The sequence below is a fragment of the Ursus americanus genome, chromosome 37 (assembly GCF_024610735.1).
Source record: "Ursus americanus isolate L20-20 chromosome 37, mUrsAme1.1.p, whole genome shotgun sequence".
Classification (NCBI taxonomy): domain Eukaryota; kingdom Metazoa; phylum Chordata; class Mammalia; order Carnivora; family Ursidae; genus Ursus; species Ursus americanus.
The window spans coordinates 9715075-10002574 of NC_142163.1; the positions used below are offsets into that span (position 1 = coordinate 9715075).

General features: G+C 38.0%; 2 protein-coding genes across 3 annotated transcripts; both read left to right on the forward strand.

Moving 5' to 3' along the window:
- Positions 1-29024: 29024 nt before the first annotated feature.
- Positions 29025-53528, forward strand: LOC123785088 (AP-1 complex subunit sigma-2-like). Its single transcript, XM_045786766.2, has 5 exons — positions 29025-29297; positions 31144-31322; positions 38899-39007; positions 39587-39724; positions 52008-53528. The coding sequence occupies exons 2-5, from the start codon at positions 31144-31146 to the stop codon at positions 52053-52055; spliced, it is 474 nt and encodes a 157-aa protein (XP_045642722.1). The 5' UTR covers positions 29025-29297; the 3' UTR covers positions 52056-53528.
- Positions 53529-120127: 66599 nt separating this feature from the next.
- LOC123780129 (neuronal membrane glycoprotein M6-b) lies at positions 120128-235930 on the forward strand. Of its 2 annotated transcripts, none has more exons than XM_087859302.1 (7): positions 120128-120258; positions 217104-217290; positions 228629-228785; positions 230863-231034; positions 232909-232982; positions 233969-234034; positions 234406-235930. In XM_087859302.1, exons 1-7 carry the CDS (start codon positions 120255-120257, stop codon positions 234484-234486), a joined length of 741 nt encoding a protein of 246 aa, XP_087715428.1. In that variant the 5' UTR covers positions 120128-120254; the 3' UTR covers positions 234487-235930. The 2 variants fall into 2 exon arrangements, with proteins under 2 accessions (XP_087715428.1, XP_087715427.1); XM_087859301.1 differs by lacking the exon at positions 120128-120258 and adding an exon at positions 200611-200714.
- Positions 235931-287500: the final 51570 nt, after the last annotated feature.

Consider the following 287500-nt stretch of genomic DNA (forward strand, 5'->3'; position numbering starts at 1 on the left):
TCCAACGTGCATCTAGATACAGAGGCTTAGATTATATAAATCACCACTGTTGGAAATTCTGACTCAACCGTGAGCTCCAAATGACACTTCTCTCAGTTATTTAGGCATACTATTGGGAAATAACTGGCTCATTACTTATGTGAAAAATCAAGAGCACCGTTCCCATCATTGAAAATCATACTAATGGGAAAAGACTATAAAAAAAAACTACCAATCACCATTGCAGAATTATTAGTGAACCTACCCTTTCCTTCGATGGAATATATAAATCAGCCTCAATTCATTGGCCCAGGCTAGGCCTTGGGAAGTAAAGTAAAACTGAGTAAAAGGATAGAGTTAAGGAAAACACAGGCCTATCCAAGGGACCAAAAATGTATAATCGAAGTGTAGGTAGGTCTTGAGCTAAACAAGGAAACCAGTGTTCAGTGCTAAAGGACTGGAAACAGTCTATTGGATTGAACAGTTAAGAAAGTCACTTGGTCACTTGGATAAAACTCTTTTCACAGCAGTAGTAGAAAGGAAGGTTTGACTGAAATAGGCTTAAAGTCTTTAAGGAGGAAGAATGGATACAATAAGTTTACTCTGTTCTTTGGAAGAATGTGATAATTGGAGGTGAGGAGGTCTGCCAAGGCTGTGTGTGTGTGTGTGTGTGTGTGTGTGTGTGTGTGTGTGTGTATCTTTGAGTAACTATATGAAAAGAGATTGAACAAAAAAGTCAAGGAAATATTGGAGGAAGAAATATCCCTACTCTTTTTTTTTTGTAGCCCAATGTTATTATTTATTTATTTATTTATTTATTATTTTTAAATTTTTTATTATGTTAGTTACCATACAGTATATCATTAGTTTATGATGTAGTGTTCCATGATTCACTGTTTGCATATAACACCCAGTACTCCATGCAATATATGCCCTCCTTAATAATCATCACCGGGCTAGCCCATCCCCTGACACTGCTTCCTCTGAAACACTCAGTTTGTTTCCCTGAGTTCAATTTCTCTCATGGTTCATTCCCCTTCTGTTTACCTCCCCCCCCCCATTCTCCTTTCCTTCTCCTACCAATCTCCCAGATATTCTTTATATTCAACAAATGAGTGAAACCATATGATAATTGTCTTTCTCTGCTTGACTTATTTCACTTAGTATTATCTCCTCCAATGCCATCCATGTTGCAGCAAATGTTGAGAAATCGTTCTTTTTGATGGCTGAGTAATATTCCATGGTATATATGGACCACAGCTTCTTAATCCAGTCATCTGTTGAAGGGCATCTCGGCTCCTTCCACGATTTAGCTATTGTGGACATCGCTGCTATGAACATTGGGGTGCGTATGGCCCTTCTCTTCACTATGTCTGTATCTTTGGAGTAAATACCCAGTAGTGCAATGGCTGGATCATAGGGGATCTCAATTTTTAACTTTTTAAGGGACCTCCACACTGTTTTACAGAGTAGCTGTACCAACCTGCATTCCCACCAACAATGTAGGAGGGATCCCCTTTCTGCACATCCTTGACAACAATTGTTGTTTCTTGCCTTGTCTATTTTTGCCATTCGAACTGGCATTAGGTGGTATCTTAGTGTGGTTTTGATTTGAATTTCCCTGATGGCTAATGATTTTGAACACTTTTTCATGTGTCTGTTAGCCATTTGTATGTCATCATTGGAAAAGTGTCTGTTCATATCTTCTGCCCATTTTATGATTTGTTTATTGTTTCTCATGTATTGAGTTTGAGAAGTTCTTTATAGATCTTGGATACCAGTCTTTTCTCTGTAGCATAATATGCAAATATATTCTCCCATTCTGTGGGCTGCCTCTTCGGTTTTTTGACTGTTTCCTTGGCTGTGAAGAAGTTTTTATCTTGATAAAGTCCCACAAGTTCATTTTATCTTTTGTTTCTCTTGCCTTTGGAGATGTGTCATGAAAAAGTTTGCTGTAGCTGATGTCATAGAGGTTGTTGCCTATGTTGTCCTCTAGGATTTTGATGGATTCCTGTCTCACATCGAGGCCTTTCATCCATTTGGAGTTTATCTTTGAGAATGGTGTGAGAGAGTGGTCTAGTTTCATTCTTTTGCATGTAGCTGTCCAATTTTACCAGCACCATTTATTGAAGAGACTGTCTTTTATTCACCGGATGTTTTTTCCTGCTTTATCACAGATTAGTTGCCCAAAGAGCCGAGGGTCCATTTCTGGGTTCTCTATTCTGTTCCATTGGTCTATGTGTCTGTTTTTGTGCCAGTACCATGCTGTCCTTATGATCACACGTTTATAGTACAGCTTGAAATCCGGCATTGTAATGCCCCCAACTTTCTTTTTCTTTTTCAACAATTCCTTGGTAATTCGGGGTCTTTTCTGGTTCCACACAAATTTAAGGGCTGTTTGTTCCAGTTCTTTGAAAAATGTCACTGGTATTTTGATTGGGATGGCGTTAATAGGGTAGATTGCTCTGGGTAGCATGGACATTTTAACTATGTTAATTCTTCCAATCCATGAGCATGGAATATTTTTCCATCTTTTTGTGTCTTCCTCAATGTCTTTCATGAGTGATTTGTAGTTTCTAGAATATAGATCCTTTATGTCTCTGGTTAAGTTAATTCCAAGGTAACGTATGATTTTTGGTGCTATTGTAAATGGAATGGATTCCCTAATTTCTCTTCCTTCAGTCTCATAATTCGTGTATAGAAATGCAACTGATTTCTGAGCATTGATTTTGTATCCCGCCACATTACTGAATTGCTCTATAACTTCTAATAGTTTGGGAGTGGATTCTTTGGGTTTTCCATATAGAGTATCATGTCATCTGTGAAGACAGACATTTTGACTTCTTCTTTGCCCATTTGGACACCTTTTATCGCTTTTTGTTGTCTGATTGCTGTTGCAAGGACTTCTAGTCCTATGTTGAATAATAATGGCTAGAGTGGGCATTCTTGTCATGTTCCTGATCTTAAGGGAAAGGCTTCCAGCATTTCCCCGTTGAGAATGATATTTGCTGTAGGCTTTTCATGGATGGCTTTTAAGAGATTGAGAAATGTACCCTCTATCCCAACACTCTGAAGGGTTTTAAACAGGAAAGGATGCTGTATTTTGTCAAATGCTTTTTCTGCATCCATCAAGAGGATCATATGAATTTTGGCTTTTTTCATGTTGATAAAATGTATCACACTGATAGATTTGCGAATGTTGAACCACCCTTGCATTTCAGGGATGAATCCCACGTGGTCGTGATGGATAATCTTTTAATATACAGTTGGAATCTATTAGCAAGGATCTTGTTGAGAATTTTGGAGTCCATATTCATTTGGGAAATCGGTCTGTAATTCTCCTTTTTGGTGGAATCTTTGACTGGTTTGGGGATCAAGGTAATATTGGCCTCATAGAATGAGTTTGGTAGCTTTCCTTCTGTTTTCTATTTTTTGAAATAGCTTTAGGAGAATAGGTATTATTTCTTCTTTGAATGTTTGGTAGTATTCCCCAGGAAAACAGTCTGGGCCTGGAGTTTTGTTATTTGGAAGGTTATTTATCACTGACTCAATCTCTTCATAATTAATTGGTCTGTTTAAAAAAATCAATTTCTTCCTGTTTCAGTCTTGGTAGTTTATAGGTTCCCAGGAAGGCCTCCATCCCTTCCAGATTGCTTAATTTATTGGCATATAGCTGTTGATAAAAGATTCTAATAATCCTTCCAATTTCATTGGTGTTGGTTGTGACCTCTCCTTTTTCATCCATAATTTTATTAATTTGGGTCCTCTTTCTATTCTTTTGGATAAGTCTTGCCAGTGGTCTGTCAATTTTATTGATTCTCTCAAAGAACCAGCTTCTAGTCCTGTTGATCTGCTCTACTGTATTCCTGGTTTCTAATTCATTGATTTCTGCTCTAATCCCGTGCATGGATGAGGCCTGTCCCTCTGTTGCTATTCCAGCTTCTTGTAAGGAGAATATAAACACTGCGTTTTAGATTTTTCTATTCTTTTCTGTGAAGCTTGGATGGCTAAGTATTTCCCCCTTCGGACTGCTTTGCAGTATCCCATAGGTTTGGACCATTCTGTTTTCATTCTCGTTGGTCTCCATAAATTGTTTTAATTGATTCTTGATTTCCTGGTTTATTAAGTCATTCCTGAGCAGGATGGTTCTTAGTCTCCAAGTGTTGGAGTTTCTTCCAAAATTTTCCTTGTGGTTGAGTTCCAGTTTCAGAGCGTTGTGGTCTGAGAATGTGCAGGGAATAATTTCAGTCTTTTGGTATCGGTTGAGACCTGTTTTGTGACCCAGAACATGGTCTATTCTTGAGAATGTTCCATGGGCATTAGAATAGAATGAGTATTCTTTGGCTCTGGGGTGTAGTGTTCTATATATATCTAAGAAGTCCAACTCGTTGAGTATGGCATTCAAAGCTCTTGTTTCTTTCCTGATTTCTTGCTTAGGTGATCTGTCTATTTCCAATAGTGGAGTGTTGAGGTCCACTACTATTAACGTATTTTTATCTATATGTCTCTTTATTCTGGTTAACAGTTGGCTTGTGTATCTTGCTGCTCCCCTGTTGGGGGCATAGATATTTATGATTGTCATATCCACTTGTTGAATACTTCCTTTAACAATAATATAGTGCCCTTCTGTGTCTCTAACTATGGTCTTTAGTTTAAAATCCAATCTGTCTGATATGAGAATTGCTACCCCAGCTTTCTTTTGAGGTCCATTGGCGTGAAAGATGGAATTCCATCCCTTTACTTTCAGTCTGAATGTATCTTTAGGTTCAATGTGAGTCTCTTGTAGACAGCAAATGGATGGGTCATGTTTTTTTATCCAGTCTGCAACCCTGTGGCATTTGTGGGATCATTTAGGCCATTTACATTGAGCCCGATTATTGAGAGATATGATTTTAATGATGCCATGTTGCCAGTAAAGTCTTTGTTTCTATAGACTGTGACTTTCTGTTCTGTATCAGTCCTGGGGCCTTTTTACTTTTATAGGATCCCCCTTAATATCTCCTGTAGGGCTGATTTCGTGGTTATGAAATTGGTCAATGACTGGCGAATCTGGAGGGTCTTTATCTCTCCATCAATTCTGAATGACAGCCTTGCTGAATAAAGGATCCTTGGCTGCATGTTTTTCTCTGAAAAAGCTTTAAAAATGCCCCCCCAACCCTTTCTCTCATTCCAGGTCTGTGTAGACAGGTCTGACGTAATTCTGATACCTTTGCCTTGGTACGTGAGAAATTTCTTTGCCCTGGCCACTTCCAATACTGTATCCTTGGATCTAACATTTGCAAATATGCACTATGATGTGACGTGTTGTAGGTTTGTCATGGTTGAGCTTGGGAGGGGTCCTCTCTGCCTCTTGGACATGAATGCTTGTTTCCCTTGCTAGATTAGGGAAGTTTTCAGCTACAATTTGTTCAAATATCTCTTCTAGACCTCTGTTTTTCTCCACCCCCTCGGGGATGCCAATGATTCTGACATTGGAACATTTCATTGAGTCAGTAATCTCCCGTAACCTACATTTCTGAGTGTAAATTTTTTTGAGTCCAGATTCTAGTCTAGCTTTCTCTTCTACTAACCCATCCTCCAATTTGCTGATACGTTTTTCTGCCTCATTCACACTGGCCATCAGAGCCTCTAGTTTTGACTGCATTTGGCTCATAGAATTTTTAATTTCTGCCAGATTCACTCTCATTTCCGCCTTTAGAGATTCTATATTCTCATTAACATTTCCGTTAATACTTTTTTCAAGTCTGCACATCATCTTGAACATCGTTATTCTGAACTCCATTTCTGATATTTGGTTATATCCATATCTATTAGTTCTGTGGGTCAGAGAAGCAGTGGCCGAATCTCATATTCTGTCTCAGAACAGAGGGATCGTGGACCATTCTCCACTGATGTTCTGGCTCCTTTAACTCTGTTGTTGTTGCTCAACCCTGCAGCATCCTGGGATGTGCGCCCCACACCCAGCATCCCAGCCCTCACTTCCAGGCCAGGTGCGTCTCTGTCCTTTGTTTTTTTAACACTGCCAGCCACCAGCCGCCAGCTGCCCCCGCATGCTCTTGGAGCTCCCGGTTTCAGTCTGGTTCCAGTGAGCACACCAGAGCTCTGTTTCAGTCTGGTGGTGTGCGTTCCCTGGCTCATGGTCTCAGTTTGCTCTCTTGGGAGTGTAGGTCCATGAATTCACTTGCCCCCCCCTGCCCCCCGCAGTGGCTACCGCTTCCCAGGCACATGAATGTGGCGGCTCCCTCCCCCTTCCATTTATCTTCCAATATCTGTGCGCGGTTTCACGGATCCCCGCTTTGTTCCTCAATACTCAGTGCTGGAGATGTTCATTTGTAGAGATCCAGATGTATCTTCCTGCGTTTCAGGCTGATTCCTTGGATGTTCAGGCTGGTCTGGTACCTATCCAGGTCGACTAAGGGGACCGGCTGAAAAAGGGGTCCTCTACTCCCCCAACATCTTAACTCTCCTGATGGGGAGGTTTTTGATCACTGCTTCAATCTCTTCATGATTAATCAGTTTGTTTAAAAAATCAATTTCTTCCTGTTTCAGTCTTGGTAGTTTATAGGTTTCCAGGAAGGCATCCATTTCTTCCAGGTTGTTTAATTTATTGGCATATACTTGTTGAATATAGTTTCTAATGATTGTTTATATTTCCTTTATTATATATATAATATTATATATATAATTTCCTTCCTAATATATTATAATATATTGTTTATATAAATATATATAAATAATATATAAAAATATATAAAAATAATATTTATATAGAAATAAAATATATATAAATAATATATATAAATACATATAATATATATGTATATAATATACATATTATAATATATTGTTTATATATATATAATCTCCTTCCTAATATATTATAATATATTGTTTGTCTTTCCTTGGTTTTGGTCTTGATCTCTCCCCTTTCATTCATAATTTTATTAATTTGGTTCCTTTATCTATTCTTTAAGTCTGGCCAGTGGCTTATTCTTATTTATTGTTTCAAAGGACCAGCTTCTAGTTCTGTTGATCTGCTCTACTGTGCTCCTGGTTTCTAATTCATTGATCTCTGCTGCAATCTTGATCAGCTGCCTTCTTGTGCATGGGTTAGTACAGTTATTCTCTTCCCACTCCAGCTTCTTAAGGTGAGAATATAAAAACATTTTAGATTTTTAGGTTTTTCTATTCCTTTGAGTGAGGCTTGGATGGCTATGTATTTTCCCCTAGGACTGCCTTCGCAGTGTCCCATAGGTTTTGGACCCATGTGTTTTCATTCTCATTGGTTTCCTAAATTGCTTAAGTTCTTCTTTAATTCCCTGTTTCACCCAATCATTCTTGACAGGATGGTTCTTAGTCTCCAAGTGTTTAATCTCATTTTTTGTATGGGTGGAGACATGTTCTGGAGCCAGTATATGGTCTATTTTGGAGAAAGTCTATTTTGGAGAAAGTTACGCATTTGAAAAGAATGAGTAGTCTGTTGTTATATGGTGTAGTGTTCTGTATATATATATATGAGGTCCATCTGGTCCAGTATGTCATTCAAAGCTCTTGTTTCTTTGTTGATTTTCTACTTAGGTGATCTGTCTATTGCTGAGAGCAGAGTGTTGAGGTCCCCTTCTATTAACGTATGATTATCTATATGTCTCTTTATTGTGGTTAAGAATTCACTTGTGTATCTAGGTGTTCCCCTGTTGGGGGCATAGATATTTATAATTGTCATATCCACTTGCTGGATACATCCTTTAAGAATAATATAGTCTCCTTCTGTATCTCTAACTATAGTCTTTAGTTTAAAATCTAATCTGTCTGATATGAGAAATGCTACCCAGGCTTTCTTTTGAGATCCGTTGGAATGAAAAATGGTTTTCCATCCCTTCACTTTCACTCTGGGTGTATCTTTCGGTTCAGAATGAGTCTCTTGTAGACAGCAAATGGATAGGTCGTGTCTTATTATCCAATCTGCCACCCTGTGGCATTTATGGGAGCATTTAGGCCATTCACATTGAGAATGATTATTGAAAGATATGATTTTAATGATGTCAGGCTGCCTGTGACGTCTTTGTTTCTATAGATTGTAAAATTCTCTTCTGTATTACTGTTGGGATCCTTTTACTTTTATAGAACCCCCCTTACTATATATTGTAGGGTTGGCTTGGTGGTCACATATTCTTTCAGTTTCTGTTGGTCTTAGAAGCTCCTTGTCTGTCCATCAATTCTGAATGACAGCCTTGCTGGATAAAGTATCCTTGGCTGCATGTTCTTCTCACTTAGTGGTCTGAAAATGTCTTGCCAGCTTTTTCTGTCTTGCTAGGTCTCTGTAGACAGGTCTGATGTTATTCCGATGTTCCTCCCTGTGTTCATGAGGATTCTCTTTACCCTGGCTGCTTTCAAGATTTTATCCTTGGATCTAAATTTATGAAGTTTACTTTATGTGACATGGTGTTGGTCTGTTGTCATTGATCTTGGGAGGGGTCCTTTCTGCCTCTTGGATATGAATGCTTTTTTCCTTCACCAGATTAGGGAAATTCTCAGCTACAATTTGTTCAAATATCTCTTCTAGACTTCTCTTTCTCTATTCCCTTGGGGATGCCAATGATTCTCACAGTGGAACACTGCATTGAGTCAGTAATCTCCTGTATTTTACATTCTTGAAATTGGAGTTTTCTGAGCCAAGTTCCCACTTTTTCCTTCTTTTCTATCATCTCATCTTCCAACTCACTAATTCGTTCTTCTGCCTCATTTACCCTGGCTCAGAGCACCCAGTTTAGAATGCATTTGATCCACAGTATTCTTAATTTTTGTCAGATTTGTTCTCATTTCCACCGTCAGAAATTCTATATTCTTGCTAATATTTTCATTAATATTTTTTTCAAGCCTACACATCATCTTGACCATTGTTACTCTGAACTCCATTTCTGAGAATTTGGTTATATCCTTATCCATTAGTTCTGTGTCAGAGGCCACAGTCTCTGTTTCTTTTCTTTGTTGGGAGGATTTCTCCTCCTCCTTGTCATTCTGATGAGGAGACATTGCAGGGATGAACAGATTATTGACCAGGACCTGAGCAATGTGCACTTGTTTTATGGGCACTTTAGGGCTGTGGGCTTCTTGATTTTCCAGCCTGCCTTCTGGCAGAGGGGCCTGCCTCGCTGATATTCAGGCAACCCTGTTTGGGTAGAGTTGCCCTGTGCGGGGGTGGGGATGGATACAGTGAGAACCGGTTTTTCTGGCCTTTTGTTCTCTGGTGGCTTTCCCTGGTAGTTTTCTGTGCCTCTTCTGAGAGTCAGAGCAGCAATGGCCATATCCTAGCTTCTGTCTCAGAACAGAGAGATCGCAGTCTGCTCTCCTCTGAGTTTCCTGACCACTTTGACTGTTTCTGTCAGTGCTGCTAAAACCCCCCAGTGTCTGGGGTTGGGTGCCCCACAGCCATTCTCCCAGTCCTTGTTCCCAGGGCCGACACATCTCTGCCCTCTGTGCTTCAAACACTGTCAGCCACCCCCAGGTCCCACATGTGCTTCCGAGCTCCCTGTTTCAGTCTGGTTTGTGCAGGCTCCGGACCCCCGGGTTTCAGTCTGGTTTCCCAGCAACTACTGGTCTGGGAGTCTGGCCCACTCCCCAGTGCAGGAGGCTACTGCTTCCTGGCACCCGAGTGCAGCTGCTCCCTCCTCCTTTCCTTTATTTTCTGATATCTCTGTGCAGATTCATGACTCCCTGCTTCATAATTCAATATTCAGCATAAGAGATGTTCATTTGTAGAGATCCAGATGATCTTCCTACATCTCAGGCTGATTTCATGAGTGTTCAGGATGATCTGGTAGATGTCCAGCCTGATTCAGGGGGCCAGCTGAAAAAAGGTCCCCTACTCCTCTACCATCTTTTTTGTCTCATGAGCAATATCCTTATTCTAATGGAAATGGAATGGCATGAATCTGGAAGCTGAGTTGAACAGTGATGTCTTGTCAAAGTAAATATTGCTTGATGCAATTCCATGTTAAAGAATAAAATTTACAGAGCTCAAATCCAATCTCACAATGTACAATAAGAAGCACTACTTTTCACTGTCTGCCTGAAACTTTAACTCTTATGCAGTAGTATATTTTATTTGGGGTATAATATCTTTTACTGAGCAGTCATAAAATGACAGACATGATTTTCTCTGAAAAATACACTCGTCTGAAAGAAATTTATCTTTTTACAGAGTTAACTTTTCAGTTTTTTACAGATACCTCTTTGAAAACTAACCCACAGACACACTTATGGTTCCAACAACAATTTGTCTTTGGTAAAATTTGACATATTAGCTCTTTAGGAGGAAATTTAAATCATATGAGGAGCAATAGGGCTTGGGAATGAGAAGGTATGTCAACTGGCCAAAAGGAAAGAAATGAAAAGAATCAGAGAATGAATTGCAGGAAATGAATTGCAGGAAAGGAGGACTGTAGAAGCACTGGGGAAGTTAACCATCTACAGGTAACTTTTTTAGGCTCTAGCTCTTTGCTTAAATTTGTCCCATGACCTATAATCCCCCTTGTTTCCTATTTTTAAATGTGTGTACTCATTGTTCTAGTTGATAACTCAAAACTACAAAAATCAAGAATTCCACTAAACCAATTTTACAAGGAAAACCTTGAAAACAGGTTGTTAAATTCAGAGATGCTCCAATGCCAGGATAAATAGCTGCTACCCGAAGCCCCTTAACCTCCTTACCACACTGACTGAATGTCCCCATGTCTAGAGAGCCCCAAGTGGATATGTTGCTGTTGGAGTACTTGGTGCCCAGTGGCCTTCCAGCTGACTCAGCACAACTCCCACATACCAGTGCCTATCTTTATGTGTCCTCCCACACAGAGAAGGACCAGTCCTGGGAAGATGTCACTCCAGTGGACAGTGTTGGCATCCAGTGGACAAATGCCCAATACCCCTTTAGTCCTGGGGCCATGGCCAATCTTCATAGGTTTGTACTCTCTTCGTATTGCCCCTGCATAGCCACCTAAAAAAACTACATCCTCCACAAGGTACCCGAGAAGTTATTTGACATTTTGAACACCACCACTGATTGAGACCATGTTTTTTTTATTTTCAACCTGTGTCCTTCTGAGTACATTACCCATTCCACCTGTTTTCCTTCAGCAAATACTGATCCTCATTCCCTCATCTTAATATGAAAAGTCCACATGAACTTTCTGAAATGACTGATTTCACAGAAAAATATAAAATGTTTCCAATCTTCCTGCATTCTCTATGTTTACATTTCAAATAAGATGAATTTAGGCATGGGACCAAGTCATTCTCCAAAAAAGAAGGAGGTGGAATAATGCAGGGGAGAAGAGGACGACAAGGAGCTACTCTATGGGCTACAGTGGTGTAAAGAAGGGGCACATTTCATTAAATCATATTAATAGAAGAAAACGAATGATAAAAAAGGAGGTCATTGGATGTACAAACAAGGACAAACTGGTTTTTATTAAAAATAGTGTGTCACGCAGATTGAAGCACTTACATGTTTATGTAATCTTTTCTACTCCCTTCCTAATTATCTCTCTTATTGAAAACGAATGACTGTCACAGAATATTCCTAAATATTATCATCTTTCCCCTTCCTATTTTTTCCCCATAAACTGTCTCATTTTTAGTGTGTGGTTTCATAGAATGCAAGATATTTCAGGAACATATACGGTGTATTATTACAGAAAAAATACTATTTAGATTTATATCTAATTTATTATTTTGTACTTTCCATTTTTTGTATTTCCTTTTAAAATTCTTTACTTATTTTGTATAGATCATTCTTTTTTTTTCCCCTTTATACTCATTGTTTAGAAACTAGAGATTCTGTTCTCCTCCCTCCCGCTGCCCTTTTTGAAGAAAACTCTGTAGTTTTTTTTTTTTAATTTTTATTCAAATTCTAATTAGTTAACACTTGGTGTAATGTTGGTTTCAGGAGTAGAATTTACTGATTCATCACTTACATACAATACCCAGCGCTCATCACAAGTGCCCTCCTTAATGGTTTGCTTCCCTCTCTTTTCCTCCCCTTTCCCTATGTTTATCTGTTTTCTTTCTTAAACTCCACAAACAGGTGAAATCGTATAGTATGTCTTTCTTTGACTGACTTGTTTCACTTAGCATAATACCCTCTAACTCCACAGAAATTCTATTCCTTAAGCATTTTTTAAACATTTACTTATGTATTTTAATAAAGTTAAAATGAAATTAATTTCTATTTAGAATAATACAAGGATAATTGATGCTTTGCAGCTCCCCTCCACTTGTCTATTATTTTGCTCAATATTTTAGTTTTGCCTACATTTTCAATTATCCAGAAGCAGTACAGCACTCCCTGAGCTCTATACCGGCCACACTGCTATCTGCTGTAATTTAAAATTCCAGGCCTTTAAGCCCTGCTGGTTGCAACAACTCATGAAATTCAGGCCCTTTTGTTCTCACAGCCAATGGCTCTGGGGAAACATTTGCCTTGTGTATTCCCCTGTGTGTGCTCTTTTCTCTCTGGCCCTTCTCTGACATCAGGTCTCCCTTCCCTCACAGCACCTGTGATCTGTTTCCCCCCAAACCACATGTCTGCATTTCCTGACATCTTCAATGAGGCCTCCTCTCTTCTCTCCCTTTAGTTGTGGATTTTGTTCCATTAGTTGTTGGGATGATTTCTGGAGTATTTAGGATGATTTGATAATTACCTAGGACAAGACAAGTTTAGGGTCTTCCTACTGATATAGAATAATGCTGTGGTTCAGAGCCCATGGCCAAGAGAGAATCCTTGAGACATGTTTGGTGCAAAAAGGTCATTTTATTAAAGCACGAAGATAAGACCCATGGGCAGAAAGTGCTGCCCGGGGACTGTGATGGGTGACGGATTATATACTTTCAAGTTGGAAGTGGGGTAACCATACTGTAGGTCTATAAGGAATTTTGGAAGCAAGGTTTCCGGGACCTTGAAGGGGTAACTATTGTTGGGAAAGGTCATTTATTACTGTCTAGTAAAACCCTGAGTCATGAGACCCTTCAGATATGTATCAGTGGGTCATATACTTGGGGGGTGACTGCCAACATGTATATTGAGGGCATTTAGAGACAAAGTTTCAAAGGAATTTTTATATGTTAAAGTAAACTCAAAACAGGTTCCTGGGGGTCAGGCTAAGGTTGCCTCTGGCCCTTAGCAAAGTGTCAAAATTGAGGCAGCTGAGCTCCCAAAGGTCACTCTACCTGTTTCAAGGACTTTTCATGGAGCTGTAAGTAGTAAGGAAATTTAATTTTTTATTTTGCTTTTGTTTCCCATATCACTACTATGCCATGATCTTCTCTAGGTCTTGTTTTTAATTGTCTGACTGCTGTTCATTTCTGATAAAGGGATACTAAAGTCTCTAACTATGATAATGAATTCATCTATTTCTCTGAGCACTTCTATTGGTTTTTGCCTCACATTATTTGGAGTACTGTTCTTAAGAGCATAATGTTAAAGATTTTGTGTCTGGAGAACTGACCCATTTATCATTATGCAATATCCTTCTTCATCGATGCTATCCTTGTTTTAAAATCTGTTCTGTTTGAAATTAATATATCTTCCCCACTTTTGTTTTGACTAATATTAGCATGGTGTGTTTTTTCTTATTCATTTATTTTCGGTCAGTATGTGACTTTATTCAAAGAGCATTTCCTGTACAACATGTAGTTGGATCTTTTTTTCTTAATCTCACCTGACAATCTCTTTTTAACACTATTCTATTTTTTCTTTTAACTATAAACATTTTACTGATATAATCTCATCCTCTGATTCAGATTCTGAATTCTGATTCTCTCATTCTGATTCTGTAGGTTAAAAAATGAGCTTGTAATTTCACCACCAGTGTGCACTTACCCTTTCACAGTAAATAGAACCATAATCCCCGAGAGTCATCTTTTATTTGCTGTGATATATGCCTATATATATATATGTCATCAAATCAATTAATCTACAACAATCTTTTCTTTTAGGCTCTAATCTATCTCCTCTTTATTCTCAGTTCAGATACTTGAAGTTAGCCCCTGCAGTAAAGCATGAGGACGTCAGTTTATGGCCATCACGCTACCTGCCCTCATCCCTATGTACAAGACCTAGAAATGCCACTGAGGATACCAACAGCCCTTGAAGCCACTGTGGAACCCAGCAGTTCTCACAACAGTCATGCAGATATTGATGATCTGCATTCCAGAAGTCTGAGTTGGCAGCTATTATGCCCCACCAGGCCCACAAATACCCCCACACTTGGTACCTGCACCACTAAGTTGGGGGTCACAACATGCACCAGGATATGTCCCCTCTTCCCCAACACTCTTCATGCATAGGTGAATTTATTTCCTAATTAGTCCCTAATCCTGGAAGAAGGGACTGCTTCTTAAAATACATGCACTACACAAGACTACAAAGATTATAAAGAATCAGGGAAACAAGACACCACCAAAGAAACATAGTACATTTCCAGTAACTAATCCTAAAGAAATGGAGATACAAGAATTGCCTAACAAAGAATACACAATAATTGTAAAGATGATCAGAACACATAACTTAGCAAAATGAGTAAAACAACAAAGAACAAAATACAAAGTTCAACAAAGTGATAGAAAAAAATAAAAAAGAATTAAACAGAAATTTTGGAGCTAAAAGATACAATGACTGAACTACAGGATTTAAGTGGAGCTTCAAAATCAAACTGAACCAACCAGAAGAAAGAATTTGTGAACTTGAACATATCATTTGCAATTATTTAGTCAGAGGAGCAAAATGGAAAAAGACTGAAAAGGATGAAGAAAGCTTATGGGACTTATGGAACACAAACAATATAAACAATGTATGCATTATTGGAATTACAGAAGGAAAAGAGAGGGAGAAAGGTAATAAGTCTTATTTAAAGAAATAATGACTGGCAACTTCCCAAACTGTGAGAGATTTGACATCCAATTCATTAAGCTGATAGGTACATAAATTCAACTCAATTCTCCAAAACATACATAAAGTAAAACTGTAAAAATTTAAAACAAAAGATAATTTTAAAAGAGCAAGAGAAAAAAAACCTGTTGTTTTCTATTTTGTAGATTTCTTAGCAGAAACCTTATAACACAGGAGAGAGTGGAATGATTTATTTAAAGTTGTAAAAGGAAAAAAAAACCCTTAAGAATATTTTATCCAGCAAAGCTGTCCTTCAGAAATGAAGAAGAGATAAACATTTTCCAGACAAACAAAAGCTGAGGGACTACATTAACTAGACTTGTCTTACAAGAAATGAAGGAAGGAATATACAAGCTGAAATAAAAGGATGGTAATTAGTGACATGGAAACATGTAAAAATATAAAACACATTAGTGAAAGTAAGGATATAGTGAAATTTAAAATGCTTCAATATTATAATATGGCATTGCGTTATCACTTACTCTAATATAGTGGTTAACGACTAGAAGTTTTAAAATAGCTATAGCTACAATTTTTTAATGGATACCCAGTTTAAACCCTGATGACCAAAATGTGTGTGGGAGGGAGGAGTGCAAGGGAAGATTTTTTTGTAAGGGACTGAAGCTCAATTATCAGCCTAAAAGAGATTGTTATATCTCTAAGATGTTTACATAAGTTTGGGGCTTTTATTTTACCTTTAGACATAAGGCCTGAAGTCATGAAATTACTAGAAGAAAACATAAGAAAAATCTCCTTGACATTGATCTTGGCAATGGTTTTTTCGGACATGAGATGAAGATACGGCAACTAAAACAAAAATAAACACGTGTTATTACATCAAACTAAAAAACTCAGGAAATAATAAAATAAAAATGTAATCTATGCAACAGGAGATAATATTTACCAGCCACAAATCTGAAGGGTTAATACTCAAAATACACAAGAAGTTCACATAACTCAATAGCAAAGAACCAAAATAGTCTGATTAATAAACAGGCAAAGGACCCAAACTGTAATTTTCAAAGACATCCAGGTAGCTAAAAGACAAATGAAAGATGCTCATCATCACTCATTATCAGGGGGATACGAATCAAAACCACAATGACATATAACTTACACCTGTCAGAATGGTTTTTATCAAGCCAAGAAATAAGTGGTGGTGATGATGCGTAGGAAAAAACACTTTGCAATGTTGGTAGGATTATAAATTAGCATAGCTACTATGGAGAACAGTATGGAAATCCCCCCCCCCCCCCCGCCGAATTAAAAATAGGAATATCAAGGGGCACCTGATTGACTCAGTTGGTTAAGGATCTGCCTTTGGCTCAAGTCATGATTACAGGGTCCTGGCTCCCAGCTCAAGAAGGAGTGTGGTTCTCTGTCTTCCTTTCTCTCTGTCCCCCAGCTCATGCTTTTTCCCATTCTCTCTCCCTCTCTCTATCTCTCCCTCTATTGAATAAATAAATAAGATCTTTAAAATTAAAACAAATAAAACAAAACATAAAAATAGGCCTACCTCCTGATTCACCAGTCCCACTATTGGGTATTTATCTGAAGAAAATGAAATTGCTATGACTACACTCCTCTGGAGTTTTTAACTCTTAGACTTGGCCACAATGGGCATCTAGAAACTAGTCAGTTATATTTAGGTTTTCCTATACTGATATTGGTTCCAAAAGAAGACACTACCCAAGGATTTTCCTTCGGTAAGCTGTCAATCTCTGTATTTCTCTCTCTTTAATTTTAGGGGAGATATTTATGTTTCTCTCTGATGGATTAGAGTTTGATGGGCCTAAGAATAGTTGTTGAACTTCTGTTTTTCAGCTTTCCACTTGAGATATCTATCTATCCATCTATATATCTATATGTGTATGTAAATATATCCTCTAAGATGACAGTGCCTTATCCCTTTCCTCCACACTTCCTCCTTACCGCCCACTTAGAATTGCCCTTAACATCTGTATTCCTAACTCAAAACATAAGAAGCTCGCATAACTCAATAGCAAAAAACCAAAATAGTCTGATTAATAAACAGGCAAAGGACCTGAACTGCTATTTTCAAAGACATCCAAGTAGGTGGATGTCTTTACATTCCTCTTCAAGGAAATCTTAGGTTGTGCAATCAATTACCTCAAAATTGTTTTAGCCTCTATCTATTAACCAGTTCCACAGCTACTGTCACATTTTTGATACTGGTTACAGCACTGCCAAAATACGTATTAGTTTCCTAGGGTTTAGTAATTGTTGTTAAGTGTTGATGATCAAATGCTTTTATTTCCTGTCCCTCTTGAAACAACACTAAGCAAAAATAAAAAACTATTTAAGTATTACAATACACAGGACATAGAAACAAGAGGAGATAGTAACACTAGGATGTCATCAAAATTTTGCAAGATAAAGTGGACACTGATAAGTGGTAACTGACACAGAGAAGCAGAAAAAGTTCTTGCAGAAAAGGCAACTAACCAAATGGGAGCCAATTTATCTGACAGAACCTTTGGGGTATATTGGAACTAGAGCCACTAACAGTGGAAGACTGAACCAGAGCATGATGCTGAAAACTGGGGAATTGTTTGAAAGCAAGAATGCAAAATTAGTAGACCACCAAGACCGAAACCCCCATAGCCTGGTAAAACCAATAACATGTAAAAGAATGAAAACATTCATGATATACTTAGCTCTGTAGAGAGCTATATTTATATCACCATAACTTATACACTGAAAATATATGTAAAGCATACACACACACACACACACACACACACACAGAATGGGAGAGAGAGAAGATGGGAGAGCAGTGTATTGTTTCAGGCAGTTAAGTACATAGCAATTCCTTAGTGTTTATTCAGAGACGTCTGAGAGCCCAAAAATTAGAACAGACTTAGAGAATTCATGACTCCATAAAGTGCAATAACATTTGCATTAAGGAGATCCCAGAGAGAGAGAAAGAGAGGAAGGAAGAAAAAGAAAGAAGGAAGGAAGGAAGGAAGGAAGGAAGGAAGGAAGGAAGGAAGGAAGGAGGGAAGGAAAAGGAAGAAAGAAGAAAGAGAAAGAAAGAGAGGGAGGGAGGAAGGAAGGTAGGAAGGAGGGAAGAAGGAGGGAGGGAGAGAAGGAAGGAAGGAGGAGGGAGGGAAGGAAGGAAGGAAGGAAGGAAGGGAGGGAGGGAGGGAGGGAGGGAGGGAGGAAGGAAGGGAGGGAGGGAGGGAGGGAGGGAGGGAGGGAGGGAGGAAGGAAGGAAGGAAGGAAAGAAGGGAGGGACGGAGGGAGGGAGGGAAGGCAGAAGGAAGGAAGGGAGGGAGGGAGGAAGGAAGGAAGGAAGGAAAGAAGGGAGGGACGGAGGGAGGGAGGGAAGGCAGAAGGAAGGAAGGGAGGGAGGGAGGGAGGGAGGGAGGGAGGGAGGGAGGGAGGAAGGAAGGAAGGAAGGAAGGAAGGAAGGAAGGAAGGGAGGCAGAAAAGGTATTTGAAGAATAATAGCTGAAAACTTGCTCAATCCATGGAGGGAAACATACATCCAGATCCAGGAAGCACAGAGGTCTCCCAACAAATTCAAAGCAAGGAGGTCCACACCAAGACACATACTAATTAAAATGGCAAACCATAGTGATAAAGAATTTTAAAGGTTGCAAGAGAAAAGAAGACAATTACATACAAAGGAAACCCCATAAAGTTGTCACCTGAATTTTTAGCAAGCCAGAAGAAAGTGGCATGATATATACAGTGTGCTGAATAGGAAAATCTGCACCCAAGTGTACTTTATCCAATAATGCTATCATTCAGAATAGAAAGAGAGATAAAGAGTTTCTAAGAAAAACAAAAACTAAAGTAGTTCATTACCACTAAACCAGCCCTGCAAGAAATATTTATGGGGACTCTGTGAATGCAAAAGAGAGACCCTAAGTGAGACTTGAAAAGTAGGAAAAACAAAGTAACAAAAATAACTATTTCTGTAATAAATTAGTCAAATGACTCAGAAATTAAAAGAATGTAGAATATGACAACATATTCCTAAAACGTGGAGTAAAGGAAGTAAAGAATGAGTCAAAACCTAAGTAAACATCAACTTAACTTAATATAGAAAATGTTGTATACAAACTTAATGGTAATCCAAAACAAAACCTGCTAATATGAAAAGAATAAAGGGAAAGGAATCCCAGTATTTCACTAAAGAAAAACAGCAAACCATGAAAAAGAACAAGAGAAAAAAGGATCAGAGAAAAGCTATGAAAAAAACGATAAAACAGGCAACACAATGATAATAAATACATATCTATCAATAATTATTTGAATGTAGATGGACTAAAAACCTAATCAAAAGATAGGTTGATAGTGTGGGTTAGGGAGGAGTTAAGACAGCGGAGGAGTAGGGGTCCCCTTTATCAGCTGGTCCCCTGAGTTGAGCTGGATAGGTACCAGACCATTATGAACACCCACAGAATCAGCCTGAGACACAGGAAGATACATCTGGATCTCTACAAATGAACATCTCCAGCGCTGAGTATTGAGGTACGAAGCGGGGATCCGTGAAACCGCGCACAGATATTGGAAGATAAATGGAAGGGGGAGGGAGCCGCCACATTCATGTGCCTGGGAAGCGGTAGCCACTGCGGGGGGCAGGGGGGGGCAAGTGAATTCATGGACCTACACTCCCAAGAGAGCAAACTGAGACCATGAGCCAGGGAACGCACACCACCAGACTGAAACAGAGCTCTGGTGTGCTCACTGGAACCAGACTGAAACCGGGAGCTCCAAGAGCATGCGGGGGCAGCTGGTGGCTGGTGGCTGGCAGTGTTAAAAAAACAAAGGACAGAGACGCACCTGGCCTGGAAGTGAGGGCTGGGATGCTGGGTGTGGGGTGCACATCCCAGGATGCTGCAGGGTTGAGCAGCAACAACAGAGTTAAAGGAGCCAGAACATCAGTGGAGAATGGTCCATGATCCCTCTGTTCTGAGACAGAATATGAGATTCGGCCACTGCTTCTCTGACCCACAGAACTAATAGATATGGATATAACCAAATTATCAGAAATGGAGTTCAGAATAACGATGTTCAAGATGATGTGCAGACTTGAAAAAAGTATTAACGGAAATGTTAATGAGAATATAGAATCTCTAAAGGCGGAAATGAGAGTGAATCTGGCAGAAATTAAAAATTCTATGAGCCAAATGCAGTCAAAACTAGAGGCTCTGATGGCCAGTGTGAATGAGGCAGAAAAACGTATCAGCAAATTGGAGGATGGGTTAGTAGAAGAGAAAGCTAGACTAGAATCTGGACTCAAAAAAATTTACACTCAGAAATGTAGGTTACGGGAGATTACTGACTCAATGAAATGTTCCAATGTCAGAATCATTGGCATCCCCGAGGGGGTGGAGAAAAACAGAGGTCTAGAAGAGATATTTGAACAAATTGTAGCTGAAAACTTCCCTAATCTAGCAAGGGAAACAAGCATTCATGTCCAAGAGGCAGAGAGGACCCCTCCCAAGCTCAACCATGACAAACCTACAACACGTCACATCATAGTGCATATTTGCAAATGTTAGATCCAAGGATACAGTATTGGAAGTGGCCAGGGCAAAGAAATTTCTCACGTACCAAGGCAAAGGTATCAGAATTACGTCAGACCTGTCTACACAGACCTGGAATGAGAGAAAGGGTTGGGGGGGCATTTTTAAAGCTTTTTCAGAGAAAAACATGCAGCCAAGGATCCTTTATTCAGCAAGGCTGTCATTCAGAATTGATGGAGAGATAAAGACCCTCCAGATTCGCCAGTCATTGACCAATTTCATAACCACGAAATCAGCCCTACAGGAGATATTAAGGGGGATCCTATAAAAGTAAAAAGGCCCCAGGACTGATACAGAACAGAAAGTCACAGTCTATAGAAACAAAGACTTTACTGGCAACATGGCATCATTAAAATCATATCTCTCAATAATCGGGCTCAATGTAAATGGCCTAAATGATCCCACAAATGCCACAGGGTTGCAGACTGGATAAAAAAACATGACCCATCCATTTGCTGTCTACAAGAGACTCACATTGAACCTAAAGATACATTCAGACTGAAAGTAAAGGGATGGAATTCCATCTTTCACGCCAATGGACCTCAAAAGAAAGCTGGGGTAGCAATTCTCATATCAGACAGATTGGATTTTAAACTAAAGACCATAGTTAGAGACACAGAAGGGCACTATATTATTGTTAAAGGAAGTATTCAACAAGTGGATATGACAATCATAAATATCTATGCCCCCAACAGGGGAGCAGCAAGATACACAAGCCAACTGTTAACCAGAATAAAGAGACATATAGATAAAAATACGTTAATAGTAGTGGACCTCAACACTCCACTATCAGCAATCCTAAGCAGGAATTTCCACCTAACCAGGAAATCAACAAAGAAACAAGAGCTTTGAATGCTATACTCAACGAGTTGGACCTCATAGATATATATAGAACACTACACCCCAGAGCCAAAGAATACTCATTCTATTCTAATGCCCATGGAACATTCTCAAGAATAGACCATGTTCTGGGTCACAAAACAGGTCTCAACTGATACCAAAAGACTGAAATTATTCCCTGCATATTCTGAGACCTCAACACTCTGAAATTGAAACTCAACCACAAGGAAAAATATGGAAGAAACTCCAACACTTGGAGACTAAGAACCATCCTGCTCAAGAATGATTAAAAAAACCAGGAAATGAAAAATCAATTAAAACAATTTATGGAGACCAACAAGAATGAAAACACAATGGTCCAAAACATATGGGACACTGCAAAGGCAGTCCTAAGGAGAAAATACATAGCCATCCAAGCCTCACTCAAAAGAATAGAAAAATCTAAAAACCAGTTTTTAGATTCTCACCTCAAGAGGCTGGAACACCAACAGAGGAACAAGACTAATCCACACACAAGAAAGCAGTTGATCAAGATTAGAGCAGAAATCAATGAATTGGAAACCAGGAGTACAGTAGAGCAGGTCAACAGAACTAGAAGCTGGTTCCTTGAAAGAATAAATAACATTGACAAACAACTGGCAAGACTTATCCAAAAGAATAGAGAAAGGACCCAAATTAATAAAATTATGAAAGAAAAGAGAGAGGTCACAACCAACACCAATGAAATTGGAAGGATTATTAGAAAATTTTATCAACAGCTTTATGCCAATAAATTAAGCAATCTGGAGGAGATGGAGGCCTTCCTGGAAACCTATAAACTACAAAGACTGGAACAAGAAGAAATTGATTTTCTAAACAGACCAACTAATTATGAATAGATTGAAACAGTGATTAAAAACCTTCCAAAAAACAAAACGCCAGGGCCTGATGGATTTCCAGGGGAATTCTACCAAACATTCAAAGAAGAAATAATACCTATTCTCCTAAAGCTACTTCAAAAAATAGAAACAGAAGGAAAGCTACCAAACTCATTCTATGAGGCCAATATTACCTTGATCCCCAAACCAGGCAAAGACCCCATCAAAAAGGAGAATTACAGACCAATTTCCCTAATGAATATGGACCACATTCCTCAACAAGATCCTGGCTAATAAAATCCGACAGTAAGAAAACAGCCAAAAATCATGTGATCCTCTCAATAGATACAGAAAAAGCATTTGACAAAATACAGCATCCTTTCCTTATTAAAACCCCTCAGAGTGTAGGGATAGAGGGTACATTCCTCAGTCTCATGAAAATCATCTATAAAAAGCCTATAGCAAATATTATTCTCAATGGGGAAAAGCTAGAGGCCTTTCCCTTAAGATCAGGAACACGACAAGGATGCCACTCTCGCCACTATTATTCAACATAGTACTAGAAGTCCTTGAACAGAATCAGACAACAAAAAGGGATAAAAGGTATACAAATTGGCAAAGAAGAATTCAAAATGTCTCTCTTTGCAGATGCCATGATACTCCATATAGAAAACCAAAACAATCCACTCCCAAACTATTAGAAGTTATAGAGCAATTCAGTAACGTGGCAGGATACAAACTCAATGCTCAGAATTCAGTTGCATTTCTTTTTTTTTTAAAGATTTTATTTATTTACTTGACAGAGATAGAGACAGCCAGCGAGAGAGGGTACACAAGCAGGGGGAGTGGTAGAGGAAGAAGCAGGCTCCCAGTGGAGGAGCCTGGTGGGGCTCGATCCCATAACGCCGGGATCACGCCTCGAGCCAAAGGTAGACACCCAATGACTGTGCTACCCAGGTGCCCCTCAGTTGCATTACTATACATGAATAACAAGACCGTAGAAAGAGAAATTAGGGAATCCATCCCATTTACAATAGCACCAAAAACCATACATTACCTTGGAATTAACTTAACCAGAGACGTAAAGGGCCTATATTCTAGAAATTATAAATCACTCTTGAAAGACATTGAGGAAGACGTAAAAAGATGGAAATATATTCCATGCTCATGGATTGGAAGAATTAACATAGTTAAAATGTCCATGCTACCCAGAGCAATCTACACTTTCAATGCTATCCCGATCAAAATACCGAAGACATTTTTCAAAGAACTGGAACAAATAGTCCTAAATTTGTGTGGAACCAGAAAAGGTCCCGAATCGCCAAGGAAGTGCTGAATAGGAAAAACAAAGCTGAGGGCATCACAATGCTGGATTTCGAGCTGTACTACAAAGCTGTGATCACAAAGACAGCATGGTACTGGCACAAAAACAGACAAATAGAACAATGGAACAGAATAGAGAACCCAGAAATGAACCCTCGGCTCTTTGGGCAACTAATCTTTGATAAAGCAGGAAAAAACATCCGGTGGATAAAAGACGCTGGGAAAATTGGACAGCTACATGCAAAAGAATGAAACTGGGCCAGTCTCTCACACCATTTACAAAAATAAACTCCAAATGGATGAAAGACCTCGATGTTAAGACAGGAATCCATCAAAATTCTAGAGGAGAACATAGGCAGCAACCTTTAGGACTCGGCCACAGCAACTTTTTCATGACACATCTCCAAAGGCAAGAGAAACAAAAGATAAAATGAATTTGTGGGACTTCATCATGATAAAAGCTTCTGCACAGCCAAGGAAACAGTCCAAAAAACTAAGAGGCAGCCCACGCAATGGGAGAATATATTTGCAAATGACACTGCAGATAAAAGACTGGTATCCAAGATCTACAAAGAACTTCTCAAACTCAATATATGAGAAACAAATAAACAAATCAAAAAATGGGCAGAAGATATCAACAGACAGTTTTCCAATGAAGACATACACATGGCTCACAGACACATGAATAAATGTTCAAAATCATTAGCCATCAGGGAATATCAATTGAAACCACACTGAGATACCACCTTACGCCAGTTAGAAAGGCAAAAATAGACAAGGCAAGAAACAACAATTGCAGGAGAGGATGTGGAGAAAGGGGATCCCCCCTACATTGTTGGTGGGAATGCAAGTTGGTACAGCCACTCTGGAAAACAGTGTGGAGGTCCCTTAAGAAGTTAAAATTTGAGCTACCCTATCATCCAGCCATTGCACTACTGGGTATTTACCCCAAAGATACAGACGTAATGAAGAGAAGGGCCATATGCACCCCAATGTTCATAGCGGCATTGTCCACAATAGCTAAATCGTGGAAGGAGCCGAGATGCCCTTCAACAGATGACTGGGTTAAGAAGATGTGGTCCATATATACAATGGAATGTTACTCAGCTATCAGAAAGAACGAGTTCTCAACATTTGCTGCAACATGGATGGCACTGGAGGAGATAATGCTAAGTGAAATAAGTCTAGCAGAAAAAGACAATTATCATACGGTTTCCTTCATCTATGGAACATAAGAACTAGGAAGATCGGTAGGAGAAGAAAGGGATAAAGAAAGGGGGGGTAATCAGAAGGGGGAATGAAGCATGAGAGCCTATGGACTCTGAGAAACAAACTGAGGGCTTCAGAGGGGAGGGGATGGGGGAGTGGGATAGGCTGGTGACAGGTAGTAAGGAGGGCACGTATTGCATGGTGCACTGGGTGTTATACGCAACTAATGAATCACTGAGCTTTACATCAAAAATAGTAATAAATTTAAAAAAATAGATTGACAGTGTGCATCAATATCAAGACCCATCTATATGCTGCCTACAAGAGACTCACTTCAAACCTAAAGATACCTGCAGACTGAAAGTCAGAGAGTGGAGAAAGACTTTTCCTGCAAATGGATGTCAAAAGAAAGCCAAAGTAGCAATATTTGCTTTAGTCAGAACAGACTTTAAAACAAAGACTGTAATAAGAGACAAAGAAGGACAAGAATAATCATGAAGGGGATAATACAACAAGAAGGATATAACAATTATAAATATTTATGCACCAAAAATGGGTGCACCCGAATACATAAAACCGTTAATAATAAACAGAAAGGAACTAATTAATAACAATACAATAATAGTAGGGGGCCTTAACACCCCAATTCTATCAATAGACAGATTTTCCAAACAGAAAATAAAGAAATAAAGAAATAATGGCCTTTACTGACACAGTGTACCAGATGGACTTAACAGATATATTCAGAATATTCCATCCTTGGGCATCAGAATACACGTTCTTCTCGAGTGCACATGGAACATTCTTCAGAATAGGTAACATATTAGTTCACAGATCAGGCCTTAAAAAATTCAAAAAGACAGAAATCATACATGAATCTTTTCTGAGCACAATACTATGAAACTCAAAGTCAACCACAAGAAAATGATCTGAAAAGATCACAAATATGTGGACATTAAATAATATGCTATTAAACAATGAATGGGCAAACCAAGAAATCAAAGAAGAAGTAAAAAGGTACATGGAAATAAATGAAAATGAAAACACAGTGGACCAAAATCTATGGGATGTACCAAAAGCTGTCCTAAGAGACAAGTACATTACAATACAGGCCTACCTCAAGTAAACCACCTAACCTTACACCTAAATGAGCTAGAAAAAGAATAGCAAACAAAACCTAAAACAACCAGAAGGAAAGAAAAAACTCCAAAGCAGAAGTAAATGATAGAGAAATAAAACACATTCAGATTAGTAAGGAAGAAGTAAAACTCTCACTCTGCAGATAACATGATGCTATATATAGAAAACCCAAAAGACCACCAAAAAGTTGCTAGAACTGATAAATGAATTCGGTAAAGTCACAGGATAAAAAAATCAATGTGCAGAAATTTGTTGCATTTCTATACACTAAAAATGAAGGAGCAGAAAGAAAAGTTAAGAAAACAATTCCATTTACAATTGCACCAAAACCCATAAGGTACCTAGGAATAAACATAACCAAAGAGATGAAAGACCTATACTCTGAAATATAAACCCTGCAGAAAGAAACTGCAGAGACTACAAAGATATGGAAAGTCCACAATTATGGATTGGAAGAACAGATATTTTTTTAAAATATCTATACTACCCAAAGCAATCTAAATATTTAATGCAATCCCTATGCAAATACCACCAGCATTTTTCACAGAGCTAGAACAAATGATCCTAATATTTGTATGGAATCACAAAAGACCCCGAATAGCCAAAGGAATGTTGAAAAAGAAAAATATAGCTGGAGACATCACAATTCCATACTTTAAGCTATATTACAAAGCTGTAGTAATCAAAACAGTATGGTACCGGCACAAAATACACAAATAGATCAATGGGACAAAATAAAAACCCCAGAAATAAACCCACAATTATATGGCAACTAATCTTCAACAAAGCAGGAATGAATATCCCATGGAAAAAAGACGGTATCTTCAACAGATGGTGCTAGGAAATTGGACAGCCACAGGCAGAAGAATGACACTGCACCACTTTTTTACACCACGCACAAAAATAAATTCAAAATGGATGAAAGACCTCAAGGTGAGAGGAGACTCATAAATGTAGATATTAGAGAACACAGGCAGTAACCTCTTTGACATCAACCACAGCAACTTCTTTTTATATATGTCTCCTGACACAAGGAAAATGAAAGCAAGAACAAGCTATCAGGACTACATCAAAATAAAAAGCTTTCGCACAGTTAAGGAAACAATCAACAAAACTGAAAAGGAACCTACAGAATGGGAGATTTGCAAATGACGTATCTGATAAAGGGTTAGTATCCACAATATATATGAAGAACTGATATAACTTAACTCCCCAAACCCAAATAATGCAATTAAAAAATGGGCAGAAAACATGAACAGACATTTGTCCAAAAAAGACATCTAGATGGCAACAGCCACATGAAAAGATACTCATCATTACTTATAACAGAGAAATGCAAATCAAAACTATCATGCAATATCACATCATATTTGTCAGAATGGCTAAGCACAAGAAGCACAAGAAGCAACATATATTGGCTAGGATGTAGAGAAAATGGAACCCTCTTACACTGTTGGTGGGAATGCAAATTGGTGCAGCCACTCTGGAAAACAGTATGGAGGTTCCTCAAGATGTTAACAATAGAACTACCTATGATCCATGAATCCCATTACTATGTATTTAGCTAAGGAATATAAAAACACTAATTGAAAGGAATACATGTACCTTGATGTTTATAGCAGCATTATTTATAATAATCAAGTTATGGAAATAGCCCAAATATCTATGAACAGATGAAGGGATGATGATGTGATCTGTATTTGCAACAAGAGGGATGGAACTAGACAGTGGAATGCAAAGTGAATAAGAGAAAGACAAATACGATATAATTTCATTCGTATGGGAAATTTAAGGAACAAAACAAACAAAGGGAAAAAAAAGACAAACAAAGCAAGAACCACACTGTTAATTATAGAGAAAAAAACTGATGGGTTTACAGAGAGGAGTTTAGTGGGAGGATGGATGAAAGCGGTGATGGGGATTAAAGAATTTAAGATGAGCACTAAGTAATGCACAGAATGGTTAAATCAGAATATTGTAACGTGAAACTAATAATACAGTAGATGTTACCTACAACCTAAAAAAAAGTATTACTTGCAATCCACTCCCCTAATATAAGTGCACTTATCATGATGAATGAACATTTACTAATGTATAGAAGTGTTGAATTGTTATATAGTACACCCGAAACTAATATAACACTATTTTAATTATACTATAATTGGAATTAAATGCTTAATTGAAAAAAGATCTTTTAGTTTTGAAAAAAAAATCTGCTGACTTATGTTTGGGATATTCAATAAAAAGCTTATGGGCTAACTAGGTCAACATTTTGCTTCCTTTTTAAGAAGTATTGATGGGTAATTAGTATTCCACACAGGAAAACTCGTGTGTATAAGGCTCTCCTTTCCTCATGGTAGGAGACAAGTGAGACTTAGGGATCGTATATTTTCCATTAAAAAAGAAGAAAGAAGACGGAAAAAAGAACACCCATTAGCTACAAGGGACTACGCTGAGTTTTACGGGTTTTAACAAATCTATAATTTTAGGGTCCTTGTTAATCAATTGATGTTTCTCAATTTTTTTCCAAATAGTGTATGAGGCTGCGGTTACAAAATTAGTGGTCAAAATGATTACTACATAGAAAGCAATGGACAAGTGGGTGAAAAAGAGATTGTTTTACGTTTGGACAGAGTTTTTAGTTTCTGGATTCACATCCAACTTGGACTGGGAGCCTGTATGGCAGTGTCTAGTGTAGAAAGGAACCGGATTTACCGCCGAGATGAGCCGCTGTTTGGGTTGTCAGTAGAGACTATTTTGCCACCGGGCGGGACGGGCGAAGCAATGCATAGAAGACTGCCATAGAAAAATGTGAGACAAAATGTACAGCACTATACACGGGTAGAAAAAGGCTTATAATTTTGAGTTTCAGGCACTTACGTAGCAGAAAAAGTTGCCGGCAGTAACTACATGAAAGGTGAGTTCTTTCACCCAGGATAGCAGCTCCTGTCACCTACCATCCCCAAAGGGAAGAAGTTCCTGGATTTTTTGCAAATTACCGGCCCTTGAAAATGGCTCTAAAGTTGCAAAGCTCCACAAACCTCCCACCTTACGTAGAACAAATTCCCTCCGGGGACACCTTAGAAAGAAATGCGCAGGCGTGCCACTCCCCCTTCACTCTTGCAAGCTGTTTCCGGGACACGCCTCGTTGCTATTCTGGCTTCTTCCGATTGTGAGGTCGGTGCGCAGGCTCCCGAGCAGTTGGTGACACCGGAGCTGCATCCAGCACGTTCCGCTCGCTGCAACTTCGGTTCCTCTCCTCCGCTCACTAGGGTGGGGTCTGTCGACTAGCCCTCTCCTCGTCGCCAAAGGCTTCCCTCCGCTGCCTGGGTCCCTCCCCGCAGCAACACGGCTTCTCTTGCTTAGTTCGGCGACAGGGGCTTCCCCTCAACTGCCACGGGTGTGGCCGAACAAGTTCCGGAAACCTCACGGCCCACGGCCGCCGTAAGTTCTGGGGGGCAAAGTGGGGTGTCAGGGACCGTGAACGAATGTTGAGCACTTTTTCTATCCGCGTCACCCCGGGGGATGCGAAAGCCAGTGACGGACGCTATGTGACCTAACCCGTTATTTTTGGTTCTGGAATCATATTAAATTTCCCGTGTAATATTTGGGAGAGACTCACGAACTGCGTTGGTGTCCGCTGATGGCTTTGTTGTGCACCTTGCCTGTTACCTCCTCTGGCATCCATCATTGGTGAATCATAGGAGACAGCCGGGCCAGGGAGCATTGTAGTGCGTCCAGCTTCTTGACCGAGCTCGTGTGTTTAATACCAAAGTCAGAGTTCCGGGGTCCTATCCTTTTCCGCAGAGTAAAACCATTGCTTTTTTAACAAGGAGAGTAGTGAATACCTGTGTCTTGCAAATAAGTACCTGCCCATTCTAGTAGAAAATTTGTATTTAGCAGCGGTGGTGTGGACGTGGGGAATACCGGAACCCTGCTGCAAACAGTCTTACCTATATACCTACCCTTTCCAAAGCAAATCCCCACCCCACCCGCATTTCAATATCCTTGAATTTGGGCTCCATTCTTTTCCAAATTCCGGTAGCCGCTTTGCATTTATATATTGCCCAGTGACACTTACTTGTTCCTTTTAAGAGCTGCTGTGTACAATATTAGGAGGCGAATTGTTATCTACGACCGTTTGTATTTTCTGCTAATAAATCAGTGAAAATAAAATGGGTTAGGGTCGTTAACACAGTATTTAATGTCGCTTCATAAATTTCCAAATGTTTGCTTAATATTTCTTGGATTATATGGAAATCTGCAGATTTCTTAGTGCCTTTGCAGATTTAGGAGTCATTCTTTTTCTATTCTGGTTGTGTAAATTCACCCTTATTCAAATCTAAGATGATGTGGCAAATATTAATATCAGGCTTGCGTTTTACTTCCAGTACCACTATTAAAGAATTTTTTTAATAATTAAGATTAATTTCACTAAGTGGAAAAAAATTACCTATGTAAATTATGCCTTTAATCTTTGCAGAAATGGCACTTTTTGTTTGCGGTTTGTACAGCCAGTTGAATTACAAGAGGCTTTCTTCAAAAAGTAAACATGAAGATAAATTAGATTGCTTTCTAGATTCTAAATAAATATAAAGGAAATAGCTCATAAATTTGCTAGATTTCAATACCCAGTCCATGTGTAGAAGCTGCTATTTATTATTTTGGATGAAGAATTTTGTGTAATGCTTCTGAATCGACATCTTTTGGCTTTTAAAGGCTTATATATTCTTATATTGTATCAACTCAGTTCTTCAGGATGCGTATTTGTGTTGGATATTTTTTTAAAACTGAGATGAAAATAGATACCTAATAATTAGCTTTTCAAGAAAAACCTGTATTTATGGGTTTCGGTTTTTTCATTGATGTTAGATTTTTAGTATTTGCTTAAAATATGCTAGCTAGCATTAACTGAAGAAAGCATTCTAAGTGAAGGTATATAGGATTCTTTCTGGAAGTGGAAAGACCCAAGTGTCGATAATTGTGGGTCTCTTTTTCTTTTAAATTTGTCTAAGCCAATTGATGTATACAGTTCTTTTTTGTTTTAAGTAGAGTATGGAATGTACAGGAAACATAGAAAATAGTTTTTTAAGTTGTAAAGTTGATTGCGACAGGCAATGGTTTTCTTTTTTTCTCCATTCCTTTCCAGATTTAAGCAGACCAAAGTAGGTTGGGAAGATTTTTCTGTAGAATTACATATTTTCATTTTCTTCAAAGTCCTTTATTTTGCAATCTTAACTCTATTGAATGAAAACATCAAATGTAACTTTGGTTTTATTTATCTTAACAGATGCAGTTTATGTTGCTTTTTAGTCGTCAGGGAAAGCTTCGACTGCAGAAATGGTATGTCTCACTATCAGACAGAGAGAAGAAAAAAATCACAAGGGAAATTGTTCAAACTATTTTAGCACGTAAACCTAAAATGTGCAGCTTTCATGAGTGGCGAGATCTGAAGATTGTTTACAAAAGGTATAATTTTTATTTATCAGAAATTTGGAAGTAGCAAAATCAAATTTGTAATGTGGAATTGCAGACTTTTGAGACAGAACATTTATAAATAGTAAAATTTTTGATAAACCTATTTAGATAGAAACTTGTGTTTTTAAAAATAACTTTTTTTTTTTTACCAGATTAAATGTTAAAAGCAGGGGAATAGTTTTAACTAAATTTACAAATAATGTTCATCTTTATCTTCTAGAAAAATTCAGTGAACTCATTCATTTTCTTGCAAGTTATGTAGGGTCAATATTTGAAATCATCAGTTCTCTAATTTAGATAAGAATAGATAAGAGAATGTAATAAAGCATTCTCCCACTCCACTCCACCTCTCCTTATGACTCCGTAATGACTGATACTGATAAGGCTTTTATCTGAATTTTCAAGTCTTAATCAATTATAAACACATCTTGAATAGATAGACCTAGTCATTAATATAATTGTTTAAATACATTTATTTTGTAACTTATGTTTGTGTACAGGATATGGTTTTTAGTTAGGTTTATTAATTTGAGGTAAAATGAAGCAGTGGTAGAAGTGTGAATAAATACCAATTTTTCCAAGGATAGCTTCTTTAAAATTTGATCTCACAGTCTATCTCATGGATTTCTTTCAACACTGAAGTTACCAAAAAAAAAAAAAAATGCTATCTTAATTATTATTGGAAAAATATCATATTCTTTATTAATGTCTAAAGATTTAAAAATTTGAAATGCAATTTTAAAGACTTCTAAGAAAGCTAAAAGAAATATAATTTCTTTCATAGAACATTGGGGCCACATTTACTTTGTTTTTTCCCCATTCCTAGTTATTAATTAACTAGAAAGGTAATTAACTACCTTAATGAGTTCAAGTAAAGACAAGACAGTTTTTGTATGTAAAAAACTTGTTTCTTACGTGGGGAATGTACAGGGAACTATCAGTATGGATTCAGTGAAAATTAAATAGAAGTTTGATTTTCTTACTGCTTTCATTTATTCCACTCTGGATATGAATGGTGATATCTTTGTTGGAATGATGACAGGAGAAGAAATAGAGATTATAGAACATACAGTATTGTTTAAATCCTAACAGAATGAATTTGATCTTCTGTTTTTTTTTTAATGTTCAGTGTTTATCTTAATGTTTATTAAGAAAATATCATAGAAAATAATAGAAATTTAGAGCTAGGAGACACCTAGTTCAGATAGAACTTTAATAAGTAGAACAAGTAGAAGTGGAACTGTGATTGTAAAATCAGGAATAGGGAACCTGTGCCTTTGTCCAATTGGCTTCTGTCTTCTGCAGCGTTTCTCAGTTAGAAAACTGTTGCAGTTGACCAAACTTCAAATTCGAGGAAGGAATTAGGAGTCTTGTCTGAAGAGTGAGTGACAAGCCACTAAAAGTCAAATCTTAATCATAGAGATAAAAAGACCTCACAGTTAAGAGAGATCAGATTTACATTTCTTAAAAGATCATTGTAATAATAAAAGAATTGAAATTGTGTACTTCAGAGACTGAGTCCTAAGAGATAATTTAACAGAGGATATTATAATGAGGTCCTGAACAAAGATAGTGGCCCTCAGCACGTGGAAGGGAAAGCTCTAATAATGGTAAATTTTATAAGACTTGGTTATTCATAGAAGTAGGGAAGGCATTGAATGAGGGAGGGGAGTGGGTGATTTCTTGTTCAGCTTAGTAGAAAAATGATAAACTAGAGAACTGGCTCATTTTTTGAATGGTTTGTGATGCCTGTGTGACTTGCATTTGCCAGCATTTCGTTCTCTGACAGAGTGAGTGTGCTGAAAAGTCTGTTGAAATTTTTGATATAAATTGTTAATTAGCAGCGTTCAAGTATTTGACAAAGGAATAAAAGAAAATACCTCCGGAGTGGAATAAAAACCAAAGACAATGAGTATATAATCAGTGTAAACTCCCATTCTCCCCAAGATAATCATCATATCTGACACCATATGTAAAATCAGGGATTCCTAAGACTGCCCTTTGGTCAAAACTCACTATAAGTCAATTTTATCATAATTCACAAAACTTACTGAAAAAGTAGTATATTCGTGGTTACTATGGGGAAAAGATCCAGATTACAGTAAGCCAAGAAAAGAGGAGCATAGTATACAGTTCAAAAGAGTTCCAAGCTTGAACTTTCTGATTGGTTTCTCTCACTGGAGTTATGACATTCTTTATGCTGTAATGTCTAAAAGTGCATATGAAGCATTCCAACCAGGGAAGTCTTGGTGACTAGTTTTTATTGGAGTTTGCTTGGTCACATAAATGTAACTGAATGGCCAACTTCAGTTGATATATTTTGGCCCAGAATCCCCACCATAAATGATTCTCAGCATAGACTATGTGGTATGCCCAAGGCCTCTAGGTAAACAAAGACACTTTCATCAGGCAGGGAATTAGATATTAGATGTTAGATATCAGAGATAATCTTCTAGAACCCAGATGTCTTTTTGGGCAAGGCTGTTCTTCTAGTATACAATCAATAAGGTAATTTATTTAAAAATAAGATTACTAGTTCAGATATGGCTCAAAATGTCAGATAAAGTTCAATTAAAATGAAGAAATAATCTATTAGATTTTACAGTGGACATTCATAAATGCCTTTTCCCAAGACATTTTCAGTAGAGTAGTAGAGGAAGAACTCTCCATGTAGTAAAATGCAACATGAAGAAATGAAGAAATTCAAAAGGCACATGTAGACTCTTTGGGGGAACTTTGCCATGAGAGAAGAGATGAGATAGTATCTGCCCATATTCCTAGGACTGGGCTTCAAAAAGGATTGAGAACCTTCAGCTTGTTTATACCTACAGGGAGGAGTCCTGTTAAAAGGGGAAAATTTGAAAGTACCTTCAAGAGAGTAAGTCCCATGAGTCAAAGTTCCTGTAGTTGAAGGAGAAGGACTGTTAAATGGATGAAAGGAGAACACATATCAATCAGCCTGTCCCTTCCTTTCTTTTAATAGCTATAGCAGATAATTTATTGTGACTGATAACTTGAATTGAGGGGAAATTCACATGAAAAAGTTTTGTATCATTTATAATCAGTGTGCCTATTAAAATCCCCTCTCCCTGTTTTGTATTGAAGGGTCATTGATGCTAATATTTAATGAAATATTTTTTGTTGATATAAACAGGTGATCTGTTTTCTCTAGCCCAACTGGAAGAGGAAGGATCTTCTAAGCAAGAGAATTACCTTTGAGCATCAGAGAAATGCTGATATTTTGCTGTTCAGATCAACAAGTGGTCTTCATATCTTCACTAACTTACATACTGTGTTCTGTCTCATCTACAATCTTCACCCTGAATCTGTCTCATGCAGAGTTTTCCTGTTTGGGAAAGAAAGATAGGCACTAAGGACAATACTGTTGGAAAAAAACAGATTGAAAATCTAGATACTTCAGTTTTATTCCTTTTATTCCCTGTTTCTACCACTAGCATTTTCCCTTCGTTTCCTCATCTCTAAAGAAAATGTTCTTAGAGATTGCTTGAAGACAGAATATTGAATTTTTTTTTGGAAGAGGCTCTCAATTTATATTTACTAGAAAATAAACATATGTACAAATTATCATTTTGAGAATTTGTTAAATAATATTACTGGACAGATTTTCTTGAATAACAAAACAACTTTTATTAATATACCAGTAGGTAGCTATATTCATGGACAATCTACCGATATTTAGCTGAGTGAGAAGTCAAGTGTTTTGAATATATGAATAGATACTTTCAAAGGTTTTTTGAAAGCTAATAATTAACATAAGCTTAAATTCCCTGTATTAAAAATAACCCAGATAATTTCTTACTGTTCTCTTTTTTTCCTTCAACAATTTTATTTAGATGTAACTAGCATATCAGATAATTCAGCCATTCAAAGTGTATAATACTAAATATATTTAGTATATTCACAGAGCTGGGCATCCAGTGTGATCAATTTAGGACATTTCCAGTACCCCTCCCAAAAAAACCATGTAGCTCTTAGCTGCCACACTACCCAAAATCTATTCTTCTGGGCTTATGCAACTAATCGATTTGAGCATTATAGATTTGACTGTTGTACATATTTCATGTAAGTGGACCCCACCCACGTGGTCCTAAAACATGTCACTAACTTCTTTAACTTAACATTACATTTCAAAGATTTATTGTAGCATGTATTAGTATTTTATTTCTTTTCATTGTCACATATATTCTATGAATAGGCAACATTTTATTCAATAATTAGTTAATGGACATTTAAGTTGTTTTTAATTTGGGGGAATTATAGGTAAACTGAGCATTTGTGTACAAACTATTTATAGACCAGTGTTTTTATTTCTCTTAATGATTATACCTAGGAGTAGAATTCCTGGGTCATAAAGTAACAGTTCCTTTGAGGAACTGCTAAACTGTTTTCCAAAGTGTATGTACAGTTTTACATTTCTAGTAACAGGTTGTAAGGATTCCAATTTCTCCTCACCTATACCAACAGATGCTGTTATCTGTCATTTTTTATTATAACAATTCTGTTAGGTATAAAATGATATCCTATTGTGTTTTCCTAAGTTGATATAAAATCACATAAACTGTAATGTGTCTTACATTATCCATTATTTTTACTATATTTACAGAGTTGTGCAATTATCATCTATATCACCTCTATTTTCTTTATCACCAAAGAAACCTCATACATATTAGCAGTGATTATATATTTATTTCTGCCCATTTCCCTGTGACACTAATCTTTCTATGTAGATTTATTTTCTGGACATTTCAGGTAAATGGAATTATGTGATATGGGCCTTTTGCATATTACTTTTTTCATTTAAAATAATGTTTTCAAGATTTGACCATGCCACAGCACATATCAGTTCTTCAGACCTTTTTATGATTGCATAATATTCCATGTATGAATTTACTACATTGTTTATTTGTTCATCTGTTGGTTGACATTTGAATTGTTTCTAATTTTTGGCAGTTGTGAATAGTGCTACTATGAATGTTCATGTACAAGTATTTTCTTGACTGTTTTCAGTTCTTTTGCTGTGAGAGCTAGGAGTGGAATTACTGAGTCATAAGATAACTTTGTGTTATCTTTATGAAGTTCTGCCAGATTATTTCTGCAATGGCTTTAATAGTTTTCATTCCCACTAGATATTTACAAGAATTCTGGGGTACATCGGTAGCTTAGTCGGTTAAATGTCAGATTCTTGATTTCAGCTCAGGTCATGATCTCAAGGTCGAGAGAAGGAGTCCCACGTCAGTCTCTGTACTCAGTGGGGAGTCTCCTTGAAGATCTTCTCCCTCTCTCCCTCTCTCTCTCTCTCTTTCTCTCTCTCTCTCCCCCCCCCCCTTGCCCTCTACGCATCCCCCCTAAAAATATATATATATAAATGTACAGGAAGGGTTCGAATTTCTCTGTAACCTTGCCAGTACTTACTTGGCCTTTTTCCTTTATTATAGCCATCCTGGTGAGTGTGAAGTGATATCGTGGTTTCAATTAGCATTTTTTTAATGACTAATGATATTGAGTATCTTCTTGTGCTTTTTGGTCATTTGTTTATCTTCTGTGGAGAAAGGTCAACTCAAGTCCTTTGCCTATTACTTATAAAAACGTGCTGGATTTTGGATGCTTTGTGCATCACTTGAAATGATTACATGTTTGTTATCTTTCATTCTCTTACTGTAGTGTATTATAACAATTTTTTTCCCTGTATGTTGACCACCCTTGAATTTTTGGAAGCCATACCTGGTCATAATGTATAGTCCTTTTAGCATATTGATGGATTCAGCTTGTTATTCTGTTGTGGAGTTCTATATTTGTATTTATAAATCATATTGTTCTGTGGTTTTCTTGTGAAATCTTTATCTAGCTTTGCTTTGATATTTGGCATCCCCAAATAAGTTCAATTCCTCCTGTCTGTTTGGGGGAGAATTTAAAGATTATTCTTAATTGTTCTGTAAATGTAATAGGATTTATTTATGTTTGAAGCAGTTTGATCATGGGCATTTCATTGTTGGGAGGTTTTGCCTACCAGTTCAGTCTCTTTACTTGCAAAAATTTATTCAGATTTTCTGTTTCTTTAGTCATTTGGCACTTTGCGTATTCCTTTGAATTTTCCATTTTGTCTAGATCGTCTAATTTGTTGGTATTCAGTTGTTTTTAGTGTTTGGATAGACTCGTTTTTTATTTCTGAAAGTTAGTAGTAATGTTCCCACTTGTATTTCAGATTTTAGTAACCAGGATTCTCTAGTTTCTTGGTTGGCGCTGTTGTTCTTGTTGTTGCTTTTTGCACTTTACATATGTAATGCTATTGCTGGCTTCTATAGTTTTTGAATAGCAGTCAGCACTTAATATTACTGAGGATCTATGTACTTGATGAGTTTCTTCCCTCTTGATGCTTTCAAGATTATGTTTTTGTTTTTTGGCAAGTTGAATATAATCTGTTTCAGTATAGATCTCTTTGAACTTTTCTGTGTGGAATTGATAGAGAATATTGAATATGTAAATTCATTTCTTTCATCACATTTGAAAAGTTTTTGGCCATTTCTTCAAGTATTCTCTAGTGTCTGCCCAGACTTTTTCAGAGCATGCGTCCAGCCATGAACAAACATGTGATGTTCTAAACTACCCAGAATACCCCAGGAATCTTAAAAACTCTGTTTCCCCAACATGTCTCCTTTCCCAGTCTCTTGTTTCACAAGCTTTTAGGTTTTTCTTGCTATTACTTCTCCGAACTATTATCTCCGGCCCATTGTTGCTGCAGCCAATAATTTTACCTCTAAATGCTTTGGGCAAAAGCTACCTGTGAAATTATCCCAATCCTGTGAATGCTCACAGCTGGGAGAATAGACACATCATTTCTTACTGTTTGAGGAAACCACCAGAGTGGTGGTAGCACATTGCACAGTTCTTTGTGAATATAGTACCTATTGCACTTTTTAGCATTAACAGGCAGCACCAGAAACGTGGGCTGCCTTCAACCTGGGGAAGGGATAGTAGGCAAAAGAACTAAAACCACACAGTGCTCTTATTGCATTACTGCAGTTTCTTTCCTCTTTTATTATTTTATGTAAAGTTTGTGTCTTTGAGTGAAATCTTTATTATATTACTATCCCTGGGCCCCTTACTTAACTAAGCCATGTTTTGTGTTTAGGGTTATTCTGATGGTTTGAATGACAATATCTTCAATAAATCCTTCATTTTATTCTTTGCTTACTTGTGCTTTTAATTAACCATGAAGTGTATTTTGTCTTAACTAACTGAACTCAAGAAAAAACCTGGATCAGCTGTATTTCAAAATACTCATATAAAGGAGCCTGAAAGAAGGAATAGCAAAATATGTTACCCTTTCTAGCTTATGTGATTGAATGATGTTTCTTCTTGTTCCTTGAGGGTACTTTAAAGAATTTCTCTTAGAAGCATTTATTATTTTTTTAGTCTAGAAGAAAAATAATCTGCACTATTAGAAGAAAATGTGTAAGTCTGGGGTTTTCACAATAGTGTGTAAAAATGTATTTACAAAACATAAGTACAGGATAAAATTTTATCCCACATTTATATTTTGTTGCAGATATGCTAGCTTGTATTTTTGCTGTGCTATTGAGGATCAGGAAAATGAACTGATTACTTTGGAAGTAATTCATCGTTATGTGGAATTACTTGACAAATATTTTGGCAGTGTGAGTAGTATTGTAAGAAATTGAATGCCATAGTAATTTTTTAACCTTCATGATGAGTTTATTATTTGTTTTATGGATTCTATTTAAATGTTACTGTTCGTGAGAGGTAAAGAATGACTCAGCTTCCTATAAGTGTGAGTTGTCAGTTAACTGTCAAATTCCTTTCCCCTAGAGACCTATTCATTTTATTAGTACTAAAAATAAGATTTAAGATAGTGAAATTAGAAGGAGTTCAACTGCATATATTTTAATGTTTTGAAAATGTTAAGTATGTAATTTAGATTTGGATAGCAGTTACATTTACCTTTTAAGTAAGCACTGAAAAATTAGTTGTAAAGGTAGAAAATTTTTGCAGGAAACATGCAAAATCAAATTTTATTGAACTCATAGACATGTTTTCAGGTACTGCAAATTTGAAAAGGAAGTCAGTGATGCTTAGACTAGTATAATTGGTATTTTACAAGGAGTTAACATTTATTGACTTGCGTTAGGTTTTATTTTACCAACTGATAGCGGATAAGCAAAATTTGCTTCCTTTAGTTTAACATTATTCTTCTTATTATTATTTTTGCTTTTTAGGTGTGTGAACTTGATATCATCTTTAATTTTGAGAAGGCTTATTTTATTTTGGATGAGTTTCTTTTAGAGGGGGAAGTTCAGGAGACATCCAAGAAAAATGTCCTAAAAGCAATTGAGCAGGCAGATCTACTGCAGGAGGTAAGCTACTCTACTAGTCTTCTTTACTAGGAGTATCATGGTTGCTGTTGCTAGAGAAGCCTTGGTCATCATCCTTATACTTCAGAAAGTACTCAGAAACCTATTTGGAATATAGTGTCCATGTGCAGTTTATTTCTTATAACATGTTCAGTTACATCAACTCAGTTATCTGTGGGTAGATTGTTCACTTTGAAAATGATCTGTCAGTAAGTCTCTCTGTGCCCATTTTTAGCACTCAGAATATTAGAGCCTAATTTTTAGTGGGTGGACTACTTTAAGAAGAGAAAAAAAGGGGATCGCTGGTGGCTCAGTCGTTAAGCGTCTGCCTTCAGCTCAGGGCGTGATCCCCGCATTCTGGGATCGAGCCCCACATCAGGCTCCTCCACTGGGAGCCTGCTTCTTCCTCTCCCACTCCCCTGCTGTGTTCCCTCTCTCGCTGGCTCTCTCTCTCTGTCTAATAAATAAATAAAACTTTAAAAAAAAAGGGAGAGAAAGGAATCAAACGTAACATTAATATTTCAAGAACTTTATATTATGTATTGTTTTTACTTTCTCAAGAAAACCTTCTTTTTTTAGGCGGGATAATTGAGCCTGGCATTTCTTTCCCAATTGGTCCTTATTTTCACTTGATGCCTAGGTGTAAATGTAGCAAAGCAGATTAGAGTTTTCTTAGGTGCTTTTTTTCTTTTTCTTTTTTTTCCCCTTTGGGGAAATGAGCTTCCTTATTTTCTTCATATTTTTCCATTAGTTCTCATAGTTGTTAGGATTTGGTAAATCAGGTACAGCCTATCCGTTTATTTTTTTTAAAATGTAACTTTTTTTATTGTCTCAAGGTATATGTAAAATAAAATTTACCATTTTAACTCTTGAAGTGCATAATTCAGTATCACTAATTACATTCACAGTATTGTGCAAACGTCATCACTCTCCGTTTCCAGAACTTTTTACTGTGCCCATACTGAATGAAACACTCAACCATTAAAAATAGTCTCATCTGCCTACTATGCCTTACCAGTTCCTGTAGTCTCTATTCCATTTTCTTTCACCTGCCCGTTTTACCTCATATTGTCCTTTTGTGTCTTTTATTAGCATAATGTCCTCAAGCTTCAACCATGTTTTATCATCAGAATTATGGCTGAATAATATTCAGTTACATGTATATGTTATACTGTGTTTGTCCATTCATCCATTGATGGACACTTGGATCATTTGTAGCTTTTGCATATTGTGAATAATATGCTATGATCATGGGTATAAAGGTATCTGTCTGTGCCTGCTTTCAATTTTCTTGGGTATGTATGTACCTAAAAATAGAATTGGTGAGACATGGTAATTCTGTGTTTAACTTATTGAAGAATAGTCAAATTGTTTTTCACGGTAACTGCTCCATTTGTGATTTTCCACCAGCAAAATATGAGGGTTTCAGTCTGTTCTCACTCTTAACCAATAGTTGTTTGTTGTTGTTGGTGCTATTATTGTTCTAACCATTCTAGTAGGTGTAAACTACTGTACTTTTGATTTGTATTTCCATAATGAGTAATGATTGATTTGGGGCATCTTTTCATGTACTTGTTCACAATTTATATCTTCTTTGGAAAAATGTTAATCCAAGTTCTTTGCCATTCTGAATTGGTCTGTTTGTTTTTTTGTGGTTAAACTGAAGTCGTTTTTTATATATTATGAAAATTAGGGGTGCCTGGGTGGCTCAGTCAGTTAAGTATCTGACTCTTGATTTTGGTCAGGTCATGATCTCAGGGTTGTGAGATCCAGCCACAAGTCAGGCTCTGCGCTCAGTGGGGAGTCTGCTTGACATCCTCTTTCCCTTTCTCTCCCCCTTCCTTCACCACTCTATTCTCTTGAAGGAAGAGAGGAAGGAAAATGTTAAATGCATTTCAAATATAGAATTTCCAGATGTTTTTGCCAATTCTGTATGTTAACTTTTGACCTTGTCGATTTTATCCTTTATGCATATAAGTGTTAATTTTGACAAAGTGCAGTTTATCTTTTTCTTTTGTTAGTAATGATTGTGCTGTTATACCTGTGGAACTCTTGCCATATCCAAGGTTATCAGATTTACACCTGTGTTTTTCTCTAAGAGTTAAGGTTTTAGCTCTTATATTTATATCAGTGGTTCATTTTGATATAATTTTTATACATAGTAAGATTTAAAATGGATCTAGATCTCGTTTTTCATGTGGAAATCCAATGAATCCAGCAACATATATTGAGACTATTCTTTAATCATTTAGTCATTGGCACACTTGTCAAAAAATCAGTTGGCCAACAGGTACATGAAAAGATGTTCAACATCAATTGTTAGGGAAATGCAAATCAAAATCATGAGATACCATGCTTGGCCATCATCAAAAAGATAACAAATACTGGTGAGGATGTGAAGAAAAGGGAACCGTTGTACCCTTTTAGAGGCATTGTAATTTAGTCACATGGAAAACAGTTTGGTTATTCCCTAAAAGATTAAAATTAGAACTATGATATCCAGCAGTTCCACTTCAGGGAATATATCCAAAAGAAATGAAAACACTAATTTGAAAAGTTATCTGCGCCTCCATAGAACATAGAAATACAACCCTAAATATCCATGGATGCATGAATGGTAAAAGAAATTGTGAGATAGGTGGATAGGTAAATAGATAGGTATAATGGAATATATTATTGAGTCATAAAAAATGAGGAAATCGTGTCATTGGTGACAGCGTGGATGGACTGGAGACATTATGCTAATTAAAATAAGTTAGACAAAGATCTCACATGTGGAATCTATGGGGGAAAATCATGGAAAAAGATCAGATTTGTATATACTGAGGGTGGAGGAAGGAGGAGTTGGAGGAAGGTGGTCAAAAGGCACAAACTTCCATTTATAAGATAAATAAGTACTAGAGGTAGAATGTACAGCATGATAACTATAACACTGCTGTATGATATATAGGAAAGTTAAGAGAGTAGACCTTATGGTATATTATTACAAGGAGAAATTTTTGTTGCTATTTCTTTTTATTGTATCTAAATGATAATGGATATTAACCAAACATAATCATTTCACAATACATGTAAGTCAAACCTTTATGCTCTACATCTGAAACTCATACAGTGATGTATGTCAATTATATCTTAATAAAATTGGGGGAAATAAAAAGACTTGTAATAAAGATGCTTCTAAGAAAGCTACTTAGAAGCTGTGTATATGACTATTATTTTACTGTTTGGAAGTGATGCCCATTCTGTAATGCATGTAGTGCAGTGTTTAAGAAAATTTATAATTAGATTACTAATAAAAACAATGAAAAATCAGTTGGCCACGGATGTGTGATAGCCTTATTTATGCGTTCTCAGTTCTATGTGGTCTGTATGGCTTTTTATGCCAGAACCACACTGTTTTGACTATGGTAGCCTTACGTTAAGTTTTGAAATCAGGAAATACTAGATATCCACTGTTGTCATTCTACAAGATTATCTTCACTTTTAAAGATTGGCTTTTTAAGATAGTTTGGTCCTTTGCAATTTTATATGAATTTTAAGATAGATTTTTCAATTTCTGCAAAAGCACCATTGGTATTGCATTGAATCTGTGGATGACTGTGTAGTTATGGACATCTTAACAATATTAATAAGTCTTCCAGTTAGTGAACACTGGCTGTCTTTCCATTTGTGTTTTATTTCATTTCTTTTAGCAATGTTTTTTATTTATCAGTGTACAAGTCCTTTACCTTCTTGTTGGTTAGTCTGTTCCTAAGTATTTTACTTTTCCTGATGCTATTATCAATGTGATTGTTTTTTTAAGTTACTTTTGAGATATTCATTTCCAGTGTGTGTAAATAAAACTGATTTTTGTTTGTTGATTTTTTTTTAATCTTGCAATTTTGTTGACTTTATCAATTTGATTTTTGTGTGTGGAATTTTTAGGGTTTTGTACATAAGATGGATGTTAGAGCAGACATAATTTTACTTTTTTCTTTCTAATTTGGATGCTTTTTTATTCTTTTTTTTAATTGCTCTGGCTAGGACTTTAAGGACTATGTTGAATAAAAGTAGAGAGAGGAGGACCCTTATCTTTTTCCTAATCTTAGAGAAAAAGTTTTTAGACTTTTCATCACTGATATGAATGTGGACTTTTCATATATGGGACTTTTATTCTTCTGTTGCTGAAATGTTGAGTTGTGTTTTTGGGTTTTTTCTTTTTTAATCATGAAAGGGTATTAAATTTTTCAGGTGCTTTTTGTACAGCAGTGGAGATGAGTATGTGGGTTTTTTCTCTGAACTTCTTTCAGTGTGGCTTCTTATATTGATTGATACTAATGTGGTGAATGAGCCTGATGTTCTAGGAGTAAATTACACTTGGTTGTGGTATATAATTTTTTTTATTTTGCTTTAAATTATGTTTGTTACTAACTTGTTAAGGATTTGAAAATCAGTATTTATCATAGATAGTCATTGTTAGTTTTCTTATAGTGCCTTTGCCTTTGGTATCAAAGTAATACTGGCTTAACAAAATAATTTTGGAAGTGTTTTTTGCTTTTCAATTTTATTGAATAGTATGAAGAAAATTGGTGTCAGTTCTTCTTTAAATGTTTTGTATAACTCACCGATGAAGACATCAGGTACTGGGGTTACTTTTCTTGGTTGGGAAGTTTTGATTCCTGATTCAGTCTTCTTATTAGCTATGGATCTGTTCAGATTTTTTATTTCTTTATAACTCATTATAGGTTGTGTTTCTAGGAATATATGCACCTCATCTGGTTATCCAGTTCTTTTGGCACACAGTTCTTCATAGTATTCTCTTACAATTTTTTTTAAATTTTTGTAAAAAATCAGCTATAATAACCTTTTTGATTTGATTTTAGGGATGTGAATCTTTTGGGGTTTTTTTAGTCAATATAGTTAAAGGTTTGTCAGTTCTTTTAAATTGTTTATTTAAATTCAATTTACTTAACATATACTATGTTAGTAGTTTCAGGGATTATCAGTTTTGGTCTTTTCAAAAACCAGACTTTTGGTTTCTTTGATTTTGTGCATTTTTCCATTCTCTATGTTCTGTATGCTATAAATCTACTATCTTTCTCCCTTTTCCTAGCTGTGGGTTTTAGTTTGTTCTTTTCCCTGTTCTGTAAGGAGTAAGTTTAGCTTGTTGGTTTTGAGATCTTTTATCTTTTTTAATGGAAATTTATAGCAAAAACAAGAATTTTAACATTGCCAAGAAGTTATCCCATAAGTTTTGTATGTTATGATTTTATTTTTTTCCTCTCAAGATACTTTCTAATTTCTTTGATTTCCTCTTTGACCCATTGGGTATTTACGATTATGTCATTTAATTTTGTGGATTTATTTGTGGGTTTTTCTGATTTCCTTCAGCTATTGATTTCTAGTTTGATTCATTGTGTCAGGAAAAGATAATCTCAAATATCTTAAGACTTGTTTGGTGATCTAATATATGATCTCATGTGCACTAGAGAAGAATACATATTCATGATAAATACTGCTGGGTGCAGTATTCTTGTCTTTGTCTTTTAAGTCCACTTGTCTCGTAGTATTTATTGTTCAAGTCCTAAATTTCCTTATTGAGCTTCACTCTGATAACATAGAGTGGCAACAGTAATTTTTCCTCAAAGTAATTACTTGGAAAATGTAAATGGGGGTGCCTGAGTGGCTCAGTTGGTTAGGTATCTGACTGTTGATTTCAGTTCAAGTCATGATCTCAGGGTTGTAAGATTGAGCCCTGTGGGCTGTGCATTGGGTGAGGAACCTGCTTGGGATTCTCTCTCTCTCTCTCTCTTCTTCTAGTTCTTTGTGCTTTCTATTCTGTTTCTGCCTCTAATCTCCAGGCACCCGTAGGTCTGCAGCATCCCTGCAACTCCTCACACATCATGGCACCTGCCATATGTAAATACCCTCCAACTTGATACTCAAATTATGCCAGCCTTCCCATCATCATTTTGAGTTACGTGAGCAAATACCATTCCCTGGAGTAACCTCATACAAACCAGAATGTTGCAAACAAGTTCAGTATTTTTTCTTCTAACTCAAGGGAGGACCAGAAATTGGGTGGCTTTGTCTCTACTGGGGTTAGTACTGGTTTTAGCTGTGCTGGGGAAACATGTAGGTTAAGGGTAAAGTGAAGATGTCATGAAATTTCATACTATTTCAGTTCAGCTTTTGGTTATTTCAGTGTTTGCTTAGTTGTTGCAGGTCTTAGAGTTCTCAGTGATACTTTGGTTTGTGCTATTGTTTTTTGATGTATTAAAGTAAGAACAAAAGTCTGGAGCTTTCTAGTTCACTGTCTCTCCTTTGTCCCTCTCAAGATGTCTTTATTTGGCTTTGGATCAGAATAATGGTGGTTTCATAATGTAAGTTAGGAAATGTTTTCTTCTCTTCTGTTTTGCAATAGTCTCAGTTTCCCAAGGAATCTTGTATAGCTTTCCCTTACTAGTCAGTTGTAGGTCTTACTTTTGCCCCAAGCACATGCAATTAATTTGCTTTATATTGTTTTTGTCTTAAGTGTATATTAAAGCCCTTTTGCTGTATGAAAGAGCTGAGTGCCTTAAGTCAGTTCTTCAGAGAGCCTGCAGACAGTTTAGTGCAGATATAGGCAGTCTTTACAAATAAGTTCTTTACTCCTTCCAGAGCCAGAGATCAGGGTCCTACATAAGAACATGCCTATCTGTACTTCAGAACTGCCACTGTGCCCTATAGGGAGTGGGTGGGAGCATAGAAAATGCTACAAAGCTTTCCTACCGTTTTCAAGTTACCTTTTTCTTCATTCAGAATTTACTTAGTTCCTGTAAACTTTACTTGTTTCCAACATCCTGGAAAAATTGGTTTTTGATAGTTCAGCTTGTTTTTTGATGTTTCTTTGGGTAATGACAGGTTGGCACTGCCTACACATTTTGCTGCTATCGTGCCCTAATTTCTTAATTTTCTTTTTTTGACTCCCAAGATGTATTAATGTCATGAAGACCCAAAATACTAAATTTATACTTACCCCACTATAATATTTTCTTGATATGTGAGAGAACAAAATGAGTTGGTTAATTGTGGGGCTTATATATCCTTTAACTAAAAATCGATCTTAAATATTTAAATGTCATTAAGGTACTATTTTGGGCAGAGTCTTTTAGAGATTGCTTTTAGGTTGTTTTTTCTTTCAGTGAAGAGGGTTTTTCTCCCTCCTAAAGGAGAATGGCCTTCATAGTTGATTAATGTTAATTTTTTGTTTTAGTAGAATAATAATTGTCTGTAAGGAATACTGTGGCTTATTACCAATCCTTGCCTAAAGCAAAAAGATCTACTCATTTATGTAGTTGTAGGGATGGCTGTGACTATCACATTTTGTAAGTGTTGATTAGGATTGTTTATTCTCTTTCATAATAAATCTCTTTTAGTATTTTGAGACTTTGGATAATGAGTTAATATCCAAAATATATCAAGAATTCTTAACAACTCAATAGGGGCGCCTGGGTGGCACAGCGGTTAAGCGCCTGCCTTCGGCTCAGGGCGTGATCCCGGCGTTCTGGGATCGAGCCCCACATCAGGCTCCTCCGCTAGGAGCCTGCTTCTTCCTCTTCCACTCCCCCTGCTTGTGTTCCCTCTCTCGCTGGCTGTCTCTATCTCTGTCAAATAAATAAATAAAATCTTTAAAAAAAAAAAAAGAATTCTTAACAACTCAATAAAAAACTGATTTTAAAAATGGGCAAAGGACTTGGTAGACCTTTCTCAAAAGAAAACATAGGAATGGGCAACAAGTATATGAAAAGATGCATAATATCACAGTACTCATCAGAACTGAAAAGCACAGTGACACACAACCTTATATAGAGTAGGATGGCTAGTATCAAAAAGCAGAATCTAACAGGTGATGATGTGAAGCTATGGAAATTGGACCCCTATACACTCAATGGGAATGCTAAATGTACAGTTACTTTGCAAAATTATATGGAGGTTCTACAAAATATTAATAGTAGAACTATCATATGATCCAGCAATCCCACTTCTGTGTCTCTATCCAAAAAAGAAGCACTATTCATAATAGCTAAGATGAGGAAGCATCCTAAATTTTCATCGGTAGATGAATGGGTAAAGAAAATGTGGCATATACATACAAAGGAATATTTAACCTTAAAAAAGAAGGAAGTTCTCAATATGCAACAGCACAACTAACCTTGAGGACATTAGGATAAGTGAAATAAGCCAGTCACAGAAACACAGATTAAAAATTTAAAAACTAGTGGGATATATGAAGTCTCTTTCTATTTATAATTTTGTCAAGTTTGCCATTTATGTTTTAGTATTACCTGAAAAGTCTACTTGTATCACAAAAGATAGCCCCAAATATTTCATTAAATTGTTAATGTAATTAATACTTTAATTGGGAATTTTGCCCAGTTGTTATTTTTGTTGGAAATTTTTCCCTGTAAATTAGTATTTTCATTGGAAATTTTACCCTAATGTGTTCTCATCTGAGCTTATAACGGAACTTTTATAAAGAGAATATTGAAATAGATGCAGAATTTCATTGGAAAAATATTTATTCATAAAATAATATGAATCACTAATGGCACAAATAGATTCCTCCCCAGAAAGTAAGATCTTTTGTAAGAGAATGAATTATGTTTGTGTTTAACTTAACTTACAGTTTCATTCCATTATAATTTTAATCTAAGTGGAAAAAGGAAGAGGTAAGGGAAATATCTCTTTAAAATGTTTGGGAGTATACTAAGCATTACTATTTAACTGGCTTTTCTCCATTTATGGTTCTATAATTTAAGTTGAAATGTATCTAGATTTTTTAAAGAATACTTTACATAATTTCATACCATGTTTGTGGTTAAATATTATAATGAAATACATTAAGAATACTTAATATGCACGGCTTTTTAAAATTAATAGTTTAGCTTTGGGTGTTACAGGTATTTTGCATGAGAGGTATAATCCCTTTGAGAGTCTGAAGGGCCAAGGACCCTCTCCCTGGGAAAAAAAAGTACATAATTTTGTCTTAATGTTAAGGGTTTCTTGTATTGCTAGAAGTTTATCCATGGATTCTTGTAAGGGTCAGTAAAAAGGTGTTCCTTTTTCCTATGGATATGAGACACATGTTTTTAAATTTGTGGGCATTGGCATCTAATACATCTATTTGGGGGAATTCTTTAAAATCTGTGAAGTATTTTGTTTATTTTCCTAAAGTAATATCCTTAGTTTCAAAGTTTCTTTTGACTTTTGTTGTTGTCATACTAAACTCATAGCAGAGTTTAATAGTTAGAAATCTGCATTACTATTTAAAATGATTGATAAGAAACTACTTTTGCACTTTTCCTTGGGAAGAATTTTCCTCTGTGATCTGTAGTTTATGATCACATTAAGATGTAATTTTATTACATTATTACATGTACCATTATTACAATGTAATAATTTTCATGAAGGTAGTCAGTAATAAGATCCTGCTTAACTGAATCCTGAGAAGCTGGCAGGTTGAAGTATTCTAGTTGAATTTTCAGTTAACTGAGTATTCAGCAGATGATTATACTGAAAATCTTTCCATATCATTAATAAAGTATTTCATGATTTTTGGGAGGTAGGATATCATTTTGAACGAGTATCATGATATATATTTAGAAATAGTAAAAATGAATCTGAACTCTTGAGCATCCTTTTAAAGTTAAATATTCAATCATAAAAAAAAGCAAAATTTGTTTTTGTTTTACTGTGCACTGTTGCAGAAGTCTTACTGCTTGTCAACTTAATGTATGCTATGTAAGAACATGCCCATTTCTTTTTCTGTAACGTTACGAGTAGTCTAATAACTGCTGTGCTAAATAACTACTCACCTTTTTAACAGAAATATAAAGAGCTGACATACTTACGAAGACCTACTTAAGAGTGAAGATACAGTCAGCTCAGTGTAGATCCAGTATCTTTATAACTATATATTTCCCTCTCTGCAACTCCAATCCTGCTTTTTTTTTTTTTACATTTTATTTATTCGACAGAGATAGAGACAGCCAGTGAGAGAGGGAACACAAGCAGGGGGAGTGGGAGAGGAAGAAGCAGGCTCCCAGTGGAGGAGCCTGATGTGGGGCTCGATCCCATAATGCCGGGATCACGCCCTGAGCCGAAGGCAGACGCTTAACCGCTGTGCCACCCAGGCGCCCTCCAATCCTACTCTTTTTTTATTTTTATTATGTATATGATATTCATATAGCTTATTCCTGCCCACAGTTGACATATTTCTTATTGAAAAAATTTTGACCTATGAACATTTGAGGAATATTTCTTTTTAAACACATGTTTTTAAAGATAAAACTACATGAATTTCATCATAATGAACTATCTCTGGTTAACCTTGTAAGACTAAAATCTGCAATTATTAAAACGTTTACTAAAGAAAATGAAGACTTGGAATACTAGGTTATATAATGTTTAAGGTAAACATTTCTTAGCAATTTCAAGGATTTTTTATGCCTCATTTATTGAATCATATTTTGCTACATAATGGTATCAGTCTCTCTTTAGGATCTCAAAACTGTGTCAGAAAATATACAATGTTATGTCGCTCAGTAGTAAGTAACACTTTAAACATATTATTACTAACTTATTTATAGAGTTAAAAAATCAGTCTGTTTTGGGGCATCTGGGGGGCTCAGTCAGTTAAGTGTCTGCCTTCGGATCATGTCATGATCTCAGGGTCCTGGGATCCAGCCCCTCATCAGACTCCTTCTACCTCTGTGCCTCCCTCTACTCATTCTCTTTCTGTCTCTCATCTCTCAAGTAAATAAAATCTTAAAAATACATATGTCAATCTGTTTAAGTACTTTTAGCAAAATATAATTTTGGTTTTGTAATATAGTTTCTCATTTTATTATAGTCAACGATTTTCTAATTATGGTTTTATACTATAGAATATTAAAACCTTTAATATAGAATATTAAAACCTTTAATATTGTATGTGCTTTTATTAAAACATGCTTCATATTTCATATAAAAGGAAAAGTACCAAATAATTCATTGCTTATATCCAGAGATTTTAATGTCTAAGTTATAATTAAACAAATTCAAAAGTTATTCAAAGTGGTTTGCCACTAAAAGAGGCCTTTGAAACGTATTTCCCTAAACTCTAGTATTATAGAAATATACAGCCGATCCTTGAACAATCAACAATGGTTTGAATTGTGTAGGTTTTTAATAACATTTTCTTTTCTATATATGATACATAATACATACAAAATATGTGTTAGTTACTTATGCTTTCAGTAAGCTATTAGGATTATTTTATTTGATAATCTCAATGCATGAGGTAAGTACTGTTTTTGTTTTCCACATAAGGAAACAGACCATACAGTTAAGCAGATTAATAAGATTACAATATTTAGTGCTCTAAACACATTAAATCTAATGTTTTAACAATTTGTAGTTTTATATAATTTGTATTTTCTTTGTTTTGTGCTATACTGTGATTAGGATGCAAAAGTAAGTTTATGTATTTATATGATGGATATTACAAAATTAAACTGTTTTCTTCCATTAACATACAGTTCACCTTTAAATTACAAAAAAACTGTTAGTAGTAAAACCTGAAATTTGACTTACTTGGTACCTTTTTTTTTTTTTTTGTAATGTGCAAAACCAGCCAGAGCAGAAAATTTTCAAAAATTTTCTTAATATTCCTGCTTTGTTTTGTCCTCTTTGAAAGTTAACAATGACTAGCAATTGTTTAATAGGCCTTTTTTGTCCCAAAGCATTAATTGTCTGTGTTGCCTCTTCCATTGCCATTGGTTGCTTCTGAAAAACTTGAGGCAGTAACTGTTTTTGAAGTTTTGCCAACTGTGAATAATTAATTTAACAAAATTAAATATATATATATTTTTTTATGTGACCAAAAAACAGCATGAAAAATAACTTCTGAAGATTTATAGAAAGTTTTTTTCCTTATAATTTGGAGAAGAGGATTTCAATTTTAACAGTTTATCTTTCCTGCATATATCAGTGGTAGTGATTTCAGAAATTGCTGGTCAGTTTGCAATTTTGTGTTATAGGAGTATGGTGGGTAATCATTAGGTGTTTAATTAATGCTGAAAATAATTTTTCTGTGATCCCAGATGTCTTGGACCCAAACCCTAAATAACCACTAGCTATCACTAGTAGAGTGCTCCTGAGGAGTTTTAATTTTTAAGGTTGTTTTCCATTTTGCTTTCTTTATTCTCTAAAATATGTATATCCTTCCGTGTCAGTTTCACTCTTTTAAGCCTTTCCTTACCAGTCTCACATTTTCCCTCCACAGGAAGCTGAAACCCCACGTAGTGTTCTTGAAGAAATTGGACTGACATAACTCTCTTCCCTTGTTGATGACTTCTTGTGACATTTCACACAGTGTAGATGATCATTGCTATAATTGTCCAAGTTACCTAATAGTGTTAAATAATGTTTTGTCAGTGTTGTCACTTGTCTTGTCATTTCTTCAAACACAGAAACATTTTTTTGTTCCCCAGAGAGAACTTTGGTTTACCAATAAATAAGTTACTTTAAGTATGAATTAGACTGATGGAACACAAAAAAGATACCTTTTATGGTTATTTTAGTTTGAAAGTCCATTCTCTTAAATGACATATATACATGAAATTTAAAATTTCGGTGATAGGCTTTTATTACATTACTGTTTTTGGAAAAGGAAACTGTGAAATTATAATTTGAAAGCTGGTATTATAACTAAAAACCGGAGAAGCATTTCAGAATATATTGGTGGATATGTTGCAAATTAAATTAATGAAATTTTAATTCTGTTAGGATTTAAAGAGTGTGTGTTTATATATACACACATGTGTATACATACCAAAGACTTATTGGAAGTTATGTATAACACTACCAATTCTACATAATTTAAGTGACTTTGTTAGAGCAATGTTATTTTACATTAAATATTATGACTTAGGGATTCTGAGCCTGGGGCAAGATAGATTGTTTCATAATAGTACCTTTTTTTTTCTTTCTATGGCAAGGACATATGACTATGAAAGGTTCTTTGTGGTCATAATCATTTGGTCACTTAATTGTTTTGATGGTCCAAGAAAAAGTAGAATGGTTGTCAAGAATTCTTTATAACACTATTTTGACAAAACACATTGTTTGTGCCACAAAGTGTTACAGAAGTCATTATTTAAAGCCTAAAATGCTCCTTTGGGGGTGCTTGTTACACCCAAATTTATTTTGCCCCCTGTTGTTTCCCTCCTGGAACCTAGAAGTCCTGCATACTATAGGGCAGTTTCCTTCTGTGGCATGTGACACCTTCCTAGTTATCAAAATGCTTAAAACAAAACAAAACACAACCTCTCAAGAAAAAGTTCAATGAGATAAAATAGTATTAGTAGTGCCTATATTTTTAAAAGTTCTATAATTCTTTCATTGTCACTTTTTAAAGTTCTTGTATATATGTAAACATGTCTTCACAGTTTACCCTTTGACTTATATATGCTCCAATGTATTTAATAGTTCTTGTGATAGTGCTGATATTCAGTCTATGTAGCATTGCCTTGCCACATTACCAATTAGGTGTCTAACACACACCATTCTGTGTTTTTATGTCTTTCCAAAAGTTGTAAAGCTAGGGAGAGTTTGCTAAAAAAGACTTTTGGTTTTTTTAGTAAAATGTTAGATACTCATTGCCGTTGGAATATAGAGTTTGTTGTAAGCACACACAAGATAAGTGGGAATTTAAGGATCTTCCATACACTTGAAGTTCATTAAAAAAATGTGAATTCTTTGCTATCAGAAGTGTGTCTACATATTTATTTTCAGTCAATAAATGCCTCTTTTAAAACTTTGATGTAATTGACTCTCTTTTTGAATGAATAACTTGGATTATTCCAGACAATGAAAGAGAATTTGATTCCTATCCCTTTTCTTCCAACACTAATTTCTTCTAATAAGAGAGAAATGCACTGATAATTTTAGAGACAATACTACTATCCATTAGTATAAAACCCAAAGATCAAAACCAAGGTAATTATGGTAGGTAAGTGACTTACCATAGATAGTGCAAATATGAAATACTACATACTAAAATGGCATTTAAGAATTACCATCATATTAAGTTACAAGTCTACTAAAGAAGATATATGTAAGAGTAAGATTAAAGAGCATCTGAGCCATTCATTGAAAGCAGGGTTTGAGGACTACTGCTAACAATGTGGAATTTGTATTTCAGAATCATAAATAATCAGGATATATATATAAATTTGAACTTAGACATCTTCAGGATATTGTATCCAGTCAGTGGTTTAAATACAGTCCGTTGCAAGGGGTACACACTTCCACGTCCTGTACTATTTTACACACCAATATGTGAGGGAAAAGTCACCTACACATTCTAAATATCTAGCCCAACATGTTCATCTACCAGTGGCCACCAGGAACTATGAAGTTTCACATGTACATTAAGTTAATCACGTACATCTTGATTGTATTTAGAAAAGTACTGAAAAAATTTAGTGACAATTATTCAGCATTAATGAATGAGTAGATAGGACATTTTAAATCATTTTTAGAGTGGAAGCATTTAAAGTTCAGAACAAATCAAGATTTGCAAGGTGGAGTATATTCTTGCTAACTAATTTGTTGGCTGCAAATTAAAATGAAAATTGTTCAGAAACTAATTTTTCATTTCTTATTCCCAATATCAAATCATCAAATGCCACACACTGAAATTCAAGGTCCTAAGTATGTCATTCAAAGGAAAGAATATGAAAAAAATTTCACATGGAAATGAAATGTGGGAGCCTATTTCTTATATTGTCTTATAAAATCAGGATAATATATTGCTTTAAGCTTTTTCTGCAGATGACTCCTCCACACTTCACTGATTTTTGTACCACAATTGGTTGAACATGACATATTCATTAGCAATGACCCAGCCTTTAAGATGACCAAAAATAAACTATTTTATGTCTATACAAAGAACTTTACAATGCATAGCAAAAGAGATGAACATATATCCCTTAATGTGATTTTATCCTGAAGAAATTATGTGAAATTATTTAAAGAACACACATAGTTTTTAATTTTTCCAGACCAGGATTCTTCAATAGTGCAAAATTATAAATTAGTGAAGGAATAGAGATGTGTTAAGAGATTTGTTAACAAGAAATGTGAAGTGAGTAAAAATCACCCAAAAATAGGGACTAATGAACTACAAAAAGTTTCATAAGAAAATATGTGTACATACCTATAAGAAAAAAAACTAAAAAGCAATATTCATTCCAATGTTGATTATCTTTGGGTTTGACTACAAGTAATTTTCATGTTTTTAAAACATTTTATGTCTTTTTAAATAACACGGCATCTGAGTTCAGGGTCTTCTATCCAAGTCATGTCAGTCACAGGCATAATAAATGAACAATACAAGTTTATTTGGGGTTGGGATTCAGAATAGTTGTGTTTCTGCTGCCTGACCCCTTGCAAAACTCTGGGACCTAGAGGAACATTGGCTTTGGCTGTTCCAGCCCACTCTACAATCCTTTTTTCTTCTACTACTTAGTGAATTGTGCCTTTCAGGACTTTTTGACATGTGTTTATGAGACTTCTTACCCCGGTGACTACTTTTCCTGTCAGCTGCCCCATTTCTCTTGTAGGAATCACACAGAATAGGGCTCCCTCTCCTGGGACTCCCACAGTATACATCATGGTTGCCCCCTATGCTTGTTCTCCAAACTTTTACAAAATAGGAGCCAGTGCAATCTGGTAGATGTCTCTATTAGCTTCCCAAAACTAAGTGTTAGGATTTCTAAACAGAAAGTTCAGAACGTTGCACTGTTTTCCTTTAGCACATTGTTATCATTCAAATAAATCTTCACAGCACAGATTTATTATAAATACATTTATTTATAAATAAATAAATAGCATTTATTGCTGGCAGTTTATCCTTTTTAGAAGGTATATTGCTGATGTTCAGAAGTGATAGAAGTGTTTCCTCCTGATACATAAAAGGGATTTACATAGGAGTGCCTGGATGGCTCACTTGGTTAAGCCTCCAACCCTTCGTTTCAGCTCCGGTCATGAACTCAGGGTCATGAGATTGAGCCCCACATTAAACTTGAGCTGGGCTTTGGTGCCTGCTTAAGATTCCCTCTCCCCCTCTCTCCCTCCCCCTTCAATAAGAAAATAAATCTTTAAATAAATAAATAAATAAATTGGGCTTACATAAATTGATGTCATATTTTGGTTCCTAGATTTCAAACTTATTCAAATGCTTTATCAAATGGCATTCTGAAAAGAAAGAAATCATAAGTTTGGGGATTTTTTTTCTTTCTTTCTTTTTTTAGTTTTGTGTAGTTGGCACACAATCTTGGTTAGTTTCAAGTGTACAACATAGTGATTCAACATCTATGCATATGCTGTGCTCACCACAACTGTAGCTACCATCTGTCACCATACAACACTTTTACAACACTATTAACTATATACCCATATGCTGTAACTTTCATCCCTGTTATTCATTGCAAAACTTGAAGCTTCTATTTCCCACTTCTTTTCATCCATTTTGCCCATCCATCCCTTTTACCTCTGGCAGCCATCTGTTTGTTCTCTGTATTTATAAGTCTATTTCTGCTTTTTTTGTTGTTGTTTATTCATTCGTTAAAGTTAACAGAATACACATTCTTTTTGAGTATACATGTACGGAAATCTATTGCATTTCCATACACCAATAATTAAACAGCAGAAAGAAATCAATTCCATTTATAATTGCACCAAAAACCATAAGATATGTAGGAATAAACCTAAGCACAGAGATGAAAGACCTATACTCTGAAAACTAAAAAACACTGATGAAAGAAATTGAAGATGACACAAAGAAAGAAAGATATTCCATACCCATGGATTGGATAAACAAATATTATTAAAATGTCTATACTAGCCAAAACAATCCACACACTCATGCAATCCCTATTAAAATAACAAGTATTTTGGGGAGTTAAGATGGCGGAGGAGTAGGGGACCCCTTTTTCAGCCGGTCTCCTGAGTCGAGCTGGATAGGTACCAGACCAGCCTAAATAACCATGGAATCAGCCTGAGACGCAGGAAGATACATATGGATCTCTACAAATGAACGTCTCCAGCGCCGAGTATTGAGGTACGAAGAGAGGAGCCCTGAAACCACGCACAGATATCGGAAGATAAACGGAAGGGGGAGGGAGCTGCCGTGTTCAGGCACCCTGAAGCGGCAGCCACCTGCACAGGGTAGCGGGCGGACTCACGGACTGCACCCGCGAGAGAGCAGACTGAGACCGGTGAGCTGGGAGCTGGGAGCCGGGAGCGGGCGCCACCAGGCATCTCGCAGAACACTGGAATCCCGGTGTGCTCACGGGATCCAGACTGAGACCGGGAGCTCCCGGAACGCACGGGGCGGCCAGCGGCTGGCAGCGTTAGAAAAACAAAGGACAGGGGCGCCTGGGTGGCACAGTTGTTAAGCATCTGCCTTCGGCTCAGGGTGCGATCCCGGAGTCCTGGGATCGAGCCCCACCTCAGGCTCCTCCGCTGTGAGCCTGCTTCTTCCTCTCCCATGCACCCTGCTTGTGTTCCCTCTCTCGCTGGCTGTCTCTCTCTCTGTGAAATAAATAAATAAATTCTTTAAAAAAAAGTAAAGAAACACAAAGGACAGAGACGCGCCGGCCCTGGAAGTGAGCGCAGGAACGCTGGGTGTGGGGCGCACATTCCGGGAGGCTGCAGGGTTGAGCAGCACCGACAGAAACAGAGTTAAAGTGCCCAGAACATCAGTGGAGAAGGGGCCGCAATCCCTCTGTTCTGTGACAATTCAGCCTCTGCTGCTCTGACTCTCAGAAGAGATATAGCAGACCGCCAGGGAAAGCCGCCAGAGAACAAAAGCCTGGAAATACCAGCTCACAGCGTGCCCATCCCCATCCCCCCTTGCAGGGGACAGGGAGACTCTACCCAAACAGGGTTGCCGGAGTATGTGTGCAGCAGGCCCCTCCCCCAGAACACAGAAGGCAGGCTGAAAATTCAAGAAGCCCACAACCCGGGGTGCCTGGGTGGCGCAGTCATTGAGCGCCTGTCTCCGGCTTAGGGCGTGATCCTGGCATTCTGGAAAAGAGTCCCTCATCGGGCTCCTCCGCTGGGAGCCTGCTTCTTCCTCTCCCACTCCCCTGTTTCTGTTCCCATTCTTGCTGATTGTCTGTCTCTCTCTCTCAGATAAATAAATAAATAAAATCTTTAAAGAAGAGCCCACATCCCTAAGATCCCTATAAAACAAGGGGAACGGCCTGGGCCCCAGTCAATAATTTGGGGTCTGGACAACCCCGCAACCTCTCCTCATCAGAATGACAAGAAGGAGAAGCCCCCCCCACACACACAGCAAAGAAAAGACAGTGAGTCTGTGGCCTCTGCCACAGAAATAATGGATATGGATGTAACCAAATTATCAGAAATGGAATTCAGAGTAACGATGGTCAAAATGATGAGTAGAATTGAGAAAACTATTAACGAAAAGGTTACTGAGAATATAGAATCCCTAAGGACAGAAATGAGAGCGAATCTGACAGAAATTAAAAATTCTATGAGCCAAATGCAGGCAAAACTAGAGGCTCTGACGACCAGGGTCACCGAAGCAGAGGAACATGTTAGTGAATTGGAGGATGGGTTAATAGAGGAAAAAACAAAAACAGAAGATGGTCTTAAAAAAATCCATGCCCACGAATGTAGGTTACAGGAGATTACTGACTCAATGAAACGATCCAATGTTAGAATCATCGGCATCCCCGAGGGGATGGAGAAAAACAGAGGTCTAGAAGAGCTATTTGAACAAATTGTAGCTGAAAACTTCCCCAATCTAGCGAGGGAAACAAACATTCGGGTCCAAGAGGCAGAGAGGACCCCTCCCAAGCTCAACCACGACAAACCTACACCATGTCATGTCATAGTGCAATTCGCAAATATTAGATCCAAGGATACAGTATTGAAAGTGGCCAGTGCAAAGAAATTTCTCACGTACCAAGGCAAAGGTTTCAGAATTATGTCAGACCTGTCTACACAGACCTGGAATGAGAGAAAGGGTTGGGGGAGTATTTAAAGCTCTTTCAGAGAAAAACATGCAGCCAAGGATCCTTTATCCAGCAAGGCTGTCATTCAGAATTGATGGAGAAATAATGACATTTCAGAATCGCCAGTCACTAACCAATTTCATAACCACGAAATCAGCCCTACAGGAGATATTACGGGGGGTTCTATAAAAGTAAAAAGGCCCCAAGAGTGATACAGAACAGAAAGTCACAGCCAATACAAACAAAGACTTTACTGGCAACATGGTATCATTAAAATCATATCTCTCAGTACTCAGTCTTAATATTAATGGCTTAAATTCTTGCTTTAAACGCCACAGGGTTGCAGATTGGATAAAAAGAAATGACCCATCCATTTGCTGTCTACAAGAGATTCATTTCGAACCCAAAGATGCATTCAGACTGAGAGTAAGGGGATGGAGTACCATCTTTCACGCAAATGGACCTCAAAAGAAAGCTGGGGTAGCAATTCTCATATCAGATAAATTGGATTTTAAACTACAGACTATAGTTAGAGATAGACTATAGTTTAAGATATTATTCTTAAAGGAAGTATTCAACAAGTGGATATGACAATTATAAATATATATGCCCCCAACAGGGGAGCAGCAAGATACACAAGCCAACTCTTAACCAGAAAAAAGAGACATATAAATAAAAATACATTAATAGTAGGGGACATCAAGCTTCCACTATCAGAAATAGAAAGAACACCCTGGCAAAAACTAAGCAAAAAATCAAAGCCTTTGAATGCCATACTGGATGAGTTGGAGCTCATAGATATATATAGAACACTACACCCCAGAACCAAAGAATACTCATTCTATTCTAATGCCCATGGAACATTCTCAAGAATAGACCATGTTCTGGGACACAAAACAGGTCTAAACTGATACCAAAACATTGAAATTATCCCCTGCATATTCTCAGACCACAATGCTCTGAAATTGGAACTCAACCACAAGCAAAAATTTGGAAGAAACTCAAACACTTGGAGACTAAGAACCATCCTGCTCAGGAATGACTTGATAAACCAGGAAATCAAAAATCAAATTAAACAATTTATGGAGACCAATGAGAATGAAAATACAACAGTCCAAAACCTATGGGATACCGCAAAGGCAGTCCTAAGGGGAAAATACATAGCCATCCAAGCCACACTCAAAAGAATAGAAAACTCTAAAATGCAGTTTTTATATTCTCACCTCAATAAGCTGGAACAGCAACAGAGGGACAGGCCTAATCCACACACGAGGAAGCAGTTGACCAAAATTAGAGCTGAAATCAATCAAGCAGAAACCAGAAGTACAGTAGAGCAGATCAACAGGACTAGAAGCTGGTTCTTGGAGAGAATCAATAAAATTGACAGACCACTGGCAACACTTATCCAAAAGAAAAGAGAAAGGACCCAGATTATTAAAATTATGAATGAAAATGGAGAGGTCATGACAAACACCATTTAATTGGAAGGATTCTTAGAAATTTTTATCAACAGCTGTATGTCAATACTAAGCAATCTGGAAGAGATGGAATCCTTCCTGGAAACCTATAAACTACCAAGATTGAAACAGGAAGAAATTGATTTCTTAAACAGAACAATTAATTATGAAGAAATTGAGTCAGTGATAAACAACCTTCCAAATAACAAAACTCCAGGCCCGGACGGTTTTCCTGGGGAATTCTACCAAACATTCAAAGAAGAAATAATACCTATTCTCCTAAAGCTATTTCAAAAAATAGAAACAGAAGGAAAGCTACCAAATTCATTCTATGAGGCCAATATTACCTTGATCCCCAAACCAGGCAAAGACCCCCATCAAAAAGGAGAATACAGACCGATTTCCCTAATGAATATGGATGCCAAAATCCTCAACAAGATCCTTGCTAATAGAATCCAATAGTACATTAAAAGGAATATCCACCACGATCAAGTGGGATTCACACCTGGGATGCAAGCGTGGTTCAATATTCGCAAATCAATCAGTGTGATACATCATATATACAAGAAAAGACTCAGGAACCATATGATCCTCTCAACTGATGCTGAAAAAGCATTTGACAAAATACAGCATCCTTTCCTGGTTAAAACCCTTCAGAGTGTAGGAATAGAGGGTACATTTCTCAATCTCATAAAAGCCATCTATGAAAATCCTACTGCAAATATTATTCTCAATGGGAAAAAGGTGGAAGCCTTTCCCTTAAGATCAGGAACTCGACAAGGATGCCCACTCTCGCCATTATTATTCAACATAGTACTAGAAGTCTTTGCAACAGCAATCAGACGACAAAAAGGGATCAAAGGTATTCAAATTGGCAAAGAAGTCAAAATGTCTCTCTTCGCAGATGACATGATACTCTATATGGAAAACCCAAAAGAAGCCACTCCCAAGCTATTAGAAGTTATAGAGCAATTCAGTAACATGGAGGGATACAAAATCAATGCTCAGAAATCAGTTGCATTTCTATACACAAATAACGAGACCGAAGAAAGAGAAATTAGGGAATCCATCCCATTTACAATAGCACCAAAAACCATACGTTACCTTGGAATTGACTTAACCAGAGACGTAAAGGACCTATATTCCAGAAACTATAAATCACTCTTGAAAGACATTGAGGAAGACACAAAAAGATGGAAAGATATTCCGTGCTCATGGATCGGAAGAATTAACATAGTTAAAATGTCTATGCTACCCAGAACATTCTACACTTTCAATGCTATCCCGATCAAAATACCGAGGACATTTTTCAAAGAACTGGAACAAATAGTCCTTAAATTTGTGTGGAACCAGAAAAGACCCCGAATCTCCAAGGAACTGTTGAAAAGGAAAAACAAAGCTGGGGGCATCACAATGCCGGATTTCAAGCTGTACTACAAAGCTGTGATCACAAAGACAGCATGGTACTGGCACAAAAACAGACACATAAAACAATAGAACCTAATAGAGAGCCCAGAAATGGACCCTCAGCTCCTTGAGCAACTAATATTTGATAAAGCAGGAGAAAACATCTAGTGGGAAAAAGACAGTCTCTTCAATAAATAGTGCTGGGAAAATTGGACAGCTACATGCAAAAGAATGAAACTTGACCACTCTCTCACACCATACACAAAAATAAACTCCAAATGGATGAAAGACCTCGATGTGAGACAAGAATCCATCAAAATTCTAGAGGAGAACATAGGCAGCAATCTCTACGACATCGGCCAAAGCAACCTTTTTCATGACACATCCCCAAAGGCAAGAGAAACAAAAGATAAAATGAATTTATGGGACTTCATCAAGATTAAAAGTTTCTGCACAGCCAAGGAAACAGTCAGAAAAACTAAGAGGCAGCCCACGGAATGGGAGAAGATATTTGCAAATGACACTACAGATAAAGGACTGGTATCCAAGATCTACAAAGAACTTCTCAAACTCAATACACGAGAAACAAATAAACAAATCAAAAAATGGGCAGAAGATATGAACAGACACTTTTCCAATGAAGAAATACAAATGGCTAACAGACACATGAAAAAATGTTCAAAATCATTAGCCATCAAGGAAATTCAAATCAAAACCACACTGAGATACCACCTTACGCCAGTTAGAACGGCAAAAATAGACAAGGCAAGAAACAACAATTGTTGGAGAGGATGTGGAGAAAGGGGATCCCTCCTACATTGTTGGTGGGAATGCAAGTTGGTACAGCCACTCTGGAAAACAGTGTGGAGGTCCCTTAAAAAGTTAAAAATTGAGATACCCTATGATACAGCCATTGCACTACTGGGTATTTACCCCAAAGATACAGACATAGTAAAAAAAAGAGCCATATGCACCCCAATGTTCATAGCAGCAACATCCACAATAGCTAAATCATGGAAGGAGCCAAGATGCCCTTCAACAGATGACTGGATTAAGAAGTTGTGGTCCATATATACAATGGAATATTACTCAGCTGTCAGAGGGAACGAGTTCTCAACATTTGCTACAACGTGGACGGCACTGGAGGAGTTAATGGTAAGTGAAATAAGTCAAGCAGAGAAAGACAACTATCATATGATTTCTCTCATCTATGGAACATAAGAACTAGAATGATCAGTAGGGGAAGAAAGGGATAAAGAAAGGGGGGTAATCAGAAGGGGAATGAAACATGAGAGACTATGGACTATGAGAAACAAACTGAGGGCTACAGAGGGGAGGGGGGTGGGAGAATGGGATAGGCCGGTGATGGGTAGCAAAGAGGGCACGTATTGCATGGTGCACTGGGTGTTATACACAACTAATGAATCATCGAGCCTTACATCGGAAACCGGGGATGTACTGTATGGTGACTAACATAATATAATAAAAAATAATTATAAAAAAATAAAATAAAAAAAAATAAAGGTAAAAAAAAAAAGAAGTTGTGGTCCATATATACAATGGAATATTATTCAGCAATCAGAAAGAACGAGTTCTCAACATTTGCTACAACATGGACGGCACTGGAGGAGATAATGGTAAGTGAAATAAGTCAAGCAGAGAAAGACAACTATCATACGATTACTCTCATCTATGGAACATAAGAACTAGGATGATCGGTAGGGGAAGAAAGGGATAAAGAAAGGGGGGGTAATCAGAAGGGGGAATGAAACATGAGAGACTATGGACTCTGAGAAACAAACTGAGGACCTCAGAGGGGAGGGGGGTGGGGGAATGGGATAGGCTGGTGATGGGTAGTAAGGAGGGCACGTATTGCATGGTGCACTGGGTGTTATACACAACCTGAATCATCGAGCCTTACATCGGAAACTGGGGATGTACTGTATGGTGACTAACATAATATAATAAAAAATCATTAAAAAAAAAAGAACTGGAACAAATAGTCCTTAAATTTGTATGGAAACAGAAAAGGCCCCGAATCTCCAAGGAACTGTTGAAAAGGAAAAACAAAGCTGGGGGCATCACAATGCCAGATTTCGAGCTGTACTACAAAGCTGTGATCACAAAGACAGCATGGTACTGGCACAAAAACAGACACATAGACCAATGGAACAGAATAGAGAGCCCAGAAATGGACCCTCGGTTCTTTGGGCAACTAATATTTGATAAAGCAGGAAAAAACATCCGGTGGGAAAAAGACAGTCTCTTCAATAAATGGTGCTGGGAAAATTGGACAGCTACATGCAAAAGAATGAAACTTGACCACTATCTCACACCATACACAAAAATAAACTCCAAATGGATGAAAGACCTCGATATGAGACAGGAATCCATCAAAATTCTAGAGGAGAACATAGGCAGCAACCTCTATGACATCGGCCAAAGCAACCTTTTTCATGACACATCCCCAAAGGCAAGAGAAACAAAAGATAAAATGAATTTATGGGACTTCATCAAGACTAAAAGTTTCTGCACAGCCAAGGAAACAGTCAGAAAAACTAAGAGGCAGCCCACGCAATGGGAGAATATATTTGTAAATGACACTACAGATAAAGGACTGGTATCCAAGATCTACAAAGAACTTCTCAAACTCAATACACGAGAAACAAATAAACAAATCAAAAAATGGGCAGAAGATATGAACAGACACTTTTCCAATGATGACATACAAATGGCTAACAGACACATGAAAAAATATTCAAAATCATTAGCCATCAAGGAAATTCAAATCAAAACCACACTGAGATACCACCTTACGCCAGTTAGAATGGCAAAAATAGACAAGGCAAGAAACAACAATTGTTGGAGAGGATGTGGAGAAAGGGGATCCCTCCTACATTGTTGGTGGGAATGCAAGTTGGTACAGCCACTCTGGAAAACAGTGTGGAGGTCCCTTAAAAAGTTAAAAATTGAGATACCCTATGATCCAGCCATTGCACTACTGGGTATTTACCCCAGAGATACAGACGTAGTGAAGAGAAGGGCCATATGCACACCAATGTTCATAGCAGCAATGTCCACAATAGCTAAATCATGGAAGGAGCCAAGATGCCCTTCAACAGATGACTGGATTAAGAAACTATGGTCCGTATATACAATGGAATATTACTCAGCTATCAGAAAGAACGAGTTCTCAACATTTGCTACAACATGGACGGCACTGGAGGAGATAATGGTAAGTGAAATAAGTCAAGCAGAGAAAGACAACTATCATATGATTTCTCTCATCTATGGAACATAAGAACTAGGATGATCGGTAGGGGAAGAAAGGGATAAAGAAAGGGGGGGTAATCAGAAGGGGGAATGAAACATGAGAGACTATGGACTATGAGAAACAAACTGAGGGCCTCAGAGGGGAGGAGGGTGGGGGAATGGGATAGGCCGGTAATGGGTAGTAAGGAGGGCATGTATTGCATGGTGCACTGGGTGTTATACACAACTAATGAATCATCGAGCCTTACATCGGAAACCGGGGATGTACTGTATGGTGACTAACATAAATTAATAAAAGTTTCATCATCTCAGAAAAAAAAATAACAAGTGTTTTTTCTCAGAAGTATAACAAAAACTCTAAAATTTATATGGAACCAGTAAAGGTCCTGAATACGACCCTGAAAGTAATCTTGAAAAAGGAAAGCAAAGCTGGAGCATCACAATTCTGGACTTGAAGCTCTATTAAAGTCTGTCATCACAAAGACAGCATGGTACTGGCACAAAAACAGACACATAGATCAATGGAACAGAATAGAGAACCCAGAAATGGACCCTTGGCGGCTGGTGGTATTAGAAACACAAAGGACAGAGACACGCTGGCCCTGGAAGTGAGGGCTGGGACGTCGGGTGTGGGGCGCAGGGTTGAGCAGCACCAACAGTAACAGAGTTAAAGTGGCCAGAACATCAGTGGAGAACGGTCGTGATACCTCTGTTCTCAGACAGAGGTTGAGATTTGGCCACAGATGCTCTGACTGTGAGAAGAGGCGCAACAAACCTCCAGGGAAAACTGCCAGAGAACAAAAGCCTGGAAATACCAGCTCACAGCATGCCCATCCCCATCCCCCCTCGCAGGGGACAGAGAGACTCTACCCAAACCGGGTGGCCTGAGTATCGGAGCAGCAGGCCCCTCCCCCAGAAGGCAGTCTGAAAAATCAAGAAACCCACATCCCTAAGATCCCTATAAAACAAGTGCTCATGGCCTGGATCCTAGTCAAATATTTGAGCTCTGGACAACCCCGCAACCACTCCTCATCAGAATGAAGTGGAGAAATCCCCCCCAGCAAAGAAAAGACAATGAGTCTGAGGCTTCTGCCACAGAACTAATGGATATGGATATAACCAAATTATCAGAAATGGAGTTCAGAGTAACAATGGTCAAGATGATGTGTAGACTTGAAAAAAGTATTAACGAACATGTTAATGAGAATATAGAATCTCTAAGGGCATAAATGAGAGCGAATCTGGCAGAAATTAAAATTCTATGAGCCAAATGCAGTCATAACTAGGGGCTCTGACGGCCAGGGTGAATGAGGCAGAAGGACGTATTAGCGAATTGGAGGATGGGTTAGTAGAAGAGAAAGCTAGACTAGAATCTGGACTCAAAAAAATTTACACTCAGGAACGTAGGTTATGGGAGATTACTAACTCAATGAAACGTTCCAATGTCAGAATCATTGGCATCCCCGAGGGGGTGGAGAAAAACAGAGGTCTAGAAGAGATATTTGAACAAATTGTAGCTGAAAAATTCCCTAATCTAGCAAGGGAAACAAACATTCATGTCCAAGAGGCAGAGAGGACCCTTCCCAAGCTCAACCACGACAAACCTACACCACGTCACGTCATAGTGCATTTCGCAAATATTATCCAAGGATACATTATTGAAAGCGGCCAGGGCAAAAAAATTTCTCACGTACCAAGGCAAAGGTATCAGAATTATGTCAGACCTGTCTACACAGACCTGGAATGAGAGAAAGGGTTGGGGGGGGGGGCATTTTTAAATCTCTTTCAGAGAAAAACATGCAGCCAAGGATCCTTTATCTAGCAAGGTGGTCATTCAGAATGGATGGAGAAATAAAGACCTTCCAGACTCGCCAGCCATTGACCAATTTCGTAACCATGAAATCAGCCCTACAGGAGATATTAAGGGGGGTTCTATAAAAGTAAAAAGGCCCCAAGAGTGATATAGAACAGAAAGTCACAATCGGTAGAAACAAAAACTTTACTGGCAACATGGCATCATTAAGATCATATCTCTCAATAATCAGTCTCAATGTAAATGGCCTAAATGCTCCCATAAGATGCCACAGAGTTGCAGATTGGATAAAAAGACATTACCCATCCATTTGCTATCTACAAGAGACTCATTTTGAACCTAAAGATACATCCAGACCGAACGTAAAGGGATGGAATACCAACTTTCACGCCAATGGACCTCAAAAGAAAGCTGGGGTAGCCTCACTCAAAAAAATAGAAAAATCTAAAATGCAGTCTTTATATTCTCACCTCAAGAAGCTGGAACAGCAAAGAGGGACAGGCCTAATGCATGCACAAGGAAGCAGTTGACCAAGATTAGAGCAGAAATCAATGAATTAAAAACCAGGAGTAGAGTAGAGCAGATCGACAGAACTAGAAGGTGGTTCTTTGAGAGAACCAACAAAATTGACGAACTGCTGGCAAGACTTATCCAAAAGAATAGAAAAAGGACCCAAATTAATAAAATTATGGATGAAAAAGGAGAGGTCACAACCAACACCAATGAAATTGGAAGGTTTATTAGAAACTTTTATCCACAGCTATATGCCAATAAATTAAGCAAGCTGGAAGAGATGGAGGCCTTCCTGGAAGCCTATAAACTACCAAGACTGAAACAGGAAGAAATTGATTTTTTAAACAGACCAATTAATTATGAAGAGATTGAGTCAGTGATAAACAACCTTCCAAATAACAAAATGCCAGGCCCGGATGGTTTTCCTAGGGAATTCTACCAAACATTCAAAGAAGAAATAATAGCTATTCTCCTAAAGCTATTTCAAGAAATAGAAAAAGAAGGAAAGCTACCAAACTCATAGATGAGGCCATTATTAACTTGATCCACAAACCAGGCAAAGAACCCATCAAAAAGGAGAATTACAGACTGACTTCCTAATGAATATGGATGCCAAAATCCTCAACATGGTCCTGGATAATAGAACCCAACAGTACATTAAAAGGATTATCCATCATGACCAAGTGGGATTCATCCCTGGGATGCAAGGGTGGTTCAACATTCGCAAATCGAAGAGCGTGATACATCATATCAACAAGAAAAGACTCAGGAACCATATGATCCTCTCAATTGATGCAGAAAAAGCATTTGACAAAATACAGCATCCTTTCCTGGTTAAAACCATTCAGAGTGTACGGATAGCGGGTACATTCCTCAATCTCATAAAAACCATCTATGAAAAGCCTACAGCAAATATCATTCTCAATGGGGAAAAGGTGGAAGTCTTTCCCTTAAGATCAGGAACACAACAAGGATGCCCACTCCCACCACTATTATTCAACATAGTACTAGAAGTCCTTGCAACAGCAATCAGACGACAAAAAGGGATCATAAGTATTCAAATCGGCAAAGAAGAAGTCAAAATGTCTCTCTTCGCAGATGACATGATACTCTATATGGAAAACCCAAAAGAAGCCACTCCCAAACTATTAGAAATTATAGAGCAATTCAGTAATGCGGTGGGATACAAAATCAATGCTCAGAAATCAGTTGCATTTCTATACACAAATAACGAGACTGAAGAAAGAGAAATTAGGGAATCCATCCCATTTACAATAGCACCAAAAACCATACATTACCTTGGAATTGACTTAACCAGAGGCGTAAAGGATCTATATTCTAGAAACTATAAATCACTCTTGAAAGACATTGAGAAAGACACAAAAAGATGGAAAAATATTCCATGCTCATGGATCGAAAGAATTAACATAGTTAAAAAGTCCATGCTACCCAGAGCAATCTACACTTTCAGTGCTATCCCGATCAAAGTACCAATGACGTTTTCAAAGACCTGTAACAAATAGTCCTTAAATTTGTATGGAACCAGAAAAGACCCCTAATATCCAAGGAATTGTTGAAAAGGAAAACCAAAGCTGGGGGCATCACAATGCCAGATTTCGAGCTGTACTACAAAGCTGTGATCACAAAGACAGCATGGTACTGGCACAAAAACAGACACATAGACCAATGGAACAGAATAGAGAACCCAGAAATGGACCCTCGGCTCTTTGGGCAACTAATATTTGATAAAGCAGGAAAAAGCATCCGGTGGAAAAACGACAGTGTCTTCAATAAATGGTGTTGGGAAAATTAGACAGCTATATGAAAAAGAATGAAATTTGCCCACTCTCTCACAGCATACCGAAGATAAACTCCAAATGGATGAAAGACCTTGATGTGAGACAGAAATCCATCAAAATCCTAGAGGAGAACATAGGCAGCAACCTCTTTGACATCGGCCACAGCAACGTTTTTCATGACACATTTCCAAAGGCAAGAGAAACAAAAGATAAAATGAACTTGTGGGACTTCATCAAGAGAAAGAGCTACTGCACAGCCAAGGAAACAGTCCAAAAAACAAAAAGGCAGCCCACGTAATGGGAGAATATATTTTCAAATGATTCTACAGATAAAAGACTGGTATCCAAGATCTACAAAGAACTTCTCAAACTCAATACACAACAAATAAATAAACAGATCATAAAATGGGCAGAAGATATGAACAGACACTTTTCCAATGAAGACATACAAATGGCTAACAGACACATGAAAAAATGTTCTAAATCATTAGCCATCAGAGAAATTCAAATCAAAACCACACTAAGAAACCACCTTACGCCAGTTAGAATGGCCAAACTGAGAGGCAAGAAACAAAATTGTTGGAGAGGATGTGGAGAAAGGGGATCCCTCCTACATTGTTGGTGGGAATGCAAGTTGGTACAGCCACTCTGGAAAACAGTGTGGAGGTCCCTTAAAAAGTTAAAAATTGAGCTACCCTATGATCCAGCCATTGCACTCCTGGGTATTTACCCCAAAGATACAGACATAGTGAAGAGAAGGGCCATATGCACCCCAATGTTCATAGCAGCGATGTCCACAATAGCTAAATCTTGGAAGGAGCCAAGATGCCCTTCAACAGATGACTGGATTAAGAAGTTGTGGTCCATATATACAATGGAATATTATTCAGCTATCAGAAAGAACGATTTCTGAACATTTGCTGCAACATGGACAGCACTGGAGGAGATAATGGAAAGTGAAATAAGTCAAGCAGAGAAAGACAACTATCATATGATTTCTCTCATCTATGGAACATACGAACTAGGATGATCAGTAGGGGAAGAAAGGGATAAAGAAAGTGGGGGTAATCAGAAGGGGGAATGAAACATGAGAGACTATGGACTATGAGAAACAAACTGAGGGCCTCAGAGGGGAGGGGGGTGGGGGAATGGGATAGGCCGGTGATGGGTAGTAAGGGGGGCATGTATTGCATGGTGCACTGGGTGTTATACACAACTAATGAATCATTGAACTTTACATCAGAAACCGGAGATGTACTGTATGGTAATTAACATAATTTAATAAAAAACATTAAAATTAAAAAAATTAAAAATCATAAAAAAATAAACACAGATGCAGAAATCGTCAACAAATATATTTGTAATCCCAATTCAACAAAACCTAATGGTCAATTAAGATCTTTTTCAAGGATACAGAGACAGTTCATCATGCACAATCACTCATGTGATGTCTCACATTAACAAAATAAAGGCTAATAATCATCTCAATACATGCAGAAAAAGCAGTTTACAAAAATAAACTATCTATATATCAAAAATACTCTCCACAGAATGGGTACGGAGAGTATGTATCTTAATAAAGGGCTTATGTGATAACCCCACATCTGACATTATAATTCATTTGAAAAGCTGTAACTTCCCCTATACACAGGGAAAAAACAAGGATGTTCATTCTCACAACTTGTATTCAACATAGTATTAGAAATCAGTCAGAGTAATTAAAAAGAAAAACATATGAAGACATATAAATTGAAAAGGAAGAAGTAAAACAGTCACTACTTGAATATGATGTGATATTATAATCTGCAGATTCAATGCATTCCTTATCAAAATTCCAATGATATTTTTCATAGAAACAGAATAAATAATTCTAAAATTTATATGGAACCACAAAAGACTCCGAATAGGCAAAGCATTTTTGAAAAGAGCAAAGTTTGAGGCATTACACTTCTTGATATCAACCTATATTTGAAACTATATTAAAAGCTAATAGTCTTTAAAACCGTATGGTAAAAACAGTATTTGTAAAAAACCAGACAGATGGTGGAACAGAATAGAGAATGTAGAATTAAATCCATACATATATATGTATATGTCTTCAATAAATGGTGTTGGAAAAACTGGACAGCCACATGCAAAAAAACAATAATAATAATTAAACTGAGCCACTGTCAGACACAAAAATTGACTCAAGTATATTAAAGACTAGAATATAGAGCCTGAAACCATAAAACTCAAAAAACAGAGGTTGTAAATTCCATGACAGATTTTGGTGAAGATTTTTTTTAATCTAACATCAAAGACAACAGGAACAAAAGCAAAAATGTGGACTACATCAACTAAAAATTCAATGGCAAAGCAAATAATAAAATTAAAAAGCAATCCAATGAATCAGAGAAAATGTTTGCAAATCATAATTCTGATAAGGAGCAAATATCCAAACTATATAAAGAACTCATCCAGGTAACAACAAAAAATAAAGCATTTAATTAAAAAATGAACAGGAGATTTGAACACAAGTTTTTCCAAAGAGACAAATAGATGGCCAAAAGGTACATAAAAACATGTTCAACATTACTAATCATCATGAAAATGCAAATAAAAACTACACTGAGTTATTGCCTTATGCTTGTCAAAATGGTTAGTATGAAAAGACTTGAAATAACCATTGTTGGTAAGGATATGGAGAAAAGGGAACTCTTAAGCAATGTTGGTGGGGATATAAGTTCAGTTACTAAGGACAACAGTAACTAAGTTTTCCAAAAAATTAAAAATAGAACTAGCATACAACCAAGCAATTCCAGTTCTGGGCATTTTCCCAAAAAGAAAAACCAGAAACACTAACTCAAAATGATTTATGAACCCTCATGAACATTGCAACACTATAATAGCCATGATGTGGGAAAAACTTAAGTGTCCATTGATGCATAAAATAAGTTGTAATATGTATATACAATGAGCTATTACTCAGCTATAAAAAAAAGAATAAAATCTTGTCATTTGCAACAACATGGATGAATCTCAAGGACAGTGAGATAAGTGAAATAAGACAGAAAATGACACTACTATATAATCTCTCAAATAAATCTTAAACCAAAGTTAAACAAATAAAATCTTAGACCAGAGAACAGATTGATGTTTGACCCAGGGGTAAGTGGTGGGAGATTTGGGTAAAGAACATAGGAAATAATGAAGGAATGAAGGAATGAAGGAATGAAGGGAGGGAGGGAGGGAGGGAGGGAGGGAGGGAGGGAGGGAGGGAGGGAGGGAGGGGCAGAGAGAGGGAGAAAGTTGGTTTTAGACCTTGTGCTGGAAGAACAGGAATCTTGAGAAGATTTCTCTAAGAGCAAAAGAGCTGGAAATTGCCATTTCTTTCCTTCACTCTCCAGCCTGGATAGCCAGACACTTATCTGAACCATCAAGAATACTCTCCGCCTACCTTGCCAACAGGGCACATCCCACTGCAGTGTTCCAGTTTGAATCCACCTATACAACCCACCCCACTCAGCAGATGTGTCCTTCCCAACATGTCTCCTGCCAAGTCTCATCCACAAGCAGCCCCAGCAAGGACCTGTGCCATTCAAAGTTACTCCTGCCTTGTGGTGGGGAGAGATAAACTCACACACCAGTTCAACTGCAGCTCCAGCAGCCAAACCTTATAAATGGCAGTGTAGAGAGAGGCCCTGCCAATCGGTGTTTCAGTAGCCCCAGCAGGTGGACTGAGCGCAGGCACCTGGTCTTACTGACAGACCCACCCATCAACAAAAACCTCTCAGGGACAACACAGGGAGAGAGCCCTGAAGTTTGAGGTTACTGCAGCCCCAGCAGACAGATAAGGGACAAAGGAACTTTCACCAGCTGTGCCACCCATGAAAGCCTCACAGCAGACAATTTACGGAAAATGCCCTGCAGGTCAGTGCTACCGCTGCCCTGGAAAATGGGCTGAGCGTAGACATCTGGTTTGACTGCTGACACCTTCCAATTATAAGCCAAAAGTGGCCCCTTAACAACACAGGAACTAAACGCTGCCCACAACAGGCAAAGTGAGCCATTGCAGACGACTGGACCAAAGGCAAATTGACTCAGCCATAATAGTAGAATGTATGTATGCACATAGAAGACATCTCTGATAGATATATCTATCTAGCTATCAAATCATTTCAAACACCTGGTAAAACAAGAAGAGATCTGGAAAAAAAATGCTGCAATTCTATAAGTATTGAAAAGTGACACTTTTGGGAAAATAGGAAGTGTAGAGACTTGAATCTAGGGCTTTGTAGCTGACAATGTGGCAGAAGAGAGGGAGCCCATCTGAAGAGGCTACGGCAAAGTATTATTAGCAGTGAAGCACAAAATAGAATTTTAGAAGTGTGCTACAGTGTGGCTTAAAGGTGATTAGGTAGCAAAGTGGGACAAAAACCCAGGTGTGACAGCCTGGTCTCAGATCCTCAAGGTTGCCAGAATGGGTGGTGCCTAAAAATGTCAGAATTCCCAGGCATAGGAGTGGGGAAGCTGTCTGGGAACAGTGACTCTATGTGCTGGCTTTTTGTTCTGTGTTGCCATAAGCTGTAAACTGCTGCATAGTCGTGTGACCACTTTCCTGGGATGGGTCCAAGAAAAGGTAGAAACCTGGCCTGACCACTACCTTCTCCAGCAGGAACAGCAGAGGTCCTGGCCCCAGTAGTCTGTAAAATCTGGAGTTTTGGAAGTCAGTTGTGTACCTGAGATAAAAACACTCAGTCACAGGCTGATGGAAACAGAAGCACATAAGACTGATTAAGTGCTTTCCTCTCAGGGTTTACTGAAGAGTGGAGGGTGTGAACTTTCAGTTCTGGGGCTAAAGAAGAGGGCACTGCCATAATCATCCTGCCGTCAGTGTTGATAGCCTTCAGGAGCAAAACAGCACCACCTAGTGGACTCTAGAGACACACTGAGCCTTACCTGTGTGCAAGGGAATTGCATTAGTAAGGGGCTGAGTCCACCTGAGAATCAGTGCAACAGGCCCATCTCCAATATGTTTCAAAAAAACATAGAAGACATTAGAGAATCCCCTTCTGTGGAAATAAAAGAACTAAATCTAATTAGGCCCAAATTAGAAATGCTGTAACCACACTGCAGTCCTAAATGGAGACTATAAAACTGAGGATGAAAGAGGCAGGGAGTGAATAAGTCATATAGAACACAAAATGATGGAGAATAAGGAAGGTGAGAAAAACAATTACTGGATCATGATAAGAGAATTCAAGAAATCCGTGATACCAAAACCAAAATAATATTCAAATAATAGGCATGCCAGAAGAGGGAGAGTGGGAGAGAAGAGCAGAAGGTCAATTTGAATAAACTACAACTGAGAACCTTCTTAATCTGGAGAAGGAACAGGCATTCAAATCCAAGAGGCACAAAGAACCCCCCTCAGAATCAATAAAAATAGGTCAACACCTCGACATACAATTATGAAGCTTGCAAATTTCAAAAATAAAGAAAAAATCCCGAAAGCAGCTCAGGACAAGAGGTCTTTAACCTACAAGGGTGGACATAGAAGGCTTGCAGCATACCTGTCCACAGAAACCTGGTGGGCCAGGAAAGGACTGGCATGATAAACTCAATGTGCTAAATGGGAAACATATGCAGCCAAGGATCCTTGATCCAGCAAGGCTGTCATTCAGAAGAGAAGGAGAGATCAAGAGTTTCCACGACCAACAAAAATGAAAGGAATTTGGGAACACTAAGCCAGCCCTCCAAGAAATAGTAAAGGTGAATCTTTGAGCAGACAGAGAGCCCAAAAGTAACAAAGACTTGAAAGGAACAGACACAATCTATAGGAACAGCACCTTTATAGCTATACAATGGAAATAAATTCATATCTTTTAATAATTATTCTGAATGTAAATGGACTAAACGTCCCAATCAAAATACATAGGGGATCAGAATGGATTAAAAGAAAAAAAAGACAAATCTATATACTATCTACAAAAGTCTCATTGTAGTTTTTTAAAAGACAGAGAGAGAAGCAGCAAGAGAGGGAATACAAGGAGGGGTAAGGGAGAGGGAGAAGCAGGCTTCCCACTGAGCAGGGGGACCAATGGAGGACTAGATCCCATGACCCTAGGATCATGACCTGAGCTGAAGGCAGACTCTTAACAACTGAACTACCTAGGTGCCCCTACAAAAGACTCATTTTACACCCAAAGAAACCTCCAGATTGAAAGTGAGGGAATAGAAAACCATGTTTAATGCCAATGGACAGCAAAAGAAAGTTGGAGTAGCCATACTGATCAGACAAACCAGATTTTAAACCAAAGACTGTGGTAAGACATTAAGGGACACTATGGCATACTAATGGGGTCTACCCAACAAGGTCTAGCAATTGTAAATATTTATGGCCCTAACATGGGAGCACCCAAATACATACATCAATTAATAAGAAACTTAGAAAAACTCACTGATAATAATAATGCTCACTGATAATAATACAATAATCACAGTGACTTCAACACTCCACTCACAGCAATGGACAGCTCATCTAAGCAGATCAACAAGGAAACAAGGGCCTTTGAATAACACCCTGGCCAGATAGACTTAACCCATATATTCAGAGTATTTCTTCCTAAAGCAGCAGAATATACATTCTTTTCCAATGAACATGGAACATTCTGTGGAATAAATCATATACTGGGTCACAAATCAGGTCTCAACCAGTACAACAAGATTGAGATCATACCATGCATATTTTCAGACCACAATGTTTTTTTAAAACTTCAACTCAATTACAAAAGAAATATGGAAAGAATAAAAACACATGGAGGTTAAAGGGCATCCTGTTAAAGAATGAGTCTGTCAACCAGGAAATTAAAGAAAAACTAAAAAAATACACGGAAGCAATGAAAATGAAAACATGACATTTCAAAATCTTTGGAATGCAGCAAAGGTGGTCCTAAGAGGCAATATTCATCATTATAGGCTTCCTCTAGAAACAAGAAAAGTCTTGGAGGAAAAAGATGAAGGAGGAGTAGGGGACCCCTGTTTCAGCTGGTCCCCTGAGTCAAGCTGGATATGTACCAGACCATCCTGAACACCCACGAAATCAGCCTGAGACGCAAGAAGATACATCTGGATCTCTACAAACGAACATCTCCAGTGCTGAATATTGAGGTAGGAAGCGGGAAGCCATGAAACCGTGCATAGATATTGGATGATAAATGGAAGGGGGAGGGAGCCACTGCGCTCAGGTATGGGGAAGCAGAAGCCACTTGACTGGGGAGCTGGCCGGACTCACAGACCAACACCAGCAAGAAAGCCGACTGAGACTGTGAGCCCAGAAACTCATGCATAACCAGAATGAAAACCAGAGCTCTGGAGCGCTCACTGGAAATGGATTGAAACTGAGCTCGGGATCGCACACTTGAACTAGACTGAAGCTGAGAGCTCAGGAGAGCGTGCATGACCAGACGGAAAACTGGTGTTCCAGAGAGCTTCTGAACCACACTGAAACAGGAAGCTCCAGAGCACGCATGGGACCTGGGGACAGCTGGCGGTGTTAGAAACACAAAGGACAGAGACATGCCAGCCCTGGAAGTGAGGGCTGGGACACCAGCTGTGGGGTACACAACCTGGGACGCTGCAGGGTTTTTAGCAGCACTGGCAGAAACAGAGTTAAAGTGGCCAAGAGAGCTCAGTGGAGAGTGGACTGTGATGTCTCTGTTCTGAGAAAGAAGCTAGGATACGGCCACTACTGCTCTGATTCTCAGCAGAGTCATAGAAAACTTGCCAGGGAAAGCCACCAGAGAACAAAAGCCTGGAAATACCAGTTCAAATTGTGCCCATTCCCATCCCTTCTCACAGGGGATGGGGTGACTCTACCCAAACAGGGTTGCCTGAATATCAGCGTGGCAGTCCCCTCCCCCAGGAGGGAGGCTGAAAAATCAAGAAGCTCACATCCCTAAGGTCCCTATAAAATGAGTGCACACTGCCTGGGTCCTGGTCAATAATTTGGGCTGGACAACCCTGCAACCTCTCCTCATCAGACTGATGAGGAGGAGAAATCCCCCCCAGCAAAGAAAAGATAATGAGTCTGTGGCCTCTGCCACAGAACTGATGGATATGGATATAACCAAATTGTTGAAAATGGAGTTCAGAGTAACAATGGTCAAGATGATGTGTAGACTTGAAAAAAATGTTAATGAAAATATTAACGAGAATATAGAATCTCTTAGGGCAGAAATGAGAGCAAACCTGGCAGAAATTAAAAATGCTATGAATCAAACGCAGTCTAAACTACACACTCTGACAACCAGGGTATATGAGACAGAAGAACGAATTAGTGAATTGGAGGATGGGATGGTAGAAGAGAAAGTTAAAACAGAAAATTGGCTCAAAAAATCCAATCTCAAGAATATAGATGCCGGGAGATTACTGACCCAATGAAACGTTCCAATGTCAGAATCATCGGCATGCCTGAGGGGGTGGAGAAAGAGAAACGTCTAGAAGAGGTATTTGAACATATTGTAGCTGAGAACTTTCCTAATCGGGCAAAGGAAACAAGAATTTGTGTCCAAAAGGCAGAGAGGACCCCTCCCAACATCAATGAGAACAGACCTACACCATGTCAGGTCATAGTGCATTTCGCAAATATTAGATCCAAGGATACAGCATTGAAAGTGGCCAGGGGGAAGAAAATCCTTTTGTACAGAGGAAAAAATATCAGAATAATGTCAGACCTGTCTACAGAGACCTGGCAGGCTAGGAAGGGTTGGCAGCATATTTTCAAAGCTCTGTCTGAGAAGAACATGCAGCCAAGGATCCTTTATCCAGCAAGGCTGTCATTCAGAATTGATGGAGAGATAAGGACCCTCCAGGATCAGCAGAAAATGACCAAATTCATAATGACCAAACCAGCCCTACATGAGATATTAAGGGGGGTTCTATAAAAGTAAAAAGGCCCCAAGAGCGATACAGAACAGAAAGTTACAATCTATACAAACAAAGACTTCACAGGGAACATGACATATTAAAATCATAGCTCTCAAGAATCACTCTCAATGTGAATGGCCTAACTGCTCTCATAAAACGCTTCGGGGTTGCAGATTGGATAAAAACACATGATCCATCCATTTGCTGTCTATAAGAGACTCATTTTGAACCTAAAGGCACATCCAGACTGAAAGTGAGGGGATAGAAAACCATTTTTCATGCCAATGGACCTCAAAAGAAAGCTGGGGTAGCAATTCTTATATCAGACAGATTAGATTTTAAACTAAAGACTGTAGTTAGAGATACAGAAGGACACTATATTATTCATAAAGGATGTCCAACAATAGGATATGACAAGTATAAATATCTATGCCCACAACAGGGCAGCAGCAAGATACAAAAGCCAACTCTTAAACAGAATAAAGAGACATATAGAAAATAATATGTTAAAGGTAGGGGACCTCAACACTCCACTTTAGCAATAGACAGATCACCTAAGCAGGAAATCAACAAAGAAACAAGAGCTTTGAATGACATACTGGACCAGATGGACCTCAAAGATATATATAGAACACTACACCCCAGAACAACAGAATACTCATTCTTTTCAAATGCACATGGAACTTTCTCAAGAATAGACCATATACTGGGTCACAAAACAGGTCTCAACTGATACCAAAAGACTGAAATTATTCCCTGCATATTCTCAGACCACAATGCTTTGAAACTGGAACTCGATCACAAGGAAAAATTTGGAAGAAACTCAAACACTTGGAGACTAAGAAGCATCCTGCTCAGGAATGACTCGATAAACCAGGAAATAAAAAATCAATTTAAACAATTTATGGAGACCAACAAGAATGAAAACACATTGGTCCAAAACCTATGGGATACTGCAAAGGCAGCCCTAAGGGGAAAGTACATAGCCATCCAAGCCTCACTCAAAAGAATAGAAAAGTCTAAAATGCAGTTTTTATATTCTCGCCTCAAGAAGCTGGAGCTGGAACAGAAGAACAGGCCTAACCCACACACGAGAAGGCAGGTGATCAAGATTAGAGCAGAAATCAATGAATTAGAAACCAGGAGCAAAGTAGAGCAGATCAACAGAACTAGAAGCTGGTTCTTTGAAAGAATAAATAAGATTGATAAGCCATTGGCAAGACTTATTCAAAAGAATAGAGAAAGGACCCAAATTAATAAAATTATGAATGAAAGGGGAAATCATGACCAACACCAATGAAATAGGAAGGATCATTAGAAATTTTATCAACAGCTTTATGCCAATCAATTAAACAACCTGGAAGAAATGGATGTCTTTCTGGAAATCTATAAACTACCAAGACTGAAACAGGAAGAAAATGATTATTTAAACAGTCCGATTAATTATGAAGAGATTGAACCAGCGATCTAACACCTCCCCAAAAACAAGACTCCAGGGCCTGACGGATTCCTTGGGGAATTCTACCAAACATTCAAAGAAGAAATAATGCCTATTCTCCTGAAGCCGTTTCAAAAAATAGAAACAGAAGGAAAGCTACCAAACTCATTCTACAAGGCCAGTATTACCTTGATCCCCAAACCAGGCAAAGACCCCATCAAAAAGATCTATATCCCTGATGAATATGGACACCAAAATTCTCAACAAGGTCCTAGCTAATAGGATCCAACAGTACATTAAAAGGAATATCCATCATGACCAAGTGGGATTCATACCTGGGATGCAAGCGTGGTTCAACATTCTCAAATAGATCAGCGTGATACATCATATCAACAAGAAAAGACTCAGAAACCATATGATCCTCTCAATAGATGCAGAAAAAGCATTTGACAAAATACAGCATCCTTTCCTGAATAAAATCCTTCAGAGAGTAGGGATAGAGAGTACATTCCTCAATTTCATAAAAACCATCTATGAAAAGCCTACAGCAAGTATCATTCTCAATGGGGAAAAGCTGGAAGCCATTCCCTTAAGATCAAGAACACGACAAGGATGCCCACTCTCGCCACTATTATTCAACATAGTACTAGAAGTCCTTGCAACAGCAATCAGGCAACAAAAAGGGATAAAATGTATCCAAATCAGAAAAGAAGAAGTCAAAATGTCTCTCTTCGCAAATGACATGATGCTCTATATGGAAATCCCAAAACACTCCACCCCCCAAATTACTAGAATTTATAAAGCAATTCAGTAATGTGGCAGGATACAAAATCAATGCTCAGAAATCAGTTGCATTTCTATACATGAACAATGAGACTGAAGAAAGAGAAATTAGGGAATCCATCCCATTTACAATAGCACCAAAAAATCATACGTTATCTTGGAATTAACTTAACCAGAGAGGTAAAGGATCTATATTCTAGAAACTACAAATCGCTCTTGAAAGACGTTGAAGAAGACACAAAAAGATGGAAAACTATTCCATGCTCATGGATCTGAAGAATAAACATAGTTAAATGTCTATGCTACACAGAGCAATCTACACTTTCAATGCAAATCCCAATTAAATACCAATGACACTTTTCAAAGAACTGAACAAACAGCCCTTAAATTTGTGTGGAACCAGAAAGGGCCCGGAATTGCCAAGGAATTGTTGAAAAGGAAAAAAAAAAAAAAGCTGGAGGCATCATGTTGCCTGATATCAAGCTATACTACAAAGCTGTGATCACAAAGACAGCATGGTACTGGCACAAAAACAGACATATAGACCAATGGAACAGAATAGAGAACCCAGAAATTGACCCTTGGTTCTTTGGGCAACTAATCTGTGATAAAGCAGGAAAAAACATCCGGTGGAAAACAGACAGTCTCTCCAATAAATGGTGCTGGGAAAATTGGATAGCTACATGCAAAAGATGAAACTTGACCACTCTCTCACACCATACACAAAGATAAACTCCAAATGGATGAAAGACCTCGATGTGAGACAGTAATCCATCAAAATTCTAGAGGAGAACATAGGCAGCAACCTCTTTGACATCGGCCACAGCAACCTTTTTCATGACACATCTCCAAAGGCAAGAGAAAAGATAAAATGAACTTGTGGGACTTCATCATGATAAAAGCTTCTGCACAGCCAAGGAAACAGTCCAAAAAACTAAGAGGCAGCCCACGGAATGGGAGAAGATATCCTTGAATGACACTACAGATAAAGGACTGGTATCCAAGATCTACAAAGAACTTCTCAAACTCAATACCCCAGAAAGAAATAATCAAATCAAAAAAATGGTCAGTGATATGAACAGACACTTTTCCAATGAAGACATACAAATGGCTAACAGACACATGAAAAAATGTTCAACATCATTAGCCATCAGGGAAATTCAAATCAAAACCACATTGAGACACCATCTTACGCCAGTTAGAATGGCAAAAATTGGCACGACAAGAAATAACAAATGTTGGAGAGCATGTGGAGAATGGGAATCCCTCTTACATTGTTGGTGGGACTGCAAGTTGTTATAGCCACTTTGGAAAACATTGTGGAAGTCTCTTAAAAAGTTAAAAATAGAGCTACCTTATGATCCAGCAATTGCACTACTGGGTATTTACTCCAATGATCAGACATTGTGAAAAGAAGGGCTATATGCACCCCAATGTTCATAACCGCATTGTCCAAAATAGCTAAATTGTGGGAGGAGCCGAGATGCCCTTCAACAGATGAATGGATAAAGAAGATGTGGTCCACATATACAATGGAATATTATTCAGCCATCAGAAAGAATGATTACCAAACATTTTCAGCAACATGGACAGGACTGGAGGAGATTATGCTAAGTGAAATAAGTCAAGCAGAGTAAGACAATTATCATATGGTTTCACTCATTTATTGAACATAAGAAATAGCAGGAAGATTGGTAGGAGAAGGAAGGGAAGAATGAAGGGCAGTAAACAGAAGGGGGAATGAACAATGAGAGACTGTGGATTCTGGGAAACAAACTGAGAGCTACAGGGGAGAGGCTGGGGATTTGGGATAAGCTGGTGATGGGTATTAAGGAGGGCACATTCTGCATGGAGCACTGGGTGTTATACGCAAAGAATGAATCATGGAACATTACCTCAAAAACTAAGGATGTACTGTATGGTGACTAACATAACATAATAAAAAATTAGTATAAAAAAAGGAGAGACAAGTAAAGTCTCAAATACACAAGCTAACCTTACAGCTAAAGGAGCAGGAAAAAGAGCTGCAAATAAAGCCTAAACCAGCAGGAGAAGAGAAATAATAAAGATGAGAGCAAAAATTAATGATATAGAAATTAAAAACAGAGTAGAATATTCAATAAAACTAAGATGTGGTTCTTTGAAAGAACTGATAAGAATGATATACCCCTAGCCAGACTTATCAAAAGGAAAAGATAAAGGACCCAAATAAATAAAATCATGAATGAAAGAGGAGAGATCACGACCAAAACCAGAGAAAAGCAAACGATTTTAAAAGAATGTTATGAAGAACTATATACCAACAAATTAGGCAATTGGGCAGAAATGGATGCATTCCTAGAAACATATGAACTACCAAACCTGAAACAGGAAGGAGAGAAAACCTGAACAGACCCATAACCAAGAAAAAACCTGAAATAGTAATAAAAAATTTCCCAATAAACAAATTTCCCAGGATAATTCTACTGAACAGTTAAAGAATTAATACCTATTTTTCTGAAGCTGTTTCAAAAAATAGAAATGGAAGGAAAACTTCCAAACTCTTTCTACGAGGCCAGCATTACCATGATCCCAAATTGACACAAACACCACTAAAAAGGAGAATTATAGATCAGTATCTCTGATGAACATGGATGCAAAAATTCTCAACAAAATACTAGCTAATAGGATCCACAGGGCAGTAGAAGGATTATTCATAATAGCCAAGTGGGATTTATTCCTGGGCTGCAGGAATGGTTCAACATCAAGATGCAAATCAATTAATGGTAATAAAAGAAAGGACAAGAACCATAGAATCTTCTAATAGATGCAGAAAAAGCATTTGACAAAAACCGCATCCTTTCTTAACAAAACCTCTGCAGAGAGGGAACATACTTCAATATCATAAAAGCAATATGTGAAAGACCCACAGCGAATATCATCCTCAACAGGGAAAAATGGAGAATTTTCCCCTAAGGTCACAAACATGACCAGAATGTCCATTCTCACCACCATTGTTCAACATAGTACTGAAAGTCCTAGCTTCAGCAATCAGACAACATAAAGAAATAAAATGCATTCAAATTGGTAAAGAGGAAGTCAAACTTTTAATATTTGCTGTGGGTTTTTCAACTGTGAAGAGTTTTAATCAAGAAAAGATTCTGTACTTTGTCAATTTTTTTTTCTTGCATCTTAGGAGAGTCATATGGTTCTTGTCCTTTCTTTTATAAATGTGGTATATCACAGTGATTGATTTGCAGATGTTGAACCACCCTTGCAGCCCAAGAATAAATCCCACTTGGTCATGCTGAATAATCCTTTTAATGTACTGTTGGGTCCTATTGGCTAGTATCTTGATGAGAATTTTTACACCCATGTTCATCAGGCATATTGGTCTGTAATTCTCCTTTTGGATGGGGTCTTTGTCTGGTTGGAGATCAAGGTAATGCTGGCCTCATAGAACAAGTTTGGAAGTTTTCCTTCCATTTCTATTTTTTGAAACAGCTTCCAAAGAATAGATATTAATTCTTCTTTAACTGTTTGGTAGAATTCCCCTGGGAAGCCATCTGTCCCTCATTTGTTGGAAGATTTTGAATTACTGCTTCAATCTCCTTGCTTGTTATGATTCTGTTCAGGTTTTCTATTTCTTCCTGTTTCAGTTTTGGTAGTTTATACGTTTCCAGGAATGCATCCATTGCTTCCAGATTGTCTAATTTGTTGGCATATAGTTGCTCATAATATTCTCTTATAATTGTTTGTATTTCTCTGGTGTTGGCTGTGATCTCTCCTCTTTCATCTATGATTTTATTTGGGTTCTTTCTCTTTAACTTTGATGAGTCTGGCTAGGGGTTTGTCAATCTTATTAATTCTTTCAAAGACCCAGCTCCTGGTTTAGTTGATCTGTTCTACTGTCCTTTTGGTTTCTATAATATTGATTTTGCTCTAATCTTTCATATTTCTCTTCTCCTGCTGGATTAGGCTTCATTTGGTGTTCTTCTCCGAGCTCTTTTAGCTATAAAGTTAAGTTGTGTATTTGAGACATTTGTTTCTTGAGAAAGGCCTAGATTGCTAATACTTCCGTCTTAAGACTGCCTTTGCTGCATTCCAAAGATTTCAAACAGTTGTGTTTTCATTTTCATTTGTTTCCATGAATTTTTTAAATTCTTCTTTAATTTCCTGGTTGACCCATTCATTCTTTAGTAGAATGCTCTTTAGCCTCCATGTATTTGAATTCTTTCCAAATTTCCTCTTGTGATTGCGTTCCAGTTTCAATGCATTGTCATCTGAAAATACACAGGGAATGATCCTGATCTTTCGGTACCAGTTGAGATCTGATTTGTGACACAGGATGTGATCTCTTCTGGGGAATGTTCCATGTGCACTTGAGAATATGTATTCTGTTGCTTTAGGATAGAATATTCTGAATATATTGGTGAAGTCCATTTGTCCAGTGTGTCATTCAAAGTCCTTATTTCCTTGTTGATATTCTGCTTAGATGATCTGTCCATTCAGAAAGGGGGATGTTAATGCTCCTACTATTATAATATTATCAATGTATTTCTTTCATATTATTATTAAGTGGCTTATATAATTGGCTGCTCCCATATTAGAGGCATACATATTTACAACTGTTAGATCTTCTTGATCTAACAAGCAAGACCATTTAATTATTATATAGTGTCCTTCCTCATCTCTTATTACAGTCTTTGGTTTAAATCTAATTTGTCTGACATAAGAATTGCCACCCCAGCTTTCTTTTACTGTCCATTATGATAAATGGTTCTCCACACCCTCACTTTCAATCTGGAGATGTCTTGGGATCTCAAATGAGTCTCTTGCAAACGGCATATTGACAGGACTTGCTTTTTTATTCCCTCTGATACCCTGTGTCTTTTAATGGAGCATTTAGTCCATTTCATTCAGAGTAACTATTGAAAGATATGAATTTAGTGCCATTGTATTTTTATCGCTCCTTCTATTTTTAATGACATCCTAGCTGGATAAAGTATTCTTGACTGCATATTTTTCTCACTTAGTACTCTGAGTATATCATGACTGTACTTTCTTGCCTGCCAGGCCTCGATGGATAGGTCTGCTGCCAATCTAATGTTTAAACCCTTGTAGGTCACAGACCTCTTGTCCTGAGCTGCTTTCAGGATTTTTCTCTTTGTCTATGAGATTTGTAATCTTCAGTATTGTATATTAGGGTGTTGACCTTTTTTATTGCTTTTGAGGTGGTTTTTCTGCCTCCTGGACTTTGATGCCTGTTTTCTTTCCAAGATTAGGGAAATTCTCAGCTATAATTTGCTCCAACATACCACTTTCTGCCCCCTTTCTCTTTCCTCTTATGAGATTCCAATTATCGTAATTTTGTTGTGCTTTATGTTGTCACTTCTCTCTCTCATTCTCCCCTCGCAATCCAGTAGTTATTTATCTCTCTTTTTCTCAGCTTTAGTCTCCCTTGTTTTGTTTTCTATATCACTAATTCTCTCTTCTACCTCATTTAACCAAGCAATTAGAGCCTCCATTTTTTAATTGCATCTCATTAATAGCTTTTTAAATTTCAACTTGGCTAGATGTTAGTTCTCTTTATTTCTCCAGAAAGGAATTCCTTAGTGACTTCTATGCTTTTTTCAAGCCCAGCCAGTATCTTTACAATTATTATTCTGAACTCTAGTTCCAACATCTTACTTAAGTCCATATTGATTTGGTCCCTGCCTCTTGTTTCTCTTTGTTGAGGTGAGTTTTTCCATCTTGTCATTCTGTCCAGAGAAGAATAGATGAATGAGAGAACAAAATACTAAAATAGCAACAAGGACCCCAGAGAATTATACAGTAAACAAATCGGGAGAGACCCAAAACCACAAAGAAAATTTAAAAAGAGAGAGAGAGAGGGAATATAATCAGACAGGTGAATGGAACAGAGCAGTAGGGATGTGTGGGTGTCTCAGTCAGTTAAGTGTCTGCCTTCAGCTCAGGTAATGATCCCATGGTCCTGGGTTCAAGCCCCGCTTCAGGGTCTCTGCTCAGTGGGGAGCCTGCTCCCCCTGTCCAGCTCCCCCCCCGCTCCGCTTGTGTTCCCTCTCTTGCTATCTCTGTCAAATAAATAAATAAATAAATAAATAAATAAATAAATAAATAAATAAATAAATAAAATCTGTAAAAAAAAAAAAAGGACTTTAAGAAAAAGTAAGAATATACTCAGACAGGTGAACAGAACAGAGCAATACCCTAGATTCTGGGTGTATTTTGGTCTGTTTGTTAGAAGAAACCACATCCCAAAATTGTAAAGAAAGAGGAATTTACATGTATATGAAAATAAAATTACGTACAGTGAAAGGATAGAATGTAGCTATAAAGATGAAAATTCAAAAAGACGTAAAGACTTGATAAGATAAGAAATTGGTTGAGAAAGGAAAGAGGATAAAAAATTGAAATTGAAAGACTGAAGCATTTTGAGGAAAAAAAACATGAATTCTATATAGCATTTTCCCCTAGCACTGGAGCTTTGCAGTTCTGTGTGATCAGCAGCCAACTTGGTCTTTGCTGGATGTTCTTGCAGCTCTTCTGCGGGAGGGGCCTGTTGCTTTGATTCTCAAGTGTCCTTGCCCCAGGGTGGAATTGCACCCCCCTTGCCAGGTAGCCAGGCTAAGTGTAAGCAGCTCCAGATCGCTCTATGTGGCTTTTGTTCCTTAGGGCTTTCAGTGCCCTTTAGAGGATGAGAATGAAAATGGCATCTTCCTCCAGCCCTAGAGCTGAAAGCTCAGGCCCCACTCCTCAGTGCGCCCTCCAAGAGAAGGAGTCAGTCTCTCCTGTCTGCCTGGTCTCTGTCTGCACTCCATGCTCACCCAGCCTGCGACCGAGCGTTTCTCTCTCGGGCACACGACCCCGTTTCAAGTCTCCAAACCCTGCAGACTCCTGCAGCATACACTCAGGCACGCTCATTGTTCCTGAGACCCCAGGGATCCCGAGACGACACTGTCCCACCAGGAATTATGCCCTGTTTGGCCACCTGAGCACCTTTCAGGCAGGGACATCCCTCACTGGACAGCCTCTAAAGGTTTAAATTTTGGGCTCAGATGCTTCATCACTTTCCTGTAGCCAGCTGGTGGAGGCTCACTCCCTGCCGCGGTCTATCTTTCCTTATATCACCTTGGATTCAGTTCTCTCCACCTCCTTCCTTGCAGAAAGTGGTCGAGTTGCAGCTATTCTTTTCTTCAATCTCTGGTTGAGTTCATGCATGTTCAGAATGACTTGATAGCTATCCAGCTGAATTCCTTGGACCAGAGGAAACTAAAGTCTCCTACTCCTTTGCCATCCTGGACCAATCAATCCTTGCTATTCTCTTAAATAGCTAAACCATTTCTTACCCCAAATCTTCATTATTTATCTCTCAGTTTGTTAAAGGCCAACTACTAAGACTTCACTTTTTATCTCAATGCTTCGCCAACACAATACTGAGTAACACACCACCTAAAACAGTAGCATATAACTAAGTATTTCTCACTCAAACATCCTTGGGATGGCTGAGATATGGTTAATCAAAACTGGGCTAAGATGAGTTTGGTTTGAAGTTAAGTGTTCAGATCAGGTTTATTGTCTTTGTCTTATCTTCCTTCGATAAATGGCTACTTGATGCATATTGGTCTCATAGCTAACGATGAGATATCTGCAGTAGGTGGGATTCTAAAGTGGTATCTAAGATTGTTACTCCCTCATGGACAAGTCTTGTTTAATCCCTTCACTTTGATCATGGGAAGGGCCAATGCATATTATGGGATTTTTAGTACTGGAATTAGATTGATTTTTAATTAATTAAAGGGACTATTATAGTAGGTGGGCTTGACCTGATTTGATGATCCTTTTAAAAGAAGGTGAAACATCAGAGAAATGCTGTCCTGATGACCTGAAAGCAATCTTTGCCTGATAACCAACGAGAAAATAGGAATTTCTCTTTTATAGATCTAAGGAAATGAATTATTCCAACAACTTGAATAAGTTGGAAAGAAGACTCATTTCCAAATGAAGATGCACATTTCTTATACCTTGCTTTAAGTATTTTGAAATCATAATCAGAGGACCATCCATCCTGCCACTAAGTTAGTAGAGCTAATGAATCACTTAAAGCAAAGGGAACACGGATGAGTGGAAGTTTGGGTCAGAGGTACCAAAACTACTTGAAAAAATAGTAAAAGACTGCATTCACCTTTAAAATTTTCCAATCTACACGTTGCTGAACAAGGACTGTCCCCAAAGCCACCTCAGATAATGGCTGTTGCAACATAACCCAGGGCATATTGAGGAGATTATACACATGTCCTGTCTCTCAATTATATTGTTTTAAACCTCTAAATTTGTGAAAGTTAGTTATTCAGTGATTTACAAAAAGTAAAGACAAAGACAACACAGGAGCAACGGATGAACCCCACTAGGCAGACACATTAGAAGCTTCCATTCATGTTATATCTTCTAACATTTCTTTGTCTAAAGCAAGTCACATAGTCAAAGATCATGTAAAGAGGTGAAGCAATATGTTCTAACAACCATGAGGTCATGGCAAGGATGTGATACTGAAGACAAAAAGAGGAAAGTGAGAAATAAGAGCCAATAATTCAATTATTTTATCTGGTCCAACCTAAATAATTCACCTGTTAGTATCACATGCGTTTTATTCTCTCAATTGCAATTACCATATATTTTCCTATCTACCTAGTCATTTGTTTATGAGGCATCTTTTCCTTTTTTTTTAAGGATCATACTATAACTTCTTTTTTAATTATAATCATATTTTTTATTATACTGTGTTAGTCGCCATACAGTACATCCCTGGTTTCTTTTTTTTTCATGGTAAAAATCTTTTATTTTTGGATTACAAACTGTATAGAATATGGGATAATATATTCACCTTGGTTTTTTTTAATGATTTTTTATTATATTATGTTAGTCACCATATAGTACATCCCCGGTTTCCGATGTAAGGCTTGATGATTCATTAGTTGTGTATAACACCCAGTGCACCATGCAATACGTGCCCTCCTTACTACCCATCACCGGTCTATCCCATTCCCCCACCCCCCTCCCCTCTGAAGTTTCTGATGTAAAGTTCGATGATTCATTATTTGCGTATAACACCCAGTGTACCATGCAATACGTACCCTCCTTACTACCCGTCACCAGCCTATCCCATTTCCCCACCCCCCTCCCCTCTGAAGCCCTCAGTTTGTTTCTCAGAGTCCATAGTCTCTCATGCTTCATTCCCCCTTCTGATTACCTCCCCTTTCTTTATCCCTTTCTTCCCCTACCGATCTTCGTAGTTCTTATGTTCTGTACATGAGAGAAACCATATGATAATTGTCTTTCTCTGCTTGATGTCTTTCACTTAGCATAATCTCCTCCAATCCCATCCATGTTGCTGCAAATGTTGAGAAATCATTCTTTTTGATAGCTGAGTAATATTCTTTGTATATATGGACACATCTTCTTAAACCAGTCATCTGTTGAAGGGCATCTCGGCTCCTTCCACTATTTGGCTATTGTGGACAATGCTGCTATGAACATTGGGGTGCATATGGCCCTTCTCTTCACTATGTCTGTACCTTTGGGGTAAACACCCAGTAGTGCAAAGGCTGGGTCATAGGGTAGCTCAATTTTTAACTTTTTAAGGGACCTCCACACTGTTTTCAGAGTTGCTGTATCAACTTGCATTCCCACCAAAAATGTAGGAGGGATCCACTTTCTCCACATCCTCTCCAACAATTGTTGTTTCTTGCCTTGTCTATTTTTGCCATTCTAACTAGTTTAAGGTGGTATCTCCATGTGGTTTTGATTTGAATTTCCCTGATGGCTAATGATTTTGAACATTTTTTCATGTGTCTGTTAGCCATTTGTATGTCTTCATTGGAAAAGTGTCTGTTCATATCTTCCGCCCATTTTTTGATTTGTTTATTTGTTTCTCGTGTATTGAGTTTGAGAAGTTCTTTGTAGATCTTCGATACCAGTCTTTTATCAGTAGTGTCATTTGCAAATATCTTCTCCCATTCTGTGGGCTGCCTCTTAGTTTTTTTGACTGTTTCCTTGGCTGTGCAGAAATTTTAATCTTGATGAAGTCTCACAACTTCATTTTATCTTTTGTTTCTCTTACCTTTGGAAATGTGTCATGAAAAAGGTTGCTTTGGCCAATGTCGTAGAGGTTGTTGCCTATGCTCTCCTCAAGGATTTTGATGGATTCCTATCTCACATCAAGGTCTGTCAACCATTTGGAGTTTATCTTTGTGTATGCTGTGAGAGAGTGGTCACAAGTTTCATTCTTTTGCATGTAGCTGTCCAATTTTCCCAGCACCATTATTGAAGAGACTGTCTGTTTTCCACTGGATGTTTTTTCCTGCTTTATCAAAGATTAGTTGTCCACAGAGCTGAGGGTCTATTTCGGGGTTCTCTATTCTGTTCCACTGGTATGTGTCTGTTTTTTGTGCCAGTACCATGCTGTCTTTGTGATCACAGCGTTGTAGTACAGCTTGAAATCCGGAAATGTGATGCCCCAGCTTTGTTTTTCCTTTTTAACACTTCCTTGGCGAGTGGTGGCCTTTTTCGGGTCACACAAATTTAAGGGCTGTTTATTCCAGTTCTTTGAAAAATGTCATTGGTGTTTTGATCGGGATAGCATTGAAAGTGTAGATTGCTCTGGGTAGCATGGACATTTTAACTATGTTAATTCTTCCGATCCATGAGCATGGAATATTTTTCTATCTTTTTATATCTTCCTCAATGTCTTTCAAGAGTGATTTGTAGTTTCTAGAATATAGATCCTTTATGTCTCTGGTTAAGTTAATTCCAAGATAACGTATGATTTTTGGTGCTATTGTAAATTAGATGGATTCTCTAATTTCTCTTTCTTCAGTCTCCTTGTTCATGTATAGAAATACAACTGATTTCTGAGCATTGATTCTGTAAACTGCCACCATACTGAATTGCTCTATGACTTCTAGTACATTTTGGTTTTCCATATAGAGTATCATGTCATCTGCAAAGAGAGACAGTTTGACTTCTTCTTTGTCGATTTGGATACCTTTTATCCCTTTATGTTGTCTGATTGCTGTTGCAAGGACTTCTAGTACTATGTTGAATAATAGTGGCGAGAGTGGGCATCCTTGTCGTGTTCCTGATCTTAAGGGAAAGGCTTCCAGCTTTTCCCCATTGAGAATGATATTTGCTATAGGCTTTTTATAGATGATTTTCATGAGACTGAGGAATGTACCCTCTATCCCTACACTCTGAGGGGTTTTAATAAGGAAAGGATGCTGTATTTTGTCAAATGCTTTTTCTCTATCTATTGAGAGGATCACATGATTTTTGGCTGTTTTCTTGCTGATATAATCTATCACACTGATAGATTTGCAAATGTTGGACCACGCTTGCATCACAGGGATGAATCCCACCTTTCATAATGGATAATCCTTTTAATGTACTGTTGGATTCTATTAGCCAGGATCTTGTTGAGAATTTTGGTGTCCATATTCATCAGGGAGATCGTCTGTAATTCTCCTTTTTGATGGGGTCTTTTCCTGGTTTGGGGATCAAGGTAATACTGGCCTCATGGAATGAGTTTGGCAGTGCCCCCCCTCCTCCTCCTCCTTCCTTCTCCTCCTCCTCTTCCTCCTCCTTCTTTTTCTTTTTCTTCTTCTTCTTCTTCTTCTTCTTCTTCTTCTTCTTCTTCTTCTTCTTCTTCTTCTTCTTCTTCTTCTCTTCTTTTCTTCTTCTCCTTCTCCTTCTCCTTCTCTTCTTCCCCTTCTTCTTCTTCTTCTTCTTCTTCTTCTTCTTCTTCTTCTTCTTCTTCTTCTTCTTCTTCTTCTTCTTCTTCTTCTTCTTCTTCCTCTTCTTCTTCTTCTTTTGTTCTTCTTCTTCTTCTTCTTCTTCTTCTTCTTCTTCTTCTTCTTCTTCTTCTTCTTCTTTTTCTTCTTCTTTTTCTTCTTATTCTTTCTTCTTATTCTTCTAGTTCTACTTCTTCTTTTTGAAATAGCTTCAGGAGAATAGGTATTATTTCTTCTTTGAATGTTTGGTATAATTCCCTGGGGAATCCATCAGGCCCTGGAGTTTTGTTTTTTGGAAGGCTTTTTAATCACTGTTTCAATCTCTTCATAATTAATTGGTCTGTTTAAAAAATCAATTTCTTCCTGTTTCAGTCTTGGGAGTTTATGGGTTTCTAGGAAGTCCTCCATCTCTCCCAGGTTGCTTAATTTATTGGCATAAAGCTTTTGATAAAACTTTCCAATAATCCATTCTATTTCATTGGTGTTGGTTGTGACCGCTCCCTTTTCACTCGTAATTTTATTAATTTGGGTCCTTTCTCTATTCTTTTGGATAAGTCTTGCCAGTGGTTTGTGTATTTTATTTATTTTTCAAAGAACCATCTTCTAGTTCTGTTGATCTACTCTACTGTGCTCCTGATTTCTAACTCATTGACCTCTGCTCTAATCTTGGTCAACTGTTTCTCATGTGTGGATTAGGCCTGTTCTTCTGTTGGTGTTCCAGCTTCTTGAGGTGAGAATATAAAAACTACTTTTTAGATTTTTCTATTCTTTTTTTTTAAAGATTTTATTTATTTATTCGACAGGGATAGAGGCAGCCGGCGAGAGAGGGAACCCAAGCAGGGGGAGTGGGAGAGGAAGAAGCAGGCTCATAGCGGAGCAGCCTGATGTGGGGCTCGATCCCGTAATGCCGGGATCACGCCCTGAGCCGAAGGCAGACGCTTAACCGCTGTACCACCCAGGTGCCCCTAGATTTTTCTGTTCTTTTGAGTGAGGCATGGATGTCTATGTATTTTACCTTTAGGACTGCCATTGCAGTGTCCCATAGGTTTTGGACCATTGTGTTTTCATTCTCGTTGGTCTCCATAAATTGTTTAAAGTGATTTTTTATTTCCTGGTTTATCGAATCATTCTTGACCAGGATGGTTCTTAGTCTCCAAGTGTGAGTTTCTTCCCATTTTTTCCTTGTGGTTGAGTTTCAATTTAAAACATTGTGGTCTGAGAATATGCAGGGAATAATTTCAGTCTTTTGGTATCATTTGAGACATGTTTTGTGACCCAGAGCATGGTCTATTCTTGAGAATGTTCCATGGGCATTAGAATAGAATGAGTATTCTTTGGTTCTGGGGTGTAGTGTTGTATATATATATATAACTATGAGGTCCACTCATCTAGTATGGCATTCAAAGCTCTTGTTTCTTTGTTGATTTTCTGCTTAGGTGATCTATCTATTGCTGATAGTGGCGTTTTGAGGCACCCTACTGTTAACTTATTATTATCTATATATCTCTTTATTCTGGTTAAGAGTTGGCTTGTGTATCTTGTTACTCCCCTGTTGGGGGTGTATATATTTATAATTGTCATCTCTACTTGTTGGATACATCCTTTAAGAGTCATATAGTGCCCTTCTGTATCTCTAACTATAGTCTTTAGTATAAAATCCAATCTCTCTGATATGAGAATTGCTACCCCAGTTTTCTTTTGAGGTCCATTGGCATGAAAGAAGGTATTAAATCCCTATACTTTCAGTCTGGATGTATCTTTAGGTTCAAAATGAGTCTCTTGTAGAGAGCAAATGGATGGGTCATGTCTTTTTATCCAATCTGCAACCCTGTGGCACTTTATGGGAGCATTTAGGCCATTTACATTGAGAGTGATTTTTGAGAGAGATTATTTTAATGATGCCATATTGCCTATAAAGTGTTTGTTTCTATAGATTGTGACTTTCTGTTCTGCATCACTCTTGGGTCCTTTTACTTTTATACAACCCCTCTTAAACCCTCATGTAGGGCTCGTTTCATGGTTACGAAATTGGTCAGTGGGGGGATGAATTAAGATGGCGGAGGAGTCAGGGACCCCTTTTTCAGCTGGTCCACTGAGTTGAGCTGGATAGGTACCAGACCATCCTGAACATCCACGGAATCAGCATGAGACGCAGGAAGATACATCTGGATCTCTACAAATGAACATCTCCAGCACTGAGTATTGAAGTACGAAGCGATGAGCCGTGGAACTGCACACAGATATCAGAAGATAAATGGAAGGGGGAGGGAGCCACCATGCTTGGGCAGGGAAGCGGTAGCCACCTGCATGGGGGAGCGTGCAGACTCCACACCGGCACTAAGCGGACTAAGCGGACTAAGACCATGAGCTGGGGAACACGTGAGACCAGTCTGAGGGCCTGAGCTTCAGAGCGCCCATGAGCTGCACTGAGATGGAACTCTGGGGTGCAGGAGGGGGGGCGGCTGCCAGCTGGTAGCTGGCGGGGTTAGAAACACAAAGGACAGAGATGCGCCAGCTCTAGAAGTGAGGGCTGGGATGCGGGGTGTGGGGCGCACATCCTGGGACACTACAGTGTTGAGCAGCACCAACAGAAATGGTATTAAAGTGGCCAGAACATCAATGGAGAATGGTCCACGATCCCTCTGTTCTGACACAAAGGCTGAGATTCTGCTACTGCTGCTCTGACTCTCAGAAGAGGCACAGCAAACCACCAGGGAAAACCACCAGAGAACAAAAGCCTGGAATACCAGCTCACAGTGTGCCCATCCCCATCCCCCCTCCCAGGGGACACGGAGACCCTACCCAAACAGGGGCGGCAGTCCCCTCCCCGAGAAGGCAGGCTGAAAAATCAAGAAGCCCACATCCCTAAAGTCCCTATAAAACAAGGGCACACTGCCTGGGTCCTGGTCTATAATTTGAGCTCTGGACAATCCTGTAACCTCTCCTCATCAGAATCATGAGAAGGAGAAATCCCCCCCAGCAAAGAAAAGACAATAAGTCTGTGGCCTCTGCCACAGAACTAATGGATATGGATATAACCCAATTATCAGAAACGGAGTTCAGAGTAACAATGGTCAAGATGATGTGTAGACTTGAAAAAAGTATTAATGAAATGTTAATGAGAATATAGACTCTCTAAGGGCGGAAATGAAAGCGAATCTGGCAGAACTTAAAAATTCTATGAATCAAATGCAGTCAAAACTAGAGGCCCTGACAGCCAGGGTGAATGAGGCAGAAGACTGTATCAGTGAATTGGAGGATGGGTTAGTAGAAAAAAAAGCTAAAATAGAAACTTGGCTCAAAAAAATCCAATCTCAAGAATGTAGGTCACAGGAGATTACTGACTCAATGAAACGTTCCTATGTCAGAATCATCGGCATCCCTGAGGGGGTGAAGAAAAACAGAGGTCTAGAAGAGATATTTAAACAAATTGTAGCTCAAAACTTCCCTAATCTAGCAAAGGAAACAAGCATTCATGTCCAAGAGGCAGAGAGGACACCTCCCAAGCTCAACCACGACAAACCTACACCACGTCACATCATAGTGCAATTCGCAAATATTAGATCCAAGGATACATTAGTGAAAGCTGCCAGGGCAAGAAAATTTCTCACAAACCAAGGCAAAGGTATTAGAATTACATCAGACCTGTCTACACAGACAGGAATGAGAGAAAGGATTGGGGGGAGCATTTTTAAAGCTCTTTCAGAGAAAAACATGCAGCCAAGGATCCTTTATCCACAAGGCTGTCATTCAGATTTGATGGAGAGATAAAGACCTTCTAGAATTGCCAGTCATTGACCAATTTCATACCCATGACACCAGCTCTACAGGAGATATTAAGGGGGTTTTTATAAAGGTAAAAAGGCCTCAAGTGTGATACAGAACAGAAAGTCACAATCTATAGAAACAAAGACTTTACAGGAACATGGCATCATTAACATTATATGTCTCAATAATCAGTCTCAATGTAAATGGCCTAAATGCTCCCATAAATGCCACAGGGTTGCAAATTGGATAAAAAGACATGACCCATCCATTTGCTGTGTACACGAGACTCATTTTGAACCTAAAGATACATTCAGACTGAAAGTAAAGGGATGGAATACCATCTTTTATGCTAATGGACCTCAAAAGAAAGCTGGGGTAGTAATTCTCATATCAAACAGATTGGATGTTAAGCTAAAGACTATAGTTAGAGATACAGAAGGGCACTATATTATTCTTAAAGGATGTATCCAACAAGTGGAGATGACAATTAAAAATATATAAGCCCCCAAAAGGGGAGCAGCAAAATACAGAAGCTGACTCTTATCCAGCATAAAGAGACATATAAATAAAAATACATTAATAGTACAAGACCTCAAAATGCAATGTCAGAATAGACAGAGCACCCAATCAGAAAATCGACAAAGAAAGAAGGGCTTTGAATGCCATACTCGACGAGTTGGATCTCATAGATATATATAGAACACTACACCCCAGAACAACAGAATACTCATTCTATTCTAATGCCCATGGAACATTCTCAAGAATAGACCATGTTCTGGTCACAAAACAGGTCTCAACCGATACCAAAAGACTGAAATTATTCCCTGCGTATTCTCAGACCACAATGCTTTGAAATTGGAACTCAAGCACATGGAAAAATTTGGAAGAAACTCAAACACTTGGAGACTAAGAACCTTCCTGCTCAGGAATGATTTGATAAACCAGGAAATCAAAAATCAATTTTAACAGTTTATGGAGACCAACGAGAATGAAAACACATTGGCCCAAAACCTATGGGACACTGCAAAGGCAGTCATAAGGGGAAAATACTTAGCCATCCAAGCCTCACTCAAAAGAATAGAAATATCTAAAATGCAGTTTTTAGATTCTCACCTCAAGAAGGTGGAACAGCAACGGAGGAACAAGCCTAATCCACGCACAAGGAAGCAGTTGATTAAGATTAGAGCAGAAATCAATGAATTAGAAACCAGGAGCACAGTAGAGTAGATCAACAGAACTAGAAGCTGGTTCTTTGAAAGAGTGAATAAAATTGACAAACCATTGGCAAGACTTATCCAAAAGAATAGAGAAAGGACCCAAAAATAAAATTATGAATGAACAGGGAAAGGTCACAACCAACACCAATGAAATAGGAAGATTTATTAGGAACTTTTATCAAAAGCTTTATGCCAATAAATTAAGCAATCTGGAAGAGCAGGAGGACTTCCTGGAAACCTATAATCTACCAAGACTGAAATAGGAAGAAATTAATTTTTTAAACAGGCCAATTAATTATGAAGAGATTGAAACAGTGATTAAAAACCATCCAAAAAACAAAACTCCAAGACCGGATGTTTTTCCTGGGGAATCTACCAAACATTCAAAGAAATAATACCTATTCTCCTAAAACTATTTCAAAAAAATAGAAACAGAAGGAAAGCTACCAAACTCATTCTATAAGGCCAAAATTACCTTGATCCCCAAACCAGGAAAAGACCCCATCAAAAAGGAGTACTACAGACCAATTTCCCTAATGAATATGAATGCCAAAATCCTCAACAAGATCCTGGCTAATAGAATCCAACAGTACATTAAAGGATTATCCCTCATGACAAGGGGGATTCATCCCTGGATGCAAGAATGGTTCAACATTCGCAAATCGATCAGTGTCATAGTCTTTATCAGAAAAAAAAAAGCCAAAAACCATATGATCCTCTCATAGATGCAGAAAAAGCATTTGACAAAATACAGCATCCTTTCTTGATTAAAACCCTTCAGAGTGTATGGATAGAGGGTACATTCCTCAATCTCATAAAAACCATCTACGAAAAGTCTACAGCAAATATCATTCTCAATGGGAAAAGCTGGAAGCCATTCCCTTAAGATCAGGAACATGACAAGGATGCCCACTCTCGGCCCTATTATTCAATGTAGTACTAGAATTCCTTGCAAAAGCAATCAGACAACAACAACAAAAAAAGAAAAGGTATGTAAATCTGCAAGAAGTCAAAATGTCTCTCTTCACAGATGACATGATACTCTATATGGAAAACCCAAAGGAATCACTCCCAAACTGTTAGAAGTTATAGAGCAATTCGGTAAGGTGGTGGTTTACAAAATCAATGCTCAGAAATCAGTGGCATTTCTATACACGAATAATGAGACTGAAGAAAGAGAAATTAGGGAATCCATCGCATTTACAATAGCACCAAAAACCATATGTTACCTTGGAATTAACTTAACAAGAGATGTTAAGGATCTATATTCTAGAAACTATAAATCACTCTTGAAAGGCATTGAAGAAGATACAAAAAGATGGAAAAATATTCCATGCTCATGAATAGGAAGAATTAACATAGTTAAAATATCTATGCTACCTAGAGCAATCTACACTTTCAATGCTATCCCGATCAAAATATCGATGACATTTTTCAAAGAACTGGAACAAATAGTCCTTAAATTTGTGTGGAACCAGAAAAGGCCCCGAATAGCAAAGGAACTGCTGAAAAGGAAAAACAAAGCTGGGGGCATCACAATGCCAGATTTCAAGCTGTACTACAAAGCTGTGACCACAAAGACAACATGGTACTGGCAGAAAAACAGACACAAAGACCAATGGAACAGAATAGAGAACCCAGAAATGGACCCTCGTCTCCTTGGGGAACTAATCTTTGATAAAGCAGGAAAAAATATCCAACAGATAAAAGACAGTCTCTTTAGTAAATGCTGATGGGAAAATTGGACAGCTACATGCAAAAGAATGAAACTTGACCACTCTCTCACACTATACACAGAGATAAACTCCAAATGAATGAAAGACCTCAATGTGAGACAGGAATCCATCAAAATCCTAGAGGAGAACATAGGCAGCAATGTCTACAACATCGGCCACAGCAAACTTTTTCATGACACATCTCCAAAGGCAAGAGAAACAAAAGATAAAATGAACTTGTGGGACTTCATCAAGATAAAAAGCCTCTGCACAGCCAAGGAAACAGTCAAAGCAACTAAGAGGCAGTCCACGGAATGGATGAATATATTTGCAAATGATACTACAGATAATGACTGGTATCCAAGATTTACAAAGAACTTCTCAAACTCAATACACGAGGAACAAATAAACAAATCAAAAAATGGGCAGAAGATATGAACAGACACTTTTCCAATGCTGACATACAAATGGCTTATAGACACATGAAAAAATGTTCAAAATCATTAGCCATCAGGGAAATTCAAATCAAAACCACATTAAGATACCACCTTATGCTAGTTAAAATGGCAAAATTGCCAAGGCAAGAAACAACAATTGTTGGAGAGGATGTGGAGAAAGGGGATCTCTCCTACATTGTTTGTTGGAATGCAAATTGGTACAGCCACTCTGGAAAACAGTGTGAAGGTCCCTTAAAAAGTGAAAAATTGAGCTACGCTGTGATCCAGCCATTGCACTACTGGGTATTTTCCCCAAAGATACAGATGTAGTGAAGAGAAGGGCCATATGCACCCCAATGTTCATAGCAGTGATATCCACAATAGCTAAATCGTGGAAGGAGCCAGGATTCCTTCAACAGATGACTGGATTAAGAAGTCGTGTTCCATATATACAATGGAATATTATTCAGCTATCAAAATGAACGATTTCTGAACATTTGCTGCAACATGGACAGTACTGGAGGAGATAATGCTAAGTGAAATAAGTCAAGCAGAGAAAGACAATTATCATATAGTTACTCTCATCTATGGAACATAAGAACTAGGAAGATCAGTAGGAGAAGAAAGGGATAGAGAAGGGTGGCTAATCAGAGGGGGAATGAAGCATGAGAGACCATGGACATTGACAAACAAACTGAGGGCTTCAGAGGGGAGGGGGGTGGTGGATTGAGATAGGCCGGTGATGGATAATAAGGATGGCACGTATTGCATGGTGCACTGGGTGTTATACGCAACTAATGAATCATCGAACTTTACATCCAAAACGAGGGATGTACTGTATCATGACTAACATAATAAAAAAAATATTAAAAAAAACAAAATTAACAAAACTATTAACCATAAAAAAATTGGTTAGTGACTGGCGATTCTTGAAGGTCTTTATCTCTCCATCAAATCTGAATGACAGCCTTGTGGATAAAGGAACCTTGGCTGCATGTTTTTCTCTGAAAGAGCTTTGAAAATGCCCCCCCCCCCAATGCTTTCTCTCATTCCAGGTCTGTGTAGACAGGTCTGACATAATTCTGATACCTTTGCCTTGGTATGTAGAATTTCTTTGCTCTGGCCACTTTCAATACTGTATCCTTGGATCTAATATTTGCGAATTGCACTATGACGTGACGTGGTGTAGGTTTGTCGTGGTTGAGCTTGGGAGGTGTCCTCTCTGCCTCTTGGACATGAATGCTTGTTTCCTTTGCTAGATTAGGGAAGTTTTGAGCTACAATTTGTTTTAATATCTCTTCTAGACCTCTGTTCTTCTCCACCCCCTCAGGGATGCCGATGATTCTGACATAGGAACGTTTCATTGAGTCAGTAATCTCCTGTGACCTACATTCTTGAGATTGGATTTTTTTGAGCCAAGTTTCTATTTTAGCTTTTTTTTCTACTAACCCATCCTCCAATTCACTGATACAGTCTTCTGCCTCATTCACCCTGGCTGTCAGGGCCTCTAGTTTTGACTGCATTTGATTCATAGAATTTTTAAGTTCTGCCAGATTCGCTTTCATTTCCGCCCTTAGAGAGTCTATATTCTCATTAACATTTCATTAATACTTTTTTCAAGTCTACACATCATCTTGACCATTGTTACTCTGAACTCCGTTTTGTTTTTTTTTTTAAGACTTTATTTATTTATTTGACAGCCAGCCAGTGAGAGAGGGAACACAGCAGTGGAGTGGGAGAGGAAGAAGCAGGCTCCCAGCAGAGGAGCCCAATGTGGGACTAGATCCTGGAATGCCTGGATCACGCCCTGAGCCGAAGGCAGACGCTTAATGACTGCACTACCCAGGAGCCCCTAAACTCCATTTCTGATAATTTGGTATATCCATATCCATTAGTTCTGTGGCAGAGGCCACAGACTCATTGTTTTTTCTTTGCTGGGGGGGGCGGATTTCTCCTTCTCCTCATTCTGATGAGGAGAGGTTGTAGGGTTGTCCAGAGCCCAAATTTTTGACCGGGACCCAAGCCATACACCCTTGTTTTATAGCGACCTTAGGGATGTGGGCTTCTTGATTTTTCAGCCTGCCTTCCGGGGGAGGGGCCTGCTGTGCTCATACTCAGGCACCCCTGTTTGGGTAGAGTCTCCTTGTCCCCTGGGAGGGGGGATGGGGATAGGCACACTGTGATCCGGTATTTCCAGGCTTTTGTTCTCTGGCGGCTTTCCCTGCCGTTTTGCTCTGCCTCTTCTGAGAGTCAGAGCAGCAGTACCTGAATCCCAGCGTCTGTCTCAGAACAGAGGGATTGCAGTCCGCTCTCCACTGGGTCCCTCTGGCCATTTTAACTCTGTTACTGTTGGTGCTGCTCAACCCTGCAGTGTCCCTGGATGTGCACCCCACACCTGCCATCCCAGCCCTCACTTCCAGGGCCGGTGCATCTCTGTCCTTTGTGTTTCTAACACCACCAGCCTCCCACATACTCTCCAGAGCTCTATTTCAGTGTGGTTTGCGCTCACTCTGGAGCTCTGGTTTTCAGGCTGGTCACACACATTCCCCAGTTCACAGTCTCCATCTTCTCTCTCCCGGGTGCCGATCCGCGAGTCAGCCCCCTTCCCAGGTCAGGTGGCTACGGCTTCCCAGTGCCCAAATGCGGCTGCTCCCTTCCTCTTCCATTTATCTTCTGATATCTGCACGTGGATTCATGGCTTCCCGGTTCGTACCTCAATACCCAGCGCTGGAGATGTTCATTCGTAGAGATCCCGGTGTATCTTCCTGCATCTCAGGCTGATTCCGTGGATGTTCAGGATGGTCTGGTACCTATCCAACTCAACTCAGGGGACCAGCTGAAAATGGGGACCTGTACTCCTCCACCATCTTCACTCCCTGGATCAATGAGGCATATTTTCCCACTAAAAGGTAAGCTTCAAAAAGCAATGAAATTGTACTTTTTAGACAATAGTTAGTGGGCAATTGCTTGAAGACTTCCTTTTGACCTCAGGGCTTTAAATTCTTAACATTGCATATTTCATCTTCATAAAAGACTCAAACGCATGGATTTAATTCCACAAAATCTATTTTGGATATGTAATTTCCTTTTTTATTTATCTTGTTTGTGTCTATGATAATTTCCTTTTTTAAAAAAAACAGGGTTAACCTAGAATATTTCTTTATCAATTACAATAATAATGAGATCAAAACTGTGGGACCGTCACAAGGTTACAGGGACAAATAGTAAAAAAAAAAAAAAAAAAAAAAAAAAAAGGCCCTTCTACTGAACTTACTATGGCCTTTAAGCAAAAAATTACAAACAACATTGAAAACAGAGGAAATGACAGCTCCAGTAGTCATGGAGTAGTAAAGGAGAAGGAGAAAAATCTGTGATTGAGAGACAATAGGAGCCTCAGTACTCCATGTGTGAAGAGGTTCATAAAATAGTGTTCACCTTGAACCTGGAAGTGAGGTACAACAAATACTAGGCAAAGAATATACTACATACATTGGCAACATCACCCAATCACTCTCAGCTTATGAGAATACAGATTTATGAGCCCCTCCCCCCCCAAGGCTGGTAAGTCAAAACATGTTGGTTTTGTCCTTCCAATTGTATTGAGATATAATTGATAGCACTGTGTAAGTTTAAAGTATAAAGCATACTGACTTAACTTATATATATCATGAAATGATTACCACAATAAGTTTTATTAACATCCATCATCTCATACAAATACCAAAAAAAGAGGGGGAAAATTCTTATGATAAAAACGGTTAAAATGTATTCCTTTATCAACTTAAAATTACACCATACAGCAGCTTTAACAACAGTTATCAAATTGTACATTATCGTGTAATAACATCTTTATCTTGCAACTGGTAGTTTGTACCTTGTGTGCACCTGCATTTAGTTTCTCCACCCCACAAACCCCACCTCAGCTACTAAAATCTGATCCCTTATTCTATGTATTTTTTATATATATTGCACAAATAAGTGAGATCATACAGCATCTGTCCTTCTCTACCTGACTAATTTTACATAGCATAATGCCCTCAAGGTCCACCCATGTTATTGCAAATGGCTAAAAATATTACATTTTGAGTGTGTATTTAACGCCACCTTTTCTTTATCCATTCATATACTGATGGAGACTTGTTTCCCTGTCGCAGTTATTATAAATAATGTTCCTGTCAACATGGGAGTGCATGATATACAGTATTCCTTTCCTTTGGATATATGCCCAGGTGTAGAATTGCTATTTCTATTCTTAATTTTTTGAGGAAATTCCATAGTGTTTCCATAGTGACTGAACCAGTTTATAATCACAACAGTACAAAAGTGTATCATTTTTCCCATATCCTCACTAGCACTTGTTATTTTTTTGTCCTTTAGCACTAGCCATTCTAATAGGTATGAGGTGATATCTCATTTTGGTTTTTTTATTTGCATCTCCCTGATGACTAGTGATATTAAGGAGTTTTTTAATGTATCTGTTAGCATTTTATACCTTCTTTTGAAAAATGTCTATTCAGGTAGTTTCCCATTTTTAAGTTGGATTATTTCCTGTTACTGTTGTTCTTGTTCTTCTTAATGAGTTGTACAAGTTCCTTATACATGATTTATCAAATATGTAGCTTGTAAACATTTTTCCCCATTCTGTAGGTTATCTTTTCACTTTGTGTATTGTTTCTTTTCCTGGGAAGAATCTTTTTAGTTTGATATAGTCCCACCTGTTTACTATAAAATTATTTTTCTTTTTCTTTTATATCCAAACAATTATTGCCAAGACCTGTGTAAAGGAGCTTTTCCCCCTATGTTTCCTTTTAGGTGATTTATAGTTTCTAATCTTACTTTTAGGTCTTTAATCCATTTCAAGTTAATTGTTGTGAATGGTATAAGAAAGAGGTCTTATTTTGTTCTTTTATATGTGAATATTCAATTTGCCAGCATCATTTATTGAAGAAACTGTCTTTTTCTAATGAGATTCTTACCTTATTCACCAAATATTAGTTGATCATGTATTCATGGGCTTTTCCTGGGGTCCTTCCTTTTCTGTTCCATTGGTCAATGCATCTGTTTTTCTGACACTATTGTATAGTTTTCATTAATATAGCTTTATAATGTATCTTGAGGCCAGAAAATGTAATGTTTCTCACTTTGTTGTTCTTTCTTAGGATTGTTTTGACTATTCAGGGTCTTCCATGGTTCCATATGAATATTGTAAGTTTTTGTTTTATTTTTGTGAAATGCCATGGAAATTTTAGGAGGGATTGCAGATCATTTTGGGTAATATGAACATTTCAATAATATTAATTTCCAAATCATTAATATGGAATATTTTTCATTTATTTGTATCTTCTTTGATTTCTTTCATCAAAGTCTATAGTTTCAGTGTAGTGATCTTTCAATCTTTGGTTAAATTTATTCCTAATTGTGTGATCTATTATAAGTGGGATAATATTCTTTATTTCTTTTTTCAGATAACTTATTGTTAGTGTATAGTACTGTTCTTTGTATATTAATCTTGAATATTAATTGTATCCTGCAAATTTACTGTTTCTTGATCAGATCTAACAGCTTCTGGCGGAACCTTTAGAACTTTCTGTATGTAAAATTATGTCATCAGCAAATGGAGACAATTTCACTTCTTCCTTTCTAATTATGTTGTCTTTCTTTTTTTGTCTTTCCCTAAATATCATGCTCACTGGCTAGTCATGTATAGACTTTATTATGTTGACATACATTCCTTCTACACCTAGTTTGTTAATAGTTTTTATCATGAATTGATGTTGAATTTTGTCAAATGTTTTTTGAGTCCATAGAGATGATAATATGATTTTTATCCTTTATTCTATTAAAATGATGTATCACCTTTGTTGCCTTGCCTATATTCAATCATCTTTGCCTCTCAGAGATAAATTCCCCTTGATTAGGGTGAATTATCCTTTAAATGTGATACTGAATTTGGTTTACCAGTATTTTCTTGATTATTTTTGTATCTAAATTAATGGAAGATATCAGCATGTAGTTTTCTTGTAGTGTATTTTTCTGGCTGTGTTATCAGGGTAATGTTGGCTTTTTAAAGTGAGTTTGAGACTGTTCTGTTTGAAATTTTTGAAAAGTTTTACAATGATTGAAAATATTTAACTCTTCTTTAAATATTTGATAAAATTCACCAGTAAAATCATCTGGTTCTAAGCCCTTCTTTGTTGGGAGATTTTTTGATTCCTGATTCAATTGCTATGGTCATAATGGTCTGTTTATAGTTTTATTTCTTCCTGATTCAGTATTCCTAGATTGAATTTCACTTTTTTCTTTTTTAAAAGATTTTATTTATCTGAGAGAGAGAAATCAAGAGCTGAGGGGAGGGGCAGAGGGAAAGGGACTCCCTACTGAGCAGCTCCACACGAGGACCCTGGGATCATGACCTGAGGCAAGGCAGATGCTTAACTGACTGAGGCATCAAAGCACTCCAATAGATTTTGTATGTCTAAGAACTTTCCATTCACCGTATGTTGTATAGTTGTTGGTGTTATGATCTCTTGTATTTCTGTGGTATCAGCTGTAAATGTCTCCTTTTCATAATTTTGTTGATTTGGTCCTATATCTTTTTTCCTACTTAGTTTAGCTAAGGGCTTGTTAATTTCATTTATCTTTTCAAACAAAATGTTAGTGTTGTTGATTTTAGCTATTGTATTCCTGTTCTCTATTTCACTTATTTCTTCTCTTACCTTTATTATTTCTTTCCTTCTTCTAACTCACCTCAGTTTGTTCTTCTTTTTCTATCTCCTTGAGTCACGGAGATAGGTCCCTTATTTTAGATCTTTCTAGGTTCTTAACGTAGGTATTTATTGCTATGACTTTCTCTCTTGGAACTGTTTTTGCTGTGTTCCATTAGTTTCGGTATTTTATTTTTCCATTTTCATTTGTCCTAAGATACTTCCCCTTTAGGGCACCTGGGTAGATCAGTTGGCTAGTGTCGTACTCTTGATTACAGCTCGGGTCACGATCTCAGTGTTATGGGATAAAGCCCCTTGTGGTGTTCTGAGATCTGAGGGAGAGTCTGCTTGAGATCCTCTCCTGCTCCCTCTGCCCTTCTCTGCTCCCACTTGTATGTGAATACACACATGTGTTGTCTCTCTTTCTCTCTCAAATAAGTAAATTTTAAAAAAGAAGAGCACCTGGGTGTGTCAGTCAGTTAAGCCTCTGCCTTTGGCTCAAGTCACAATCCCGGAGGCCTTCCCCCACCCTCCATCTTGGTCTCTCTGTCTCACTCACTCTCTCTCTCTCCCAAATAAATAAAATATTAAATAAAAAGATACTTCCTATTTAATATCTTCTTTGATCCATGTATTGTTCAGGAGAGTATTGTTTAATTTCCACATATTCATACATTTTCCAGTTTTCTTCCTGATTTTTATTTCTTATTTCATACTATAATTATCCTAGAAGACACATGATATAATTTCAATCTTCTCAAATTTGCTAACATTTGTTTTGTGGCCTAATGTATATTCCATCCTAGAAAATGTTCCATGTCCAGTTAGAAAAATGTGTTTTCTACTATTGTCAGATAGAATAGTGTGCATATATTTATCAGGTCCCTTTTATTTATGACATTCAAATAACTGTGTCTTTATTGATTCTTCATTGTTGACTATGGGGCATTAAAGTCCCTAAGTATTGAGGTAGCAGACCAGCCTAAATAACCATGGAATCAGCCTGAGACGCAGGATGATGCATCTGGATCTCTACAAATGAACATCTCCAGCGCTGAGTATTGAGGTACGAAGAGGGGAGCTATAAACCGTGCACAGATATCAGAAGATAAACGGAAGGGGGAGGGAGCCACCGCGTTTGGGCACCGGAAAGCGGCAGCCACCTGCACGGGGGAGTGGGCGCGGACTCACAGAGGGCACCCACGAGAGAGCGGACTGAGACCAGTGAGCCGTGAACACGTGCCACCAGGCATCTCCCGGAACACCGGAATCCCGGTGTGCTCACGGGTTCCAGACTAAGACCGGGAGCTCCCGAAGCACGCGCAGGGTGGCTGGCGGCTGGCGGGCCACCTGCACGGGGGAGCGGGTGAACTCGCGGTCGGCACCCGCGAAACAGCAGACTGAGACCCTGAACCGGGTGCGCGCGCCACCAGGCTTCTCACGAAACTCCGGAATCGAGGTGTGCTCACCGGGCATAGACTGAGACCGGGAGACCCGGGAGCATGCAGGGCGGCCGGTGGCTGGTGGCATTAGAAACACAAAGGACAGAGACGCGCCGGCCCTGGAAGTGAGGGCAGGGACACCGGGTTGGTGCGCACATCCCAGGACGCTGCAGGGTTGAGCAGCACCAACAGTAATAGAGTTAAAGTGGCCAGAACATCAGTGGAGAATGGGCCGCAATCCCTCTGTTCTGTGACAATGCAGCCTCTGCTTCTCTGACTCTCAGAAGAGGCATAGCCGGCCACCAGGGAAAGCCGCCAGAGAACAAAAGCCTGGCAATACCGCCTCAGAGAGTGCCCATCCCCATCCCCCCTCGCAGGGGACACGGAGACTCTAACCAAACAGGGTTGCCTGAGTATCGGCGCGGCAGGCCCCTCCCCCAGAACACAGAAGGCAGGCTGAAAAATCAAGAAGCCCACAACCCGGGCGCCTGGGTGGCGCAGTCATTGAGCGCCTGTGTCCGGCTTAGGGCATGATCCCAGCACTCCGGAAAGGAGTCCCTCATAGGGCTCCTCCGCTGGGAGCCTGCTTCTTCCTCTCTCACTCCCCTGCTTCTGTTCCGTTCTTGCTGACTGTCTGTCTCCCTCTCTCAGATAAGTAAATAAATAAAATCTTTAAAGAAGAGCCCACATCTCTAAGATCCCTATAAAACAAGGGGCACGGCCTGGGACCCAGTCAATAATTAGGGCTCTGGACAACCCCGCAACCCCTCCTCATTAGAATGACAAGAAGGAGAAGCACCCCCCCCCCCAGCAAAGAAAAGACAGTGAGTCTGTGGCCTCTGCCACAGAAGTAACGGATATGGATGTAACCAAATTATCAGAAATGGAATTCAGAGTAACAATGGTCAAGATAATGAGTAGACTTGAAAAAAGTATTCAGGAAAATGTTACTGAGAATATAGAATCCCTAAGGGCGGAAATGAGAGCGAATTTGACAGAAATTAAAAATTCTATGAGCCAAATGCAGGCAAAACTAGAGGCTCTGAAGGCCAGGGTCACCGAAGCAGAGGAAAGGGTTAGTGAATTGGAGGATGGGTTAATAGAGGAAAAAATAAAAATAGAAGATGGTCTTAAAAAAATCCACTCCCACGAATGTTGGCTATGGGAGATTACTGACTCAACGAAACGATCCAATGTTAGAATCATCAGCATCCCCGAGGGGGTGGAGAAAAACAGGGGTCTAGAAGAGATATTTGAACAAATTGTAGCTGAAAACTTCCCTAATCTAGCAAGGGAAACAAACATTCGTGTCCAAGAGGCAGAGAGGACCCCTCCCAAGCTCAACCATGACAGAGCTACACCACGTCACATCATAGTGCAACTCGCAAATATGAGATCCAAGGATACAGTATTGAAAGCGGCCAGGGCAAAGAAATTTCTCACGTACCAAGGCAAAGGCATCAGAATTAAGTCAGACCTGTCTACACAGACCTGGAATGAGAGAAAGGGTTGGGGGAGTATTTAAAGCTCTTTCAGAGAAAAACATGCAGCCAAGGATCCTTTATCCAGCAAGGCTGTCATTCAGAATTGATGGAGAAATAAAGACATTTCAGAATCGACAGTCACTAGCCAATTTCGTAACCACAAAACCAGCCCTACAGGAGGTATTACGGGAGGTTCTATAAAAGTAAAAAGGCCCCAAGAGTGATACAGAACAGAAAGTCACAGCCAATACAAACAAAGACTTTACTGGCACCATGGCATCATTAAAACCATATCTCTCAGTAATCAGTCTTAATAAATGGTTTGAACCATCCCAAAAAATGCCACAGTGTTGCAGATTGGATAAAAAGAAATGACCCATCCATTTCGAACCCAAAGATGCATTCAGACTGAGAGTAAGGGGATGGAGTACCATCTTTCACGCAAATGGACCTCAAAAGAAAGCTGGAGTAGCAATTCTCATATCAGATAAATTGGATTTTAAACTACAGACTATAGTAGTTTTAAACTACAGACTATAGAGACGCAGAAGGGCACTATATTATTCTTAAGGGAAGTACTCAACAAGTGGATATGACAATTATAAATATATATGCCCCCAACAGGGGAGCAGCAAGATACACAAGCCAACTCTTAACCAGAATAAAGAGACATATAAATAAAAATACATTAATAGTGGGGACCTCAACACTCCACTATCAGAAATAGACAGAACACCCTGGCAAAAACTAAGCAAAGATTCAAAGCCTTTGAATGCCATACTCGACGAGTTGGACCTCATAGATATATATAGAACACTACACCCCAGAACCAAAGAATATTCATTCTATTCTAATGCCCATGGAACATTCTCAAGAATAGACCATGTTATGGGACACAAAACAGGTCTCAACCGATACCAAAAGATTGAAATTATCCCCTGCATATTCTCAGACCACAACGCTCTGAAATTGGAACTCAACCACAAGGAAAAATTTGGAAGAAACTCAAACACTTGGAGACTAAGAACCATCCTGCTCAGGAATGACTCGATAAACCAGGAAATCAAAAATCAAATTAAACAATTTATGGAGACCGATGAGAATGAAAATACAACAGTCCAAAACCTATGGGATACTGCAAAGGCAATCCTAAGGGGGAAATACATAGCCATCCAAGCCTCACCCAAAAGAATAGAAAAATCTAAAATGCAGTCTTTATATTCTCACCTCAAGAAGCTGGAACAGCAACAGAGGGACAGGCCTAATACACGCACGAGGAAGCAGTTAACCAAAATTAGAGCTGAAATCAATCAGGCAGAAACCAGAAATACAGTAGAGCAGATCAACAGGACTAGAAGCTGATTCTTTGAGAGAATCAATAAAATTGACAGACCACTGGCAAGACTTATCCAAAAGAAAAGAGAAAGGACCCAGATTATTAAAATTATGAATGAAAAAGGAGAGGTCACGACGAACACCATTTAATTGGAAGGATTATTAGAAATTTTTATCCACAGCTATATGCCAATAAACTAAGCAATCTGGAAGAGATGGAATCCTTCCTGGAAACCTATAAACTACCAAGATTGAAACGGGAAGAAATTGATTTCTTAAACAGGCCAATTAATTATGAAGAAATTGAGTCCGTGATAAACAACCTTCCAAATAACAAAACTCCAGGCCTGGATGGTTTTCCTGGGGAATTCTACCAAACATTCAAAGAAGAAATAATACCTATTCTCCTAAAGCTATTTCAAAAAATAGAAACAGAAGGAAAGCTACCAAACTCATTCTATGAGGCCAATATTACCTTGATCCCCAAACCAGGCAAAGACCCCCTCAAAAAGGAGAATTACAGACCGATTTCCCTAATGAATATGGACGCCAAAATCCTCAACAAGATACTTGCTAATAGAATCCAACAGTTCATTAAAAGGATTATCCACCACGATCAAGTGGGATTCATACCTGGGATGCAAGCGTGGTTCAATATTCGCAAATCAATCAGAGTGATACATCATATCAACAAGAAAAGACTCAGGAACCATATGATCCTCTCAATCGATGCAGAAAAAGCATTTGACAAAATATAGCATCCTTTCCTGATTAAAACCCTTCAGAGTGTACGAATAGAAGGTACATTTCTCAATCTCATAAAAGCCATCTATGAAAAGCCTACTGCAAATATTATTCTCAATGGGGAAAAGCTGGAAGCCTTTCCCTTAAGATCAGGAACTCGACAAGGATGCCCACTCTCGCCACTATTATTCAACATAGTACTAGAAGTCCTTGCGACAGCAATCAGACGACAAAAAGGGATCAAAGGTATTCAAATCGGCAAAGAAGTCAAAATGTCTCTCTTCGCAGATGACATGATACTCTATAGGGAAAACCCAAAAGAAGCCACTCCCAAACTATTAGAAGTTATAGAGCAATTCAGTAACGTGGCGGGATACAAAATCAATGCTAAGAAATCAGTTGCATTTCTATACACGAATAATGAGACTGAAGAAAGAGAAATTAGGGAATCCATCCCATTTACAATAGCACCAAAAACCATACGTTACCTTGGAATTAACTTAACCAGAGACGTAAAGGACCTATATTCTAGAAACTATAAATCACTCTTGAAAGATATTGAGGAAGACGTAAAAAGATGGAAAGATATTCCATGCTCTTGGATCGGAAGAATTAACATAGTTAAAATGTCCATGCTACCCAGAACAATCTACACTTTCAATGCTATCCCGATCAAAATACCGAGGACATTTTTCAAAGAACTGGAACAAACAGTCCTTAAATTTGTATGGAAACAGAAAAGGCCTGAATCTCCAAGGAACTGTTGAAAAGGAAAAACAAAGCTGGGGGCATCACAATGCCAGATTTCGAGCTGTACTACAAAGCTGTGATCACAAAGACAGCATGGTACTGGCACAAAAACAGACACATAGACCAATGGAACAGAATAGAGAACCCAGAAATGGACCCTCAGCTCTTTGGGCAACTAATATTTGATAAAGCAGGAAAAAACATCCGGTGGGAAAAAGACAGTCTCTTCAATAAATGGTGCTGGGAAAATTGGACAGCTACATGCAAAAGAATGAAACTTGACCACTATCTCACACCATACACAAAAATAAACTCCAAATGGATGAAAGACCTCGATGTGAGACAGGAATCCATCAAAATTCTAGAGGAGAACATAGGCAGCAATCTCTACGACATCGGCCAAAGCAACCTTTTTCATGACACATCCCCAAAGGCAAGAGAAACAAAAGATAAAATGAATTTATGGGACTTCATCAAGATTAAAAGTTTCTGCACAGCCAAGGAAACAGTCAGAAAAACTAAGAGGCAGCCGACACAATGGGAGAATATATTTGCAAATGATCCTACAGATAAAAGACTGGTATCGAAGATCTACAAAGAACTTCTCAAACTCAATACACGAGAAACAAATAAACAAATCAAAAAATGGGCAGAAGATATGAACAGACACTTTTCCAATGAAGACATACAAATGGCTAACAGACACATGAAAAAATGTTCAAAATCATTAGCCATCAAGGAAATTCAAATCAAAACCACACTGAGATACCACCTTACGCCAGTTAGAATGGCAAAAATAGACAAGGCAAGAAACAACAATTGTTGGAGAGGATGTGGAGAAAGGGGATCCCTCCTACATTGTTGGTGGGAATGCAAGTTGGTACAGCCACTCTGGAAAACAGTGTGGAGGTCCCTTAAAAAGTTAAAAATTGAGCTACCCTATGATCCAGCCATTGCACTACTGGGTATTTACCCCAGAGATACAGACGTAGCGAAGAGAAGGGCCATATGCACCCCAATGTTCATAGCAGCAACGTCCACAATAGCTAAATCGTGGAAGGAGCCGAGATGCCCTTCAATAGATGACTGGATTAAGAAGTTGTGGTCCATATATACAATGGAATATTACTCAGCTATCAGAAAGAACGAGTTCTCAACATTTGCTACAACATGGACGGCACTGGAGGAGATAATGGTAAGTGAAATAAGTCAAGCAGAGAAAGACAACTATCATATGATTTCTCTCATCTATGGAACATAAGAACTAGGATGATCAGTAGGGGAAGAAAGGGATAAAGAAAGGGGGGGGTAATCAGAAGGGGGAATGAAACATGAGAGACTATGGACTATGAGAAACAAACTGAGGACTTCAGAGGGGAGGGGGGTGGGGGAATTGGATAGGCCGGTGATGGGTAGTAAGGAGGGCACGTATTGCATGGTGCACTGGGTGTTATACACAACTAATGAATCATCGAGCCTTACATCGGAAACTGGGGATGTACTGTATGGTGACTAACATAATATAATAAAAAATCATTATAAAAAATTATATCATAGGTGAGTTTGGCAAAATTTTTTGAAATAAGCTAAAATAATATATCAATTTTAAGGTGATAGTGGCTACCAAATTTCCAAATTCTTGTACTGGCCAGACTTAGGAGGAGAAGTTAGGATAAGTGGGGTTTCAGAGGGAAGGGGCGTGGGGCAATGGGATAGGCTGGTGATGGGTAGTAAGGAGGGCACGTATTGCATGGTGCACTGGGTGTTATACGCAAGTAATGAATCATGGAACTTTACATCAAAAGCTAGGGATGTACTGTATGGCGACTAACATAATAAAAAAATTATTTAAAAAAAGAGTTTTCATTTTTTGGGGCGCCTGGGTGGCACAGTGGTTAAGCGTCTGCCTTCGGCTCAGGGCGTGATCCCGGCGTTATGGGATCGAGCCCCACATCAGGCTCCTCCGCTATGAGCCTGCTTCTTCCTCTCCCACTCCCCCTGCTTGTGTTCCCTCTCTTGCTGGCTGTCTCTATCTCTGTCAAATAAATAAATAAAATTTAAAAAAAGTTTTCATTTTTTAATCAGCACTTTTTAACTTACTTGCATTATAGTGACATCCTTTGAGGAGAAAAACATGCATTATATGTTCACAGAATAAATTTGTAACTTGACAAGTCCTAGGAAGTGGAGGAGGATGTTGCCTTGAGACTGTCAACCTGCATTTGACCTACTGGGGAGGTCAGAGATGGCTTTCCTGGGGAAGTAATGCTCAAGTTTTGGGACAAAGAATTTGTGGGCTCTAGTCAGTCAAAGAGTCAGTAGAAACAATATGACCAAAAGAGAGTCTGATAGGAGACTAGTGATGCTAGAGAATGGAGAATGGGGTCATGCAGTGAGAAAGGAGAGACTGAGAGGCCCTATCAAGGAAATCTTAAAAAAAATAGATTAGTTAAAACAAGAAACCCATTGTACTTGAAAAAAAAAAAAAAGCAAATGTAGATGACAGACTTGATCATCTTGGGGGTGCTTAAATGTTTATTTCAGTTTCTTTTTGTAGGTTCAGGCAGCTCTTCCTTATAGGTCTTCCCAACTGCAATACTTCTCCCGCTCATTCCAGGTTTGGTTCTAACTGCCCCTCTTTTGTAAAGACCCCCAGTTGGGAGGAACTGAGAGGCTTAGTCTGCTGGTTTTTCATTCTTTTTTCCCTCCTTGTCCCTCATTATGTCAGCTATGCTTCTGTTGGCATACTTAAACATTGTCAAGATTTGTTAATATTTTCATTTATTTCTGTAAATAGAGATTTTTTTGCTTTTCCAGTTATAAAAGTTGAAAATCAATTCATGGACTTCTCATTAGTTTGAGAAGGCAGAACTCTTTCTAAGAGACAGAGGCTACAAAGGATAAAAATTGTGTCAGATGTACTGAAAGACTACTTGGAGTAAGCAAGAGGCAGAGAAATTTTAGAATCAAACATCAAGCTAGGTTTTTGTGCACTAGCTAACTTTGCTGCAGAAACAAGATTCATGAGCTGTTATGGATCAAGAAGGAATGAAGTACACACAAAAAGATTGGGACACAAAAACACATTGTTACAATTTATAATTTTTTGGACTTCTGGATGAAGCATTATAGGTTAGTAAATCCTAATGCAAATTGCATAAAAGTCAAAAAAAATATTTTTACTTATGGTTTAAAATCAAATTAGTAGGAGAATATTTGTCTTATAGAGTAAGGTACAACTCTATTTTTTCTAATTATAAAAGCAATTCTTTATTATTGTACACATCTTTAAAAATATGGAACATTTAAAAAGTAAACAAAAACACACTGTGTGGGAGCTGTTCTGTGTCTTACAAGATGTCCAAAAGGACATCTGACCTCTAATATGGGCATACTTTGGAGATATTGCAGGTTTGGTTCCAGATCATCTCAATAAAGTGAACATTGCAGGAAAACTAGTCAAATGACCAACTTCTTCACTTTTCCATGCATATAAAAGTTATGTTTACACCATACTGTAGTCTGTTAAATATGCAACAGCATTATGTCTAAGTTATGATGTATATGCCTCAATTTAAAAATACCTTGTATCTAAAAAAATGCTAACAATCATCTGAATTTTCAGTGGGTTATATTTTTTCCTGGGGAGGATCTTGCCTCCATATTGATGGCTGCTGACTGGTCAGAGTGGAGGTGGGTGAAGATCAGGGTGTCTGTGCTAATTTCTTCAAAGAAGACAACAATGAAGTTTCCTAGATCAATTGACTTTTTTTCCCAATAACGATTTCTCTGTAGCATATGATGCTCTTGAATAGCATTTATTCACAGTAGAAATTTTTTCCAAAATTGGAGCCAATCCTCTCAATGCTGCTATATTGACTAAGATTATGTAATAGTCTAAATCCTTCATTGTTATTTCAACAATCTTAAGAGCATCTTCAGAGGAGAATAGATTCAGTCTCAACAGAGCATTTTCTTTGCTCATCTCTAAGAAGCAGCTCCTCATTTGTTCTTGTTTATCATGAGATTGTGGCAATTCAGTCATATATTCATGCTCCATTTCTAACGCTACTTGTCTTGCTGTTTCTGCCCCGTCCACAGTTACTTTTTCCCATTGAAATCTTGAACCCTGTAACGTCATCCATAAGGATTGGAATCAATTTCTTCCAACTTTTGTTCATGATCTCTTCCCATGAATCATGCATATTCTTAGCGGAATCTATAATGGTGGCTCCTTTTCAGAATATTTTCAGTTCACTTTTTCCAGATCCACCAGAGGAATCATAATCTATGTCAGCTGTAGCCTTAAGAAATCTTTTTCTTAGGTAATATTACTTGAAAGTTGGAATTACTATCTTATCCATGGGCTTTAGAATGGATGCTGTTAGGACGCACGAAAACATTAATCTCATTATACATCTTCACCAGAGTTCTTGGGTGACCAGGTACATTGTCAGTGAGCACTAGTATTTTGAAAGAAGTCTTTTTCTTCTGGTCAGTGCTTTTCAATTGTGGGCTGAAATACTCAGTAAATCATGTTCTAAATGGAAGTGCTGTCTCCTACACTTAGTTGTTCTATTGAGAGAGCATAGGCAGAGTAGACTTTCCTTAATTCTTGAGGGCCCTAGGATGTTCAGAGTGGTCAATGAGGATGGGCCTCAATTGAAAATAACTGGCTACATTATCCCCCAATGAGAGAGTCAACCTGTCCTTTGAAGCTTTCAAGCCAGGCATTAACTACTCTCTAGGTATAAACATTCTAGCTGGCATCTCCTTTCAGTAGAGCAGTGTTTTGCCTACATTGAAAATCTTTGTTCAGTGTAGCCAACTTCATTAATAATCTTAGCTAGATCTTCTGGATAATGTGCTGCAGCTTCTACATCAGCACTTGGTGCTTCATCCTGCAATTTTATGTTATGGAATCAGCTTCTTTTCTTAAACCTCATGAACTATCCTGCTACCTTCAGATTTTTCTTCTGCAGCTTCCTCACCTCTGTCAGCTTCCACAGAATTGAACACACTCAGGGCCTTTCTCTGGATTAGGCTTTGGCTTAAGAGAATGTTGTGGCTGGTATGACCTTCTATCCAGATCACTAACGCTTTTCTTTGTATCAGCAATGAGGCTGCTCTGCTTATCTTTCATGTATTCACTATGGTAGCACCTTTAATGTCTCTTAACAACTTTTCCTTTGCACTCACAAACTAAGTATTTCACGCACGAGGCCTAGAGTTCAGCCCATCTCAGCTTTCCACATGCTTTCTTTACTAAGCTTAATCATTTCTAGCTTTTGATTTAAACTGAAATGTGCAATCACACAATATAGAAGACAGAAACAGACCCTCAACTCTACAGTCAACTAATCTTCTGCAAAACAGGGAAGAATATCCAATGGGAAAAAGACTATCTCTTCAACAAATGGTATTAGGAAAATTAGATAGCCACAAGCAGAAGAAAGATACTGGACCATTTCCTTACACCATACACAAAAACAGACTCACCTAAATGTGAGACTAGAATCTATCAACATCCTAGAGGAGAACACAGGCAACAACCTTCATGACCTCAGCCACAGCAACTTCTTGCTAGACACATTTTCAAAGGCAGGAGAAAAAAAAGTAAATCTGAACTGTTGGGACTCCATCAAGATAAAAACTTCTTTTTTTTTTTTTAAGATTTTATATATTTATTTATTTGACAGAGAGAGAGACAGCCAGCGAGAGAGGGAACACAAGCAGGGGGAGTGGGAGAGGAAGAAGCAGGCTCATAGCAGAAGAGCCTGATGTGGGGCTCGATCCCATAACGCCGGGATCACGCCCTGAGCCGAAGGCAGAGGCTTAACCGCTGTGCCACCCAGGTACCCCAAGCTAAAAACTTCTGCAAAGCAAAGGAAACAGTCAACAAAACTAAAAGGCAACCTATGGAATGGAAGAATGTATTCACAAATGAGATATCAGATCAAAGGCTAGCATCCAAAATTTATAAAGAACTTACCAAACTCAACATGCAAAAAACAAAAAATACAGTCGAAAAATGAGCAAAAGACATGGACAGATACTTTTCCAAAGAAGACATCCAGATAGGTACCAGACACATGAAAAGATGCTCAACATCACTCATCATCAGGGAAATACAAATCAAAACCACAAGATACCACCTCACACCAGTCAGAGTGGCTAAAATTGACAATTCAGGAAACAACAGATGTTGGCGAAGATGCGGAGAAAGCAGAACACTCTTACACTGTTGTGGTACAGCCACTGTGAAAAACAGTATGGATGTTCCTCAAAAAGTTAAAAATGGAAATACCTTATTATCTAGCAATTGCAGTACTAGGTATTTGCTCAAAAAATACACACATACAGATTCCAAGGGGTACGTGCACCTCAATGTTTATAGCAGCATTATCAACAATAACCATATTATGGAAAGAGCTCAAATGGCCATTGTCTGTTGAATGGATAAAGAAGTTGTGGTGTATATATTATACAATGGAATATTACTCAGCTATCAAAAAGAATGAAATCTAGCCATTTCTTAGGATGTGGCTAGAGCTAGAAGGTATTATGCTAGGTGAAATAAGTCAATCAGAAAAAGACAAATACCATATGATTTTACTCATATGTGGTATTTAAAAAACAAAACAGAATAACATAAGGGTAGGGAAAAAAGAGAGGGAAAGAAACCATAAGAGACTTGACTACAGAGGAAACACTGAGGGTTGATGTAGGGAGGTGGGTGGGGGATGGGATAGATGGGTGATGGGCATTAAGGAAGGCACTTATTGTGTTGAACACTGGGTGTTGTATGCAAGTATTGAATCACTAAATTATACTCCTGAAACCAATATTGCATTATATTTAGGTAACTAGAATTTAAATAAAGTTTTGAAAGAAAAAAAAATTTTTTTAAATAAAGATGTGTAACTCTTCCTTTGACTTGAACACTTAGAAGCCATTGTGGGGTTAGTAATTGGCCCAATTTTAAAATTGTTCTGTCTCATAAAGTAGGAGACCCAAGAGAAGGCAGAGAGATGGGGAATATCCTGGTCAGTGGAACAATCAGATCATACACAATATTTATTGAGTACAGTTATATAAGTACAGTTCCTAGCACCTCAAAACAATCATGATAGTAACAGCAAAGATTGCTAATCACAAATCATCATAACAAATGAAAAAGTGAAATGTTGTGAGAGTTACCAAAATATGACACAGAGACATAAAGGGAGCCAATGATGTTGGAAAAATGGCACTGATCGATTGGCTTGATACAGAGCTATCACAAACCTTCAATTTGTAAAATACTCAACATATGCCAAGTGCAACAAAGGGATGTGCTACAAAATAAAGTAGCATCCTTCCACCTCACTTATAACATTCAAGAATGTATTATGATGTCATGAAATATTCTTTATTTTACTAAAATGTCCCTTAGGACAAAATTGGGAATTATTGAGAATTACTGAACTAATAAACATTAATTTACCTAACTACTCCCTCTCTGTTGAGCAGTTGTTTCTTAATTGTTTTTTCATTTGCTATTTACACTAGTCCTATGATAAATGTCATTTTACATGACTTTTGACTGAAACAATTATTATATACTTAGGAGACTGGCTCAGAAGAGAAATTTTTAGGTCAGATATTATGAATACTTTTAAGTCTCTGGCTGCATATTACCAAATGTTTCCCTAGAAAGGCAGTACCAATTTACTTGGCCATCTGCATTGTAGAGCAATATGCTTTTGACTCTTCAACCCCTTTTTTTGAGTAGCTTTGCTTAATTTTTAATATTTTGATATTCAGTATGAAAAAATATTTTGTAATTATTTTTAAAAAGGGTTTCCTTGAATAATAGTGAAATTAAATATACATATTGGCCTTGTTCTGTGTATAGTACCCTTTGCTATTTTTCCTACTGTCCTATTTTCTTAAGGTTCTTGGAAAGATTTGCTTGTTCATATCAACTTTTGCCATTTCGAAGATGAGATGAGTTTATCAATGTGACATTATGAATAAAATTGTTATTTATTATGACTTCTACGGAATGGCAGAAAGTGTACCAAAACGTTTGTTTACCTTCATGTCAGTGCACAAAATCTTAGTTTTTCGTTTTGTTCCATAGTGTCTGAGTCAGTTCGTATCTTACCAAAATACTATTTTGTATTGTAATGTCGCAGTCACATTTTGTTCTTTTTTTTTTTTTTTTTTTTTTTTTGTCTCCTACAAATTTTCCAAAGGCGTTCACCCAGGTCTCTTCCGTTTGCATGTAATCTCAGTTATTGTTATATGCAGACAGATTTCCGCATATATATGCATTCAGACCTCAGTTCAAATAGGTTACTTTCTTAGTAGGAGGAGGACAAACCAGTTAAATCTGTAAATTCCCAGTGGGAAGTCCCAGAGGAAGCCTCCAGCTGTGCGGGTCACCCAGGTGCGCCCGCTGCCGGTTCTGGCCCTTGCTGAGGGCGCACAAAGCCCCCGGCGCTGACGTCAGGGCCCCTCTCTGCGCGGCCAGCCCCCAGTGCAGGCGGAGCCGCGCGGCGCTCCCACCCCAGCCCCGGAGCCAGGAGCCAGCCGCCAGCCCAGCCGCGCAGCAGGCAGCCCGGAGCCCGGTCCGCGCACGTGCCCGCTAGACCAGCAAACTTGTGCCACAGGCTCAGCCCGTCCTCGGGGAGCCAGAGGCCCTCCCGCCAGTCTCCAGCCATGGGTAAGCGAGCGCGTTGGCTCCGCGCCACGGCCACGGCCCCGCACCCCCGCCCCACCCCCGCTCAGGTGGGGCTCCTTGGTCTCCCGGGGCTCCTCGGTGCCCCGCACGGAGGCCGGAGGTGGGAGGGGCGCGGCGCAGGTGTCCCGAACGCCCAGGTGCGCGTCCCTGCCCCGCGGGGGGGGGGCGTCCCCGTCCCAGGCTGCGCTGTGGCTGCCCCCCGGCGTGCGGCTCGCGGGAGGGCGAGAGCCGTTCTCCCGGAGGGGCTACGGAGCGAGCAGACGGGGCGTCCCGGGCTTCTTTATTTTACGGGTTGGTGGAGAGGAGTCTCTTGCTCATTTCCCGGGACGCTCACCCTGTCGCCTGAGCTCTCAGCTCCCAGTTCGGTCCTGTCCCACCCTGCCGTGCTCTTCTTGCCCTTCACCCCACACGAAACAAACGCCCGAGTCTTCCAAGAGCTCATTTGGGGACCAGCCCCCTTGATACCAGGAAGGGGGGAAGGGAGAGGGACAGGATGGGTCAGAGGCTGAGTCTCTTTTCTTTGTCCCCTGTTCCAACTATCAAAATGCGGACCTGGGCGCAGGTGGAGACGGTTTGCCGAGCGGATTCGAGTGCAGTTGGGGGGATCGACTAGTAACGGTGAAAGCCCAGTTCTGGAGATTGAAAATCTCCCACCTGGCCCGGGGCGAATGTTAGGCGGCTGTGGGATTCTTTCTGTCACCTCCTAACACCCCGAAACGCTGCCGTCAGCAACATGTCGTTAAATGGGGACTCCATGGGAAGGGAAACTCGGGAATGCCGTGGAAAACAACCTAATTCCGCCTCACCCCTGGAAATGTCTGATAGCTGTGGTTGGGAAAGGGTTTCTCTCCCTCCTCTGTTATCCTTCTCTGGTGGCAGCCAGACTGCAGCCGCAAGCGCCACAAAAGCCACAGACTGAGGAGCCACGCCGAAGCATTCCTAATGAGGAACGCCTTGGGTTTAACCATTGCGGGTTAATGGTCAGGGCTTGGGAATCCCTGTCCGTCCCCCCACTGATCTTTTATCAACCCCACCGCTACTACTATTAATTATGTCGAGGACGGATACGGGGATTTATGTAATAATTAAAAATTGGTGAAGACGAGTAAGAAAAACCTCTTAGTTTAACATTTAAAACGAAACTCAGTGTTATAGTTAAATCTATTTTTTAATTAAACATATATTACATGATCAAAATGAGAACGGAAATAAGGCTCCTGAATATAATAAGAAAAAAAAATTTTTTTTACCGTAATGTTAGGGCAGAGGTAGGATAAAATACTTTTAAAATGGGCAAAATTTTGTGACTTGTAATTCTTTTCTCAGTTCTCTTTAAGACCCCCTCTTTAATGTGACTAGTCGCTTCACTCAATGCTATTTTAAGTGATGCTTATATACAAAAATTAGATAATGGCTGTGTCAGACTGAAACAATTTTGATAATATTTACCAAATACGATTTTGAAGTTACAGAAAATGCGGTATTGAGAAATCGTTAACTAAGTTCCTATAGTAAATTTACTGTTGCTTTTTCTTTCCTTTGTTTTTAATACTAGGCCTACCCGTGCCACTTGGTTTTGTAGCAGTTAGAAACAGGATTAGGTTACCACATAAGACGTTCCTCAAACTGACTCTCACAATACCTTGGATTTAATTGGCAACAGTGTTTATTTGTTTATTTATTTATTTATTTATTTATTTATTTATTTATTTATAAGTTTATTTATTTATAAGTTTATTTATTTATTTGACAGAGAAAGTGGGGAGGGGGAGGGAGACAGTCTCAGTCTCTGAGCATAGACCCAGAATCCCAACCTGGGGCTCTAGATCTCAGTATCCCAAGATCATGACCTGAGCGGAAACCAAGAATCTATTCAACACTCAACCAACTGGGGCATGTGGGTGGCTTTTTTTTTTAAACAATGTTGTAGTAACAATATATGTTAAAAGTGTAAAATTTGTCATTCCAACCATTTTGAAGTACAAAATAAAAATGTGCCTTACAGTGTACAATTCATTGGCATTAACTACATTTATAATGTTGTATATTATTACCACTATTTCCAAAATTTATTCGTAATCCCAAACAAAAACTGTGTAACTCTTAAGCAATAACTTTTTGTTTCCTCTTGTTCTCTGTTGATATGCTCTACTGTGCTCCTGGTTTCTAATTCACTGATTTCTGCTGTAATCTTGATCAACCGCTTTCTTGTGCATGGATTAGGCCTATTTTTCTGTACCTGTTCCAGCTTCTTGAGGTGAGAATATAAAAACTGCATTTTAGATTTTTCTGTTCTTTTGAGTGAGGCTTGGATGGCTATGTATTTTCCCCTTAGGACTGCTTTTGCAGTGTCCCATAGGTTTTGGACCAATGTGTTTTCATTCTCGTTGGTCTCCATAAATTGTTTAAATTGAGTTTTGATTTCTTGGTTTATCAAGTCATTCCTGAGCAGGATGGTTCTTAGTCTGCAAGTGTTTGAGTTCCTTCCAATTTTTCCTTTTGAGTTCCAATTTCAAAGCCTTGTGGTCTGAGAATATGCAGGGAGTAATTTCAATCTTTTGGTATTGGTTTAGACCTGTTTTGTGACCCAGCATATGGTCTACTCTGGAGAACGTTCCATGTGCATTTGTAAAGAATTAGTATTCTTTTGTTCTGGGGTGTAGTATTCTATATATATCTATGAGGTCTGTCTGGTCTAATATGGCATTCAAAGCTCTTGTTTCTTTGTTGATTTTCTGCTTAGGTGATCTGTCTATTGTTGATAGTGGAGTGTTGAGGTCTCCTACAATTAATGTATTTTTATCTATATGTCTCTTTATTCTGGTTAACAGTTGGCTTGTGTATCTTGCTGATCCTCTGTTGGGGGCATATATACTTATAATTACCATATCCACTTGATGGATATATCCTTTAAGAATAATATAGTGTCCTTCTGTATCTCTAACTACAGTCTTTAGTTTAAAATCCAATCTGTCTGATATGAGAATTGCTACCCCACCTTTCTTTTGAGGTCCATTGGCGTGAAAGATGGTATTCCATCCCTTTACTTTCAGTCTGAATGTATCTTTAGGTTCAAAATGAGTCTCTTGTAGACAGCAAATGGATGGATCATGTCTTTTTATCCAGTCTGCAACCCTGTGGCATTATGGGAGCATTTAGGCCATTCACATTGAGAGTGATTCTTGAGATATATGATTTTAATGATGTGATGTTGCCTTTAAGGTCTTTATTTCTATAGACTGTAAATTTCTGTTCTGTATCACTCTTGGGGCCTTTTTACTTTTATAGAACCCCCCTTAATATCTCATGTAGGGCTGGTTTCGTGGTTACGAAATTGGTCAGCGACTGGCGATTCTGAAAGGTCCTTATCTCTCCATCAATTCTGAATGACAGCCTTGCTGGATAAAGGATCCTTGGCTGCATGTTTTTCTTGGAAGCGCTTTAATAATGCCGCCCCAACCCTTTCTCTCATTCCAGGTCTGTGTAGACAGGTCTGACGTAATTCTGATACCTTTGCCTTGGTACGTGAGAAATTTCTTTGCCCTGGCCACTTGCAATACTGTATCCTTGGATCAAATATTTGCGAATTGCACTATGACATGACTGGAGTAGGTTTGTCATGGTTGAATTTCGGAGGGGTCAACTGCCTCTGGGACACGAAGGCTTGTTTCCTTTGCTAGATTAGGGAATTTTTCAGCTACAATTTGTTCAAATATCTCTTCCCAGACCTCTCTCTTTCTCCACCCCCTCAGGGATGCCGATGATTCTGACATTGGAATGTTTCATTGAGTCAGTAATCTCCTGTAACCTACATTCCTGAGATTGGATTTTTTTGAGCCAAGTTTCTGTTTTAACCTTCTCTTTTACCAACCCATCCTCCAATTCATTAATTCGTTCTTCTGCCTCATTCACCCTGGCCGTCAGAGCATCTAGTTTTGACTGCATTTGATTTATAGAATTTTTAATTTCTGCTAGATTTGCTCTCATTTCTGCCCTTAGAGATTATATATTCTCATTAATATTTTCATTAATATTTTTTTCAAGTCTACATATCATCTTAACCATTGTTACTCTGAATTCCATATCTGATAATTTCATTATATCCATATCCATCAGTTCTGTGGAGAGGCCACAGACTCATTATCTTTTCTTTGCTGGGGGGAATTTCTCCTTCTCATCAATCTGATGAGGTGAGGTTGTGGGGATGCCCAGAGCCCAAATTATTGACCAGGACACATGCAGTGTGCACTTGTTTTATAGGGATCTTAGGGATGTGCACTTCTTGATTTTTCAGGCTGCTTTCTGGAGGAGGGGCCTGCCGTGCTGGTATTAAGGCAACCTTGTTTGGTTAGAGTCTTCCTGTCCCCTGCCAGGGCCGTTGGGGATGGACACACTGTGAGCTGGTATTTCCAGGCTTTTGTTCTCTGGTGGCTTTCCTTGGTGGTTTTCTGTGGCTCTTCTGAGAGTCAGAGCAGCGGTGGCTGAATCCCAGCCTCTGTCTCAGAACAGAGAGATCGCAATCCTCTCTCCACTGAGCTCATCTGGCCTCTTTTACTCTGTTTCTGTTGGTGCTGCTAAAAACCCTGCAGCGTCCTGAGTTGTGCACCCCACAGGCAACATCCCAGCCCTCACTTCCAGGGCCGCCAAGTCTATGTCCTTTGTGTTTCTAAGTCTGCCAGCCGCCAGCCACCCCTGAGCACTCTCCTGAGCTCCCTGTTTCATTATGGTTCACATGCACTCTGGAGTGTTGGTTTTCAGTCTGGTTGTACGCATGCTCCCCAGCTTCCAGTATCAGTCCGGTTCCAGTGAGCGCTCTGGATCTCCGGTTTTCAGTCTGGTGTCACGCGTTCCCAGGCTCACGGTCTCAGTCTGCTCTCTTGTGGGTGCTGGTCTGCGAGACCAGCCCGCTCCCCAGTGCAGGTGGCTACCGCTTCCTGGCGCCCAAGCACGGAGGCTCCCCCCCTTCCGTTTATCTTCCGATATCTGTGTGCAGATTCACGGCTCCCCGCTTCATACCTCAATACTCAGTGCTGGAGATGTTCATTTGTAGAGATCCAGGTGTATCTTCCTACGTCTCAGGCTGATTCCGTGGATGTTCAGGCTGGTCTGGTACCTATCCCACACGACTCAGGGGACCGGCTGAAAAAGGGGTCCCCTACTCCTCCGCCATCTTAACTCCTCCCCCCTCGAGAAATTCTAATTTTGTTTAACTTGTTGTCTGTAATTTTAAATGAAAATGGTAAGTAAGATAACCAGATATAGCAGAATACTTAAATAATAATTTTAAGCATTTTGTGGTAAGGACATTTTTATAAGAATTATGAACTTTAATGTTGCCAATCATTTCACCTAAAGCTTTTAGAAAAAATGATTAAAAGTAGTCCTTCTCAAACTGTAATGTCAGGTGCATTGAATTATCTGATAATCTTGCTAAAAAAAATAAGATTTTAATCTAATGGGTCTGGAGTGGCGACTGAGTGCTAAAAAAAAAAACAAAAAACGTTCCAGGTGATATTGATACTCCAGATCTCAGAGGATGCTTGAGGAACCAAGAAATAGATATCTGTACAACTCAACGTTAAAACAAATAAACAATTTGATTAAAAAATGTGCAGAGGACCTGAATAGATATTTTTCCAAAGAAGACATTCATATGTTCAAATAGCATATGTAAAGATGACTCAATATCACTCAGCATCAGGGGAATGCAAATCAAAGACAAATGAGATACCACTTCACACCTGTCTGATGGCTATGATGCAAAAACAAGAAACAAAAATGTTAGCAAGGATGTGGAGGAAAAGGAACCCTCTAGCTCCATTGGTGGGAATGTGCACTGGTCCAGCCACTATGGAAGACAGTATGCGGTTTCCCCAAAAAGTAAAAGTACAATTAACATATGATCCAGTAATTCTACTTCTAAGTATTTATCCAAAGAAAACAAAACAAACACTAATTTAAAGGGCACATGTACCCTAATATTTATAATAGCATTGCAACGAGAGTCAAATTATGTAAACAGCACAAGTGTCCATCAACTGATGAGTGCATTAAAAAGATGTGGGTGGGCAATGTGTTAACTAGACCAAGGAGATTAAGTGTTACAAACTTTCAGTTATAAATGAGACATACAGATTTAATGTACAGCATAGGGAATATACTCACTATTATAACAACCTTGTGTGTTGACAGATTGTGATTAGAGTTATTGTGGTGACTTTTATATTAGTATGTTGTACACCTGAAACTGATATGATATTGCATATCAAATATTTCTTAATTGAAAAAAGAAAACATTTAAAGATAGTTTTCTAAGCCTCACTTTAGTAAAAATAAAAAGATTATGCTTAGATAAATATCAGGATATAGACCTCTAATTGCTGAACCATTTGTTTTCTTAAGCTAGCATGATTTGTTTGCATCATTTATTGTTGTCTTAAATTTTGGCATCTTTGGTGTTCTTCGTACAGGAAGATTGTCTACTCACAAATGTGGGACAGTGTGACTCAGTTCAATGAAAGAGTACAAGAGAATTTGAATACTGAAGTTTTTTATTCACAGGTTCTGGAGGAAGTACACAGCAAGCCTCTAAGGGCACACTGAGAGGTCAAGACAGGATTGGGCAGAGGAACAGGTGGGACCTGGGCACATGATTTTATTAGGGTTTGGCATTCCTGGACTAATGCTGCTCTGGTCAATTGAAACCAAGAAGAGCACGGTTTTGGAAAGTATTTTGAGGTTTTTATGTAAGCGGTGCACAAAGAAAAGGCCTTTGAAGGTGCGGAGACTACTTTTCACAAGGGCCGTTGGGAAATCGGATCAGGAACATACATTTTCTTGGGACTCCTGGGCTACTGTCTAGGGCATGTCCTTGCATGAGGGGTCAGTGTCCATTTAAGGACTCTGTAGACCATGTCTGTCCTAACACTCGCCTCGGAAATTGGTGGAGAAAACTCTAATGTTTATCGTGTTTAACACTTTGATTCCAAAGGAAATAAGAAGAAATGGCATAACAAAGTACAGGACACTTCACTTCTTTAGAAACACTGATCACCTGGCAAAAACTGGCAGAACTATCAGAACTCAGGAAGACAGTGAAAGCTTTACAGTGACCAAAAGAATGTTTATTCTGAAGAAAGGCAGTGAAACACGGTTGAAAGATTTCTTATGTTTTAAATTAGCCTACAGTACTCATGCCTGGTTGGTAGCACTCTTAATAATAGCAGTCCTTGTTCCCAACATGGGTACCTAGTTTTTGAGGAGCATATCAGACAATGTGGGGATTGTGTGTGTGTGTGTGTGTTGTTTTTTTTTTTTTTATCTGATTGGCAGTTCCCAGAAGGAGTAACACAGAGTCCTTTGTTCACTTAACTCAGAACTTTTACAGGGTGGAGAAGTGGCTCTGTAGAGGATATTCCTTGAAAGCATTTAAGGCAAATGAACAGGTTGCTACTGCCTGGTATGAAACAGCAACAAACAGCAAAAACAAAAACAACAAATCTTTGGGACAAAAAAACCAAACCAAAACAAAAAAAACCTATGAAAAGTCTAGAGGGAAACCTGGCTAATAATAGTGGGTTAAATAAGAGCTTTGAAAAACAACCACATCTATTGGTGAATTTAGAAAGCCAAGTGAATGCCAGGGGTATGATGAATCAATCCTGCTAGAAAGAAGCCAATGCCATAAACTTTTACTTGCATTTTCACTGATTTATATGCTCAGCAGCAACACAAAGTGAAAGCTAGAGCCAGCTGTGAATGGTGTAAGGTGTAGAGACTGTACACAGCATTAACAGCAGGGGTTCCCTCTCATTTAAGCTGGTCTAGCTCTTGGTGCTACCAAACCAAATATCAGCCTACCAGAAACAAAGGCTTAAGTTTGGTCCCCAATATCACATCATTCCTTGAGGATATCAGCTAACCACTTGGTGCAAGTTGCCCACAGTGTACACAGTGATTTATCTTGACAGTAACAGATATACTCTGAATATGGATTTGCTTTCCTACCTGCAGGGTCTCAGCTGACATCACTTTCTGAGAGCTTACAGCATTGGATTCATTCATAGTCATTTCATTTATTATGTCAGAAGGAGTATTCCAACAAAGACCCATTCTTCGAAAACCTGGAAGTTTTTCCTCACTCCCTCCATTCCTCTCTGCCTTCCTTCTTTCCTTCCTAATTTTTTAACTCTCCCTCCTTCTTTGTCTCCTTCTCTTTCTTCTTCTTTGGCTACAGATGTTTAACTAAATTTTATAAAATCATGACACTACTAGAAAAGAGATTTCAGAAACTATACATAGCAAAGAACACAGTCTTTATAAGAATACTTTAGATAAGTGACTAAACAAACAAAAAATAGCTAAATGCATAAGCAGCAAGAAATCCTAAAGACATGGGAAAGTTTGACTTCCAGAGTAACTAGATCACATAATTCAAAATGTGCAACTACTAAAAAAATTGTGAAATACAAAGAAACTGGAAAGTATGGCACATTCACAGGAAAACAATGAACTTCTCAGAAACTGTCCCTAGGATGAATAGATATTGAATTTTCTAGGAAAATATTTTAAATCAAGTATTTTAAATATACCAAACAGATAAAGAAAATGATGTACAAAAAACTAAAGCAAATCAGTAGAACAATGTGTCAACAAAAAGAATATCAAAAAAGAGAAATTATAAAATAGAACCAAATAGAAATTCTAGAGCTGAAAATTTTAATGACTAAAATGAAAAAATTCACTTTGGGGCTGAACAGCACATTTCAGAGTCTTAAAAAAGAACGAACCTAATGATTCGTTGAACACTACATCAAAAACTAATGATGTACTCTATGCTGACTAATTGAACATAATAACAAAAAGAAAAAAGAAATAAAGAATGAACCTAACTAAATGAGAGTCACATGAAATTACCCAGTCTGAAAGGGAGAAAGAAAAAAGAACAAAGAAAATCAACTGGACTTGAGACCTGTAATACATTATCAAGCACATGCAAGGAAAGAAAAAATAAATTTCATTCAAAGTTTTATGCATCAAAGTATAAGAACATGAAAAGACAAGCTGTAAAAAGACAAGTTATAGAATGGGAGAAAATATTTGTGAATCATAGATCTGATAAGATCTGAAACTACCTAGAATAAACAAAGAACTTTTAAACTCAAGAGCAAAACAATAACTTAAAAATGGGAAAAGGACTTGAATAGACATTTTTCCAAAGAGACAAATGGGCAACAAGCACATAAGATGGTGAATGTTATTGGTGGTTACAGAAAACAATCATACCACAATGAAATACCACTTCCCATCCACTAACATAAAGACAATTTTTTAAAAATAGAGGATAGCAAGAATTGGTGTGGATCTTGGAAACTAGAGTATCTATACATTTCTGGTAGTGATGTAAAATGGTGTAGCACCTGTGGAAAACAGTTTGACAGTTCCTCAATAACTTAGACATGGAATTAGTATATGACTTATGCTAATTTGTACATGAATGTTTTTAGAACATGTACATGGCTAAGTTGTATACCCAAAAGAATTAAAAAGAATTTCAAGCAGACTTGTACATGAATGTTTATAGAGGCACTACTCATTTTAGCCAAAAAGTTGAGACTATCTAAATGTCCATGAGCTGTGGAATGAACCAACAAAAAGTGTTATATACATACAATGGAATATTAGTCAGCCATAAAAAGGAATGAAGTTCTGATATATTCTGCAAAATATGTACTTCTCGAAATTATTATGTTAAGTAATAGAAGCCAGCACAAAAAATCAAATATTCTTTGATTATACTTGTATAAAATATCTAGGATAAGTAAATTCTTAGACACAGAATGATGCAGATGTGTGGTTGTCAGGAAACAGACAAAGGAAATGATGGTAATTGGCTGTTTAAGGGGTTTGTAATTTATTGGGGTAATGAAAATTTTGAGCACTAGATACAGATGGTGGTGGGACAAAGATTTTTTTAAAGTTTTTATTTAAATTCCAGATAGTTAATATATCATGTAATATAAGTTTCAGGTGTACAATATAGTGATTCAATACTTCCATATAACATAAACATAAGTGGTCATTAGAATAAGTTCAATACTTAATCCCCGTCAACTATTTAACCCATCCCCCACCCCCACCCCCTCTGGTAACCATCAGTTTGTTCTCTGGAGTTGAGTCTGTTTCTTGGTTTGCCTCTCATTCTTTTATGTAGTTTTTCCTTTGTTTATTTGTTTTGTTTCTTAAATTCCACATATGAGTGAATCATATGATAATTGTCTTTCTCTGACTGACTTATTTTACTTACCAAAATACCGTAATTCCATTAATGTCATTGCAAATGGCAAGACTCCATCCTTTCTAATGGCTGAGTACTATTCTATTGTATATATGAAGCACATCTTCTTTATCCAGTCATCTGTCAATGGACATCTGGGCTTTTTCCATAGTTTGGCTATTGTGGATATTGCTGGTATAAATATCAGGATGCAGGTGCCCCTTCAGATCACAACATTTGTATCCTTTGGGCAAATACCTAGTAGGGCAATTGCTGAGTTGTAGGGTCATTCTCTTTTTAATTTCTAAGGAACCTCCATACTGTTTTCCAGAGTGCTGTACCAGCTTGCGTTCCCAGCAACAGTGTAAGAGGGTTCCCCTTTCTCTGCATCCTTGCCAACAGTGTTGTTTCCTGACTTGTTAACTTTAGCCATTCTGACTGGTGTGAGGTGGTATCTCATTGTGGTGTTGACTTATATTTTCCTGATGAGGAGTGGTGGTTGGACAAAGTTGTTAATGCAGTGTACTTTACATTTTTAAATTGGTGTATTTTATGTTATATGGAGTAGGCCACAATAAAAAGAATTCAGTGTTTATAATCCTAATGAATAAATTGGCACCAAATATTCCTAAAAAGAGTGCCATTTCTTTGTTTAAAGGTTTGATAAAAGGTTCCAACCTTGGGTCTTTAAGAAAGCTCCTTTTTAGTCTTAGGATGAAAACTAAAATTTAAGTTAAGCCTAATAATCCTGCACTATCAGGGTGTGCCAGTCTTTGTGCATTTGAGTTTTTACATGCCCTTTATCATTAAGGCTCTCAGGGAAATTTATAAGATGGTTACTCACTCAACAAGCATTCACAGAGTCCTTCTCATATGAGTCAGGTACTGTGTTAAGATTATAAGTAATAACGAAGCGAAACTAAATAAACAAAACTTCACCTTTTATTTAAATAACCATAGATATTTGAGAGAGGCAAACAAGTAATTATAATAAAAGTCACTAGGTCCTATAGAATAGAGAAAAATAATATCTGAGGTAAAAATAGGGCGGTGGTGATATTTCAGAGAGGGATTCCCTAGGGAAACAGTTATCTTTGACCTGAGTCTTGAAAGATGAACACAATGACAGGGGTCAGATTGTCTGGGAGAGGATATGCAGGCCTGGAGTTCAGATGTGCAGAAGCAGGAGGTGTGGCAGAAACTGCTGCATAGTCACACTGAGGAGTTGGGTGTGTTCTAAATTGGGGGAAAGGGCTAGAAGACAGGCTAGGCCACACTAGATAAGAGAAGGAAAGACTGATTATTGCCTTGATGGTCACAGAGAATCATAAAGGGATTGAAAGCAGGCAAGTGACAGCTAGGAAGAAATGACAGCCCACCCAACGGAGACAAACCCATTGAGACAGAATTATTGTGTCTAGTTGTAAATTTCTGAATAAGTGTGCAGCAGGAGTTTTGAGAAGGATGCTGAAGTGGGGCTCATGAAACTTCTGGTGGAGACCTGAATTTGAGGTGCATTAGGAGGAACAGAAAAAATTTGGATAACCATGGAAAAGAGGTAGGAATGAGTTAGTTTTATAAGTGGGATTCTGAAGAAATTAGCCTGACCATAGCAGAGAGTAGGTGTTGGGAGAATACAAAATAGGATGGGGTAGACAGTGGACAAAAAGTCAAAAAGCATAGCAACAAATGATAAGTGAATTTTACAAAAATATTTTTTTAATTTTGTCTATTCCTTCTTTTCAAAGTGTAGAGTGGTGAAGGAAGGAAGTTTGAAGCTTTCTTGGATGGTTATGGATGATATTGGATGTGATTCCAGAGGAGTTAGGTATTGAAATGGAACATGGTTTTTGTGCATTTTTTATTATTAATTGTTTGTGATGGTTAATTTTAGTTGTCACCTTGACTGGGCATGAGGTTGGTAAACATTATTGTGCTTGTATTCATGTTGGTGTTTCTAGATGAAAATAACATTTAATTGGAATAATGAATAAAACAGATTACCCTAGGTCATCATTAGATCTCTTGTAGCACGTCTGCCTGGGGTGGCATCATTCAGTCTACTAAAGGTCTAAACCAAGCAAAAAAATAAACAAGAGAGAATTTGTTACTACTGCTTGAGTGTCTTTTAGCTGGGATATCAATCTTCTGCCTTCAAACATGGACTGAGACTGCAACTTACACTCTTTGTCCTTCACAGTCTCTTGATCACTGCTGATCTTGGACATTTATTTTTGGATAACCCAATTCATACAATCATAAAAGTGTAGTATTTATTCCTTAACTTTGATTAATGAAAGAATTTATTAATGAAATAATCTGAGTCCAGAGTTTTCTACATGAAGTATTTTAAGATATGAATTCTGTTCAGAAGGACTATTCAGATTTTCTTTTCCTTTTTGTTTCCTTTTTGATAAATTGTGTTTCAGAAAGACTTTTCCATTTTATCTGCATTATTACATATATTGGCATAGAATTTTTCATGATATTCTTGTATTATCTGTTTAACCGTTGATTATAGGATCTATAATGATGTCCATCTGTTTATTTCTAATGATGTATGGAATCTGTATGTTCATTTTATTTTTCTTGATCAATCTTGACTATTAAATATTTGAATAGCTTCATACTTACACCTAAAAATTACATCACATTGATGAATTGACCATTTAATGAAAAAAAGAAGTACATTTTCCATGAAGCATGAAATACTATTTTAATGTCTGGAAGTATATGTTGCAATAGGGAAAAAAAACACATTATAGTTTATTCCTAGAATTAAACTCTTAATGACTGTACATAATTTAGTATATTCAAATTTAGTATTAAAAATCTATTGTGAATGATCTTACTTAGTGTTATTATTGGCTCATGTGTTTGCTTGTTTCTGTAGGATTGTTAAATTGTATATTGTTTGAAGAAGCTGGACATAAATTGAAAAAAAAAAGGTTGTTTCCTTTGTTTACATTTTAAATGTATTTTTAGAGCAGGATGTCTCAATCTTAGTACTAGTGACATTTTGGGCTGGATAATTCTCTGTCATAAATTGCAATATAATCTTGTGCCCAATAGGATGTTTATCAGGATCCTTGGCCTGTACTCACAAGTTGCCAGTGGCCCTCTCTTTGTTGTAACAGCAATAGTGTCTACAGACCTTGCCTCTGCTTTCTTTCTACTCATATTTCCACAACACCTTATTGAGAACAACGGCTTTAGATTAAGAGGGATTGAAAACAATCTGTGTGTCCCAATACCACAAAATCAGAGTAGTATTTTATGGCTGAACACATCGTCAGGATGCTTGATTTTCTCTGTGAAGGAATTAAAAAATTTTTTTCTTTTAAATACCATCGGAGAGTCTGAAAGTATAATAAGGACCATGGCAGATGACCTCATTCACTCTTTGGAGTGTTTCAGTAATGAGACCACACACTCTTGAGAATAGATAGTATCTGTTTTGTGGTGTTTTACAACTCCCTGAAAAGAATGCTTAAATGCAGCTATTAAAATTGGCAGCTAAAATTCAGACATCTGTTCCTTCATACAATCAGCAGAGGATAGAGATGTAAGTACCAAAGAAATTCAAACCCTTAAGGTAACTTTATTCAACTTCAGAATCAAACTGCAGCATCAACTCTTCTGTAGTCTATAGTCTCTCAGCTATTCTGCAACTTTTGGATTTTTCAATCTCCACAGTCATGTAAAAACAATTCCTTAAAACAATATGTGTGGACACATACACACACATCCTATTGGTTCTGTTTCTCTGGAGAACCCTAACTATACGGTTTTGGTAATTCTAAGGTTACTTAATTTCTAGGGTTTCTGTAATTGAGTTTTTAGTCTGATTAGATTTAAAAGCTCTAAATACTCTATTTCCAGTAGTAAAGAGAGCACTGATAGTTGCTGACATGATCTAGCAAAAGAGATATGCCAAATACCATGATTGGATACCCCTGATCAAATATGTATAAGACGCAAAGTTCTGAATGATGATATATATGATGTCTCCAAATTTTTTGTCAAACTGAGGTATAAATGAGATTGACTGTTCATTTTTTATTATTATAGGACAAAGTAGGGAAACAAAAGGAGGAGCTAAAGCATTTGAATTCCCAGCATAGGAACTGCATAAATGAGTTGAAAGCTGCTATGTCTTCTTTTAAAGAGACTCTTACCTCGTAGAACCACAAAACGGAGATCACTGAAAATAAAACCCACATCTCATCTAGCTATTGGCTGGATTGCAACATAAATTTAATTCCCAGTTTCACTGGGTGTGCACTGTTAGAGTGATATCATTAATTGGAAAGAGGACATTGGTGAAGGGAAATCCTTCTAGCAGGTGGAACTTTGGGCCATATTCCTGGTTATGCATTGTGATTGGAAGGAGAAATGGCCAGATATGGGATTATATACTGATTCATGGCCTAGCCAATCGCTTTGCACAATGGCCAATGATTTGGAAGGGACATGGAGTATTAATGACTACAAATTTTGGTGGAAAGCATATAGGTAGACTTCTCTGAATGAGGGCAGGGGAGGAAGTAACAATATTACATGAATTTGTGTTCATGTAAATCCTTACCAAAGAGTAACCTCAGCAGAGGAGGATTTAAATTTTAATAATCAAAAAGTGTGATTACTCATTCTGTGGGATGGCACTCACTCTTTTTCCCCAGCCATCCCCATCTTTCACAGTGAGCTTATGAACAAAATTACCTTGGTGGAGGAATGGAAGTTCTGCATTGGGTCATCACATGAACTCTCACTCATTGTCTGTGCCCATCATTGGATGCACTCTCCTAGAAGCATAGACCAACATTGAATCCCTTAATGGTACCATTCCTCAGAGTAATCTATTATCTGGTAGCCAGCTGTCTGGTACCAAATTGTTTACATTGGACCACTGTCATCAGGAAAGGGGCACTGTTTATTCTTACTGGAATAAACATTTACTCTGGATACAAGTTTGCCTCCCCTGCACACAGTGCTTCTGCCCAAACTACCATCCACAGATTCAGAATGCCTTTTTCACTGTCATAATATTCTATGCATCATTGTTTAAGATATGCACTTCATACCAAAGAAAGTATAAGCAATGGGCCCATGCTTATGGAGTTCTCTGGTCTTACCACGTTCCTTACCTTCCTGAAGCAATTTGCTTCATGGAATAATGGAATGACTTATGGAGACTTAGTGACACTGTCAGCTGCATGACAGTAGTTTGTAGGGCTAAGGAATGGTTCTCCAGAAGGCTATATATGCTTTAAATCAGTTCTAATACTGAGTGTATTCCTCCAATTACCAGGATTCATAGGTTCAGGAATCAAGGAGTAGAAATGAAAGTAAAGTTTCCACCCACTATTGCCCTTTCTGGTCCACTGGCAAAATTATTGCTTCTTATTCTCAATGTCTTCTTTTCTGAGGGTCTGTATGTCCTAATAAAGGGAAGAGTGCTTCCACCAGGAGACACAACAATGATTCCATTGAACTAAAATATAAAACTGTTACTGGCAACTTTGGGGTCCTCATGCCTGAGTCAACAGGCAAAGAGGAATGTTCCTATGTTCGCTGGGGTGATTGATCCTGACTACCCAGGGGAAATTGCACTGCTTCTCCACAGTGGGGGACGAAAAGATATGTCTGGAAGGTCTCATTATAGCCAGTCTGCTCTCTTGTTTTACTTTATCTTTTTGTTTTATTGCAGTTAGTGCCTCTTTAAAGCATGCACAGGGCACACGTACACCACTTAATAGTGAATACATTTTCTTTGTAAAGAAACTTAAGTGCAGAATGCTGCACTATTTTGCATACAATAGCTGGGAGAGAGTGCCATGAATTTTACCTCAAGAGGGAAATACATGAGATTAGTGAAAGCTTTTGACCACACAGTTTATATTTGACTGTTTTACAGATGAGTCTTCTAAAACATTTGAAATTCTGGATAAGTGGGACATTACAATTTATGTAGATATATTCATACATAAATTCCACCTTATATCCACATTGTTTATATAAATATGAATCACATTGGGAACATATAAAATGATAACTTCAACTTTTTTAAATACCCATTCCAAAAATTTGGGGGTTGTATTAAAGGTGAGCACATATGAGTATTGTTTCAGTTGCAAGGTTTTATCTGTTGTGTCCTTTCATTGAGAAACTGTATTTGATATTACTTTATGAGCCTTTTTCTTTGGATGCTTCAGATAAGCTCCCTTGGTCACTGAAAACATAAAATTATAGAGACTGCCTTCAGTGCTCTTTCTTCTAGCCACATGTCAACATTTCCAGACTGAAATTTGGCCAGAGTAGCTAAAAATCCCGCTGGGCCTTTCAGAGCCCCATAAGGAACGTTTAAGTAGCAAACACACTTAATTATTAGATAAATTACAAATAAAGAAGAATAAGATTTTTTAATTCTTTTTAAGTTTTAATAAGATTTTCAAGTTGGGACACAAGGCCACTTTATTTTTTATGAACTACCTTGGTTTCCAAAGAAATCAAAATATATGTGTGTATCTGTCAAGAATTGAATATATATAGTGGCCGCTGGGTGGCACACTGGGTTAAGCAACTGACTCTTGGTTTCAGCTTGGGTTGTGATCTAAGGGTCTTGAGATCCAGCCCCACTTCAGGCTCTTTGCTCAGACTCCCTAATGAGAAGGAGTCTGTTTAGGTCTCTCTCTCCTTCTCCCTCTGCCCTTCTCTCCCCCACTTTCTCTCTGTCTCTTTATATATATTAAATAAATAAATAAATATTTTTTAAAAAGATGAATATGTGTATCTGTGTTTATGTATATATGTGTGTGCATGTGGACACATACCCACTGTATATGTACATACTAGATATGCTATGTAATTTATGTATAACATATACATATAACATATACATGCAGCAGATATGCATGTGCATATGTTATATATATATCATATGCATACACACATACTCTATATGTATACATAAATCACATTTACTGAGTCATTCCTTGCTATGTGTAGGCTCTGTACTACTGCCTTATCTCAATCGATATAATCCTCACCATTTCATAGCTATGAGAACTAATGTCACAGAGTAAGAAAGTACAAAAGCCAGTATTTGAACCCAAGCACCCTGCCTTCATCTCTGTATTCTTCATCTCCTCTTAATGGTGGGGGTGAAGTCAATATCATTTAAAAATAAAGTTAATTCAGTTTGTTGGAACTGGGTGTTGGAAGTCACAACCACAGAAGACCTTTGCAGAGAGAGAAAGATAGAGAGAGAAACAAACAGACACACATTACATTTGGGACCCAGCAAAATAATATAAATTGTTTAATCTCTCTGGTGGTGCTTTCAAAAGAAGAGGAGCAGCATCATTGGATCCCATATGAGTTGGAAGAGCAGTTCTGTGAACATTTTCAGTGTTTTTTTTTTTTAATATAACAAACAGAGAGACAACTTCATTACATTGTTATCATGCTCTATTAGTTGGGATATAGGGGTAACTACTATAATAGAACTGCTATAACAAAGAATAAGCTAGTATGATGGCTCACCTCCACAAACAGTTCAGGAACATAGGCTCTTTCTGTCTTCTGCAGTGATTATCGAGACTTGTCTTTCATTTCATACTCCATAATAGATGCTCCAGCTCCAGTCATCACATTCATGTTCTGCTAATTCATGAAGAAAAAACAGAGTAAACCCTACTCTTTTAACGCCAGGCTGTGTGGGTTCTGTACATCATTTCTGCCAATATCCCATTAACAAATTTCATCATTTGGTCTCGCCTACTTGCAAGGAGCTCTGAAAAGTGTAATCTTTAGCTGGGAATCTATGTGTCCAGCTATAAATATTGTTGCAGAAGAAGAAAGGATTTAGATTTAGGAATTCAAATTTAGGAAAATAGCAAGCAGCGTATGCCTTACATTTTACACATTAAAAAGGAAGAGAAAATTATTAAAATACATAATGTAAACTTTAAGATGTTTCCTTTTGGTCTTAAGTATAGGAATAACGTGATTTCTTTTTTGGTTACTCATGGTGCAGAACAATGACATCCTTGTAATATCCCACGTTCCAAACTATACTTATAATTAAGAAACTTTTTTAAAAAACTCCATGCAGCTTGTAACTATTAAGAAATTCATGATGGGAAATGAGGATTTTTGAACTTGTTGAGAGTATTAATGTATTTTGAATATGTCTTTCTTTTCTTTCTAAAATGCTCCAAAATTAAGATTTTTAACAAGCTTGAGTAAGAAGATGCTGAAGTGCTTATGGTTTACATTTGAAGTTGGCTGACCTGCTGGTTTTGCTTAACATTTTGGCCAGTGTAAATTGAGGAAGGATATATTTTATAATGAAAAAAGAATATGTTAATTTAAAGTTACCTTTAAACCTAGATCCCTACCTCAAGATCAAGTGTAATGGTCTAGAAATAATGGAAGAACTGGGTGATGCTGTGATTGTCTTGGAATTTTCATTTAAAGTGATATTAATATATTCTTATACAGCAATTACAACCATATAGCTTTCAGTCATAGAAACTTTTCATTTTAAATACATAACACTTTTCATGTTAATAATACATAAGTAGGGTATACTATATTTGCCTCATAAAGATAAAAGAGATAAAGTTGATATTCAGTTATTTTACAATCCCATCTATTATTTTCTTCAGACCAAGATTTGACAACAAAATAGGTTAAAGTGGAAATTTTAAATCTTCCCCTTATAGTAACTATAAAAGGAGTCAATTTTAAATAGCAAAAATTGTATCAAGTTCAGAAAATGACAGTTATCCTAATGGTCCTTTTCTTACAATGTCCCACTGATGAAAGCAGAAAGTTTTGCTCTCTTTATGCTAAATATCCCAACTGTGTGGAAGTTTTGGTTGGCTGATAGCAGTTGTGGTTAGGAGTATACATTTAGGAACTGGTCCTTTATTTTAATCCTGATTTTTTTTTTTTTTTTTGGGTGATCAGGAGTTTCTTAGCTTTTCTTGAAGACCATTTCAGTGGTCTTCTCTGGTTAGTTGAATAATAAAAACCACCAACATAATTTCATTATTGTGAAAGTTAAATGAGATGATTAATATAAAAAGCCAGTACAGTGCTTGACTCACAATAAGTAATCCATAAATTCATGCCCAGAATCAAGTCGATATTCATTTTATCATGTAAAGAAGCTTCCTAAAGAGCCAATGGGATCAGCTGCTTCATGAATAAAAATATATAAAGTTGGACTTGTTGTATTCTAGGCTGAGAGATAGCCACAGCCAGTACATCCAGAAGAGATGGATTAGAATGGCAAAGGATACAAAATCCAAGGCTTATTTAGTCTGGAAAAGAAGGCTGAGTGTGTATATGTGTTGAGAGGAGGGGGCAGTGATTTTATAAAATTTTATTTGTTTGAATTAGATTATATTCTTATATCACTCCTAAAACATGAATTTCATGTTATTTTAAAGAAAACATTCTATTTACAGTTCAGTTTTGTGAAAATATCAAATTTATCCCCTTCTAAGAATTTTTCATCACTCTGAAGGAAATCACATAATCATTTGTTGCTGTGGCTGAGGTCAAAGAGGTTGCTCCCTGTGTTTTCTTCTAGGATTCGGTGGATTCCTGTCTCACATTTAGGTCATTCATCCATTTTGAGTTTATGTGTCTGATGTGAGAAAATGATCCAGTGTCATTCTTCTGCATGTGGCTGTTTTTCCAACACCATTTGCTGAAGAGACTGTCTTTTTTCCATGGGATGTTCTTTCCTGCTTTGTAGAAGACTAGTTGACCATAGAGTTAAGGGTCCATTTCTGGGATCTCTGTTCTGTTCCATTGATCTATATGTTTGTTTTTGTGTCAGTACCATGCTGTCTTGATGACTAAAGTTTGGTAACACATCTAATAGTTCATTTAAAAGTTAGACGTCTTGGTTATGCATATAACTTTATATTTAAATGGCTATAAGTCAGATGCTAGATTTAACTTTTAGTAATGTCATATACTAGTATATTACTTGGCTAACAAGCCTCAGTCTCCACACTCATAAAACCATCTCTTGCATTGTCATGAATAGTAAATGAGAAAATGTAAGGATGCACTGGGCTTTATGTTACATATTTGGCAAATGCCTAGTCATCATCAGTTACTATCTTTAATATTATTCTATGCTTTTGTTATGGGTTTTGTTTAACAGACTATCAAAGTATAATAATCAGTTTTGCATTCTAATTTATCTATATTTGGATTGCAGAACAACCCTGTTTTAAGAGACATAGAAAACAGGAAAAGCAAATATCCTTTGTACATTTATTTGCTAAAATTTAAGTGCAATTAGATCTTTTTAATTTAGTGTTTCCTTTCAAGACTATCAATCTGAATCTCTCTGAGGATGATACGTAGAACACAAAAGATTTTTTTACATGATTACCACATAATTTATTAATAAAAGAGTGATATATTTATAATAGTGTATTAAAATTGGTCTTAGAATCTGTTTTGAGCGTAACCTAAATGTTGAAAAGAGTTTATGGGTGGAGTTAAGATGGTAGAGTGATGGGGATGGGGGGCCTGGGTTTGCCTCACTCCTCAATCACAGCTAGCTAGTTCCATCAAATCATTTTGAATAACTAGGAAATCAACCTGAGGATTAAGAACAAAATATGCAAAATTGGAGGGTGAGAACATCCCTCAACTACACAGTCACCTAATCTTCAACAAAGCAGGAAAGAGTATCCACTGGGAAAAAGTCTCTTCAACAAATGGTGTTGGGAAAACTGAATGGTAACATGAGGAAGAATGAAAATGGACCATTTTCTTATACCACACACAAAAATAAATTCAAAATGGATGAAAGACCTAATGTAAGACAGGAAACCATAAAAATCCTTAAAGTGAAAGCAGGTAGCAAGCTGTTTCCCTCAGCTGCAGCAACTTCTGGCCAGACCCGTCTCCAGAGGCAAGAAAAACAAAAGCAAAAAGAAACTATTGGGACTTCATAAACTTCGCCACAGCAAAAGAAACAATCAACAAAATTAAGAGGCAAGCAGTGGAACAGGAGAAGATACTTGCAAATGACATATCTGCTGAAGGGTTAGTATCCAGAATCTACGAAGAACTTATCAAGAAGAACACTCAAAAACCAAATAATTCAGACAAAAAGTAGGCAAAAGACATGAGCAAACATTTCTGCAAAGAAGACATACAAATGGTCAACAGACACATGAAAAACTGCTCAACATCACTTGGTATCAAGGAAATACAAATCAAAACCACTCTGAAATGCCACCTCACACCAGTCAGAATGGGTAAAATTAACAAGACAGGAAAGAGTGTTGGCGAGGATGCGGAGAAAGGGAACCCTCTTGCACTGTTGGTGGGAATGCAAACTGGTGTAGCCCCTGTGGAAAACTGTATGGAGATTCCCCAAAAAGTCAGAAATACCCAGTGACCCAGCAATTTCACAACTGGGTATTTATCCAAAGGATAAAAATACTGATTTGAAGGGGCACCTGCACCCCGAATGTTTAGAGAATTATTATCAACAATAGCCAAATTATGGAAACAGCTCAAATGTCCATTGACAAATGAATGGATAAAGTAGATGTGGTATATATATGCACGATGGAATATTACTCAGACATCAGAATGAATGAGATCTCACAATTTGGCACAATGTGTATATAACCAGAAAGTATTAATCTAAATGAAATAAGTCAGTGAGAGAAAGACAAATATATGGTTTCATGCATTTGTGGAATTCAGAAATGAAACTAATGAATATAGGGGAAGGGAAGGGAAAATAAAATGAGATAAAATCAGAGAAGGACACAAACTGTAACAGACTCCTAACTTTAGGAAACAAGCTGAGTGTTGCTGGAGGGGAAGTGAGTGGGGGTAACGGGTAACTGGGTGATGAGCATTAAGGAGGACACGTGATGGAATGAGCACTGGGTGTTGTATATATGTTTATCAATAATGAAATTCTCCTGAATCCAGTACTACATTATATATTAAATAACTTGAATTTAAATTAAATACAAGTTTATGAACTAGGGAGTTGAATTTTGTTTATAGCAGCTACTTTTTTTTTCTTTTCTTTCTTTTTTTTTTTTTTTTTTTTGAGACAGAGGGAGAGCTTGTGTGGGCAGTCAGGTGGAATGGGGGCAGAGGGAAAGGGAGAGATAGATTTTTTAAAGTAGGCCCAGAGCAGAGCCCAGTGTGGGGTTTGATCTCACAATCCTGAGATCATGACCTAAGCCAAAATCTAGAATAGGACGTTTAACTGAGTGAACCACCCAGGCACCCCACACAAACTCAATTTTTTAAAGTATTAGATATTGGTAATGGTTTTTCTTCTAACCAAACCCAGGGAAATCTGTAAACAATGAACAGCTTTATTTGGAGTTTTATATATTACAGGTTTGGGTATTTATATTTGGTCAAATCAAATGAATGCCCAAGGGTGGAGGAGAAAGAGTTAATAAATGCAAAAACTGCAGGCTTACATAAGATGTTTTGAAAGAATTATGATTGGTGTAGGCAAAAATGACTAATATTGGCCAATATAGGATAGGTTACTCTGCTAGTTGCTATGTTGTAGTTCATCAAAATAAACATTCCGAGAATTATAAATACAGTTTGTGATTGGCACAGTCTAAAAGTTCATGTCCCATCCAAGTGTGGGTGTGCTTTCCCAAAGGCCTCCCAGCTCCATCTTAGGGTCCCTTGACATTCCTAACTTCATTTCAGATGTTTCTTTCTTTCTTTTTTTTTTTTTAAGATTTTATTTATTTATTTGACAGAGATAGAGACAGCCAGCGAGAGAGGGAACACAAGCAGGGGGAGTGGGAGAGGAAGAAGCAGGCTCATAGCGGAGGAGCCTGACGTGGGGCTCGATCCCAGAACGCTGGGATCACGCCCTGAGCTGAAGGCAGACGCTTAACGATTGAGCCACCCAGGTGCCCCCATTTGAGATTTTCCTATTCACCTATTATTTTTATTTTTTTTTTCATTTTTTTCATTTTTAAAATTTTTATTTATCTTTGTCTATTCACCTTTTAATCCTGACATATGAGGTTTATTATCTGGACATATCTTAAAGAACATGAAAATGCTAAATTTGCTCTGTCTAGATAGGTAATGTCTAGTTAGGTGTTAGTTTGAAATTTATAGAAATTGTAGCATGATTGCTATATGGTATCTTCATTGAATTTAATATTTTCTCTAATCATAACTTGCTATTTCAAGCTAAAAATCTGTTTATAGTCTATCTCTGTGGGAAAGTAACTGTTGACTCATATGTGTCGGATTTTAAAAACACGGTGGTCACTGCAATCAAATTAAACTTCTCTCTCCCCTCCCCAACCTAAATGGGGACATGATGTCCTAGAAACAGCCAGACCTATAATAGATTCCATTTTACTCCTTAGCCTCCAAAATGGGTGTTTAGAATTCAATTTGGCTATTAGCCCACATTTATTCAAATATTTAACAAGCATTGTTTTGTACTTCAGCATGTCCTCCCAGCCCTCAACTTTGTAGCTAGTTAGGGGAGTAGGAGTAGAAGAAGGCTCAAAAACAAGAAACAAAAGCAGCTGTGAGTAAACCTCGTTTTGAAAGAGGGTGAAGAAAAACAATTCTGCCATAGCAGATGTTCAAATTATCAAAAGAGAAACTTCTTGCTTTATATTCAACAACTTAAATTTTTGAAAGTTTATGGCCGTTATTTAGGAGGAAATGAAATGAAGCATGTGTTTGATGTTTGTCAATTAACACATATATAGAATTAATTTAGGACATAGCTGACTCTTGTATCAACAGTCCTTGCTTCAATTTTAAAATTCTGAACTCTTTTTTAAAGTTCAACACCTGTGTGGATTTGGACTTTGTTTTTCTTTTAATCTCATAATTTCAAAACAGTGATATATAGCTGATACAGGCCTAATAGAACATCCGAGATCAAATGGAATTTTAAGCTTGCAGCAGCATGATATCTGTGTGTGGCATAAAACTGTGAGGTCAGGCATCATTACAAAACAATAATCAATTTCAAATTGAAAGCAAATTGCATGCTTGGGTGGTCTAAGAAATCAGAATTACTCTTGGAATGTGGAAAAGTTAGCTGAACTAGAAAAGTCTTTCTTGGAGATGCATATTTCATTATCACATTTCTTAGTACCATAAGTGAGTTCTGCATTTTACAATGTGCCCCAATCTAAAAGGTAATTTTGTCATAGTACAGTTAACTCAGGGGTTAAATGCACCAAACACCCACACATTCAAAAATTCATGTATAACTTGACTACCCAAAAATTTAACTACCAATAGCCTACCATTGACTGGAAGAGTTACCAATATAATATAAATAGTTGATTAACACATATGTTATATGTGTACATATAATATATATTATATGTATGTCACAACATAACTAAGCTATAGAAAAAAAGTCATTAAGACACTCATAAGGTAGTTACAGCACCGTAGTTGAAAAAAAAATCTGCAAATAGGTGGACCCGTGCAGTTCAAACATGTATCGTTCCAAGTCTTGCCTGTGCTTTGGAAGTAGTACAAGTCAACAACGAAGCTTATGAAATTATAAGGAGCTAAAATGAATTCTTCATAGAGTCACATTTGTGTACTGGATGATGTACTCTATTAGGGTCATAGTACAGTCTTGGAACATCACATAATTTTTTGTGTGTCATGTAAAAAGTTGCTGTGGCAGATGTCAAAGAGGTTACAGGCTATGTTGTCCTCCAAGATTTTGATGGATTCCTGTCTCACATCAAGGTCTTTCATCCATTTGGAGTTTATCTTTGTGTATGGTGTGAGAGAGTGGTCAAGTTTCATTTTTTTGCATGTAGCTGTCCAATTTTCCCAGGACCATTTATTGAAGAGACTGTCTGTTTTTCACTGGATGTTGTTTCCTGCTTTGCCAAAGATTAGTTGCCCAAAGAGCCAAGGGTCCATTTCTGGGTTCTCTATGCTGTTCCATTGGTCTATGTGTCTGTTTTTGTGCCAGTACCATGCTGTCTTTGTGATCACAGCTTTGTAGTACAGCTCGAAATCCGGCAACGTGATGCCCCCAGCTTTGTTTTTCCTTTTCAGCAGTTCCTTGGCGATTCGGGGCCTTTTCTGGTTCCATACAAATTTTAGCATTGTTTGTACCAGCTCTTTGAAAAATGTCCTCGGTATTTTGATCGGATAGCATTGAAAGTGTAGAGTGCTCTGGGTAGCATGGACATTTTAACTATGTTTATTCTTCCGATCCATGAGCATGGAATGTCTTTCCATCTTTTGTGTCTTCTTCAATGTCTTTCCTGAATGTTCTGTAGTTTCTAGAATATAGATCCTTTACCTCTCTGGTTAAGTTAACTCCAGATATCGTATGATTTTTGGTGCTATTGAAAATGGAATCAATTCCCTACTTTCTCTTTCTTCAGTCTCATTGTTTGTGTATAGAAATGCAACTGATTACTGAACATTGATTTTGTATTCCACCACATATCTGTGTTGCTCTATAAGTTCTAGTAGTTTGGGGGTGGATTCTTTTGGGTTTTCCATATAGAGTATCATGTCATCTGCGAAGAGAGAGAGTTTGACTTCTTCTTTGCGAATTTGAAAACGTTTTATTCTTTTTGTTATCTGTTTGCTGTTGCAAGGACTTCTGGTACTATGTTGAACAATGATGGCGAGAGTGGGCATACATGTCGTGTTCCTGATCTTAAGGGAAAGGCTTTTATCTTTTCCCCATTGAAAATGATATTTTCTGTAGGCTTTTCATAGATGGTTTTTATGAAATTGAGGAATGTGCCCTCTATCCCTACACTCTGAAGTGTTTTAATCAGGAAAGGATGCTGTATTTTGTCAAATGCTTTTTCTGCATCAATTGAGAGGATCATATGGTTCCTGAGTCTTTTCTTGTTGATATGATCTATCACACTGATCGATTTGCGAATGTTAAACCACGCTTGCACCATGGGATGAATCCCACTTGGTCGTGATGGATAATCCTTTTAATATACTGTTGGATCCTATTAGCTAGGATCTTGTTGAGAATTTTGGCACCCATATTCATCAAGGATATCTGTCTGTAATTCTCCTTTTTGATGGGGGTCTCTGCCTGGTTTGGGGAGCAAGGTAATACTGGCCTTGTAGAATGAGTTTGGTAGTTTTCCTCCTGTTTCTATTTTTTGAAACAGCTTCAGGAGAATAGGTATTATTCCTTCTTTGAATGTTTGGTAGAATTCCCTGGGGAATATGTCAGCCCCTAGAGTCTTGTTTATGGGGAGGTTTTTGATCATGGCTTCAATCTCTTCATAATTAATCGATCTGTTTAAAAAATCAATTTCTTCCTGTTTCAGTCTTGGTAGTTTTTAGGTTTCCAGGAAGGCATCCATTTCTTCCAGTTTGTATAAATTATTGGCATAAAGTTGTTGATAAAAGTTTCTAATGATCCTTCCTATATCATTGGTGTTGGTTGTGACCTCTCCCTGTTCATTCATAATTTTATTAATTTGGGTCCTTTCTCTATTCTTTTGAATAAGTCTGGCCAGTGGCTTATCGATCTTATTTATTCTTTCAAAGAACCAGCTTCTAGTTTTGTTCATCAGCTCTACTGTGCTCCTGGTTTCTAATTCATTGATCTCTGCTCTATTCTTGATCAGCTGTGTTCTCATGCATGAGTTAGGCCTGTTCTTCTGTTCCAGCTCCAGCTTCTTAAGGTGAGAATATAAAAACTGCATTTTATATTTTTCTATTCCTTTGAGTGAGGCTTGGATGGCTATGTATTTTCCCCTTAGGACTGCCTTTGCAGTGTCCCATAAGTTTTGGACTGATGTATTTTCATTTTCGTTGCTTTCCATAAATTGCTTACGTTCTTCTTTAATTCCCTGGTTTACCTAATCATTCTTAAGCAGGATGGTTCTTAGTTACCAAGTGTTTGAGTTTCTTCCAAATGTTTCCTTGTGATTAAGTTCCAGTTCCAAAGCATTGTGTTCTGAGAATATGCAGGGAATAATCTCAGTCTTTTGGTATCAGTTGAGACCTGTTTTGTGACCCAATATATGGTCTATTCTGGAGAAAGTTCCATGTGCATTCAAAAAGAATGGGTATTCTGTTGTTCTGGGGTGTAGTGTTCTGTATATATCCATGAGGTCCATCTGGTCCAGTATGTCATTCAAAGCTCTTGTTTCTTTGTTGATTTTCTGCTTAGGTGATCTGTCTATTGCTAAAGAAGAGTGTTGAGGTTCTCTACTATTAACGTATTATTATCTATATGTCTCTTTATTCTGTTTACGAGTTGGCTTTTGTATCTAGCTGCTCCACTGTTGGGGGCATATATATTTATAATTGTCATATCCACTTGTTGGATACATCCTTTAAGAGTAATATAGTGTCTTTCTGTATCTCTAATAACTGTCTTTAGTTTAACATCTAATCTGTCTGATCTGAGAATTGCTACCCCAGCTTTCTTTTGAAGTCCGTTGGCATGAAAAGTGGTTCTCCATCCCTTCACTTTCAGTCTGGATGTATCTTTAGGTTCAAGATGAGTCTCTTGTAGACAGTAAATGGATGGGTCATGGCTTTTTACCCAATCTGCAACCCTGTGGCACTTTATGAGAGCATTTAGGCCATTCACATTGAGAGTGATTCTTGAGAGATATGATTTTAATGTTGTCAAGTTGCCTGTGAAGTCCTTGTTTCTATAGATTGTCTCTGCAAATTTCTGTTCTGTATTACTCTTGGCATCTTTTTACTCTTACAGAACTTCCCCCCCTTAATAGCTCATGTAGGGCTGGGTTGTTGGTCACATATTCTTTCAGTTTCCGCTGGTCTTGGAAGCTCCTTGTCTCTCCATCCATTCTGAATGACAGCCTTGCTAGATAAAGAATCCTTGGCTGGATGTTCTTCTCACTTAGTGCTCTGAATATGTCTTTCCAGCCCTTTCTGGCTTGCCAGGTCTCTGTAGACAGGTCTGATGTTATTCTGATGTTCCTCCCTCTGTATGTGAGGAATCTCTTCCCCTTGCTGCTTTCAAGATTGTTTTCTTGGATCTAAGATTTGCAAATTGTACTATTATATGTCATGGTGTAAGTCTATTGTCATTGATCTTGGGAGGGGTCCTCTCTGTTTCTTGGACACAAGTGCTTGTTTCCTTGCCGAGATTAGGGAATTTCTCAACTATGATTTGCTCAAATATCTCTTCTAGACCTCTCCTTCTCCACCCCCTCAGGAATCCCAATAATCCTGATATTGGAACATTTCTTTGAGTCACTAATCTCTCTCAGTTTGATTCCTTTTGGTCTTAATCTGTTTTCCCATGCTGCCTCGGTTTCCTTCTTTTTTTATCATCTTATCCTATAGCTCATTAATTCATTCTTCTGTCTTGTTTACTCTGGCAGTCAGAGCATCTAATTTAGACTGAATTTGATTCATAGCATTTTTAAGTTCGGCCTGATTAGATCTTAATTCTGCCCTTAAAGATTCTATATTGTCACTAATATTTTTCTTGAGCCTATATCGCTTTCATAATTGTTACTCTGAAGTCTGTCTCTGACATCTTGGTTATATCCTATCCTTTAGGTCTGTGGCAGAGGCCATAGTGTCTGATTCTTTCCTTTATTGGGGGTTCCTGCTCTTAGTCATTCTGTTGAGGGGTGGTTGAGGGAATACACAGAGTCCAAAGTATTAACTACGACCCAAGCAAGATTCACCTGTTTTATAGGGACCTTAGGGTTGTCAGCCTCTTGTTCTTCCAGACTGTCCTCTGGGGGAGGGGCCTGCATGCTGTTATGCAGATAATCCTGCTTGGGCAGAGTTGCCCACCCCCTGTGGTAAAAAATGGTTTTGGGTTTATTTTTTCCTCTGGCAGCTTTCCCTGGTGGCTTTCTGCATCTCTTCAGAGAGTCAGAGCATACTGATTCACATTCAAACATTTGTCTCAGAACAGAGAGATCGCAGTCTGCTCATCACTGAGCTGTCCAGGGCACACTGACTCAGTTTCTGTCTGTGCTGCTGAAAACCCTCAGTCTCCTGAGTTGTGCGCCCCACAGCAGCACTCCCAGCTGTCACTCCCAGGGCCAGGCACATCTCTGCCCTTTGTACTTCTAACAGTGCCAGCCACCCATGGTTTACTCGCACACCCCAGTAGCTCCAGGTTTCAGTCTGGTGACTGCCTAAGGTCCTTTCCCCACCACTGCCAGTCTACAGTCCCCAGCGCTGGAGGTTTTTGTTTTCCCGGCACAAGAGCATGGAGGGTCCCTCCCACTTCTGTTTATCTTCTGGTATCTTCCTGCAGATTCACAGCTCCCTGCTTCATACCTGGAAACCAACCACTGGAGATGTTCTGTTTGTAGAGATCCAGATGTATCTTCTTACATCTTAGGCTGATGCCGTGGGTGTTCAGGATGGTCGTAGATTTCCAGCTCAATTTGGGGACTGGTTGAAATATGGTCCGTTACTCCTCCACGATCTTTTTTTCTTCCAAACCATTCGAGAACACTTTTGACAGGCCACTTGGCACATAAACATATACACCAATTGGTGGCATGGATTGTATTATATGATGTACTTTAATGCTTGTCAAAACTTATATTTGGTGGCTAGTGACTTGTCAAGTTAGTTGACAAATAGTGACTGGATACTCAAAAGTAGAATGATTATGCTTAAACTGTGCCTCTGAGATTGTTTAGTTGGAAAAAAGGTTCCTTTTGGTTTGTCAGTATTCAGCTAACCACACAACTGCTGCTTTTTGAATACTTGTTTTTTCTTAAGAAAATGGTTTCCAGAAAAAGAAATTCTGTCATACCGAAGGACAATGCTGGACAGGAGATTCAAAGTAATATTAGAAACAGCAGGTGAAGGAAGGTTTCTCTGATCTTCCCTTAGAATATAGTCCAGAAAGAAAAATATCCAGTGCATGGTAGGCACAATTTTCTGCCTGTGGACATTCACAAGGTTGCATTGTGGGAACAGAGGTCATTCAAACTGTTCATTGTTCTGTGGTTCCTACTTTGGCAGCCAGAAGCGAATGAATTATGCAGTGCTTTTTATTTCTGCATATTTCATGCCATGAGTACAATAATGCATTCTGTGCTCTCTGTATCCTCTTGTTTTATCTCTTCTGTTCCTCCAGCCCCACTGCTTCCGGAACTTAGTCACCACCAGACTTGTGATGCTTGCCTCAAGCCATAGAAAATGGTTATGCGGATAAATTCCCTTCTGACTCCAAGAGAAACACACTTTATTTTCACATCTGGACTGGTCAGCCAGCCAACAAATATTTATTAAGCACCCACGAAGTGCCTTGCAGTGTGTCTGGCCTCTTTTGGGGGACTGCAAGCTGAGACAAATGTCCACAATGGCAGACATGCCACATTAGTCTCTTAGCATCTCCACCTGTGGAAATATGGCCTCTTGGGCTTAGAAGAGGGAACTTGAGAAGCACCTCTTTCGAAATTATCATTTGCAAGGATTTTTTGTTTGTTGTACGTGAATTGCTTTGTGCAGTTGGGAAAAAAGATTAGCATGACTAGTCATAAGTCAAGGTACTATTTTTTATGAATTCATACCATCAAATTTTAATATACCTTTGAATCACTAGTGAGGTTCTAGCTAAAAAGCAGATTTTTTAAAAAAGATTTTATTTATTTATTTGACAGAGACAGCCAGCGAGAGAGGGAACATAAGGAGGGAGAGTGGGAGAGGAAGAAGCAGGCTCCCAGTGGAAGAGTCTGATGTGGGGCTCGATCCCAGAACGCCCTGAGCCAAAGGCAGACGCTTAATGACTGAGCCGCCCAGGCGCCCCTATCCATTCACCCCTAAAAAGCAGATTTTTGATGCACTAGGTCTGGAGTGTTGCCCAAGACTGTATTTTTCACAAGCACCCAGGAATGATTTTCTCTTGGTCCACACACCATGATTAAGTAGCACTTACTAAATCAATGGTTTCTCACCTTGTGGTATATTAGGATAGCTTAGGATCCTTTAACAATAATACTCCAAGTTGGGACCCACTCCCAGAAGTCCTGAAGTTTAACCAGTCTGGAGTGTAGACTGGACATGGATATTTTAATTTTTTAAAATTATTTAAATTCAGTTAGTTTACATATGTAACATATATGTGTATATATGTGTGTATATATATATGTATGTATATGTACATTATATATATGTATATATAAACAAATAACATATTATTTGTTTCAGGGGTAGAATTTAGTGATTCATCAGTTGCATATAGCACCCATCGCTCATTCCATCATGTGCCCTCCTTAATGCCCATCACCCAGTTACCCCATCCCCCCATGCAGCTCCCCTGCAGCAGCCCTCAGTTTGTTTCCTAGAGTTAAAGAGTCTGTCATGGGTTGCCTCCCTCCTTGATTTCATCTTATTTTATTTTTCCTTCCCTTTCCCTATGTTCTGTTTTGTTTCTTAAATCCCACATATGAATAAAATCATACAGTTTTTGGACATGGGTATTTTAAAGCCTCCATAGATTTTTTTTTTAATTTTTTTATATATTTATTTGAGGGAGAGAGAGCACGTGTGTACACAGTGGGGGGGGGGGGGGTGCAGGGATAGCAACAGGGCTCAATACCAGGACCTTGAGTTCATTACCTGAGCCAATGTCAGACACTTAACCAACTAAACCACCCAGATGCCCCTCCACAGATGGTTTCAATATGTACTATTATGGAGAGGATGCAGCAGATTTATTTTTTTGAAAGGGAGGATAAATCCTTTTTGGTGTGTAGGGGAGGAAAAATATCTTTTGCTCTGTCCTTTTAAGTTCTTGATTGTAATGAGGAGAGATTAACAAGAAAAAAGTATTCAGTTTTATTTAATGTTTTATGTGACAAATCAGCCTTCATAAAGAAATGAAGACCTGAAGAAATGGTAACACCTGAGTATTTTTATGCTAGGTTTGAATTTCTACTGTAAGTCATTGAAAAATGTAATAAGACAAAATGGTGTGAGCTAAGTAATGTGTAGAGTAAGGGAAAATTTAACAAGGGCTATGTCTTCAGCATCTTTGGAGACAAGGATGTTCCCTTCCTGTATGTAATAGGATTAGCACCTTCTTGTGACCTGTGTTCAGGAAATTTGAATGGTATCTGTTCAGATAGGGTTCTGCTGTTTCTCAAACTCCTTATCTAAGAGTATTCAGTTTGCCGTGGTGCCATCAGGTTCTAATTTAAACAAGGCAAATTTTTTTCACTTGAAGAAAGCATCCTTCTAAGTCAGTTATTCTCAACCAGGGTGCCTTTGACCTCCAAGAGACATTTGGCAACATCAGGAGACATCTTGATTTGTCACAACTAGGGAGTGGGCTACAGCTACCTAGTGGGTAGAGCCCATGGATACAATCCAATATGTATCTTACGATGCATAAAATAGCCCTGATCACAGAATTATCCATCCCCAAAGGTTAATAGTCCTGAGGTTGAGAATCTTGGTGTAACTTAATTAATTCCTGTCCTTCACGGATCAAGGAGTTAGTTTACCTCTTTTTTCAGTGACTGTTGGAATAATTACTAAAAACATGTGGCTAGTAGATTTTCTTTCATGTATAATTCCATTTTATAGAATGATACTGTTGTAAAGATTTTGAAAGCACTCTTCCTCCTCTTTAAAGTCAGGTTACAGATGTATAAGCTCCCAAAGTTACTTTAAGTTAAATTATATGTTTCCATAGTCATTGGGGGACAATTAAGAAACCATGTGCTGCCCAGTTCATTAATGTGAAAGCACTATCATGTTTCATGTTCTCATTATAGTCAGTGCTTTTCTTTCTAGCACTTTTTAGCCTTAAAATCATGAGGATTTGTGTAACCATTTGATTAATGCTACTCTAAACTTTCAGTTTCATGAGAATAGGAACCACATCCATTATGTTCTCAACCATATCCCCAAAGCCCAGAACAGTTTCCCTAGGATTTAGTAGACACAAACATTAACTGAATTGATAATTCTACTACTAGCATATATGTAGGACATCATTAGGATCATGAATTGGCCATTATTCACACATTCATATCTAATATCTTCTGTCTTCTAGCCTTTGCCACTGGAGGAATTGTAGGATGGAGAGTTTGTGTCTAAGCACTGTGTTTCTGATATTATTCTCAGGGAATTAATGTCTGGGCTACATCCATGGATTGGGTAGCATTTATCTGCAGTGGGGCCAGACATCAGTAGTATTTAAATCTCTAGATAATTCCAATTTGCATATATGTTCAGAACCACAATGAGGTCCTTGCTTCTCAAAATGTGGTCCTGAGACCAGTAGCATTACCATCACCTAAGAGTTTATTGGAAATCCAGAATCTCAGGCTGCAGCCCAGACCTTTGGCATCAGAATCTGCCTTTTAACAAAGCCCCCAGGTAATTTGTTTGCATATCCGCGTCTGAGAAGTCTGATTAATGTCCCAATATTGTATCTGGCCTAGAAAACTGTTGAGCCCACTATGAAGGAGTTGTATATTTCTGGAGGCATAACACAATGTGTTGGGAAATAGCAGACTCTCAGGAGGGTGGAAAAGAAGTCTTTTGCTTTTGGAACAAAAAAATTTTCTGTAGTTCTCATATACCTACCATAAGCAATCTGTTGTGAAACCACAAGCACTTCCCCAGGTGATTCTCATGTGCAGTCAACAGGAAGACTCTGCTGCCTTATCACACCATCCTTCTCTCCCAGCATTGTAAATCGCTGTTTCCACCCTTGGCTTCAACAGGGAGAGTAGGGCTAAGGGGTCTTGTTGATGGCAGTCTGATGGAAACTGACTGATGGACTCCAGGACTGCTCTGTGGAGAGAGGTGCTGTCCTCTCACCACCCTTGTTTCTGGTGTAGTCAAGCCAGTATGAGGAGGTTCGTGCTGCTCAGCCTTCCCTGTCTCTTCCCCCAAGATGCCTCCAGAGTCCTCTGTACCAGGAAACCCAAGGTACTTAACTGAACTAACTCTTTCCACTTAGTTCATCATCATTTGATCTTGACTTATGTTTGTTACCAAGAATGGAAGCACACAGCATTTATCAGTGGACCCAGTAGGCACAGACTGGACTGCAGTTAATGTAGTTGGAAGATCAAGGCCACTCTAGAGGGGGCATCTGCTACTTAGTACCCTACTTCATGCGCCAACCATTGAGAATAGGGCTTCTATATTTCGCTGTCATTATCTTTGATTCAGCAGTGACTTACCATAAAGAGAAAAGGGACGCAGAAGAAGTTATTCTCTTTAGTTCAATGTTAGTCATTGAGAGCTGGGGAAGTGATGATGTCTGCAGAAGACTGAGTACTTTGGGTTTGATGGCCTCCCTTTATGGAGGCTGAGAGGGGAAAGGTCTTGAAATTTGAGTACGGAGGGCTGGCTCATATAGACTCTATCCCTTCCAGGCCTTGTAACATCATCAGTGTTGGGAACTTATAAATATTGTGGATGCATAATAGAAACATTTTTTACATGCTCCAGTAAAACAGCTATATACTGATACATATGGTATTATAAACATACAGAGGAAGGAATGCAGTATTTGTGGGTAATGTTCTAAGATTTTGCCAGAGAAAAATGTGCTAGCCTACAGTTTTGTGAAATGCTTTCTAATTTCTAATGAATTGCTTTCTAATTCATTAGCTTAAAATTTGAGTAAATTTTTATCACTGCATATTGAAAATAGTAATTTTTTGGTCTTTCCTCAGCACATAACCAAAAAATAAAAACAGTAAATGTTTTATGCTTGTGAATTGTAGAATTGAGAGAAAGGTCAAGGTCAAAATTGCATTTCTGTTGGTAATTTAGTAAATTAAAAGTGTATCACGAAAGTGCACAGTGTAAGTTTCTGTGTTTTTCAAATATTTGTTCTTTTATTTTGCATGTTTTAGCTTGAAAAAGATACTGCTACATTTTATTGGGGAGGCTGTTATGATAACACTTGAAAGTAATTGGGAGTGAAAAACTGCTGAAAATCCAAACATAAAATATTATATAGCTTTGTGGTATAAGGTAAACCTGTTTCCCTGCCATGCACACTTCCATTTTCTTCACATTTATTGTTGGGAAATGTCAGTCTTGATAGCACTTCCATCTTTCTATCCACCACTCTTGTCTGCAGCAGTGAGACAAGGTGGAAGGATGTGGGACTGTAAGAGGTGGTCTTGGCACTGGGATTTTTTTACACAGTTGTAGTAAGTACCTTTGAATCCTTTTGAGGGTGACAGCACTTCCTGCTGTTTTTCTAAAAAGACAAAAAAGATAATGAAATATTTAGTGCTTATGCTAGCTAATGATAGTTTGAGAAGAATTTCAAAGTGAGGTTTAATCTTCTATATGATGCCTGTATATTGTATAATAAACTAATTCTCCATGAATATTTAATAAAAAATAGGGTTTTTTAATATTATAAAAAGATTTTACTTATTTATTTGAGAGAGAGATTGAGAGAATGACTGGGAAGAGGGGCAGAGGGAGAGGGAGAAGCCAGCTCTGCAGGGAACCTGATGTGGGACTGGATTTCAGGATCCTGGAATCATGACCTGAACCAAAGGCCTGAGCCAAAGGCAGACACTTAACCAACTGAGCCATCCAGGTGACCTAAAAATAGTTTTTTATGTACACTTTAAATGGAAGTTCTACAGAACAATGCCATATTTTGGGAATGCAGAGTTGGGAATCAAGACTCCTACTCTAAGAAGTTCCTGAATTTCTCCTGAAGTAAGGTAACATATGCAAAATATATGTAGATGCTCAACAAATGTTATTTTCCTGTACTTTCCTTTGGGTTACAATTTCCCGTTATATAAATTTGGGAAAAGGCCAAATACCCTGTGGTAATGTCCTCAGGGTCCATTCACTACATGAATATTTTGCTTGTATTTTGAATGCTTATGTAGGCTGGAGATTGGATATTTCTGTCTGTCACATTTATTTACATCTTTGACTCTTTAATCTGGAGTCAGCACCTGGTTAGGAATCAGGCTCAATTATCTAATGTCTACAGGATAACAGCAATTTAATGACATGCTGCCTTATTTTGTAGAAATTTCAAGGGGCTGTCATGGATGTGAGCTTGGTCCTTGCTTGCCTTGTCGTCACTCATCAGCAATAGCTGGACAGAAAACTTCTGGAAAAGATAGGAAGCATATAGTAACTTTCTACCCTTTGGTAAGAGTCTTAGGGATCCTAGCTTGGACAGAGAGAGTAGATGAATGGATTTGTGCCTCTTCTTGTTGGGAACTTGTAGTGGCCCCCTCTTTGTCTCCTATCTAGGTTGTTAATGAGCAAAAAAAAAAAAAAAAAGAGTAGACTAGTTCCCTTCCCTATTGTAATTTTGTTTGGGACAGGAAGTCATGGGGACAGATATGGAAACAGGGTAGCAAGTTTAGGCCTCAATTTCCCACTTCTTCCCCTACTTCTGCTACTTACTTAAAACTTTCAGGATACAGTTTCAGCAAAAAAGTTTATTTCTCAGCTAAAACCTCTGTTTCTCCTCAACTGTAGCCCCAAAGAAGAAATAAAATTAAAGATGAGGTGGGGGGAGAGAAAGAAAGAGAGAGAGGGAGGAAGAGAGAGGAAGGAAAGCGGGAAGGGAGGGAGGGAAAGAGGGAAGGAGGGAGAGAGTGAGAGAAAAGGAAAGGGGAGGGGAGGGGAGGAAGGTAAGGAATGGGAAGTGATGGGGAGGAAAGGGGGGAGAGAAAGAAAGGAAAAAAGGAAGGTTTTCATAGCTACTGTCTCTATGTTCTGATCCTTTCTCAGCTGTGATGTTGGATAAATTTTTCTTCATGCTTACCGTTTCTTCACCTGCAGGTTTGGAGTGGTGATAGTAACTATCTTCTGAAGTTATGAGTATGTATGTAAATGAATTAATAAACCCGTAGGACTAAGGAAGTATATAATAGCATTACCTCCTTCCTAAATGATCATCATCGTCATTGAAATTTGGTTGGTTGTCCTATGTCTCACTTTTAACTGGCTTATTTATTCATTTGATAACAATCTACTGAGTGTTTTCTACATTTCAGTTGGTGTTTTGGTTGCTGGTGCCAGAGTGGGGAATGAGATGAACCCCCATTCATGGTCTCTGTCACTATCTCTCACCCTCTCTCTAATAAATAATAAATCTTTAAAAGAAAAAAAAAAGGAAAAAGAAATGGCCAGGCTTCATTTTTCATAAAGGAAAGATTGCTTTGTCCTTCGCAAGTGAAATTGATTTTTGTGGTAAGGATAATAGGTTTATACGCTGGATTTCAAAACGTGGTTCCCAAATAGCACCAACATCAGCTAGAAATGGAAAAATATTGGCTTTCTTCCCAGTAGATCTACTTAACCAGAACTTGCTGAGTGGGCTCAGTAATCTTTAAATTGTCTAGGTGGTGGCTTTGAAAATTTGGGGAACCACTGCAAATAAAATTGGTTTTTGCTGATAGAGATGGCTGCTCAAAGTAAAAAATGGTAAGTGGTTGAGGAGAAAAGCCACATCCCTTTTTATGTAATCTTTTAAATCAGTGTTGAGAATTTGGATAACTTTTGGAATCAAGCATCTGAGTCAGCTCTTTCTATTTGAAGCTATTTATATTTCGCTTAGGTTCTCTCACATGCTACAGTTTGATATAATATTTACAAGGTTTTTGAGCTAGCTCATTTTCAGAATTTTCAGAATTGTTAAAACTGAAATACTTATACCTTTACAGTTTTGCATTTAACAGTTTAAACTGGAAAAAACTTCTGGGTGCCCTAATAAAAAGTTCCTACTGAGAACAATTAGCAGCACTGTATTTGAACTAAAAAACTTCAGCCAACAAAGCTAATTCCCACTTGGTTTTGTGTGGAGTGTACATAGCATCTTCTCTCTGGTGACTTTTTAAATCCATTGGTGGCTTATGCTGCAGTCAACCTATTTTATGTGGATCATCTCTTTGATTGTAAGTTATTACCTACTTAAGGAAAGTATACTGATATTTAGCTTACGTACATTTTAAAAGGCATATCTACTGGCTGAAAGTAAATATTCCACACAGTATTTTAAAAGCCAAGAATGTTTTAGTATGGGTAGTGTTCTTATATTTCTCCCACATTCCTGAGGCTAAAGAAGCAAATTACCACAAGTTTTGTGGATTAAATTAGCACAAATTTATTGTCTTACAGTTCTGAAAATTAGATGTCCTAAAATGGGATAGTAGGGCTATCTTCATTTTCAAGGATCGAGGGAAGAATCCATTGTCTTGCCTTTTCTATCAGCCTGTATTTCTTGCCTTATTGCCCCTTTCCCCACCTTCAAAGTCGTAGCACTATATTCTTATCATATCACTCTGACTTCTCTTGCCTCCCTCTTCTACATGTAGGAATCCTTGTGATTGCATTGGGCCTATCCAGTATAGCATAGGATAAACTCCGTATTTTCAGGTCATATGATTAGGAAGCTTACTTCCATCTGTGATCTTAATTTCTGTTTGCTATGTAAAATAATAATTGACATATTTCAGGGAGGCATTATTGTAGCTACCACAACAGGTCACTGAACTTTCTTACAGTTTCATTTTTCTTATCTATTTAACACAGAAAATGAAAAGTTCTTAAAGGATCTTCATGAGCATTAAATAAGATATATGTGAAACATTTGGCACAGTATTGCTCTTTAGTATATGCTGCTGGCCTTTTGTGAGTGTTTCAAACGTTTCCACACATTTTTATATTCCAAAGCTACATTGGTTCTTTTTAAAAATTATTTAAAATCTTCCTTCCCACTCCAAGACTCCTCTGCTTTGTTCAGCACCTGTGCTGGTGGGTAGACCACTGCCCCTAATTGACAATGAGGTTACAAGAAAATCAACATTTACAAGGAAAAGGTGGATGACGGGGAAAATTTATTGCCTCAGATAATCAATTTCTATTTTTCCCCTCTATTAAGCTCTAAAGTAACAACAGCAACAAGAAAATACACATAGATACAGATTTTCCACTGATTTTTTAAAAGATATGCTTTATTAAGGTAAAATTTTCCATCTTTATTTATGTTTCTTTAAGGGAGGGCATTTACTTCTAATTACCTCATTTTACAAACTTCTTGAATCAAATCAGCTAACAAAAACATTTGGGAGGACGAATAGCAATATTTGAATATAGATGGGCCTTGGATAATATGGAAAAAAATGTTGTTAACTCTTGTAGGGATGATAGTATTGTGTTTATGTAGAAATATGCATTTTTTTTATATATACATACTGAAATATTTAGGTATGAAAGGTCACAAGGGCTTTATTTTATTTAACCTACTTTAGGAAAAAAAGAGAAATTATGGTGAGCGATTTTTGAAGTATGCACAATCAAATGATGCAAAAGTCCCAGATGGGTAGAAACATTGTTTTTGAAACAATTATTTGTTGTTCTTACCGCTGCTGGGGAAATAAGTTGAATTTTAGAGGCTATACTGAATACAATCCACCCACCCCTAAGCTCTTTTCTCTACATAAGTCATACTTTATTAGGCACCTTAAGGAAACCTCCAACCTCGGCATCCCTGTCAAGTTTACATGCTCCCAGTGCTCTTTGGTGGGCCATAATTATACACTTTAGAGACTGTTGATATCTTATGTTTTGTTGCATATCACAACCCCCACCTCAACTTCAAAAGGCCCTATCTCCCTTCCAGAGAGAGAGCATTCCTTATTTGGAGGGAAGGTGATGTAATCATCTACAGTTCTAGCTGCTTTGCATTTTCCAGTAGATCTTCAGCTGTGTGGGTGTGGCAAGGAGCTGCTTTGTGGGAGAGATGGTCAGGGAAGTGTCCTCTCCTGGCCCATGAGTCGGGCCTTGTAATGACACAGAAACATTCCTGGAAATCACCAGCCAGAAAATAGTCTTCCCTGTGTACTTCTGTGAACCCGAGGCTTGCTCGCTAGCTTGAGACTTGAGGTGGTACTCCCAAATTGCCTCAGTGCCTTATCCTTATTACAGAAGCTAGATAGGGTATGACACAGCATTATCCAATGTACATGATGTCACTTCAGACATTGTCAGACAACAGGCCCATTCAAGTTGCACATATAGCATTCCATAATGGAGGCTGGGTCCCACTGGAAAATAGGTGTTCTCTCATCCACAGGTAGCCATGCTGTGCCAGAGCTTGCACAGGCTTGTGGAAGTTTCCTTATGCCTTCGGAGCCAACAACAGGCCATCTTCACAAGAGTAGATTGAACTGCTGTTCAGGGTTTCCAAGGATCTGGAGAGTACAAAGGTCTACCAAGGCTGGAAAACTAGAGATGGCTTTTGTCAGAAAAGAGATATGCCTAATCCCAAACCCTAGCTTGCACTAACATCAAAATACACATATTCCTCCTGAAGTCACAGTTAGAAGATTCCAGAGACACTTGGGAGTTTTGGCATGGAAGAAGCTTGGAACTAATCAGGCAGCAGGTGTAAAAGGGACTGAGTGTCCTCAAATTGCAGATGCCATTTCACAGTGATAATAGGACGTGAGTCCTTTTTACACTGAAAGGTATGGAATCATTCGGGACTGGGATCTAGTTCCTCAGCATTGGATGGCCCCAGCTACTCAAGGCCTTCCACTCCATCAGATCACAGGCTTTTCCTGAAGCAAGGCTCCTAGGTGTCTCTTCTGGGAGGAATCACCATTACACACAGCAGCCCTGATAGACAGCCCTGTACTTTCCACCTGTGCCTTCAAAAGGAATATGCACAGTTTTGTTATTTAAAAAGCCCTTTGTCTCCCCCAAAACAACTGTGACATGGCATCTTCAGACTCTTTCCCTGTTCCAGATCATTGTCAGCACTGAACTCCCCAGCCACTTTTGCACAGAATATACTCCTTTAGCTGGCTTGTTGCATTTTCAACACAACTTTTTTATATCATACATTTACATTTGTTTATTATATATCATCTTCCCATTCATTAAAGTATAAGAGTGAGAATTTTGTCTATTTTCTTGCCAGATACTTTTCAATGTGTAGAATTTTGCCTGATACTTTAGCATTACTCAATAATTAGAATAATAATTGTATGAATGAATTAACTTTGTATAGAAATAGACTGATCCTGTCCATTTGCAGTTTGTATTCTAATGTAAGAAGTAATTTGTATATTAAATTCTCTGCACTATGCACCCATACATAATTATATTTAAATCCATTCATAATACATACACTTTGTTATTTTGAATGAGTACTATGTTTACAAAACATTAAAACAATGTTCTTGAAATATGAAAATGATAATATTGTGTGAAGTTCTTTGTTAGATCTCTCTACATTTCCTTATTTTCTACTGTATATATTTTGCCCTTACAATGAGAGAAAAGTCCCTTTCCTGCTGAGAAAACTATTTGATATTCTTTGTTCTTATTTAAATACATTTTTGCTGCTTCAGTAAATGTCAATGATCTTTAAATTTAAGGGAAGTATATTAGTCAAAACTTTAACTTGTATCAGTTCTACCCAAGCCTTATTTGGATTTTTCTGCCTGATATTTTCATGTCTCATAATCATGGTAAGTATCTTTGCAAAAACTTCTTTTAATTGTTGAAATTCTGGAGTAAATTAGAAAGATGACCAATAATTGGTCATCTTTCTAAAAGTCTTTTGGTATTGTTGCTTCCCCAGTTTTTTTTAAGCATTTTAACTTAGCCTGTATTTCTCTACAGACCAGGTAGTACACCATTAGAAGCTATTGAATTTCTACTGCCGTTAAATGTTTGTCACTTAAGCAGTCTGGATCTCTTTATTTTAAGGTTGTGTTTAATTTTAAAAGACCAAATACAATGTAATGAATGGGAGGTTCGTATTTTGATGATGAAATATGAAGAGGACCGGATACTTCAGATTCAAGCAAAAACAGAATACATTTTAAATATAAATGTACAATGTTTAATCATTCATTAGGGAAAAAAGAATCCTGACATTTAGAATAAAGCTGCTGAATTCTAATGTTAATCATGATCAAAATCGTAAACAGTACACCTAGAGGGCTAATTGTGTGTCAGTGTTTGTTCTAATTACTTAACATGGATTAAAGCATTTAATCCTAAAACCACTCTATAACGTTTATTCTCTCTCTCTCTCTCTCTCTCTCTCTCTCTCTCTTTTAACAATCAGGATACAGAGATGGAGACAATAAGCTATTTTTTTGTAAGGTTACTGAACCAAAAAGTGATAGAGCCTGTTTTTGAACCTGGATGTTGGAACTCAAGGGCACTCTGTACAATTGTTGGAAGATCCATAGTTGAGTCTAAGCACAACCTTCCTTCAGTGCACCGGGGGGGGCAAAGCGCTTAGGCTCTCTGTACCTTCATAATTTTCAAATGAAAATACGTAAGATTCTTGCTCATTGCTGAGCACTTGGCTACTCAAAATTCCCTCCATTTTTCCCCTTGGGAATCAGTCCAAACCTTTTCTTCCTCCATCAAACTTCTAATCCCTAGTTTCACAGAGCAAACAGCACACCAGATGGGAATTCCCCTTTATCCATTTATACACCACCTCCATATTTCTCTACATCAACACTCATCCACTAATTTCAGAAGATTCCAATTCTTTCATGAGGACAGGGCCTAGGGTGAAGCAAGAGAGACACCTATGGTACAAAATGTAAAGAGGCATCCACTCAGGTCATGTAAGCTCAGGGTTGTCTCTCTTTGATAATTTTAAAATGTTTGCCTGTGTATTCTTCACTTCTTTAGACTAAGCGCTCCTCCACAGTAGGGCCACTGTCCTGTTTCCCTCTGCTTCTCCATCCAGGCCACCATCAGAATCTCTTAGGAAACTTCTCAGACCTACTGGTTTAGAATCTTGATATGCTGAGCCCAGAAATCTGCATATATAAAAGACTTCACAGACCATCTTGATTTGCAGATCAGAATGAGCATTACTGCCTAAAAGCCTACCTTTAGCTTTAGCATGTGGCAAACATTAAATAAACATTTGTTGAGGGCATGAAGATAAGTTTTAAATGCTAAATGTCAGTGGGCAATCTTGGTAAACCCACCCTAGCTAGATGATTAAGGTTATAAAAATGAACACAATTACTTCTTTTATTTTTTTCCCACTAATGCATAACCTCAATTGAGTCTTAAGGAATCATCAGACAATCACAAATGGAGGGACAGTCTACAAAATATGTGACCAGTACTCTTCAAAAGAGTGAGCAATGAAAAACAAGAAAATAATGAGGAACTGTTGCAAGTTGCATGAGACTAAAGAGATGTGACAACTAAGTGTAATTTAAGATCTTGGGTTGGATCCTAGAATCGAATAAGAACGTTAGAAAAACTAACAAAATCTAAACAGGCTCTGCACTTTACTAAATATTTCTAACAGTTATATTAAGGTTAATATTTTTAGTTTTGATGAATGTTTTCTGGTTATGTAAGATATTAACATAAGAAGAAGCTGGGTGAAGTGTACATGGAAACTAATATTTTTGTAGTTTCTCCAAAAAAGGAAGGTAAAATAATAACTAAATAGAAAACAAGTAAGTGTAACTGAAGAGGGTGTTCTGAAGGGAAAGTAAGTCTAAAAGAACACATTAACATAGAAATTAAATGGAAGGATTGTAAATTACAAATTGGTGGTCTCATATTTTCATCATAACTCCTTAATTTTATTTCACACTCACTGGGATATAATCCAAATATCATACAGTTCACCTATTTAAAATATACAATATAATGATTTTTAATATATTCCCAGATATGTGCAATCATGTCCAAAATCTAGTTTAACATATTTTTGTTTATCCTTTAAAAACCTCCTGCCCACAACTGTTACTTGATGTCTCCCCTTTGTTCTCCCTCCCTACCCCATCCTTAAGCAACCACTAATACACCTTCTTTTTGTGAAATTTCTTTGTTGTAGACACTCCATATAAATGGAGTCTTGCAATCTGTGGTCTTCTTTGACAAACATCTTTCTTCAGCATAATGTTTGCATGGTTCAGGTTGTGTTGCAAATCAATACTTCATTTGTTTTTATTGTCAATAATATTTAATTATTTAATATTTGGCTTCTCTGTTCATCAATTGATAGATGAACAATATTTTGGGGCCATTTTCCTGATAGCTTATTGTAAAATATTAGGGTAGAATACTCCCTCAGCCTCCTGTGTTCTATGCATATCTTGCTTCAAAATGTGAAATCTTGGGATGAAGTGTCCATGTGATCTCCAAGTATCGCAAGCTGTATTATTTATTTACATGACATTATTAACCACCTTAAAATTGAGTCAAGAAGTGTCCCAGAATGATTGATAGAAAAATTCAAATATGGGTTATTCTATGTCCAAATCAGTAGCAGCTCCTTCAGAAAAACTGCAGTGAATCTCCTTAATGAATAAATATGGTAAGGAAATATATATATATATATATGTGTTCAAGATAACCATTGTCAAATTTTGAGAAAATGAAATTTATGCTTGTCATGGAGTTTTTCTTGTTTGACCCAAGCCTTAAATGAAATTCTTATGTAATAGCAAGCAATATAAAATATGTCATTTATATAGCCTGGTTAAGAATAATAAACAATTTCATTTAAGAACATATTACTAAGGTATTTCACTTTTACTGGAGTTGATTTGTATACTTAATCATACTTTACTAGCGGAAGTTATAGGAAATAATGAAATGTAAGGAAAAAACACCTCATTTAAGAATGCTTAAAAAGAGCCTACGGGCACCATTTCCTTCTCCCACGCTTCCTGCATAAAACTGAACTACCTGCTGAGGGCAGCTAATCAAAACATGGGTTCTTTAAATTTTAATTTTTTAATTTTAATTTTTTTCTTTGATTTCTTGGTTGATCCATTCATTGTTTAGTAGAATGTTGTGTAACCTCTATGTATTTATGGTCTTTCCAAATTTGTGCTTGACTTCAAGTTTCATAGTGCTGTTGTCAGAATATATGGATGGTTTGACCTCAATCTGAGAGGCATCTTTGTGAATGCCACCTCTCACAGATGCATTCCAAAAAGAGCAAAAATTCTCTCTCCATGTACATTAGGTGATCCTCAGATAAGGCCATCCGCCTTGGAGTTGTTTGCCTGCCTTCTCTCCAGGAGCAGGGCAGAACCTCAGGGCTCTACCTCAGCCAAACCCATGGACTACATGGGCTCTTTGCCTGCTCATGGTCTCTCTCTCTTAAAGAAATAAAATCTTAAAAACAAAACAAAACAAAAACAAAAATAACAAAGCCTAAAGCCAGAAGAAGAAGTGAAATAATAAAGATTAGAGCACACATAAATGATAGAAACTAAAAAACAATAGAACAGATCAATGAAACCAGTAGCTGGTTCTTTGAAAAATTCAATAAAATTAATAACCTCTTAGACTTATCAAGAAGAAGAGAGATAGGACCCAAATAAATAAAATCACAAATGAGAGAGGAGAAATAACAAACAATACCACAAAATACAAGCAATTATGAGAATATTATAAAAAATTATATGCCAACAAATTGGACAACCCAGAAGAAATGGATAAATTCCTAGAAACATGCAAACTACCAAAACTGAAACAGGAAGAAATAGGAAACTTGAACAGACTGATAATCAGCAAAGACATTGAATTGCTAATCAGAAATCCCTCAACAAACAAAAGTCCAGAGCCAGATGGCTTCGCAGATGAATTCTATCAAACGTTTAAAGAAGGGTTAATACTTATTCTTTTGAAACTACTCCAAAAAAATAGAAATGGAAGAAAAACTTCCAAAATCTTTCTAAAGGCCAGCGTTCCCTGGATTCCAAAACCAGACGAAGATGCCACTGAAAAGAATTATAGGCCAATATCTCTGATGAATGTGGATGCAAAAATCCTCAACAAAATACTAGTAAATCAAATGCAACAGTGCATTAAAAGAATTATTCATGACAATCAAATGGAATATATAATTCCTGGGCTACAAGAGTGGTTCAATATTTGCAAATCAATCAGCATGATACACCACATTAATAAAGCAAGGATAAAAACCATATGATCTTCTCAACAGATGCAGAAAAAGCATTTGACAAATTATATTATCCTTGCTTGATAAAAACCCTCAACAAAGTAGGGATAGAGGGAATATACATCAATATAAGAAAGGTTATCTATGAAAAATCCACTGCTAATATTATTCTCAAGGGGGAAAAACTGAGAGCTTTTCCTCTATGGTCAGGAACAGGACTGGGATGTCCACTCTCACCATCATTGTTCAACATAGTATGTTAAGTCCTAGACTCAGCAATCAAACACTGAAAAGAAATAAAAGGCATCCAAATCAGCAAGGAAGAAGTCAAATTTTCACTATTTGCAGATGACATAGTAGTCTATGTAAAAAACTGAAAAGACTCGCTGAAATACTGCTAGAGCACATACACAAATTCAGTAAATTTGTAGAATACAATATCAATATATAAAAACCTGCTGTATTTCTATATACCAATAATGAAGCAGCAGAAAGAGAAATTGAGGGATCAATCCCATTTACAATTGCATCAGCAACCAAAAGATTTTTAGGAATAAAACTAACCAAAAAGATGAAAGATCTGTACTTTGAAAACTATAAAACATTAATGAAAGAAATTAAAGAGGACACAAAGAAGTGGAAAGCATTCCATGCTCATGGGTTGGAAGAACAAACACTGTTAAAATGTCTCTACTACCCAAAGCAATCTACACATTCAAAGTAGTCCCTATCAAAATAACACCAGCATTTTTCACAGAGCTAAAACAAACAATTCCAAAATTTGCATGGAACTAGAAAATATTCCAAATAGCGATAGAAACCTTGAAAAAGCAAAGCAAATATGGAGGCATCACAATTCTGGAGTTCAAGGTATATTACGAAGCTATAGTCATTAAGACAGCATGGTACTGGCACAAAAATACACATGTAGAACAGTGGAACAGAGTAGAAACCCTAGAAATGACTGCACAACTAGATGGTCAACTAATCTTCAACAAAGCAGAAAAGAATCTCCACTGGAAAAAAGATAGTCCGTTCAACAAATCTTGTTGGGAAAATTGGACAACCACGTGTAGAAGAATGAGACTGGACCACTTTCTTACACCATACAAAAAAATTAGTTGAAATGGGTAAAAGACCTAAATATGAGACAGGAAACCATCAAAATTGTAGAGGAGAACACAGTCAGTAACCTCTTTCCCATTAGCATAGCACCATCTTACTAGTTATGTTTCCTGAGGGAAGGGAAACAAAAGCAAAAAAAACAAAACAACAAAACACCAAAAACTATTAGGACATCAAAATAAAAATTTCTGTGAAATGAAGGAAACAAAATTAAAGGCAACCTATGGAATGGGAAAGAATATTTGCAAATGACACACCTGATGAAAGATTAGTATCCAAAATATATAAAGAACTTATAAACTCAATACCCCAAAACTAAATAATCCAGCTAAGAAATATGCAAAAGACATGAATAGACATTTTTCCAAACAAGACTCCCAGATACCCTGTGTCTTTCGATTGGGGCATTTAGCTCATTTACATTCAGATTCACTATTGAAAGATAGGAATTTAGTGCCATTGTATTTCCTGCAAAGTAAGTGTGTCTGTTTATTTTCTCTGTTCCTTTCTGGTCTGTGTTATTTTTGGGCTCTCTCTTCAATCAAAGGATCCCCTTTAATATTTCTTACAGGGCTTGTTTAGTGACCACAAATTCGTTTAGTTTCTACTTATCCTGGAAACTCTTGATCTCTCCTTCTCTTCTGAATGACAACCTTGCTGGATCAAGGATTCTTGGCTGCATATGTTTCCCATTTAGCACATTGAGTAATACAAGCCAGGCTTTTCTGGCTTGCCAGGTCTCTGTGGACAGGTCTGCTGCCAGCCTTATGTTTCTACCTTTGTAGGTTACAGACCTCTTGCCCTGAGCTGCTTTTAGGATTTTTTCTTTATCTTTGAAATTTGCAAGGTTCACAATTTTATGTCAAGGTGTTGACCTATTTTTATTGATTCTGAGAGGTGTTCTCTGTGCCTCCTGGACTTGAATGCCTGTTTCTTTCCCTAGTTCATGGAAGTACTCAGCTATAATTTGTTCAAACAAACCTTCTGCTGCTTTCTCTCATTCCTTATCTTCTAGGACTCCTATTATTCAGATATAATTTTGCTTTATGGAATTGATGAATTCTCTAAGTCTCCCTTCATGATCTAATAGTTTCCTTTCTCCCTTCTTTTCAGCTTCCTTATTTTCCATGATTTTATCTTCTATACACTACTTACTCTTCTGCCTCATTTGTCCTCATTTTTATGGCCTCCAGTTGGGACTGCACCTTAGTTACAGCATTTTAGATTTTGGCCTAACTAGTTTTTAGTTCTTTTAATTTTACCATAAGTGATTCTCTAGTGTCTTCTATGCTTTTTTCCCCCCAAGCCCAGCTGATATCCTTATAATCATTTTAAGTTCTTGTTCAGATGTCTTATATCCACATTGATTAAATACCTGGCAGTGAGTAATACTTCCTGTTCTTTTTTGAGGGGTGAATTTCTCTGTCTCACCATTTTGTCCAGAAATGAAGAGAAAGAGAAAAATCAACAGTGACAAAACAAACCAGAAAAACAAATAACAAAACAAGAAAAAAGAAACAAGAAACAAAACACTAGATCCTAGATGTGTTTTGTTCTGCTATACACACACAAAAAGAAATAAAATACAATGAAAAGAAACAAAAAATAAAAAATATATATATACATAACATATATGTAAATAAAGATTTTAAAAAAGAATTAAAAAAGAGTTTAAAGAGTAAGAAAATAACTGAAGAAAATAGTACTAAAAGGATAAAGAATTTAAAAAAGTAATGAATGCTATATACTCTTTTCCCCAAGAGATGAATCTTTGTATGAATCTCTGTGATCAGTACACTTGCTGTGAGCAAGTTATTCATGCTGGTCTTCTGGGAAAGGGACCTGTTGTGCTGATTCACAGGTGGACTTGCTCTAGAGGAAATGTGTCTTCAGTGTGTAGGGAGGCAGGACTTGGTGTAGGCCGCTCCAGACTACTAGGTGGTGCTGTTTTGCTCCCTGAGGGCTTTTAGCACTGATGGGTGGGATGAATATGGTGATGCCCAGTTCTCTAGCTCCAGAGATGAAAATTTCCACCCCCCACTCTTCTGTGAGCCTTCACAGAAAAGCTTTCAATCACTCTTGTCTCCCAGTTTCTGGCAGAAGTCTATTTTCACCTGGCCCGTGAAGAAGTATTTTTATCTTAAGCATGTGACTAAGTTTCAAAAGTCCAAATTTTATGGATTCCTGCTGAACAGACCCTCATTGTTCCTCCTCCCATACTTTGCCACCTGACCACCTTTAAGCCAGGTATATACCCCACTGTAGCAGACTTCTAAAAGTTTCAATTTTGTGCTCTGCTGCTTATAATACTTTGCAGTAGCCTCCTCAAGCAAGCTAACTCCCCTCCACCCTATCCTCAGGTGTATCACCCTGGATTCAAGTCTCTACACCACCTACCTTCTGAAAAGTGTCATTTTTCTACTTGTGGACTTGCAGCATTTCTTTTCTCAGATCTCTGATTGGTTGTGCAGAATGATTGGATATCTAGCTGTATTCAAGGGACCAGAGAAACTTACGGTCCCCTACTCCTCTGCCATTTTAACTCCTAGAATAGAGGTTACTTCTTAAACAGATTGGATAGTGGTTTCCTTGGGTACCCTGACTTAATTTTATTTGTTTATATTTAATAATGATATTAAATTCATCCTTAAATTTTAGTCTCTTAAAATTATTACACACTTAAGATACAAGCTACTTTCCAAATTTAATTTAATTTCCCAGAAATTAATGCTCATAAGAAAAAAAAAGTGATTATCTCTTACTTTGCAAAAGTAAGAGAGCAAGTATTTATAATGAAGTAAGTGTACATTGGGGAAGACTACAAATTCAGGATACTAGTAAGAGAAAATGGTTTCTAAACCCAACGAAATCCTATAAAAATTAGATAAAAAAGTAAAAAAATAAATAACACAAAACCCCACAAGAAACCAAAGCTTAAGTATGCTTTGCTCTTACTTAACATAGCTATTTAAACACACACACACACACACACACACACACACACACACACACCATAAAACCATTTAAAGTGCAAAGAACCAGATGGTGGTAATGCTTTAATGGAACCATTATGTTATTAAAAAAAAAAAAAAAACTGTTAACCAAGTCAATTGCTACTGTAAACATAGTAGAGGATGACTTGGAGGAATTGAAAGAAACTATTATTAACTGTCAGAAACTACTAACAAGCCCTTGTTTTGAAAAAAAGAAAAATTAGGAAAATTTAGTATGTTCACTGTATAAAGATAATACGTGGTTATTTCAGAATGTGTAATGAATATTGCCAAATCATTTAAAATGGAATTTATCTCATAAGGTTACCATATGACTCAGTATTATTATTAAGAATATATCAAACAGATCCATGAGAAGTGAAGCCATATGTACTTACAAAAATGTAAATATGTTGGAATTAACTTAACCAGAGGCGTAAAGGATCTATATTCTAGAAACTATAAATCACTCTTGAAAGACATTGAGGAAGACACAAAAAGATAGAAAAATATTCCATGCTCATGGATCGGAAGAATTAACATAGTTAAAATGTCCATGCTACCCAGAGCAATCTACACTTTCAATGCTATCCCAATCAAAATACCGAGGACATTTTTCAAAGAACTGGAACAAATAGTCCTTAAATTTGTATGGAACCAGAAAAGGCCCCGAATTGCCAAGGAATTGTTAAAAAGGAAAAACAAAGCTGGGGCATCATGTTGCTGGATTTCAAGCTGTACTACAAAGCTGTGATCACAAAGACAGCATGGTACTGGCACAAAAACAGACACGTAGGCCAATGGAACAGAATAGAGAACCCAGAAATGAACCCTCGGCTCTTTGGGCAACTAATCTTTGATAAAGCAGGAAAAAATATCCGGTGGAAAAAAGACAGTCTCTTCAATAAATGGTGCTGGGAAAATTGGACAGCTACATGCAAAAGAATGAAACTTGACCACTCTCTCACACCATACACAAAGATAAACTCCAAATGGACAAAAGACCTCGATATGAGACAGGAATCCATCAAAATCCTAGAGAAGAACATAGGCAGCAACCTCTACGACATCGGCCAAAGCAATCTTTTTCATGACACATCTCCAAAGGCAAGAGAAGCAAAAGATGGCATGAAGTTGTGGGACTTCATCAAGATAAAAGGCTTCTGCACAGCCAAGGAAACCATCAAAAAAAAAAACCTAAGAGGCAGCCCACGGAATGGGAGGATATATTTGCAAATGATGCTAAAGAGAAAAGACTGGTATCTAAGATCTACAAAGAACTTCTCAAACTCAATACGCGAGAAACAAACAGATCATAAAATGGGCAGAAGATATGAATAGACACTTTTCCAATGATGACATACAAATGGCTAACAGACACATGAAAAAATGTTCAAAATCATTAGCCATCAGGGAAATTCAAATCAAAACCACACGGAGATACCACCTTACACCAGTTAGAATGGCAAAAATAGACAAGGCAAGAAACAACAATTGCTGGAGAGGATGTGCAGAAAGGGGATCCCTCCTACATTGTTGGTGGGAATGCAAGTTGGTACAGCCACTCTGGAAAACAGTGTGGAGGTCCCTTAAAAAGTTAAAAATTGAGCTACCCTATGATCCAGCCATTGCACTACTGGATATTTACCCCAAAGATACAGATGTGAAGAGAAGGGCCATATGCACCCCAATGTTCATAGCAGCATTGTCCACAATAGCTAAATCGTGGAAGAAACTGAGATGCCCTTCAACAGATGACTGGGTTAAGAAGTTGTGGTCCATATATACAATGGAATATTACTCAGCTATCAGAAAGAATGAGTTCTCAACATTTGCTGCAACATGGACTGGAGGAGATAACGCTAAGTGAAATAAGACAAGCACAGAAAGACAATTATCATATGATTTCTCTCATCTATGGAACATAAGAACTAAGAAGATTGGTAGGGGGAGAAAGGGACAAAGAAAGGGGGGGGGTAATCAGAAGGGGGAATGAAGCATGAGAGACTATGGACTCTGAGAAATAAACTGAGGGCTTCAGAGGGGAGGGATGTGGGGGAATGGAATAGACTGGTGATGAGTAGTAAGGAGGGCATGTATTGCATGGTGCACTGGGTATTATACGCAACTAATGAATCATCGAACTTTACATCAGAAATCAGGGATATACTGTATGGTGACTAACATAATATAATAAAAAAAACATTAAAAAATGTAAATATGAATGTTCATAGTGTATTCGTGATAGCCAAAAAGTGAAAACAACTCAAGGACTATCAACTGATGACTAGGTAAACAAAATTTAGTATATACATACAGTGGAATATTTTTGGCAAAGGAAGAAAAAAAGAAATTAAGTTCTGATATATGTTGCCAGATGGAACATTTGGAATGGAACGGGATGGAATATTAGGAAATATTATCCTAATAAGCTGCTGATAGCAGACCATATGTTGTGTGATTCCATTGATTTGAAGTCCAGAATACACAGGTTTGTAAACACAAAAATGGATCTGTAGTTACATAGGGAAAATGGGGTTAGTAATTGCTGATAGATACAGACTTTCTTTATGGGATGATAAAAATATCTATAGTTGGTTGTAGTGTTGAGTATACAACTCTATGAATATACTATAAATCATTAAATAGTTTAACTGAACTGTGCATTTTAATCAAAAACAAATTATCAAGTAAAGTATAAAAATAACTTGCTTTAGATTTTTATGTGTCTGTTCGTCATTTGTATGCCTTTCAAAAAATGTCTATTACTTTGCTTATTTTTTATTTGAATTATTTGGGGGATTTGGTGTTGTTATGTAAGTTCTTTATATATTTTGGATATTATTCCCTTTTTTGATATATTATTTGCATATATCTTCTCCTAGTCAGTAGGTTGTCTTTTTGTTTTGTTGATAGTTAAAATCAAAACCACAATGAAGTATCACATTATACCAGTTAGAATGGGTAAAATCAAAATGACAAGAAAGAACAATTGTTGGTGAGGATCTGGAGAAAAAGGAACCCTCACGCATTATTGGTGTAAATGCAAACTGGTATAGCTACTGTGGAAAACAGTATGGAGGCTCCTCAAAAATTTAAAAATGTAAATGCCAAATATTGAATAATTCCACTATTGGGAATTATCCCAAAGAAAATGAAAACACTAATTCAAAGAAGTATGTTCACTCCTATGTGTATTGCAATATTATTTACAGTAGCCAAGATTTGGAAGAGGCACATGTATAAAGAGTAGAGAGTATAAGGCTAAACGAGATCAGTCACTAAGAAAGACAAATACCATATGATTCACTCATAAGGGGAATAAAAATATTTAAAAATGAATAAACGAAAAAAAATGCAAAATTAGACCTGTAAATACAGAGAACAAGCTGATGGTTGCTGGAAAGGAGGTACATGGTTGGGCAAAATAGATAAAGAGGACTTAGAGGTACAGGCTTCTATTTATGGAATGAATAAGTCACAGGAATGACAGCTACAGCATAAAGAATATGGTCAATGCTATTTTAGTAGCAATGTAGTGTGGTGTGCATACCCTAATGTATAAACGTGTCAAATCATTAAGTCGTACACCTGAGACTAATGTAACTATAGTCAAATTAAAAAATATAAAATTATTTCAGTTCTGCCTATTGTATTTTATATTTTAATTAGGGAAATATTCACCTCTGATCACTTGCTGTTATTCGCCCAGTGTTGCTGTGTTTAGATAAATTATTTATACATGGAAATAATTATTCTTTAATCAGATCAATAAAACAAATACTGTGCACAGGTGGATGTGGTTTTTATATTTTAATTAGGGAAATATTCACCTCTGATCACTTGCCGTTATTCGCCCAGTGTTGCTGTGTTTAGATAAATTATTTATACATGGAAATAATTATTCTTTAATCAGATCAATAAAACAAATACTGTGCAGAGGTGGATGTGGTTCCTGTTCAACATTAAGGTCATTATCAACCCTGGTGCTTCACAAAGTTTAAGTGGGAAATTAAAACCAGTTAGTATTTCTGTGTCTGAGCCCTACCAATGTAATACAATAGGTGTATAATTCACCCATCACACTATACCTTGCCAAATTTTCCCTCCATAGTAAGAAGTGCTATTTATACATGAATTTCTTTAAAGGAATGGTAGTGTATCATCTATTTTTATTTCCTTAACTAACTGAGAAAAAATACCTTATTTGAAAAGCCACAGGTCATAAACTTTGCAAATATTCTGGTAATAATTATTTCAAAAATTAGTGAATACTCATTAATGTGACATTTTTCTAATGTGGGGTTGGTGCTTGGACCTGGCAGGAGAAGTTATATAACATACTCTTTCTTGGCCATCAGCTATGAACCCCATTTCCTATATCAATAAGCAAGCCAAATAAACAATATGGTAGCTTAGAAAAAAATTCATGGTGTATCATTTAGAATTGAGGGTTCTTGATCTAAAGGACACATTTTAATCTGTTGAGAGAATATCTCTTAGTGTCAGGGAGACTGGGTGACAACTGAACTTTTTAAGCATTCATGGATAATCATAGGGAGAAAGGAAGTGTAATAAAAATAACAGAACATAGATACAAAGAGAAAAAGAATTTCTTCTTACATAGACAAGTACTTGACTTGAATTTCTTCTTACATAGACAAGTACTTGACTCAAAAAAGAAGTCCAAAAAATGTCATATGAATGTTTGTCAGTTTTGAAGGTTTTATATGTATTATATTTCAATATGTAACATTTTTAAATAGAAAATTCATATATCAATTAAAAATATACAATTTATATTCTATATTTTATACTTAAAATATATTAATATATGTTTATAAGTAATTAATATAGCAAGTATCTCTGATGGCTTTGATGGTAAGGGATAGAGCCTTGTCAAAGAATTCATTATGAGCTAGAGAAATCTTCATTTCTCCCCCTCGAACTAAGATTCAGTCTTTGGAGAATTAATATTTAGTGCTGTTAAATAAAAATTCAACCATGTAAATTTTAAAGACCTAATTGGCTTTATAATCAATCCATGAATTGGGCAACATTCCATGTGGTAAATAGAGGGGAGCTCCACAGGGCTATACAAAAGGAAAGGTTTTTATGGTAGAGAGGGAGGACAAAAAACGGAACTTGCTCCAAAGAAGCCATTGTTTTAGGCAAGGTCACCCTAGGTGTAATGAAGGAGGTCATCAATAAACTTCCCAAGGCTGACGAGGAAATTCCAGCTTGACTGGTTAAAGTCCTCCTTCCTGGGGGCTTGAAACTTCAGGTAGTTTGGGTATTTAGCTTTACTGACTTGGGGCCTTAACATAAGTGATACTGATATGGAAAAGATGTTAGGGTTCAAAGCTGACATCCAAAAAAGAATTCTTAAATCCTCTTTGGCGCAAAAAGGTGGTTTTATTGAAGCATGGGATAGGGCCTATGGGCAGAAAGAGCTGCACATAAGAGGCCCATTATTTACTTTCAAGTTGGTAGGGGGTTAGAGATAGTATAAATCTCTAAAGAATTTTGGAAACGAGGTTTCCAGGACCTTGAGGGGCTAGCTATTGTTGGGAAAGGTCATTTATTACCATCTAATAAAACCTGAGTCATGAGACCCTTCAGATGTGTATTAGTGGGTCATATGCTTGGGGGATGATTGCCAACACATATCTTGGGGGATTTAGAGGTGAAGGAAATTTCTAAAGAAATTTTTAATATGTTAAACTAGATTCATAGGATCCTGGGGTTGGGGACATTTTGGGTGCCCCCCAAAAATGTCATATGAATGTTTGTCAGTTTTGGAGGTCAACATTGAGGCAGCTGAGCCTTCAGACTAAAGTTACTAAACCCATTTCAAGAACTTGTCAGTGAGCTGCAAGTAGTAAGAAAATTTAATAATTTTTCTTCTGCGTTTGTTTCCCACATCAGTACAATTGGGGCCTATGGTTTTCTTCTTAACAGTGTCATGTAAAACAAATCATTTCTTTAGCTTAGAGATTTATTGGATTGACATAGTTTTACAGCCTTTCACATGTTCCCATCTGTTTTGCCAGCTAGAGCCCGTTGCAGGTTTAGGACTCTCCTTTAGCAAAGGTAAAGGTGACATATTTAGCAAAAAGACAAGGTCCGTGTGTGAGGTGGTCATTCCCATTCCATAGTCAAGTCTCAGGGTAACCAGAATATCCATGTTGTCTTTCAGCCTTTTTATTTTTTTATTATTGCTTGAGATTGGAAATATAGAAATAAACACAGGAAGGGTTTCACCTCTGAGGCTTCCCCTTAGTAGATATTTAGTTTGTAATTATTTTAATCAAGGAATTTACTTGCAACATAATGATAGTAGATAGGATATTTATTGCATAGTGGCCCAATAAATATTTTCTAATAAATTCTGAAGCCATTTGAGAGGAGACCTGCTATAAGAAAATTGAAAAACATGCAAGCAGCATTCAGGGAGGAAAATAATTGCTTTCAGAGACCGTTGCTAAGAGCAGCCCAGCTTTTCACTCCTCTTCTTTCCCCTCAGATTTTACAAAACAGAAGCTCAAAAGCCTCCATTGTTTGAAGAGGAGGAATATGTTAATTTGAGGTTCATTTCCCTTCCTAAGTCCCCCTACCATCCACAGTCTATCATTGCTGTAATATGAATGATGATCAGGGGAGGCTCCTTGCTTCTTTGTACTGTGTGGGGACAAAGGAAATGAATAGGTAGCAGCTCCACTCACCCATGAGGCTTCCTAAGGCTGCTGGTGCCCAGAGTTGAGTTGGTTCTCATGGATTTGCTCTGTCCTACCCCAGACACTGCCTCCTGCAGTTGCTAGTAGACAACCCCCAGCTATAGGCCACTCAGGCTGTGCCTTGCAGGAAGACTGTATGCTTCACATTCATTGACGTGGTGTGAGGAAGTTACAGAAGGTACTTGGGGCCTTCCACATTCTGGATAAGGCATAGACAAGAAAAAAAATTAGTGATTCGAAATGGCAAAGACTTTATTAAGCCATGAACATTGATGTGATACGTTGGGGTCCAGGAACAAACTACCAAGAAAGCATTCTTCAGATGTCTTTGGTGCAAAAAGCACAGGTACAGGACACATGAGCAGAAAGAGCTGTCCCGGGATTGTGATGGGTGACTGATTATATACTTTTAACTTATGAGGGTTTGGGGGATAGCATAAGGCGGTAAGGAATTTGAAAGCAAGTCTTCCAGGACCCTTGAGGAGCTAGTTGCTGTTACGATAAGGTTATTTAGAACTGTCCAGTAAACATTAGTCATGAGTATAAATAGCAGATCATGTGTTTGAAGGATGATTGCTAATATAGCACAGGCAGGGTAGAGATAAGGGAAGTTTCTAAAGGGATTTTTGTATGTTAAAAAAAAGACTTGACAGGATCCAAGAGGTGGGGCTAATGGCAAGCTAGAGTTGCCTTTGCCTCTGGCAAAGTATTAACAGTAAGGCAGTTGTGAGTTCCTAGAGGAAGGTTACTCCACTTATCTCAAGCTGCAAGTTGTGAGGAACTTTAATTTTTTTCTACACTTCTTTTGTATTTGTCCTCCACATCACCATGATTAAAGGGTTATCTAGATACTTGTGCTTTCAAAGCCAGCCTTATCATGGTTTAATACATTTTGAGTTGTGTTTGTTTTGTCAAGTCCTCAGGTTATTCAGCTTGCTCTCTTACTCTGAATAACTACATTGGTAATTTTAAAAAACAAGATTCAAGTGAGTAAATGTTAAAGATGTCATTGGCTTTATTCAATAATGTATGATTTGGGCAGCATCCAGACTGACAAATAGAAAGGAGCTCTGAAGGACTTTATAAAGAAACAGATTTTTATGAACCACAGAGAGCAGGATCAAGGAAATAATTGTGATTGGTCAAAGTAGGATTACTTTATTTAAATGGAGCAAGGAAAGTCTTGGAGTCTGGTTAGATAACATGTGCTAATGTAACTCGGTATTGGTTGATAAAGCCTTCTTTTTCCAAGAGAGCCCAGCACAAAAATTAATTTAAGTATTGGTTTGCTGAGTAGGGCTTAGCATGAGTGACTCCATCTTAGGCCTAATCTGCTTTTTAACAAATGCTAATTTTTTATGTCTTAAACTTCTATTTTTAATGGGACAAAACTATCCAAGGTTGTGGTACAAGAGAAAATAGTATTGCATAAAGAATCATATGCTCATCAACAAAATTGTGTTTTGCTCTTGCTCTTAGTGGCTGATTTTTATGAAGGGAGATACAGTGCTCTATTTAATTCATTCTAAGTACATTTTAGCTCAGTGTTCTTTAAATGTGTGAATTTTATACAACCGTTTGAAGGTTGAAAAGAATCTTACTGAATTCTAGGTTTGTATTGAGTCCTTAGTAGAACAGTGGTATTTTATAACATAATATGTAGGCTGTCATTTATCACAATGATCTCTAATATGGTGTTTTCAAAAAAACAGACATTAAATCTTTTTTTCCTTTGTTTATAGATTCTAAAAACCCAGAACATGATAACTTCTTGCACTTTAATAATAGAAAGTATTAATACCCCATGGAATTTCAATGAATAGAAACTGGAGTTAGAGCTCATTCATTCACCTAAACAAAGAAGTAGCTCACATATCTGGATGCAGACAGGTATTAAAAGATTGTCACTATAGATATGTTTCTTAAGTTAAGATTTGGAGGGGCTTTTTGTTTGCTGGATTCTGTTTGCTGGTGTGGTAAGCCAGCTTTGCTATTAAAATCACAGCCTATAAACAGATTCCATATTTTTCTTGATTAAAATTTTAGTAGATCAAGTGTATCACAGTGAAGAAGGAGATAACCCACCCATAATTAATGATTTATAGTACTATCTGCTACTGGTTGGAAATGCAGAAGTTTTCTTATTCAAATTCATATAGATCACAGGGATTGATTGAGCCAGAAATAACCTTCTAGCAATGGTTTAATATGTATTTTGTTTCTTTAACTGAGAAATTTAGCCATCGTGGTGAATATCCCATGTGGAAATATCCCATGGGAGCTGATGATATTCCATGTAGTTTTGAGTTGCATTTATCAAATGTCTAATGTGTTCAGCATCTTTTCAGGTACTTGTTTGTTATTTTTATACCTTCCTTGGGGAAACATCTATGTAAGTTATCTGCCTATTTTTATATTCTATAATTGTTATAGTCGAGTTACCTATAAGGTTTTTTTATGTATTCTGGAAAATGGACCATAATGCCAAATAGACCAAGATCCAAGATCATGAAACTGTGTTTTCTCAACTACTCACATGGAGTTATCAGCTACATTCTTAGCCCCCTAAAGTTTCATTACCATCCCACAAATTTATTACAATATTATTGACAGTGTTGTATTTTTCATCTCCATGACTTACATGTTTTATAACAGAAAGTTTGAAATTCCTTTCACCTAGTTTCTTCTCTATATTTATGAATTTGTTTCTTTTTTTGTGTGTTGTTTGTTTTGTTTTTTAGATTCAGCATATAAGTAAAATCATATGGTGTTTGTCTTTCTCTGACCGACTTATTTCACTTAGCGTTATATTCTCTAGCTCCATTTATGTTAAGGAAATGGCAAGATTTCATTCTTCTTTATGGCTGAGTAATATTTCATTCTATATGTACACCACATCTTCCCTAAACATTCATCAGTCAGTGGACACAGGTTTCTTCAATACTTTGATTATTGTAAATAATACTGCAGCAAATATTGGGGTAAAATTGTCTTTTTGAATTAATGTTTTTATTTTCTCTAGATAAGTACTCACTGGTGAAATTACTAGATCATATGTTATCTTTATTTTTAATTTTTGAGGCATCTCCATACTCTTTTCCAGAGTGACTGCACCAGTTTTCATGCCCACCAATGGAGCAAGAGAGTTACCTTATTACACATTATTACACATTAGTGTCAATAAGTGTTATTTCCTTCTTTTTGATACTAGCCATTCTGACTGGTGTGAGGAAGTATCCCATTGTATTTTTGGTTCTCTAATGATGAGTGATGTTGAGCATTTTTTCATGTGTCTGTTGGCCATCTGGATGTCTTCTTTAGGAGAATATCTATTTAGGTCCTCTGCCCATTTTGTTTTAAGTCAAATCATTTATTTTTATTTTTTGGTATTGAATTGTATGAGTCCTTTTAAAAAAATATGTATTTATTTATTTATTTGTTTGTTTATTTATTTATTTTTATTTGAGAGAGAGAGAGAGAGGAGAAGGAGAGAAGGAGAGAAGACTCTGCACTGAGAACAGAGCTGATGCAGGGTTCAGTCCCACAACCCTGAGATCATGACCTGAGCTGAAATCAAGAGTTGGACCCTCAACCAGCTCCAGAATTGTATGAGTTCTTTGTATATTTTGTATATTAACTCCTTTTCACATATATTATTTTCATATCTTTTCCAATTCAGTAGGTTATCTTTTCATTTTGTTGATGGTTTCTTTTGCTGTCGAAGCTTTTTAGTGTGATGTAGGCCTAATTATTTATTTTTGCTTTTGATTCCCGTATCTAAGGAGACAGATCCAGAAAAATAATTCTAACACTCATGTGCTTGTGTTTCCTGCCTATTCTCCTTTTAGGATTTTTATGGGTTCAGGTCTCACATTTACGTTTAATCCATTTTTTTAAAGGATTTTATTTTATTTATTTGACAGAGAAAGAGAGGGGGACAGGATAAGCAGGGGGAGGGGCAGCAGAAGGAGATGGGGAAGCAGACTCCCTGCAAAGCTGGGAGCCCAGTGCGGGGCTCAATCCCAGGCCTCTAGGATCATGACCTGAGCCCAAGGCAGAGGCTTAACTGACTGAGCCACCCAGACACCCTTTCTCTAATCTATTTTTAGTTTATATTTTAGTGTGGCATAAGAAAGTGGTCCAATTTCATTCCTTTGCATGTATGTAACAAGTGTAGATTTATTCTGGGCTCAATTATGTTACGTTAATCCAGCTGTCTATTTTTGGCTAGTCCCATACTATTTTAATTACTATAGCTTTGTAGCTCAGTTTGAAATTTGGGATTATGATACCTCCAGCTTTGTTCTTCTTAAGATTGCTTTGGCTATGTAGGGAATTTTGTGTTTCAGTAAGAATTTTAGGATTGTTTTCTTTACCTCTGTGTAAAATGTCATTTAAGTCCTTAGAAAGATTACATGAATTATAGTTTGCTTTGAGTTGTATGGATATTTTAACAATATTTTTTTTCTAATCACATGCATGGTATATCTTCTCATTTGTTTCTGTAATCTTCAACTTCTTTTCCCATATTAATTTTCAGGGTATGATTCTTTTACATTCTTGGTTAAATTCATTCCTTATATATTTTATTCTTTTTGATGCAGTTGTAAATGGGATTGTTTGCTTAATTTCTCTTTGTACTATTTCATTAGTAGCATACAGCGCACAACAGACTATGATTGATATTGTATTCTGTAATTTTCCTGAATATGTCTATTAGTTGGGTGGAATATTTAGGGTTTTCTGTATATAGTATCATGTTATCTGCAAATAGTGACAATTTTTACTTCTCTCTTACCAATTTGATGGCTTTTATTTCTTTTACTTGTCTGATTTCTATGGCCTGGACTTCCAGTACTGTGTTGAATAAAGGTAATGAGAGCAGCTGTCTTGCTTATTATCCTAAAGGAAAAGTTATCAGCTTTTCAACATTGAGTATGATTTTAGCTGCATGTTTGTCATATTTGACTTTATTATGTTGAGGTATGTTCCTTCTAACCCAATTTGAGAGTTTTTAATCATGAAAGAATATTGAATTTTTCAAATGTTTCTTCTGCATTTGTGATGCTCATAGGATTTTTATCCTTCATTTTGCTAAGTAAAGTATCACACTGATTGATTTGCAGGTATTGAAGCATCCTTGCATTCCTGGAATAAACCCCACTTGATGGGGTAAGGGATCCTTTTAATATATCTTTGAATGAGGTTTGCTAAAATTTTGTTGCGTCTTTGTCTGGTTTTGGTGTCAGGGTAATGTTGGCCGTGTACGTTGAATTTGAAACTATTCTGTCCTCTTCTCTTTTTGGAATAACTTGAGAATCATATTAATTCCAATTTAAATGTTTAGTAGTATTCACCTGTGAAGTCACCTGGTCCTGGACTTTTGTCATTGGGGAGGGTTTTTTAAATTATCAATTCAATTTCATCACCACTAATCACTCTGTTCAGATTTTCTTTTTCTTCTTGCGTCAGTCTTAGAAGATTGTGCTTCTAGGAGATTATCATTCTCTTCTAAATTGTCCAGTTTATTGGCATTTAATTTTTCATGGTAATCTCTTATTCTGATTTCTAATTTCATTTATTGAAATTACCTCTTATTTCATAATTAGCATGGCTAATAGTCTACAAATTTTATCTTTAAAAACACTATATTTTAATTTTTCACTGATATTTTATTGTTTGTGTAGTCTCTATTTATTTCATAGGTGATCTTTACTATTTTCCTTGTTTCTGCTGACTTTGGGTTTTGTTTGTTCTTTTTCTGGTTTTGTTAGGTGTCAGGTTCAATTACTTATTTGAAATTTTTCTAGTTTGTTGAGGTAAACCCATGTCACCATAAATTTATCTCTTAGAATAGACTTTAGTGGGTCCCAAAGATTCTGAAACATTGTGTTTTCATTTTCATTTTTCTCATTATTTATTGTTTTCTTCTTTGATTTCTTCATTGACCCATTGATAATATGGTAGTATATTACTTAGCCTTCACATATTTGTGTCTCTTTCAGTTTCTTTCTTTCTTTCTTTCTTTCTTTCTTTTTCTTTCTTTCTTTCTTTCTTTCTTTCTTTCTTTCTTTCTTTCTTTCTTTCTTTCTTTTTCTTTCTTTCTTTTTCTTTCTTTCTTTCTTTCTCTTTCTTTCTTTCTCTTTCTTTCTCTTTCTTTCTTTCTTTCTTTCTTTCTTTCTTTCTTTCTTTCTTTCTTTCTTTCTTTCTTTTTTAAGATTTATTTATTTATTTATTTGACACAGAGAGAGACAGCCAATGAGAGAGGGAACAAAAGCAGGGGGAGTGGGAGAGGAAGAAGCAGGCTCCCAATGGGGGAGCCTGTTGTGGGGCTGGATCCCAACATGCCAGGATCACGCCCTCAGGCAGATGCCTAACAACTGAGCCACCGAGGCGCCCCTCTTTCAGTTCATTTCTTATAATTAATTTCTAGTTTCCTGTTTTTTGTGGTTAGAAAGATGCTTGATAAAAATTTAGTCTTCTTAAATTTATTGAGACTTATTTTGAGACCTAACATGTGATCTATTATGTAAAATACTCCATAGGCACCTGAAAGGAATGTATTTTTTCCTGGTTTCTTTTCTTTTTTTTTTTTAATTTTCACCTTTTATTTTATTATTTTTTTAATGTTTTTTTATTATATTATGTTAGTCAACATACAGTACATCCCTGGTTTCTGATGTAAAGTTCGAAGATTCATTAGTTGCGTATAACATCCAGTGCACCATGCAATATGTTCACTTAGCATTATCTCCTCCAGTGCCATCCATGTTGCAGCAAATGTTGAGAACTCGTTCTTTCTGATGGCTGAGTAATATTCCATTGTATATATGGACCACATCTTCTTAACCCAGTCATCCGTTGAAAGGCATCTCGGTTCCTTCCATGATTTAGCTATTGTGGACAATGTTGCTATGAACATTGGGGTGCATATGGCCCTTCTCTTCACTACGTCTGTATCTTTGGGGTAAATAATACCCAGTAGTGCAATGGCTGGGTCATAGGGTACCTCAATTTTTCACTTTTTAAGAGACCTCCACACTGTTTTCCAGAGTAGCTGTACCAACTTGCATTCCCACCAACAATGTAGGAGGGATCCCCTTTCTCCACATCCTCTCCAACAATTGTTGTTTCTTGCCTTGTCAATTTTTGCCATTCTAACTGGTGTAAGGTCGTATCTCAATGTGGTTTTGATTTGAATTTCCCTGATGGCTAATGATTTTGAACATTTTTTCATGTGTCTGTTAGCCATTTGTATGTCTTCATTGGAAAAGTCTCTATTCATATCTTCTGCCCATTTTATGATTTGTTTACTTGTTTCTCACATATTGATTTGAGAAGTTCTTTGTAGATCTTGGATACCAGTCTTTTATCTGTGACATTATTTGCAAATATATTCTCCCATACTGTTGGCTGCCTCTTAGTTTTTTTTACTGTTTCCTTGGCTGTGCAGAAGCCTTTTATCTTGATGAAGTCCCACAAGTTCATTTTATCTTTTCTTTCTCTTGCCTTTGGAGATGTGTCATGAAAAAGGTTGCTTTGGCCGATGTCATAGAGGTTGCTACCTATGTTCTCCTCTAAATTTTGATGCATTCCTGTCTCACATTGAGGTCTTTCATCCATTTGGAGTTTATCTTTGTGTATGCTGTGAGAGAGTGGTCAATTTTCATTCTTTTGCATGTAGCTGTCCAATTTTCCCAGCACCATTTATTGAAGAGACTGTCTTTTTCCCACCGGATGTTTTTTCCTGCTTTATCAAAGATTAGTTGCCCAAAGAGCCGAGAGTCCCTTTCTGGGTTCTCTATTCTGTTCCATTGGTCTATGTGTCTGTTTTTGTGCCAGTACCATGCTGTCTTTGTGATCACAGCTTTGTAGTACAGCTCGAAATCCGGCATTGTGATGCCCCCAGCTTTGTTTTTCCTTTTCAACAGTTCCTTGGAGATTTGGGACCTTTTCTGGTTCCATACAAATTTAAGGACTATTTGTTCTAGTTCTTAGAAAAATGTCATCGGTATTTTGATCAGGATAGCATTGAAAGTGTAGATTGCTCTGGGTAGCATGGACATTTTAACTATGTTAATTCTTCCGATCCATGAGCATGGAATATTTTTCTATCTTTTTGTGTCTTCCTCAATGTCTTTCAAGAGTGATTTATAGTTTCTAGAATATAGGTCCTTTACATCTCTGGTTAAGTTAATTGCAAGGTAACGTATGGTTTTTGGTGCTATTGTAAATGGGATGGATTCCCTAATTTCTCTTTCTTCAGTCTCATTATTTGTGTATAGAAATGGAACTGATTTCTGAGCATTGATTTTGTATCCTGCCACATTACTGAATTGCTCTATAAGTTCTAGTAATTTGGGAGGTGGAGTGCTTTGGGTTCTACACATAGAGTATCATGTCGTCAGCGAAGAGAGACATTTTGACTTCTTTGCCGATTTGGATACCTTTGATCCCTTTTTGTCGTCTGATTGCTGTTGCAAGGACTTCTAGTACTATGTTGAATAATAGTGGCGAGAGTGGGCATCCTTGTCGTGTTCCTGATCATAAGGGAAAGCCTTCCATCTTTTCCCCATTGAGAATGATATTTGCTGTAGGCTTTTCATAGATGGTTTTTATGAGATTGAGGAATGTACCTTCTATTCCTACACACTGAAGGGTTTTCATCAGGAAAGGATGCTGTGTTTTGTCAAATGCTTTTTCTGCATCTATGAGAGAATCATACGATTTCTGAATTTTTCTTTCTGGATAAAATCTAAGACCCCAATCAATTTGCGAATGTTGTACCACCCTTGCATCCCAGGGATGAATCCCACTTGGTCATGATGGATAATCCTTTTAATGTACTGTTGGATTCTATTAATCAGGATCTTATTGAGATTTTGCCATCCATGTTCATTAGGGAAATCAGTCTGTAATTCTCCTTTTTGATGAGCTCTTTGCCTGGTTTGGGGATCAAGGTTATATTGGTCTCATAGTTTTCAGCTACAATTTGTTCAAATATCTCTTCTAGACCTCTGTTTTTCTCCACCCCCTTGGATGCCAATGATTCTGATATTGGAACGTTTCATTGAGTCAGTAATCTGCCGTAACCTACATTCATGAGTGTGAATTTTTTTGAGTCCGGATTCTATTTTAGCTTTTTTTCTACTAACCCATCCTCCAATTTACTGATACATTCTTCTGCCTCATTCACCATGGCCATCAGAGCCTCTAGTTTTGACTGCATTTGGCTCATAGAATTCTTAATTTCTGCCAGATTCGCTCTCATTTCCGCCCTTAGAGATTCTATATTCTCATTAACTTTTCTGTTAATACTTTTTTCAAGTCTACACATCATCTTGACCATTTTTACCCTGAACTTCATTTCTGATAATTTAGTTGTATCCATATATTAGTTCTGTGGCAGAGGCCACAGACTTATTGTCTTTTCTTTGCTGGGGGGGGGGGGGATTTCTCCTTGTCTTCATTCTAATGAGGAGAGGTTTTTGGGGTTGTCCAGAGCCCTAATTATTGACCGGGACCCAGGCCGTGAGCCCTTGTTTAATAGGGATCTTAGGGATATGGGCTTCTTGTTTTTTCATCCTGCCTTCTGGGGGAGGGACCTGCTGTGCTCATACTCAGGCAACCCTGTTTGGGTAGAGTCTCCATGTCCCTGTGAGGCACACTGTGAGCCGGTATTTCCAGGCTTTTGTTCTCTGTTGGCTTTCCCTGGCGATTTGCTCTGCCTCTTCTGAGAGTCAGAGCAGCAGTGGCCTAATCTCAGCCCCTGTCTCAGAACAGAGGGATCATGGACCATTCTCCACTGATGTTCTGGCCACTTTAACTCTGTTTCTGTTGGTGCTGCTCAGCCCTGCAGTGTCCCAGGATGTGCGCCCCACACCCAGTGTCCCAGCCCTCACTTCCAGGGCTGGCGCATCTCTGTCCTTTGTGTTTCTTACACCACCAGTCGCCAGCCGCCAGCCGCCCCCGCTCGCTCCCGGTGCTCCTGGTCTCAGTCTGGTTCCAGTGAGCACACCAAAGCTCCAGTTTTCAGTCTGGTGGTGCTCGGTCCCCAGGTCATGGTCTCAGTCTGCTCTCTCACGGGTGCTGGTTTGCGAGTCCGCCCGCTACGCCGTGCAGGTGGCTACCACTTCCCAGTGCCCGAATGTGGCAGCTCCCTCCCCCTTCCGTTTATCTTCCGATATCTGTGCATGGTTTCATGGCTCCCTCCTTCGTACCTCAGTACTCAGCACTGGAGATGTTCATTTGTTGAGATCCAGATGTATCTTCCTGAGTCTCTTGCTGATTCCGTGGATGTTCAGGATGATCTGGTACCTATCCATCTCGACTCAGGGGACTGGGTGAAAAAGGGGTCCCCTACTCCTCCGCCATCTTAACTCCCTCCCCTCTCTCTGGGGGTATCTTCTGTGTAGGTTTCATACACCCTTCTGTGGCTGAGCTATGACTGTTGCTGGCATACTGTTGGCTGGTCTTCCTCGTGTGGCTGGCTGAATTGCCCTGTGTAGCTACTGAGTTTAGCTCCCAGGGTGGGCAGAAAGGGTGGGATAGGTTCAAAGGGGAACACTTGGTTGGGGAAGCAGTGCTAGTGAGGTAGATAAAGAGTGTCAGAACTGGCTTCCACAAGCATCCAGACAAGCTGGGCTGAAGGAAGACAAGGAAAAAGATGTTCCAACTCTTTTGTTCCTGGAGAAATGTCCTGCAGTTCCCTGCCTCTCTGGCAATGTCCTAAAAGTTAATAAATCGTGTGTAATCCAGGTGCTCTTAAATTGCTGCTTCTGTGCTAGGTCTCATGTCAAATGATATATCATGCTGGGTCTTATAAGAGTGGTGACTCAGTTTTGCATTACACTCCAGGTTTCCCGAAGTTAAGCCTCACTAAAATCTAAAGCCAGAAATTATGGGAACTTGTTTGCACTGCAGGGTCACAGGGTGAAGGTGCCTGGTGTGAGGCTTGATCCGTTTCTCCTCTACACTTCTAATGTCCATACCTCTTGTGCTTTGGTTCCTGATCTTGATTCTGCCCCTCCTGCCCTTTTTGATATGGCCTTCTCTTTATGACTTTAGCTGTGGAAGATCAGTCCTGTCATTCTTCAGTCATTTTCAGAGTGAGTTGTGATATGTGTATTTCTTGCCCCAGTGTGCCCACGGGAGGTGGTGAACTCAGGATGCTTCTAGTCCTCCATAGTCCCTCTCTCTCCTCTAGTAAACTATTAACTGCTTTGTAGATACAACTAGAATCCCAATAGCTGCAATTTGACAGCTCACAATAAGAAGTCTGGATGTCCTGGCATTTTTTACATTGATTGGCCCATGTGTGGGAGGTTGGTTAATTGGGAGACCTTGCTGGGAGAACTTATTTGTGATGTGCCATTCTTAATGAGAAATATTAACTCCCTATGGGATATAATAGTTACTAAAGAAGGAACAAATAAAGGGAGTAACTTATGTAGGAGGGAACCAGGCATGAACCAGGATGATAGCATACCCATAGTGGTCCTAAATAACAGGATTCCCTCATTTGGGTCTTGTACTCAAGATTTCCTTCAGTAATTTAGATTGCAACCATATAGCATACATCAAACATGTTTATTGTAGTTGGAGATAAAACTAACCTGGGAGTATAATTAATATAATAGGTAATAAAAGACAAATTTAAAATTATCTGGAGAGTTTAGAAAATGAACCAAGATGTTTAGGCATAGACACGAGGCCCTATGTATATGTTCAAAGTTTAGTTGGACCAGAGGAGCTTCCTATTTTGCAAGCATGACTGTAAAAAAAGACTGGGTTGTCCAGCATCTGTCTCTGCTACTTAATCAAAACTCTTCTTAAAGAAGTTCCAATGGTTACTTGATGATAAAAACTACTTTCTATTTGTTGATCCTTATCCTTTCTGCTCCTTCTTGACCCTTTATTTGACCCTATACAAAACTTTAACTTCCTAATTTCATAATACCATGTTTTCCTTGTTTCCCTGCTTTTCCTGTTTTTCCTTCTTGGTCTCTTTTACTATCCCTTTATTTTTTTTTTTATTTTATTTATTTATTTATTTATTTATTTATTTATTTATTTATTTATTTATTTATTTATTTATTATTTGTCAGAGAGAGAGAAAGAGAGCACAAGCAGGGGGAGTGGCAGGCAGAGGGAGAAGCAGGCTTCCACTGAGCAAGGAGCCTGATGTGGTACTGGATCCCAGGACCCTGGGATAATGACCTGAGCTGATGGCAGATGCTTAACTGGCATCCTTTTACTATCCCTTTAAATGTTTTCCTTTCCTCTATTTATTTAAAAGTCAGTGTTCCCAAAGTTTTAATTTCAGTTCCTTTGTAGTCTTCATTCTCTCTGGTCATTTGTTTGCTATTAATTCATTCTAAATACAGTTGTTGAGGACCTGGGAGGTGAATGACCCATGCACTGAAAACTATAAGACACTCATAAAAGAAATTAAAGAAGACATGGATAAATATAAAGATATTCCATGCCCATGGATTGGAAGAATTAATATTGTTAGAATATTCATACTACACAAAGTATTCTACAGATTCAGTGAAATCTCTATTAAAATGCCAATGGCATCTTTCACAAAAATAGAACAAAAACTCCTGAAATTTTCATGGGATCAGAAAAAATGCAAAATAGTTAAAGCAACATAAAGAAAGAGATAAGGCAGGGACATATTTCTTTCTGATTTCAAACTATATTATAAAACCATAATAATCAAAACAGTATGGTATTGGCATAAAAATAGACATAGAGATCAATGGAACAGAGTAGAGTACAAAAATAAATCCATGCAAATATGGTCCATTTACAAAAAAAAAAAAAAAAAAAAGACCCAAGAATATGTAAGGGGGAATGGAGGAGTCTTTTCAACAAATGGTGCTGGAAAACTAGACAACCACATGAAAAAGAATGAATCTGAACCATTATCTTACATTATACACAAAAATAAACTCAAAATGGATTAAACTAGAAAGTAAGACTTGTAAAACTCCTAGAGAAAATATACTCAGAAAGCTCCTTGACATCAGTTTTTGCAGTGATATTTTAGATTTGATACCAAAAGCAAAGGAAACAAAAACATAAATCAACATGGCAACTACAATTGCTATAAAGGTTCTGCATAGCAAGGAGAGAATCAACAAAATGAAAGACAACTTATTGAATAGGAGAAAGCATTTGTAAATCATGTATCTGATAATAGATTAATACAAAAAATATATAAAGAACTAATACCAAAAAAAAAAAAAAATAGCAGAAATCCTCAGAGTTCTGGCAGAGCAGTAGGGGGACTCTAAGCTTGTTTCATCCCTTGAATACAGCTAGATATCAATCATTTCAAACACCTTAGAAATCAATCTGAATGCTGAGAGAACAAAGTGCAGAATTAGAGAGAGAAGTGACATCACAGAAGGTAGGAGGTTCAGAGATGTGATTCCAAGGAGCAAAGAATTACTGATGTGGCAGAGGGGAAGAAGCCTTGATCTCAGAGAGAAGAGAGAAAGAGAGAGAGAAGTTCACAAGAGGAAGAGTGAGTACTCAAGAGAAATACTTGGCCAAAACCATTGACTGGGAAAGCTAGAGGAGCATATTATCACAAGTTTTTATAAGAAGCAGAGCTCAAGTCTGAAGTTTTAGAAGCTGATGCCATCACTGGGATTGTGCCTGGTGGGCTTAGCAGTGCTCCAGTGTGGAAGGATGATGGAACCCTGGGAGTGCACTGCATGATCTGATGATCCCCTGGGATGTGGGAAGAAACAGTTCCCCTTGTTGGAGTATATTTAGGAGAGGTGGACGACCTCGCTGGGACAAAAGAGCTGGCAGCACCAGTGTTCTGTCCCATTCATTAGCATAGGAGCAGAGACAGCAAACCTTGGTGCTGGCTTTTTGCTGTGCTTTGCCATGAAATCCAAACCCCACTGTAATTTTATGAGTGCTTTTATGGGACAAACAGTCACCAGCCGTAGCACAGCAAGACCCACCCCCACAGGATCAGCGCAGGTCCACACTCTGCCAGGTCACTAAAATTTGGAGTTTTGAAATCCAACCATGTCCTGAGATAAAATACACTAACACTGTGCTGCCTGGCAGAAAGACTGCTTGGGTTTAGACAGGGTAAAATCAGGGATCTGACAGAAGCCTGTGGCATAAGAGGGGAGACCCCTCTTCTGTGAGAGCTTCCTAACCAGTCATGTATGCAAACCCCTCAGTCCCAGGATGAGACATTGGGGCAAAGCTATTTCCCCCCAACTCATTAGCACTGACAGACTTCATTGAGCAACATAGTGGAGGCTGGAGCCACTTACACCAAGCCCCATCCCCTGTGCCCTACAACTGCATCTTTACTAGGGTAAGACTGCCTGAGTAGCAGCTCACCAGGACCCTACCCCAGAATATGAGCACAAACCCCTCACAAGCACCAGCTCTACTCCCATAGAGTGTTGCAAATCTTCAACTATGTAGAAATAGGATCAGGCTTATTTTAACAAGCAGAACAAAAGACATCTAGTTAAAACACCATATACTAGACAAGATCCAAACATCCTGCTGCAGTAAGGAGAAACTCAGCAGAAAACTGACCTGAGAGAAAGAGCGGCCAAAACACAACAGCAGAATGTGCTATGAAATACTTTCTAAAGTGGCAGACCTTGGACAGTATAGGACCTCTTCTTAATAAAGCCATTGTTCTCAGGAGCAGGAAATAGAATAGGCTTTCCTAACACACATAAGAAAGTGACCTAGATAAAATGCCAAAGTGGAGGAATTCACCCCAAAAGAAAGAACAAAAAGAGGTCACGGCCAGGAATCTAACAAAAACAGATGTAAGTAATATTCCTGAACCAGAATTTAAAATAACAATCAAAAGGAAACCAGCTGGGCTTCAGAAAAGCATAGAAGACACTCAAGAATCCCTACTGCAGAGATAAAAGAACTAAAATCTAGTCAAGCTGAAATTAAATATGCTATAACCAAGATGCAAAACTGAATGAGCACAAGAATGGAAAAAGGAGAAGAATGAACAAGTGATATAGAAGATAAAATTACGGAAAATAATGAAGCTAAAAAGAAGAGGGAAAGAAGTATCGGATTAGGAATGTAGACTTAGGGAACTCAATGACTCCAGAAAGTGTAATAACATTTGTATCATAGGAGTCCCAGAATAAGAGAAGGAAAAAGGGCAGAAGGTTTATTTGAGCATATTATAGATGAAAATTTCCCTCATCAGACACCCAAATCCAGGAGGCACAGATAACTCTCATCATATTCAACAAAAGCTGGCCAACACAAAGACATATGTTAAAAATGCAAAATATAGAGATAAGGAAAGAACCCTGAATGCAGCAAGAGAAAAGAAATCCCTGATCTACAACATAAGATAAATCAGGATAGTGGCAGATCTCAACACAGAAACCTAGCTGGCCTAAAGGAATGGCATTATATACTTAACATGCTGAAGGTAAAAAATATGCAACCAAGAATTCTTTATCCATCAAGGCTATCATTCAGAATAGAAGGAGAGATAAAGAGTTTTCCAGACAAACAAAAACTAAAGGAGCTTATGAACACAACCAGCCCTGCAAGAAATATTAAAGGAAATTGTTTGAGGGGTGGGAACAAAAAAAAAAAAAGACCAAAAGCAACAACAAAGGAACAGAGAACATGACCGGAAACACAAACTTTACAGACAACACAATGGCACTAAATTCATTTCTACCAATAATGACTCTGAATGTATCACAGTGGATGAAAAACCTATATGCTGCCTATAAGAGAATCATTTTAGACCTAAAGACACCTGCAGATTGAAAATGAGGGGATGGAGAAGAGCTATCATGCTAGTGGATGTCAGAAGAAAGCTGAAGTAACAATAGCTATATCAGACAAACTAGACTGTAAATCCAAGACTGTAATAAGAGATGGATGCTATATTATAATCAAGGAGTGTATCCATCAAGGAGATCTAAACAATTCTAAATATTTATGCCCCCAACTTGGGAGCACACAAATATACATGTCGGTTAATCACAAACATAAAGAAACTCACTGGTAATAATACTATAATAGTAGGGGACTTTAATATGCACAGCAATGGACAGATCATCTAAGCAGAAGATCAACAAGGAAACAAGGGCTTTGACTGACACACTGTACCAGATGGACTCTATTCAGAACATTTGATTCTAAAGAGCAGAACACACATCTTTCTCAAGTGCACATGGAACATTCTCCAGCATAGATCACATACTGGGTCACAAGTCAGGCCTCAAGAGTACGAAAAGATTGAGATCATACTGTGCATACTTTCAGACCACAACACTGTGAAACTTGAAGTCAACCACAAGAAAAAATTTAGAAAGACCACAAACACACAAAGATTAAAGAACATCCTACTAAAGAGTGAATGGATTCACCTGGAAGTTAAAGAAGAAATTAAAAAATTCGTGCAACCGAATGAAAATGAAAACAGGACCGTCTTCAACCTCTGGGATGCAGCAAGGGTGGTCCTAAGTGGGACGTATATAGCAATGCAGGCCTTCATCAAGAGGCAAGAACAATCTCAAATACACTACCTAACCTTACTCCTAACCTTACAACTAATGGACCTAGAAAAGGAACGGCACGTAAAGCCTAAAGCCAACAGAAGAAGCGAAATAATCAAGATTAGAGCAGACATAAATGATACAGAAACCAAGCAACCAACAAAAACCATAGAGCAGGTCCAACCAAAGTATGAGCTGATTCTTTGAGAGAATTAACCAAATTGGTAAATCCCTAGCCAGACTATTCAAAAAGAAAAGAGAAAGAACCCCCCAAAATTAATCATGAATGAAAGAGGAGAGATCATAACCAATACCACAGAAATACAAACAATTATGAGAGATTATTATGAGTAATTATATGTCAACAAACCAGGGGATCTGGAAGAAATGGACAAATTCTTAGAAACATACAAACTACCAAAACTGAAACAGGAAGAAATAGAAAATTTGAACAGACACATAACAGCAAAGAAACTGAATCAGTAATCAGAAAATCTCCCAACAAACAAAAGTCCAGGCCTGGATGGCTTCCCAGGGGAATTCTACCAGACATTTAAAGAAGAGTTAATATCGGGGCGCCTGGGTAGCACAGTCGTTAAGTGTCTGCCTTCGGCTCAGGGCGTGATCCCGGCGTGCTGGGATCGAGCCCCACATCGGGCTCCTCCGCTGGGGGCCTGCTTCTTCCTCTCCCACTCCCCCTGCTGTGTTCCCTCTCCCGCTGGCTGTCTCTCTGTCACATAAATAAATAAAATCTTTAAAAAAAAAAAAAAGAAGAGTTAATATCTATTCTTTTGAAACGTTCAAAAAAATAGAAATGGAAGGAAAACTTCCAAGCCTTCTGCAAGGCCAGCATTAACTTGATTCCAAAACCAAAGACCCCACTAAAAAGGAGAATTATAGACCAATATCCCCAATGAACATGGATGCAAAGAATTCTCAACCAGATACTAGCAAATCAAATCCAACAGTACATTAAAAGAATTATTCACCATGATCAAGTGGGATTTATTCCTGGGCTGCAGCATGGTTCAGTATTCACAAATCAATCAACATGATACATCACATTAATAAAAGAAAGGACAAGAACCATATGATCCTCTCAAAAGAAGCAGAAAAAGCATGTGACAAAATACAGCATCCATTTTTGAAAAAAAAAATCTGAACAAAGTAGGGAATAGAAGGAACATACCTCAACACCAGAAGGGCCATATACAAAAGACCCACAGCTAATATCATCCTCAATGGGGAAAAACAGAGCTGCTTCTCTATCACCAGGAATAAGACAGGGATGTCCACTCTGACCCTTATTATTTAACATAGTACTGGAAGTCTGAGTCTCAGCAATCAGAAAACAAAAAGAAGTAAGAAGCATGCAGATCAACAAGGAAGAAGTCAAGCTTTCACTATATGCAGATGACACGGTACTCTATGTAGAAAACCTGAAAGATTCCACCAAAAAATTACTAGAACTGATAGAGGAATTCAGCAAACTTGCAGGATATAAAACCAATGTACAGAAATCTGTTACATTTCTGTACACCAATAATGAAGCAGCAGAAAAAGAAATCAAGGAATGGAGCCCATTTACAATTGCACCAAGAACCATAAGATACCTAGGAATAAACCTAGCCAAAGAGGTGAAAGCTCTGTGCTTTGAAAACTAAGGAACACTTATGAAAGAAATTGAGGAAGACACAAAGACATGGAAAAACATTCCATACTCATGGATTGGAAGAACAAACATTGTTAAAGTGTCTATGCTACCCAAAGCAATCTACACATCCAATGCAATCCCTATAAAAATAACACCAGCTTTCTTCACAGAGCTTGAACAAACAAGTTTAACATTTATATGGAAACAGAAAAGACCCTGAATAGCCAAATAAATCCTGAAAAAGAAAAGCAAATTGGAGGCACCACAATTCCAAACTTGAAGGTATATGAGAAAGCTGTAGTCATCAAGACAGTATGGTACTGGCAGAAAAACAGACACATAGATCCATGGAACAGAACGGAGAATGCAGAAACGGGCCGACAACTGTATGGTCAATTAATCTTCAACAAAGCAGGAAAGAATATCCAGTGGAAAAAAGACGGTCTCTTCAACAAATGGTGCTGGGAAACTGGACAGCCACATGCAGAAAAATAAAACTGGACCCCTTTCTTACAGCACACAAAAAGATAAACTCAAAATGGATGAAAAACCTAAATGTGAGCAGGAATCGAATCAAGGTCCTAGAGGAAAACACAGGCAGCAAGCTCTTTGACATTGGCCATAATATCTTCTGATAAGACACATCCCAGGGGGCAAGAGAAACAAAAGCAGGAATGAACTAATGGGACTTCATCAGGATAAAAATGTTCTGCACAGTGAAGGAAACAATCAACAAAACTAAAGACAGACTATGGAGTGGGAGAAGATATTCGCTAATGACATATCTGATATATTGTTAGTATACAAAATCTAGAAAGAACTTATCGAATTCAACACTCAAAAACCAAATAATCTAGTTAAGAAATGGGCAGAGGGCATGCATACACATTTTTTCCAAAGAAGACATCCAGATGACTAACAGACAAATGAAAAATGGTCAACATCACTTGGCATCAGGAAATACAAATCAAAAGTGCAATGAAATACCACCTCATACCTGTCAGAATGGCTAAAATTAACATAAGAAATAACAAGTGTTGGGGAACCCTCTTATACTGTTGGTGGGAATGCAAATTGGCATAGCCACTCTGAAAAACAGTATTGAGGTTCCTGAAAACATTAAAAATAGAAATACCCTATGATTCAGTAGTTGCATTACTAGGTATTTACCTAGAGGATACAAAAATATTGATTCAAAGGGACATGTGCACCTGATGTTTATAACAGTGTTATCAAGAATAGCCAAATTATGAAAAGAGCTCAAATGTCCATTGATGAATGGATAAAGAAGAAGTGGTGTATATATACACAATGGAATATTAATCATAAAAAGGGTGAAATATTGCTATTTGCAATGACATGGATGGTGCCAGAGTGTATTATGCTAAGTGAAATAAGTTGGTCAGAGAAAAACAAATACCATATGATTTCACTCATATGTGGAAATTAAGAAACAAAATAGAGGAGTATAGGGGAAGGAATGAAAAGAGAGAGGGAAGTAAAGTATAGGAGACTCAAATATGAAGAACAAACTGGGGCTTGATGGAGGGAGGTGCGTCAGTGATGGGCTAAATGGGTAATGGACATTAAGGAGGGCACTTGTGATGAGCACTGAATGTGTATGTAAGTGATGAATCACTGAGTTCTACTCCTGAAACCAATATTACTGTATAATTTAACTAAGTAGAATTTAAATAAAAACCTGAAATGAAAGAACAAAAACAATAAATGCAAATTGAAACTGCAGTGAGATATTACCTCACACATATTAGTAAAAAAACACAAAATAAGTTGGTGAGTATATGGAGCAAAGGGAACTCTTATCTATTGTTAATGGAAATGTAGATTGGTACAGACTCCATGGAAAGGCTAGAAGTTCCTCCAAAGACTAAAAATAGAACTACCATATGGTTCAGTAATTCCACTTAAAATTTCAGGAAACTGAAACAATAAGTTTTAAGTTCATTACAACACTGTTTACAATAATCAAGACAAGGAAGCAACCTATGTGTCCACTGGTGGACAGATAAGGAAATGTGGTATATATAAATATTATTCAGGTAAAAGAAAGAAGGAAATCCTGCCATTTGGATCAACATAGATAGACCTTGAAGGCACTATACTAAATGAAATAAGTCAGGAGGAAGACAAATGTCATATGATCTCACTTATATGTGGAATCTAAAACAAACAAACAAAAATAAGCTACATGGGAATGAGAACAGATTGGTGATTGCCAGAGGTGAGGAATGGGGTGAGAGACGTGAGAATGATCCAAAGGTACAAACTTCTAGTATAAAATAAGTCATGGGAATGTAATGTATAGCATGGTCAGTATAGTTAATAATGTTGTATTGCATATTTGAAAGTTGCTAAGAGAGAATATCTTAAAAGTTCTCAACACAAGAAAAAATTAATAGTTGTGTGGGATAGATGTTAACTAGAATTATTATGGTGATCATTTTGATTTTACAATCTGTACATATATCAAATCATGATAGTATACACTTGAACCACATAATTTGACATGTCAATTACATATCAATAAAAATTGTCAATTATGTCAATTGAAAAATAAGAGAAAACAAGTAACAGGTAATTCAGACTGTTCCTTTGTACTGAATTAACTTTTGTTTTGATTTTAATCCTCATTTGAAGTGCTAGTGATACATTCTGTCACAAACCAACATTTACCACCTTTCTGGCCAAGTGGACCTTGTACTATTTACAAAAATGCTTTTACACTATTCTATTAGAATACATAATTGAGTTTTCTGTGTAGACATATCACAAACCAATATTTTTCAGAAATCAGCAGATTTAGGCTCACCATACTTCCCTATCTCCTTAGTATGAAACAATATTATTGTCTAGACCATTATTTAAGGGACCAATTAATCATAACATAGTCTTCTAGAGCAATAAGAAAAAAAGAAACATGAAAAATTAAGGAAAATGTTGAAATGAGTCAAAATGATGTTAAAAAATCTTTTCTGGTTTAATAGGCAGAAGTACTGAGTTATATGAGTTTAAGGCCTAGGCAGAAGTACTGAATATGTGAGTTTAAGGACCATCTAAAACATTAAAAGATCAGATTGCTATATAATTTTAATTCAGTATCGTACACACTTTTCTTTTAGGTTTAGAACAACAAACCTTCAAAATTTGGGTGGATTCCTTCCAGAAATTGGAGCTAAGTAAAATTCCACCCAAGGATGCCTAGGTGGCTCAGTAGGTTAAGCATCCCACTCTTGAATTATGCTCAGGTTCTGATCTCAGGATTGTGAGATGGAGCCACACCTAAGTCTCCAAGCTGGGTGTGGATTCTGGTTAAGATTCTGTCTGCCCTCTTCATCAGCACCTCTCAAAAAAAAAAAAAATCTATTCATAGTAAAAGACCACTTCACCCTGTGGTTATCAATGGGTATCCAGTATTTAACTTTAGTATAACTTTACACACACACACACACACACACACACACACACACACATACACACTTGGGTTTATATGCCAGTATTTATATATTGAGTATATTGGGTTATTTATATCCCAGTATTTACCTTGAGTTTATATATGTATGTGTGTGTGTGTGTGTGTGTGTGTGTGTGTGTGTGTATATATATATATATATATATATATATTTAATTTGAGTTTATATGTATATATACTTGAGCATATACATATATGCCAGTATTTATATATTGAGTATATTGAGTTATTTATATCCCAATATTTACCTTGAGTTTATATATGTATGTATATATATATATATTTATGTATGTATATATATATTTAATTTGAGATTATATGTATATATACTTGAGCATATACATATATATGGTAGAGACTGTGAAGGTAAGCAGTTAATAAAATGCTTAAAATATTGAGCAGAAATTTGTGAAATTTGGAAGCTATGGCTCAAAACTGTGATAAAGGCTCATATGCTTGGATGGGTTGAGAACTTAGGTATCTTAATATCTGGGTATGCAAGAAAGCTTCAAAAACCAGCATCAAAATCAAACAATAGGTACCATAGCCTTTATGCTGAACCTTAAGAATGTTAAAACATCATGGTGACTTTGAATGAGGAGCTCTAGCTAATAAAGTTCCACATAGAAAGAATCTGTTCAATAAAAAAAACCCACTGTATTTTGATATTCGTTCCAAGAATTCTCCAAAATATTAGCTAGAGATAGTTGTAGCGTATTATGGTTATTTCTAAGAGACACGTACCTTTTTATGATTTAGGCTTTTTTCTATCACGTATTTAGCTATAGACCAAGAAATTCATTCTAATACTGAATTACTACACTGCTATTGCTATATCCATGTTTGAGTTTTCTTCGCTCTAGTATTTTGTTTCCCTTCTAATACATATTTAAAATGTTCCTACTCATATCTAGTATATATTCTAAAATCAATTAGTTAATCTATCCATTGCGTGAAAGACAAATCCTAAAGAAAGCGAATAAAATAGAGACCGCGGGCTGGTCCTCTGACTCTCTTCTGCCAGGGTCGGGTAAATGACCTTCAGTCAGACCGTGAAGCCCCATAAAATGGTCCGCCGGCGAAGGAAGGAGTTTGCAGGGGTGGAAGCCCAGCATTCTGCGGAAAGAACAGACATCCCGACCAGCTGAGTCACGTGGTGGGAGGGGGCTCTCTCTCCCTTCTCCTCCACATCCCGTCCTCTGATGTCACAAGTCTGTTCTTCCCTGGGAGAGCTGATTAGCATTCAGTGGGTGCATTTGGCCGGGAGCGAGCGGCGCGGGGGAGCGAGCGGCCGGGCAGCGGGCGGGGGCGCGGCTGTCCCCCGGGAGCCGCAGTGGGACCGGGCGCAGGATGGCTGTGTTCTAACTGGGATCCTCGCTGACGTGTGGCCGCCGGCTCCTTGGCAGCTGTCTTTTTGGACCAGTAGGCAGAGGGAAACTGACGCTGACGAGCCTTTTGCATCTTGGAAGGGACTGTAATCTAATGTAGTGAAGAACAGAACCTCTCAATCACGCGGTGTAAATAAGAGACGGAGGGGAGTCCAAAGGAAAAGGAAGAGGAGGGGAAAAGTGTGTGTTGGGGGAGCGGGGAAAAGCATTTTTGGTGGATGGTATGAAGCCAGCCATGGAAACTGCAGCTGAGGAAAATACTGAACAAAGCCAAGAGAGAAAAGGTACCCAGCGCCCTGACAATAGCCTGTTTCAAGCTTTTCCCTGGGGGTGCTTTCAAAGGGGTAGCCTGGTTTTGTGTCTCTTGTAAAATAGCTCTGAAACAATCCCTCTGGCAGGGTCTTGCTTTCAGGGTGGTTTTTGCCTGTAGGCTGATGTTAAATTAATAGAGCAGCCTTTCTTCAGCCCATTCCTGTTCCACATCTTCCTATCGAATGTGGGATTTCTCAGGATGTCTGCAGTTCGTCACCTAGGGTTGGAGAAACTTTTTTTCCCATCAGTGTAATGAGTCATAACTTAAAGGATTTATGCTTCTCTTTGATGGATGAGTAATATTCCATATATATGTCCTTTTTATCCATTCATGTGTCAGTGGACATCTTGGCTCCTTCCACAATTGGCCATTGTGGACATTGCTGCTATGAACATTGAGGTGCATATGGCCTTTCTCTTCACGCGTCTGTATCTTTGGGGTAAATACCCAGTAGTGCAATAGGTGGATCATAGGGTAGCTCTATTTTTGCTCTATTTTTAGCTTTTTGAGGGACCTCCACACTGTTTTCCACAGTGGCTGTACCAGCTTGCATTCCCACCAATAATGTAAGAGGGATCCCCTTTCTCCACATCCTCTCCAACATTTGTTGTTTTCTGCCTTGTCAATTTTTGCCATTCTAACTGCCGTAAGGTGGTATCTCAATGTGGTTTTGATTGATATGGCTAATGATTTTGAACATTTTTTCACATGTCTGTTAACCATTTGTATATTTTCATTGGAAAAGTGTCTGTTCATATCTTCTGCCCATTTTTTGATTTGATTATTTGTTTCTTGGGTATTATTTTGAGAAGTTCTTCATAGATCTTGGATACCAGTCTTTTATCTGTAGTGTCATTTGCAGATATCTTCTCCCATTCTCTGAGCTACCTCTTGGTTCTGAAGGCTGTTTCCTTTGCTGTGCGGAAACTTATCTTGATGAAGTCCCAAAAGTTCACTTTTTCTTTTGTTTTTCTTGCTTTTGGAGATGTTTCAAGAAGGAAGTTGCTGTTGCTGATGTCGTAGAGGTTGCTGCCTATGTTCTCCTCTGGGATTTTGATGGATTCCTGTCTCACATTGAGGTCTTTCATCCATTTGGAGTTTATCCTTGAGAATGGTGAGAAAGAGTAGTCAAGTTTCATTCTTTTGTATAGAGCTGTCCAATTTTCCCAGCACCACTTATTGAAGAGACTGTCTTTTTTCCACAGGATGTTTTATCCTGCTATGTCAAAGATAAGTTGACCAGAGAGCCGAGGGTCCATTTCTGGGTTCTCTATTCTGTTCCATTGGTCTACGCGTCTGCTTTTGTGCCAGTACCATGCTGTCTTTGTGATCAGCTTTGTAGTATAGCTTGAAATCAGGCAACGTGATGCCCCCAGCTTTGTTTTTCCTTTTCAACAATACTTTGGTGATTCAGAGACTTTTCTGGTTCCACACAAATTTAGGGGATGTTTGTTCCAGCTCTTTGAAAAATGTCATTGGTATTTTGATCGGAATTTGCATTGAAAGTGTAGATTGCTCTGGGTAGCATAGACATTTTAACTACGTTTATTCTTCCTATCCATGAGCATGGAATGTTTTTCCATCTTTTGTGTCTTCTTCAGTGTCTTTCAAGAGTGATTTGTACTTTCTAGAATATAGATCCTTTACCTCTCTGGTTAAGTTAATTCTGAGATATCATATGATTTTTGGTGCTATTGTAAATGGAAAGGATTCCCTACTTTCTCTTTCTTCAGTCTCATTGTTTGTGTATAGAACTGCAACTGATTTCTGAGCATTGATTTTGTATCCTGCCACATTACTGAATTGTTGTATGAGTTCTAGTAACTTGGGGGTGGAGTCTTTGGGGTTTTCCATATAGAGTATTGTGTCATCTGTGAAGAGAGACAGTTTGATTTCTTTTCCGATTTGAATACCTTTTATTCCTTTTTGTTGTCTGATTGCTGTTGCAAGGCTTCTAGTGCTATGTTGAACAATAATAGCGAGAGTGCGCATCTTTGTCACGTTTCTGATCTTAAGGGAAAGGTTTCAGCTTTACCCCATTGAGAATGATATTCACTGTAGGCTTTTCATGGATGGTTTTTATGAAATTGAGGAATGTGCCCTCTATCCCTATACTCTGAAGTGCTTTAATCAGGAAAGGATGCTGTATATTGTCAAATGATTTTTCTGCATCAATTAAGAGGATCATATGGTTCTTGACTCTTTTCTTGTTGATATAATCTATCACACTGATAGATTTGGAAATGTTGAACCACCCTTGCATCCCAGGGATGAATCCCACTGGTCTTGATGGATAATCCTTTAATTAATTAACTGTTGGATCCTATTAGCTAGGATCTTGTTGAGAATTTTGGGGTCCATATTCATCAGGGATATCAGTCTGTAATTCTCCTTTTTGTTGGGGTCTTTGCCTGGTTTGGGGATCAAGGTAATACTGGCATCATAGAATGAGTTTGGTAGTTTTCCTTCTGTTTCTATTTTTTGAAACAGCTTCAGGAGAATAGGTATTATTTCTTCTTTGAATGTTTGGTAGAATTCCCCAAGGAATCCGTCAGGCCCTGGAGTCTTGTTTTTAGGGAGGTTTTTGATCACTGCTTCAATCTCTTCATAATTAATTGGCCTGTTTAAAAAATCAATTTCTTCCTGTTTCAGTCTTGGTAGTTTATAGGTTTCCAGGAAGGCATCCATTTCTTCCAGGTTGTTTAATTTATTGGCACATAGTTGTTGATAATAGTTTCTAATGATTCATTCTGTTTCTTTGGTGTTGGTCATGATCTCTCCCCTTTCATTCATAATTTTATTAATTTGGGTCCTTTTTCTATTCTTTTGAATAAGTCTGGCCATTTTCTCTTTCTTGATTGTTACCTTTTCTTTTCCCTTTTCTTTCCTTTGCTTTCTTTTCTTTTCGCTTCTCTCCCTTTCCTTTCCTTTTTTTCTTTTCAGTTGTTCTTCTGTAGTAGCCATTCTAATAAATGTGAGGTGGTAGTTCGTTTAGTTTTAATTTGCATTTCCTAAAGCTTTTTTGTGTTAAGATCTTTTCATGCCATTGGTATACTGTCTTTGGATAAATGTCTATTCAAATCATTTGCTCATTTTTTAAATGTCTTTATTTTTTAATTCTTGAATTCTAGGAGTTCTTTATATATTCTGGATGTTAACTCCTTATCATTTATATGATTTGCAAATATTTCTCCCATTTCTGGGGTTGCATTTCATTGTTTTGATTACTCTTTTGATGCACATAATTTTTAATATTTATATAATCCAATTTACTTATTTTTACTTCTATTGCTTTTGTTTTGGTATCACACCCAAAGACATCATTGCTATAACCAATGTCATGAAGCTTTTCTCCTATGTTTTATTATTCTAAGAGCTTTATAAGTTTTGCCTTTTACATCTAGGTCTTTGATTCAATTTGAGTTAACTGTTCTGTACTGTATGAGGGTCAGCCTCATCCTTTTGCATGTAGCTACCACCTTTCCCAAAATTTGTTGAAAAGACAGACTTTTCGGGGCGCCTGGGTAGTGCAGTCGTTGGGCGTCTGCCTTCGGCTCAGGGCGTGATCCTGGCATACAGGGATCGGGTCCCACATTGGGCTCCTCCGCTGGGAGCCTGCTTCTTCCTCTCCCACTGCCCTGCTTGTGTTTCCTCTCTCACTGGCTGTCTATCTCTGTTAAATAAATAAATAAATAAATAAATAAATAAATAAATAAATAAATAAATAAATAATCTTAAAAAAAAAAGACAGAATTTTCACCTATTTTTTTCTACCCAATATTTTTTAAAAATTTAATTTAAATTATTTAAATATTTTTTATTCAGTAAATCCACCACAATAAAAATCAAAGCATTGAGGAAGAGAGAAAAAAATCCAGTATTAGGAATAATACTCTTTTCTTACTAGAAATCTGCTTTAGTCTCAGTAAATAAAACTACATATATTTAAAGAATACAATGTGATAATTTCATATACGTATATATAGTGAAATGATTGCCACATTCAAGTAATTAGCACATCCACCACCAAAATACTTACCTTTTGTGTATGTGGTGTGGTGAGAATGCAAACTACTCTCTTATAAATGTTCAAGTGTTTATATATCTAAACTACCTTTTCTTTATCCCTTCATCCTTTGATGGGTAGTAAGTTTCTGTCCATATCTTGGCTATTGTAAGTACGTGCAGATAGTTCTTAGAGATACTGATTTAATTTTCTTCAGATATGTATAATGTGAATGGATATACCTACCATCATATGGTAGTTCTGTTTTCAAATTTTTGAAGAATCAACATTTCCAACGGCATGGATAAGGGTTTTCTTTTCTCCACATTCTTCCCAATGTCTATTACTCTTTTCTTTTTCATAATAGCCATCTTAGCAATTGTGAAGTTTTATTTCTTTGTGGTTTTGATTTGTATTTCCCTCATGATGATTAGTGATGACAAGCACTTTTTTTATGTACCTATGGCCGCTTGTTATCTTTGAAAAAAATGTCTATTCGTGTTCTTTTCCTAATTTTTAATCAGCTTTTCTTTCTGTGTGTGTGTTTTTTGCTATTGTGTTTTATTAGTTTCTCATATATTTTAGGTCTTCTCATTATATATATAATATATTGATATTTTCTCCAGTATGGTAGGTAGCCTTTTCATTTAGTAATGCAGAAAGAAACTTTTTAGTTTGGTGTAGTCCCACTTGCTTAATTTTGCTTTTATTACTTGTGCCTGTGATATTTTATCCAAAAAATTGTTGCCAAAATCAACATCAAGGAACTTTTTCCTTATACTTATAGAAATTTTGCAGTTTCAGATATGTCTTTAATCTATTTCAAGTCAATTTTTTGTGTATGGAAAAGATAGTTCAGTTTCAATCTTTGCATGTGGATATCCAATTTTCCCAAAGTTATTTATTGAACACACTTTTGTTTTTCCATTGTATGTTATGACACTCTTGTCAAGATTAATTGACTGCAAATGCATAGGTTTATTTCTAACCTTCTACTCTGTTCCATTGGCTTATGTATTTGTTTTTATGAGAGTATGATTACTATAGGTATGGAATTAGGATGTAATGCCTCCAGGATTGTTATTTTTTTCTCAAGATTGCTTTGCCTCCTTGGGGTCTTTTGTGATTCTGTATGAATTTTAGGATTATTTTTCCAATTTCCATGAAAAATATTAACAGGTCTTTTATGTCCTTGGTTAAATTTATTAATAAATATTTTATTCTGCTTGATGTTATTTTATATGAAATTGTTTTCTTACTTTCCCTTTCTTATAGTTTATTGCTAATACAATTGACCCTTAAAAAAATACGAGGGTTAGGGGCACTCACTCCCCCCAGTGCAGCTGAAAATCCACTTGTAACTTTTGACTCCCCCAAAAACAACTACTTATAGCCTATTGTTGACCAAGAGCTAACTGAAAACAAAAGTAGTCAATTAACACATACTTTGTGTATGTATTAGATATGTCTTTTTATAATAAAGTAAGCTAGAAAAAAGAAAACATTATTAGAAAAATCATAAAGAAGGCAAAATATATTTATAGAACTCTTCTGTTAAAAATCCATTTATAGGTGAACCTAAACAGTTCAAACCCATTTTGTTCAAGGGCCAGATATATATAGAAATGCATCTGTTTGCTCTATATTGATTTTGTGTCCTACAATGTTGTTAAATTACTTTATTATTTTTAGCAGTTTTTGGTGGGGCCTTTTGAGCTTTCTAGGTATGAGAACATGTGATCTTCAAACTGAAACAACTTTACTTCTTCCTTTCTGATTTCTTTTTTCTTGTCTTTTCTTTCTTTTTTGTGTGTAATTTCTCTGGTTAGCACTTCCTATCTAATGTTAAATACATGTGGCAGGAGTAGTCACTATGTCTTATTTCTGATCTTAGAGGAAAAACTTGTAGCTTTTCATTGTTTAGTATGATGTTAGCCATGTATTTTTTTTAAAATAGTTTTTATTATATGAGGTAGATTCCTTTTGCAACTAATTTGTTCATAGTTTTTGTCGTGAAAGGATGTTGAACTTTTTCAATGCTTTTTCTGCATCTACTGAGATGATCATGATTTTTATCACTTATTCTGATAATGTGAAATATTTATTGATTTTTTATAACGAACCATGGTTGTCATCAAGGATAAGTTCCACTTAATTATAGTGTATAATACTTATAATGTGCTGTTAAATTATGTTTACTAATATTTTGTTGAAAATTTCTGCATTTATGTTCATCAGGGATATTGATTAGTAATTTTGTTTTCATATAGTGTTCTTGTCTTGCTTTGGTACTAGGATAATGCCGTCTTCATCAGGCTAATGAGTTTGGAATTGTTCCCTTTCCTTAAAATTTCTGGAATTGTTTAAGAATGTTTGCTATTAATTCTTTACATGTGTGGTAGAATCAGCAGTGAAGCCATCTAGTCCTGGATTTTTAATTGTTAATAGACTTTTGATTACTGATTCAATCTTCTTACTGGTTATTAGTCTGCTAAGATTTTCTTGTCATTCATGATTCAGTCTCAGTAAGTCATTTGTTTCTGGAAATTTGTCTATTTCTTCTAGGTTATCCAATTTGTTGGTGTATAATTGTTCACAATAGAGATCTATGACCCTTTATAATGTCTAGATAATGGTTTAACAAGTTTGTTTTTCTATAAAAAAAAACAACTTTTAGTTTTATTGGACTTTTTAATTGTTTTTCTAGTCTCTATTAATCTATTTCTGCGCTGATTTTTGTTCTTCTTTTCTCCTGCTTAGTTTGGGTTTCATTTGTTACTTTTCTCTTGTAGTGTCTTGAGTCATAATGTTAGGTTGTTATTTGAAATCTTTTTCCTAAATGTAGACATTTATCACTATAAATTTGCCTCATATAACTGTTTTTGGTGTATCCAAGGAGTTTTGGTGTATGGGTTTCCATTTCATTTGTTTCAGGGTTTTATTTTAAATTTCTTCTTTGACTCATTTGTTATTTAGATGTGTGTTGTTTAATATCACATATTTATGAATTTTCCAGTTTTTTTCCTATTAGATTTCTAATTTCGTGCCATTATGGTCAGAAAAGACACTTGGTGGGATTCCAGTCTGCTTAAATCTGCGTTAAGACTTTTTTGTTGACCTAAAGTATGACATATGTTTGAGAGTGTTTTATGTGCAGTTGAGAAGAATATGTATTCTGTTGTTATTGAATGAAATATTTTATATATGTCTGTAAGATCCATTTTGCCTCAACTGTGGTTCAAGTTCAACATTATTGATTCTAAATAGAGGATATACCCATTATTGAAAGTGGGCCACTGAATTGCCTATTATTGTGTTGTTTGCATTTTTCTCTTTACATCTGTTAGCATTTGCTTCTGTATATTTAGGTGCTCTGATTTGCGGCATCTTTATATTTACAATTGCAATTACCTCTCATGCATTGACTATTTTATTATTATATAATAACCTTCTTTTTCTCTTTCTATAGTTTTTGGCTTAATGTCTCTCTTCTGTCATATAATTATAGTTATCTGTACAGTCTTTTATTTAATATTTGCATGAAATATCACTTTTCATCTTCACTTTTAGCTTATGTGTGCCTTTAAACTGAGGTAAGCCTCTTGTCAGCACATAGCTGTTTCTTGATTGTGTTGTTGTTGTTGTTGTTTATTTAATTCATTAGCCACTGTATTTCTTTTGATTGGGAGATTTAATCTGTTTACATTTAAAGTAATTATTGGTAGGTAAAGACTTACTATTGCTAGCTTTTTAATTATTGTCTGGCTAATTTGTACTTTCTTTATTCTCTTCTTCCTGTCTTACTTTCTTCCTTTGTAACTGGATGATTTTCTGTAGTGCTTTTATTCTTTTCTGTCTTTTATGTATCAATCATAGGTTTTTGCTATGTGGTCATCATGAGGTTTACATACAACATGTCGTAACAGTCTATTTTAAGCTGATAACAACTTACCATCAATTGTGTACAAAAACCAAAGTTTTATTTCTACTTTCTCACATTTTATGTTTTTTGATGTCTCAATTTACATGGTTTTTTAAAGTTTTATTTATTTATTTGAGAGAGAGAGAGAGAATGCACAAGTTGGGGAGAGGAGCAGAGGGAGATGGAGCTCCCTTCTGAGCAGGGAGCCTGACACGGGTCTGGATCCCAGAACCCCTGAGATCATGACCTGAGCCAAGTGCAGGCACTTAACTAAGTCAACCAGCCAGGCTCGCCTCAGTTTATGTGCTTTCATATTATGCATCCATTAATAACTTTTTGTAGGTATTGTTAATTTTATAGTTTTGTAGTTTTTAAGATTTTATAGTTTAATTTTTATATTTAATTTTCCTTGACTTGAAACTCTTACAAAGCTTATATAAATCAAAACAGTTTGATATTAGCATAAAAGCAGACCTCAGTGAAACAGAATAGAGACCCCAATAATAAACACTTTTATAGTTAACTAATCTAAAACATGGCGCCTGAATACACAATAGAGAATTATTGCCTCCAATAATTGAGAAAACTGAATAAATCTCTGCAACAGAATGCAATTGGACTATTTATTCTGTCTGTACATCTATGTATCTATCCATCTATCACTTGTCTGTCATCTATCTACCTATCTCAAATGTCATGATATACACCTAAATATATATTATAACTTATCAGTTATACCTCAATAAGACTGAAAAAATATGAAAACACATTCTTAACTGAAGCAGCTTTTTAATTTAATGTAACTGTTTTAATTGAGAGTATATGGTGGGGAGAAATGTACTGCTAATTAGTACACTTTGATAACATGGGCTGATTCATACAGCATAACTAGTTTTACTATACAAAAGCAACACAGTGAAAAAAAGTTGAGAACATCTCAGTATTTTTATAAAGAGTTTTGATGTCACAGACCTGAAAGGATCTTGCCACTTCACAGGGCTGCAGAGACCCAGTTTGATAAAATCTATAATCCTTCTTTTCCGTGACTCCAAGTGGGGTAGGTGAACTGGCAGGATCTAATCATCTGGAAAAGGTAAGAAATGAAGACATGCCTTTGTAGAATCAATGTTTTAATGAGATCGATCCCATAGGGATTTATATTAACATCAAACTTTGAGAACTACCGTTCTTTCACAGGGGCCTGTAACATTTTCTTATAAAGGGCCAGATAGTAATTAGCTATGGTAGTTCTTTAGGTCTGCCTTTTTAACTTCAGTCATTGACAATTGAAAAAAAGAGGGGAATGAGTGTGGCTGCATGTCAATAAAACATTATTTTTGGATACAGCAATATACTTTTCATGTTTCACAAGATCTTTTTTTGAGGTTTTTTTTTTCTTTTCTTAAGTTTTCTTTTTCCTCTCTCCCTCCCTCCTCCCTCCCTCCCTCCCTCCCTCCCTCCCTCCCTCCCTCCCTCCCTCCCTTTCTCTCTCCTTTCTTTTTTCTTTTTCTTTTCTTTCACCCACTGTCCCTCCCTCCATCTCTTCCTTCTTTCCTTTTCTTCCAACATTTTAGAAATGCAAAAACCATTCTTTGCTGAGCTGGGTGTATCCATGGGTCACAGTTTGCCAGTTCCTGTTCTGTAATACTTGTTCTTAATTAAGAGTGCTCACTGACATCACCTGAAGAGCTTTAAAAAAAAAACTAACTCATACATTCTGTCCGTAGAACTTCTTAGGTAATTGATTTGGTGAAGCCTGAGTTTACAATTTTAAAATGTTCTCCAGATGATTCTAATATACAGCAAAGCTTGAGAAGTTCTGATTTTTAATATATTTTCATTGAAATTAATTTTATTGTAAGCATTATTTTTTTATTAAAAGAATAGCATTTGGTATTGTTGCCAAATATCTTGGACAAGGATTATACAAAATAAACAGAGCCCTTGCCACTACTGATATCAGCCCTGCCTGTGACTCTTTATTGTGGGGATAGGCTGAGTCACAAATTCAGTTCCTTTGTCTGTAGAGATACCCTCTCTTTTGTGGGGACATCCTCCACACTGTAGGGTGTTAACAACATGCCTGGCCTTTACCCACTAGAATCCAGTAACACCACCCACTCCCACCAAGTAACATACAAAAATATCTTCAGACGTTACTTAATGTCCTTTGAGCCACAATCACCCCTATTGAGAACTTCCATGTAGACCATTTGAATCAGGCAGGCACATTCACTTTTGCTTCTCTAAGTCAGATTCTTTTCACCTCCATTTTCCTGCTGCTGTTTGTGTAAAAGTTGTGAAGTTGGCTCCTTTTCTTTTTAATTTTATGGCTCATGATAAAACAGTAAAGTAGATAGGAATGCTGTATATAGAAATGTGCGTATGTTTGTACGCGCGTGTGTGCGTGCGTGTGTGTGTGTGTGTGTATGACATTCATTCTCTGGGGAAGAATATAGCCCTTGTTCCTGCTGGCCCTCCTTCTGAACCAGCATTAAATCTGCTGCCAGGATTACAGACACTTGGGGCAAATCATTAGGCCTTTGTGAACTTATAGCCATGGCAACAACCATCTGCAAGCCTGAGGACAAAATGTGTTTTATTCTTTTTTTGTATACAAAAAGTCCCAGCAATGCTGGAGACAAAATGGCCATTGAGAGAGGCATTGAAGCATTTTTTTTCCCTCCCTACTACATAGTTTATATTTAAACTGTGTTAGGTTAATGCATGCTGAAGTTCTTATGTGAAGAGAAACCTAAAATTCTCTTTAGCCAGAAACTAGATAAATGAAGGCTTATGATGTTATTAGCCCAATGTAGGTTTTTAATATTTGATGAGAAGTACTGAGAATTTGTACTATGATGTAGTAGGCTGGCATTTGTTTTCCTTTACGTGAGTAGAAGATAATCATCGACAAATGCTTTCCTTGCGTTTTCTGGTTCATGTCAACCAACATTGCCATTGCTGCTTTTACTTTTGGGAAAACTCTATCTGCGGATTTATAGTTGTATCCAAGAAAGCACTGATGTCCCTTAGCAAGGATTAACTTTTAAAAGTGGGATGTTTGGCTGATATATAGCACCACCTGCACATTTGAAAACATTAGCCCTATCCATGACTCTTCATACTGGGGACAGCCCAGGTCACAGGACCAGTTCCTTTCTAGAGGCACCCTTAGCACCATGGAGGAGGGGACTGTGAGGTTAGCTTTCTCAGGACCTCCTGTAGTGCGGCACTAAAAGCATCTCAGCCAGCACCTCTGAGGTGAACAGTACTTGTGTGACTCAGAGATAGCAGTAGTTATACTCTTCAGGTAGCTGAACACTGTTTTCATTGCAGATTTTGGAACTTCCATTTGGTTGGCAAATGGCTACAGTATTATGGCCAAGTCCAGTGGGCTGCCTCTTATAGAGAAAACCGAAAACTGGCTTGAACACAAAAGCAGGCCTTTTGTGTCCTGTGACTCAGGACACAGCCCCCAGGACTGGGGAGATCAGAGTTTTGACAGAAATGCGCTTCTCAAACTTTCCTACAGACACAAATCCCCTGAGGAGTTGTTAGAGTGCTGACTTTGATTCAGCTGACCCAGGGTTGGGCCCAAGAGTGTGCATTACTCTCAAGCTCTCTGATGGAGCTACTATTGCTCATCCAAGAATCATGCATTGTGAAGCAAAAGGTCTAAATCACTGTCAACTGATAAATGGTCCACTCAAGAAAGCTTCCCTTGATTTGACACCCAATCTCCTCAAACTCAACATGTCTAAAACTGAAGTCATCGTCTTTGTTCTCCAATCCTACCATTCTTCTGCTCAACCCTAGCTCAAGGATCATCCCAACACCCATCTAGTTACACATGCCAGACATTTAGGAGTCTTCCTTGGTACTCACCAATCCATCTCCAGCCTCACCAGGACATCCATACCAAGCTGTGCAAATTTGACATCTTAGACATCTCTCAGATGCATCCATTTCTTCTACTTCCTCTGCCTTTGCCCAGGTCTGCTCCTGTCATCTTTCACCCGAATTATTACACTGGGTTCCTAGTCTTCTCCGTATCCACTCTCTTCCTGTCACAAGCAGCCAGACTGATCTTTTACAACCCCAGTGTGTTCCCTGTGGATAAAAATGCTCCACGCCTTCACCTGGTTCTGAGGATAAAGTCCAGAATCCTTAATGCAGGTTAGAAAGCCTTAAATAGTCAAGCTACAGTAGACCCCTTGTGCGTTCCCGTTCCTTTCATATATTCGTGCAATTTTTTAGCTGATTCAGGAAGGAGAGGAAATGTGATCCTTGTTATTCCACTTTGGCCAGAAAGCAGATATTGTTTGTGTCACTACACTTCTATTACAGTGGAATAAATGGAAGGCAATAAAAGTAAGTTGGTGGAACTAATGCTGCAAAGTGCTTGCATGATGCTTTAGGACAGAGGTTCTCAGGCTTAAGCACACATCAGAATCTTATTAAAACACAGATTACTGGGTAAACTCCTAGTTTCTGATTCATTTGTTTTGGAGTGGGGCCCAAGATTTCCCCTTTTTAATATGTTATTAGGTATTGCTAATGCTCCTGGTCTGTGGTCCATACTTTGAGCACCAGTGCTTTCACATATGGGTCTGCAAATTTTTTTTCTATAGAGTTAGAGTTTTGGGCTTTGTAAGACATGTATTCTCACTCATAACTATTCAACTCTGCCATGTGAAAACAGCCACAGTTTGTAAGTAAATAGGCATAGCTGTTTTCCTATAAAAACGTATTTACAAAAATATAGACTACAGTTTGACTACAACTGTTTGGGAGAATGTTAACATTGATTCTGTAAGGGGATACAGTAGTACTTGCTGCCAACTTTCAGAGCAGAGGGAAGTCATTAATTCTAGCACATGAGTAATACATTCATATAGAGTTTGATGGTCACTGTAGTAAGAATTGATGTGGTAGGGAAGATTATGTTTGCCTTTCTAGGCTTGTATTTCTAACACTGTGAAATAGAACACTATTATGTACATACATTATAAGAATCCTGAGCTCTCCCTCTCTGGATACACCCAGGAATGTCTACATAATTTGCAGGGCTACTAAAAAATTAAAATTCAGACACCTTTGTTAAAAACTTATTAAATATTTTATGTAGTGGCAGCAGAACATTAAACTAAGAAGAGGGCCCTACGTGACTTGAACAGACCACATGCACATGAGGCCAGACTGAAGAGACAACATCATCATGGCCTCTACTACCATATGTATCATATACACACGTACATGAATTTCAATTCACAAATTCTATAAATTTAAAAGCATTACTAGTATCAGTATCAGATTTAGACAGTACCTTTAACTTTTTCTTATTAATTTTGTGCATGAGTTTTGGTTTCTTTGGAATGAGGGAGTAGCATATGGCAAGATTTCCTGTGTTCAAAGATATCTTAACACACTACAGATAGAGTCACATACAAGTTAAAATCAGGGAGGTATGCTTGCTCAGATATGCACCATAAAAGCAATTTTAAACCTGCAGATAAGTGATAAACAAAATAAAAATAAGCTCTGTATTTTGCTTTATTATTTCATGTATTTTCCCTTTATGTATAACACAACCTTTTTGTCATATTTGCAATCAGGATCCATGAGAGTTTTACCTGTATTTGTGCAATATAATGACTTCTGTTCTGAGGGGCCAAAATTCTTATAGTTACAAACAAAATCTTGTACTGAAAATGTAAGAGTATTGGAAGTACTTAAATCAGCTGAGGAGGTTTGAGTCTTAGAAGAGATCTCTCAGATTCCCCGTCCCTGGTTTTCCCTGCTAAAACTAGAGCCATGGCATGGGGTATCTGGAGTCCTTGAGAGAGATATATCGGAGGGAAATTTGAGCCTTACTCTGGTGGTAAATCTGGGACTGAATGGCATCGTTCTTCTAACCTCACTTGTCTTTCTGAGCCAGGGAGTGGTAGTGATCTTCTGCTCTAAAACTTTGGATGAAAGACTGTTTTGAAGTGGCAGCTGTGGATTTGGAAGACTGAGTTCTGTCATTAAAGGGCAAGCACATCTTGGTACACCACCTTACCCTAAGTTGCCACAATGAGAAAAGATGTGGACTTAGTAAAATGTGTGTGCAACAAAAATATGTAGGAAGTAATGAGCATTTTATCAGATTATATATCAGCAGCAGTATGTCAGCTGTGTATATATACTGCATACTAGATATTTCTGTACAAAATCCTTTATGACCCTCCAGCAGTGTACACTTTGGCCCTCATCAGGGCCAATATTATTACTGCTATAATAATTGTTGTTTGTCTGCCTTCAGTGTTACAATGATTTCCTTCAACCCAAAAATGTCTTATTTCATATTGTATTCTCAGTGCCAAGCACAGAGCTAGGCACCCACCAATTCAATAAAAAGTACTAAATTAATGAAATTTACATGACAACCCAGTTATTATTTAACTTACATTATTGAAAATTGAATTATGTTACAAGTCAAAAATGTTACTTCCAAAGTACTGTTTGGCAGACAGGGAATGTTCTGCAATATTGCACATGTGAAAAATGACCAGCACAACTGAATTGAATTTTTTAAAATTTAATTTTAAATAATTTAAGTAGCTGCATTTGCTAATGCCTATAATATTGGACAGCACAGTCCCAAGGCCACACATCTCTGCGTAACTATAATTTCATTAGTTAGGGAAACAGCATTATCTAGTTCTTCACACCATCCTAAAGGGTGAGGATGGGGAAGGGGGTGAATGACACCACACAGTCAGGTCTGCTTGCTCTTTCTGGAGTGAGGCACGAGACTGAGAGTGTAGTTTTTCTTGCTTTGGGACTCCTGAGAGAATTTGGACTTTCAGTTGCCTTCTCCTTCCCAGAAAGCTGTATGACAGAATAAGATGGAACTCCGTTATCCTTGCTGCCAAATTTCAAGTATCCAAAGGTCTGAAGGTACTGACTTGCTGGTGAAATTGAATTGTATTGTGCACTGGTTCCCACTGTATGTAGTTTCATAAATCCATTTTAAGGAAGTTGGTCTTCATGACAAGAGCCAACCATCTTTTGAAATAAAGAAAGCATACTTTCTTATGAGGCTCTGAACTTTTTTACTTCCCAGTGAACTGAAGAGAAATCTAGTAATGAGAATTTATAGTCACCTCTTGTGGTGGATTTTAGCAAATACTACTTTTGCATGGGATGCTCATCAAAATTTAAAAGCCTATTTCCAATGCTTTATGCTGGGTATTCATTCCCTGTCTAGTATAAAGGCCATTTAGGGAAAATAAACTTAGCTTGCTTAGTGTGCTTGCCTTGAAGTAATGAACTGCTCTGGATTACAGTTAAACATCATAATGCATTCAGAGTTCAATTTCCCTGACAACCATTTAAAGATGTGGATAATATAAACAAGGAATGGGAAGTCAGGAGAGATACTGACATTGCTCCAAGGCCAGCACCACTTCAACTGAAACATAAATGTCTCTGAATTGAAAATATCACCTGGCTCTGCCCTTTTAAGAGAGCTTTATGAACATCTTAAGTAAAATGTTTATTTGAAAAATGATTAAGCCTGTTTTTCTCAAGATTTACCTTGAATTTCAACTTTTTCATTTCATGTCATTGATGTTCATTTTGTCTTTTGTTTCTCTTCTGTTCCTTTTACTTCAAGTATTTACATGTCACCCTGGGTTCTTACTCTGAACACATATATCAGAGAAGAAGGCAGATAGAAATTGTGAAGGATGAGGAAGGTGAATAAACTGCTGGTGTTGGCTGGATGGAGAGACATTTTTATTAAAAAGTTGAGGGGATTTGATGTTGACATGAATGAAACTTGAGTTTACCCACTTGAGTGGATGTTGGTGACATTGTACTTGTAGGGACCAAAAATAACCATCACCTTTCCAAAGTGACCATGTTGATTTTGCTGAATACAGCAACAGTGTAATTACTATATGTGCTGCTTCTGGTTGCCTAAGAGGTCAAGACTGGAAGAAAGCTATTGGCAGAATAGAGGTAATTGAAACCCCCCAAGGTTAAGCTGGGGATCACTATTCTTCGTGGAACTGCAGCTTCATTGTTGTCCCCTCTTTTAACTTTGTTAGTGGAACAATTGCTCCTCACTGTCACTCAAGCAATCCCCACTGCAGCCCCAGGTCAATGAGGAAGCTGTAGAATTGTGACTTACTCCATTAATTATTTGTCAGTTGGTTGCTCTTAATTTACACCAAGTAAATTAAGTTGCATTCTTGGAGAGCAAGGATCCTCCCCACAGAATGTGAGAAGAGGACAACTACCCAAAACTGGCCCTTGGCATGTTGAGCTGTTAACCACAGAGCACAAAAGGGAGATGGTAAGAGAGAACCCTCTCTGTGGATGTTGTTGAAGACAGAGACCTCTTGCCCGTAACTGCTGCATTTTTTCTCCTTTGGGTCCAGGCTGCTTTGAATGCTGCATCAAGTGTCTGGGAGGAGTCCCCTACGCCTCTCTGGTGGCCACCATCCTCTGCTTCTCTGGGGTCGCCTTGTTCTGTGGCTGTGGGCATGTGGCTCTTGCAGGCACTGTGGCAATTCTTGAACAACATTTCTCCACCAACACCACTGACCATGCCTTGTTCAGCGAGGTGTAAGTATTAATTACGTTTTAAAGTGTATTTAAGGTGTGCCCGAGTGGCTCAGTCAGTACACAGGTGACTTGATCTTTTGATTGTGAGTTCAAGCCCCATGTTGGGCATAAAGATTAACTTAATAAAAAAATGAAACTTGAAAATTTAAGAAAAATAAAGCGTATTTAAAATGCAACCACCTCAAGGCATTTCTTAAAATCTATAGTGGAGCAAGGATTATTTAAAGATGGTTAAATATGAAATGCCAGGAATATGTCTTCTCATGCAATCAATGTCTATATTAGCAGGATCTGTCTGATAAAACTATTTTAGAAATCAAGATTCTGTTTAATGCTTACAACTAACAGGGAGACTCTTGGATGATTAATTTTATTCACTTTTAGCCCTCAACATTGTAGCATCTGTCGATACCATACCATCCACCCTCTCAGACCTTGAGTGCTTGCACACAGCTGGTAGAACCAGGGTGGGCAAAAAGTATCCTATTGTACAAATATTAGGCATGCTCTAATTACAGACTGCTGCTTTTGATTGCAGGGTCAGGAAGCCACTGTTGCTCTTCTTCTCATTCTTCTAAGCCCTTCCCACTCTGGCTGAAATGACTTCCAGGGGACTTAAAGGGCCAATGCTTATCTTCCCCTCCTTTATTTTCCTCTTTTCTCTTTTGTGAGCAAGACTTTGAGGACTATGACATTCAAAAGCAACCACATATGTAAGAGAAAGTAGAAAGTAACTCCACATGTCCAGGGGAAGGCGCAGGATTAGAAAAGATATGAGAAAATCTTAAATTTACATCTCAGAGTGATCCTCAGCACAGATATGCTGCAACAATCAAAAGCAATGAACAAAAACAATAGCATAGAGAAGATAAGGAAGGAGAATCTGATTTTTGAGTTACCACATTATTAGATTAAAATATACAATTTTCAACAAAAAAAAAATAAGGTATACAAAACAAAGATAAGTGTTATTTCCATTGAAAGGAAACAGCAATAGAAACTGTCCCTTAAAAAGACCTGATGGCAGGTCTACTACACAAAGACTTTTAAAAATCAGTGGCCTTAAAGATGTTTAAAAAGTTAAAGGAAGACCTAGATGAAGTTAAGAAAACAGTGTCTGGAATACATGAAAATATCAACAAAGAGACAGAAAATCTAAAAAATGAAATAAAAATTCTGGAACTGAGAAGTACAATAACAATGAAAACTTTTGCTAGAGAGATTCAAAGGCAGATTTGAGCAGATAGAAGAAACAATCAGCAAACATGAAATTAGGACAATAGAAATTATGGAGTCTTTTGACCAGAAATAAAGAAATGAAGAAAAGTGAACAATGAGACAACCAACAATGAGACAAGCCAACAAATATACATTTTGGGAGTCCGGGAAGGAAAAGAAAGAGAAAAGGGGACAAAGATAATATTCAAGGAAGTAGTATTCTAAAAGTTCCCAAATTAGGTAAAAAACATTTAGGAAACTCAATAAATTCCAAGTAGGCTGAATTCTAAGGTTAAAAGAGACAATGAAGGACATTATATATTAATAAAAGTTCCAGTGCAGTAACATGAGAAAACTATTATAAATATCAAAATATGAATCAAAATAGATTTGAAGGGAGGAAAAAGAGTTTTACAATAATAGTTGGAGACTCAATACCCCATTCTCAATAATTAATGGATAGATAACCCCATATACTAAAGTATAGATATAGGAGACTTAAACTGTGCAATAATCCAACTAGATCTGCCAGACATATACAAGATATTCTATCCAACAAGAGAATACATTCTACTCAAGTGCACATGGGACATTTCCTATGACAGACCATATGTTAGACCACAAATAAAATCTCAAAAATTTGAAAAGTCAGATATCATACTACCTTTTCCAACCACAACAGGCTAGAGTTAGAAATTAATAACAAAAGGAAAACTGAAAAATTTACAAATTGTGAAAATAAATACACTCAAACAACCAGTGGATTAAAGAAGAAATTGTATGAGAAATTAGACAAATGACAATAAAAATACAGCATACTAAAACCTAGGGAATGCAGTTTGCATAATGCTAAGGAAGAAATTTATAGCTATAAATGCTTACACAAACAAGAGATGGCTGAAATCAATAACCTAACTTTACAATTTAAAGAATTAGAGGATAAGCATCTGCCTTTGGCTCAGGTCAGAGTTGTGGAATTGAGTCCTGCATCAGGCTTTCTGCTCAGTGGGGAGTGTGCTTCTCCCTCTGCCCTTTCTCCAGCTCTCTCTCTCTCTCTCTCTCTCTCTCAAATGAATAAATAAATAATCTTTTTAAAAAAAGAATTAGAGAGACAAGAACAAATTAAACCCAAAGCTAGCAACAGGAAGAGAATAATAAAGATTAGTGAGGATATAAATGAAATAGGGAATAGAAAAATAATAGAGAAATCAGTGATACGTAGTTGACAAACCTTTCACTAGATAAACTAAGAAAAAGAACAAAATCATAAAAGAAAAATAAAAAATGAAAGTGAAGACATTGCCAATTTTAGAGAAATAGAGAATTATAAAAGAGCACTATGAGCATTTGATAACAAACTTGACAACTTAGATGAATTAAACAAATTCCTAGAAACACAAAAATTTCCAAGACTAAACTACAAAAAAATACAAAGTCTGAATAGACTTATAATTATTAAGGAGATTGAAACAGTTACCAAAAGTGTCCCAACAAAGAAAAGCATTGGACCTACTGGCTGCACTGGTTAATTCTCCAAAACATTTTAAACACTAACATCAATCCTTCTCAAAGTTTTTAAAAAAAATTGACCAGGAGGGAACACTTCCTAACTTATTCTGTGAGACCAGCATTATTACCCTGACACCAAAGATGATAAAAACACTACAAGAAAACTACAGATCAATCACTATAAACATTGAAGCAAAAATCCACAACAGAATTCTAGCAAACTGATTTCAGCACTATATTGTTTATATTATAAGGTGCATATACTATGACCAAGGGATTTATTCAACCATGATTCAACATAAGAAAATCTATCAATGTAATTCACCACATTGACATAAAAATGGTTTGGAAAGGAGGAAGCATAATTATTTCAAATGATGCAAAAACATCTGACAAAATTCAATAGTCTTTAATAATAAAAACAGTCAACAAGCTAGGATCAGAAGGACATTACATTATAAAAATTTTAATGATAATCCACATCAAAGATTATACTCAAGGCTGAAAGACTGCCAGTTTTCCCTCCAAGATGAAGAACAGAGCAAGAATGTCTGCTTACATTGCTTCTATTCAACATACTACTACTAGTCCTGACCTAGCAAGTAAGTGAGTAAAAGAAGCAAAATGAATCAAAATTGGAAAGTAACAAGTAAAATTATTTCTGCTCACAGATGGTGTGATCTAATATATAAAACCCTAAGGATCACAAAGACACCCACACACACCCATACACACAAAACTGTTAGAACTTAAATTCAGTGAAGTAGCAGAATTCAAAATTATCACTTAAAATTAATAGGTTTCCATACAACATTAGTGATTAATTTGAAAATCAAATTAAGAAAGTATTTCCAATTACAGTGCTGTACAAAAACAAACAAAATACTTAGGAATTAATTTAACAAAGGAGGTAAAAGCTTTGTACAGTGAAAACTATGAAACAATTCTGAAAGAAATTTAAAAATACATAAATGGAAAGCCATTCATGTTCATGGAATGGAAATTTTATTATTGTTAAGTTGTCAGTAGTACCCAAAATGATCTATAGATTTAATGCAATCCATACCAAAATCTGAATGATGCTATTTTTTGCAGAAATAGAAACACTGATCCTAAAATTTATTGGAATTTCTAAGATGCCAAATAACTGTAATAGTCCTTAAAAGAAAACAAAACAAAACTGGAGGACTCATACTTTCTGATTTCAAATTTACTACAAAGATACGATAATCAAAACGGTATTGACATAACGGTAGACATATAGACTGATAGAACAGGATAGAATAGAGAGCCCAGAAATAAACTCTTGCTTATATGATCAAAAGATATCTAAATGTGCCAAGACCATTTGTTCAATTGGGAAAAGACAGTCTTTTCAATGATCTCTGCTGAGAAAGCTGGATATCTACATGCAAAGGAGTGAAACTGGACTCTCACCTAACACCATATACAAAATTTAATACAAAATGGATCCATGCCTTAAATGAAAGACCTAAAACCATAAAACTCTTAGAAAAATACATAGGGCAAAAGTTTTGCATTAGATTTGGCAATTATTTCTTGTATATGAAACCAAAGACAAGCAACCAAAGTAAAAACAGACAAACTGGACTTCATGAAAATTTAAACATTGTGCATCAAAAGATATTATCAACAGAGTGAAAAGACAAAGCACAAAATAGGAGAATGTATTTTTAAATCATTTCTGAAAAGGGATTAATGTCCAGAGTATACAGAAAACTGTTAAAGTTCAACAACATTAAAACAAAGAACCTGATTCAAAAATGGGCAAAAGACTTAGGATGCCTTGGTGGCTAGGTAGGGTTGAGCATTCAACTCTTGGTTTCACCTCAGGTCGTGATCTCAGGGTCTTGAGATCCAGACCCATATTAGACTGCAGGTTGGGTTCCACACTCAGTGAGTAGTTTGCTTCTCCCTCTCCCTCTGCCCCATCCCCCTGGTCTCTTTATTTCTCTAAAAATAAATGAGTAAATCTTTTTTAAAAGTGGGCAAAGGACTTGAATAGACATTTATTTATAGAAGATATGCAAGGAACCAATAAAAATATAATTTAGTATTAATAGTAGGGAAATGCAAATCAAAACTACAATGAAATTGTGGGGAGGATGGTAGATTAGGAAAATCTTAAAGTCACTTCCTCTCATGGACACACTGAAACTACAATTACATATAATAGAGCTCACTGTGAAAACACCTGAGGACTAACAGAACAGCTCTTCTATAGCAAAATATTTTTTTAATGATGAAGAAGTGGAGGGGTGGAGACCTGGTTTGGGAACCAGACCCTCAGCATGAGGTCCCACAAGAGAGACGGATATTACAAGAAGAGACATCCTCCCTGAGGAGCAATGGAATTAAGCCCCACACCAGGCATCCAAAACTCTAGGGATTTAGATAGAGAAGAAAAGCTTTTATAATATCTGTCTTTGAAAAACAGCAGTACTTAACTTTGGGAGCTTAAAAATCAGCAGGTCTAATTCAGAAGAGCTGAAAATCTATAGAAAATTGAGACTCCACTCTTAAAGAGCCACAGCACTATATCACTCAATCTAAGACCAAGTACAGAGGCAGCAGCTTGAAAAATGCCAGGATTATAAATGAAGGGGAATTATTGAGTAATCTTAGGGCATCAATGGGGCAGGGATCTGCAGGAGCTTTATCCAGAAATAGAAGCTCTAGTGAGTGCCATTCTTCTAACTCCTTTAGCCAGCTAGTGGGAGGCACTTTTGACACTCTCTATCTATGTTGCTAGCAGTTCTTATCCTGCTATGGCATTCCCAAGTGAATTTGTTCCACCAAATATGCCCCACATGAGGTGTTTCTCTAAAGTAGTCTCCACACAACCACACTTGGTGGGGAGCTCCAGTCAAGATAGTAGCCCGTCAAAAGCAACTACTGCTGCAGAAATGGGTGGCAACTCCATGCACCTGTATGCCACCATGGGTACAGCCCAGCCTGTCAACCAGCTGTGCCAAGATCCAACCCCATCTATCAGCAAGCCTACAGCAACTATACCCAGGCCTCTCAGTCAGCCATGCTAGAGGCCAGATCTCACGTGTGCACTGCAGTAGTAAGAGCTGGTCATTGCAGCCAGCCATGCTTGGGGCCAGAGTACACACCAAAGGAATCATTACCCCTTAAAAACGAAAGAGTATTCGTGCACATATAAGAGGCAGCCCTGGTCTGCCTTGTTCTGGTGACTAGGGGAGATTGAGTGCTAAGCCCTACAAGATATCTTCTATATGACACCACTACTTTCAAGTCTAGGGAACATAGCTAATCTCCATAATACAGAGGAACAATTTACTGTTTCCTCCTTTTGTCTGACTCTCTGTATCTGTCAGACAAAATGAGGAAACAGAGAAATGTGCTCCAAATGAAAGAACAACACAAAAGCATAGAAAAAGAGCTAAGCAAAATGGTGAAAAGCAATCTACCTAATGAAGAATTCAACATTATGGTTACACAGATGCTCATAAGACTTGAAAGAAGAGTGGATGAACTCAGCGAGAAATTCAATAAAGAGATAGAAAGTATTTTTAAAAAGCAGTCAGAGATGAAGACCTCAGTAACTGAAATTGACAGCAGATTAGAAGATGCAGAAGAACAAATCATTGATCTGGAAGACAGTGTAATGGAAATCACCCAATCAAAATAGCAAAAAGAAAAAAATAATAAATGAGAATCAGTTAAGGTATCTATTGGACAACATCAAGCATGGTACCATTTGCACTATGGGGGTCTCTATAAAGAAGTCAAAGGGAGTCCATACCAAGACACATAGTAATGAAAATAACAGAAAATTCTGAAGAAAAAAAAAAGAATTTTTAAAGCAGGAAGAGAAAACCAATGCTTATGTACAAAGGGAAGTCCATAAGACTATCAGCTAATTTTTCAGTAGAAATTTTGCAGGCCAGAAGAAACTGACATGATATGTTCAGAGTACTGACAGGAAGAACTACAATTAAGAATACTGTATCCAGCAAGGTTTTCATTTAGCATTAAAGGACAAGTAGAATTTCTGAGACAAACAGTAGTTTTAAAAGAGCTTGTTACCACTAAATGAGATTTACAAGCAATGTTAAAAGGAATTCTTTAAGTGGAAAAGGAAAGGCCATAACTAGGAGTAAGAATATTATGAAAAGAATAAAATGTCATTTGTAAAACAAACATATCATTTACCTAAAACGCTAGTGTGAAGGTTAAAAGACAAAAGTTGCTAATTCAATTATATCTATGAAAACTATCTAAGGGATACACAAAATAAAACAATGTAAGATATACATACTTGGAAGGGAGAGCAAAAATTTAGTGTTTTTACAATGTTTTCAAATTTAAATGATCATCAACTTAAAATAGACTGCTATCTACATAGGATGTTATATATGAACCTAATGGTAAACACAAATCAAAAAGCCTATAATAGACACACAAAAAATAGAGAAAGGAGTCCAAGCATAGTACTAAAGGAAGTCATTAAACTACAAGGGAAGAGAGCAAGAGAGGGAAGAAACAGAGAAGTACAAAGACAACCAGAAAAAAATAAAATTGCAATAAGAACATATATTTCAATGATATCTTTAAGTAATTATGAACTATAAGCTCAAATCAAAAGCTACAGGATGACTGAATGGAGAAAAGGCAAGACCATATATATGCTGCCTACTAGAGACTTACTTCAGACCTAAAGACACAGACTAAAAATAAAGGGATAGAAAAAGATATTTCAGATGCAACTGTAATTGGGGGAAAAAAAAAGCCAGGGTAACAATACTTATATCAGACAAAGCACTCTTTAAAACAAAGATTGTAACAAAAGAATAAGAAGTGATAAAAGGATCAATTCAACAAAAAGGTGTAACCATTTTATATATCTAACATACCCAACATAGGAGCACCTAAATATATAAGGCAAATATTAACAGACATAAAAGGAGAAATTGAGAGTAATACAATAATAGTAAGAGACTTTAACACCCCAGTTACATCAGTGGTTAGACTGTTCAGACAGAAACCCAATAAGGAAACAGTTTCTTTGAATGATACATTAGACCAGATGGATGTAACAGACATATACAAAAGTTTCCATCCAAAGTAGTAGTATAAGCGTTTCCAAGGTCACATGAAACAATCTGAAGAATAAAGCACATGTTAGGACACAAAATAAATCAGTAAGTTTAAGAATGTTGATTTCATATCAATTATCTTTTCCAACCATAGTGGATGAAACTAGAAATCAATTACCAGAAAAAAACCTGGAAAATAAAAACAGAGACTAAATAACAAGCTACAAAAAACCAGAGGGTCAATGAAGAAATCAAAGAGGGGGAAAAAAAACCCAAAAAACAAAACCTTGAGAAAAATGAAATGGATGCACCCTGTTTTAAAATCCTTAGGACTCCGTGAAAGCAATGGTAAGAGAGAAGTTCAGTGGTACAGGCCTACTTCAAGAAACAGGAGGAATCTCAAACAATCTAACTTTACATCTCAAGAAACTAGGGAAAGAAGAACAAACAAAGCTGAAAGTTATTAAGAGGAAATAAAAAAGTTTAGAGAGATAGAGAGACTTATAAAAAAAAATGAGAGCTGGTACTTTGAAAAGATAACAAAAAATTGATAATCTTCAGCTATAGTCCTCAAGAAAAAAAGAGAGAAGACTCCAAAAAATAAAATCAGGAATGAAGGAGAAGTAACAACTGATACCACAGAATACAAAGGATTATAAAAGACTACAATCCAAATTTTAAGCCAACAAATTGGACAACCTAGAAGAATTGGACAAATTCCTAGAAACAATTTTCTAAAACAGAATCAGGAATAAATAGAAAATTTGGACAGACTGATTACTAGTAACAAAATCGAATCAGTGTTTTAAAAAATTCCCAATAAACAGAATTCAGGGCCAGATGACTTCATAGATGATTCTACCAAACATCTAAAGAAGAGTCACCACCTATCCTTATTAAACTATTCCAAAAATAAAAGAGAAAGGAATTCTTGCAAATACATTCTATGAAGTCAGCATTATGTTGATACCAAAATCAAAGACACCACAAAGAAAATTACATACAAGCATCTCTGATGAACATAGACACAAAAATTCTCAACAAAACATTAGCTAACTGAAATCAATAATACATTTAAAAGATCATTCACCGTGATTAAGTGGAATTTATTTCAGGTATGAAAGTATGGTTCAATAGCCACAAATCAATATGTCCAAACAAAGGACAAAATGTTATATGATCATCTCAATAGATGTACAGGAAGCATTTGACATAATTCAACAAACACAAACATACAAAACTACATACACAAATGTAAAAACTCTCAACAAATTGGGTTTAATGTGAACATCCCTCAATGTAAGAAAGTCATCTATGACAAACCCAAAGCTAACATCATATTCAATGGTGAAAAACTGAAAATTTTTCCTACGAGCAGTCAGATTTATAGATAGAGAAAATAGAATGGTGGTTGCCAGAAGGCAGAGGGAGAGGGAATGGGAATTATCATTTAGAGAGTATAGAGTTTTACTTCTGTGTAATGAAAGATGTGGAGAATGATAGTGGTGATGGTTGCACAATATGAATGTAATTCATACCTCTTTTTTAAAAAAGATTTATTTATTTATTTATTTGACAGAGATAGAGACAGCCAGCGAGAGAGGGTACACAAGCAGGGGGAGTGGGAGAGGAAGAAGCAGGCTCCCAGCGGAGGAGCCCGATGTAGGACTCGATCCCATAATGCCGGGATCACGCCCTGAGCCGAAGGCAGACGCTTAACAACGCTGCCACCCAGGTGCCCCTGTAATTCATACCTCTTAACTATACACTCAACAATGATTAATATAGCAAGTTATAATTAACATATATTAGTACAATAAAAATAATAGGAGAAAAAGACTTTTTGTTCTGCCGACAGAAAACTGATGCTTTGATTAATATTCACTCTGTGCAGATAATAAAAAAGGTTTACAAAAGATGGAAAAAATAAAAGTAAGGCACTGATGGTTATTTGGAATCCAGGGTGCTTTGGACTGGCAGTTGAATAGCACCTGGTAACAGCCAAGTATGTATGTATATGTATAGTATAAATATATATATATATATTGTTTAGAGAGTATACAGTAACTGTGGACATGAAAGATGTTGGCAAGGTTAGATTGATGTTGCCAATCTTCATATCAATATAACACCTTCCACTTTCTAGTTTTCTCATAGGAAATCATCCCTGGGATGTTTGGAAACCCACTGAAGACTTAGCCCAAGTCAAAGTCTACAAGAATAATATTTTATCAATGAAGAATAATTCCTTGGGCATCCTTCTCTGCATAAAAGGCTATTTCAGGGGTTTAGCCCCAAATCTTTGCCTTCTCATTCTGGAAACATTCTCAGTGGAGTTTTAACAACTAAACTGATTCTTTAACTATATAAACCCAGCCTTAATATGTTCTTCCTTTTCTCCAATTCCTTCAGGGTTTTCTTTCTTCTCTTTTTGAATCCCAGAGTTTAACAATGCTTGCTTTTTTTTTTTTTTTTTTTTTTTGTAATTGTAAGAAAGTTCACTAGACAGGAAAAGATATGAATGAATATTTTTGGAACTATACTGGAACACATTGGATGAATCCTTAGGGAGAAAATTGTATTCTTTTTTTTCTGTCCATTAATGTCATGTAAAGAAACAAGTAGTGTGAGAAGGGGGAAAGTATTATGAACAGGAGAAGACATTTACTGAGTGGCAAAGAAGGCAATGTAAAAGAAGACCAAGAAATATTTACCAAGACTGAATCTGGGAAGCTTCTACGAAGCTCTAAAATCCCCATGCCCATGCTTCACCCACACTAATTAAGCCATAATCTCTGAAGATACAACCCAGTACCTGTATTTTCTAAAGCTTCCACTGATTCTCATGGGTGACCTAAGGATATGGAATGGTTACCTGGGTCTTTGTGGTTATTCATTAGGACAAAGTTAGTTGCAAATTGACTTTCTGTATTTTGACGTATTACCATTTGTATAATGAAATCTCAATGCAAAAACATCTGCCCAAGTTAACGCATAGAAGCCCTAAGTGCTTATGTAGGTGAGTCTAACAGAATAACAATTAGTAGGCCTGGTTGGAAGGCGTTTTGCTATGGCAGAAAAAACATGTTGTCCTTAGACCAGAGTTCAAATGCTGGCTCTGCCACAAACATCTGAACTGTTGGATGAGTAACTTAACTTCTCAATGTCTGTGTTTACTTACATGCAAAATAAGGACTCATGGAGAAGGACACAGGTGAGTATTGAAAGATGACAACTGAGCCTCTTCCCCTGACCAGGTAGACTTATCCCTTGCCTGGAAAGGTTGTCCATCTCAGTGTTGGGTCCACCTTGGAAGAAAGGCCTAGGTTACTGTAGGGGGTTACTGTAAAGGCGGGCAGGGATGCCTTCCCGGAATGCCCTACGAGCCCACTGAAGCCATTAGCAGGGTGGGAGATGTCACAGGACATCACTAACCCTCGTGCCCTCCCTCCAGAGGCCAAAAACATCTTCTCTTCACCATGTGGTGAATGTCACTTTTTTGGATCTTGTCTTCCTTTCCATAGAATACAGCTGATGCAATATGTCATCTATGGGATCGCATCCTTCTTCTTCTTGTATGGGATCATTCTGTTGGCGGAAGGCTTCTATACCACAAGTGCAGTGAAGGAGCTGCATGGCGAGTTTAAAGCAAGTGCCTGTGGCCGATGCATCAGTGGGATGGTTAGTACAAATCTCTGACATACAACCAGAGCTACACCTCTGGGTATTTATTTGTATTTGGTGAAAGCTATGAGATAATCAAAGGTGGATGTAGAGCACATGACACAAATATTGTTCTTACCAATTTGTAGTTGGGGATATAATAAGCACCTCCAACATCGTATTGATAATAAATTAAAATATATTGGTAATACTATTAAACCTTTCTCCTATCAGTGTAATGGAAATAAGAATACTGAAAAATTTTCATATTGTCTCAATGCTATCCTATGTCTTTGAATATTCATATTGGACCAAAGCCATACCTGTACTATGATTGATTGTCATAACTGTTCTGGAAGTATATACCAAGCACGCACTGTATCAAGCACATAGCTGCAAATTTTGCTCATTGCTAGTGGTGCAAAGATTAAAATACAGTCTTCTCAAAAAGCTTATAGGCTAAGATAGGGCTTGCAAACTGCAACCTGCAGGCCAAATCCAGCCCATTACCTGTTTTTGTATAGCACATGAGCCTAGAATAGTTCTTGCATTTTTAAATGTTGCAGGGGTGTGGGGGATATGATGATTCTTTTAAGACGTGTGAAAATTATACATAGTCAAATTTCAGGAACTTGTTTGGTGTGGCTTCATCCATATGGTGCAAGACCATGTGAGCCTATGTTTCGAGTGGTTCTCCTGGTGAAGGCGTGGGTACACCTGGAGGCTTCCGGAAGTCTCTTAACCAGCACAGCCACTTTTACCTGTTGAATTTGTTAGATGATATTTATTTATAGAGAAGATCTATTCTAAAAAGTTGAAAAGATTGTTTTGCAGGGCTGGCTTCATTCATTTTCTCATTAATCACTTGATCCTTAACACTGTGATATTGTTGATACATTCAAGGGGATCTTTGAACAGACCTGCTCGAGCATTTTAGGAAGACAGAAGTGACAGGGAAGGTTGTTGACAGCTAGAGGAACAGCTAAAGAAGGAAGTTGTATGAGGTGCCAAAGACAAATGACCTTTGCCCACCAGGGACAACAAAACTGAATTTTGTCACCAGAATCCCTGATACTCTCTAGTGTGTTATGGGAGGCTTCTACCCTGGGATCACACTAGGGAGCAACTCTGAATGCTTAAGGCTGCCATGATAGGAATGGTCCAGAGGGGGTGCATTCCACTGAGCCCTGGCCTACCCTTTGGAACACTGACCGTAGCTGAAAGGCAGGGCTGACCAAACAAGGAACTACCCAGTCCTTTTTTACATTTTTGTGGTGTTATTGAAAAGGGCAAAGAGTAAGAAAAACAAACCCTAGTGTGTAGTAGTGTATCCATAAGCACTGGGGACAAAGGGTGTGTGAAACTGATGAAATGTACTTCTTTGAATATTTTCACAAATGGAAATGCTTTTGAAAGTGTGAATGTCCTTGAAATAAAAGAAAAAGTGACCAGTTTCTAGAGTTTCCTGGGGTGACCAACAGGAAGTGGCTTGTCTGAGCCTGACACCAAGTGGACCTCCCATGGTCCAAATATTGGGTCTTCATGATTAGTTTAAGAAATAAAAGGCAAACTAGGAGAAATCCAAACACTTGCCACATACTCTGAGGGCATATATTCTGAGACTATAAATACCACAAAAGTTTTTAGATAGTCTTTCAAAGTTCTCTTAAAATTAGTGGTTGGCAGAAGGTTATAAATAAAGTGAAGTGATATCATTATATTTTTCCTGAAATTGTCCATAGCAATGTGTAGAACACAATGAAGATTTTTTTCCTAGGCCGTTGCTGCTTGTAGAACTGCTGTGAATGCTAACGTTAAAAGAAAACCAAAGAGGAATGAGATTTTTGTCACATCAGTGTTCATTAAGTTTGTGTTTAAGGTAATTTTAAACTTCAACTAAAGGCTCAGGAATCCAATGCTTTTGCTAATTTCACAGGACAATGAAACTAGCCAAATTCCTTTTGAGAAAGTGCTTCCTGAAGTACTTATACTACTAGCCATATGTTGTATAAAATAAAGACAATTTTTGAGAGACTAACATGAAGTTATAATTCAGTGCTGTGACGCTTCTTTCTCCTCCTCCTTTTCGGCTCAGTTCGTGTTCCTCACCTACGTGCTGGGAGTGGCCTGGCTGGGCGTGTTTGGTTTCTCCGCCGTGCCCGTGTTTATGTTCTACAACATCTGGTCAACCTGTGAGGTCATCAAGTCACCCCAGACCAACGGCACAGCCGCCGTGGAGCAGATCTGCGTGGATATCCGACAATACGGTACCGTCTCCTTCCGTTTCCCCGACGAACCTCTAGCCTCTCATGCAGGTGGCTGGACCTCAGTGATTACACGGGTGGCTTTTTAATCATTGTGATCAGTTTCATATGTTCTTCTTTAAAAAAAAAAAATAGAGAGGAAGTGGGAGGAGAGGCAGAGGAACAGGGACAAAGAGAGAATCTCAAGCAGACTCCATGCCCAGTGGGAGATGTACCTGGAATTGGATCTCACGATCCTGAGATCATGACCTGGGCCAAAAATAACAGTTAGATACAACCAACTGAGCCACCAAGGTGCCCTGGTTTGTTCTATTGAAATTGTTTATAGTCTTTCTCTCAATAAACCCAGTTTGGGGAATATTTCTACAACCAATTATTCTTGAAATCATTGTTTCACTCACAGTTTGGGGACTTGTTATTTCTCTTCTGAAACATAAAGAGTTACTTCTGGCTGAGGCCAAAGGATGGAAGGATATGCAGATTTTCTTTCTTTCTTCTTTCTTTCCTTCTTTCCTTCTTCCTTCCTTCCTCCCTCCCTCCCTTCCTCCCTTCCTCCCTTCCTCCCTTCCTCCCTTCCTCCCTTCCTCCCTTCCTCCCTTCCTCCCTTCCTTCCTTCCTTCCTTCCTTCCTTCCTTCCTTCCTTCCTTCCTTCCTTCTTTCTTTCCCCCTTCCCTTCCCTTCCCTTCCCTTCCCTTCCCTTCCCTTCCCTTCCCTTCCCTTCCCTTCCCTTCCCTTCCCTTCCCTTCCCTTCCCTTCCCTTCCCTTCCCTTCCCTTCCCTTCCTTGTTTAAAGATTTTGTTTATTTATTTGACAGAGAGAGAGACAGCCAGCAAGAGAGGGAACACAAGCAGGGGGAGTGGGAGAGGAAGAAGCAGGCTCATAGCGGAGGAGCCTGATGTGGGGCTCAATCCCAGAACGCCAGGATCACGCCCTGAGCCAAAGGCAGACGCTTAAGCGCTGTGCCACCCAGGCGCCCCCAGATTTTCTTTTTTAATCTTTATGCCTTATATACTGAAAAAAGTGTAATTTCAGCTATTTTTAATTTTTAAGGACACACGTATGCAGAAAACATATGCACTTATGTTTAAATTAAATAGAAAAGAGAAGCATTAGCCTAGGGACAATTGTTAAATACAGAGAAAACTCACGGTTTACTGCGAGAGACACATTATAGACTGTGCTTGTCCTGTCGTCTGGGGTGAAAGACAGTGTTTTTCTTTTTAAATATTTACAATTAGACTTTCAATCCAAAATTAGGTCCAATACATTGAACATAATAAAATGTATTGTAAAATACATGCAAAATACAAATTTAAATTTGTATTTGTAATTTGTAATTACTCTGCAAAATGTCCATGAAACCTTGTGAGTGTGTATACTCTCAATTTCAGTGCTTATCTCATGAGAGAGTAAAAACATCTTGTTGTGAGCACCTCTTTTTTAGTTGGAAGGCCACAAACCAAGACATTTGTATAGAAATATATTTGACCTGAGTGTAATATAATATGTGATATGAAGAATAGTTTTATATGCGTGTCATATTATAGTTATTTCTTTGTAACTAGTAGTTCATAAATTAACTGTAGGGAAATCCTAGCTTTGTGATATAATAAATATTTAGTGAACAAAGTGGAATTTGTAAAAGGAAAAAAGTCAGGGGAAAGAGTCAGAGTGTTTAAATTTCTAATTCACCTTTGCTCTTACCCTGTTGTCCAGATAGGGCTTACTTTTTATTTCAAAAGCCCTGGTCTGCGGACGGCAGACATGTCAAGTGTTGATGAAGAACAGTGTACAATTACAGAGTAACTGTACCCTGAAGTGGTGAGGATGTGCAGTGTGTACTAATAACTAACATTCTGTTGTGATTCACTCCACAGCAATCATTCCTTGGGATGCTTTTCCAGGAAAAATATGTGGCTCTGCTCTTGAGAACATCTGCAACACCAATGAGGTAAAACCTTCTTCTGTCTGGGCCTGGGCATGGTCAACCTGGCAAAGGAGAGTGAAGAAAAGGCCCTCCTAGGTAGAAAGAGCGGGAGATGGTGCAAATGCTAGTAAGGAAAGCCTCGCTTTGTAAACTGATTTGTATGCAATCACCAATAGTTAGCCATTTTTGACCTAGCAAATGGCCATTTTATGTGGTCCAGATATTCAGTAAGGATCCTTAGCAATCAGAAAGCTTCCTCTTTTGGCAGTAATATGTACTGATACCAATTGTGCACATCTGAAAACATATGTGGCTTCTTCTTTTTCACTGCCACGTATTTTTTTGAAAGTAGGACATTTGTTACAGAGTAAATATAATTTTCTTGAAAAGATTCCTCTGAATTTGTGTATAAACTATTTTTTAAGTCAATTATACTTAATTATATTTCTATAGTAATTTACTGGTATGTCTCTTTGTTTTTAATTAGATTGAAAATCTTTGTTTAAAATATTAGAGCTCTAGAATAGTTTTAGCACCTTATAAGTGTTTAGACATCTTATAAGTGTTTATAAAGGAAAAGTCTTAAATGCACTAGTAAGAGTGCATATTTAAGAGAATCTTAGCATGCTTTTGGAAAGCCGTGAATCACTGAAATAATCAGCCACTGCCTCCATCATTAGGCAGTTTGTATATCTATACTAAGGTGTGGCTCAAAGCAGGAGCTCCCAAATGTCGCTGCACACTGTAGTCATAAAAGAGAATTATATTCATGACTGAGGTCCAGCCCCCAAATTGTGATTTAATTGGTGTAGGGTATAACCTAGGCATCATAAAGTTTTAGAAAACTCCTACGTGATGCTTTTCTGCAGTGAGCCAGGGTTGAGACAGAGACTTGAAAGGAGTGCAGTTTGGTACACAGCGTGGCGGAAAGCAGCTCTTGAGGAGAAAGAACAGGTGGAGGCCCGGTCCTTCCCCATCCACTGCTCACCTGGTGCCCTGTTCTTTCCTAGTTCTATATGTCCTATCACCTGTTCATCGTGGCCTGTGCTGGAGCTGGTGCCACCGTCATTGCACTGGTGAGTAATTGCGGCTCCAGGCCCACCTAGAACAGCCCCCCCACCCTCCAGGCTCTGATGCTCGATTTGCTTTCCAGCAACACACCTCTGGGACATAGTCTTGGTTCCACTTCACTGGTGGAAACTTACCCCAGGGCTGAAGTGTAGGCAGTACTTGTTATCTGTCCTGGTAACTGAGTATATATAGTGGAATTTGGATTCTTTTGAAAGAAGAGAGAGTGTCAATACCTGGAATAGGTGTTGACTAGGAATAGCACTTAACCTAGTTCTACTGTGTTTGTAAACGGAAAAGCAGCCACTGCGTGGGTCCTGAGCGGGCACCGGCCCTGACTGCCTGTATCTTACTGTCGTGTTCTGTTCTCTTCCCCCAGCTGATCTACATGATGGCTACTACCTATAACTATGCCGTCTTGAAGTTTAAGAGTCGGGAAGATTGCTGCACTAAATTCTAAATTGCTTAAGGCCAACAAGGAGCTGTAGGGAGCGCTCCTCCGCAGCCTGAAATCTCCCTGACGCCCCAGACTAAAGCGGAGTCTAGGTTGCTGCAGTTTGGTGACAGTAATTTGTAAATAGCTCTAGTCCGCTCATTTCACATCGTAGATTAATAAGCTGACTTACCCTGAGTGCATTACAAAATGAGATCTGGCTACTTCCACGTTGTGAGAAGGATTCAGTTATGTACTGCCGTGGGTCAGCATCCGTTAAAGACAAATTTTCTTAAACTTTCAGCATGTTTCTAAATGAAGTGTTAAAACTTTGTAATACCTGCATTTTCCATTACTTTTACTTGCTTAGTAACCAGTTTCAGTGACAAAAATGAAAAGTGTTAAAGATGAAATAGAAAAGGAATAATTTTAATCTGTATTTTGTTTTATCAGACTTTTTCTGCAAAGCATTTTGCAAACATATTTTGATTTAAAATACTTTATGATCATATGCCTCATTACCATAACAAATACTCCTAAAAGGTGACATGAGAATTTGAAGGAAAAAAGCCACAAATGTGTTTCCTTCAAAAAGAGAATTAATTCATATCTGATTTTTTGGGCATAATCCTCTGATTCCTTTTACAGTCCCCAAACTGATATCTTTAAATTGCTGTGTTTAATGAAATGTACTTGCTCAGTAGCCCATTCTGAAACTGCACACAACATTTTAATAGAAAAATTGTGTCTGAATATGAAGGTCTCAATATGTCAAAAGGTAAACATGAAATATAAGATACATGAGGTACATATTTATTTTTTAATTAAATAAACAGGAAAGAAATGTTTGCCACACGAACTATAAACAATCATAATAAGGATTTTTACATTTTGTAAAACCAAATAATATAGTTGTACTCCAAATATCTGTTAACACAGAGATTGCATACTTTATTAATCTTAATTTCTTGTTTTTACATTCATCTAATTTTTCCATATTCAATATGTAGTTTTTAAATTATTTACTCAAAATAAACATTGTTCATACCTTTAACTCTTTGGGGGAAATTGATTTTTGTCTATAAGGAGAAAAGGTCTTTGCAATACAGTTATTCAAAAGTAAACACAGTGTGTTTCTTAACTTCTACATTAGTCTTTAAAATTATTCTTAAAATTGTAAACAGCTCTCTCATATTTATTTCATGTTTGCTTTTTCTAAACAGTAACTTTGGCCATTTTTTTCAGTTCACTGTGTCTGTAGACTAACTCTTCTTCAGCCTTCTACTCTTAAGCATAGTAGTAGAGCTGCTTCCAGAATCTGATGGCTCTGACAGCAGAAGGAGTATAATAACAGAATAACCCTCTCCCTTTTGACAGCAAAGACCGTGTAGTCTGCCTAGCAGCTTGCTTTGCCTTCTGACATGCTCACTAGCCATCACGCTCACCCTTCTTTTCCAGATCCACTTCCTCATGATACTGTCTTCTAACTGGGCTTACTTAAAGGATGCAAGCAAAATGCAGGCTTACCAGGATATCAAAGCAAAGGAAGAACAGGAACTGCAAGATATCCAGTCTCAGTCAAAAGAACAACTCAATTCTTACACATAAATGTTTGCCAGAGTGTTACGGCCGACGAAGTGACAGCTCTGCCCACTCACGAGACGGCTGCTCTGCAGTGCAGATGTGTCCCCAGCAAACAACCTAAACACTTCACTGTCCTCTCCAGCTGCTGGGAGGTGTTGCAACACCTCCCAGCAGGTCAGTCCTTTTCTTTACAGCAGATATTGGAGGTTTCATGTTAGCCTTTTGAAATATAGGGCATAGTCACAATCCTACCAAGACAACCGATAGGAATATATCATAGTTCTTGTTATGTATACCAGGGATGGGACTATAAGCTTATGTATGCTATCTGTGCTCTAATCAATGTATTTATATGGAGAATAAACTGGAATTCTGACAGCTGGTATGAATTAAGCCTTGACTCTTAATGTGGCTTATATTAAGTTAAAAAAAATTTAGCTGAATTTCTTTCCCCCAAATCCAGAACACATAAATATTTTAGCCAACTAGAAACCTATTCTTCCTATTGAAACCTATAATGAGCCACTGTAGTTCCACTATAGTACTAAACAAGAACTACACATTAAGAAGCCTTCAGGAATCAATTTTATATAAATTTCATTTTAATAAAATGGAAATAACCTAGTGTCATCAGTCCTTTTGGGGAAAAAAATATCATTTCTGCCTTAATAAGTATTTGCTTTAAATTTCCGAGCAATTTAAATTTCAACAATAAACCCTAAGCCTTTACAAGTTTGTATTGTAAATTTTTTCTTCATTTTTTTTAAAGATTTTATTTATTTATTTGACAGAGAGACAGCGAGAGTGGGAACACAGGCGGGGGGAGTGGGAGAGGAAGAAGCAAGCTCTTAGCAGAGGAGCCTGATGTGGGGCTTGATCCCAGAACGCCGGGATCACGCCCTGAGCTGAAGGCAGACGCTTAACCGCTGTGCCACCCAGGCGCCCCATAAATTTTTTCTTCCATAAGAAATATAACCTTCAAATAATCACTATTCTAAACCAATCTTAGCTGGTCTGGATAGTGAGTTTACAGTTTCATATCAACCAACTAAAATCTAATTACCAATAGACTACAGACCTTCTGCTCCTCAAATTTTAGTAATTTAATTTACAGTATTTATTTCACATTTCCTTACCTAAACCTACATTTTCTAGAATAATAATGGGTTTTTTGCAGCAAGAAAACTCTGAGTTTAGACCATTTTCAAAAAAAAAAAAAAGTAGTTTTTAATTCATTGTGTTCCAGAACAGCAAGTAACTATAGGTATTGGGTATTAGTGATGGTAAGCTTTGTGTTGTTCTTTATGAAATGATACTTATAACTGTTGGGTGCATCAGTGCTTTTTAAAAGGGACTGCATAATATAGGATTAACTATGTATATTAATGATTTGTGTTCCCTGAATTTTAAAACATACATGATAGAAATGTTTTAATTTTAAAAAACATATTTTTATCAACATCTTATTAAAATTGAAAAATCCACAAATATGATATTTCATTGTTTTGTTTGCTTGGTTGGTTAATGCCTAAAAATGTGTACTTTTGGTTTTTTTAATTGGGAGCAGCTCTCTTCTGTGTAGAATAGTTGTTCCAGAATAGCTTGTTTTGTTTTCCTGTTGCATGACAGACTTAAATATTTTTTTCCAGCAGTGGAGGTGCTGTTAGAGGCCAGTGTTCTAGAACAGGCAGTGTCTCAAGCCTAATTTTACTTTTCTAATTCTGATAACTATTACTAAGAATATTTTATTTTTTTAATGCTTTTTTTTATTATATTATGTTAGTCGCAATACAGTACTTCCCTGGTTTTTGATAAGAATATTTTAAAGTTTTGTGTAAGTAGTCTAATATTTTTTATTTAATCACACTAAATTTTCCTATGTATAAATATTTGTAAATGCACACTGAATCAGTATTTTCTATCAGTGCCAAGGGCTTCCTATAGTTCTGTTCAAGTGTTACAATAAATATTTGTAGATAATAGTCAATAATTGTATATGCTTATTTCAAACATCTACTTAGGTGGAAAAGGTTGCAGATGTAGTAATAATAATGGAATAAAATTATAGCTTCATTCAGTTGGCTTTTACCACAAATAAATACTATCTTTGTCTTAGACTGGTGTCACTTTTAAATAATATGCATAATCAAAATTTCACAAAATATTATAATTCCCCAGGCTGTAGTTTGCATAAATACTAGTAGTACTTTATAGATAATATGCAAAAGTTAAAAAAAATTCTGGCTAGTTTTTCCCCACAAATAAAAGCTATAAGTTCATGGGAATGAAATGAAACTTAAACTCTGCCACTGATTGAGGAAACTACAAATAGAAGGCTTTTAATGGTCCATGTAAATACTAAGTGAGGAGAAAAGTGAGTTATGTTTGACTGCTAAGATATTATGAGGTAGTGTTGAAAGAGAAGAAGCCAAATTCTTGGTGGCAATAGGACTCAATATTTGTATGCTAGGTGTGATAAAGATGATGCCTGGACACCTTATTTGGAATACTGCAATGAAAAATTCCTTACAAGCCTAAGCAATTACACCAATAAATTGCCTTCCCACATTGTTACAGAATTCAGTGATCTAATAAGTATCATGGGAAAACCAATTCAACCTAGTCTGTATTTATACCAGGAAATGATTCTTGCTACTTCACTGATCAAGTCACCAACCTCTCTGTGCCTCACATTTCCTCATCTATAAAATGTGGATAGTCATAGTATACAGGCTTCATATGGATGACATAAGAATTAAGTGAGTTAATACATATGAAGGTTTAAAATTGCATTTATTGGGGGGATGTCTGGGTGGATCAGTCAGTTGAGCATCTGCAGTTGAGCATCTGAGCATCAGCTCAGATCATGATCCCAGGGTCCTGGGATCGAGTCCCGAGTCAGGCTCCCTGCTCAGACAAGTCTTCTTTCTCTCCCTCTGTTCCTCCTCCTGCTCATATTTTCTCTCTCTCTCTCGCTCTTAAAGAGATAAAATCCTTTTTTAAAGTATTTTTTGAAATGTATATGAAATATAATTTGAGTCTACAAAATTGGTGACGTTTTCATGCTAAGTTTAGCAAATTTCCAAACTATATTTGTGTATTGCAAATATCTGTAGTACTTCAGACTTTTGTTTCATTAAGTACTTCATACAGAATGTCTCAATCCTAATGAACTCATTAGTCATTGATAGAGTTTTGTTTCTTAAACAAAATCTTTACTCTTAAAACAATAACAGACAATCCAATCTTTATAAATTTGGACAAATCAAAATCTCTTCAAGCTTATACCCATGTAAAAACTATGAAATTTTGTTGAAAGAGTGTTATGTATGTTAAAAACTAAAGACTCCATTTGAACTTTGGATTTTCATGGTTTTACCTGGTCTACTTAATGGAGATGACAAATTCCTGGACAAAATTTTTGTATAACCCATTAAAAAGCTTGTTTGCAGACCATCCCATTTACAGATCACTCTCTTCAGAGCATTAGCACCTTAACTACCAATTCCCAGTTTTCTCCCGTGCTGAATACATTTTTTCAAACTTTTGTTTAAATTCTAGTTAGTTAATATACTATAATGTAATATTGGTTTCAAGAGTACCTTTCAGTAATTCATTGCTTACATACACACCCAGTACTCATCATAACAAGTGCCCTCCTTAATGTCCATCACCCATCTAGCCCATCCCCCATCCAGCTCCCTCTATCAACACTGTTTGTTCCCTGTCGTTTAGAGGCTCTTATGGTTTGCTTCCCTCTGTTTCTTCTTTACCCCTCCCCATAGGTCATCTGTTTTGTTTCTTAAATTCCAGATGAGTGGAATCATATAGTATTTCTTTCTCTGATTTCAATTAGCATAGTACACTCTAGCACCAACCACATCATTACAAATGACAAGATTTCATTTTTTTGAAAGCTAAGTAATATTCCATTGTATATACATAACACATCTATTTTATCTATTCATCAATCAATGGACATTTGGGCTTTTTAAAATAATTTGACTATTGTTGATAATACAGCTATAAACAACAGTGTGCATTTACCCCTTGAAATCAGTATTTTTGCATCCTCTGAGTATATACCTAGTAGCGCAGTTGCTGGCTCATAAAGTAGTTAGTTCTATGTTTAACTTTTGGAAGAACCTGCATACTGTTTTCCAGATTGGCTGCAACAATTTGCATTCCCACCAACAGTATAAGAAGGTTCCCCTTTCTCCCCTCCTGGGACAGACAACACCGGTTGTGTCCTGTTTTGTTAATTTTAGCCGGTTTGACAGGTATGTGGTGGTATCTCATTGTAGTTTTGATCTGTATTTCCCTGAAGGTGTGAAGGTCAGCATCTTTTCACATGTCTATTAGCCATCTATGTTATCATTGGAAAAAATGTCTATTTGTGTCTTTTGCCCATTTCTTAACTTGATTATTTGGGTTTTGGGTGTTGACTTTCATAAGTCCTTTATAGATTTTGGATACTAACCCTTTATTAGACATATCATTTCCAAATATCTTCTCCCATTCTGTGGGCTGCCTTACTTTTGTTGATTATTTCCGTCACTCTGCAGAAGCTTTTTATCTTGATGAGATCCCAATAGTTTATTCTTCCTTTTGTATCCTTTGCCTGTTGGCAAATTATACAGTAATATTGGTTTCAGGAGTAGAACTCAGTGATTCATCACTTACATACACATTCAGTGCTCATCACAAGTGCCCTCCTTAATGTCCATTACCCATTTAGCCCATCACTGACGCACCTCCCTCCATCAAGCCCCAGTTTGTTCTTCATATTTGAGTCTCCTATACTTTACTTCCCTCTCTCTTTTCATTCCTTCCCCTATACTCCTCTATTTTGTTTCTTAATTTCCACATATGAGTGAAATCATATGGTATTTGTTTTTCTCTGACCAACTTATTTCACTTAGCATAATACACTCTGGCACCATCCATGTCATTGCAAATAGCAATATTTCACCCTTTTTATGATTAATATTCCATTGTGTATATATACACCACTTCTTCTTTATCCATTCATCAATGGACATTTGAGCTCTTTTCATAATTTGGCTATTCTTGATAACACTGTTATAAACATCAGGTGCACATGTCCCTTTGAATCAATATTTTTGTATCCTCTAGGTAAATACCTAGTAATGCAACTACTGAATCATAGGGTATTTCTATTTTTAATGTTTTCAGGAACCTCAATACTGTTTTTCAGAGTGGCTATGCCAATTTGCATTCCCACCAACAGTATAAGAGGGTTCCCCAACACTTGTTATTTCTTATGTTAATTTTAGCCATTCTGACAGGTATGAGGTGGTATTTCATTGCACTTTTGATTTGTATTTCCTGATGCCAAGTGATGTTGACCATTTTTCATTTGTCTGTTAGTCATCTGGATGTCTTCTTTGGAAAAAATGTGTATGCGTGCCCTCTGCCCATTTCTTAACTAGATTATTTGGTTTTTGAGTGTTGAATTCGATAAGTTCTTTCTAGATTTTGTATACTAACAATATATCAGATATGTCATTAGCGAATATCTTCTCCCACTCCATAGTCTGTCTTTAGTTTTGTTGATTGTTTCCTTCACTGTGCAGAACATTTTTATCCTGATGAAGTCCCATTAGTTCATTCCTGCTTTTGTTTCTCTTGCCCCCTGGGATGTGTCTTATCAGAAGATATTATGGCCAATGTCAAAGAGCTTGCTGCCTGTGTTTTCCTCTAGGACCTTGATTCGATTCCTGCTCACATTTAGGTTTTTCATCCATTTTGAGTTTATCTTTTTGTGTGCTGTAAGAAAGGGGTCCAGTTTTATTTTTCTGCATGTGGCTGTCCAGTTTCCCAGCACCATTTGTTGAAGAGACCGTCTTTTTTCCACTGGATATTCTTTCCTGCTTTGTTGAAGATTAATTGACCATACAGTTGTCGGCCCGTTTCTGCATTCTCCGTTCTGTTCCATGGATCTATGTGTCTGTTTTTCTGCCAGTACCATACTGTCTTGATGACTACAGCTTTCTCATATACCTTCAAGTTTGGAATTGTGGTGCCTCCAATTTGCTTTTCTTTTTCAGGATTTATTTGGCTATTCAGGGTCTTTTCTGTTTCCATATAAATGTTAAACTTGTTTGTTCAAGCTCTGTGAAGAAAGCTGGTGTTATTTTTATAGGGATTGCATTGGATGTGTAGATTGCTTTGGGTAGCATAGACACTTTAACAATGTTTGTTCTTCCAATCCATGAGTATGGAATGTTTTTCCATGTCTTTGTGTCTTCCTCAATTTCTTTCATAAGTGTTCCTTAGTTTTCAAAGCACAGAGCTTTCACCTCTTTGGCTAGGTTTATTCCTAGGTATCTTATGGTTCTTGGTGCAATTGTAAATGGGCTCCATTCCTTGATTTCTTTTTCTGCTGCTTCATTATTGGTGTACAGAAATGTAACAGATTTCTGTACATTGGTTTTATATCCTGCAAGTTTGCTGAATTCCTCTATCAGTTCTAGTAATTTTTTGGTGGAATCTTTCAGGTTTTCTACATAGAGTACCGTGTCATCTGCATATAGTGAAAGCTTGACTTCTTCCTTGTTGATCTGCATGCTTCTTACTTCTTTTTGTTTTCTGATTGCTGAGACTCAGACTTCCAGTACTATGTTAAATAATAAGGGTCAGAGTGGACATCCCTGTCTTATTCCTGGTGATAGAGAAGCAGCTCTGTTTTTCCCCATTGAGGATGATATTAGCTGTGGGTCTTTTGTATATGGCCCTTCTGGTGTTGAGGTATGTTCCTTCTATTCCCTACTTTGTTCAGATTTTTTTTTTCAAAAATGGATGCTGTATTTTGTCACATGCTTTTTCTGCTTCTTTTGAGAGGATCATATGGTTCTTGTCCTTTCTTTTATTAATGTGATGTATCATGTTGATTGATTTGTGAATACTGAACCATGCTGCAGCCCAGGAATAAATCCCACTTGATCATGGTGAATAATTCTTTTAATGTACTGTTGGATTTGATTTGCTAGTATCTGGTTGAGAATTCTTTGCATCCATGTTCATTGGGGATATTGGTCTATAATTCTCCTTTTTAGTGGGGTCTTTGGTTTTGGAATCAAGTTAATGCTGGCCTTGCAGAAGGCTTGGAAGTTTTCCTTCCATTTCTATTTTTTTGAACGTTTCAAAAGAATAGATATTAACTCTTCTTTTTTTTTTTTTTAAAGATTTTATTTATTTATGTGACAGAGAGACAGCCAGCGGGAGAGGGAACACAGCAGGGGGAGTGGGAGAGGAAGAAGCAGGCCCCCAGCGGAGGAGCCCGATGTGGGGCTCGATCCCAGCACGCCGGGATCACGCCCTGAGCCGAAGGCAGACACTTAACGACTGTGCTACCCAGGCGCCCCGATATTAACTCTTCTTTAAATGTCTGGTAGAATTCCCCTGGGAAGCCATCCAGGCCTGGACTTTTGTTTGTTGGGAGATTTTCTGATTACTGATTCAGTTTCTTTGCTGTTATGTGTCTGTTCAAATTTTCTATTTCTTCCTGTTTCAGTTTTGGTAGTTTGTATGTTTCTAAGAATTTGTCCATTTCTTCCAGATCCCCTGGTTTGTTGACATATAATTACTCATAATAATCTCTCATAATTGTTTGTATTTCTGTGGTATTGGTTATGATCTCTCCTCTTTCATTCATGATTAATTTTGGGGGGTTCTTTCTCTTTTCTTTTTGAATAGTCTGGCTAGGGATTTACCAATTTGGTTAATTCTCTCAAAGAATCAGCTCATACTTTGGTTGGACCTGCTCTATGGTTTTTGTTGGTTGCTTGGTTTCTGTATCATTTATGTCTGCTCTAATCTTGATTATTTCGCTTCTTCTGTTGGCTTTAGGCTTTACGTGCCGTTCCTTTTCTAGGTCCATTAGTTGTAAGGTTAGGAGTAAGGTTAGGTAGTGTATTTGAGATTGTTCTTGCCTCTTGATGAAGGCCTGCATTGCTATATACGTCCCACTTAGGACCACCCTTGCTGCATCCCAGAGGTTGAAGACGGTCCTGTTTTCATTTTCATTCGGTTGCACGAATTTTTTAATTTCTTCTTTAACTTCCAGGTGAATCCATTCACTCTTTAGTAGGATGTTCTTTAATCTTTGTGTGTTTGTGGTCTTTCTAAATTTTTTCTTGTGGTTGACTTCAAGTTTCACAGTGTTGTGGTCTGAAAGTATGCACAGTATGATCTCAATCTTTTCGTACTCTTGAGGCCTGACTTGTGACCCAGTATGTGATCTATGCTGGAGAATGTTCCATGTGCACTTGAGAAAGATGTGTGTTCTGCTCTTTAGAATCAAATGTTCTGAATAGAGTCCATCTGGTACAGTGTGTCAGTCAAAGCCCTTGTTTCCTTGTTGATCTTCTGCTTAGATGATCTGTCCATTGCTGTGCATATTAAAGTCCCCTACTATTATAGTATTATTACCAGTGAGTTTCTTTATGTTTGTGATTAACCGACATGTATATTTGTGTGCTCCCAAGTTGGGGGCATAAATATTTAGAATTGTTTAGATCTCCTTGATGGATACACTCCTTGATTATAATATAGCATCCATCTCTTATTACAGTCTTGGATTTACAGTCTAGTTTGTCTGATATAGCTATTGTTACTTCAGCTTTCTTCTGACATCCACTAGCATGATAGCTCTTCTCCATCCCCTCATTTTCAATCTGCAGGTGTCTTTAGGTCTAAAATGATTCTCTTATAGGCAGCATATAGGTTTTTCATCCACTGTGATACATTCAGAGTCATTATTGGTAGAAATGAATTTAGTGCCATTGTGTTGTCTGTAAAGTTTGTGTTTCCGGTCATGTTCTCTGTTCCTTTGTTGTTGCTTTTGGTCTTTTTGTTGTTGTTGTTCCCACCCCTCAAACAATTTCCTTTAATATTTCCTATAAGGCTGGTTTAGTGACCATAAACTCCTTTCTTTCCTATTCTGAAATACAGCTTCACTGGATAAAGAATTCTGGCTGCATATTTTTCCAGTTCTGCACATTAAATATATCATACCAGTCCTGAATTTCCATGTTTCTGAGGACAGATCTGCTTTAAACCTGATCTGTTTTCCCTTGTAGGTTATGGACTATTTTTTCCTTGTTGCTTTCAGGATTCATTCCTTGTTTGTGTTTTTAGTGAATTTGACAGTTCTATGCCTTGGTGATGGCCTACTTTTGTTGAATTTAATGGTAGTTCTCATGCTTCTTGGATTTGGATGTCTGTTTTCTTCCTCAGGTGAGGGACGTTTTCAGCTATAATTTGCCCAAATAAATCTTTTGGCCCCTTTTCACTCTCTCCTTTTTCTGAGACTCATTTGATACAAATGCTTTACACTTTAAGGAGTTACTGAGAGTCCAGGTCTATATTTGTGATCCAATGCTTTTTTTCCCCTCTTCTTTTCAGCTTCATTATTGTCCTTAATTTTATCTTCTGTATCACTGATTTTTTCCTCTGCTTTGTCCATCCTCATTGTCATTGTATCCAGGTGGTTTTGCATCTCAATTATAGCATTTTTCAATTTCTGCCTGACTAGTTTTTAGTTCATTTATCTCTGAAGTAGGTGATTCTCTGGTGTCTTCTATGCCTTTCTCAAGCCCACCTAGTATCCTTATGATTGTTGCTTTACATTCTAATTCAGATGTCTTATTATAACTGTTTTGATCAAATCCCTGGCACTGACATCTTCTTGTTCTTTCTTTTGGGGTGAATTCCTCTTTCGTATGTTGTCCAGGTCAGTGTGTGTGTGTGTGTGTGTGTGTGTGTGTGTGTGTGTGTGTGTGAAGCCTGTTATAATCCTGCCCCTGAAAGTAATAGCCATATTAATAAGAGGTCTATACTGTCTGGGACCTGGTGCTTCAGGAAGTGTTTCAGAGTGTGCACCCTGCTGTTGTGTATTGGCTGCCCCTTTGCTCAGGTCAGTCCTCTGCATAGTTTCTCCTTGCTTGCAATGGGGAGTGTTTGGACCTCGTCCAATGGGTGGTGAGTTTTAACTAGGTGTGTTTTGGTCTGCTTGTTAAAAGAAGCTAGATGCTATTTCCTCTAGAGCTGAAGCTTTGCAGCACTCTATGATCAGTAGACCTGGTGTGTGAAGGGGGTTTGTGCTGGTCTTCTGAGGGAGGGGCCTGCTTGTTCTGATTCTCATTTGGACTTGGCCCAGTAAAGGTACACCTGCAGTGTGCAGGGTAGTGGGGCTTGGTGTAAGTGACTCTATCTTCCACCTGGGGGTGATTTGTTCATCACTGAGGTCAGTCAGTGATGATGGCCACAGAGGAAATGATGTCACCCCACTCTGTTGGCCAGGAACAGGAGTTCACACCCACCACTTTTCAGGAAGCCCTCACAGAAGAGCCATCACCCCTCTTGTGTCCCCAGATTCTGTCAGATCCCTGCCCTCATCCTGTCTGTGTCTGACATATCTGCCTGCCAAATTCTAGGGACTGACGTGGCACAGGCCCTCACTGATCCTCTGGGAAATGGTCTCACCGTGCTGTGGCCAGTGCCAGTTTGCCCCAGAGAAGCAGTCACAGGACTGCACAGCAGTTCAGAGTTTATGGTAAAACACAGCAAAAAGCCAGTACCAAGTTTCACTGCCACCAGCTGATATCTCTCTTCCTATGGTAATGAACAGGGCAGTATGTTGGCACAGCCAGTCCTTTTGTCCTTGGAGAAGCCATGCCACCTCTCCCAAATGTCCTCCAAGAAGGGGAATAATTTCCCCCCAAGCAGCCCAGGGATCTTCAGACCATACTGCCTGCTCCCAGGCCTCTGTCCCCCTTTCCCACTCGAGTAGCAGTAAGCCGCCAGGCATGCCCCCAGTGATGGTGCCGACTTGTAAAACTTCAGAATTTGTGGTCCGCTGCTTATCATGACTTGCAGTAATCAGCCCCTCTCCTTTTCCCAGTCAATGGTTTTGGGGAAGAGTTTTTCCTGTGCAATCCCCCGTGTGTGCTCTCACTCTTTCTCTGTCTCTGTCTCTCTCTCCCTCTCCTGTCTCTGTGATCAGGCCTCCCTCCCCTCTACAGCACCCACAGTTTTTCACTCCCCAAAATCAACCCTCTGCAGCGCCTACCTTCCATGACGTGGCCATATATCTACCTGCAGATGTGCAGTTTGTTCTCTCAGTCCTTGTTTTCTTGGGTGCTCAGAATGATTTAATATTTATCTAGCTGTGTTTGAGGGAGGAGGCAAGATTACTGTCCACCTGCTCCTCTGTCATCTTTACTGTCTCCTATTTGGTATTTTTAAAGTCAATAATCTGGAACAACCTACTTCAAAAAGTCAGTCACCAAGAAAAAAACATATATGGAGAAAATTTTCAATTGTACATACTGCTAGGAAGCTTTTATTTTTAATTAAATTCTAACTTGATAAAGAATTTAAATCATTATTGCTAAGTTAATATAACATGACAACATAGGAAAATTGCAATGTGATATAATATTCCTTCATTCAATATTCCAAAATAAAATAACTATATATTCTCAGTAAACTTTCTAACTTCACTTGTGAGTAGATTTTTTTTTTAATGTATGCCAGTGGCAAGTCAAATAAATGTAACAAGGGATATGCACTCTTCAATATATGCCCACCTGAGTAAGACAGAGGTTTTAAGGACACTGCATAAACAAATAATTGAGGACCAACACTTAAGCCATTTCCAGTTTCATAAGTAATATGAGAAGTCCCATTGGTAGATTTTGGTTAAGCCATACCTTTTTACCCTTTCTTATTTTCCACAAATAAGTAAAGCATATTGAAATATCAGGTAAAAAGCAACACATGAAATCTCTAAATATGTAAAGCCCACAATCTGAAAATTGAGACGCAAGCCATTTGGAAAGTACTCACTAAGTCACTACTCATCCAAGAAGAACCTCAACTGGAAAACATGTATCAAACAAAAATGGCTAAATTCCCATCCATCATTTAGAACTTACAGCAAAAATCGGGCCACTCAAGGAAAGTACTCTCAGGGAGTCAATTCCTCTTTTGAAGAAAATATGTCCCAGCTTCTTCATGACAAAACATTTTCTATAAATTCTAGGTATTTCATACCCATACTTTGACTTTTATTTGTGAAAAGATAAATTCACTCAAAATTCATTTGTATTATATGATTTTATTTTTAAGTCCAGCAATGAGAAGTACCACCAAAAATTATGTCTTTATTCTAATTTCCAAAAGTATTAGGAGTAAGAGAATCAACATTCATGAAGTCTCTGCTATGTGCCAGGTACTTCACCCTAAAGCAGGTCATATCACCGAATGAAGACTTGAAAGTAGATTCCATTTTGGAAGAAATCTGGCAAACAAAAGCCAGAGCTCTATAACCTGAGAAGTCAGAGCAAATTACCAAAACTGAGGGTTAGAAACAAGGGGCCCAGGAAGAAGGGCAGCTATGGCCATGGCCTCTACCAGTCAGACACTGGGTCTCAGGAAGAAGGCAGTAAGGGAGACTTGATTGAGGGCCTTCAGAGTAGTCAAGGTGTCCTTCCTGCCTCAGGTCACAATGTATAACAAGAGGATCAAAGATCCATATATCCTCACACACGAACAGCCTTGTCCTCTTAGGAGAAACCAGGCAAAAATCCAACTTAGTAAACACAGCACTGAAATAATGTGACTTGGGTTTTTCTAGTAAACTATGAAGAGAATTTTAAAATCTAATGAAATAACATTAAAATTTCTGTATACCTGAGTGAAGGATGCAGGATTTTATCATGAAAATGAGAAAGAGATGAAGTAATTAGCAATTACTAAAGAACTAGTTAATTTTAATGACAACCATAACGTGATTATGAACTTTTGACTCTCCTGTGTGAGATCCCTTGGGTTATGAAATCTGTCCCCTTGAAAGTGGATTAGTTCAAAAATAGATATGGCTTCAGGTTATAGTGACATCAACTGGATAGAAATTTACTTTTCTCTCACATAAAAGTCTAGGCTGGTATGTCAACACCGTTCTGTGAGTTGTGAGAGTGTTACAGCGTCCCATGGTGCCAAGGAGCCCTGCCTCCTTTCCTCTAGACGCTCTGCCATTCCCACCATGCTGTCCTTGACCACAGGGCCAAGATGGTGCACCACTAGGTCTACATTCCACTCTGAAGGAAAGAGGACAGAAATTAATCTTGCCTAGCTACAAGGAGTCTGGGAAATGTGTCCCACTAAAACAATAATGGAAGGATTTTTTTCTTTCTTTTTTTTTTTTTTTTAAGACTTTATTTATTTTTTTGACAGAGATAGAAACAGCCAGCGAGAGAGGGAACACAAGCAGGGGGAGCGGGAGAGGAAGAAGCGGGCTCATATTGGAAGAGCCTGATGTGGGGCTCAATCCCATAACGCCGGGATCACGCCCTGAGCCGAAGGCAGACACATAACCGCTGTGCCACCCAGGCGCCCCTTTTCTTTCTTTTTTTTAAATGATTTTTTATTATATTATGTTAGTCACTATACAGTACATCCCAGTTTCCAATGTAAAGTTCGATGATTCATTAGTTGCATATAACACCCAGTGCACCATGCCATATGTACCCTCCTTACTACCCATCACCAGTCTATCCCATTCCCTCACCCCCCTCCCCTCTGAGGCCCAATAATGAAAGGATTTTTTAATTTATGGAACATGGGTCAACAAACTACAACTCACAGACCAAGTTCACCTCACTGTGTTTTTATGGCCAGAAGCTTAAGAGTGCTTTTTATATTTTTAAATCATTGTTTAAAGAAAAGAAAGAAAAAACATAATTGTGACAGATTCTGTGTGTGGTCCACAAAGCCTAAAATATTTACTATGTGGCCTTTCAGTGTTTGCTGATGCCTTTTATAGAGGGAATGAAAACAAGATATAGGAGAGGAACTGGATGTTTCTGTCTCAGTGGTGTCTTTTCAGCACTGATAGTTTTTAGAATTAAGTAACAACTGAAATCACAGTAGCTCAAAGAATTGTTTTTTTTAAGTAAATTTCATGAACAATCTGTATTATATAAGTGACTTAAGAAACTCTAACATATTCGCCTTCCCAATTTAAGCTGAAAAAAAATAAGAAAATTGATTTTAACCAAATGAGAAAAATATTTTAACAGAATTAGAACATTTCACACAGACTGCTTTGTAAGTTTGATTTATTATAACAGCACTTTTAAATGCTTGGAAAGGTTTAGACTATTTGCATATCAAGTTGTCCGTTATTCACTGGAAACACTTCAAAAGAAAACAGAACAGATTAAATGCATAACAGCAGTGTAAGATACCCAAAAGAATTCAATGAACTACCTTCAAAAATGGCTCTAATTTTTAAAATAAGTATCATTTGTTAGATGTGAATTAATTAAATATTAAGCAAAGAAAATACAAAGGTGATTGTCTTTCTTCTGCTAGATTTAAAAATAGATTAATAAGATTTATTCACTGAGGTTCAAAACACAAGAAAAACTAATATTTTTGCAAGTGTAAATGTAGTAAAGTAAATATGAAGTTAAAAGAAGTTACTGTAAATAATCCTTTCCATACACACAGGCTTCCCTCCGACATCAAAGAGCTCATGGGCTGGTAAACAAATCTGTAAGCCAAGTGGAGCAAAAGTTGCTTATCAAAGAAAATTCGAGTATAGCCAGAGGCTCAAGCAACCCCCACCATTCGTCCTGGTAGATTCAATCCTGTTAATGAGAACTACAAGAACGCCAGTCACTCCCAGTCTGCCATAGTCTGCGAAGCTGTTCTCTACCAGGTCCTTCCTGGGAATATAAAATAAATGCCAGAGCCATGAGACAATCACCTGCTGAAATCAAACACTTTGATTTTCACAAAAGTACCTTTCAGGATGATATGCTATTTCATTTTGTCACTTTGAAATTACATCTGTGGAATTTTTTTTTTAATGCCTAGTTTTGACAGTTTAAAATCTTCATATTTTTTTAAGTCTAACATTTCAGCATTTGGTATTTTAAAATACAACTTACCATTTAATGTTGTGTCTTTAAATTTGGCAAATGTTAAGGCTGTCACTTTCTGTCGTACATCTAAATTCAAACTGCAGGTTTTATTTCCCCCTTCTTTGAGTGTGTGTGTGTGTGTGTGTGTGTGTGTGTGTGTTGGTGTGCAAGAGGGAAGGGTTCCAGCAGTGACACACGATGACAGCTGGCAGGGTCTCCAAAATGTCAGACTGCGCTCATTGGGAGCACTGCCAAGCTCTCTGGAAATGTGTGCTAAGAAGCTACACCCCCTAGGGGCGCCTGGGTGGCACAGCGGTTAAGCGTCTGCCTTCCGCTCAGGGCGTGATCCTGGCGTTATGGGATCGAGCCCCACATCAGGCTCTTCCGCTATGAGCCTGCTTCTTCCTCTCCCACTCCCCCTGCTTGTGTTCCCTCTCTCTCTGGCTATCTCTATCTCTGTCGAATAAATAAATAAAATATTAAAAAAAAAAAAAAAAAAAAAAGAAGCTACACCCCCTTGTCTTTCAGGAGAGATGAGGACATCCATGCCCACTCTTCTTGCCTGGCCAGCCCCTCCAAAAAGTCTCCCTCGCAGGTGCACGCTCCCAGTCTGATTGCTGGCCCATATTTAAATTGGGGGTGATTTCAGGCTCCCGCAGAACCAGCCAATGCAACTCTAAAGTCCCTCAAATATGTGGATTTCTCTTTGCCAAATATTCCAATCATTTACAGATTAACACGTGACAGCATGAAGGCAGGTTCCCTAGGGACACTTTACCTCCCTTGGTAGATCACTTTTCACTCCGAGGGTCATTGCTGACTTCTCTGGAAGACCATCAGCTTCCTCAGAGGCCAACTTTCTCCCAGCAGAGCAGCAGGCACCCTGGGGGTTCAGGAAATACTTACAGAAGGAAGAATGGAAAGGAGGGAAGGAGGGAAGGAGGAAGATGGCCACTGACCAAACTGTGGAGAGAAGTGGCAGAAGAAGAAATTTTGGGGATGCAGATTCAGAGCACCTGCTGGCCTGCCAGCAGCTTATTTCCAGCAGCATAGAAGTGGCTGTCTTAAGTGTTAGGAGTGGGAACCCTTCTCAATCTCCCCTTAGCAGGACCCAATTATCTTTCCTCATCACACCTCCTCAGATATCCTCTCTCTCTTTGCTACCCCAAGCATACAGGGTTCTCAGTTTCTGCTGTTCTAGGCCCTGCTGTCCTCTTGGGTCAGCCCCAGTGGAGCACAGGGGGCCATTTCACCTGCCTCTCTCTCTCTCTCTCTCTCTCTCTGTCACACACACACACACACACACACACACACACACACACAGGACTAACAGGTGAGTGCCTGAATTTAACCCCCATAGACAAAATGTCCAACTAGCAATAAGGGAAAGAGGCTGTGTTCGTTCGTTCGTTCGTTCATTCATTCATTCATTCATTCATTCCAGAAGCATTCTCCAGGAACCATGGGGTACAGTGCTGACCACTAGGGTGGCCACTGGGAATTCAGACAGAGCACAGGCCTGGAGTCCCCGTCTGAGCAGACCCCAACAGCTGCACCCTGAATAAGCAGGCCGTTGGCCGCCGAGGTTCCCCAGGGTGGTGGCAATCATTGCCGGGGCCTCTTCTGGCCCAGACAGGCTGATCCTGTTCTCACCTGGGAGTGCCTGGACATGGGCCTCTGAGTGAACTCCTCATCCCCACCCAGCATCAGGCCAGCCCTCTGTCTGCTCGTGCACAGCCCTATGGCTGCTCTGGCCAGAGTGGGGCTGGACCCTCCAGGGACCTTCTCCACTTCCTGACCCAGTGAAGCTGCAAGAATGTGCAGGGAGCCTCCAGCGCCCTCCCCCACACCCATCCTTGCAAGCCCAGACCGTCTCACCATTTAAGTGACTTCTGAGTGCCCCCCCTTTCCCCTACATCGGGATCAGCCTCTGCACCCCAGCCAGCCTGGGGCACCATGAGCCTTAGCTGCCTCTCCTGGAGGTCAGGACAGGACGGAGGCAGGCATTTGCAAGGACACTGGGGACTGGCAAACTCAGAGGCTCAGGGTGCCCGGGGCTCTCCTGGCTGCTTTGCTGGCATCTATCCATCCAACACACAGGTTTTCAACCTGCTACTGGGGACAAAGGAAACCAAACAGAAGTGGGGCAAACACAGAGGAAAAAAGAGGAAGCAAGAGAAGAAGAGACAGGGAGGAAGAGAAAAGAAACAGGGACGGAGAAAGACCAAGAATCCTTGGCTGAGAACTGCTCTTAAGGAAGTTGTTCTGAGCTCGGTGTTTACACCACTGTCAAATTCAGCTAATGATACACTTACTACTCCTGACATTTGGTTACAATTCAATTCAAGGTTCAGGACATGAAAGGTCTGGACTTAGTGAGCTTCTCTTGGGGTGATGTGCTCCTGTGGGTACATGGGAGTGAGTATGCACCTGTGCGTAAAAGTGCACACATGTAAGGAGTGGGTATGCACGTGTGCGTACAAGCGCATGTGTATAAGTGTGCACCCATGTGCAGCTGGGTGAGCAAAGCCCGGTGCAGTGAGCACTGCCATGGATCATCAACAGATGCAGACTGCGAGACCCCCATAAGAGGGTGGGGTCCTCCAGGAAGGCCCAGTGCAACCAGATCTGGGATGGTCTGACGTTTCTGAGGCAGGAGGCGTGTCTTGAGATATGTCAGTGGGGCAGGGGCACTCAAACTGTTCTAGAGGTTGGGGGCAGCCAATAGAGGAGCCCAAAGGTCTTCAAGGTAAGTGCAGAGGTCCTGACCTGACCTCATGCATCAGCAGAGAGAGTCAAGGGGTCACAGTTGGGGCTGGGTTAAGGGAGGTCTTGGGGAGAGGCAGGGTATCATGGTTGGGGTTCAGAAATGTGTAAGGTGGAACAGGGCTACCTAGTTGGACTTCTGGGGTCAGCAGGGAAATGCAGAAAATTTATTTGAAGAACAAATAACTGAAAACTTCCCAAATCAGAAAAGATAAGCTACCAACAAGATGAACAAAGGGGGTTCACAATAGGACTAGAGTAATTAAAGTTAAAGAATGTTGAATCATTAAAGTTAAAGTGAAAATAAAATTCCACAACCAAGAATACTCCACTGGTCAAGTTATCATTCAGAATTAATGGAAAGATAACGAGTTTCCCAGACAAAGAAACATTAAAGGAGTTTACCACCACTACTATCATTACAAGAAATGTTAAAAAGACTAAAGTGGAAAGAAAAAGGCTAACTGAAGGCTTTTTTAAAATTATGAAAAAAATCATTCACAAGTAAAATATAGTAAATGTAGTACAGAGTAATAATTTATAAAGCCAATATGGAGATTAAAACATAAAAGCAGTAAAATCAACTGTATCTACAAAATCACAAAGAGTTACACAAAATACAAAGGCATAAAATACAACATCATAGGCAGGACAGGCATCTGACGAAAGCCTGGGACACAGGGACGGAGACTGTTCACTTTTCTGTGAACAGCAGAAGGCCTCCAGAACAGCAGTGGACATGGGTTCTCCTCCCCAGGATGAGAAGACAGGGTAATGCCATCTTCCATTCCACCACCCACACCCACCAACATGGTGGGACTTCAGAGAGAAATACAGAGCTTCCGGTAGAGGCTGCAGGTGCTTACACCAAACTCTGCCTCCCCTGCACCCTACAGGACAGGTCTGAGTGGGAGCCAGCACAAGGGACCTCTCCCCAAGATGACCAACTCAGGACCCTGACATGTACCAAGCCGACTGATCACAGAGCGTTCCAAAGTGTCAACGTCACTTCTGCTGGAAATTGGACCAGGCTTTGTTTTCTTTTTCTTTTTTTTCCCCCCTTTGGAATCAGGATTATACTTTTTGTTCATTTGTTTTTCTCCTTTTCTCATTTTTTGGCTCAGGCTTCTTTTTGTTTTTCTGTACTTTTCTTTTCTCCTTTTTTTCTTCTTTGGGATCAGGCTTCTACTTTTTGTTTGTCCATTTGCTTTTTTGTTCCTTTCCCTTTTCCCTTTTCTCAGATCAGTCTCCCACTCCCACCCCACCCCACCTCCATCTTTATCAGGCTTACTTAACAAAACAATCATAGCACACCTAGATAAAGATCCAAACACTCCCCCTGGCAAGCAAGGAGGAACCCCCCAGAGGCCTGACCTGGGGAAAGAGCAGCTACAACACAACAGCAGAGTGCACACAGCATACACCACAAACATTTGAGTGTAGGACCCTTCTTAATGTAGCATTACTCTCAGGTGCAGGAAACACAACAAGCTTTCATAACTCACAAAAGATAGAAACTTAGTCAAAATGACAGGATGGAGGAATTCTCCCCCAAAGAAAGGTCAGGAAGAATCCACAGCCAGGGACTTGCTGAAAACAGATATAAGGAATTTTTATCAGAACAAGAATTTAGATTAAATTAACATTAAAATTTAGGTTAGTAGTCATAAGACAATGAGTTGGACTTGAAAGAAGCATAGAAAACACCACAGAAATCCTTGCTGCAGAGAGAAAAGACTTACCAACTAGTCAGGCTGAAATGAAAAATGCTACAACTGAGATGCAAAACATACTCGATATCATCACAACGAGGACTGAAGAAGCCAAGGATGAAATAGGTGAGTTAGGATATAATGAAGTTGAAAAGAAGATGGCAAGAGCACTATTAGATCACAAAGGCAGACTTAGGGAACTTGGCCATCCCACGAAGAAAACTAATATTCCTATTGTAGGAGATCCAGAAGAAGGAGAGCAAGAAAAGAGGTCAGAAGAGTTATTTGAACATGTTATAGCTGAGAAGTTCCCTAAAATGGGAAAAAAACATGGGTATGAGTCCAAGAGGCACAGAGTACTCCCTTCAAAATCCACAAAAATAGGGCAACCCCATGACCTACCACAGTGAAACTTGCAAATGACAGGGAGAAAGAGAATAGTCTGAAAGCAGCTCGGGAGAACAGGTCCAGACACAGTAGGCTTGCAGCAGACCTGTCCGCTGACACCTGGTGGCCAGGAAAGGACTGGCATGATACATTCAATGTGCTAAGTGGGAAACATATGCAGCCCAGAATCCTTGATCCAGAAAGGCTGTCATTCAGAAGAGAAGGAGAGACCAAGAGTTTCCATGACCAATAAAAACGAAAGGAATTTGGGAACACTAAGCCAGCCCTGTGAGAAATAGCCCTGTGAGAAATAGTAAAGGGGACCCTTTAAGTGGAGAGAGAGCAAATGTAACAAAGACAAGAAAGCAACAGAGACGTTTTACAGGAACACCGAGTTTACAGCTTATACAATGGCACTAAATTCATATCTTTCCATCTTAACTCTGAATGTAAATGGACTAAATGCTCCAGTCAATAGACTTAGGGTATCAGAATCGATTTAAAAAACCATAACAAACAAACAAACCCAAAAACCAAAACAACAACAAGACCCATCAATAGTTGGCCTACAATAGACTCATTTCTGACCCACAGACACCTCCTCATTGACAATATGGAGATTCCTCAAAAAGTTAAAAATAGAACTACCATATGATCCAGCAATCCATCCCTGTATCTCTTCAACTTATTGTTCATCTATCTTCTTTAGCATATCCTTTAATAAGCTCATAAATATAAGTGAGTTCTGTGAGCTGCTCTAGCAAAATAATTGAACACAAAGAGAGGGTCATTGGAAATTCCAAATTGCAGACAGTCAGTCAGAAGTTCGTGATAACCCATGCATGTGTCTGGTGCCCAAAGTCAGTGGCACAGTGTCATAGCTCACCTGTGGGAACTGACATTATCTCCATAGGTAGTATAAAAGTTAAGTAAAATTATAGGTCACCCTGGTATTATTTTAGAGAATAACCTGTGCTAGGGAAAAAAACCACATGTTTGTTAACCAGAAGTGGCCCATTAAAAAAAAGATTTATTTATTTTATTTTAGAGAGAGAGGGTGGGGAGAGAGGCAGAAGAGGGAGAGAATCTCAAGCAGACTCTGCACTGAGTGGAGAGCTTGATGTGGGGATCAGTCTCTTGCCCCTGAGATCATGACTTGAGCCAAAATCAAGAGTCAGGCACTTTTAACTGACTGAGCCACTCAGGTGCTCCCAAAAGTGTCACAATGGGCATGGTGTCTGTATAATACGTAAGGGAGAAACACAGGAGGGAAAAAACACATTCCCCAAAGATAAAGAAAAAGACTTGAGTTTTTCCTATTAAACCTACACACCTTATATGTCACTTAAATCTTAATAAAGCTGGATAAAAAATTAAAGTGAGGTTTGAATCCAATTATTAAAAACACTATAAATTTTTTGTAAGCATTTTGATGATATGTCTTTCCTGACGTAATTCCATATATCCAATGCAAACACAAATTAACAGATATTGTATCCAAAAAAGAATCATAATAAACATGTTACATGCTTTTTCCTGTTAAAGTATTTAAACAGAGACAACTAGGTTTATTGGTTCTAATGCCTTGGCAGCCAGCAGAAGGAAAAAAACCCAAGCCAGAGTCAATTCCTGCAAATGCCTCAAAATCAAGAAATTTGAACTTAAGAATAATCGATCATGGTGAAATAAGTCAAGCAGAGAAAGACAATTATCATATGGTTTCTCTCATCTATGAAACGTAAGAACTAGGAAGATCGGTAGGAGAAGAAAGGATTAAAGAAAGGGGGGGTAATCAGAGGGGGAAGTAAAGCATGAGAGACTATGGACTATGAGAAACAACCTGAGGGCTTCAGAGGGGAGGGGTGTGGGGGAATGGGATAGGCTGGTGATGGGTAGTAAGGAGGGCACGTATTGCATGGTGTGCTGGGTGTTATACGCAACTAATAATTCATCGAACTGCACATCGGAAACCGGGGATGTACCGTATGGTGACTAACATAATATAATTAAAAAATATTTTTAAAAAAGAATAATTGTTCCTAAACACTTAACTAGGCTTTCCCAACCATTTAAGTTATTGCCTATCAAATAATGTCCTTGCTTTGCGCTCTGTCTCCTTTAGAAAAACCTTTCCTCTGATCCTATCCACAGAACACTACTAATGACTTTTGTTTAGTACTGCCTGGTATGAATCAATTACTAACATAAAATACTGAAAATCTTAAAGTGCCTCAGTTTTTCTTTTGTAAAAATTATCTATCATCTATCATCATCTATCTATCATCTATCATCTATCTATCATCATCTATCATCTATCACCTAATCTATCTATCATCTATCATCTATCATCTATCTATCTATTATCTATCTATCTATCATCTATCATCATCTATGTATCATTCTATCTATCATTCTATCATCTATCTATCATCTATCTATCATCTATCATCTATCTATCTATTTATCTATCATCTATATATCTATCATCTATCATCATCTATCTATCTATCTATCATCTATCTATCTATCATCTATCTATCATCATCTATCATCATCTATCTATCTAATCTATCATCTATCATCTATCATCTATCTATCTATCATCTATCTATCTATCATGTATCAATCATCTATCAATCATCTATCATCTATCATCTATCTATTATCTATCTATCATCTATCATCTATCTATCATCTATCATCTATCTATCTATCTATGTATCTATCTATCATCTGTGATCTATCTATCATCTATCTATCATCTATCATCTATCTATCTATCTATCATCTATCTATCTATCATGTATCAATCATCTATCAATCATCTATCAATCATCTATCAATCATCTATCATCTGTATATCTATTATCTATCTATCTATCATCTATCTATCATCTATCATCTATCTATCATCTATCTATCATCTATCTATCCATCGATCATCTATCTATCATGTATCAATCATCTATCAATCATCTATCATCTATGTATCATCTATCTATCTATCAATCATCTATCATCTATCTATCATCTATCTATCTATCATCTATCTATCTATCCATCTATCATCTATCTATCTATCATCTATCATCTATCTATCTATCTATCTATCAATCATCTATCTATCTGTCTATCTATCTATCATCTGTCATCTATCTATCATCTATCATCATCTATCTATCATCTATCTATCTACCTATTTATCATCTATCTATCATCATCTATCATCTATCTATCATCTTTCTACCTGATCTATCATCTATCATCTATCAATCATCTATCATCTATCTATCATCTATCAATCATCTCTCAATCATCTATCATCTATCTATCATCTATCTATTATCTATCTATCTATCTATCTATCATCTATCTATCATTATCTATCTATCATCTATCTATCATCTATCTATATCTATTTATTTATCATCTATATCATCAACTATATCTATATCATCTATATCATCAACTATACCATCTATCATGTGTCTTATCTATTTATCTGTTTATGAAAGTCCAGTGTAGTTGATATATGGTGTTATATTAGTTTCAGGTATGCAATGTAGTGATTCAAGAATTCTATACATTACCTAGTGCTCATCGTGTAAGTGCACTCTTCATCCCCATCACCTGTCTCACCCATCCCTCACCCACCTCCCCTCTGGTAACTACCCATGTGTTCTCTGTAGTTAAGAGTCTGGGTTTTTGTTTTTTTGAGGGGGGAGGAGTTTGGTCCTTTTTTTCTTTGTTATTTGTGTATTTCTTAAAATCCTCACATCAGTGAAATTTTATGCTATTTGTCTTTCTTTGACTGACTAGATCCATGTTTTGCAAATGTCAAGACTCCATTTGTCTTTATGGCTGAGTAATACTCGATTACAATAATCTATATATCCATATCGTATCTACACACACACACACACATATTCAAGTGTGTGTGTGTGTGTGTGTGTGTGTGTGTGTGTGTGTGTGTGTGTGTGTGTGTAATGCATCCTCCCTGCTCATTCTTCAAACAATGGGCACTTGGGTTCCTTCTGTATCTTGACTATTGTAAATAATGCCGCACTAAATATAGGGATGCCTCAGTTTTTCTTTTAACATCCATTTAACATGTTGTAGACCCAAGAATGCCAGAGATAAGCTGATATGTTGTAAGGGTTTCAATATTCCAGGTACTCTCTTAAGTGTTCTGTATGGATAATCTATTGTTCATCACAACAACACTATGATGTAGGCTTTCTGCTTATCACAGTCACAGATCAAAATAGATGCCAAGACAGTTACTCAGAAATAGACAGAGTAAAACTAGTTTGACTAAAAGCTTACAGATTTTCTTGTCATTAAAAATTATACTGCATTAGGATTTTTAACAACTTTATATTTTTTAAGCTTTTATTTAAATTCCAGTTAGTTAACATACAGTGTAATAATAGTTTCAGGTGTACTCTATACTAATTCACCACTTCCATACATTACCTACTGCCCATCATTACACGTGTACTCATTAATCCCCATCACCTATTTCACCCAGCCCCCCATGACCTCTGCTCTGATAACCCTCAGGGTGTTCTCAGGAGTTAAGACCCTGTTTCTTGGTTTGCCTCTCCCTCTTTGTCCCTCCCACCATTGCTCATTTGTTTTGTTTCTTAAATTACACATTTGAGTAAAATCATATGGTATTTGTCTTTCTCTGACTGACTTATTGTGCCTAGCACAATACTCTCTAGCTCCATCCATGTCTTTGCAAATATCAAGACTTCACTTTTTATGGCTGAGTTCCATTGTGTATATATACCACTCCTTCTTTATCCAACCATCAGTCCACAGACAATTGGGCTCTCTCCATAATTTGGCTCTTGTAGATAATTCAGCTATAAATATTGGGGTGTATGTATCCCTTTAAATCAGTATTTTTGTATTCTTTGGATGACTACCAAGTAACAATTGTTGGATTGTAGGATAGTTCTATTTTGAACTTTGTAAGGGACCTCCATACCGTTTTCTATGTAGGCTGCACTATTTTGCATTCCCACCAACAGGGTAAGAGGGTTCCTTTTCTCCACATCCCCGTCAACCCTCAATGTTCCTGTGTTGTTAATTTTAGCCATCCTGACAGGTGTGAGGTGATACCTCATTGTAGCTTTGACTTGTATTTCCTTCATGATAAGTGATATTGAGCATCTCTTCATGTGTCTGTGAGCCATCTGGGTGTCCTCTTTGGGAAAATGTCTGCTCATGTCTTCTGCCCATTAATAATTGGATTTTTTGTTTTTTGGGGTATTGAGTTTGATACCTTCTGTATAGATTTTGGATACTAGTTTTATCTATTAAGAGATTTGCAAATACCTTCTCCCATTCTATAGGTTGGCTGTTAGTTTTGTTGATCGTTTCCTTCACTGTGTAGAAACTTTTTATGTTGACGATGTCCCAATAGTTTATTTTTGCTTCTGTTTCCCTTGCCTCAGGAGACATATCTATAAAAAATTGCTTCAGCCTGTGTTTATTTTATTTTGTTAATTAATTAATTTTTAATTTAAATTCTATTTAAAGAACACATAGTGTATTATTAGTTTCCAAGCTAGTATTTAGTGTGTCATCAGTTGCCTATAACACTCAGTGCTCATTACATCAAATGCCCTCCTTAATGCCCATCACCCAGTTACCCCATCCCCCAACCCATCACCCCTCCAGCAACCCTCCATTTGTTTCCTATACTTAAGAGTCTCTTAACCTTCATCTCCTTCTCTGTTTTCACGTTATTTTATTTTTCGTTCCCTTCCCCTATGTTCATCTTAACTTCCATGGAGGAATGAAATCATATGACATTTGTATTTCCCTGACTGACTTATTTTGCTTAGCACAATACCCTCTAGTTCTATCCATGTTGTTGCACATGGCAAGATTTCATTCTTCTCTTTCGAGGCTGAGTAATATTCCACATACATATCCTTTTTATCCATTCATCTGTCAGTGGACATCTGGGCTCTTTCTATAGTTTGGCTATTATTGACATTGCTCCTATAAACACCGGGGTGCAGATGCCCCTTTGAATCCCAGTGTTTGTATCCTTTGGGTAACGACCTAATAATGCAATTGCTGGTTCATAGAGTAGCTTTATTTTTCACTTTTGGAGGACCCTCCATGCTGTTTTCCACAGTGGCTGCACCAGCTTGCATTCCCCCCAGCAGTGTAAGAGGGTTCCCCTTCTTCTGCATCCTCGCCAACATGTGTTGTTTCCTGACATGTTAACTTTAGCCATTCTGCTGTGAGGTGGTATCTCCTTGTGGTTTTGTTCGTATTTCCCTGATGCCGAGTGATGTTGAGCATTTCTTTCATATATCTGTTAGCCATGTGTATGTCCTCTTGGAGAAATATCTGTTCATGTCTTCTGCCCATTTCTTGACTGGATTTTTGGGGATTTTGGGGGGTATTGAGTTTGATAAGTTCTTTATAGATTTTGGATGCTAGCCTCTTACCTATAAGATATTTGCAAATATCTTCTCCCACTGCATAGGTAACATTTTAGTTTTGTTGACTGTTTCCTTTGCTATGAAAAGGTTTGTTACTTTCTAACATCCTGATAGTTCATTTTCACTTTTGTTTCCCTTGATTCTGGAGATGTGTTAGGAAGAAGTGGGAATGGCCTAGGTCAAAGAGGTCGCTGTCTGTGTTCTTCTCTGACAGATTCCACACTGACATTTAGGTCTCTCATCCATTTGGAGTTAATTTTTGTGTATGGTGTAAGAAAGTGGTCCAGTGTCATTCTTCTGCATGTTGTTATCCATTTTCCATCAGCATTTCTTGGACAGACTATCTTTTTTCCTGTTGAATAGTCTTTCCTGATTTGTCAAAGCTTAGTTGACCATAGAGTTGAAGGTCCATTTTTGTGTTTTCTATTCTGCTCCATTGATCTATGTGCCTGTTTTGTGCCAGTACCTTACTGTCTTGCTGATGACAGCTTTGTGATACAGCTTGAAGTCTGGGATTGTGATGCCTTAAGCTTTGGTTTTCTTTTTCAACATCACTTTGACTATTCAGAATCTTTTCTGATTCCATACAAATTTTAGGATTATTTGTTCCAGCTCTGTGAAAAATGCTGGTGTTGTCTTGTTAGGGATTGCATTGAATGTGTAGATTGCTTTGGGTAGTATAGACATTTTTTTTAAAGACTTTGTTTATTTGACAGAGATAGAGACAGCCAGCAAGAGAGGGAACACAAGCAGGGGAGGGGGAGTGGGAGAGGAAGAAGCAGGCTTCCAGCAGAGGAGCCTGATGTGGGGCTCAATCCCGGAACGCTGGGATCGCTCCCTGAGCCGAAGGCAGACGCTTAATGACTGAGCCATCCAGGTGCCCCAGGTAGTGTAGACATTTTAACAATATTTGTTCTTCTAGTCCATGAATATGGAATGTATTTTATATTTCTTTGTGTCTTCCTCGGTTTATTTCATAAGTGTTCTATAGTTTTCAGAGTACAGATCCTTTACCTGTTTGGTTAGTTTTATTCCTTGGTATCTTATCGTTTTTTCTGTCATTGCAAATGGGATTGATTCTTTGATTTCTGTTTCCTCTGCCCAATTGTTATTGTATAGAAATGCAACTGATTTCTGTACATTGATTTTATGTCCTGCAACATTGCTGAATTCCTGTATCAGTTCTAGTTCCTATATCAACTTTTTTGTTGCAGTCTTTTGGGTTTTCTACACAGAGTATCATGTCATCTGCAAAAAGTGAGTTTCATTTCTTCCTTGCCAGCTTTGATGCCTTTTACTTCTTTTTGTTGTCTGATTTCTGAGGCCAGGACTTCCACTCCTATATTGAACAACAGTGGTGAGAGTGGACATCCCTGCTGTGTTCCTGACCTTAGTTGAAAAGCTCTCAGATTTTCCCTGTTGAGGATGATATTCACTGTGGAGTTTTTGTATATGGCTGTCATGATACTGAGGTCTGTTCCCTTTACCCTACATGGCAGAGAATTTTTATTAAGAAAGGATGCTGTAGTTTGTCAAATGCTTTTTCTTCATCTATTGAGAGGATCATATGGTTCTTGTCCTTTCTTTTATTAATGTGGTATATCACAATGATTGATTTGCAGATGTTGAACCACCCTTGCAGCCCAGGAATACATCCCACTTGGTCATGATGAGTCCTTTTAAAGGACTGTTGAATTGTATGGGCTAGTGTCTTGGTGAGGATTGTTGCATCCATTCATCAGGTCTGCAATTCTTCTTTTTAGTGGGATCCTGGAGAATGTTCCTTGGGCATTCAAGAAGAACGTGTATTCTGCTACTTTAATAAGAAATGCTTTGAATATATCTGTGAAGTTCATCTGGTCCAGTGTGTCATTCAAAGCCTTAGTTTCCTTGTTGATCTGCTTAGATGATCTGTCCATTGCTGTCAGTGTGGTGTTAAAATCCCCTACTATTATTGTATTATTTTTTTAAAGATTTTATTTATTTATGTGACAGAGAGCAGAAGCAGGGGGAACAGCAAAGTGGGGGAGAAGCAGGCTCCTTGCTGATCAGGGAGCCTGATGTGGGGCTAGATCCCAGGACTCTGGGATCATGACCTGAGCTGAAGGCAGACGCTTAACCAACTGAGCCACCCAAATGTCCCTTATTATTGTATTATTATCAATGAGTTTCTTTGAGTTTGTTATTAATCAGTTTATATAATTGGCTGCCCCCATGTTAGGAGCATAAATACTTACAATTGTTAATCTTCTTGTTGATAGACACTCTTACTATGATATAGTGTCCTTCTTCATCTCCTATTACAGTCTTTGATTTAGGGCTTTTTTTAAAATGTTTTTTATTATGTTATGTTAGTCACCATACAGTACATCCCCGGTTTCCGATTTAAAGTTCGATGACTCATTAGTTGCGTATAACACCCAGCGCACCATGCAATATGTGCCCTCCTTACTACCCATCACTAGTCTATCCCATTCCCCCCTCCCCTCTGAAGCCCTCAGTTTGTTTTTCAGAGTCCATAGTCTCTCATTTTCTAGAAAATGTATTGTAAGCCCTAAGGGGTGAGTGTGGAAGCTGCTGAAACATCACCAGCATTCTCGATTTGGGGTTATTGAACGCAATGACCCAGTAAGAACAGGATCCCTACATGTCTTGAGGCAGGGCATAGATGAGGAGCTATGAAAGAAAGTAACCCTCAACTCCTCTTCCTGCCTCCGGGGATTGCTAGCACAAACAGCCCATTTCTCCCTTTTCCCACTCCTGCTTCCGTATATGCCCCCGCCCTCCCACACCCCACCATAGGGAGGGGTTCAAACCTGCTTTCCGGCTTCAAGATAATTCCCATGCCTTTGTATTCCTTCCACATGCTTTGATACATCTGTCCTTGCTTTGCTGATAAAAAACGAAAGAAAAGCTATAGGCAGAATTCAACAGCTGTTACTCTCCCTTGCAGAGGCAGCCTGGCATGACCGCCCAGATTGCTGTCTGAGAGCTTTATTTTGGTGCATGACGGCTGTTGCTTCCACTTCTTCCACTTTCTGTGACTTGTACTCACCACTAATAGAGCACACTCCACACAACTGTGATTAACCTTTAATTTCTGTTCTCCGTGCTGTCTGTACACACTGTTCTCGGTGTCTTGTCCCCACCTTTAAAATATGTACTTCATAATTATGTTTTATTTTTTAAACGGGTATATTGAGATGTAATTTACATACTGTATGATGTAAACACTTAAAATGTACCATTCAAAGGCTCTTAGTGTAGTAGTCACAAGGCTATGAATCCATCACCACTTTCAATATTAGACTATTTTCATTAACCCTCGAAGAAACTCCATAGCCTCTAAGTCTCCTGTACTTTCTCACCTTAGGCCACCACTATCCACTTTCTATCTCTATACATTTACATATTTTGGACATGTATATTCATGGAACTATGAAGTATGTAGTCCTTTGTTATGGCTTTCATTTATCATAATGTTTTCTTTTTATTTTTTTTTTTTAATTTTATTTATTTGAGAGAGAGCATGAGCAGGGAGAGGGAGAAGCAGGCTCCCCACTGAGCGGAGAGCCTGATGCCGGGCTTGATCCCAGGATCCTGAGATCATGACATGAACTGAAGGCAGATGCTTAACCGACTGAATCACCAGTGCACCCCTTTTATAACAATTTTTTTCAAATCAGGATCTTTTTTTTTTAATGTTTATTTTTTTTTAATAATGATTTTTTATTATATTATGTTAGTCACCATACAGTACATCCCCGGTTTTCGATGTAAGGCTCGATGATTCATTAGTTGTGTATAACACCCAGTGCACCATGCAATACGTGCCCTCCTTACTACCCATCACCGGTCTATCCCATTCCCCCACCCCCCTCCCCTCTGAAGTTTCTGATGTAAAGTTCGATGATTCATTATTTGCGTATAACACCCAGTGTACCATGCAATACGTACCCTCCTTACTACCCATCACCAGCCTATCCCATTCCCCCACCCCCTCCCCTCTGTAGCCCTCAGTTTGTTTCTCATAGTCCATAGTCTCTCATGTTTCATTCCCCCTTCTGATTACCCCCCCTTTCTTTATCCCTTTCTTCCCCTACTGATCATTCTAGTTCTTATGTTCCATAGATGAGAGAAATCATATGATAGTTGTCTTTTTCTGCTTGACTTATTTCACTTAGCATTATCTCCTCCAGTGCCGTCCATGTTGTAGCAAATGTTGAGAACTTGTTCTTTCTGATTGCTGAGTAATATTCCATTGTATATATGGACCACAACTTCTTAATCCAGTCATCTGTTGCAGGGCATCTCGGCTCCTTCCACGATTTAGCTATTGTGGACAATGCTGCTATGAACATTGGGGTGCATATGGCCCTTCTCTTCACTACGTCTGTATCTTTGGGGTAAACACCCAGTAGCGCAATGGCTGGATCATAGGGTAGCTCAATTTTTAACTTTTTAAGGGACCCCCACACTGTTTTCCAGAGTGGCTGTACCAACTTGCATTCCCACCAACAATGTGGGAGGGATCCCCTTTCTCCACATCCTCTCCAACAATTGTTGTTTCTTGCCTTGTCTATTTTTGCCATTCTAACTGGCGTAAGGTGGTATCTCAGTGTGGTTTTGATTTGAATTTCCTTGATGGCTAATGATTTTGAACATTTTTTCATGTGTCTGTTAGCCATTTGTATGGCTACATTGGAAAAGTGTTTGTTCATATCTTCTGCCCATTTTTTGATTTGTTTATTTGTTTCTCGTGTATTGAGTTTGAGAAGTTCTTTGTAGATCTTGGATACAAGTCCTTTATCTGTAGTGTCATTTGCAAATATCTTCTCCCATTCCGTGGGCTGCCTCTTAGTTTTTCTGACTGTTTCCTTGGCTGTGCAGAAACTTTTAATCTTGATGAAGTCCCATAAATTCATTTTATCTTTTGTTTCTCTTGCCTTTGGGGATGTATCATGAAAAAGGTTGCTTTGGCCGATTTCGTAGAGGTTGCTGCCTAGGTTCTCCTCTAGAATTTTGAGGATTCCTGTCTCACATCGAGGTCTTTCATCCATTTGGAGTTTATTTTCGTGTATGGTGTGAGATAGTGGTCAAGTTTCATTCTTTTGCATGTAGCTGTCCAATTTTCCCAGCACCATTTATTGAAGAGACTGTCTTTTTCCCACCGGATGTTTTTTCCTGCTTTATCAAATATTAGTTGCCCAAAGAGCTGAGGGTCCATTTCTGGGCTCTCTATTCTGTTCCATTGGTCTATGTGTCTGTTTTTGTGCCAGTACCATGCTGTCTTTGTGATCACAGCTTTGTAGTACAGCTTGAAATCTGGCATTGTGAAGCCCCCAGCTTTGTTTTTCCTTTTCAACAGTTCCTTGGAGATTCGGGGTCTTTTCTGGTTCCATACAAATTTAAGGACTATTTGTTCCAGTTCTTTGAAAAACGTTCTCGGTATTTTGATCGGGATAGCATTGAAAGTGTAGATTGCTCTGGGTAGCATGGACATTTTAACTATGTTAATTCTTCCGATCCATGACCATGGAATATCTTTCCATCTTTTTATGTCTTCCTCAATGTCTTTTAAGAGTGATTTATAGTTTCTAGAATATAGGTCCTTTACGTCTCTGGTTAAGTCAATTCCAAGGTAACGTATAGTTTTTGGTGCTATTGTAAATAGGATGGATTCCCTAATTTCTCTTTCTTCGTACTCATTATTCGTGTACAGAAATGCAACTGATTTCTGAGCATTGATTTTGTATCCCGCCACGTTACTGAATTGCTCTATAACTTCTAATAGTTTGGGAGTGGCTTCTTTTGGGTTTTCCCTATAGAGTATCATGTCATCTGCGGAGAGAGACATTTTGACTTCTTTGCCGATTTGAATACCTTTGATCCCTTTTTGTCGTCTGATTGCTGTTGCAAGGACTTCTAGTACTATGTTGAATAATAGTGGCGAGAGTGGGCATCCTTGTCGTGTTCCTGATCTTAAGGGAAAGGCTTCCAGCTTTTCCCCATTGAGAATAATATTTGCAGTAGGCTTTTCATAGATGGCTTTTATGAGATTGAGAAATGTACCTTCTATTCCTACACTATGAAGGGTTTTAATCAGGAAAGGATGCTGTATTTTGTCAAATGCTTTTTCGGCATCGATTGAGAGGATCATATGGTTCTTGAGTCTTTTCTTGTTGATATGATGTATCACTCTGATTGATTTGCGAATATTGAACCACGCTTGCATCCCAGGTATGAATCCCACTTGATCGTGGTGGATAATCCTTTTAATGAACTGTTGGATTCTATTAGCAAGTATCTTGTTGAGGATTTTGGCGTCCATATTCATTAGGGAAATCGGTCTGTAATTCTCCTTTTTGAGGGGGTCTTTGCCTGGTTTGGGGATCAAGGTAATATTGGCCTCATAGAATGAGTTTGGTAGCTTTCCTTCTGTTTCTATTTTTTGAAATAGCTTTAGGAGAATAGGTATTATTTCTTCTTTGAATGTTTGGTAGAATTCCCCAGGAAAACGGTCCGGGCCTGGAGTTTTGTTATTTGGAAGGTTGTTTATCACTGACTCAATTTCTTCATAATTAATTGGCCTGTTTAAGAAATCAATTTCTTCCTGTTTCAATCTTGGTAGTTTATAGGTTTCCAGGAAGGATTCCATCTCTTCCAGATTGTTTAGTTTATTGGCATATAGCTGTTGATAAAAATTTCTAATAATCCTTCCAATTAAATGGTGTTCGTCGTGACCTCTCCTTTTTCATTCATAATTTTAATAATCTGGGTCCTTTCTCTTTTCTTTTGGATAAGTCTTGCCAGTGGTCTGTCAATTTTATTGATTCTCTCCAAGAACCAGCTTCTAGTCCTGTTGATCTGCTCTACTGTACTTCTGGTTTCTGCTTGATTGATTTCAGCTTTAATTTTGGTCAACTGCTTCCTTGTGCGTGGATTAGGCCTGTCCCTCTGTTGCTGTTCCAGCTTCTTGAGGTGAGAATATAAAAACTGCATTTTAGATTTTTCTATTCTTTTGAGTGAGGCTTGGATGGCTATGTATTTCCCCCTTAGGACTGCCTTTGCAGTATCCCATAGGTTTTGGACCATTGTGTTTTCATTCTCGTTGGTCTCCATAAATTGTTTGATTTGATTTTTGATTTCCTGGTTTATCGAGTCATTCCTGAGCAGGATGGTTCTTAGTCTCCAAGTGTTTGAGTTTCTTCCAAATTTTTCCTTGTGGTTGAGTTCCAATTTCAGAGCGTTGTGGTCTGAGAATATGCAGGGGATAATTTCAATCTTTTGATATCGGCTGAGACCTGTTTTGTGTCCCAGAACATGGTCTATTCTTTTTTTTTTTTTTTAAAGATTTTATTTATTTATTCGACAGAGAGAGACAGCCAACGAGAGAGGGAACACAAGCAGGGGGAGTGGGAGAGGAAGAAGCAGGCTCATAGCAGAGGAGCCTGATGCGGGGCTCGATCCCGTAATGCCGGGATCACGCCCTGAGCCGAAGGCAGACGCTTAACCACTGTGCCACCCAGGCGCCCCAGAACATGGTCTATTCTTGAGAATGTTCCATGGGCATTAGAATAGAATGAGTATTCTTTGGTTCTGGGGTGTAGTGTTCTATATATATCTAAGAGGTCCAACTCGTCGAGTATGGCATTCAAAGCCTTTGATTCTTTGCTTAGTTTTTGCCAGGGTGTTCTGTCTATTTCTGAGAGTGGAGTGTTGAGGTCCCCTACTATTAATGTATTTCTATCTATATGTCTCTTTATTCTGGTTAAGAGTTAGCTTGTGTATCTTGCTGCTCCCCTGTTGGGGGCATATATATTTATAATTGTCATATCCACTTGTTGAATACTTCCTTTAAGAATAATATAGTGCCCTTCTGCATCTCTAACTATAGTCTGTAGTTTAAAATCCAGTTTATCTGATACGAGAATTGCTACCCCAGCTTGCTTTTGAGGTCCATTTGCGTGAAAGATGGTACTCCATCCCCTTACTCTCAGTCTGAATGCATCTTTGGTTCGAAATGAGTCTCTTGTAGACAGCAAATGGATGGGTCATTTCTTTTTATCCAATCTGCAACCCTGTGGCGTTTAAAGCAAGACTTTAAACCATTAATGTTAGGACTGAGTACTGAGAGATATGCTTTTAAATCTGCCATGTTGTCAGTAAAGTCTTTGTTTGTATTGGCTGTGACTTTCTGTTTTGTATCACTCTTGGGGCCTTTTTACTTTTATAGAACCTCCCGTAATACCTCCTATAGGGCTGGTTTCATGGTTACAAAATTGGTTAGTGACTGGCGATTCTGAAATGTCTTTATTTCTCCATCAATTCTGAATGACAGCCTTGCTGGATAAAGGATCCTTGGTTGCATGTTTTTCTCTGAAAGAGCTTTAAAAATGCTCCCCCAACCCTTTCTCTCATTCCAGGTCTGTGTAGACAGGTCTGACGTAATTCTGATGCCTTTGCCTTGGTACGTGAGAAATTTTTTTGCCCTGGCCGCTTTCAATACTGTATCCTTGGATCTCATATTTGCGAGTTGCACTATGATGTGACGTGGTGTAGGTCTGTCATGGTTGAGTTTGGGAGGGGTCCTCTCTGCCTCTTGGACATGAATTTTTGTTTCCATTGCTAGATTAGGGAAGTTTTCAGCTACAATTTGTTCAAATATCTCTTCTAGACCCCTGGTTTTCTCCACCCCCTCAGGGATGCCGATGATTCTAACATTGGATCGTTTTGTTGAGTCAGTAATCTCCCGTAGCCAACATTCGTGGGCGTGGATTTTTTTAAGACCATCTTCTATTTTTATTTTTTCCTCTATTAACCCATCTTCCAATTCACTAACCCTTTCCTCCGCTTCGGTGACCCTGGCTGTCAGAGCCTCTAGTTTTGCCTGCATTTGGCTCATAGAATTTTTAATTTCTGTCAAATTCGCTCTCATTTCCGCCCTTAGGGATTCTATATTCTCAGTAACGTTTTCCTGAACACTTTTTTCAAGTCTACTCATTATCTTGACCATTGTTACTCTGAATTCCATTTCTGATAATTTGGTTGCATCCATATCCGTTACTTCTGTGGCAGAGGCCACAGACTCACTGTCTTTTCTTTGCTGGGGGGGGGGGTGCTTCTCCTTCTTGTCATTCTAATGAGGAGAGGTTGTGGGGTTGTCCAGAGCCCAAAATTATTGACTGGGTCCCTGGCTGTGCCCTTGTTTTATAGGGATCTTAGAGATGTGGGCTTCTTCTTTAAAGATTTTATTTATTTATTTATCTGAGAGAGGGAGACAGACAGTCAGCAAGAACGGAACAGAAGCAGGGGAGTGAGAGAGGAAGAAGCAGGCTCCCAGCGGAGGAGCCCGATGAGGGACTCCTTTCCGGAGTGCTGGGATCACGCCCTAAGCCGGAGACAGGCGCTCAATGACTGCGCCACCCAGGCGCCTCGGGTTGTGGGCTTCTTGATTTTTCAGCCTGCCTTCTGTGTTCTGGGGGAGGGGCCTGCCGAGCCGATACTCAGGCAACCCTGTTTGGTTAGAGTCTCCGTGTCCCCTGCGAGGGGGGATGGGGATGGGCACTCTCTGAGCCGGTATTGCCAGGCTTTTGTTCTCTGGCGGCTTTCCCTGGCGGCCGGCTATGCCTCTTCTGAGAGTCAGAGCAGCAGAGGCTGCATTGTCACAGAACAGAGGGATTGCAGCCCGTTCTCCACTGATGTTTGGCCACTTTAACTCTATTACTGTTGGTGCTGCTCAACCCTGCAGCGTCCCGGGATGTGCGCACCAACTCGGCGTCCCTGCCCTTACTTCCAGGGCCGGCGCGTCTCTGTCCTTTGTGTTTCTAATGCCGCCAGCCACAGGCCGCCCCGCGCACTCCCGGGTCTCCCGGTCTCAGTCTATGCCCGGTGAGCACACCTCGATTCCGGAGTTTCGTGAGAAGCCTGGTGGCGCGCGCACCCGGTTCAGGGTCTCAGTCTGCTGTTTCGCGTGTGCCGACCACGAGTCCGCCCGCTCCCCTGTGCAGGTGGCCTGCCAGCCGCCAGCCGCCCCGCGCGCGCTCCGGGAGTTCCCGGTCTCAGTCTGGATCCCGTGAGCACACCGGGATTCCTATGTTCCGGGAGATGCCTGGTGGCACGAGTTCACAGCTTACCGGTCTCAGTCCGCTCTCTCACGGGTGCCCTCTGTGAGTCCGCCCGCTCCCCCGTGCAGGTGGCAGCCGCTTCCCGGCGCCCAAACGCGGCGGCTCCCTCCCCCTTCTGTTTATCTTCCGATATGTGTGCACGGTTTACAGCTCCCCTCTTTGTACCTCAATACTCAGCACTGGAGATGTTCATTTGTAGAGATCCAGATGCATCATCCTGCGTCTCAGGCTGATTCCATGGTTATTTAAGCTGGTCTGGTACCTATCCAGCTCGACTCAGGGGACCGGCTGAAAAAGGGGTCCCCTACTCCTCCGCCATCTTAACTCCCTCCCCCTGCATGTATCCTTCTGACCTAACTTCTGCTACTTCCTCGTTTACTCATTCTTTGTAACTTTTTACACATTCTTTGCAGGTGAAAAAGTTTGTACATGAGCTGATGTTAGGAAATGGTGTGCCCAAAACTTGCTTTGAAACCAGGTTCTCTTGTTCCGAGCATACACTTGACAGTAATGAGGTCAACCTCCTCACTAATTTGCTTCCCAGGGCAATCAGGCTTGTATAGGCAAATAAACACACCCAAGTTGAGTCTGGGGTGGGGATAGAAGTATGATCGGTTAAGGGTACAATGACCTCCCCACTACACTCATTTCAGGTTGCAATTATATCTCTGTAGATCCCATGAAACATCTGTCCTTAGTTAAGGGAATAAATCACAACCTTCTTGACAATGACTGAGACTAGGGAATTAGCAGGCCAGTGGAAAAGTGGGAGGATGGCTCTGCGGCAGAGAGTTTGTTTGTAGATTGTATCAGGTTCAGGTTATGTCGTCTCCAAGCAGGTGATTTTGGTTTTGTATCTTGATGTCATAGGAAGTTATGTTTAATACACAGGGTTTTGTTGTTGTTTTTAGATTTTAACTTACTTTACCTTTATAGAAAGTTTTCAAACATTCAGAACAACCCATGACACTTCATTGCTTTTTTTTCTTTTTAATAAAATTGTGATAAAATACATATAACATAAATTTACCATCTTAACCATGTTTAAGTGCACAGCTCAGTGGCATTAAATATATTCACATTGTTGGGCAATCATCACCACCATCCATTATCTGGAACTTTATTATCTCTTGAAACTACCCTTGCTCCAGTCCCTGGCAACCACTATTCTACTTTCTACGAATTTGACTACTTTAAATTCATATAAGTGGAATCATACCGTAGCACTTGTCAGAATTTTCTTCCTTTTAAGATTGAACAATAGTCAGCTTTGTACATCAATTTTGTTTTTCTATTTATTTATGGATGGATACTTATCCATTACTTTTTAGGTAAACTTCTTGAAACATGATATTAAATTCCTCAAAACATAAAAATACAAAAGACAAAAGTACAGCTTGAAGAATTCTTATAAAGGTAACACACACATGCAATCAGTATCAGAATACAACATGGCCATCTTTCTAGAAGATTCTCTGATGCTCCTTTCTAGATACTAAATCCTTTCTTACAGTTTTGCTAGATTTAAAGTTTTGCCTGTTCCTGACCTTTAATTTTGTAACAACATAATTTTTCAACTTTATTTTTTTTAATATTATTTAAATTCTAGTTAGTTAACACATATGGTAATACTGGTTTCAGGAATAGAATTTAGTGACTCATCACTTACATATAACACCCAGTGCTCATCGTAACAAGTGTCTCCGTAATACCCATCACCCACTTGGCCCAACCCTGCCCATCTCCCATGGATGATTTTACTCAACTTAATTAAAAAAAAAAATTGGCAGGGGGGACACCTGGCTGATTCAGTTGGTAGAGAATGCAACTCTTGATCTGGGGGGTTGCGAGCTTGAGTCCTATGTTGGGTGTAGAGACTACTTAAAATCTTTTTTAAAAATTTAAAAAATAAAAAATTTTGGACATTTATCAAGAATTATCATAACAACAATAGTATAATGAGCTCCAAATACCCATCAGGTAGGTTCAATAATCTTAGAGTCATGCCAGTTTGATTAATAGCACTGCATCACATTGAAATCAAGTTGGAACACCATATTATATTTGTAAGTTCTTCAATATGTTTGTCTAAACAAAGGACTGTACATCCACAAAACCATACCATCACATCACAACTATAAAAAAAAGTTTAAAAGTCTAGTTCTTTTAATTCTTTTAGATGCATTTAGAGTGAATTGTATGTTATCCAATAATTAGACTTAATATTTTGTCATATTTGTAATCCTTTTTTCTTTCCCTTTGGAATAGGTTTAAACCATGTGACACATAACACAATGCTTATAATGCCTTAGTTTATATCGCTAAAAAATAACCCTATTACATAACTGTAATTCTATCATTACACTTAAAATAATGTCTGGGTTTCATGTAGTAGACCATATTTCATTTTCCTAAATTGCAGCCATCCTCTCTTTGAAATTGTTTGGCAGGTGAATTTCAAGTTTCTCAAGAAAGAGTAAATTTTCCCCCGAAAAGGGGCTACATATGGGGTGACACTGGATAGCCCCATTGGTTATTTCTCACCCCTCCCGCAACCATAGATACTTTTGTATTTGCACTAAAGAAAATTTGGCTACAAATTTGAGTCATCAATGATCTACATTAATATCTCATTCAACTGTGTTTCTTCGCCGGCATCCCTGTCCTTTCTACCAACCTTCCAAAAAACCATCCCCCTGTTTGCCTGCAGCTACGGGGGCTTTCTACATGATAGAACCTGATTACAGGCCGCAATGCTATGAAACTTAAAGTCAATCACAAGAAAAAAAAATTGGAAAGATCACAGATACATGGAGATTGAGGAACATCCTACTAAAGAATGAATGGGTTGGCCAGAAAACCAAAGAAGAAATTTTAAAAATATAGGGACACAAATGCAGTCCTAAGAGGGAAGTATATAGCAATACAGGCCTTCCTCAAGAAGCAGGAAAGTCTCAAATATGCAACCTAACCTTACATCTGCAGGAGCTGGAAAACCAACAACTAATGAAGCCTAAATCCAGCAGGAGAAGAGAAATAATAAAGACTAGGGCAGAAATAATGATATAGAAACAACAACAAAAACAACACAACAGTAGAAGAGATCAATGAAATCAGGAGCTCGTTCTTTGAAAAAAAAAATTAATACGATAAAACCCCTAGCAAGATTGACCAAAAACAAAAGAGAAAGAACCCGAATAAATAAAATCACAAATGAGAGTGAACAAATAACAACCAACACACAGAGATACAAACAATGACTACTGTATGATACCATTTATATGTGGAATCTAAAGAAACTGAACTTAGACAAACAACAGTAGCATAACAGTTACCAAAGGCTGAGAACTGGTGGAAATGGGAACATTTTGATCAGAGGGCACAAACTTGCAGTTATAAGATTAACAAGTTATGGGGATTTAATGCAAAGCATAATGATTATGGTGAATACTGCATTATATATTTGAAAATCGTCAAGAAACTAGATCTTAAATATTCTCACCAAAGCTAAGTAAGTGGTAACTATATGACAAGATAGAGCTCTTAGCTAACGCTGTGGTGGTAACATTTCTGTAATATGTGTGTATCAAACCAACACATCGTACATCTTAAACTTACACAATTATGTCAATTATATCTCTAAGAAAAGCAGGAAAATAGTAATAATAATAATTTTTTGTGATATTATAAAAAGGAAAATTGAAGACAAAAGAGGAGTAAGGAGATAGAAACAGTAATCAGAAACCTCCCACCCAAGAAAGGACAAGAAAGAGATGGCTTCACTATTGAATTTTACCAAACATGTAAAGAAGAACTAATGCAAATCCTACCAAAGTTTTCCAAAAAATAGAAGAGGAGGGAGCACTCCCAAATTCATTTATAAACAGCGTTATTGGGAGAGCAGAAGGATATTATCATAAAAACCCATATATTGTTACCCCTGTTGAATTTGGATGCAATAATTCTCAACAAAATGCTGGAAACTTGGTTTCACAGCACATTAAAAGATTCATAGACCATGATCAATTGAGTTTATCTCTGGGGTGTAGGTATAGTTCAATATATGCAAATCAATAAATGCAACACATCACATTAAGAAAATGAAAGATAAAAACATATCATCATCAAACATTATAACAATACAAAAATACCCCAGGAAGTAAGAAAAATCTCAAACTATCTACCCTCACAGCTAAAGGAGCTAGAAAAAGAACAACCAAAGCCATTGGAAGGAAGGAAATAATAAAGACTAGAGCAGAAAGAAATGACAAAGAGACAAAAATGAAACAAAACAAAAACAAACAAATCAATAAAACCAGGACCTGGTTCTTTGGGGAAAAAATTTTTAAGTGATTTTTTATTATGTTATCCTAGTCACCATACAGTACATCCTTAGTTTTTGATGTAGTGTTCCATGATTCATTGTTTGCATATAACACCCAGTGCACCATGCAATATGTGCCCTCCTAAATACCCATCACAGGCCTACCCAATCCTCCACCCCCCTTCCCCTCTGAAGCACTCAGTTTGTTTCCCGGAGTCCATAGTCTCTCATGCTTCATTCCCCCTTCTGTTTACTCCCCTCTTCATTCTTCCCTTCCTTCTCCTACCGATCTCCCTATTTCTTATGTTCCATAAATGAGTGAAACCATATGATAACTGTCTTTCTCTGCTTGACTTATTTCACTTAGTATTATCTCCTCCAGTCCCGTCCATGTGGCTGCAAATGTGGGGTAATCGTTCTTTCTGATGACTGAGTAATATTCCATTGAATATATGGACCACATCTTCTTTATCCATTCAACTGTTGAAGGGCATCTCGGCTCCTTCCACAATTTAGCTATTGTGGACAATGCTGCTATGAACGTTAGGGTGCGTATGGCCCTTTTCTTCACTATACTGCATCTTTGGGGTAAACACCCATTAGTGCAATAGCTGGGTCATAGGGTAGCTCCATTTTTAACTTTTTAAGGGACCTCCACACTGTTTTCCAGAGTGGCTGTACCAACTTGCATTCCCACCAACAATGTAAGAGGGATCCCCTTTCTCCACATCCTCTCCAACAATTGTTGTTTCTTGCCTTGTCAATTTTTGCCATTCTAACTGGTGTAAGGTGGTATCTCAAGGTGGTTTTGATTTGAATTTCATTAATGGTTAATGATTTTGAACATTTTTTCATGTATCTGTTTGCCTTTGCATGTCTTCATTGGAAAAGTGTCTGTTCATATCTTCTGCCCATTTTTTGATTTGATTATTTGTTTCACGTGTATTGAGTTTGAGAAGTTCTTTGTAGATCTTGGATACCCGTCTTTTATCTGTAGTGTCATTTGCAAATATCTTCTCCCATTCCGTGGGCTGCCTCTTAGTTTTGTTGACTGTTTCATTGGCTGTGCAGAAGCCTTTTATCTTGACGAACTCCCACAAGTTCATTTTATCTTTTGTTTCTCTTACATTTGGAGATGTGTCATGAAAAAAGTTGCTGGGGCTGATGTAAAATAGGTTACAGCCTATATTCTCCTCTACAATTGTCATGGATTCCTGTCTCACATCGAGGTCTTTCAACCATTTCGAGTTTATCTTTGTTTATGGTGTGAGAGAGTGGTCACGTTTCATTCTTTTGCATGTCGCTGTCCGATTTTCCCAGCACCATTATTTGAAGAGACTGTCTTTTTTCCACTGGATGTTTTTTCCTGCTTTGTCAAAAATTAGTTACCCAAAGAGCCAAAGGTCCATTTTTGGGTTCTATATTCTGTTCCACTGGTCTATGTGTCTGTTTTTGTGCCACTACCATGCTATCTTTGTGATCACAACTTTGTAGTATAGATTGAAATCGGTCAATGTGATGCCCCCAGCTTTGTTTTTCCTTTTCAACAACTCCTTGGCGATGTGGGGCCTTTTCTGGTTCCATACAAATTTAAGGACTATTTGTTCCAGTTCTTTGAAAAATGTCATTGGTATTTTGATCAGGATAGCATTGAAAGTGTAGATTGCTCTGGGTAGCATGGACATTTTAACTATGTTAATTCTTCCGATCCATGAGCATGGAATATTTTTCCTTCTTTTTATGTCTTCCTCAATTTCTTTCAAGAGTGATTTATAGTTTCTAGAATATAGGTCCTTTACGTCTCTGGTTAAGTTAATTCCAAGGTAACGTATGGTTTTTGGTGCTATTGTAAATGGGATGGATTCCCTGATTTCTCTTTCTTCAGTCACATTTTTTGTGTATAGAAATGCAACTGATTTCTGAGCATTGATTTTGTATCCCGCCACATTACTGAATTGCTCTATAACTTCTAATAGTTTGGGTGTGGATTCTTTTGGGTTTTCCATATAGAGTATCATGTCATCTGCGAAGAGAGACAGCTTGACTTCTTCTTTGCCGATTTGGATACCTTTGATCCCTTTTTGTTGTCTGATTGCTGTTGCAATGACTTCTGGTACTATGTTGAATAATAATGGCGAGAGTGGGCATCCTTGTCGAGTTCCTGATCTTAAGAGAAAGGCTTCCATCTTTTCCCCATTGAGAATGGTATTTGCTGTAGGCTTTCCATACATGGCTTTTATGAGATTGAGGAATGTACCCTCTATCCTTACACTCTGAAGGGTTTTAATCAGGAAAGGATGCTGTATTTTGTCAAATGCTTTTTCTGCATCTATTGAGAGAATCATATGATTTTTCACTTTTTTCTTGTTGATAAAATCTATGACACTGAGAGATTTGCGAGTGTTGAACCACCCTTGCATCCCAGGGATGAATCCCACTTGGTCATGATGGATAATCGTTTTAATGTTTTGTTGGATTCTATTAGCAAGGATCTTGTTGAGAATCTTGGTGTCCATATTCCTGAGGGAAATCAGTCTGTAATTCTCCTTTTTGATGGGGTCTTTGCCTGGTTTGGGGATCAAGGTAATATTGGCATCATAGAATGAGTTTGGTAGCTTTCCTTCTGTTTCTAATTTCTGAAATATCTTTAGGAGAATAGGTATTATTTCTTCTTTGAATGTTTTTTAGAATTCCCTGGGAAAACCGTCTGGTCCTGGCGTTTTGTTTTTTCGAAGGTTTTCATCACTGTTTCAATCTCTTCATAATTAATTGGCCTGTTTAAAGAATCAATTTCTTCCTGTTTCAGCCTTTGTAGTTTATAGGTGTCCAGGAAATCCTCCATCTCTTCAGATTGCTTAATTTATTGGCATAAAGCTGTTGATAAAAGTTTCTAATAATCCTTCCAATTTCATTGGTGTTGGTTGTGACCTCTCCCTGTTCATTCATAATTTTATTAATTTGGGTCCTTTCTCTATTCTTTTGGAGAAGTCCTGCCAGTGGTTTGTCAATTTTATTTATTCTTTCAAAGAACCAGCTTCTAGTTCTGTTGATATGCTCTACTGTGCTCCTGGTTTCTAATTCATTGATTTCTGCTATAATCTTGATCAACTGCTTTCTCGTGCGTGGATTAGTCCTGTCCCTCTGTTGCTGTTCCAGCTTCTAGAGGTGAGAATCTAAAAACTGCATTTTAGATTTTTCTATTCTTTTGAGTGAGGCTTGGATGGCTATGAATTTTCCCCTTAGGAATGCCTTTGCAGTGTCCCATAGGTTTTGGACCATTGTGGTTTCATTCTCGTTGGTCTCCATAAATTGTTTAAAGTTATTTTTGATTTCCTGGTTTATCGAATCATTGCTGAGCAGGATGATTCTTAGTCTCCAAGTGTTTGAGTTTCTTCCAAATTTTTCCTTTTCCAATTTCAAAGCATTGTGTTCTGAGAATATGCATGAATAATTTCAGTCTTTTCATATCGGTTGAGACCTGTTTTGTGACCCAGAACATGGTCTATTCTTGAGAATGTTCCATGGGCATTAGAATAGAATGAGTATTCTTTGGTTCTGGGGTGTAGTGTTCTATATATATCTATGATGTCCAACTCATCGAGTATGGCATTCAAAGCTCTTGTTTCCTTGTTGATTTCCTGCTTCAGTAATCTGTCTATTGCTGATAGTGGAGTGTTGAGGTCCCCTGCTATTAACGTATTTTTATCTATATGTCTCTTTATTGTGGTTAAGAGTTAGCTTGTGTATCTTGCTGCTCCCCTGTTGGGAGCATAGATATTTATAATTGTCATATCCACTTGTTGGACACATCCTTTAAGAATAATATAGTGCCCTTCTGTGTCTCTAACTATAGTCCATAGTTAAAAATCCAATCTGCCCGATATGAGAATTGCTACCCCAGCTTTCTTTTGAGGTCCATTGGCATAAAAGATTGTATTCCATCCCTTTACTTTCGGTCTGGATATATCTTTAAGTTCAAAATGAGTCTCTTGTAGACAGCAAATGGATGGGACATGTCTTTTTATCCAATCTGCAACCCTGTGGCACTTTATGGGAGCATTTAGGCCATTTACATTGAGACTGATTATTGAGAGAGATGATTTTAATGATGCCATGTTGCCAGTAAAGTCTTTGTTTCTATAGATTGTGACTTTCTGTTCTGTATCACTCTTGGGGCCTTTTTACCTTTATAGAGCCCTCCTTAATATCTCCTGTACGGCTAATTTCATGGTTATGAAATTGGTCAATGACTGACGATTCTGGAAGTTCTTTATCTCTCCATCAATTCTGAATGATAGCCTTGCTGGATAAAGGATCCTTGCCTGCATGTTTTTCTCTGAAAGAGCTTTAAAAATGCCCCCTCCCCCAACCCTTTATCTCATTCTAGGTCTGTGTAGACCGGTCTGACATAATTCTGATATCTTTGCCTTGGTACGTGAGAAATTTCTTTTCCATGGCCGCTTTCAATACTGTATCCTTGGATCTAATATTTGTGAATTGCACTATGACATGATGTGGTGTAGGTTTGTCGTGGTTCAGTTTGGGAAGGGTCCTCTCTGCGTCTTGGACATGAATGCCTGTTTCCTTTGCTAGATTAGGGAAGTTTTTAGCTACAATTTGTTCAAATATCTCTTCTAGACCTCTGTTTTTCTCCACCCCCTCGGGGATGCCGATGATTCTGACATTGGAACTTTTCATTGAGTCAGTAACCTCCCCTAACCTACATTCCTGAGATTGAATTTTTTTGAGCCGAGTTTCTATTTTAGCTTTCTCTTCTCCTAACCCATCCTCCAATTTGCTGGTATGTTCTTCTGCTTCATTCACCCTGGCCGTCAGAGCCTCTAGTTTTGACTGCATTTGGCTCATAGAATTCTTAATTTCTGCCAGATTCACTCTCATTTCCTCCCTTAGAGATTCTATATTCTCATTACATTTCTGTTAATACTTTTTTCAATTCTACACATCATCTTGACCATTGTTACTCTGAAATCCATTTCTGATAATTTGGTTATATCCATATCCATTAGTTCTGTGGCAGAGGCCACAGACTCATTGTCTTTTCTTTGCAGGGGGGGATTTCTCCTTCTTGTCTTTCTGATGAGGAGAGGTTGCGGAGTTGTCCAGAGCCCAAATTATTGACCGGGACCCAGGCTGTGTGCCCTTGTTTTATAGGGATCTTAGGGATGTGGGCTTCTTGATTATTCAGCCTGTCTTCTGGGGGAGGGCCCTGCCACGCTGATACTTAGACACCCCTCTTTGGGTAGAGTCTCTGAGTCCCCCGTGAGGGGAGGTGGGGATGGGCACACTGAGCCAGTATTTCCATGCTTTTGTTCTCTGGCGGTTTACTGTTCCTCTTCTGAGAATCAGAGCAGCATTAGCCATCTCTCAGCCTCTGTCTCAGAACAGAGGGATTACAGATAATCTCCACTGGTATTCTGGCCACTTTAACTCTGTTTCTGTTGGTGCTGCTCAACTCTGCAGTGCCCTGGATGTGCGCCCTACAGCCGGTGTCCCAGCCCTCATTTCCAGGGCTTGCACATCTCTGTCCTTTGTGTTTCTAACACTGCTAGCCACCAGCCACCAGTCGCCAGTTGCCTCTGCACTCTCTGGAGATCCTTTTCAGTGTGGTTTGTGCTCACTCCAGAGCTCTGGTTTTCCGACTGGTCGCGCGCTGTCCCCAGCTCACGGTCTCAGTCTGCTCTCTGGCAGGTGCCGGTCTGCTAGTCTGCCTGCTCCCCAGTGCCGGTGGCTACCACTTCCTGGCACCCGAATGGGGCGGCTCCCTCCCCCTTCCATTTATGTTCCGATATCTGAGCGCAGCTTCACGGCTCCCCGCTTCATACCTCAATACTCATTGCTGGAGATGTTCATTTGTAGAGATCCAGATGTATCTTCCTGCATCTCAGGCTGATTCTGTGGATGTTCGGGATGGTCTGGTACCTACCCAGCTCGACTCAGGGGACCAGCTGAAAAAGGGGACCCCTACTCCTCCGCCATCTTCGGAGTATAGACATTTTAGCAACCATGAGTATGGAATGCTTTCCCATTTCTTTTTGTCCTCTTCAATTTCTTTCGTAAGTGGTTAGTGGCTTTCAGAGTACATTTGGTTAGGTTTATTCTCAAGTATCTTATTGTTTTTGGTGCAATTGCAACTGGGATCTATTCCTTGATTTCTTTTCCTGCTGCTTTCCTATTACTCTACAGAAATGCCACAGATTTCTCTACCTTGATTTTATATTCTGTGACATTGCTGAATTCCTTTCTGAGTTTTAGCAATTTCTTGGTGGAGTCTTTCAGGTTTTCTACATAGAGTATCAAGTCATCTGCAAATAGTGAAAGTTTGACTTCTTCCTTGCTGATTTTGATGGCTTTATTTCTTTTTGTTGCCTGATTGCTGAGGCTGGGACTTCCAGAACTATGTTGAGTAGTAATGGGAGTAAACATCCTTGTTTCCTGACCATAGGAGAAAGCCTCTCAGGTTTTCCCCATTCAGGATAATATTAGCTTTGGGTCTTTCATACATGGCCTTTATGATGTTGAGGTATGTTTTCTCTATCCCTACTCTATTGAGGGTTTTTAATCAAGGATGGAGGCTGTATTTTGCCAAATACTTTTCTGCATCTATTCACAGGGTCACATGGTTCTTATCCTTTCTTTTATCAATGTGGTGTATCATGTTGATTAATTCATGAATAATGAACCACCCCTGCAACTCAGGAATAAATCCCACCAGATCATGATTAATAATTCTTTTAATGTACCATTGAGTTGGACTTGCTGGTATTTTATTGAGAATTTTTGCTTCCATGTCTATCAGGCATATTGGCCTGTAATTCTTTTTACTGGGGCTTTGCCTGGTTTTGGGATCAAGATCATGCTGGGATTCACAGAATGAGTTTGAAAGTTTTCCTTCCATTTCTATTCCTTGGAACAGTTTCAGAAGAATAGATATGAACTCTTCTTTGAATGTCCAGTAGAATTCCCCTGGGAAGCCATTTGGCCTTTGTTTTTTTGGGAGGTTTTTGATTACTGACTCCATTTCTTTGCTGGTTATGGGTGTGGTCAGATTTTCTGTTTCTTCCTGTTTCAGCTTCTGTAGTTTCTGGTTTTTGGACTTGTCCATTTTTTCCAGATTGCCCAATTTGTTGCTGTATAATTTGTCGTAGTAGTATAACTGTATTCTTTGGTGTTGGTTGTGATATTTCCTCTTCCATTCATGATTTTATTTATTTGGGTCCTTTCTCTTTTCTTTTTGATAAGTCTGGCTGGGGGTTTGTCAATTGTATTGATTCTTCCCAAGAACCAGTTCTTAGCTTCATTAATCTATAAATCTATAGGTAAATCTATAAATCTTTCCTACTGTTTGTTTCTATACTGTTTATTTCTGCTCTAATCAATAATCTTTATTATTTCCCTTCTTCTGCTTTTTTTTTTTTTCAACTCCTTCAGGTGTAAGGTTAGGTGGTGTACTCAGACTTTTCTTGCTTCTTGAGGAAGGCTTGTATGGCTATATACTTCCCTCTTCGGACAGCCTTTGCTGCATCCCAAAGGTTCTAAGGTGCCGTGTTTTATTTTCATTTGCTTCATGTATTTTTTTTTTCTAGTTCTTCTTTAGTAGGATGTAATTGTGGTCTTTCTAAATTTTTTCTTCTGGTTGACTTTAAGTTTCATAGCGTTGTGGTCAGGAAATATGCATAGTATGGTCTCAATCATTTTGTACTTGCCAAAACCTGAGTTGCGACCAAGTATGTGATCTATTCTGCAGAATGTTCCATGTACACACAAGAAGAATGTATATTCTGCTCTTTGGGATGAAAGGCTCTGAATATATCTGTTAAGTCCATCTGGTCCAGTGAGTCCCTTGTTTCCTTGTTGATCTTCTGCTTAGATGATCTGTCCATTGCTGTGAGTGGGGTGTTAAAGTCTCCTATTATTGTTGTATTAATAACAATGAGTTTCTTTATGTTTGCTATTAATTAACTTACATATTTGGGTGCTCCCAGGTTGTGTCATTAATGTTTACAATTGTTAGATATTGGTTGGATAGGCAATTTTGATTCAGCTCTTGTCTTTGGTTTTAAATCTAGAGAGGAAGACAAACCATGAGAGACTCAGGACTTCAGGAAAACAAACTGAGGGTTACAGAAGGGAGGGGGAGTTGGGAGGATGGGGTAACTGGGTGATGGGTATTAAGGAGGGCATGTGTGATGATGAGCACTGGATGTTATATACAACTAATGAATCATTGAACGCTACATCAAAAACTAAAGATGTATTATCTATTGGCTAATTGAACATAATAATAAAAAATAAAAATGAACGGCTCTATTATACAAAATCAATCAATCAACCAATCAATCAATCTAGTTTGTCTGATATAAGCATAACTACTCTGGCCTTCTTTTTTTTTTAATGATTTTTTATTATATTATGTTAGTCACCATACAGTACATCCCTGGTTTCTGATGTAAGGCTCGATGACTCATTAGTTGTGTATAACACCCAGTGCACCATGCAATATGTGCCCTCCTTACTACCCATCACCGGCCTATCCCATTCCCCCACCCCCCTCCCCTCTGAGGCCCTCAGTTTTTTTCTCATAGTCCATAGTTTGTCATGTTTCATTCCCCCTTCTGATTACCCCCCCCTTTCTTTATCCCTTTCTTCCCCTACCGATTATCCTAGTTCTTATGTTCCATAGATGAGAGAAATCATATAATAGTTGTCTTTCTCTGCTTGACTTATTTCACTAAGCATTATCTCCTCCAGTGCCGTCCATGTGACAACAAATGTTGAGAACTCGTTCTTTCTGATAGCTGAGTAATATTCCATTGTATATATGGACCACAACTTCTTAATCCAGTCATCTGTTGAAGGGCATCTCGGCTCCTTCCATGATTTAGCTATTGTGGACATTGCTGCTATGAACATTGGGGTGCATATGGCCCTGCTCTTTACTATGTCTGTATCTTTGATATAAACACCCAGTAGTGCAATGGCTGGGTCATAGGGTAGCTCAATTTTTAACTTTATAAGGGACCTCCACACTGTTTTCCAGAGTGGCTGTACCAACTTGCATTCCCACCAACAATGTAGGAGGGATCCCCTTTCTCCACATCCTCTCCAACAATTTTGTTTCTTGCCTTGTCTATTTTTGCCATTCTAACTGGTGTAAGGTGGTATCTCAAGGTGGTTTTGATTTGAATTTCCTTGATGGCTAGTGATTTTGAACATTTTTTCATGTGTCTGTTAGCGATTTGTATGTCTTCATTGGAAAAGAGCCTGTTCATATCATCTGCCCATTTTTTGATTTGTTTATTTGTTTCTCGTGTATTGAGTTTGAGAAGTTTTTTGTAGATCTTGGATACAAGTCCTTTATCTGTAGTGTCATTTGCAAATATATTCTTCCATTCCGTGGGCTGCCTCTTAGTTTTTCTGACTGTTTCCTTGGCTGTGCAGAAATTTTAATCTTGACGAACTCCCACAAGTTCATTTTATCTTTTGTTTCTCTTGCCTTTGGGGATGTATCATGAAAAAGGTTGCTTTGGCCGATGTCATAGCAGTTGCTGCCTATGTTCTCCTCTAGAATTTTGATGGATTCCTGTCTCACATCGAGGTCTTTCATCCATTTGGAGTTTATTTTTGTGTATGGTGTGAGATAGTGGTCAAGTTTCATTCTTTTGCATGTAGCTGTCCAATTTTCCCAGGACCATTTATTGAAGAGACTGTCTTTTTCCGACCGGATGTTTTTTCCTGCTTTATCAAATATTAGTTGCCCAAAGAGCCGAGGGTCCATTTCTGGGCTCTCTATTCTGTTCCATTGGTCTATGTGTCTGTTTTTGTGAACTCTGGCCTTCTTTTGACATCCATTAGCATGACCAATTATTCTGCACCCCCTCCCCCCCACTTTCCAACTGCAGGTGCCATCATACGGAAATGACAATGCTGTCTTTAAGAATTAGAGGAATGACATGACCAGATTTCTGTGCCCAAAGATCAAGTGACCAGGACAAAGAAGTTTCACAATCTTTCTTAGACCCCCATGGGTGCCTGAATGCCTACAGACCTCTGTCACCTTCTGACTCCAACTGTCTCCTGCTTCCCATCTTCCCTAAGATAAAGGAAGCTCACATTTCATGCCATGTTACCATGGTTCTTTAGACAACAGTCCACCATCATCTAAGCATGCTGACTTTTTGAATCAACTCACTCTCTTAACCCCAACACTTAACCCTCTCATCTTATTGGTCTGTTGTGTCTTGAGCACAATGAGTTTGAATTTAATTACACCTCAGCCTTTTCCTTCTTTCTGAAGATTGCTTTTGCTATGTTTGGTCTTTTGTTGTTCCATACAGATTTTAGGATTGTTTATTTCTATAATCAGTGAAAATACAATTGAAATTTTTATTGAATCTATAGTTCTATGTGTGGGTTATATCTACAGATCAATTTGGAGAGTATGGATATTTTAACAACATTATTTCATCTCATTCACAAAATTTGTGACAACTTTTTAATTATTTGTGTCTTTTTCAGTGTCTTCTAATTTTCAGTGTCCAGATCTATACCTCTTTGGTTAATTTCTTCCTCATATTTCAATACTCTTATAAATGGACTTATTATCTTTAGTTATTTTTCAGATACTTCATTTTAATGTGTTGAAATGCAACTGATTTGAGTATTTAGTTTTCTTTCCTGAAACTTGACTGAATTT

Excerpts from the sequence above, each read along its gene's own strand:
- LOC123780129 (XM_087859301.1), top strand. The coding sequence starts at position 200,654 with ATGAAGCCAGCCATGGAAACTGCAGCTGAGGAAAATACTGAACAAAGC. Across the intron at positions 200,715-217,103 it reads ACAAAGCCAAGAGAGAAAAG|GCTGCTTTGAATGCTGCATC; the intron begins GTACCCAGCGCC and ends CTTTGGGTCCAG. Across the intron at positions 232,983-233,968 it reads ACATCTGCAACACCAATGAG|TTCTATATGTCCTATCACCT; the intron begins GTAAAACCTTCT and ends GTTCTTTCCTAG.
- LOC123785088 (XM_045786766.2), top strand. The coding sequence starts at position 31,144 with ATGCAGTTTATGTTGCTTTTTAGTCGTCAGGGAAAGCTTCGACTGCAG. Across the intron at positions 31,323-38,898 it reads CTGAAGATTGTTTACAAAAG|ATATGCTAGCTTGTATTTTT; the intron begins GTATAATTTTTA and ends ATTTTGTTGCAG. Across the intron at positions 39,008-39,586 it reads TTGACAAATATTTTGGCAGT|GTGTGTGAACTTGATATCAT; the intron begins GTGAGTAGTATT and ends TTTGCTTTTTAG.